Here is a 287,515-nt window from a genome sequence, read left to right as displayed (position 1 = left end):
TCAACACTTTTCACAATATATCCGAGCATCTTGTTGGCCTTTTTTATAGCTTGCCCACATTGTCTAGATGAAGACATTTCTGAGTCAACATAAACTCCTAGGTCTTTTTCATAGATTCCTTCTTCAATTTCAGTATCTCCCATATGATATTTATAATGCACATTTTTATTGCCTGTGTGCAGTACCTTACACTTTTCTCTATTAAATGTCATTTGCCATGTGTCTGCCCAGTTCTGAATGCTGTCTAGATCATTTTGAATGACCTTTGCTGCTGCAACAGTGTTTGCCACTCCTCCTATTTTTGTGTCGTCTGCAAATTTAACAAGTTTGCTTACTATACTAGAATCTAGATCATTAATGTAGATTAGGAATAGCAAAGGACTAATACTGATCCCTGTGGTACACCACTGATTACCTTGCTCCATTTTGAGGTTTCTCCTCTAATCAGTACTTTCTGTTTTCTACATGTTAACTACTTCCTAATCCATTTGCATGCATTTCCTTGAATCCCTACTGCCTTCAGTTTGAGGATTAATCTTTTATGCAGGACTTTGTCAAAAGCTTTCTGGAAATCTAAATAAACCATGTTGTATGCATGGCAATTATCCATTGTCGATATTGCATCCTCAAAAAATCAAGCAGGTTACTTAGACACGATTTCCCTTTCCTAAAACCATGCTGACTGTCTCCCAGGATACTGTTACCATATGGGTAATTTTCCATTTTGGATCTTATTATAGTTTCCATAAGTTTACATATAATAGAAGTCAAGCTTATTGGTCTGTAGTTACCTGGTTCGGTTTTGTCTCCCTTTTTGTGGATCGGTATTACGTTTGCAATTCTCCAGTCTGTCGGTACAATCCGTGTTAAGAGACTGTTGCATGATCTTGGTTAGCGGTTTGTAAATAACTTCTTTCATTTCTTTGTACTATTGGGAGGATCACATCCGGCCCAGGGGATTTGTTTATTTTAAGAGCTCCTAGTCCCTTTAACACTTCTGCCTCTGTTATGCTAAAGTTATTCAAAACTGGATAGGAACAGGTCGACTGCAGTTTTGATAGACCAAGGCTGACTGAGAAGTATGTCCGGGTTTGGTCTGTGGAAGGTGGCAAATTTAAGGCACGTCCTGTGTAATTTTGCAATTACCAAGCAGGTCTAAGATTTGCCAAGCTTCACTGTGCTGTCTACTTAACTGCACTTAGGGAGAGGTATGAAAGGTGATATGAACAAACTCAGAAGCAGAGTTAACTAACATATTTCCATCTTTTACTTCTTTAACCCAACCTCAGTGTTTGACTTATTTACTTAACTAAATGTTGTTTTCAAATTAAAGCTATGTTGCAAAAAAATAAATACATAAATTTGCCTCTAGTTAGCAGGAAATTGCTACCGTTACCATCACTGAGTGTGGTTTAGCGTTACTCTTTTCAGACACACAGTTTCTCGCGAGGGCGACTAATCTCGGGCTAGAAAATCTTTGCATTGTGGGAAATCTTTCCTTTCTCTTTTCGGCCATTTTTGTGTTACATCTGTGGTGAGTTGAGCTCCGTGTTTTCTGATAAAATATTTGGAAATTAGAGCCCGCAGAGGGTCTGTGCCTACCAATTATCAAAGATAAGATGGTTACCAATGTATTTTTGTGTTTAGGTGGGCCAGACCGGAGCGAACAGCAAAAATGGTGGCCGCAAAGAAAACGGTGAGTAGTGTGGCCGGTGTTGGGAGACAAGTTCACGTGGAGATATTTGCTAACAGGCCTCGTGTGCGGGAAACCTGTTATTTTGTGGATGTTACTTTGTAACATGTTAACAAACATTACTCGATGATAAGCAGGTAAAATGTTCTGGAAATGTTAATATATTATACGTTAACACAAGTGCATTTATTATATATATAACATCAAAGTTATTAGTCGTATCGTCTGTCATAGGAACTTCTTTGGAAAATGGAGTCTGTGATTTAGCAGTAAGCAAAACGTTTTGCTTGCACACTTTTTTTTTTTTTTTTTTAGTTTTGAGTAAACTGAATTTGCGACTGCCAATGTTTTGGAGTTTAATATTAAAAATAGCAAATCAAAAGACAATGGCAGGATGCAGAATGAGTCAAGCGAATTTAAATTACACGCTTTTAAAAAAGGTGAATTTATCCAAACAACTCGTACGTGACTATTTGTAAAACCATTAGTTTTACGTTAATTTTATATCTTAAGGGTACTAAGTCAAGTACCTATATTTGACACAATTTGAGAACATAGTCATTAAATATCATGGGAACATACCCAGGGCAGTAAAGGGTTAAATGAACAGTAAACATGTAAATAGACCTGGCTAGATTTAATTATGTAGATCACCTACTGGTAGTTGAATTTCTAAACAATGTGCTGGCAGCTTTCAGTCCTGCCTCCTAGTAATTTTGCTTTATTGACATGAAGCACACTTACTACACAAACAGATCACTAGCTATAATCTAAAATAAACCTTTTAGTAATTTTTTTTATTATTATTCACAGAAAAAGTCTTTAGAGTCTATCAACTCGAGACTCCAGCTTGTTATGAAAAGTGGTAAATATGTGCTGGGCTACAAGCAGACTCTGAAGATGATCAGACAGGGCAAGGCCAAGCTGGTCATTCTGGCGAACAACACCCCTGCCTTGAGGTAAGCAGACTAACATTTTAACTGATTTATGATGAAAATATTCTGGTAAGTGATGCTGTTTCAAAGATTGCGGAACCAAAAAGTGAAAGGTTGTGTTTAGTATAAGGGCTACTTGCAGGTATGCAGGGTTTAATTGTAGCATGTAGTTCAGATTGTGTGGATATTAAGAGTGGGAAGAACACAACTTCTATTGTAGAAGGCTTTTTTTGTGTGTGTGGTTAATCTAGTACATTTTTGCTCATACTAATTTGTATTTGTTTAGGAAATCTGAAATTGAATACTATGCAATGTTGGCCAAGACTGGAGTACATCATTACAGTGGAAACAACATTGAGCTCGGCACAGCCTGTGGTAAATACTTCAGAGTATGCACACTGGCTATCATCGATCCTGGTAAGTTTATAATTGTGTATAACGGGTCTTCCTGCCTTTTGAAAGTAAATTTGATTCATAATTGCAACGGTAAAGATGCCTACTTGCACGATTGCCCTAAAGTGAGGCATTTAAGTGGATGTTCCTGGGGAAGTGAACACATTTGGTTCAATATTGAATTTGGTGACTTCAGATGAAGTAAATACACCTGTGATCTTGTGATACCTCCAGGCAGGTGTCCCAAGAATATCAAATTAAAATGATGTACATTACTTTCCCTGGACAGTTAACAATCTCTTTTTTGTGCATGTGGAAGTAATTGTCTGATCTTTAGCAGCTGTTAAGTGATGTATAGAGAATGTGTTAGCCTTTATAAAGTGTACAGGTGTATTATGCGAATTATTCTCGCCTGCTGGATCCATCAATGGTCTAATCAGGGCTAGACATTCGCTAGATTAAAAAAAAAAAACCTGCAGTGTCCACAGAACTGGTTTTGTGCCTGTTTTGTTTATTTTTCTGCTGGTGACAGTTTTGAATACCTTTTTATAAATGTAGAGTTCAGGTACTTTTTTTTTTTTTTTTTAATTTGGTTTGTAGTATAATAATGTGGTGAATTAGTTAATCATAAGACCTTTTGGTTTCTTACAAATTGCAAGACATGTGTAGTACCTTACCAGAATACTGCTTTTGCATTTCAATTTTGAAGCAGATTTGTTTTTCCATGCACTACTTTATTTCAGATTTAAAAATTCTAAATTGTTGGTGGGCAAAGTCACTTTTGTGGTGGAGGAGGAATATGTCTATGCTGCATGGGTTTTAAAAAGTATGCAAATAAACGTGTTAATAGTGTTACCTTTATCTTCACAGGCGATTCTGACATCATCAGAAGCATGCCAGAGCAGACAGGCGAGAAGTAAATCCACTTCCCAATTCTTGTTGTTAATAAATCTGGTGAAAGAAACTTTGTCTTGTACATTCATTTGAAAAGTTCTTGTTGCTGTGAAACAGCTCCTGTTTTATTGATTTTTGAAAATGAAAGTATGCCTGTGTTGAACAATTATATTCATATGGCCTGTTGGCAGTCCTAAGAATATAAATAGAGTACTTTTTCCTTTTAATAAAGTGAAATTATTTAGCAAAAGGCATGGTAGGCAGCATGCTCTTCAAAAGCAGCAACAGTATTTTAAGCATTAAACCATCAAGAACAAAGTTCTGGTTTACCCCAAAATTATATCATTTGTTTTTAAATGCATTTAAGACTAGATTTACATGTATTCAATTCACAGTGCCCTATAGTTAACCAATGAGGTGCTAGTTTTCTTGCAGAAATTGCTCTGTAAATAATTTGAACAACAAAATAAGACATGGCAAAATGTTTGAGATGGATTTCATGGTATGTGGGCCACATATCATACAAGTAAAGGTAAAGTCACAAAGTAATCTTTCAAAATGGAGCATTTCTGGAGGTTGATCCAATGGGTTTTGAATTAAATGCAACAAGACATTTCAATTAGCTTTTCTGTGTGTCCCATTTGGTTTGCAGAAGAAACTCTTCCTGTCAGTTAACAAAGGGGTGTGTTTCATCCTATTCTGAAAGAGTTGGGGATTTATTTTAATACTAATCCGATGCAAGCAGTGTGCCACTCTTATGAAAGCCAATGCAGTCTTTATTGATTATCATTGACAGTCATATTTTAATGCTATATAGGTGTTAGCAAGATAATCATTAAATATTTGCAGATACATCTTTACATAAATAGAAATGAAAAGGAATGCTTTATTTGTACTAAATATCCTTGTTATATGGAAGACAATGTGTTTGTGCATTTGTGTATAAATCCAAAGAAATTAATTGCAAAAGAAAGCAAGTTATTTTATTTACAATTAAAGATAAATTATTAACTTGACTTGATATTAACCATTGAAGTCATGTACCTTGAGCTGAAGCACACTTAATGTTTTAGAAAAAATATATATATACTTTTACTGGGTAAACCTCTGGTCCTACATTAAGAAACGGGTATACAATGGGAGACGGTGGTTTTGTTTTTACCTACCAAACCATGTGCTTACACGGACCTTCTTAAAGTAACTTTGTCTTGTTTTCATCACATTTGCAAAAGCTGATTATGTAGTTATTCATACAAAAATGTATTTTGAATAAATACATGCTAATTTTAGGTTCAATACTACAGTATTCTGTGTTTCAAACGGCTTGTCAGTCAGTTTATATTATTGCCTTTACATTGCCAACAGTAATATTAGCCAGGTAAGGCATATTACAGCACGTTATCAGCATACTTATTGTGTTCTAATCAATCATAAAATCAATGTGCACTTAATCTCATATGGGGTTGCTAGAAGTTTCAGATTTGCAGTGATTAAAAACGGTGGCAACTAATAAATATTTATCACATAACATGAAATGTGTTATTAATATCCTGGCATAGTCACAGATGCATTTTAACAAAAAGAAACGCAGAACACCATCTAAAAATGCTTTATAAATATTTTACTATAATCATTATAGAAACATTTATATGTAAAAAATATATATATATATATTTTTTTGCTCTCGTCTTTCTTCATTTGTATCCCAAGCGATTCTCCAGAGCCTCCACTTTTCTTGACATGACTTTCAGGATTCAGGGGATAAGGAAATAAAAGGAGAGCATTCATATCTATCAAAATAGTTTCTTCTACGTTATAAAATACAGGGACTATAATTAAGGCTACAATTTTGTCACGGAAATTGCTAATTTGAACAAAAAAATTACTGTGAATTGATGTAAAAACACATTTGGTTGGGCACTTCCTTTAACAATGCAGTATGTCATGCACTAAAAATACAAATCTGGGAGTACTGTATCTAAATTATTTGGTTGTGTATGCACGCAGCATTTACGTGTAAGTAAGCGAGAATTATATTAGTATGTTGTAGCTGAGCAAGCAAGCATGTAAATTACAATCGTCTGTTACTGTAAATTCTGTTGTGATCTTCACATACATACCCTATCTAGGGATACCTCTATATTTAGTGAACAAGCTGTCTATAAGGGTGGTAAATGGGTCATCCAAAGATGTGCCCCCATGCGTTCTCTATTGGTTATAATGGGCTACACTTTGGGGTGCTGCTGATCGTGGGTTACGGCTTGCTCACTAAAATCTTTAGTGTTTTTACAAAGAGGGCATTATACCCTATCTAGGGATACCTCTATATTTAGTGAACAAGCTGTCTATAAGGGGGGTAAATGGGTCATCCAAAGATGTGCCCCCATGCGTTCTTTATTGGTTATAATGGGCTACACTTTAGGGTGCTGCTGATCGTGGGGTACGGCTTGCTCACTAAAATCTTTAGTGTTTTTGCAAAGAGGGGGTTATATCCTATCTAAGGATACTTCGATATTTAGTGAGCAAGACTTCTAAGGTGGTAAATGGGGCAAAACAAGCGTTTAATATAGGGTACCGCTATGCTGCTGATACAGATTTGTTATTAATATTTTAGTTTTTTTAAATAAGGAGCGATTATTTTTTTAAATAGTAGCAATATATTAATTAAGCAAGATGTGTAGTGAGTTAAACAACACAGAAAAAGGACACGCTGCTTTGTCAACTACATCGCAAATAAGGAACCGGGAATAAGTAACCAACTTCCAGGTGGTTTGACTTTTCAGCTCTATTTTTTTGTTTGTTTTTATTTTTAAAGGGACAGTGGTCTGTAGGCTACTCATAAACAACCAATTTAAATGTGCCGTTATTATTGAAGAAAAAATATATACTGTTTCACTTTGAACATGGTAATAATAACTATTTGACATGCTGATTTTGTGTGTATATATATATATATATATATATATATATATATATATATATGTACATTTACGCCAGACGCGCACAGAGTAAAAGGAACGCAGTTGATCTAGAGGGGTATTGTTGCAAAACGAAGGCTCCCACAGCGTAGCTCACCCAGGGTAGTGCTGCGTGTGCCGCAACTCGTAATAGACATCATCATTATATGCTACAGCCCGATCACATGATAAGGGTGATAAATGTATACTAATTCCAAGTGTTAATCCGGTCCGACCAAGTAGAGATCCCTGAGGAACTCCTTTTTGAATTCAATACTCCCTGAAATGAATAGATCCACTTTTATACTTTGGATTTTCTTTATAAAATAATTATTAAACCATCCAACCACCTTCTCACCTACTATATATCGGCTGAGTCAGAAGCTCATGATCCACTGTGTCAAAAGCCTTAGAAAGGTCAATGAACATACAGTGTGGAGTAGTGGTTAGGGCTCTGGACTCTTGACCGGAGGGTTGTGGGTTCAATCCCCAGTGGGGGACACTGCTGTTGTACCCTTGAGCAAGGTACTTTACCTAGATTGCTCCAGTAAAAACCCAACTGTATAAATGGGTAATTGTATGTAAAAATAATGTGATATCTATATAATGTGAAATAATGTATAATGTGATATCTTGTAACAATTGTAAGTCGCCCTGGATAAGGGCGTCTGCTAAGAAATAAATAATAATACAGACTTGCCTCATTTTTATCCAAGAGCAAGATAATACCATCCATAACTTTTAGGATTGCTGTCACAGTACCGTGATTAGATCTAAAACCAGACTGCATTTTACTAAGAATGTTATTAGAATTCAAATAGTGCTTTAACTGTTCACAGCCTACCTCTGTAAAGCACTTTGTGATGGTGGTCCACTATGAAAGGCGCTATATAAAAATAAAGATATTATTATATTATTATTTAATTGTACAATAACTTGTGAGTCAAGGACCTTAGCTGGAACAGAATATAGGTCAATAATTATTCATATTTGATACTTGCTCTGGGATTCTCTGTTTGCATCCAAAAAGTGATGGTTTTAGTGGGCCCTCTGGATATTCTGTTTGCCCAGTTCCTGATGCACACCATCATCAGTCTCCTGGAGTTTTACAGTATTTTACAAACTTTTTAATAGCCACGTTAGGATGATTAAGCGTATAAACATTTTCTTAAAACTCAAATACTGTATGTTAGGAACTACTGTATTACACAATGTAATATTCATGGACACCTGTCATTGTTCACCACTATTTTCCTGATTGAGAACACAAGAACAACTTTAAAGGATATGCCGCTGGGGCAGCTTCCTCATTGGCTCGTTGGCTTGGTCCTGGAAGCCTATCACGTTTTCACACTTGCACTGGTCCTCCAGGGATGAGTTTTCTGGTAAATTATTGAAAAAAGCACAATTAAGAGGATGAGTTTCAAGAGTGTAGTACATTGACATTTGAACAAGGTTGTCACCTCTAACAAAGGTGAGATTATAATGTATTGCTTCATAAGTGAAAAGAGGTCTATGTTACATGTTAAAAATGGTTAAAATAAAATTTTAAAAGACTCAATGTTATGTGACCTACATGACTGCTGAAGAAGGGGTTTGTATCAAGATTCAGTTAATTTTATTTAAGTCTGAAAAGTATTGACCAGTGGCCCCAGACGATTTCAAAGATGCTAATATGTGGCACTTAATTTGTTTTTGCAAGGACTGCTAGAGTTTACCAGTGATGCTTGATTGTTTGACATTAACGATTATTTTGTTAATGGACACTTTATATGCAGGAATAAATGAATGAATCAATGATATACCTGCATTTACCAAAAAGCTTTGGTAAATAATAAGATTAACCAGTAAATGTCCAAAAAAATTTCTTCATAATTTCTGACATTTACTACCTTATTTGGTATATGTTGGCATTTACCAGTAAAATTTAAGATTGACCGACCAGATTCTAACTTTTACCATAACATAGACACTCATTTTGCTATATTGTATTATTCTAAACTACCAGCAGAGGGCGAAAAAAACACCTATTGCAAAGATCGGTGTTTATTTTCAAACTACAAACTTCACTTACACAAAGTATCATCTGATTGTTAGAATGGTAAACATTTCGTGCACCCACCGATAAATTATTAATTAATGAATAAGTCTTCTGGGAACTGCAAGTGACTGTAAGCAGATTACGTACAAACAGCCTTTTTGTTCAGACCAGAATGTGAGATTCTGCAGTACCAAAAGAATACTGGTAAACAGTATATGCAAAACTACTTTAGTATATACTGGCTTACTGCCAAAACACTATAGATCTGCTAACTACTAAAAAGAGGTACGTTACAGAAGCTTGGCTGTAACAAAATATATATTTTTATGCGATCAAGACATCCGCGGTTGCAAAACTAGTCAACAGTTTTTGTTCAGAGCCATTTCGTAACTCCTGAACGCATGCGGGCGCACACACACACACACACACACACACACACACACACACACACACACACACACACACACACACACACACACACACACACACACTGCTTTACCGTGTTTATATCGTTTCTCATTTAGTTATTTGTAATATTTTATTCATTTGTTAACCGACGTGAACCACAGCTTTACCTGCCTGTTATGGGGGTTAGTCCACAGAATATGTATTAATATTATTATAGAAAGATTTATCTAAACAAAAAGTGCAACACCACAGACAAAATAGTTTTATTTTCTGTCACTGCATTCAGCATTGTGGCATCACAATCCATGTTTTGGTGTTCCAAAGATGTTTTCACACTTCATGTATAAACTAGCATGCTTGTGTGGCCTTCTGGTCATGAACCTCATGCATGAGGTACCTTCACAGATCCGTGATTTTAGCTTACCTGCAATTTCATCCATTCTGCTCAAATCCTCAGCATAATGCAAATGCTTATCCTGTGGCTTGGATGCAATTTCTCTTAGCTCATCTTCAATTGCTTTTCCGACTCGTACTGCATAGATAGTTATACCTGAGGGGACAAGGTTAGATTACAAAACATGAACATTTAACAGTTTACTGTCCAATAAAACACAGTCAAGTTGTGAGTTTTAATAGAACAAAGATTTGTACAAATAATTAGACACCCCTGCCATAATGCTGTCAATAGGGTGTATAACAACCACGGGCAGCCTGGTATTTAATTGGGATACGCTATTTTTCTTCAGTGATTACCGTCTGTAATATTTACTGTATATGGAAGACGATAGAATTCTGCAGCAAAATCTGTTTTCCAAAATGCAAAATTCAAAGCTGCTCTTGATTCAAATAAGCCCTAAATTATCACAAACGGTTAACTGAACTGGAGGCCATATGGCTGTTAAAATATGTAGTTTTGCATTATAAACTATCAAGAGTAAAAGGCAAAAAAAAAACATTTCAAGTCTAACTGGAGGGTAAGCGTACATTAAGACCGATTGAACAGACTTATTTTAACTAATAACACGGTAAATAGCAGGCGCTTCTTCAAAGTTGCAGTGGATTATCAATTACCATTTTCTGTGCTTTAATTGATCATTCAGAGACATCTTCTTGCCAGCGCACGTCAGTGAATACAATGGTCACTTTGGGCACTGGTGCCGGCCGCGCCCCTTCCGCTTCAGTAAAGCTGATCTCAAAACATGTGCTTCAGAGCGTTGCCTGTCATTGAGCCCCTGTCCATGTACTTCATTTGGGACACTGCTTCAGTAACATCCTTCACAGAGCTGAACTCGCCCTGCACTAGCGTACTGCAGCAAACCCACCCTGGTGGTCGTTGGGGAGATGTCCAGAGAATCTACGATCCCTTTGAAAAAACTGCTCCACCAGCTCAAAGCTATCAGACCCAAGGCTTTTTGATCAATCAATAACAAACACCAAGTCAACAACTCCATCCGCGCATCCTGTAGAGGTAAGACAGGAGGGCAATAATGATACACTTGATTGAAAATAGTTACAAGGATTATCAACCATACTGCAGTATTTCTTTATTATGCTCTTTAACTCAAATAGGTTAATAAGTGACTCGTTAAGCAGGTCACTTATAACCTTTTTTTTTTTTTAAATAAATAAATAAGGCACTAATTATTCTAAGAAATGTGCTTAGACTAGCCTTAAAATAGGCAATACACATATGCCATAATAATTTAGTAAATCCTGTAGATTTGAGGTATGCAATACTAATAGTTTAAACAGAATTTTACAGGATTGTAGAGTTTATTTTAGTTTTTAAAATATGATTTGGAACTGTGCTTTAGTGCAGTTTGCACCATTTATGTGAAAGGAAAAGAAAAACTGTACAAAACAATTTAGGTAACACATCGTAACCAGTAGTTTAGGCACCCCTTTGAGCCCTTAAATGACCCCTGTGGGTTTGCAAAAGGCAAATTCCACTTTGGAACAGGGAGTAAAGACCTGCATAAATCTGTCCCTAAAGCTCATTCTAAAACCTGTAACGGCTTAAATAGGAAATACACACGGCTATAAATGGTGCTTTTCTTCCTAGCACATCATTAACACTGTACAGGAACATGACATAACAGTGATGAACCCATCACCAGGAAGGACTATTCCCTGCTTACAGTACAGGGGCTAATCTCTTATATAAATACTTTACATGGTACGTCACACATTGAGACGTTCCTGATTTGGTAACAAGAACATGTTTTGTAACGAGGAGTTCACAGTACTGCAGGCTCATGCTGCTCCACAAGCATTCCCTGAAAGGGACAGCCCTCCATTCCTAACCAGTTATTGGCCACTCGTTTTGTTACTACCACAAAGTGTGTTGATTTAGTGATATGACTACTGTTCACTATTGAGACCACATAACTCAACTTGCCAAGTCTCCTTCTCAGTTATGAAACCAGTCTGTAAATTCAATCTGGTCTTGTTCAAATACCATGTTGGGACTGCTGACAGTTCTATCTGAAGTCTACAATATTCAACCTGACAAATATAAGTATCATAGTATACAAGTACCAGCCCTCCAATATTTCCCTAATAATGTAATTCAGTCAAAGCCCTCTGCCTATGCCGACACATTTTTCTTGTGCAGTCTAAGGGTTAAAACCTGCTTTTAAGGTTCATTGCATTAAAAAAAAAAAAAAAAAATCAAATAAGTCGGTCCCACTGGCAGGTGGAAACATGGCATTTGTTTGTGACCAAAACCAGATTCAAATACTGTGTTTTGATGCAATAAATAATTGTGTTGGCCTGTGTTTCTCTGTGCTGTGTGGATAGTGTCACCCCTATGATCTATAAACAAGCAGTACTGGGACTCCAATTACCATCAGCTATGCCCATTCACTTCAACTGTCAAGCAATACATAAGACCTACTACAAAATACTACTACTACTAATAACTAGAACTAGAACAAATAAAAAACTGAAAAATTGGGCGTGCAAAATTATTCAGCCCCCTTAAGTTAATACTTTGTAGCGCCACCTTTTGCTGCGATTACAGCTGTAAGTCGCTTGGGGTATGTCTCTATCAGTTTTGCACATCGAGAGACTGACATTTTTGCCCATTCCTCCTTGCAAAACAGCTCGAGCTCAGTGAGGTTGGATGGAGAGCATTTGTGAACAGCAGTTTTCAGTTCTTTCCACAGATTCTCGATTGGATTCAGGTCTGGACTTTGACTTGGCCATTCTAACACCTGGATATGTTTATTTGTGAACCATTCCATTGTAGATTTTGCTTTATGTTTTGGATCATTGTCTTGTTGGAAGACAAATCTCCGTCCCAGTCTCAGGTCTTTTGCAGACTCCATCAGGTTTTCTTCCAGAATGGTCCTGTATTTGGCTCCATCCATCTTCCCATCAATTTTAACCATCTTCCCTGTCCCTGCTGAAGAAAAGCAGGCCCAAACCATGATGCTGCCACCACCATGTTTGACAGTGGGGATGGTGTGTTCAGGGTGATGAGCTGTGTTGCTTTTACGCCAAACATAACGTTTTGCATTGTTGCCAAAAAGTTCGATTTTGGTTTCATCTGACCAGAGCACCTTCTTCCACATGTTTGGTGTGTCTCCCAGGTGGCTTGTGGCAAACTGTAAACGACACTTTTTATGGATATCTTTAAGAAATGGCTTTCTTCTTGCCACTCTTCCATAAAGGCCAGATTTGTGCAGTATACGACTGATTGTTGTCCTATGGACAGAGTCTCCCACCTCAGCTGTAGATCTCTGCAGTTCATCCAGAGTGATCATGGGCCTCTTGGCTGCATCTCTGATCAGTCTTCTCCTTGTATGAGCTGAAAGTTTAGAGGGACGGCCAGGTCTTGGTAGATTTGCAGTGGTCTGATACTCCTTCCATTTCAATATTATCGCTTGCACAGTGCTCCTTGGGATGTTTAAAGCTTGGGAAATCTTTTTGTATCCAAATCCGGCTTTAAACTTCTCCACAACAGTATCTCGGACCTGCCTGGTGTGTTCCTTGTTCTTCATGATGCTCTCTGCGCTTTAAACGGACCTCTGAGACTATCACAGTGCAGGTGCATTTATACGGAGACTTGATTACACACAGGTGGATTCTATTTATCATCATTAGTCATTTAGGTCAACATTGGATCATTCAGAGATCCTCACTGAACTTCTGGAGAGAGTTTGCTGCACTGAAAGTAAAGGGGCTGAATAATTTTGCACGCCCAATTTTTCAGTTTTTTATTTGTTAAAAAAGTTTGAAATATCCAATAAATTTCGTTCCACTTCATGATTGTGTCCCACTTGTTGTTGATTCTTCACAAAAAATTACAGTTTCAGATCTTTATGTTTGAAGCCTGAAATGTGGCAAAATGTCGCAAAGTTCAAGGGGGCCGAATACTTTCGCAAGGCACTGTATATGGGTTCCTATCTGTGTTCTATAGTAACCATTCACCTTTATACACTTTGTAAGGAGTTATAAGTTAGTTTTACAATTTAACTTAAGGAGAGGTCAAAGGTTGCAGGCAAAGTCATTTTAGTGGATAGAGCACATATGGTTTTCTATGTGTGTTCCATAGTAACCATTATCCTATCTGCACTCTGTAAGGAGTTATAAGCTAGTTCTACATTTGGCCGAAGATTTTGAAAGGTTGTTAAAGAAATGCGTCAGGTGACCATATTGGTTTACGCACAAATCATTTTTGAAAAAATCAATTGTATTGACACTGGGATGATGCTTGTCATCTTTGGAGTTAATCAACTAAACCATGTTCAACTGAAGCGGTTTTAAATTTAAGAACAAAACGTAGGTCTGGTGGCCATCTTGTTTTTACAAAAGAACACTATTTTGCCATATTTGAATTCCATTGTCTCCAGGATGATGCCTACCAAGTTAGTTGGTTAAACGGTTTGCAAAACAGAAGCAGTTTGATGTTTGGGGCGCGTTTTGGCAAATTTGGTGGCAGCCATTTTGATACTAAACTTTATTGCAACAACAACTTCTTCGCAAACTTGAAGCGGGTTTGGTTGCTGATGACGTATGCGAAGTTGTCATATGCTAACATTATAAAACTGCAGTTATTAAGTAGTTTTTATGTAACAATGAATTCAAACAAATTATATTGATATCTATAAAAAACAGTTATTGGTTACTTTTCGCTTAAGTAAGTATGTAGTCGAGTGAATATCACAACTTGTGTTCTCTGCTACAGCACCACATGTAAAAACATGTAACTTTCATTATAACTTTCAATTCCTCTCCATCTTTCCTGAGAACCATGAGATAGATTACCTTTTCAGAGGCAGGTACAGTTCTGAGCTGATTGACAGTGGTAGTACCAAACGATACATAATGCGTTTTGAATGAAGCTGCTAGAGGAAATCACTCCGCACTCCCACGTATGAAGCACGATTTACTGCTGCAGGTTTTTAAAATCATCATTAAGGATTGATCCCTCATAGCACTGACAGACAAAGGACTCGTCGGTGTTGAGACACGCGTGCTGGCAGCCGTGGTCATTCACAGCACAGTGTTCCACACCTGTATCGCATTGTGTTAATAAGCAGAGATAAGAAAGTGATTAACAAATAGCAGATCAGCAGAATTAATTTGCATTTAGTGCAGATGAAGAAAAGGTACATTATCTTAACAGCCAATAATATGTTTATGGCTGGTTATAACAAGTGGTTTTTAACCATTATAGGAAAAGTACCATGATTTACAATAAATGTCTTCCAATGTATAGGCTGACCATTCTAAGCTGTATTACATTGTATATGTTAGGAAGGAGATGATAAAACCTGTCTGTGTCATAAGGTCATTGAGTAAACTGACACAGCATGCCTATTGCTAAGAGAGCCCTCAAGACAAATGCTACCCTTCGCAAACGTCCTTGTAGGGATTGTTAAATGAATTAGGCTGTATTACAGTAAACATCTCAAGTACTGTCAGGAAAAGTTCAACTGCTTTATGGCAGTGAGAGACTTAGCGGCGCAGTTTTAAAACACCATGCCAGAATAACCCCTGCAGCTTAAATAAGGACTAACAGACAACGCTGCTCCAGTGTGAGGGACAAATAACACACATTGCAAAAGAACAATAGCATTCCATACTGGTGCTCCTACCTGGGTCCCGACCTGGGTTCTGGCTACCCGGGTCATAATCATGTGAAATTTCGTAGCTGACTCGCGACCCGGGTAGAGTCCGGCCCGGGTGAAAGGAGCTTTAGATAAGAAAGGCTTCCTCAGTGTGTTATTGACTGGTGTGTGTCTGACATTTGAAATATATAAATAGTTTATTAGACTTACTTTTACAAGTTTTGCCATCAGGGTTCAGCGTGTAGCCTGCACGTCATCTACAGATAAAGGACTCTTCAGTGTTGACACACTCGTGTTCACAGCCATGCTTACCCAAAGCGCAGTGCTCAATCTCTGCAGTAAGCAACATTAGTGAGTGGGAAGACGATCATGGATTAAAAGCATTAGTATTTTCCTATTCGTATTCGTATACCTTCTGCATATGGAATGGTTAAACAAGCAATTGCATTTCTATTTAGGGAGGCTTGGGCAGATGATGGAAAAACGCAAAAAAATAAAGCAAAATCATACTTTGTCGTTCATAAGCAACAAGCATCATTAGGACAAAAAAATGATTATTTAAACAAATGTACTTTCGTTTCTTATTCAGGGTCATGCATGCCCATATGGATCAACATCACATTTCCTGCAGTTTCAATGCCCACTCATACTTCTGAATCTACAATCTACACTATAACAGTTTAATAGTTTAATATTACTGCAGCATCATTAATGTAGTTGAAGTCATTAAAAGTCCACTCATTGTTGTACATCTGCCATGCTTTCTTATGCATTACCTTACTCAACACAAAATTCAAATTTTACAATGAATTTAAAATTATTGTAAAATTCTTCTGAAATGAACTATACTAAGCTTCTATGTGTGGAGTGTGTACATTTATATTAAAATATATTTGGGGAAGTATGACTGAAAAAAAACAAAAACAAAACAAAAAAACACCACTAAAAAGCAACAATAACACCTAGATAAAAATCAATAGTAGCACAATAGTAGCAATGTGTTTGTTTTTTTTCAGAAAAATGAACTGCAAAAGGAAACTGATGCAAATGTAATTAGAATAAACATATTTACCTTTAAAAAAAAAAAATCTAGAAATGAAAGGTGTGTGTGTCCAACAGAGTAAGAGGGTTCTCACCTGCAGGGAAAATAATATGGGAATAAATGTGAAGTGAACACGACTCTTGTATCCGTGTTTGAACCGGCAGTGGGTTATATATCTCATGGGTCTGCTGGCGTGACGGCATCCACCTCCCATTCCCTACATGTCAAACATTTTCATCATTCCCATTATACAGGACTGTGCCTGGAGGAAAGCTTGACTTCCACTTGGTTTCACAGTATCTAGAGGCAACTGTCACGCTTCTCAATAGCGGAGTGACTGCTTTGCTTTTGGGGGGATCCACTTATAAAGATAACTTACTGCATTTGCAATTGGACTATGTCAAACAGATACGGTAAACAGTTAGAAATAGATTAAAATAAAAAATACATTACATACTCAAAGAACCAACATAAAACTATGTTTCTAACTGAGTTACTGGTTCTATTGTTGTACTCCACAAAAAACAACAAAGAATGTTTCTGTGTTGCTGTTCCTCAAACATAAGTTCATTCATAAGGCTACCCCACAATGTGGGGATCTTTATAGCTTTTCTTTTTCTTGGATATGTTACATCAAAATCAATTTCTTTATTTACTTACCTTTGGATGAAACTGCGAAAATGGCTGCTTTGAAAACCGAAGGGGCTTTTTTTTCCCTTTGCATTGTTTGATAGTCCCACATAAATGAATAACTTCTTTTGTCGATTTGCCAGCTAGTATGAGGCAAGTGACTGAAGGAGAGTCGAATACAGTATCCAGACTGAACCCAAACAATAGTGCAGCCGCAAAAATCTTCCAGCCAGGACAACTTCGCAGCACAAAAATCTAAATCCTTGAAAAAAACATTGTCGTTGTCAGCCACCATACCATGTGGATTATTATATTTTCCAACAAGAGCCCCAAGAAATTATTTATACCTGGATACATGAATCATGACTTAAATTAGACACATAGGCCAAAAGGAATAGTTATTTAAATAAACTCTGGACAGCAAGAGGAGGACGATTTTCAATGTTGGAGGTGACTGGATAAACATTCTGCAGGGTGCTAAAATCTAATTCTATTTAAAATTAACAACTTAATGTTAACTTATAGTAAAATATACAGTTGTTTGTATCATTTTACTTTTAGGCTTTCACATTTTAAGTCAAAAAATAAACTATATTACAAATGGAAACATTCTGTAAGTTTTACCAGCTAAGGGAATTGAACAAAACAGTTTAGCTTTTTAGATCATAGTAAATTATTTTGCAGATGGTCTACCGGCATCAGATCCGAGTTTTAAGTAAACCTCCTGTTCCTAGTGAAATAAATGACTTTACATATGTATTTACTTTCATGTTTTCCTCATTCTTTAAGGGTGATAAGGGATGGAGGTTCTCAATTTATAAATAACATTATTGTGTTGATTCCAAAACCTGCTGATATGCTGGCATCTAAACTATTTTGCTCTATTTTACATTCCACCAAAGTGGCATCATACAGAAAAGCAAAAATACAATCCCTGCAAATGTGTCAAGCTGGTTTTGCCCAGAGGCTCTTTGGTGTGAGTAGGATGTGCCGAATACCATGGGAGGAACCTTTGCTTCCACTAACTGCAACAATTTTAAGCAGCAGTTTGAAATCATTGGATTCTGAATTCAATTGTGCACCTCTGGAATCAGCTGAGGAAGAAATGTAGCTTTTTTATTTTAAAAAAAAGAAGCTAGATTTGCCATATTCACAAAGCATAACAAAACATTGATGTTACAAAGCATCTAATAAATAACACAAAAAAGGGTGCAAACTAGCATGGTGGTAAAGACTTTGTGAATATGGTTTGTGGTAATTTTACATTATATATATATATATATATATATATATATATATATATATATATATATATATATATATATATAAACACATTACGCAGTCAACTTTCCAAGACTTTATTAATCCAAAACAAATACTGACACGTGCGACTCAACCAATCATTTAAATCAGTATAATAAAGATGGCAAAGATAAATAAATAATGAGAGCTTGGTCATGACTAAGGCTGTACCTTTGGCACAGGTGTCATGGCCGTCTATGATCATGTTTCAGCTTCATGTGTTTAAAGGAAAGCAAGCGACCGCTAATAAATCATAGATTTTCTGAGAAGGTGCTTCTGGAAAGGGAAATGGGCTGCCATAATTGTTGACGTTGATCTACAGTACATCACCTTTTTACACCTTGTTCTTTTTTCATTTTCCTGCCACCCAACTTGTGAGGTTTCCTCACGCTGCAATTACTTCCTGTGATTAATCCAGTTTTGATTTCCATTTTTTGTGTTAATATACTGTTATATGTCTTGTGGATTTGTAATAATTAATAAAATAAACACGGTTTGCTCATCTGATGTCACTTAGTGTATAGTATCAGGCAAAATAATATATCGTAAGAATTGTCAACTACGAATGCACTTTACTGTAGTATAAACGGTTGAATGGTATTGGTATTAGATGTTTGGAAAGCTTCAGTAATACACAGCATGACACACATTCACAGACATATCAGAGATATATGGGGATGACAATCACAATGCAAGGAACTGCTGTAATGAGAGTTTTTGGATCGACAGGTATTTTCTCCAGTTGCCACATACAGTAGTGTGGATACAATATACAGTGCAGTCATGTTGTGCAATTGAAAAATCCTTATTCTTTAACTAGTAGTTTCCTTTGCAGTACAATATATCAAAACACATTATAAGAAAGATCAATAACCCTTGTGAAAATTATTTACACACAATCTTTTTTTGGAGCTCCACTCACACTTGAGCTTTAAATAAATGATTTGTTTTCTTAATATTGCGCCACACCAGAAAGAAAATCATTTGTAAAGGCAATCTGAATCTCTCTTGGGAGAAAGTAGGATATCGGAATTGAAATAATTCCATGTTTTTGTTTTATGTTATATTACTTTCAAAAAGAGCACAGCCCTTTCATTACTCATCAACCCTTCAAGCAAGCTTCATATTCTTACATTCAATACTGTAGAAAGGGTGCTCGTTCAGTGGTGATCTCCATCATTTCACTTTCTTGCCAATTGTGGTGCACTGCAGGAATCCACGTTTTGATTTTTTTTTTCAAATGATTTGTCATTATGACCCTATCTTTAATCAGGTAAAAGTAAGTGGTAAATACTAAGTAAGTACCATATAGGATTGCAATAATAGTCTAACAGCCTGTTAAATATGTAGCACATTCCCAAGACAACACAACAATAGAGAAACATTATCAAAATATACAGTATTTCAAACTCACAGAAAACTAATCTACAAACAGATAAAGTACTGATTAACTGTAGAAATTATAAACTAAGCTGCGGCAAAAAAAAACCAAAAAAACCCGACAGGACAGGTTGTTTCCCGTAGTTGTTTTCCTCCACTTTTCAAGCAGAGACATAAGGCGGTGGTGGATACTTGGCAGGGACAGTCATTGATTCATCATATGGTGGCAACAGTATCTACAAAAAAAAAAAAAAGAGTTATTAATATTAAAAGTATAAAAAGTCAGTCAACAATAAGATTAAGAACTGTCGGTATTTTAAATTATGAAAGCAAGTTTATTTTAACTTGCACTAATAATGGACTGCAATTGTATCTGTTTTTGGGGAACCAATTATTACCAATTAAACTATTTCTAATTCATTTGACTACAAGGCATTGACTCAAATATGGCTTGATCCGAGTTTTGAACTAAAACAATTGCATCATACATCATGTAAGTAGGTGGCAAGAGAAGCATTAACATTAACATATATATTGTTTTTTTTACTGTATATCATGTATTAAGCATTTTTCACTATAATGTATTTCGCATTGTATTTTACTGTATATCATGTATTATGCATTTCTCTGTATTTAAAGTATTATGGATTTTCTTGTTGTTACTGCATCTTGTAAAGCACTTTGTGATGGGGGTCCACTATGAAAGGTGCTATAGAAAATGGCTATTATTCCCCACAAACTTTGCTTTTGTGACCAGGACAGTGATATTTTGAAATTTACCTATTTTCCAGAACATTCCAGATAGATTCAGTTCTGAGTAAACTTGGAGTAACTTCTAGAACCACAGACAAAGAAGATCCTGGAGTGCAATGAATTCCCCAAGAAGCTCACTAGTAAGGAGAAAGCGGCTTGGAACAGCTTTGTCGCAGTGGTTTGGGGCATCCTGGGCAATCACAAGGCAGAAAACTATGTGGAGCTGGTTGAGACTGGTGAAGAACTACGGCACAATGGGCTGTAGGATGTCCCTCAAAGTCCATATCCTTGATGCTCATCTTGATAAATTCAAGGAGAACATGGGAGCGTACTCGGAGGAGCAAGGCGAGCGCTTCCACCAGGATATACTGGACTTTGAACGCCGCTACCAAGGACAGTATAATGAGAACATGATGGGAGACTACATTTGGGGGCTGATTCGTGAAAGTGATTTACAGTATAATCGTAAACCTCGAAAAGCTACTCACTTCTAAATCTTTTGTAGTCATTTTTGTATTACTTTAGTATAAATACATGTTAATTTGGATTCATATGTTGTTTTTTTCTGACTTTATGTGAACGAAAAGACACAAATTCGCCCGTTTTCTCATTGGAAATAGGTAAATTTCAAAATATCACTGTCCTGGTCACAAAAGCAAAGTTTGTGGGGAATAATAGCCATTTTCTATACTTTTGAGGCATAAGCAATTAGGAAATAACACTTACTACCCAGGAACAAAAATTGTGTTACATAGTGATATCATTGGCTTACAAGTTGATTGTACCTGCTTTCATTAGAAAACTGTCTCAAATGTGTAACATCTGAAGTAAGAATGTCACTTCCTTTCTTCTGTACTGCTGGGGCCAATAGTTCATGAAGATGCATTTGAAAGCCACCCTGTAATACAATCTATTAAGGGGTTGCTTTGAATGTCACAGTTGCAATGTAAGGTGATCTGTTTTTTCAAAAATGCAACAGTGGAAATCTAAACACTTGTTGTTGACTGGAAGTTTCTCAGCATGTGTTGTGGTGTAAGGTAGCCCATGATTAACAAAACAGCCCTTCCTCTCCTGCTTTTGGGCCATATTTCATGTAGCTTACTGTCCCTGTAAATGTGTTGAAGACACAAACTGCTAAACTGCTAACGTTAGATTTAGTGTTGAACATGTTATGTACTGGCAGTTTGCTAGAAGCCATGGAAGTCTTTAGCATATGTATGAGATAGGAGGGATGCAAACAGAACAAGTTAAGCTTACAAGACCAGTGTAGCCAAGCTAATGACTTCACCAGTGTGGATCCCCTGGTCCAATAGCCAATGTGGAGTCCAATACTTCCATCATCTTAAAAATGTGACACTTGTTTTCCTTTTTGCCAAACCTGGACTCTTCAAAAGGGCAAAATGACTTTTCCCACATTCCAACGAGTAGTGTAGGAAGTGTCAAGCAGGGATACAGAAGATGGTTTGCCAAACGCTTGAAAGCTGTAAGCAGTGGTTTGTTGCCCAGTTTCCACTGACAGAAGTGCACAGTGAGGCCCCAGGACCGGTGCGTTTCTACTGGTCTTTTTACAGGGCAGTACCAGAACCAGGCCGTCAAACTTTAGCTTCAGTAACTGCAGTAATTGTGAAGTCATTTATAATTTCCAATTTAAAAGGTCATTTTAAAAGGTTTTTTTTTTTTTAAATTTACTGTAATATACTAGTATTTACTTATTTTTCTTGACAAGGCCCGATCGATGCCGTTAAGTTTACTGCAGATAGTTTACATGTTTACAAAAAATGTAAACATTGGAGCCTTAGCCTCACAAAAATCAGATGCCTCCTTTCCACTGCACAAGGCACGGTCAGTGGCGAGCAGGGCTGGTCTGGTACGGCAGTATAGGAGTCTCTGTTATGTGGATTAGACTTACCGTAGTATCATTAGTAGTCACGTACACCAAGACATCGGCAGAGCCCCTGCCACTAACATACTGGTAGCAGTTCCACACACAGGCAATCAGGTAAGCCTGGGGGAAAAGTTGAAGACGTTTGCATTACAATTGATTAAAGGTTTAATTCATATATATATATATATATATATATATATATATATATATATATATATATACACACACACACACAACAATTATATAATTTAATTAATCTAATCATTATAACAATACAGTGTGCATATTTGAAGCCATCACTGTCATTGTTATAAGGTATTCAGTCATTGTTATAAGGTATTCAGTACTAATTTCCTTTATTTGCACAAGATTGCAATAATCCACTTGGCCATTCATTATGGAAAGAAATGTGTGCTATAAAAAAAGATACTTATGCTCATTTATGACCTTTCTTAAGGTTATGTAATGCAAAACAACAACAGCAAATAATAATTGTAATGACATTTACTGTCGATTGCAAACCCCATTCATACTGTAAGGTTAAGAAAATCTATTTAAATTATGTGGACAGTTTATTAAATCAATTAAACAATTTAACAATGCAGAGTTTTTTTGTAGAACTAAACCATTGCCGTCTGCTCACCACACATGCTTCAAACATAAACCCTGAGAAAATTATTTAAGCTTATACAGAATTCAGCCAGAGAGCTTTCACGTGTCAGATAAACAGGCTCTCAGTATTCTCTGACATCTCCAATCAGATTCCCGGCAGTGACAGCAAAGCCTTGTCAAATACACCACCATCTAATATACTGAACCGGTCTCACTGGAGGGGTTTCGCAGGTCTCAGGGGAAACCAACATACTAGCAACTTAGCACATAAAACGGAAATCCGCAAGTGGGGAAAAACACTTTTTGAAACTCCTGGTGGTATGCGATGACAGGCTTAATAAATAGGAGGCAATTTAGAATGGCAGTTTAACCCTTACAAATAAAGATGCTGCTGTTAAAACTGGAATGAAATGTGACAGGGAATAGCAGAGTGTGACTGTCTGGCACTACAACCCACTGTAATTCTTTAGAAGCATTTTGGAACACCACACATCGGTGACCCTGTCAGGACAGGGGCGGAAATGGATTTGTAAAAAGATTGGATTAGAGAACATTTACAATCCTCTTTAGAAAACGTCAGTTGTCAGCACTACACCAGACAAAATCTATACCACAAACTGCTTTAAACATGAAAAATGTGTGACATGGGATATTTATTTTTCAAGCCCAGAGAAAACAATGTAGCAGTGCCCTTCATTTAGCTGCGTCTTTGGGAGAAGAGGCGGTGGAGGTAAGATAACTGGTTCAGTCCATTGCATGACATTAGATATGAGATGTTTCACAGTGTTGCCATTTAAGAAGCTTAGTACTGAATAGTGATCTCAGAATGAGCCTAGTACTGTGATACTGTACCAATAATGAATAAACCTAATCAAATATCCATGCATATTTTCTTCGAAACAAATAGACAAATGCATAGCCTTCAATACACCTGTCTGTGCTATTAAAAAAGCAGTCTGCTGTGAAGAACAACGTCCTTGTAAAGTTTCATCAAATTTGGACAGGCGGCTCTGGAAATGTAACCTCCAGTGCGGAGATGAATGGTCAGGGGAGATATATATGTATACATGTTTGAATTGACTGCTACTTTCATTCTCTAGTGCGCTGCTTCACATGACCACATGTCAGATTTTCACAATCAATGGCCCACTAATTAGGTTAACATTTGCTCTGCCCTTGCTGACTTTCATGGCTCTCCCATGATGCCAACAGCGGTATATGGAAGTCAAAACCTACATGCAGGTCCCTACAATTAAAACAAAACTAAATATTTCTGCACCTAATGCAAACCTCCTCTGTCTTGAACTGGTGGACGATTATTACAGGAGATTGATGATACATATTTGCTTATTCACGGTGCATCTGGGAAGAGCAGGTGACCATGACAGTTTTTACTGTAGTTATTTTAGGGCAATTTAGCGTTAAAATGAATAAATAAATAAATAAATAAATAAATAAAAAGAGCCTTGTTAAGAAAAAATATTTTCTTTTTGTGCCGATAAAACATGGAAATGTATTATTTATTTATAAAAAACAGCTCTCACATCATACTATGGAGGTTTCTTCATTAAATATTGTTTGCAGATGGCTGCCAGTATGGAAAGCATTCTAATGTTCCAATGATCATTTTTGCCGTTGGTACCTCTGTGCATGATTGGAACACAGGCATGCTTAATGTCGGTTTGAAAACTTTACCGTGTTTTTTTAAGCTACAATGGGGTGTTAAACAAAATCAGTTCACAAACATGTAAAGAAAAATTAGGGCTTGGTTTAAGAAACCATAAAAGGAAAGACAGAAATGCTATGCAAGTACTGGAGAGTTGCCATTCCTAAGAAAAGTTATACAATTCTACCTAGTTTACCTGTGTGGTATCTGCATACAGTACTTCAGTTTGCAATGGGACCTGGGTTTTCTTTCTTCAATCCTACTAGGCAGACAGCTGTACTTATACAAAGTATGTTAACCTTTTTATAATTGTAATTCTGTATGATAGATGTATGTAGTAAGTGTGAGAAACCTAAATGTAGTGTATTTGAGTGGAGTTTATTTTTATCCATGAAAGAAACTGATTTTGAGAATTAAAAAAAAAAAAAAAAAAAAAAAAACGGGGAAAACAACACCATCAGACCAAATCAAAAATAAAACCCGAAAAAATTCAAAGCCCTATTTATTTTTAATGTTATGCCAAGGGAGTTAATGAAACGTTTTTTCCAAAGTAACAGATATGGCATGGTGAAATTCCAAGATCCTGGATGATCGCAACTACAATGAGAGAGAGAGAGAGAGAGAGGAGAGAGAGAGAGAGAGGGAGGAGAGAGAGAACAGCGGCTACTTCCTTCTGTCATGAGGACTCACCTTAAATGCCAGAATGCCCCCGATGAACATCAGCACAATCAGAACCAGGCAGGTGGCATTCATTGACATAATCTCTTCTTTATATGGGAAATTACCAGGCTAAGGAAAAAAAAAAAAAAAAGGTCAATGCAAACATACTACCCGCTAAACAGTCCATGAAGTTGAATGGCCAATGAAATGGGATACGTGTAATGTATTAAATGTACGGATTGAAAAATAATTTACGGTTTTTTTTCTTTTTTTTACAAAAGCTGTTACCTCACAAGCTCATGTTGAAAATATTAGCGTTACATGTGTTTCTGTATAGTCAGTCTACAAAAATGCCAAAAATGTAAACAAATACACTTAAAAATATGGCACTTAATCAAATAAGTGTTAAAACAAAAACAGACAGCCAACTGTGCAATGCAGGGTGTACCCTGATAAATGGCCTGTCTAATAAGAATACTGTAAGGTTGGTGGGAGGGTTGTTAAGTTTTTATAAAATCTTTTGTTTGAGGTCTTTTTTGGCGTTTTTCTACTTACCAGCTGTTGGAGGTAGTCCTGAATTGTGGTAGGATATACAACAACACTAATTGCAACCAAGGTGTTAAGTGCAAAGTCAAAGATCTGGTAGCAGAAGAATGGAATGATCCAGGCAGCATGTTGCTATAAAAAGCAAAAGAAATGTCAGATCAAGTAAGCCAATGAAGCATTTATTATGAAGACTAAGAAAAGGGAATAGCTTAAATAAACCCAAGTCTGAGTCAATAGAATTATTACATTTATTTGTATCAAAATATTTGAAGAAGCCAATATTCTGTTACCTTGTATGCACCATATGTTGCCATTCCGCAAATTAATATCATAAGGAGGGATATGGCAGTAGCGATGCAAATATCTGAAACAAAAAAGCACATACATGAATGTCAGCGAGTTTACTTGATTAGGTTTCAATGTACATGTTTTTTTTTTATTTATACTTGATTCTATTAATAGACACTTCTTGCTTAATGCTCCTTGCATGACCCTTTTGGCTCAGTTCACAAAACATTAAACTGTGGTATGCAACGGCAAAGCCTTTTAAGTAGTACAAATACCTTTATCTAGATTTTCTGGATGACAACATAAACAAAGAGTACTGCGCATGCGCTACTGTTGTGTGCCCCAGGAGCCTCCCGGTTGACTGTGTATTGGCGCGAATTTCGAAAATGACAAGCAGCTATTTTCTAAACTTACCGAACTCAGAAAGAACTCGTTACCAGGAAAAATTAACGATTAATACAACCACACTACCTGATCCATTTGACAATGATGTTAGGACAAGATTGTTTTTAAATGATTTTAAAAGGTTTCCTGAGATAACATACCCGGACATCTATCATTGCTTGGTAGATACGGAATGTTGTTACACCCGAGAAGCAGTAAAGGCGTACAGAAGCTTAGATGGAACACCACTGCAATTGTGGGAGATTGCTTATTAAAATCTTTTGTATATATTTTTTAAGGAGGGGACAATAATCTAATCTATTCAGGGATACCAAGATATTTAGTAAGTAAGTTGTCTGAGTGAGGACAAATGGGTAATAGATTCCCCAACCCCAGACCATCTGCAAATCACCACATTTTTGACCTGTAGTGTATATATGTCCACTGATACAGGAATATCTAATGGCCCTGTTTTTTTAATCCCCCTAAAAACAATGCCAATGTTATTTACAAGCTGATTAGTCTGTACGTTTAAACACTGGTAAGGCTTGATATATGTTGATTGCGAGACTTGTGGTCCAAAATGACTAAATTTGGCACTGAACTTGCTCGATTGTAAAATTTCAAAGTGAGACATTCTGGGAAGTTTTCTGATGTGTACCGTTTTTTCCCCTTTATGCAATCAAACCACCTTTAGCCAAAATAATCTCATCCTTTACTCCCCATCTGGACAGACATCCCAGTACAGGGTCTGTGATATGACAGCTATTACAAAACAGACACCTGCTTTAAAGCTTACACCACAAGCAAAGCTCTGACGTAATCCTAGTAATGCCAAGGACAGGCGATCCTCAGGCTGGTTAATCTCTTAAGAATTAGAACTGTCAGTTCTAAAATAAATCACTAGTGCCAGCACAAATTCACAGACACCTTTTTAATTCATAATCCACACCCTGGTTCAGTCATCAATATCACTGTGGAAGGGTGTGGGTATTCACTGACACGGGAAACAGAAGGTTGTAATTGAAACACCTCTCTGGTGCCCAGTTTTATTATTATTTTCTTTTTGGTTCTTTTTTTACCCACCAGATGACGCTAATTCTGCTATTCCCCAATACCAATAAATAAAAGTACAAGTACAAGGTTGTCCTGGAAGAAAACTTGATTCCTTCTGCTCTGACAATGTTCCCCAACTCTGAGGATTGGTTTTTCCAGCAGGACAATGCTCCATGCCACACAGCCAGGTCAATCAAGGTGTGGATGGAGGACCACCAGATCAAGACCCTGTCATGGCCAGCCCAATCTCCAGACCTGAACCCCATTGAAAACCTCTGGAATGTGATCAAGAGGAAGATGGATGGTCACAAGCCATCAAACAAAGCAGAGCTGCTTGAATTTTTGCGCCAGGAGTGGCATAGTCACCCAACATCAATGTGAAAGACTGGTGGAGAGCATGCCAAGACGCATGAAAGCTGTGCTTGAAAATCAGGGTTATTCCACCAAATATTGATTTCTGAACTCTTCCTAAGTTAAAACATTAGTATTGTGTTGTTTAAAAATGAATATGAACTTATTTTCTTTGCATTATTCGAGGTCTGACAACACTGCATCTTTTTTGTTATTTTGACCAGTTGTCATTTTCTGCAAATAAATGCTCTAAATGACAATATTTTTATTTGGAATTTGGGAGAAATGTTGTCAGTAGTTTATAGAATAAAACAAAAATGTTCATTTTACCAAAACACATACTTATAAATAGTGAAACCAGAGAAACTGATAATTTTGCAGTGGTCTCTTAATTTTTTCCAGAGCTATATATATATATATATATATATATATATATATATATATATATATATATATATATATATATATATATATATATATATATATATTTATTTATTTATTTTAGCAAGCTCCTATCCACTTACTTGCATCATCCATGAAATCGAATTCATTGCCTAGTTCAGCAGTTGTTATATGATACTGGTCAGGGTCACTGAGGGCAGAAAGTAGAATGAGTAGCACCACTGCATTGATAATCTGAAAAAATAAAATACATAAATAAATAAGTAAATAAATAAATAAACAAATAAATAATGACAAGTTAGTCAGCTGTTTAGTGAATAAGGCCCAAGGTCTCTTAAGCACTCTCAAGCTTTTGGTCACATTTTTGTAAAACAAAAATACAACAATATCTGTGCAGAGATATTCTGGGGTTGTGAATTAACACAATTTGAACCTGTACCAAATTCTTCCACAAAAATACAAATTAGCACAGAGGTGTAGGAAAAAGAAAAGAAAAACAAGCTTCACAGCTGCTGAATTGCTGGACAGCTCCTCTGAATAAGAGCTAGAAGCTAAATCAAGAACAACAAAGAGCTGTCAGCTAATGCTGGGAATGGAAAATGCTCCACAGCGGTCATGTAACCGTATCGTCTTCTCCTTAATAAGACTGGGGTACTTGCATTACCTGTCCTTATAATGACTTGTTGTTAAATTCAAAAGGCAAGTGGAGTTTGCACTTCACCCTTGGATAAACTGTTCATTTAAAATAAATTAAACTGATGATTAGCAGCAACATTTACTCTGTTCTCATCCATGTAGCCAGATGAGATACATTTAAAACGGTATTTTGCTGGACATGGTATCATCAAATATTGCGTAAGTGAGAAGCGTAAGTTAGGCACTTCCTGACATTTATTCACCGTGACAGTTTATTTAATGTCCTCCTGATGAATACATTCCTGTGAAATTATATAAAATAAAAAACATTGTTATTTTGCATTATATGCATCTTTTATCAGCTGTCCTCTGCTTTTGCAGATGCATAAGACTGGATCTCAAATTGGAATGCTACTCATAAAACAAGCCTTTAATTGGCAGTCAAATAGCTCAATCAAAACAGTATGCACTTAGAGGACCCTAGAGGACATTTACTTTGGCTGCTGGCTGAAACTGTAACCGCATAGGATATGACTAAATCAATAGGTAATGAACTCTCTGTCTGCTTCATCATGAGACATGCACATTAATACCAGTGCTTATGATTACATTGTGTGTCTGAAGCACCTATTAAGAAACAAGAGCAAAGGCATGCTTTGAGTCTAATAAAACTATTCTAGCCTTAAAAAACAGCCAACCTATTTACAGAACGGAGCAGTTGAGGTATATTGTTTTTCTAACAAGTTCCTGGATAGTTTTAGACCTTTAAAATTATTTCAATAAGCTCAGGACACAAAGCTAAAACAGGAAGCCAGTGTAAAAAGACTGAACCGTTTTTAGCCAGACTGTGAGCACCGACTTACAGGTGCCACGTGTAAAGGAATTATCTTAGTAATAAGTGGTAGCCTTCTAATAATAAACCCCAATGAAGGTTACAGTGTTATACTATATTAAACCGACTTAAATATAAGCACTGCGCACTTTACACAGAGATTAATCTGGACTTTCATGAAACTTGTAGCTGTTGCTACGCAAAATCTACCAGAATCCTCCACCCATGTTGACTGAATACATACAGTATCTGATATAATTTCCTGTAAAATCCATAACTTGCTACCCTGTGACCTAAGTGATGAAGCGCATCTCATTGCGCCAGTCTGACTAATGAAATAAAACGAAACTTGAAATGCAGTAACGGTGCCAGCTGGCAGCACACGTGCACAGGGATATTATTTCTTGAGTCTATGGAATAGTAGCTATCTGTACCCTATACTATTAGTTAAAAACACAGTGTGTGTGTGTGTGTGTATATATATATATATATATATATATATATATATATATATATATATATATATATAGGTATATGCTTTATATCGAACTACGTTTCGAAATCTATTTTTTACACAGATGCATTTTTTTGCGTTTGAAAAACTGAAATATTGCGGTTCGAGAGTACAGTATTTTTTTTTTTTAACTCATCGAGGAGCATACTCACCATATACCAAACCCCCAGAATGATAGTGCCAGTCCGGACATGGCAGCACAAACAACAGCTGCTAGAGTACCAGCGGTCCCACGGGGAAATCATAGTTTAGTATTTAGTGGAACAAATGTATGTACCAAAGAAAGAACGATATATTTATAGTGTAATAAGTATGACAATATATTTCAGCGACCACACATTTAGTTGGTGCTGTCTTCAGTCCTTTCGGTGTTTTAGTCGTCCGGCGTCCTTCTCAGCAAAACATTGTATCTGTTCAAATTGTCAAACATCTCAGGAGCATGTGACCGGCGACGGCCAACAAGCGTCGGGTTGTGACGTCATTGATAAACTGCAGCGTCTGGTAGCTTCGGTGTCTGCATAGATTATATGATTTAAAAAAAAAAAATAAAAAAAAATAATGTTACCTGTACAGTATTACACTTTTTTTTTTTTTTTTGTGGGGAAACTTTCCACACCTGGGAAAAATACTGACACAAGCAGCGTTTCCAAGTTTGTTACCAAATATTGATTAAAACATATAGCTGTCTTTTTTATGTTTTTTTTTTTTTAAATACAAGTTTGAACCACACATGTATTTACTGTGTTGCTTGTATTTGTAATTGTGTTATTGTCTAACATGACCCCTTTGTAAACGAGGCCTCAGTCTCAATGGGTACATGTGATGTATAAATAAAACATAAAAATAAATAAATAAAATCTAGTGATGTATTGGTAAAAAATATTAAAGACTTAATTTTAAAGCATAATTTTTCATGTGCATATTATCTGTTTAAGTGGGGGTTCTAGTAGTTTTAATCCCGTTTCAGCAAATCAAAACCCAACAGCTGGATTACAAAAGACCCATTGAGATGTTTATCAATTGGTAAATCACATAAAAAATAAAAAATAAACATAAATCATAAATGTATAGTATAACAATAAAATTACTATGCAAATATACTCAGGCAACCTTATATAAGAGGTTTGATTTTTAATATTTCAATTAAACTTACATTCATAAAATGTGTGTATAGTTTATTCTCACTTGCAGAGGGAGAATGTTTATAAATCATCACATGAAACAAAAACAGTCCTTAAAGCTTTGTAAATAGGGCCCAATTAAAATCACAAAAGCCCCCCCCACCCCCCCCCACCCCCCACAGTAGCACAGGACTGAAAAACAAGAGTGGTACATCAGGACAGGAGTGGCAAATATCTGTGGGGGAAGCTTTTGCTATGCAGTCTCTGCTTTTGTAAGAGCTGAATTCCTCTAGATGAAAAGCACAGAAAGGCCACAACATGCCCATTAGGAAAACCAGTTTAAAGCATCTGATTATGAACAGTTTGAAAATACACTCGAGTTGAAGTTGGCCCCCTTTCCCTTAGACTGGCTGAAGAACAAATCAGTGAGGATCTGTGTCACACCCTCGTGCAGGCTTGGCAGGATTTCTTATATGACAGACGAATGCTCAATATTGTGTAGATCACACAATGCTTTGTTTGTAATAATTAACTGCACTCGATTGTTTCTTCTGTAGTAATCTTTGTAGCTCACAATGGTGAACATGAAATCTTAGTGAGCACTTTACATGTTTCTAACTGGTACATTGTGTAAATACCTCTTAATCTAGCAAGACAGTCAGTTCCAGAACACACCAGGGAACTAAGTACCTGGGTTGCTATAACACCACTTTTTGTTGTTAAAATCTAGTTGACCTTTCCACAATGAGCTAAATTCTCTCAATTACTTGTTACAAGAAACAATTTACAAAACCTTAAATATCTGAGGTGCTTACTTCTGGTCGGGTCATTGTATTGTGTTTTTCAAATTGGAGTAAATACCTTCCAGAATCTAGTCCAATGTTGGCTTTAAGTCTTACCTGCTGTGCACCTCCATTTATTGTATAGGTTTCAAATGTACAGTTTTAAGAGCGTCACCTGTTATAGTAAACATACATTTTTACATTAAAACATGATATTTGGAAGAACACTTTTAAATAGATCTGTTTGTAAGTCTATGCTTTCACTTACTTGGTCAACCCACCTTCAGGGTGAAATTGGCCCCATCCCTTCAATGGCTTCTTTGTCTTAAACCAACCTTCCATTAATGGCTGACATGCTTTCTTGTCTGTCAAAAGCCACAGCATACAGGTAGTCCTGTTACACAGGATACTTCACCCCAGACATCACATTGTGGATACGTGTATACAACTATTTCTAATTAGGAACATGTAAAACCAAGTAGGCATAACATACACGCTAAAAATGTGTTGGGCAACCTTGACCTCTTCTGATATGACTTGGCTGGATTCAAATTTACCACCTTTGGTAATTTTGTGATCACAAAAAACATTTAGTTTTCTTGCTGCAACCTCTTATCGTACCTGTCGTGTAACAGTTTGACCATTAAGTACAGATTATAGGCGAGAGACTAACAGCACTGCAAGGCATGATTCGAATTTCATGTACTGTAGGTGCAATGAGTTCTGTACAATGCACCCAAATCTTGAACTGAAGGACCACACATGCTCTCAGATACTAGTCCTCATGGGGGACATGACCACATTTGGGATCCTGGGCCTGAAGGGGATGTTGGGGCTATTTTTATATATATATATATATATATATATATATATATATATATATATATGTGTGTGTATAGTGCAGTATAATGCATCTACTGACATGATAATACTGGGGACTAAAGAGGGGTAAAAAGCAGACATGTGCAGGATGTGGTTTAATGACCTGAATGAGACAGGATTAAAAGGCAATCTAAAATGAAATGAAATTGGAGAGATCAGGATGGACTCAAATGCTTTCCACAATGGATAACTTCCCAACAAACCTTAATGTGATACACTGCCAAAGTTTAAACTCATTCTCTGGGTTATTCCCAAAGACTTTAATTCCATAGAGCAAATCAGTAGATGTTCTGTGTTTTTATTTATTTATTATTTTTTTAATCTGTCCTTTCTGCCCTGCTGTTTTTGACTAATTCTTACAAAAATCTGAAAACTATGATCTTCATTAGCCTCAGACCAATACAAATCAGAGCATTGAAATAAGTTATATATAGGGAGTTGTGAAACCTGGCAGAAATGAATGATTCTGCAAGGACAACACAGAAACAACATATTTGGGTTCCAACGTAACCATTTAAATTAAAAGTAGATTTACTAAAACACTGAAAGGATTAACAATTGTGTTTAAGAACTGCTCAGGCAGGACATTAGAATTTGGGAATTTTACTTTTCTGCAACAGGAAGACCAGATCTATTTTCTATTGCAAGTACTAAAGTCCCAATACTTTCTTGGAAGATAATATATATAACTGTGAAATTACACTATGTAACACAATTTTTGTTCCTGGGTAGTAAGTGTTATTTCCTAATTGCTTATGCCTCAAAAGTACAGAAAATGGCTATTATTCTTTGCTTTGCTTTTGTGACCAGGACAATGATATTTTGAAATTTACCTATTTCCAATGAGAAAACGGGCGAATTTGTGTCTTTTCGTTCACATAAAGTCAGAAAAAAACAACATATGAATCCAAATTAACATGTATTTATACTAAAGTAATACAAAAATGACTACAAAAGATTTAGAAGTGTGTAGTTTTTCGAGATTTACGATTATACTGTAAATCACTTTCACGAATCAGCCCCCAAATGTAGTCTCCCATCATGTTCTCATTATACTGTCCTTGGTAGCGGCGTTCAAAGTCCAGTATATCCTGGTGGAAGCGCTCGCCTTGCTCCTCAGAGTATGCTCCCATGTTCTCCTTGAATTTATCAAGATGAGCATCAAGGATATGGACTTTGAGGGACATCCTACAGCCCATTGTGCCGTAGTTCTTCACCAGAGTCTCAACCAGCTCCACATAGTTTTCGGCCTTGTGAAGCCCCGAACCACTGCGACAAAGTTGTTCCAAGCCGCTTTCTCCTTACTAGTGAGCTTCTTGGGGAATTCATTGCACTCCAGGATCTTCTTTATCTGTGGTCCGACGAAGACACCGGCTTTGACCTTTGCCTCAGACAGCTTAGGGAAGAAGTCTTGAAGGTACTTGAAGGCTGTCGACTCCTTATCTAGAGCTCTGACAAATTGTTTCATAAGGCCCAATTTGATGTGCAGTGGTGGCATCAGCACCTTCCGGGGGTCCACCAGTGGCTCCCACTTGACGTTGTTCCTCCCCACAGAGAACTCTGTCCGCTGTGGCCAGTCCCGCCTGTGGTAGTGCGCCTTGGTGTCCCTGCTGTCCCAAAGGCAAAGATAGCAGGGAAACTTGGTAAAACCGCCTTGGAGACCCATCAGGAATGCCACCATTTTGAAGTCTCCTATGACCTCCCAGCCGTACTCATCATACTTCAAGGCGTCCAGATATGTATCCACTTAGGCAGCTGGAACTAAACTGAACTGGTGGGCTTAAGGCCCCTGTATTTATACTACTATTTATATTACTGGTAAGTTCTAGAAGTTACTCCAAGTTTACTCAGCACTGAATCTATCTGGAACGTTCTGGAAAATAGGTAAATTTCAAAATCACTGTCCTTGTCACAAAAGCAAAGTTTGTGGGGAATAATAGCCATTTTCTATACTTTTGAGGCATAAGCAATTAGGAAATAACACTTACTACCCAGGAGTTACACAGTGTTACCTAATAAAACTACATTTCTACATTTGAAAGAGTCAAGAAATTATCCATGGAATATATAATAGTTTATTTTGTTATAATTCTGTATTTTTCATTAACTAGTTTTCAGTGATCCTTCAGACTGACGGATCACCAGCACCAAGCATGCCCAGTGTGGGGAGAGATAATTAAGAAACCTGCCAAACCTGCTGCTACAGAAACTTTTATTGATAATTCAATTAAAAGATCTGAAACTATACAGTAGTAGCAATGGTTGGGTTTTGTGCTCAGGCTAGCACATTTTAAGTATGTGACAAAATCAAAAGATATCTCTGTGGGCATATTGCCACCGCCTAATACAATTAGCTCTCCTCATTTAAGTTCACCTTTTCAATGGTGTTTATCCAAGGATATCACATGATGTTTTTAATTGACTACCTCAAAATGTAGCCACATGCCAACTGTTTCAGCAGCACATGAATAAATGGGGTGTCAATAAAGGCGTTTTTGGCCCAGAGCTGGGTATTTGTTTCGTCACGGTAATCATCCTTTTATTGATCAAACAAATCATTAATCTCTGCTGTATCAAATATCGTATCAGTTAACAATATGGAACACATTTCTTGCAAGTCTCTTGTCAATTAGTAGAGGACAATATACACATCATAGAAAATAATCACTTGATGCCTTTCTACACATTGCCCTAGAAACCTGTCCGGAAAACCCAATTACAACATTATCATCTGTGTTGTAAAAGTAAATCAGTTTATCCAGATTCAATGTTGAAGCCAGGTTGCCTAGTCAGTTTTAGTACAGTGGGAATATTTTCAACCATTAACTGAGATTTCATTTTTCCTTTGGCTGTAAAAATGAGTCCTACTCACTATGCCAAGTATCATGCAAAATGAACAGGCAAGAGTCTTGCTTATCAAATGTGCAATATGATTGTGCAGTCAAGGATGCATTTTTCTGACTATTTAAATGTGAGAGCTACTTGGTATGCAACTTTCATAATTGAGTTTCCATAATTTAAGTCACAAAGACCTTGTTATGATGAACACCACACACAGTAAGATATTCTGTCCAAATACTCATTTTCTTATCAGAAATATGTTCTTCACTTTTTGACCTCTCATCATCAAATGGGAAACAGTAGCAATAGTAATGTAGTGTGGCTAACTGCACAGGAGATCCCACCCACCATCTCCAACATAAGCAACCAAAACCCAATAAAAAGACAGGAGCACAAATTGTGGCAGTAAATTGCAATAGATGAGCAATTTTAGTGGAGTGCATGGCTTTAAATGTATGCCTCCCAATGTTGTAGACCTCTAACTAAAGATTTCTAGGAAAGTGGTACCAAATACAAATGATATGCCAGTATTATCAAGTTGCTCAATTTATTTAAACAAATCAACTTAGAAATATCATTGCATTTAACAAACCTTTAAAACACGTAAAACATACTTGTTTGCCATGTTCCAGAACAGGTATAAATACATCCGCTTAAATTTAGTCATAATTATTAATTAGGAAAAGAAAACAAGATATAGTTAATAAGGCAGGTTTTCTGAAGCTTACACAAGATTACTCCCATGCCGTACACTTTGACAATGAAAGTAGTTACAGGACACTTGACAGTGCAACACATCAGTACCGTAGCTACAGATCTTGCATATTGATTCCCTCTCTCATAGCATTTAAAACCTCAGAATGAATATTCTGCATATAGCAACAGGTATAACCTTAGATTGGTGTTGGTGGTTATGGTCCATATCAGAAGCATGTAAGTTTGGTAAAGGCTATTTACAGTGTACATGTCATAACATGTACTGGGTTAAAAAAGAAAAACCTGCCAATTCATTTTAATGTATCGCACAGTGTCCATCAATTTTCAATCAATTCCAACTGCCTTTTAATTCATATTGAGCTGGAGATACCACCCCCCCCCCCCCAAATTATGTAATGAAAATTCTTATACAAAAAAATGAAAAGCACAAACAAAAAAACCCACTACTTACAGTGAAGCTGTCTAAATGCATACACTACATCCTACAGGTTAAGGCAATAGAATTGAATCTCTGATACTGTGTTTGACCTGGACTACATGGATTAAAGCTGTCCATAAAGACTTTCTTATTTTATTAAATTGCCCCACCCACAAAAAAAAAAAAAAAAAAAAAACACACACACATATTGCACTAGATAAACAGCAAAGCTTCCTTCAAGCCAACAACAGAATGAAAGGCTTACATTCTAAAATGTTCTTGTGAATAAAAATCACCACTAAAAGAAATGTATATTCTACAGCAGACCCACCGTATTCTTAATCAAACAGGCCTTTCTTAATTTACATATGGCTTGGCTTTTTCCATGGCTATGGGTTTTTACAAAAATTATAAAGCAAACATTAAACTAGACCATCTTATCAATGAAATGGACCAGGTTGGTGGGAAGGGAGAGGATATCTAAACTAAGTTCAGGGAAAAGCAAAATGATTAGTGTAACCACTAGAAAAACAGGCAGTAAATCAGTAATGTGTTGTTTAGTTCAGCAACCAAGCACTATACATAGCCAGTTACTAGATGCTGGCTATACATTTAGCCATTTGCATTCAGAAGCATTAGTTTCTGGAATACACCCTGGGTGGCATGTATTGTCAAACCAGGTGCAATATGTCACCCAATGCCTAAATGGTGCAGAACTGTCCTTCCTTGACATTATATGCATAAAAAAACATTTCTAGCTCTGTGGCCAGCTGTATCTCAAATGAATGAGATTAACAATGTAAATCTAAATGTATCCAATTATTCATCCTTTCTTATGCCACAAATATATATCTTCTGCTTTCAAAGTGTTTTGCCACATTGCAGCATTGTTTAGTTGCGATTATATATCGACTTGCTTTTATTTGCAATTAAGCTAGTCACGACCATATCTCTTCAGTTTTGATTTTCAAAAAACGTACAGTCAACATTTGTATAAAATGCTGTACACTCAAATTATTGCATAAACATGAATTTCTTCAAAATCATTTTGCATATTATTAAACTTAAACCTAGTTAAAACTCATGTTTCCCTTCTTGCTTTCTTCTTCTTTTGAACTTGCTTTGGTGACTCCCAGTTTTCTTCAGATTTTGCTGAAAAAAAAAAGTCAAAACAAAGTAGTAACATTTATACATATTTAATACACATACTTTAAATAATAATAATAATAATAATAAAACCCTAACAAAAAGCACTGGCCCATGGACTTCAATTTTGACTCCTTTTGCAAATCTAAAATCAGAATGTTACACACACACACACACTATATATATATATATATATATATATATATATATATATATATATATATATATACACACACATATATATACACACACACACATATATATATATATATATATATATATATATATATATATATATATATATATAAACAATAGGATAATTTGTAGGATCACACCTGTATTTGGTATGAATTAAAATAAATAAATAAATAAATTAAATAATGTTCTGATTTTTTTTTTTTTTTTAAATAAATGAGTGTTCCAGTATACACAATGGAGCAATTAACAGAACACATGCTATTTTTCATTCACTTTGCTGGATAAAGTAGAATACAGAAGCAGTTTAAGTCTAGCCGATTGTGAAGGTAGCGAAGGAGTGTTGAACCATTACAGATGCACATAAATCAGGAGAAGTTGGAAAAACACACATCTGTTAATAGTCTGGGCTTTGTGCCATTTCCTCCAAAACCATAAAATCGCATAAATATAACCTACTGTTTGTTTAACGACATACAGCATGTGGGTGAAAAGGCCCCTGGGAAAAATTCATGTGCAGTAACTTCTGTTTTGAGTTCCATAACAGAAGCTCTGGGGTTGTACATGCTCTCAGATGCATTCTGAGCCATTTTGGACCACTTTCAGAATCAAATTTGAACTGGTCTTTGTAGAAAAAGAAAGCAAAGAAATTTCTGAGTTTCCAACTTGTCATTTTACCAGATGGATCAACCTGATAAATCTCACGAGGCTACTTAACAAACATAGTTTTTGAAATGTTACTGATCAAACCTTTTACATGCATGCCCAATTCACATATTAATTTTATAAAACCTCAGCTGCAAAATTCATATACAATCTCTGCTTCACTGAATCAGATGTTGTAAATACAGCGTTCATACAGTTTTTCTGATACAAATTGAGGACTTTGACAATTTAAGACCTAATTTAATAACTAACCAACTGTAAAAAATAAAGCTTTTGCATGAACAGTTTATTTAACTGTAATAACAAAAATCTAAAATTATACTTTCAGAGCTTAGATAAGCTGTGCCCTATGGGTTAGATGCCTATGGTCTCAATCAAGTTACAGTTCAACAGGAGAAAAATATACTAAAAGGTCACAAAAATCAATTATGTGCAAAAACATTTCAGTTTTTCATGATAAATATAAACTGCATGTTTAAGGGAGCCCGGTACTTTAAAAATACCTTAAGTACTGCCTTCTCATGTACTGCCTTATTTACATACATCTCATACACTGGAACCTCTGCTTCTGTCGTGTTACAATAACTAATGTATAGTGAAATGAAATCAGACACCTACTGCTGTATGTTGTAAATCACATGCTCTATCTTAACATATTTCTTGCCAGAATATTTTTTTTTTTTACCATACAAATAGGGAGTCTTGTTAATATCCGTCATTTGCATTCTGAACAGCATTGAGCACCAGTTTTAAATACATTTGAGTCTGAAACATGACCGATACATTGTATTGTGAGGCTTGAGATCACTACTCACTCTGTGAAAGTGGAGGCACGTTGCTTTGTTTAGTAGTGGAAACAGGAGGTTCTGGCTCCGGTAGCCTCTGTGGCACTTGTGAAGTGATATTCTTAGAAGTACTGTCCAATGCAGTTACAGGTGGCTCTGTCATGACTGGGACTGGTCGCTCCATCTTCAGCTAAAATAAAAAAAATTAAAATCAAAGAAAGCTTTAAAATACATGAATATACAAGCCGCATCATAAATATTCAATATATACAGTAAATCACTTGGCCTTTGAAAATTCCATTTACATTTAATAGAGCGTACCTGTTCCCAGAATTTACTTATAAAGCGGATTGTCTGTGCTGTTAGGGAGAACTTCTAAGTCAATAACACTAATCACTTAAGTAGTACAAATTGAAATTTACCTCAACCTTAACTGGTTCGCTAGCACGTGTAGCCTCTTCAGGCAAAGCCATTTCTGGCTCAGAGTTGGCCACCTCTAATTCAGACGAAGGCACCTTTTCTGGCTCCCCAGTTTCCTTAAGAAAATGAATGACAGAATTTAATTAAAAATGTTATATCGTTAAAAGTTTGCAATTGCTTAGATACTATATGCTCCTCAATCTTTGTAGGGACTACATATATTGTAACGTGACTTTTATAATTGATTTATGTGGAGGCATCACACATTCAAGGACCCAGTATCAAAAGGTCCTCACCAACAAATGTACATTTTCCTGTCCATGTAAAATTGTTCAGGAGGAAAACGTATATATATTTAAACAGTTTCTAGAAAACAAACTGCAATAATTGAAAAAATATTTTGACTTAATTTAAATAGTAATGAAAATCACCATGGGATGTATCTGGCTGCTGTTGCTTGGAAATATTTCCAATGGGCAGGACAAAATACTCTTTTAGACACATACTTAAATATTTGTTACCTGGACAGGAGCACTGTCATCTTCTCCTTGCTGCTTCTTTTTCTTTTTCTTCTTTTTTGATTTTCCACTTGCAGCAGCAGCAGCAGAGTCCACCTTTTTTTTCTCATCATCCGATACCTAAATTCATAAAAATACCTTTATAAGCTCACTCGTACTGCTATGACCAAAGACAAACTTCCTTTCAAGGGAAGGTCTTTATCAAGCCATTTGTCTAAAATAGAGTGTCTGCTGTTTGCACATTTCTCTTGTTTTCACTTCTGTCTAAGCTTCTATTTATATAGTCAAAAGTACATACTCTAACAGCTAAATGAAATTCAAAAGAAAAAAAGCAGACCAAACTCAGATTTCAGTGGTGTTCATTATTAGTACTGAAAAACTCCTGGTCTAGAAAGGACAAGTGCAAGAGCATTGACAGAGTAAGCAATTTATATATTTCTGCTAGGGTCCATAAAACAGGGTCCTGACAGTTTGCTTATAAACAGGAGCTGCGTTTTGCATGCAGGCAAAACACCCGAGCACAAAGCCAGACATGCTATTAAGACATCAATGTTGTTTCTATGAATTTCAAAGAAAAGGGATTGCATAACCAAACACTGGTGCACCATGGTAATGCAAACAGTTCATGTCAGTAGTCTAAAAATATAGTCTTAACAAGTGAGCTCTCAGGCCACAGCTACATTTCCCATCACAGAGAATACAGCAATGCCTACTGACTTTGATGTAGAAAGAATATAACAAACTAAACAGGTTGAATTTAAGAGATCCTCTGTTGACTCATTCTGCATAACCGTGAAATCCAGAAGAGAGTAGCACACAAGGACAGGTCATGTCGAGAAGAATGGCAGGGGAGCTGCTCCCTGCTAAAATGCTTTGGATATAATCCAACATTGCAAAGACACATAAGAAGTACTGTCTGATGAAATACAGCAGTAAACCATCATTCATCACAACTGATTTAGAGATAATCGGTTAGACAACTATATTATACCCCCCACCGGTAACATAAACAGCCCATAGATGAACCACTAAACCAATTGTGCTGAAACTGCAAAAGACATTCTTTAGCGCAAGTAAATGCATCATAATCTGAAGCATATGCAGACTACCTGTTGCACTTACATATTTTACATAAATCTAGAGAACCCCTTATCCAATCGCCTTTTACAGCCCTTGTATGAAGAATAAAATCAATCCCCATATGATATAATATATATATATAAAACAAATTAATGCATTTACCCTTCACATGCGATTTCTGACTGTCACCAGTTTTCTGATACAAAGCCTGTCTCTTCAATGTTACAATGTGTTCTTTATCCGTCACAGCCTGTTTTTTTTTTTTTTTATCGCATGCCAAATCAGTGTCTTGATTGTGCAGTTACACTGCGCTTCCTCCAATTTCCCATGATGAAAATGCAGCAAAAACAAAGCGAACGAGACAAGCTACGGTAATGTAAAAAAGTTAATTATTAGAACAGTTTTAGATACTGTGATGCATTTATTTTAAATCTGTGATCTTGGGCTCCCAAGTAGCGCATCCAGTAAAAGCACTCGCTAGAGTGCAGGATGCGCTCTATAGCCTGGACGTCGCCGGTTCGAGTCCAGGCTATTCCACAGCCGACCGTGGATGGGAGCTCCCAGGGGGCGGCGCTCAATTGGCCAAGCGTCGTCCGGGGGGAGGGAGGGTTAGGTCGGCCAGGGTGTCCTCGGCTCACCGCGCACCAGCGGCCCCTGTAGTCTGGCTGGGCGCCTGCGGGCTTGCCTGTAAGCTGCCCAGAGCTGCGTTGTCCTCCGACGCTGTAGCTCTGAGGCGGCTGCACGGTGAGTCTGCAGAGTGTAAAGAAGCGGACGGCTGACGGCACACGCTTCGGAGGACAGCATGTGTTCATCTTCGCCCCTCCCGAGTCAGCGCAGGGGTGGTAGCGGTGAGCTGAGCCTAAAAATAATTGGGGATTTCAAATTGGGGAGAAAATAATAAAAAAAAACGAATTGGCAACGACTAAATTTAAAAAAGAAAAAAATCTTGATCTTGAGTTGCTTTTGTGCATTTTCCTTTGCAAGTGAACTGTGACATTAGGGCCTTATCGAGCACTATATTCTGCAATTTTGAATAATGACTTTGGCTACTGTTTTAATTCTGGAAACTGCTGTATGTAATCTTTTGCTTAATTGCATCGCCTTTTACGTTTCACACAGTTCTGTGCATGGGTAACACTTTTATCTCATTTTGCTGTTGGGTCATTAATGGGGAATTTGACATACTGCTACATTACGTACCGGAATTAAAAGTGATGTAGCGTTGAGCTGTAACCTCTTCTCTCAACTCTCACACCGTCAGATTCCGCTTCTCTCTTTCAGACTCATCTCCACCCCTCCTCCCAGTTGCTCACTCATTGGTCCAACACTCCCTATCTCTGACTGGTCATGTCAGACCTACTCCCACCCCCCTCAGTGATGCACTAACACACAGGCAGTCTCAGCTCTCAGTGACACAAGTACCAAAACATACAGAGAACGCCAAGAGATCTGAACAAGAATAACACAGTTTACAAAGACACACTTACAGATTACTCCCATCCCCTTCCCCAGTCCATAATCATGTCCATTCCTACACTGTCTTGCAAATCAGTGTCCCCCGTTACAGTATGTACTGTATTAGTCCACCTGTCATCTCTTTTGGCAAGTGATATTTTCAGAATCATATCGTTCTGAATTAATACTTCTGTTGAAAATATAGTACTGTACCAACAAAACCAACTACTGGGGCAGCAGTGTGGAGTAGTGGTTAGGGCTCTGGACTCTTGACCGGAGGGTCGTGGGTTCAATCCCAGGTGTGGGACACTGCTGCTGTACCCTTCAGCAAGGTACTTTACCTAGATTGCTCCAGTAAAAAAAGCCAACTGTATAAATGGGTAATTGTATGTAAAAATAATTTGTAAAAAATAATGTAATTGTATGTAAAAATAATGTAAATCTTTAACAATTGTAAGTCGCCCTGGATAAGGGCGTCTGCTAAGAAATAAATAATAATAATAATAACTACAGTACATCTACATGAAAGCCTACTTATTTTAAAACACAGTCCTTTTAGATATGGATTTTTGCTTTCCCTGAAAATTAATAAGGGTTAGAACAGGCCAAAATGAAATAAACAGATATGCGTCATACTCGTTTAACCATCACTGAAGTCATAATTTTATTTTGTCACGTTTTGTGCAGCCTGTTAAATGCTGCATGGCTGGGCTTTACTAAGTAACCACATGATAGAATTATTTTCCAGTGCAACTAATAATCATCTCGGCTGATAAACTGACATTTTGTGCAGCCTGTCAAATGCTATGTGGGCGGTTAACAGGATACAGTTCAGTTACAAAACACAATGTCAACATAAAAAAAACCAAAGTGCAACGCTTATTGATAGCTCTCAATCGACAATTCATGCCTATTTTAGATACACAAACTGTTTTGTTCCAGTTAATGATACAAAACATATCTGTCCTTTAGTAAACTATATGCATTTAGTTAAATATAAAGAAAGACTACATGTACAGTACTCTTTAAACACTGCTCTTTAATTGAGTTAGTTTTCTTTCTTTTTTTCTCGCACTCGTAATGTGCGGTCATAAACAAACGTGAAACCTGGTTTATATCATGACCCACTTTATATCACGAATTATGCCTGCACGAGCAATCATGATAAAGTGGGTTCATCTGTATTTATTTTTTTGTCCTCGACTACAATGTTTTAGGCAAAATAGCTACAATGTCGTGGAAAATATTGATTTATCAGAGACAATACATTTGGAATGAGTGAGCATTCATTTAAGCCCACTAGAAGTTTATTCTTTGTTAGTTAACACCCGCGCATGTATATACTTTGAACATGCTGCATACACACAATGTTAAATTTGTAATTGTACAACAAATGATATATAAATACGATACATGACTTTCACCTCCATTTCTTCTTGCCTTTACTCAAATATATAATGCATGCTACAGTCATAATGTAAAGTCCGGATATTATAAGCGATTGATCTACCACTGTAACATTCATCCTCGTGAGAAGCAGATCCCAAGGAAAACCTTTACTGTGGAGGAGATTATCAGAGTGTCTGACAAATAAAGTGATAGTAAAATGCAAGGCTTCAACAAGCCAAACACATCAGCAAACTTTTCAGCATTTGAGAAACATGTATTTTTGGAACTGATAAATTAACATTTTGGTCACAGTTTAGAAGATAAAATGAACAGAATGTTTTAGTAAAGAAAAGGGAAGATGTCTGGGTTGAGTTCAGTGAAAAGTTCAATGGATCTCTTGGAATTAAATTAAAAAGTGATGTAAATCAACTCAAAAGGCTTTTGGAAAAACTTTTAAGCCAAGTAAAACTTATGCAAGACTTTATTTAGCTTTAATTATTAAGTTTTAGAATGTGGGGGTATACGAGTCAGATGCCTGTGTGTCAAAGTTGCATTTTTTTTATTTTTGTGCATGCAGTGGATGTAGGTCATGGTGCATACTTGTACATACAGTACTTTTTTGACAGGTGACTGTCATACACCCGATTGCCTAAATAAATTATGTTACGCTTAATATGGATGCCATTAGCTTCATCACACAAATACATTTTAAAAGGCTCCTTGTGCTCACCTTCTCAATTTCTATAGCTGGCCCCTCAGGCTGAGGAGGTGGCGAGGCTTTCTGGTCGTCCCAGTTTCCCCACTCTTCAGCAGGAGCATTCCAGTCAGAGCTGGGATCTACTGTTGAAAGTCCATCTTAAACACAGAACATTATTTAAAGTTATTGGTATTAACTTCATTATTTTTTAACCTGTGAAATGAGAGTTTACAATTATAAAATAAACAAACTGTTAGGTAATTTACTGCTTGACTAATATTCTTTACAAATCGATTTGAGGCTCGTGTCAGGGTGCAAAATGATATTACAAGCACAAATTTTTTTTTTTACATTTTATGACCCAGCTTACAGAAAAAAAAGCTAAATAAATACTAAAGAAAACGGTTCTAAGCCTACTCTCCAATCTGATCAATTCTTCACACGCTGAAAATAATACCAACACACCAGGGGCAAGTCCAGTTACAAACCCGTCTTGACACCAAGCAATCCCTCAGTTTGTGTATGTTATACCATATGGAATGTAGAACAAATCTGAAGTGGTCACTGAAATCTACTGGATATTGAAACAAGAAACAACTTGGTTTAAATCCTAGGTCAGCGTTCATAAAAATGCTTCTCGGTATTAAATAAATAAATAAAACAATTTCATTCATAAGTAAATCATTAGTATAAATGAATGCTATAACAATTATAAGCCTGGTTCGAGTTATTGATCAGTTCAGAATACCTCACCAGATGTATAGCAAATGATAGAACTGCTAACAATTCAATATCATACCATCATTTGATGAAACATTTGTCTAATAATTTGTAATTCGGATTTCAAGAAGTGTCAATAATTTTTTGGTTTCTAGACTACTTACTTGTGCCAGACCACTGATCGTCAATTTTTGCTTGGCTGCTTTCCAGCTGCAGATCAGCAATTGTAGTCCAAGGATCTGCTTCTCCAGTACCTAAAGCAATACAAAACACACACATCAGTCAGAAATAAATAAGGAAAATACATTTATTTATATCCATTACAGTAACAGTTTTGAAAGTGGATGCTGGTACAGTATATATTGACCTTTAATAATAATAATAATAATAATAATAATAATAAAACTCAGGCATTAAAAGAGGGTTTCCAAGATCCACCTATTTAAATGAAATAGCCCACCTAGTGGCCCAATTTTAAAACTACATTAATAAATAAAACAATTGAATAAAACATAATTAATAAAAACAACAGATTACATCTTTACACATTTTCTAAAACATTATTTTAGAAGAGTTTCTACATGTATAAATAAAAGTTAGCTATTTAATGGTTTTCAGTAAGCTCCTGGACCTTCGTTCCATTTGACGTCCTATCAATTTCTGGTTGTTTTAAATGTACTCTTATTGCAGAAAGTTATTGGTGGTAAATGACAACACGATAACTATATGGCCACTCAATTAAAATAAAAAAGGACCAATGTAATATAACATGAGTCAGGCTTCAAGGAAAAGGAAAAAAAAAGGCACACATTTGAGTCTTGTTGACCTTCTGATTTGCTTTTTACAAGTTTTGTAACAATAGAAAACGTTTTCCTTCACAAAAACAGTGCAAATTCCATTTTGGTGTAAAAGACATTTATAAAATCTGGCCCAGTATCCTTAACTAGTTGACTTTTTGTTCAAAGGGAATTGAACAAATTAAATGTAGTTCTACAATGGAGCCCATTTTGCTTTCAAAAAGAATACATTCCAGTTCTGCTACTTGTTGGTGATAGTGCTGGTATAATGGAACAGTGTTTGTTAATTTATCCAAGACTTTGTAAATCACAACACTATTACATAAGCTTGCCATTATGTGCCAACACAGTACTGCTTCATCACAATGTACGTCCTACTTGTTAAACACAATCTGCCATTATAATGAACAGAGTTTCATCACAACAGCAAGGAGGTTCCTTGAGGGCTAAACTTGGGGCAACTGTGGATTTATCTTGCTACATCTATTTGTAAATTATATAATTTAATACAATGCAATTTCTTTTTCTAGCACCCTTCAAGCCATGGCATCCCAGAACACTAAACAGAGTTAAAAACAAAACAAGCTTATATATAAAATATACTCCAGTTACAACCAATTATATTAAAGCACATTAAAAAAAAAGTATGGTTTTCAACTTAGACTTAAAATAATCCAATATTTCAACCTGCCTTATGGTAACTGGAACAGAGTTCCATAACAGCTAAAAGCTCCAGTTGATTTAAGATGGCTTTTTGGAACAACTAAAAGGTCTGAATTGTTTCAGTCTCAAAGAACGAAAAGGAATATACAGAGTTAAAATGTTTTAAACAGTTGAACCAAATGCTCTTCACACCCAAATGGTTTTATAAATGTTCTGTTGTATTAATGTGTGTGTATTGTTTGAAAGATACCCAAGTCCCTATCTGGACGGATGTGTCACAGATGTTTATTCATCAGGTATAAAGTGCATTTTTAAATCAGAAATCCTAAAACACTTTAATAGTGATTAGTGTATTTATAATTATTTATAATTAATTTAAAAAAAAAGTGTTTCTAGTCAATATTAAAAACATAATCCCCCTCAGAAAAGAGAAGTACCAATAGAGTAGGAAGTTGGATTCATCCTTCCATCCACTGCACTCCAAGTACTTGAGTAAAACAGAATGACATGTCTTACAAATCCCCCCTTTCCAAAATGTTTTATCAATTAAGAATGGTAAGGCTTATATCCTACAAGCCACAACGAACTGAAATAGAAGGGTGTTTGACTAACACTGCAAATTACACCAATGTCACAAAGGATTAAGCTCATTAAAACTATTTAGCGAGTTTTTGGGGCAACGGTTTGTTGTAAAACCTCAGCACTATGAAGTCGTATACACATTTAGTTAATCCAATACGGAATTGAGAATTTATAATTGTAAAAAATATACATTACAGCCCCATTTAACATTTTTGCACCACACTAGAAGGAATAATCCAGATCTTGTTTCAGACGAATGAGGTGGTGTAAGGACTTCTGCTACTGGTAATCAATTATAACAACAATTTTATGAACTTAAATTACTACACTTATTTGCATATAAAGTGTACAAAGCCCTGACAGTTCAATAAGACAGTTGTTTTATACATCTGTGCTTCCTAATTTAAAACTACTAAAACAGAGATATTGAGCATCTTTTCTTTTATAGAAACAGAGTGCCATTTAAATAAGGATTTTTTTTTTTTTTTAGAACAAACATAATATTAATTCACTGTCTCCACTGCTTATATTAAACAAAACCGTGTATTCTTTCAAAACAATTTGGGCTTATCCAGATTACTACAAAGGTCTATTAACAGCCAAGACGTTTTTCTGTGCGATAGCACTTTTTTTTTTTTTTTAAATCACCAACCATACAAAAAGCTTTGCTTAAGAGACAAATCCCTTGTCATTCATTAGAGCTCCCGGATTAAAATTGCATTCATATTCCTTGGTAGCCCCATTACTTACTGGAATGGAGTTTACACCAAGCCATTTCAACAATCAAGGAGGATTATTCTTCACCCGTTATACATCTCTTGCTACTGCACGTTATCTTAATTTTTTTATATGATGTATAGGAGTTTAAGATGATATGTGGAAAGCCTGTCTGAGTACAGCTGGAAGACCTTGAGATTGAGACACTCGACTTCTTTTAATGAATGACAATTCTGTGGTAAATTCCTCTATCTTTTAGATGCAGGAGAGTGACATTTTGTGTGATTTGTGATTCCTATTTTAATAACTGATAAGGCTGGGATTTTGTCATGGAAATTTGCACTAAAAAGCACGGTGCAGTCACGGTAAATTTGTTCAAAATCAAAGAGGAAGAGGGAAATGGTGTGTTAAGTCACAGTGATGAAAATTCAATGTTTTTCTTTTTTTTTCTTTTAAATACAATATAAAGTACCTACATAAACATAAAATTAGTCTGATTATAGCAGTAGGAAAAAGGGAAAATTAATCAATATTTATTTATTTATTATGGTTTTCACAACATCAGGTTCAAGTTGTAATCCTGTAAATCGGTAAGCTTCACAGCATATACAACTATAAACAAAAATGTTCATTTTACATAACCGTCGGTGGGTTTCTACAGGACAGCAAACAAAAACTATAGGTTTTACACCTTTAAAAAATAACGCTTGAAGTTGAAAGTGTGCATCTGTTGCTTCTGCTGTGGTACAGTTTGCATTTATTTTACGTTTTGTTTGTTTGTTTGTTTACATATTATTCTGATACAACACACTGTACATTTGATGCCTTTCTGGAACGCCGGTCATCCCAAAGTACATTGTATGCAGAAAATGATTACAGCAAGCTTTGGGAATCTCGTTTCCATGTTTTTGCAGAACTGGTAAATGTTGCATTTCATTTCACTGACAATTTCGTAGTAAACACGATATTCACGCTGTGCTACACAGTTGTCTTAAAACAGTAGAATGGCCTCAAACACTTCTCTCTCAGCTATACAGAGATACTTCGCTTGATTTGGGTCAAAGACCCGACAGCCATTGAAAAATGATAGCAAGGCGACATTTGCGGAGCTGTTTCTGAAGGACCCCTAAACTGGTTACTAAGCAACCCACCTCAGAGCTTTGTGTGTCAGTTAAAATGCCACAATAAAAACGGTCACTGAAATACAGAATTATTTAAGAACCATTAATTCATTAAACAAATTAAACAGGAAAACACACACATGGTAGTGAAATAATACTTCATAAATGTTCAGGGAGTATGCATCATTTACTTATTTAATAAAAATCGTAGCATTATACCCCTTCGACGTAGCGCCGTAGCAGAACCTGCAAAATAGTAGATGCTACGACCAAATCGTAGCAGTTGGCATCTCTGTGTACCCCATACATTTTACTCTAACACTTAATCATTTGGAAATATTGAAAAAAACACACAAAAAAATATATATTCATAAAGTTTGACTATCAGTTCATCACCTCAGGTCATGCTTAAAAAGCTCTACCCAACCCTCATCCTAGTGGTACCTTCTAGTTCCAGACCCCAAGCCAGCTCTGGGTTTCTTTTAGCAGCAGCTTTTGTGATTGCTGTCCAGGTCTCGCCGTCTCCTCCGGACATCTGAGTGGGAAGTTTCATAGCCATGTCATTCCATCCGCCTCCATTCACTGCAGGGGCTTCATTCCAGCTGGCTGACACTGCAAAAAGAATAAAACAGCAACCTAACAGTTAATGAAGAGTCCAATGGAGTCGATTCAAAAAGCATTACCCTTTTTATGTTTGTTTTTCTAGTTCTGTAACACTGCCCACTTTTTTCTTTTGCAAAAGTTCTAATGCAGTTCTAATAAAGTTCTAACATCATTAATATCAATGTTTCCTGTTACAATGAAGTCCTAATTAAATCAATGTTACATGAGCTATTATCGTTGACTTTAAAAACTTCAAAAGTATTACAAGATGACATATGTAAAATCGATCAGTTATTTCACAATACAACTGGAACAACGGAAAGGTAATTGTTGCTTCTTCATATTAGGGTTGCAGCGATACACCGGTTATACCGATATAAACCGTGTTCATCTTGTGCCCTTTTGTATATCAATGATACTTTAAGACAGAACAAACAAACTCAGTTCCTCACAGGTTATTCTCTGCCCGATGTGCAAATTATCAAATCAGATGATTAACCGTAAATGTAGTGTGAAAATATTATTATTAATATATTTCATCTCTTACCCTGCGATATTATGGCCTCTCCTTTTCCTGGCTTCATACGAATAGGTTCCCCTAGGTAAAATAATTAAATTAAATATTTACCTGAAATTTGAACAAGTGCTTCTTCTGAAATATAGTTAACATGGTATAGTATTTCATGGAGAGCGTTAAATCAAATAGTCCATATCTCAAAACAATACAGGTTTTAAAAATAATCTGTTAGATAAGTTTACAGGAACAGTGATTACTAGTGTACTAATGCATGTATGTGTTAAAGGCAATGCCTTCTTAAAGCAATATAGCAAGTGTCAGACTTTCCCCAGTTATAAAATAAGAAAAAAATTGTGTGCAATATGGTTATGGTGGTTTATTTGCAGTGCACTTATATATGATAAAACTAAATTTTACCAGACCATAGCCATCCAGTTTAAAATTTCAATAAACCCCTTGAGAAGTAAGATCTTGGCTAAACAAACATGTTCCCACAACAAACAATTCACATGAGACCACAGTATGCTTCTAGTACACAGGTAATGGTATTTATAGAAATCACGTACATCATTTGGGACAGTTGCATTCCCCAAAAGCATGCCAAGAAATTTCCTAGGCAACACTTCATTTGTGTTATGCAAGAACAATTAAACTGTGTTCAGGGGTGTGCAATTCATATCGCTATTCAATTCACGTATTCTGAATACGTTACTAAATTTACTAGCAAATGTGTTCCAAACTGCACTGAAAGTAACATTTCCTTAAAGTATGTTATAAATTTGAGGTGAGGTCACAGGGAACATTGTGTATCTTGAAGAATTTAGTGAACTAGTCAAACTACAAGGATAGATCCGCCCCTGTTAATCACTACTTGATTGATTGTGTTCACTGTTAAATAAACCAAAATCCTGAAAGTTACATTCTACTTTTTTGTGACAGGGAAGGGGGCACGTAGATTTTTTTAAGAAGGACAAATAGATTTTTCTAGCATTTAGAATAATTTCTTTTATTCAAAAATTGCACACTCCGGTGTTAGTGTGAATCTATTGATCAAATAGCTGCATCATAATAAAATAAGCCTCTTACCTTTGATTTTCCGAAGACCAATTGGAAACGAGACAACTGATGAGGGGCGTTCCGTAGCAACAACTACTTGAGTTCCAGGAAGACTGGAATCTTCAGTCACTTTGTCTCGCCTGCGCTGCTGCTTCTTCTCCCGGTTACTAATTTTAGTTTCCCATGCACCTAGTCAGACAAAGATTAAGAATATACAAACAGGCACTTTCAGCACTGCTTGATAACTCTGATTCCTGGGGCCCGTTTCACAAGTGTCCTGCGATTGCGATGTGCTTGCGAGGACGCAGAGGTCGGCGCTGCGTGCATTTCATAAAGCACTTTGCAAGTGCCATCATTTGGGCTCTCTCATTTGCGATCTGCCATGAGTGAAATCACTAACTCGGTAATCAATTTAAGGCACAGTGACCTATTACGTAAATTCAATAATGAAAATGTTACAATTATTGAAATGGCTGGTCGACAAACACATTTTATTTGGCAAGTTTTCAGGAAGTTTTAGTCACGAAAAAAAAAAGTTGCAGATGATCACCGCTGCAGTAAACACTGTTGGGGAGGAGCAAATAACAGTAGCCGAAATAAGAAATAAACAGATAGATCTAGCAGGCAGAAATAAATTAAAAGGAGGGAGATAAAAAAGCTTTAAAGTTGACTGAGGAAAACTGAAATACCTCACTGTCGATAGAGATTTGGTGCTGCATAGAAGTGACAGGCTGTACTTTGAAGTTCTATACATATATATACATAAGAAAAGCACTTCTTCAGCTGTGTAAAAAAAGTAAACGCTGTGCAGCAAAAGTATTTAAAGAAAAAGTTTACTGATCTGTGTTTACTTTTCTTTCTACACAGCTGAAAACAAAAGGTATGTAGCCAGCTAAGCACACTTGCTACCTTGACACTTTAGTCTATTAGGGGGCATGCCTATGGTGAACTGTAGTCGAGATGAATTGAGGAAAGTGCTTTTTGTTTCTGTGATTTGGGGATCTGACGGGTTTCTTTTAGATAGTATTTATCTAGTGAGAAGGAGGCGCTTGTCACTATTTGTCAGTTGAGTTTGGTCCATTTTATTTATTTGTATCACATTTGTGTGTTATTTAACTTATTTATTGTACACATTTAATTTTGTATTATCTTTATTATTTACATAATTGCTGCACAGCATTGTCACCAGTTTAAAGCAAGGCAATCTGCCCAATAATGCTATTATCATACTGAATAAAATCTGTACTTTTGGTATACGATTGCATTTAATAAATAAACCGTGCATGTTTTCACAACTTTACCTTTCCTCAGTTACTGTTATTTTTCACCCACATAATTTGGGATTGCACATCATTAATTACATTTTGTAATTATTTAAAACCTTTTGTTAACAGTAGATCCAAAAACAAATTAAACACTTTTTGTATACTGCAATTATACCTTTATGAAACCCATTTGCTAATCATTGCAAATCGCTTTTGTGAAAACGGGCCCCTGATCATAAGCCACATCACTGGCATAATAAGAATCTGTTCTAATTTCTTGACTTTCACAAACAAAATTATCATCAACACACTGCTATCAAAATGCCATTTTATTTGTTTATTTTATATCATGTAGAACCCTCAACACTTGGTGTATACATTTTGTAATATATCAAGTTCCTGTCTGCATGTCTGAAGATACTATTCAAAACTATATCACTTATCCATGGAAAATCCCTACCCACTAATACCACGTTTCCATTAACCACATAACCCGGGTACGTGCTCGAGTTGCCCCACCCCACCTCTGTTTCCATGTTTTTTAATTACTCGAGTTGCCTCCCAATTCGGACGGGAGCCCGAATTATCTGGTCCAGTTTCACTTCTCGGGCTGGCCTGAATTCTAAAGTCTAAACTCAGGCTGGGAGGAAATGACATCACTAAATGTCAATCAAATGTTGTAGGGCCGGGAACATACTGTATAACGGGACATTTTGGCTGGTGTTAAATTCAGCGGACTTGCTACCTTGTGGGATTTTGACAGTTTTTGAATTGCTGTTTTTTTACTTCGCACATTCAGAAAGAAAACTGCATTGCATTTTCGCATTTATATTTTTAATTCCAAAAACATTAAAATAAATGTACACTTAATGAAACCTGTCTTCTGAAACAGTATCTTATTTACAGTAACTCGTTCTAGCATTTACAATGTCTCTGCAGCAACTTGGAGAACAACGAAGGCGGCTTTCTAATCAGTTACAGTATATAGCCCTTAATTTTAAGATACCAGTAAACTTTTATAATAAGCATTTGCTGTCTCTCAGTTTTAAAACTTTGCTATGGTTCATAACATAACACAGTGGAATGATCACAATATCATGTAATTGTAGCACAGTATTGCCAGGTGTGAAAACTTAAATATAAAGCTGAAATTAAAATGCTTTCATTTGCTTAGCAATAATTTCAAACTGGTTAATAGACTTGCAAGCACTGGTAAAATTAGCTCAATTTTTATATGGTGCAGAACTAAATTTATTTTAACATTTTGTTTTGTTTATGAACTTTACGCTACAAGCACTGTATGCAACAGTGTAAGTATTATTATAATACCATCTGCAGCGAATTCATGTCTACTCACAAGTACTTCTGTATTTCCTGCACAACTCGTGTGATAACTCTGGTAACTCGGAAAGCATGTTAGCGCCACATTTTTCATCAACTCGAGTTCTGAGAGAATTCAGGCCAATTCAAGAGCACTCGAGTCAGCTGTCCATGGAAACGAGGTATAATTGAATATACTTATTCCATACCATCCTCAGGTTCTTTTCCACCAGGAGAAGAGATATACAGTGCTGGTTTTACTTCTGCTTTTGTCTTCTTCTTGTTCTTCTTTGTTTGCTACGAAAGATTAAGAAAAAAAAATAGTAATCAAGAAATAGTACCAATGGGGAGTGTCTAGTAAGGTGATTCAAGATAATTTGACCCACACCCAGAAAGCAACAAGGACTCGCTGCAGAAAACAGAATGCACACCTGCAAAGTACGCTGCCAGTTATGAACTGCACATTAAAACCCAACATGTTTATAAAACATAGAAAACACACTGGTAATGAAAAACAGAGAAAAATGTACCCTATACGGTAGTGTAATACATACTAATGCAAACATTCACTCCAGCAAAGAGAGATTCCTTGTGAAAGACTTGCTGCATCTGCAGGTTCAGCTCATAACCTGACAGGAACAACTGGAGCTTCTAACTCATGGCTCTCTTAGGTTGATGTCAGTAAACTAGAAAGTTCATAGTAAAGCACAGTGTGATCTTGGTAAACCTTGCAGATAGTAAGCTCACCAATAAAAATAAAAATAAACAAACTTCAGTATATGGATAGCAGGGGATAGGTCTAGATGATACACAAATTAGGACAGTCTGACTAAGGGTTAGTTGAGTGGGGCTATTTACTGCAGTCAGCAATTCAATATTTACTCTTTACTGTTGTAATTTATTAAAACAAACAAACCTTCTCAGCCTTCATTTCTGATTGTTTCAAAATCTCATTGGTATCTTTTATATCATCTTCTTGCAGTTCAAGTATTGTGCGCCCATTCGATTGAGGTTTCTGTGGGTGGAAGTAATTATTAGGATGAACTACAAAGCATCCGGCAACATATTACTATTGTATATTTGACAGGTTTTATTATTTGGATAAGTAACTGCTCACTATGTGAAATGAGCAACTGGTCTTAAGATTTTGACTTGTATAGTGTTAGATCTTTGCTCTAAATGATAATTTTTAAAAGAAATAAAATCAATTCAGTCAAACTCCATGGACCCCCTCCCCCAAAAAAGTTCTCTAGTATAGACATTATATTTATGTTTTTAAATCAATGTCACTTTAGGGTAATTGCTGTACTATAAATGTACAATAAAGGCTAGGTACTGACCAATTATTGTAAATCTGTCAACAAGAAACAAAACAATACCACCACAACACCTTCATTTTGTGGTCTTTAACCATGTTTCATAATTGTCTCCAAAGCGACACGTAGTTGAAATTACAATAGTGATGTGGAATACCAGCACAATCCTCTGCATGTAGTAGTATTCAAACCCCTCTTCCATGGCAATGAAGAGGGGGTTTGAATACTACTACTAAAAGTGTCATTCTTTCACTTTTTTATAACGAATAAACATGCATTTAATTTCACTAAACTAAAAATGACTTAAGTCTGGAGTACAAAACCATTAAGTACTGTAATAAAAGCACCTCCTCTGTCCTGCTAGCACAACGCTATGGAATACCGGTCATATTTAGGCAAATGTATTGGTTTGTTAAAAACCCAGTATGAACATGCAAATCATTAAAATTACTTAATTTCCTAATAACGGTACCGGAATAGTAAATACAGATGTTTTGTGTCAGAAAAAAAAAGAAAGTCATATAGGCTTCTGCTTTTCGGTTAAGGCAAATGGTCCCATTGTTCCACCCTTATTTAAAGTAAGTTATAGGTCAAATGATTGGAAGACATTTAAATTTGGTTAAAGCTCAAAACGTCACTGAACAATGCACACACACTAAGATTATAAGTAGTTTTCTGGCGTTGTGGTACCGTATTTTAAAGCTTAATTTAAACGAATTAGTCAGCCTTACCTTTTCAACAGGTTTTTTCTTGTTCTTTTTCTTTTGTTCTGCTCCTTTTACACTCTTGGTTGCCGATGTTTTGGTGGCTTGGCTCCCGGAGTCGCTGGCTCTGTCACCCCGCTTTCTCCGTGAGCAAAGCCCGGCGCAGGCCGCGACCCACACGACCACGATCACTAGCAACCCGAGGAAGGCCGTCATCAACAGAACCCAGGACGGATATTGTTCGGGCTTCAGCCCTAGGTCCACTCCGAGTTTGGAGTGCAACAGGCCCAGTCCAGTGGACAGCAGCTCTCGCAGACGGCTAGCAATCACATCGGCCTGCTGAGCCGCTACGTCCTGCCACCTCGCTGCCATCTTAACACTGAAACCGACAGACACAGAGGGGGGAGAGCGATAGACACAAAAAAGGGGGGTGTGGGGGTCAATTTGACAGCATCCTCTTCAGAAGAACAAGACACAAGAATTAATAATATTCTAGAGACTGTAACAATAAATTAACCAAATACAAACTAAACTACTCTTTGTTGCACTTGTTCAACGCGTTTAAAATACGACCCTTTCCTCCTTTTAAAATGTGTGTCTGAAACTAAAGCCAAAGTTGTGCTGTGTTGGCTTCTGCGCTGCGATTGTTAATCGAGAGACGTGAGAAACCACTGTGGAGAAGCTGTGTTCAAACTCCCGTCTACAGATTAGTGCAACGTCATCATTAAAATGGAAGGGATGTGATTTAAAGGGGAATCCTGGGAAGGCTCGACTGAGGCTCTTGATGAAAACACAAGAAAGCGAAATTGAGGAAAGAGAGAGGACAAATGGCGTACAGAGTAGGCTTAAAAAAAAGTAATTGCCTGGGAGCTGCAGCCTCTGCTCTGAACAAACTTCAACCACACGTGCATTTAAGATCAGAGAAGTTTACATTTATCGTATTCATTTTAGACTTTTTCAACAGCTTAGCAGTATGTATGTATTATTATTAGAACATAAATTATATTGGAAGCATATATTTCCCCATCCTCACATGTTTTGTATCCGATGTGTCTTGCAACTTGCATTCAGATGTGACTCTCCTTGGCCCCCGCCTCAACATGTTTTATTCACTTCTCTTTTGAAACTTACTGTCCTCATATCGCTCAGCTTAGTTTTTCTCAGTACCTGTTTTCTTTATCTGTTACATAAATAACTGCATTAGAAATCAATCCAGCTTACATTTTTATAGTTTTTTTTTTTTTTTTTTTTTTTTTTTAAATGCCCGCTTCTAAACTCTGGCTAAAGCACCTAGCACACTATATTGTAGCGTTTCGCGGAAGAGGCAGAAAACAAGCACATGTTTCTCAGAGGACAGCTCAGCAACACAGATACAATGTACAGTTTAAATCTGAAAAGTGGTAGTTTGAATCTGAGGAGACAGTTTAAATTTGAAAAGTGACAGTTGGTCTGAGAGTTTGGAATCGATACAATGTTGTGCAGTGACAGAGCAGCCCCGCCCCTCCCCCACCCCCTCTGCTCTATAATATTATTCCCTGAACAGGTCAAGACTGCACGTTAGGAAACTGCACAAGCACAGAGTGCTGAGAGAGAGCCCAGAGACTGTCATTGCAGACTGCTCCCAGATTAGAGACAGGACTGTAACGACCAACCTGCTGTTCTATACAGAATATACCAGGGCCTGGCATGCAGCAATCCACATCAGAAAAGGAGGCACAGGTAAAGGCAGACAGATAATTACATATGAGGAATCTGACCATGGAAAAACAGTGCTTACAATTAATATATATCAGAATGGCATGATCATGGTACAGGGCAGTGAGGCCAGTCTGATGTGTTTCGAAGAAAAATTCCTGGCCCTATAAAATCTGGCAGAAACAGAAAAACCAAAAACAGAAAAAGAAAATAGTGAGGAAGCTGAGATCAACATCCCCTCAGCAGCAAGCATTGCCCCTGACAACACACAGACAACACTGAACAATGACAGCACAGCTCCAGGAGACACTGACCCCCTCGGCCCAGACCAGCCTCCGGAGCTCCATAGCATAGTCTCACATCTGAAGGAGAGCCTGTTCCTGATGGAGGCGGAGTTGGTGGAGCTCAGAGAGATGGTGCTGACCAAGCTCTCAGACAGCAAGCTCACATAGCACCTCAAAGACCAGCTCAGCCAGACGAGAAACAAGTACAAAGCCTGTCAGAGGGTTGCGGGCTGAGGTGAAGGAACTTCAGCAGGACAGGGAGACTCTGAGGAGGGAGCTGACAGGAATGAGAGAAGAGCTGCAGCGCAGAGAAAAGGGTGTACAGAGCCTGTGGGAGCAGCTGCACAAACACACAGCCCCTCACAGCAACACCACAGGAAACACAACAACCCAGCCGGCACCATCACACACACACCACAACACAAACAGCACCCCAGCCAGACACACCGACACACACACCACAACACAACAACCACACCAGCCAGACACACCGGCACACACCTACCATACACGGAAAGAAGACACAGACTCCCAGCGGGAACCTGACACCACACACGACACTCCCAACATGCAGACTGACCCAAACACAGCACCGTCCCCCTCAGAAAGACAGACTACAAGACAGCGCGACACAGAGGTAGTCCTGCTGATCGACTCCAACAGGAAGTACATTAACGAGCAGCGTTTCTTCCCTGGACGGAAGGTCTCAAAGATCTGGTGCCCGACGATGGAAAAGGCCCTGCAGGCGCTATCGAAGTCGACCCTCGGCTCCCCCAGCCACATCCTCATCCACACCAGCACCAACGACCTTCGGGCCCAGCAGGAGAACGTGGCCAAGTCCATCCGGAGAGTGGCAGAGAGGGCCACCCAGGAATTCTCACACTCAAAAATGATCATCTCCACCCTGCTGCCCAGGAAGGATTTCCACCCTCACACCATCCACAGGGTCAAAACGGAGATCTCCAGATCTCTGCCCAACGTGCACCTGGCACACCACCGCACCCTCGGGCTCCAACACCTGTATGATCACGTACACCTCCACAAACAAGGAATACCAATCTTCACAAAGACCCTGAAGGACGTCGCCCTAGGCCGAGACCCTGCCAGCCCCCCACAGAGCAGCAGGAGAGCCCCCAACATCTACAGAGTGCAGCCCAGCCCAGAGCCAGCCAGGAGGGCCTCCAGGAACAAGCGTCCTCAAGGACAGCACCAAATACAACCCCCCCAGTCGAGCAGACCCAGGTCCGGCCCTGCCCATCATCACCCCACCCAGCCAGACCAGCAGCAGGCCCAGCTCAGCTACGCAGCAGCTCTCAGCAGGCCAGCGGGGACTGGCAGCACAGAACTGGGGGGAGATATGCCACCTCCTCAACCTCATCTGCACTTGGCTCATGAGATAAGTAACTAATTATTGTGTAATAACACAAAAATACTGTATATAAAAAAGTATGTATGTATGTATGTATATATGTATGTGTATATGTATGTGTGTGTATATATATATATACACACACATACATATACACATATATATACTGTAAACGACTCACCCTCACTCGGGTTCGTTGCCCCTTTAAGAACTTGACCCAGAGACGAGAAATGGATTTTTTCCAGCGCTCACGCGCTATATTTTTAATAAACACAAAATTAAATAAAATACACAAAACAAACACCTAGCTCTTTCCGAGCACTAACTACACACGCAGGAACCTACCTATCACAGGACGGCTAAACCGTTTCCCTGTTCCACACACTTAACCATACAGGTATGCACCGTACCTTTCTCTCGGGACTGCTAGGAAGCAGAGCACTCCTTTCTGCCTCCTTCTCTTTAGCAGCCTCGAGCAGACTGCTTGCTCTCTTTTTAAACTCCGCACCTGGGCCTAATTTCCAATAACGCCCAGGTGCGGATGATAATTAATAATAAAACAATTAAATCAACACAAATCAAGACAGTGCATTTCTCTAGCAGGGAGGTTTTAACCCCCTCCCTGCTGTTTCTCATAACCCGCTATGTTACATATCCCCCCCCTTGTCTTTACAAGACACAGGCCACGAGACGGCCACCTCCTCCCCTAAAACATAACCACCCACCCTCAAGTCCACAAATGTCCTTTCTTGCCCTCTTCCACGGGCAGGCTTGAGGGTGGATCGGTCCACGTCCCGGCTCAGCCAGGTAGGGACCGCGCACCGGCGACAAGGGGACCCAACGGCTCAACAGGGGCGACCGGAGCGTAGACCGTGGCACTGGAGGATGCAGCAGTGGGCAGAGATCTTCCCCTGGGAACCGGCGCAGTGATGTCCGATCACCCAGGGGAAGCGAAGCAGCGAACAGGGGGAGCGACAGCGACGTCTGGCAGCAGCCCAGCGACGTCTGGGTGCTCGGGAAGAGCGGAGCAGGGAACCAGGGGAAAAGCTGTGGCCAGTGCTGCACACTCCTGGGCTCAAGGTCCAGCGCAGGAAGGTCCGGGAAGACCGGCTGGGTGTCCTGGAGCAAAGGGTGAGGGACTGGACGCAGCGGTGCCGGACTGGACCGTAGGGCGGTGGTCGGGGCTGTGGTGGAGGTAAACTTTTCACCTCCCCCCTGGGCTCCGGAAGCGGCGGCTCCTCCCCTCTGGGCTCCGGAAGCGGCGGCTCCTCCCCTCTGGGCTCCGGAAGCGGCGGCTCCTCCCCTCTGGGCTCCGGAAGCGGCGGCTCCTCCCCTCTGGGCTCCGGAAGCGGCGGCTCCTCCCCTCTGGGCTCCGGAAGCGGCAGCTCCTCCTCTCTGGGTTCTGGCAGCGGCAGCTCCTCCCCCTCTGGCTCGGGAGGCTGCGGAGCTCCGCTAGCCTGCTCCCATTCCAGGATTAACCGCTCCAATTCTGTTGGCTCCCTCCTTTTCACTGGAGCCAACCCCATCTCTCTCTCCCATCTCTCATTTTGCTCTCTTTGAGCGGCTGTATTTTTATTGATCTTCTCGATCAGTTCCCATAAATCCATATTTCTCTGGGTCGTAGGGGCGCCCACACTCTCTGCCACCATATGTAAACGACTCACCCTCACTCGGGTTCGTTGCCCCTTTAAGAACTTGACCCAAAGACGAGAAATGGATTTTTTCCAGCGCTCACGCGCTATATTTTTAATAAACACAAAATTAAATAAAATACACAAAACAAACACCTAGCTCTTTCCGAGCACTAACTACACACGCAGGAACCTACCTATCACAGGACGGCTAAACCGTTTCCCTGTTCCACACACTTAACCATACAGGTATGCACCGTACCTTTCTCTCGGGACTGCTAGGAAGCAGAGCACTCCTTTCTGCCTCCTTCTCTTTAGCAGCCTCGAGCAGACTGCTTGCTCTCTTTTTAAACTCCGCACCTGGGCCTAATTTCCAATAACGCCCAGGTGCGGATGATAATTAATAATAAAACAATTAAATCAACACAAATCAAGACAGTGCATTTCTCTAGCAGGGAGGTTTTAACCCCCTCCCTGCTGTTTCTCATAACCCGCTATGTTACAATACACATACATATATACATACATATATACTTTATATATATATATTAAACAGAAAATGTTATACGACAATATGAATATGTTTTACAGATGTAAATAATACTCTGTTTTGTCTTTTCTAAAAAGTTTGTTTCATTCTAGGCAAATTAATATGGTAGAAGAATAGATATTACAAAATAAATGAAATCATTATCAATAACAATGTGGAACATCCAGGGGCTGAGTTCCTCAGCATTTGGGCTGAAGAGCACAGCCTCAGAGTTTGTAAATAGCATGAAAGATACAGATATTATCATTCTGCAGGAGACATGGTGCAGGGCAGACGTGTCAACTCACTGTCCCGCAGGCTACAGGGAGATCATACTGCCTTCCCTGAAACACTCCACAGTTAAACACGGCAGAGACTCCGGGGGGATAATAATTTGGTATAAAACAAAGCTTAACAACTCTGTACAGCAAAATCGCATCTGAGGCTAAAATTTTGCAGAGATGCTGCCTGACTTTACCAGCACACGGAGACAACCACATATTTGGCCAAAACCCCCTATACTGCACACCTGAGCTCCCACAGAAACAGCTGCGACAGGGAAATAAATACAAATGGGAGACAACTATTGCAGCTCTGTCAAGGCATGGGTCTGTACATTGTTAACAGTCGGATCCGAGGGGACTCTTTAGGAAGATACACCTACAGATCGGCTCTTGGCAACAGTGTAGTTGATTACACCATTACGGACTTAGACCCCTCCTGTATTTGTGCATTCACTGTCAGACCTCAGTCCCCGCTGTCAGATCACAGCCAAACCACTGTGTTCCTTAAAAGAACAGAGCAAAGCAGCAACATGCAGACGCAGCCCAGCAAGCTGTACAACCTCAATCATTCTTACAGATGGGCTCCAAACAGTGCAGAAGAATACCAGAAAGCAATTGGAAACCCAGAAATACAATCATTAATAGACAACTTTCTGGTCACCCCATACCCATACAGCAAACAAGGTGTAAATCTGGATGTAGATAATCTGAATAATATATATAAACAGACAGCATTCAAATCTAAATTAAAAATAAATAGGAACACTAAACAGAAAAAGAAAATGAAAGAAGACAATTAGTTTGACGAAGATTGTAAGAATTTAAGAAAACAACTTCAACAATTATCAAATAGAAAACACAGACAACCAGACAACCAAGATCTACGCCTCAGTTACTGTGAGACGTTAATAAATTACAAACACACACTCAAAAAGAAAAAGAACGTCATCAAATCTATCATCAAATCATTAAATCTATGTATACAGAAAATAAATGCAGGGTTAAGATTGGCAATAAAAGAGCACCATTTTTCTCACAAGGGCGGGGAGTGAGACAGGGCTGCAGTCTGAGCCCAACACTGTTCAACATCTATATCAATGAGCTGGCCACAGTGTTGGAGCAGTCTGCAGTCCCTGGCCTCACTCTACATGACACAGAAGAAAGCCAAATCTTATGGAAATAAGTACCACTTCACCTTGGGCAAAAACACTTTAGAACACTGCACACACTACACCTATCTAGGCCTTAAAATCAGTGCGTCAGGGAGTTTCAACCTGGCAGTGAATGCACTCAAAGAAAAAGCATGCAGGGCATTTTAAGCTATTAAGAGAAAAATTCATATAAAGATCCCAATTATAATTTGGCTAAACATTTTTGAAAGTGTTATCCAACCCATTGCCCCCAGTGTGGGGTCCGTTCACAGAGCAGAATTTTACAAAATGGGACAAACACCCAGCAGAAGCCCTGCATACAGAGTTCTACAAAAGTATCCTGCAAATACAAAGGAAAACTCCAAACAATGCATGCAGGGCTGAATTAGGCTAATACCCACTATTGATTAACATCCAAAAAAGAGCAATTCAATTTTGGTTCCATCTAAAAAATAGTAACATAAACTCTTACCACCATAAAGCCCTGCAAAGCCCAGAGAAGAGTCCCCTCAGCCAGCTGGTCCTGAAGCTCACTGCACTAACCCACACTAACACCAACCAGCTTCAGGACAGCTCCACTCTAACACATACAATCAGAACTAGAGTTGCGAGCAACTTTACGGCTTCCAAGCAGTTAGTGTGAAATTTAAGCGCATTGGTTGTTATAAATGAAACGTTATCACAAATCATTTTGGACACAGCTGACTGTCAATTTTGGCCAAGATATTGGAATCACTGGTTAGATGATCAATGCTGAAATCTCATTGGCCCACAGCAGCCATGTTTTGTACTGTAGCAACTTTCCTTGAACAACTGTAAAAGATGATCATACTTACATCATTTATGTTCATTTTGGCTTCAATCAGAACTCTGCATGTTATATAACAATCATCTGCAGTCAATAACCTTTAGCAGAACTTAACCATACTATATAAAACTATTTTGCATTAACACATTACACTAGTTGCATTACCTATAGTGTTCATATAAACACACCAGTTTTGTAAAACAACAAAAGTCACATCTAATAAATTACAAACATACTTTTTTCTATACCTTGCTATACCTTGCTATATTTTTTCTATACCTTGCAGACTTGTCCATGTTAACAGCTGTCCCCAGTGGTGGGATGTCACCCATATGTCATACCCGTATGTTGATGATGTCATGCAGCGTGGACGCCATGATTTTCACAGTAGCAACTTCCCTTGAACAAGCGGAATAGAGGACCATACTGAGATGTTTTATTCCAATTTTTGTTTCAATCGGATAAGTGGTTTCAGAGAAGAAGATGTTTGAATTTTGATCATTTTATATTTTTATGGTAATTTTATGACATTATCAATGTGGTTGCCAAACCACAAAACCAATCAGCTTCATATTAACAATAGTTAATCATCGACTATCCCACAACATGTATAGCAATTTTCAGAACTCTGCAGTAAGCGGTTTTCAATACATAGGCGTTTTAACAAATTCTGCAAAATCCAATATGGCTGCCGAACCATGTGACTTGTGCAAATTTGCTGAATATCACCGACTATCCCCCATAGGCATCTACCAGTGTACCAAATTTCGTGAGTTTTTGAGCATGTTTTGGAAGAAAAAATAAAAATAAAATAATATTAATAAAATAATAATAATAATAATAATAATAATAATAATAATAATAATAATAATTATAATAATAATAATAATAATCCTAACAAAAACAATAGGCTTCCCCAGCCTATGGCTTGGAAGCCTAGTAAATCAAATTATAGCACAAAACAAACAAGAATACCTTATTAATTGGGACACACACACACTAAAACACAAAGCAAACTGGAATGCTGTTGGGCCCTCTAAAGACACTACACCCTGGCTACCACAGTCAGGCCCGCAGGTGCCTGGCCAGACTACAAGGGTCACTGGTGCGAAGTGAGCCAAGGACACCCTGGCCGACCTAAGCCCTCCCCACCTTGGCCAATTGTGATACAGAGTATCATATTACAGATAAGAGCAGTTGTAAATTACAAGAAAATCAGTAGCAAAAGATCAAATTTAAAAAATGCAATGCAAAAAATAGAGAATACAGTAAATAAATACATGTAAGAGGGGGTTCGACTAAGAACAGTTTACATATGAAATATTTGTTTATACGAGTAAAGTCCAGTATGTGCACATAATAAGTACGATAAATGGAAGAGAATGATTTTTGCAATTACAAAAAAAGTAAAGTCAAATACAAGATACAGGAAGTAATTATAATTAAGAGCAGTAGTAGAAAACGGCATGGTATGGAGCAGTTCAGTGCAAGTATAGCAATTGTTGTTATATTTTTAACCTTTATATTTATATTTTTAGTCTCTCGTTCTCGTTCCATCTCTGAACACCCAACCTGGATGAGCGGCTGATCCGCTCTTTTATAAAGTTGTGCCTGGGCTCGATTGCTTGTTAATAATTCAATCACGCTCAGGCACATTCTGAACGTGAAGTGATTTGGCAGAAAGGTAATTACTGCTTCCCTGCCGACCTAAAACACCTGTGCACACCAAACATTTAAATAATAATAACACATGACAAAATAAACAAAATACGCACAGGGGCGGGGTGTACCCTGCCACACACATCCTTTCCAGTCTGACAGGGCGAGAAAGCTCCATACGCTCTGTCCAGTTAGGGCGCTAGCGTGTTATGTTTTATCGCACCCAGGGTTGGCAGTATGAGCAATTGTTTGTTTGGTCTAAGTTCCATGGACAAAACAGCGGCTGTCAAGGTAGACTGTAACTCTCATGTGCCACTCGGGAGCCCCCTGACTATCACTGTGTTTTAACCATTAGAATGTGAGTTAATATTCAATAAACTGGGTCATTTATACAGAAAATCGGTTCAGCCGCCATTCCTTCTTCTCGGGAGTCCAAATTTTGTTCTCCTGTGAAAACATGACACAGTACAGTTTGGAAAAACAAACAACGAAAGGGTCCTAAGAGACAGATGAATAACTGAATCAGTTGAGGTCAGACTGTAAGCCTCTGCTCAGAAGACTTCTCCTTGTGCATTTGATAGACCCTGTAGTTACCACTTAAATACACCAGTCCTATGACTTGTTAGGTTGAACAGTATGGAAGAATTACCCGTAACTTGAAAACATATAGCCTGTTCTGTGATTAGTATTTGAGCATTTTAAACAGTTCCTTTGTTATTTGTAAATGGGTGTAGTAATTGTCTTGAACAAAGAACTTAAACCTGTTTGAAATGATATTTATTTCTTGCTTGAAAAATAATTAGAATGCTAACATGGTTTAAAGGGTTTGGTGCAGTAATACTCATCTTTGTGTAAAAGAAAGGTTGAAGCAGTTTAGGTTAAATAAGTGCAATATTACGGACGAGTATAAATATAGTCAATCTTACTGCTAATAATGTGCAACAGTATCTGTTTTGTGTAACATGACAAGGTGCAATACTGTGCTGTAATTTTAAGATATAGTAAATTCAATTGTTTACGATAAAAAGGGTTCTGGTGCAAGAATAATCATTTTGTTTATGAGAGTTACATTATTTGTTAAATATGTAGTTGACTGAGATTGTGCAATATTCTGTATTAACTCAAATAAGTGTGTGTAAAGGGGTTTGTGTAATTGATTGTGCTGCTGCTTAAACAAATAAAAGTAAACTTCAGAACAATTGTGTGATAATTGTTTTTAATTATATATCTGTTTGAGCAGACGGTGGACTCATGTCAGTGTGTTACATGCTGAATTATTGTGTGAATGAATTCAACAGATAGAGGTATAGCTACATCTTATATGAACCAGATGTAAGCTACTTGAGCCATTAAACCATTCATGCTGTTTCATAAAGTTATATTTTACAATTGAGTGTTTAGCTGTTCTCTGTTAAACTAAAGTTCTTCACTTGCTTTGGTTTCTATGTCTGATATTTCTAAGAAGAATGCTTGTGAAATATTGTGCAGTTGCCCGGAAAATGATGAAAGTGACTTAAAAGTTTAACGCTGGTGCAATTTAAAGCCAGTCTTATTGAGGAGTCATTGTATAAACTGTCTGATTTGCTACCTCTATGTAAAGTGCTTAGTGCCTTTTTAACATAATACTGGAATAAAATTCTGGCTACAATTGTATCTGTTACACATTCTAGTAAGATACAGAGTATTATATATAGCACAATCTAGCTTTTGGCACTTTGCATTAGTAATTTGAATATTGGTGTGTTGCACATTGTGAATGGTCTGTATTGCGACATTTGCACATTTGTTGTTCTTGCTTATATTGGGCAAGTGTCTTTATCCTAAACAGTATTACTCATACTACAAAGTTAATTAATTCTTCTGGTTGGTAACCATTCCAGAAATGTGTATGATTCTTACAGCTTGCTCTGTTTGGTTACATTACAGTTACTGTTACAGAAAATGCCTTTACTATTGCTCTTGCCTCTTTCCCCTGTAAACTTCCCTTAATAAAGATTGTAATCACTACTGTTTCCTGCAGTTTGTATGTGTGCAACACTTTCCAATTTTGAAGAACAATAACCTGAATAAAAAAAACTTCTGGGCAAAACAACATTTCAGCTTAAACTCTGGTATACTGTGTGATGTAGTCAGACTACAGTAATTATCCATACAGCCTTGCAGCCTGTAAATCCCTTTTTCATCAGTGTGGTAATTTGCTGAGGGAAGGGAGGCTTACGGTTGCTTGTGTTTTTGACACAGACAGTTCTTTCAGAGCATACATGTTGGTCTGTCCTCTCCTCAGTGGATTGAAGGCCTGTCCCAAATGAAGTGGAAACTTTTCATCCCTCAGCAACTCCACGTAGTTATACACACAACAAAAAAGTACAGCTTCCTAGAGATGCAATGTCTCCTGAATGCTTATATTACGTTGGTCTATCAAGTGTTAAACATATTATTGTTCATTGTTCATGGTCCAACAGTTTGGTTGTCTTTTACTACTAAAGGTTTTTTAAAGCTAAGACAATAGTTGCCTTTCCTACTATACCAGAGGACAGAGGTTCACACAAGAACAGGAAACAAAGGAAGGAGTGTAATCACCACAGATCACTAATTAAATACACCCAAATTGCATTGTACATTTTTCAAAAGGTCAAATTGTTTATATATTATTGTTGATATTGGTGTTTAAGAGCTGCCTGTGCACACTGTGGCTAGACCAGACTAGATTTTGCAGGTAAAAAATGTTGTTAAAATAAAACTGGGTTTGGTGGATATTTACAGTGGTGCCCATAAGTATGACACCCTGTGATTTCTGATGCTCTTTTTTTTCTGAATGCACTCACTAGATAATTAAATATGGTATTAACATTTTTAAATGAAACTAAAATGAACAATACTATGTTTAGTAAAAAAAAAAAAAAAGACTGTCTCTCAAGTACTTACATGGACTCAGTGACTCGTCATAGCAATTGGATTCAGAACTGAAGATCTGGGCTATAGACCGGGACCTTGATGTTTCCAGCACAGTGTTATTTCAATATCAACATTTATTCTTTGCTGAGATGTCTTTCAGACAGCGTGCTCACTTTTCAATAGCCTGCGTACAGGCTGTTAGAGGAATAGATGCTTTTAACTTTATCAAAGGCAGCACAAACGCGCTCAAGGTTATCTCCCAGCAGGGGTAGAAAATACTGGCTGTTTCTATAATCATCATATATAGATATAAAACCAGCAAAAGTAAGTAACAGCTTTATTGAAAAGAAAAAAGGCTGATGTTCAGTTATGCTTAAACATGAAGCTAAATTTGCCCCTTTCCCTTCTTTTACATGCCCAGCTGCTCTCGGCTACCAACTGAGCACAAACTCCCCCATGCACTCACTAGTTACATAACCCAAAACAAACAACTGAGCAAGCCAGGGACTTAACTGACACTGCCCTGCCCAATCATGTGAATGTGTCACTGTGCTCAATGACTCATAGTACCAAGCTTCTGCAAAAAGTTCCCTAACCAGATGGTCTTTTATCAGTCAGCCAGGAAACCAAATAGAGGTACCTCCAGCACTACAGTCACAGCAAATAACATCATTTTAACATTTTGCACAAATCCTCAGCCTAGCTCCACCAGCAAAATGATACCTTTTTAACTGTAATCTGTTGTTTATCTCAAAAACAGACTAGGATTTTGTAATATAGGACTGGGCTTCAAGGTTGTACGACATTGTAGAAAGTATGTTGAGCTGGTGAAAAGATCATCTTCAAGAATGTGAGGACCTGACAGTCAGATGAGCAGTACAATAACACCACAGCACTGGTAAACTAGCTAATCTGTACTCATCCACAACTGATTATTATTGCACCATTGCAATCCATACATTTAAATGCTTGGCTGGCCACATACCCTTTTATGACATTTTTGTGGTGTTTCTAAATAGTGGTTAAAAAACATTTTATTTTCCTTCTTGGAACATCTAGAGGAGTATGGAGTAGATCCATAGGTATGAGATAACACTGAAAATCAATTTCACACTTTCACACATCATGGTTCTATTCTAAGTACTGTATTTAATTGTTCTGTTTCCATTTTCTCCACACCCGTCAGCTTGAGGCTTTAATGTACACTTTGGATATTTGTAGTTATAATGAAAGGATGTAATTAGTATGTAAAGACAGTTTAAAAGTTAATGTATTCTGTTAAACAAGTTCAACTTGTATTTTGAAGTTGCACAATATGCAGACTTGCTGCTTGATATATGAGGTTGCACTAAATGAATGTTAGATAAGGCTGATATAGCATATAGGACATGGAGCAAATACATGTCTGAGAACGTGCTAGTCGAAGCCTCTGATAAAATAAATATCAAATAAAATATCCTGTTGAAAATTCCCTTAGATGTGCAGTGAAAAGAAAGCAGGTTTCCAAAAAAAAGAGATTGAATTTCAGTGAATTTTATAATGAAGCTTTAAATAATAAAACTACATTTCTCCCTCAATATAACGTTATTGTTGAGACTTGGGAGCCATTGTTTGCAGTGGTGAGCAACTTAGACCCTGGAGGGCCATTCCACTCCAGGTTTCATACAAACAATTAAATGATTAACTTCTTTAGAATGTCAGTCAGGGGTTATTCAGTTCAGTTTAATTATTTGGCACATAGTTGAAACAAAGACCTGAAGTGGAAGGGCCAAAGTTACTGGTTTAGAGACTTATTTTATAATGAGGACAGCCGTGAAAGCAAAAACAGATTGAGGAGAATGAGAGCCTTTCTTTTTTCAACTAGCTCTGAGTGACATTAACGTGGGATTACATGAAAAATATGTGAAAAAAATCACACCATCATCCATCTCCAAACGCAGTCATAAAATCTGATGTAAGAGTCAAGTAGACACAGTTTTTAGTTTATGTCTTTCTCAGACAAATAGTTGGCATTGCTCTTCCTGTTGACTCCATGTGTTTTAGGTCTTGTAAGGCAACACAGAAATAAACTCAAATCTGTGCTCTGGTTTTCTGTTCTCTTTTCACATTGCTACAAAAGCTGCTGCTGTTTGAAACAACAATGGTCTTGAGTGAATGTAACTGAAACCACTGTGTACCTGGCTCATAGTTTGACCTCAAAATATCACACTGAGGTAGAAATAAAATAAGAATTTTGATATTTACTCTTACCTCTAAAATGTTCAAAACAACTTCATCAGCACAGAGAAACACTTCAAATGAAAATGGTAAAAGCACAATAAGAACGTAATACATAGCCTGTGTTTACAAATACTTCACAAATACTAGAATCAAAAATAAATTATTGAGGAAAATGAAAACACAAACACCTCCTTTGCCAAAAGGTTTATTTTGAGCTGCCTGCCAAGCAGATACATGTTTTCATTATGCAGCTGCAAAGACAGTAACATAAAATTAACAATGAAATAGCATGACACCAAAACTAAAAAAAACAGTTGTTGCCTACTCATACTATGTAATTGTGTCTGTGAATGCCTGTGTATGTAATATTAACTTTTTAAATAAGCTGTTTCTCTGTGCTTGAGAGAGACAAGTAGTCCTTGATTATTTTCAGGTTAAATGTACCATAATATCCCTTTTCTGTGCACTATATGGCAGTCTTAAAATGTTAATGCTACAGAAAATGTAAAAGTGGTGTCTATTGTTTTAATATGGTTTATAATCCCTTTTTTAAATATAAATAACATGCACTTGCTATCCCTGAAACATCTCCATTTAAAAAAAATAGTAACACATTTATGAACTATGAACATAATGAAATAACAGAAAACAGATCTGCTAAAGTACTAATAAGATTGTATTCCAGAAATAATACATCTTAAACGACAACGGCTGTGATGTATCTGAGGGGATCTAAACTCTCCCTAGAGATATGAATGGCCAAACTTGAAACACAGATTGTGGGGAGATTTATGTTTTGTTGCTATTAGGATCAAACCACACCAGACACTGTCTCTGGCTTGCATCAGCCAGCTCCACAGCTGACCCAAAACAGAAAGCATACCAGGGAACAAATGAACAATATACAATTCCTGCTGCTATACACTTGTAATAATCAACAGAAGGTAGACCATGATCCCTTAACAAAGAACACCGAAAAGTATGTTGACATACTGAATGAAATGCAATCTATTTCTTATACAATATGTAAGTAATATATTATTCCTTACTGAAGTCAGGAATGCATGATACAATAAATATGCATTTCAACTGCTACTGTCCTTACTGTAAAGTAATACCATTTTACCACCACTTTGAATTTATGCTTCCATTTTCACACTTTTAAGAAAATGAAATATTTCTCGTAAAAAACCTACTGTAATTCCTTCAACATAAAAGAGAAAATATATTACAAACATTTTTTTTTTTTAACCAGGAAAAATATTGCAATGATCTCTTTTACAAGAGGGTCCTGAAATGGCAATCAGGATATACAGTACAATCTGTTTCTAAGTCCCCTTAATGGAGTGGGTTCACAGTGGGTTCTATTTAATTGAATAGTGGCAGTGGGTTCTATTTAATTGAATAGTGGCAGATTTAAATCATTCAATCACAAACCTTTCCATGTTTTTAATTTTCATATTTTGACAAAAGGAAATCAACTAAAAGACTAATATGAATTGTGGGATGTTGATCTTTTTTTAAAACCTCTGACCCTTTTATAGATTATTTAAGGAGAGGCAGTGTTTAGGTCTGCCTTTGTTGAGATCAATTGAATATGAATCTGGAAATGAGACATAGTGATCTATCTTCATACTTCACACCAGGAGATGGCAGTGTAGCTATAAACAAATCTACAGTGATTTTCCCTGTTTCATCCCTCCTACAATTCATTTATTTTCCATTATTTTCCAAGGGTGTTTATTATCTAAGCTGGAACATGGAACCTCCAACAGCAGGGATATTATTGGTTGGTTGTCTGGCACAGAGAGAGATCCCTAATGAACTCCCAGCATCTCTTGCTAAGGAGGGTTTTTATGTCATTATTCCATCTGCACCATGAAACTCATCTCTAAAACCTGATCTCTTCTTATTCCAATATCAAACTGTGTAATTATTTCTCAGCCTTCCATTCCGCCTAAATGTGTGCGTTTTTTTTTTGTAGGCCAGATCGAGTTCTTTCTATGTATTTATAATCTGCACTGTCAGAAACCCAGTTCAAAGGCATTGATATCGGTCTGCAGGGGTATATCAGTGATGAAGGAAAACTACAAGATAAACATAGCACTGAATAGCCTGGAATAGTTGATCTTATTTATACTTTATACCACAAGTATTAAAAACTTAATTTGGTTTGTTACAAGTATTGTGCCCTCTCAACCTGAGAGTCATTCGGGTTGCTTCAATCAAATCCATACAGTTTCTGGTGCCTGTAACCTAGCAACCAGCAAGGATTCTCATTGATGGGTGGGTATTTTTTACTTTTTACTTTTATTCTTTAGGGAGAGAACATTTGAGACTAATGAACGTCACATTTTCAAAAGAAACTGCAAAAAAAAAAAGCCAATGTTTTTGTTCTCTTTTATTAGACACGGTTTATGTTATCATGGAACAACACCCTGGAGAAAGTTATATAAAAAAAACATTAGTAACATTTATAAATGTGCATTATGAAAGTTAACATTTTACTGTGGGGTCACATTTGAAAATATTTACTCTTGGGTTACATTTTTTCATGTAGCATCATTGCACCCTGCAACCCCACACTAAATTCTTCCCTTGGTGATATTTTCAAATCAGTGCAGACAGATTGTTCTGTCACATCGAAATATGTAGCTTTAAAATAACCAATAAACTCAAATTACCAAATTATAACCCTAATTTCTCCAATCCATACAGCAGCTGCCCCACCATCTCGCAGTTACCTCATCAAGCGGAGAAACACAAGTTATTTGTTTTCAGGATATTCTCAATTTTAAATGAAAGGGTAAATGAGATTGTCTGAAAGGCACACAAATGGGCAGATTAATGTAACCTGTACGGTGCCAGATATCATTAAATAAAAGAAAATTAATATTTTACAACACTGCATCAAAAATGCACATGGAACACCTATATAGGATGAGCACAATATGTGAGATTATGGCGGGCTACACCCTGCCCCTGTGCGTATTTTGTGTTATGTTGTATTTGCATGTTTGGTGTTATTATTATTTCAAATGAATGTTTGGAGTACACAGGTGTTTTACGTCGGCAGGGAAGGATTGATCGCAGTTCATGTGCAGACTGTGCCTGTCTCTGATGGAATGATTTAACAAGCAATCAAGCCACGCACAGCTGCATAAGAGTTTAGATTTTGTTCAGAGGAGGAACGTAAGTGAAAGATACAAATAATAATTGCTGCTCGTGTGTCTTTAAACCAGCACGTTACTTATTTCTGTGTGTGTTCATCGTGTGTTGTAGTGTCTGTTTGTTTTGGCCAACGTGCCGTTTTGTTTTATAAAACTGTTTTATTTTGTTCACCCTTTTAATTTAATTAATAAACTTGTGCACAAGCGCATTCAAACCCCAGTACTGTGTGTCCTGCATTTCCTGGTCTGACATCACCTGCAAGCTATCCTGCCACAGAGATCTATGACTCTGATTGCTATGGCATGCCAAATTATCATTTAGAGATATCTAAATATTTGAAGATATCTCTAAATCAATGTTTCAAATATTTAAAGATACCTCTAAATGATTTTAAGATATCTAAAATACATTTAGAGATATCTCAAAATGATTTACTGATATCTTTAAATGGAGCTTTAAATGAGATATCTAAAATGCATTTTTAGATATCTTTAAATCGTTTTAAGATATCTCTAAATGTTTTTTTTTTAGATATCTTTAAATATTTTTTAGATATCTCTAAATCATTTAGGAGACAGCTCTAAATAACGTCCTGTTCATTTAAAGATATCTCTAAATCATTTAAAGATATCTTCAAATAACTTCCTGTTCATTTAGAGATATCTCTAAATCATCTGAAGATATCTTCAAATGCACAGGAAGCCATTTGAAGATATCTCGTTTTCAATGGACTTTCTGTCCATTTAAAGATATCTTCAAATGAACAGGAAGTTATTTAGAGATATCTCTAAATGATTTAGAGATATCTTTAAATGAACAGGAAGCTATTTGAAGATATCTTTAAATGATTTAGAGATATCTTTAAAACCCACATTTTAAGATATCTCTAAATGACAGTTTGGCGTGCCATGCTAGCACAATCCATATGGGTTCCATAGTATTTAAAAATATCTGTAAATCAATTTTCATTTTTAGATATCTCAAATTGATTTACATATATCTTTAAATTAATTTTAGAAATCTTAAAAACTGCACAATTAAAGATATCTGGAATTCAATTTGAGATATCTTGAAATGTTTTACAGATATCACTAAATATTTCAAGATATCTTAAAATGCAATTTGAGATATCTCTAAATGATAACACTATGTAACACAATTTTTGTTCCTGGGTAGTAAGTGTTATTTCCTAATTGCTTATGCCTCAAAAGTATAGAAAATGGCTATTATTCCCCACAAACTTTGCTTTTGTGACCAGGACAGTGATATTTTGAAATTTACCTATTTCCAATGAGAAAACGGGCGTATTTGTGTCTCTTCGTTCACATAAAGTCAGAAAAAAACAACATATGAATCCAAATTAACATGTATTTATACTAAAGTAATACAAAAATGACTACAAAAGATTTAGAAGTGAGTAGTTTCTCGAGATTTACGATTATACTGTAAATCACTTTCACGAATCAGCCCCCAAATGTAGTCTCCCATCATGTTCTCATTATACTGTCCTTGGTAGCGGCGTTCAAAGTCCAGTATATCCTGGTGGAAGCGCTCGCCTTGCTCCTCCGAGTATGCTCCCATGTTCTCCTTGAATTTATCAAGATGAGCATCAAGGATATGGACTTTGAGGGACATCCTACAGCCCATTGTGCCGTAGTTCTTCACCAGAGTCTCAACCAGCTCCACATAGTTTTCGGCCTTGTGATTGCCCAGGAAGCCCCGAACCACTGCGACAAAGCTGTTCCAAGCCGCTTTCTCCTTACTAGTGAGCTTCTTGGGGAATTCATTGCACTCCAGGATCTTCTTTATCTGTGGTCCGACGAAGACACCGGCTTTGACCTTTGCCTCAGACAGCTTAGGGAAGAAGTCTTGAAGGTACCTAAAGGCTGCCGACTCCTTATCTAGAGCTCTGACAAATTGTTTCATAAGGCCCAATTTGATGTGCAGTGGTGGCATCAGCACCTTCCGGGGGTCCACCAGTGGCTCCCACTTGACGTTGTTCCTCCCCACAGAGAACTCGGTCCGCTGTGGCCAGTCCCGCCTGTGGTAGTGCACCTTGGTGTCCCTGCTGTCCCAAAGGCAAAGATAGCAGGGAAACTTGGTAAAACCGCCTTGGAGACCCATCAGGAATGCCACCATTTTGAAGTCTCAAAATGCGTCTGCCGGATGCTTGCAGCCTCTTAATGCCATCTCAGAAAAATGCAGATATGTATCCGCTTAGGCAGCTGGAACTAAACTGAACTGGTGGGCTTAAGGCCCCTGTATTTATACTACTATTTATATTACTGGAAAGTTCTAGAAAGTTCTAGAAGTTACTCCAAGTTTACTCAGCACTGAATCTATCTGGAATGTTCTGGAAAATAGGTAAATTTCAAAATATCACTGTCCTGGTCACAAAAGCAAAGTTTGTGGGGAATAATAGCCATTTTCTATACTTTTGAGGCATAAGCAATTAGGAAATAACACTTAATACCCAGGAACCAAAAAAATAATAATTGTTACACGGTGTAATTTGGCTTGCCATAGATTACAGTTTTGCATTGTCTAGAACCCCTTTAAAGTGACAGTACAGAAAACAGCATGAAAACATGGCAGTTTCAAAAGTACTGGTATCTATCCTTTTAAAGAGTAAGAAGAGAGTCTGCAGGCTTTGAGAGTATGTTTGGTGAAAAGTTGTAAAAGCTTTTATTTGAAGAGTTATGTGTTTGGGCTTCCTGGTAGGTTTTAATTTACAACATTAGAGATGAGTGCTGACTAACAAATGCATTACGTGTAACTCCATTTGCATCTGAATTCCTCATGTTTTTAGGGTACAAATGATGGTTAAGGTTAGATTGGTCTCTATTGCGTGGTGTGGTTCATTGATACATTGCTAGGATTTATCATCAAAATATAGAAGTATATAGATTTTGTATTAATCAGACTATGTTTTATTAGCCTTGACTTCTTTTAACAATTTATGAAAAAGAACTGATGTTTAAAAATATTAACATGGTATAGGTTGAAACTGGCCAAGCAATGCCCCCTAGTGCCCTCCCATGGCGACATAACATTTGTTTTTCACTGTCCTTAATGAGCCACTGTATAAGTCACATACTTTCACGACATATTCACTGGACACAAGCGAGGGTTGAGCATACACAGGTCAAAACCCGGAGACCCATTTGCTGATAACCATAACAGCCCAGGGTACACAGAAGTATGTCACTAATCTACCAAATATTATCCTACAGAAAACACTGACTGGACTTACAGGGTTATGCAATGTGGAGCAACAGTGCATGTTTTCCTATGCGCAAGGGGTCTTAGGAGCTATTGGGCCCCCAGTGGGATTTGTTTCACATTTATAGTGCCAGTGCATTTTACACCTAAAAAGATGAAAATATTATTTGGGGCGCCTGGGTCCATGTAAAATCATAGTGTTAGTTGGATGGGAAAATGTTTATTTGCATGTAAAGAATTATATTATGGGAAGATTGGAACAAAGATTTAGGCTTCCAATAATCAGGATAATAATTAGAATTAATAGAACATGCTAAACTGTAGAATTCTGCCAATCTCACTGTTGGGTAGATTGTCTACAAAGGTTCCCAGCCCAGAATAAAGAAAAGGAGACTCTCACTCTCTAAACTAGGAGAACTATCCTTGCCTGTTCTTGAGAAATATTATTTGGCTGCGAGGCTACAGACGTGCTCAAATTTGTTGGTACCCTTACAGCTCATTGAAATAATGCTTCATTCCTCCTGAAAAGTGATGAAATTAAAAGCTATTTTATCATGTATACTTGCATGCCTTTGGTATGTCATAGAATAAAGCAAAGAAGCTGTGAAAAGAGATGAATTATTGCTTATTCTACAAAGATATTCTAAAATGGCCTGGACACATTTGTTGGTACCCCTTAGAAAAGATAATAAATAATTGGATTATAGTGATATTTCAAACTAATTAGTTTCTTTAATTAGTATCACACATGTCTCCAATCTTGTAATCAGTCATTCAGCCTATTTAAATGGAGAAAAGTAGTCACTGTGCTGTTTGGTATCATTGTGTGCACCACACTGAACATGGACCAGAGAAAGCAAAGGAGAGAGTTGTCTGAGGAGATCAGAAAGAAAATAATAGACAAGCATGGTAAAGGTAAAGGCTACAAGACCATCTCCAAGCAGCTTGATGTTCCTGTGACAACAGTTGCAAATATTATTAAGAAGTTTAAGGTCCATGGAACTGTAGCCAACCTCCCTGGGCGCGGCCGCAAGAGGAAAATCGACCCCAGATTGAACAGAAGGATAGTGCGAATGATAGAAAAAGAACCAAGGATAACTGCCAAAGAGATACAAGCTGAACTCCAAGGTGAAGGTACGTCAGTTTCTGATCGCACCATCAGTCGCTTTTTGAGCGAAAGTGGGCTCCATGGAAGAAGACCCAGGAGGACTCCACTTTTTTTTTTTTTTTTTTTTTTTTTTTTAAACTTGTGTTTATTAAATTTTTGCTTTTAAACAACTCAAACAGAACGAAGTATATATATATATACACAACATTAACAGTGAGATACATAAGGTTATAAATGATAGTACTTAAATATCAGAATAGCAACACTGTAATAACAGTCACGATGAAAAATAAACTAGTAAAATTATATATATATAAAAAAGAAAAAAGAAAAAAAAAATGTATATATATACACACATACACATATACACACGTACCTATACATATACACTTGCATACATACACACATACATACACACACACACACAAACATATAACCCTCCCAAAAGAAAAAGAAAAAAAAAAAAAAAAAAAAATGGGTTACAATGAGAATAAAACTTCTTATATAGTGACTCATGCATTATTCAGACTGTTCAGACCGTTTAGATCGAAGGGCAATCCAAAGTACCCTCCTTAGTATACTTTCTTTACCAAATCAACTGCTATGCGCGATCATACAGGTCCAACTATCATGACATTAGCAGGCTTCAAGTTAGTACACAAGTAATGCTATACATGAACAATATAACACACAGACATCAGGATCTCTATATATAGCTAGTAATATGTGTCTTTACTCACTCAAAGGATCAGCATAATTTCCGCAACTCAAAAATTGTATAAAAGGTTCCCAAATATCTTGAAAGCATCCTGATTTCCCCTTTATTATGTATGTTAATTTTTCCATTGCAAGACATAAGGACAGTTCCCTTAACCATCGGCCCACTCTTGGTCTGTTCGTATCCCTCCAATGCAAGGCAATCATTCGCCTGGCGTGGAGTAAACATAGGTCAATCATTTTCCTCTCATTGGGAGCCAGATTACAGCCCTCAGGGTAAGCACCCAGTATACAGAGTTTAGAGGTAAAGGGCAGCCTCTTAGAAATCATTTGAGATAAATAATCAATAACCTCACACCAGAACCTCTGAATATCAGGACAAGCCCACAAACAATGGACTAAAGTGCCCCTCTCCAGCCCGCATTTCACACAGCTATCAGGAATATCTGAATTAAATTGATGGAGTTTGGAAGGGGTAATATATGTCTGCATAATCCAATTGTATTGCAGCAATTTATATTGAGTATTAATTGTTAGGGATTGGGCTTTAGAACAGATCTCACTCCACTCCATTATGGAAATGTCTACAGATAAGTCCTCACTCCAAGCAATTCGTCTGGACTCTGAGGACTCCTCCGATTTAGCAACCAGTATGTTATATAGCTTAGAAACCTGCCCCCTCCCATGTCCCTGACCAGAGGCGGCGGTCTCCAAAGTTGACAATGCAGGCCGGAGAAGGGAGTGGCTCTGTCTAGAGTAAACAAAACTACGGAGTTGTAGATATTTAAAGAAATGTTTGCGTGGGATTTCAAATTTGTCTATTAGCTCTTCAAAGGACATTAGAATATCATTCTTAAACAAGTCAGCAATTCTTTCAATCCCCCTATTGGCCCAAAGTTTAAATCCTGAATCAGATTTTCCGGGTGTAAAATCATCATTCCTCCAGATTGGAGTGAAACGTGACAGCTGTGACTCTTCACCCATATATTTCTGTACCTCATGCCAAACACTGATTGTGGTCCTAACAAAAGGATTCGAGGTTTGTTTTTTCAGTTTCTTAACATTGGCTGAGTAGAGGTACATATATAGAGGCATGTCTGAAACAGAGTGCATTTCAATTGATACCCAGGGCAGAGGTTCATTAAGTGAAAACCAGCACATAGCAGCTCTCAGCTGTGCTGCCCAGTAATACCATTGTAAATTAGGGAGTTGTAGCCCCCCCCTGTCATATGGCAAGTATAATAGAGTTAAGCGGAGCCTAGAACGCTTTTTATTCCAAATAAAATTTACTAATAGGCTTTTCATTTTGGAGAAAAAGAGTGGAGGGGGAGAGAGGGGAATAGATTGGAAAAGGTATAGAAATTTGGGAAGGATGCTCATCTTAATTATATTTATGCGACCAATCAGGGAGATAGGCATTTCAGACCATTTGTCCAGTGAATTAGTTATTGATGAAATGAGGGGATTATAGTTGGCTAGAATAATTTTATTTATTTCAGGAGTGATTCTTATACCCAAATAGGTAAAGCCCTCTGGGGAGTTTAAATATTGAGTTTTTATTTTTGGTTGGAGTCTCTCCTGCTCATTTAAAAATAGTATTGAGGATTTAGTATTGTTTATTTTATACCCCGAGAATTTTCCAAAATTAGATACAAGTTCTGACAGGGCATCAATAGAATCAGATAAATTTGACAGGAACAAAATAACATCATCAGCATAAAGTGCTATACGGTGTTCTAAGTGACCTATTTTTATACCTGTTATGTTCGGATGATTACGTATGGCAATAGCCAAGGGTTCAATCGCTAGGACAAAAAGTAAAGGTGAAAGTGGACACCCCTGACGGGTGCCTCTCGACAGTTGAAATGGGCTGGATATTATATTATTTGTTACAACTTCTGCCAAAGGGTCAGAGTAGAGAACCCGTATCCACTGAAGAAAATTATTGCCAAATCCAAATCGTGAAAGTGCATGGAATAAGTAACTCCATTCAACCCGGTCAAAGGCTTTTTCTGCGTCCAGCGACAAAACAGCTTTGTCTGGCGCCCCTGCGTTTTCATAAACAACATTAATTACTCTTCTAATATTGTGAAATCCCTGTCGGCCCTGAATAAACCCATTCTGATCATTGTCTATTAATTGTGGGAGTAAAGATTCCATTCTGTTACTCAACACCTTTGCAAGGACCTTAGTGTCCGAGTTCAAGAGCGATATTGGTCTATACGAGCCGCACATTAATGGATTTTTTCCAGATTTAGGAATTAATGTGATCATAGCACATCTCAAAGAAGCAGGGAGCAGTTTATTTTCAAATGATTCCTCATACATGGCTAAGAGAGGATCCACTAGTTTGTCCTTAAATATTTTATATAGGTCAATTGGGAGACCATCAGGACCAGCAGCTTTACCACCCTTCATATTAGATATGGCATTTATTACTTCAGAATTCTCCAATTCTTTATCTAAATTAGTGGTTTGATCTTCAGAAATAGATGGAATCTGAAGATTACCCAGAAAGTTTTGCAGGTTTACCGAGTCTCTGTTAGTCTCTGATTTGTATAGAGTTTCATAATAGGATTTAAAGGTACTATTAATTTCCTTAGGGTCCGTTGACACAGAACCATTCTTTAATTCTATTGCATTAATTGCTCTTTCAGACTGAAGAGCTTTAATGCGCCAGGCCAGAAGCTTTCCAGCCTTTTCTCCCTGATCATAATACGTTTGTTTTAGCCTCGTCATACTAGATATTACTTTATTAATAGAAAGTTTGTTGTACTGCGCTCTCAAGGAAACAAGGTCTTTTTGAGCTTTTGAAGTATTATTCATAAGAACCTCCCTTTCCAAAGCTTTAATTTTATTTTCTAATTCACTCATTTTGAGTTTAAAAGCTTTAGTTTTAGAACTAGTATAACTAATGATCTGTCCTCTGATAAATGCTTTAAAGGCTTCCCATCTAACTGAGGCCGTGGTCTGGGTTGTGTTAATTTCAAAATATAAATCAATTTGTTCTCCTACAAATCTTAGAAAGTCTGAATCTTTAAACCACTCTGGGTGCACACGCCATTTTGGGGGGTCAGCGATCAGTTTAGAATCAAAATAAGATAGTGAAATTGGTGCATGATCAGATATAACAATACAGTCATATTTACAATCCAAGATTTTGGGAATAAGTGCGCTAGAGATTAAAAAATAATCTATTCGAGAATAAGATTGATGCGTGCTTGAATAGCAGGAGTACTCCTTTTTTGTTGGATTAATCTTTCTCCAGACCTCGCACAAATTAAGATCCGCAATGGATTCCAGTATTATTTTCCTACTTTGCGTGTAAGATGCCTTTGAATTTACAGAACGATCAAGAAGTGGATTCAGAGTACAATTAAAGTCCCCCCCCATAATGATATGACCTGGGAGCGATGGGAGAGATAAAAATAAACTACTGAAAAATTTGGGGTTGTCTGTATTAGGCCCATATATATTTACTAAATTAATATTTTGGGAAAGCAATGACCCTTGAACAATAATATATCTACCAGCCGGATCGAGTGATGAGTGATGTATTTTAAATGGAACGGATTTATGTATAAGAATCACTACTCCTCTTGCATGCGTAGAATATGAAGCCGATATTACTTGTCCTGGCCATCTTTTTCGAATTTTTATTATTTCATCTTGCATTAGATGGGTTTCTTGCAGAAACACTATCTTAGAGTTTAATTGTTTAAGCCTGGTAAGTACCTGTTTGAGGACTCCACTTTTGACAGAAAAACATAAAAAAAGCCAGACTGGAATTTGCTAAAATGCATATTGACAAGCCACAATCCTTCTGGGAGAATGTCCTTTGGACAGATGAGTCAAAACTGGAGCTTTTTGGCAAGTCACATCAGCTCTATGTTCACAGACGAAAAAATGAAGCTTTCAAAGAAAAGAATGCCATACCTACAGTGAAACATGGAGGAGGCTCGATTATGTTTTGGGGCTGCTTTGCTGTGCCTGGCACAGGGTGCCTTGAATCTGTGCAGGGCACAATGAAATCTCAAGACTATCAAGGCATTCTGGAGCGAAACGTACTGCCCAGTGTCAGAAAGCTCTGTCTCAGTCGCAGGTCATGGGTCCTCCAACAGGATAATGACCCAAAACACACAGCTAAAAGCACCCAAGGATTGATAAGAACAAAACATTGGACTATTCTGAAGTGGCCTTCTATGAGTCCTGATCTGAATCCTATCGAACATCTATGGAAAGAGCTGAAACTTGCAGTCTGGAGAAGGCACCCATCAAACCTGAGACAGCTGGAGCAGTTTGCTCAGGAAGAGTGGGCCAAAGTACCTGTTAACAGGTGCAGAAGTCTCATTGAGAGCTACAGAAAATGTTTGATTGCAGTGATTGCCTCTAAAGGTTGTGCAACAAAATATTAGGTTAGCGGTCCCATCATTTTTGTCCATGCCATTTTCATTTGTTTTATTATTTACAATATTATGTTGAATAAAAAATCAAAAGCAAAGTCTGATTTCTATTAAATATGGAATAAACAATGGTGGATGCTAATTACTTTTGTCAGTTTCAAGTTACTTCAGAAAAAATTATGCATTCTTCATTTTTTGTGGAGGGGTACCAACAAATTTGAGCACGTCTGTATATTCAGTCCAATACACAATAAAAAAAGGAAAAGTTGCGTCAGGAACATTAAACGATGAAGTATTGAGGAGAAATAAAATAGGCTACTATTCAAGACAAATAACTATGAAGATGGGAGTTTGAAAAATGCCGTTTTACTAAAAAATCACCTCCGAGTCTAACTGCTACCAATCACAGATATGTAGGTCAAAGCACTCCATTCATTTGACTTTGATCAATGGTGGAAAACCCCAACATATAAAGTATATACAATCTATTTCTAACACTGCATGAGATATATATGGATATATATATATATATATATATATATATATATATATATATATATATATATATATATACATATGGTCTAAACACTACCATTCCTAAATTATAACTGCCCCTATTTTGTTTAGGGAAGTTGTGTTTTAATGGGCAGTATAGCCAATCCAGGCTGCTCAGTCAGTAGGCACTGACAGTCAGCTGTTCATCTTATCCCACTTCAGGTAGGTGTTCCATAAGCAGTGTTATTGGTCAGTGCTGTGTATAGACACAAAGGCTGCCATTTATTAAGTTAATTGAGACTTTAGAAATATGGTTTGAGGACTTAACAACCTATAAAAAAAAGATTATCATCAGACAGATGTCCTTTAGAAACAGCAGTTCAAATAGTGCCACCCGGTGATCAAACATTTTAATGTACAACTATGTTTACAATGACTTTTGGCACCCAGAACGGAACGTTCTTTTGATGTCCTCATGCAGTTATCGTACTATACTTTTCTGGATTTTGGAAATGCATGCTGCAAGCGTGGAAAACCTGGAGGGGGTAGACCAGTGCCATTTTGGTACAACTGACATCATTCCATGGGTCAAAATTCATCAAAAAATGTGAAAGTTTTTAAAATATAATTCTAAAATCTTACAAAGTTCTTGTAAACACTCTGTGGCAGGGCTAAGGCCCTATGCAAGTACACATGTATATAGTGGGTGTTGTGTTTTTGTAAATAAAGTTGTCTGTATTAAGAATTTAAGTTTGGCAGTGATGCAAAATATATCCTTTACTTGGGTGCCTCATTTCCTTCTTTTTTGTTTTGTTTAATTGTTTTTGATTTATTTGTGTTAAAATAAATGTGTGTGAAAAACGTTTTTGAACTGCAATCTCCATCCTCCTGCCTCTGCTGTTCCTACTGCTAGCCTTGATCTCATGTTTAATTAATAGCAGTTCTCATGATGCAGGACATCCAAAACATTAGCATAGTCCCAGTTAATTGTCATTAAATGACACCCACTGGCACTGTACCCAGAGATTTGTTGTAAACCCATGTTGTGGATTTATTCAGGAATAATAGCGCTACTATCAGTACCATGCTACTTCTATTTTTGTTGTAAATATAGCCATTCTCTTAGTAGAAGAGCCTCATCTGATTTTTAACATAACTTCATGCCATGGGTAGAATGTTCACTTATGTGAACTGACTCATTATATCCACTGACTCACTGTGTGACCCTGAGCAAGTCACTTAACCTCCTTGTGCTCCGTCTTTCGGGTGAGACGTAGTTGTAAGTGACTCTGCAACTGATGCATAGTTCACACAACCTAGTCTCTGTAAGTCACCTTGGATAAAGGCGTCTGCTAAATAAACTAATAATAATGTAGAAGAGGAAGAGTGTGGTAGTAGACTACAGAAAGAAAAAGAAAATTAGCGGCTGCATGCTGAATTCTCATTGCAAAAAAGCAGTCAAGGCTGACATGCTGAAATGTATTCAAGTTATTCAGAAAGAAAGAAAAAAAGAAAGAAAATTAAAATGGCATGGCTAAAACTGGCCACAGGAATGAAAAACAACTGCTTTGGTAATGTCTCTGTTGCAGTTTGGTAAAGGTCTCTGTTGCAGTTTAGTGACCCCGCTGCTTCAGTCTCAAAAGCAATTCTCTCCCTGTCATCCAGATACATTTCAAAGATACTTTATGTAACATATTAATGATTCTGTTTACAGACTACTGTTACTGTATAAATAAGCCTGGCTCAGCTCGGCTATATAATACAAGCAATGAAGTTTGTGTTGGATTGCTAGGATAGATTAAAATATACAGCTAAGGCCAAAGGTTTGGCATCACCAAGAATTGTAGGATTGAGACATAATAATAATAAAAAAATACATATGAACATAATTTAGATATTATATTTAACATCATGTAATCAAAGAAATTACACATTTGTCAGGTTTTTGTTATATGGAAAACTACAAAGCGGTATGCAATTCAATATGTTAACGTGACTTATTCAGTAGGTTTCAGTCGACTTTTGAAGCAAATGTACTTCATTCTATAGGGTGATGCAAAACTTTTGTCCACAGCTGTAGAATAAACAGGGGGTCCCGGAGTGGCTCACTTTAGCAACAGCACAGAGGCATGATGTGGAGGGTGAGTCGTATAATGCAGGTTCACGTCCTAGCTGTGAGGAGTCACTGATCTTCACTGGGGATTCCGAAGGGAGTGTCACATTGGCTCTGGTGCTCCCCGTGCGTTAGGGATGAAAAGCCAGCAGATATGTGTAGTATTCTAAAAAAGAATGAAGTTTACGTTACACTTTGACGCGACACGCTCAATGTGAAAGGACCTTAACAATGACCTAAACAGTGTTTCTGTAGGTAAAAATGTCGACATACAACTGAAAAAGGATTTAAATCAGTCAATAATCTTTTTTTTCATCTCTGTCACTAAGAAGGCAAGCACTAGCAACTATTCAAAAGCCATCTGAGAAATCACCACGCAAGTCTCAATCAGCATGTAATATATACGGTATATGCAGCAGCGGCATCTACTACCCTCCGATTTCAAAAACATATTCAAAACAAAATTAAAATCTGTCCTGCTCTCTGCTGGGCTTTTATAAGGTCGGGTTCAGAATAGAATTCTATTGTGCTCGCCGCGGACGGGAAGGACCGCGGCACTGCACAAACTGACACAGAAGTCGTTTAGTCCACATCTCATCTAATGGTGATTTACAATCTAGGGAAATTATGCCGGTTACCGCCATCTGTCTGAAAACAGCCTCAGAAATTATTAGTTAGCTTCTCTTGAAGACGGCAAATCCTGAGTAGCATCATTTCCTACAAAAAAAAAAAAAACACTTGGAAGCCCCTCCCTTGAGTGCCAGTGCCAGTGCAGTGTTTGGCTGTTCCATGAATCCTCCCTCAGATGTGGGAAATCAGTCTGCTTTCAATTCACAAATGTCATTTCATCTCGAAAAATTTTAATATAAACGGCAATGTTCAATGTAATGTTTATGGCAACAACTTAAGGGACTTTTTTCTCAGTGGAAGGAATGCGTAATATATTTCTTATTTTTTTCCTTAAAAAAGCTAGTTTGTGTAATTATTTAAAAAAAAAAAATGTAGCCAGGGTGAGGAGAATCATTTGAGACCTTTATCCGACTATGTGGCAGTATTTAATCAGTGGCCCACTTAACATTTCACAGTAATGACATAACCCACTAATTAAATATCCTTGACACTTCATGGGAATTGTTCTGAAATATTTTCGAAAAAAGATTTCTGCACATGTAAACCTAGATTACTGTCTGACACAATGCAGCTAAATATTCTTTTAAAATAACAGCAATAGCAGAAAACATTGGAACTGTTTAATTTACACCAGAGCAAAGTTTACGCAAAAAAAGAAAAAAAACAGAAGTATTCTCAGCAAGAGAATCAGCAAGAGAATACTCCTGCAATAAATGCTTCAAGATGCCACTTCATTTCAGCTTTAAAGAGGATTTACATTAATTCCTGATTTATACTGTATCTTTTTTCCCCATCCTCTCTATAAGGTTTCAGATACTGTCATCCTGGGCTGAGCTTTGTCACCTTGTCATAGTTCTTGCGATGTCTCTCTGCGCTCTGGGTCATCTGCTTCCCTGCTTTTTCATAGGCAAAAGCCATCTTCTGGTGATGGTGATGCACCCATTCATCTGTACTTCTCGGGCTCTGCAATCCCCAATGCCAAATCCGTTGGTAGCCATGCATGTCTCCCAAACATCAGGAAGAAGGGAGCAAAACATGTAGAACTATACACAGAATTATAGGAATGAACAAGATCTGAAAGGTAATCAGGCGCCATTGCTTCTCTTGTTCTAAAGTCCCCAGCATATTGAACAGTGTCTGGTTAAATCTCTCGCACACCCCATTGCCTTGTGGGTGGCATGAGGTAGTTCTGCTTTTCCTTATCCTATAACACATACACAACTCTTTGATCAAATTTGACTCAAAGTTTGGACCCTGGTCAGAATAAAATCGCCCAGGGCAACCAAAAGGCTGCATAACATGTCACCACAGGGCACAAGCTGTTGTCAAAGCAGTTTGATCATGGGTGGGGACAGCCCATGCAAAACGAGTAAACATGTCTGTGATTACAGATGAATGGGTGCGTCACCAAACTCCTTGCTGCCCTAGACCTTTACCGCACTCTCCTCTCCTCCTTCTCCTCTACTCTCTCCTCTGCTAAATGTACTTATTTCCAATCTGTAATCCAAGCCTCCACTAACAACCCACGTAAACTATTCTCTACCTTCTCCTCCCTCCTAAACCCTCCCCCTCCTCCATCTCCCCTGATGACTTTGCCTCCTTCTTCTCTTCTAAAATCGCAGATATCCGCAAACTCTTTAACACCTCTCCCTCTCCCACACCCCCTCCTGCTCCAACCCCTACACCCACTGCATCCCCTACTAACTCACCCTCCTTCTCCACCTTCTCGCCCCTCTCAGACTCTGACCTCTCCTCCCTGCTCCAGGGTCACAAACCCACCACATGTGCCCTGGACCCCCTCCCCACTCACCTCTTTCAAGCTGCTGCTCCTGCTCTACTTCCCTTCCTCTCCTCCCTTCTCAACACCTCTCTCCTTTCTGGTCTCTTTCCCTCTGCCTTCAAACAAGCCTCTATCATGCCCCTCCTCAAAAAACCTACCCTCGACCCCACCTCCCTCCAGAGCTACCATCCTGTCTCCCTCCTACCCTTCCTCTCCAAAAACCTCGAGTGGACTGTACACCGCCAGCTCTCTGCTTTCCTGTCCAACCACTCTCTGCTCAACCCTCTCCAATCTGGTTTCCGCTCTGCTCACGCCACTGAAACCGCCCTCCTGTCTGTCACCAACTTACTAAAGTCTGCCCGAGATGCTTCTCTCTCCTCTGTCCTAATTCTCCTCGCCCTCTCTGCTGCCTTTGACACTGTTGATCACTCTATTCTACTATCATCTCTTGCTGACCTGGGGATCTCTGGCACTGCTCTGGCCTGGTTCTCCTCCTACCTTTCCAACCGCACTTACCAGGTAACCTGGCGTGGAGCAACCTCCACACCTCGCCCTCTCTTAACAGGAGTCCCCCAAGGGTCAGTCTTGGGTCCTCTCCTGTTCTCTCTCTACACACACTCCCTGGGCCCCCTCATCGCATCCTATGGTTTCTCATACCATTTCTATGCTGGTGATGCTCAGATTTTCCTCTCCTTCCCCACCTCTGACTCCACCATCCCCTCCCGTATCTCTACCTGTCTGTCTGCTATTTCCTCCTGGATGCACTCGCATCAACTCAAACTCAACCTCTCTAAATCTGACCTCCTTTTCTTTCCCTCCTCCTCCTCCCCCTCCTCTGATCTCTCTATCTATGATCCTCTGGAATCTACCACACTCTCTCCCTCTTCCTCCGCTAAGAACCTCGGAGTCACCCTGGACCCATGCCTCTCTTATTCCCAGCACATCTCCACTCTGGCACACACTTGCATATTCTTCCTGAGCAACATCCAAAGAATCCAACCCTTCCTCACCAACTACGCCACCCAGCTCCTGGTCCAGGCCTTGGTACTCTCCCGCCTAGACTACTGCAACTCCCTCCTGGCTGGCCTCCCTGCGTCCACCACCCGTCCGCTCCAGCTCATCCAGAACTCCGCTGCCCGCCTGGTGTTCTCTCTGCCTCGCTTCTCCCATGCAACTCCACTATTCCGCTCACTCCACTGGCTCCCGATCACCGCTCGCATCCAGTTCAAGACTCTTGTACTCGCCTACAGATGCCTTGACCAGACTGCACCCAGCTACCTCCAGACCCTCATCTCTCCCTACACCCCCACTCGACCTCTCTGCTCCGCCTGCACTAGAAGACTGGCTCTACCTCCGCTACGCTCCCCTGCCTCCAGAGCCCGCTCCTTCTCCACCCTCGCTCCACAGTGGTGGAATGACCATCCTACAGATGTCAGGACTGCCCAGTCCCTGACCACATTCCGGTGCCTCCTTAAGACTCACCTCTTCAAACAGCATCTGTAGAACTCCTCTGTTTTTCCCCTGGGACACTTATCACCCTTCCTTAAATGCACTTTACTTGCTTTTATCTGCCCCCTATTTTACTGCATTTAATCCTGTACTTCAGAGTACTGTAATCTGCCAAGTGTTTAATCTGTAGTATTTTGTATTTAATCATATCCCGATGTAACTATCACTGACACTGTTATCTGCTGTATCATTGAATTGTATTTTGTCACACTTGTACTTGCTTGAACCAAAGTCATTGTATTTATCTTGCTCTTAATTGTATTATTACTTGTACTGTGATACTTGAAATGTATTTGCTTACGATTGTAAGTCGCCCTGGATAAGGGCGTCTGCTAAGAAATAAATAATAATAATAATAATTACTAAAATATTTTGATACTCATCCCCGGGTCTGTTCAGTGTCAAAAAATCCATGGCTACCACTTCTAGTGGTGCTGTAGTCTGAATGGGGACCAGGGGCACTTTACGCTCTGGCTTGGCTTTTCTTAGCACACAGAAAAGCCAATTTATTGGCCTCAAGTTCCATTTGAGGCCAATAAAAGTGATTTCTAGTTACAGAGAGAGTCTTATCAATCCCCAAATGCCCTGCTTGCTCTGGATTCACGGTCTGGAAGGAAGGAACTTCCGGACCCTCTCTCCCTGAAAAGTTTAACCTGGAAAGCAAGTCAGCATTCACATTATTTTTACCTGGTCTATACAAGATGTCAAACTGAAAGTTGACCAGTTGTGCTGCCCATCTCTGCTCCACAGCACCTAAGTTGGCAGTTTGTAAGTGGGCTAGAGGATTGTCAGTATAAACTTTGCCCCAGTCAGGTAATCTTTAAATTTATCAGCAACTGCCTACTTTAAAGCAAGGAGCTCTCATTTAAAAGAGCTGTGGTTAGCATACGTTTTTCCTGCTGGATGCAAACTCCAGCTTGTGTAGGCCACTACCCTCTCTTTTCCATCTTGATGCTGAGCTAAGACAGCCCTAAGCCCCTCCTTGCTGGCATCTGTGTACACAGCAGTGTGTACACAGTGAGAAGTCAGCAAAAGTCAATACTGGGGCCAGCAGTAAAGCAGCTTTCAACTTTTCAAACTTTTCAACTTTTCAAAAGCAGCTTTTCAATGGTCAATTGGTGATTAGTTTCAGTTCTTGCTTGACAAGCCCGTTATACAAATTAAAGTGCAATAAAAGAAAAACACAGAATCAATAAAAAAATAATAAAGAAAATCAAAATCACACATGCAAATCATAATTGTGATAAGTGAAAAATAAATCAAAGTAAATAAAGTGGTTAAATAATAAAAAACAAAAGGTGCTGAATTAACTATACGTGTCACACCTGTGACACATGCTGCAAAACAATAACAAAACATTGTATTTTAAAAATATCAAACCATGCATTAAAATAATAATAACACAACACAAATACATAATAATACATATACACACAGGGGCGGGGAGTGTACCCCGGCACAGCCTACTTAGATAAAACATTTTTTCCCAGTTTAAACTACAGCTGTTCTTTCTTTGAAACCTTACAGCATTAAAAGGCTGTCTGAAAAAATAAAATAAGCTCTTTGAATTTCACTTTACATTTCATCAAGTACACTGTTACAGGTTGATTAATTATTCATAGTTACAAAACAATTCTAATGACCTGTTTACCCTTTAAACCCCACTGCTGGGTGATACATTTTATCATCTAAGACAGTAAATAAATGAGATGCATTATGCATACAATCGCCATATTTTCACTGTTAAAACGCAATTCATAAGTCTCTGCATTTAGCAAAGGGCTGTTTGGTAAATTGTCTGTTGTTGTCTGCTCTGTTTTCTGCTGTAATAGCTCTATTGCTTTCCGATAATGTGCTGAACATTACTGTGGGATCAGCGCTCAGTGATGAATAGAATCTGAGCAGACTGTTGATATACTGTATCATTCCGCTGCTTTTCCAAGCTGAAGAGCCAGCACTTTAAAAAGTTTGTGATAGAAGGTTGCATTTGCCTGTGTGTGAAATGTTTACTTGTGTGTGTGTGTGAGGAATACGTGCATGTGTGTGTGTGTTCTGGGATGTACATGCACTAGTTAGGAGGAGAATTGATGCTTGAGCTGTTTGCTTTTTAGGACCAGACAGATGAAATTTAGATTGATAATTGTTTGAAATTTCCTCTTGTTAAGGACCAGTTGTATTGAAATTTTAAACAAATCATGCTCAGGTACACCGACTATATCCCCGTCACCAGGAGTGTGTGTGTCCATGTGTTCTGCATAAGTGAGGACCATTTTGGATCATAAGGTATAACTACGTCAATAAATGTTCAGTATACGGATTAATAACTGCATTTTGGTGGTATATTTAAATCAGTTAGGAAGGGGTAGCCCTCCCTATAGGCCTCCCTATATATACAGTATATATATATATATATATATATATATATATATATATATATATATATATATATATATATATATATCATGGATACACAGATAGTAAGCAAGGAGTCTAAGTGAGGGTAAAATGGGCAACTAATACCCGACTCCTTGTCATTTATTAAATACTCATTGGAGGGTTATGTTTGCTTCTGGTATGAACCCTCTTAAATAGCTTTGATCCATATTCTCATCATTGCTTTGCTCTACATAAGAACTTAAGAACATAAGAACGTTTACAAACGAGAGGACGCCATTCAGCCCATCTTGCTCGTTTGGTTGTTAGTTGCTTATTGATCCTAGAATCTCATCAAGCAGCTTCTTGAAGGATCCCAGGGTGTCAGCTTCAACAACAGTACTGGAGAGTTGGTTCCAGACCCTCACAATTCTCTGTGTAAAAAAGTGCCTCCTATTTTCTGTTCTGAATGCCGCTTTATCTAATCTCCATTTGTGACCCCTGGTCCTTGTTTCTTTTTTCAGGTTGAAAAAGTTCCCTGGGTTGACATTGTCAATACCTTTTAGAATTTTAAATGCTTGAATCAGATAAGCGCGTAGTCTTCTTTGTTCAAGACTGAATAGATTCAATTATTTTATCCTGTCTGCATAGGACATGCCATTTAAACCCGGGATAATTCTGGTTGCTCTTCTTTGCACTCTTTCTAGAGCAGCAATATCCTTTTTGTAACGAGGTGACCAGAACTGAACACAGTATTCTAGGTGAGGTCTTACTAATGCATTGTAAAGTTTTAACATTACTTCCCTTGATTTAAATTCAACACTTTTCACAGTATATCTGAGCATCTTGTTGGCCTTAATATAGCCACATGAAACCTGTGTATAGCTGTGGCCAAAAGTTTTGCATCACCTAGAATTTTATGATTGAGACATAATAATAATAAAAAAGTATATGAACAAAGCCATAATAGTTGTACAATATTTTCAAGTTTAATTAAACAGTTACGATTCATGTAAATATTTAGTTAGCTCCAATTACTTTCTCGTCAGTGGTAAGCAAGTTTATAAACTTTGATTTTCAGAGTAATTCTCTTTAACAAGAAAAGCTGCCATGTCCTCACCTTTATAATTGATTACCGATCAATGGCAATTAATTTCAGTGTTGAGTCATTTAAAAACACATTTTCCTTTCACCCAGGGTGCTGTACCAAGGACATAAACTGACAATGAAATTATGTTATATATTAAATCAAACTGTCAGATTGTTGAAATGTACTCAATCATTCATTAAACAAGGACAACCGATAGAGTGCTTTGTTTTATGTTGAGTAATTAACAAATTGGATTCCATTCATTAACATAAACTTCTAAAAGGGAATTACTCAAAAAATATCTACTACACTATTTAATCAATAATACTATTCTCTGTGCAGGGCAGCCTTAAAATCTGAAGATGCCATTATTTTAAAGAAGTAAAACAAACAGAACACTAGTACATTAACACCCCTACATTTAAAACATATTTAGAATCCTGATTGATTTTCACATTACATTTTATGAAAACCAGGCTAAAATGAGAACTGCCACTTAGGGCCTTTATTCAAGTAACCTTTTAGCTTCGAAAAAGCAATATGTATTTATTGTCAATTAACATGATGCATATCATATTTGAACACCAATAGGTATTGCACAGACCTAAATTACCATTTCCTAAAACGTTTTTGCCAGCCGAATTGAATGAATCCCTTAAAGATATGATAATCAGTCACAAAATGTTTCCTGCACGTATACTTTCTCACAGCCTTTCCCTGAGGTAGACAAGCTCACGCACTGCAGTGGCATTTATTTTATGAATTTACAGTATTTTGACTTTGATCAAAGAATCAGTGGATGTCTCACACAAGTTTTATGAATACAACAAAGCACAGTTTCTTTGTTGTAGTGTTTTCGTGGGAGAGGGGAGATTAGATAGTGACATGCTTCCATTATGATTAGTAAATCTGCCAACAGTATATCATGGATAAAAGATGATAAGGGACCTGCTAATATCGACATAATCAGAATGATGGTGATCGCTTCACTTAAAACTGAGGTAACTCTGAATCAGAAGCAGCAAAAAGTGGCTAGGAAATCTAAGCATCTTTTGAACAGTAAGCCTCCAGTACCAGTCTCCAGTACCATTACACTGTGTGCCGCTATATACAAGACCGCCTGTCATTCAAAGTGGTCTTTAGAGCTTGTAAAAACATTCTAAATGATATATTGAGCAGCATTTCATAAAAAAAGGTTACAGATAACTGCGTAAACCCTCCGTTTCTGCAAGATATCAATATAGATGGCTGAACCTTCATCACAGTATTCACATTTCTGCAGAAAAATAAACTAACAAGCATGTCTGCGGAATTTTAACTTCCCTAACACCGAAAGACTTATTGTCAGGTTTTATTCCGCTATAAAGCAGTACTGCATTATTCTGTGATTCTATTCTTCTCTCAATGGAAAATTAAATGCTTTTTTGTGCTTGTATTGTATGATGTACTACTAAAGAAACAAATATGTCACTAACATTACTGTATTATTATTATTATTATTATTTATTTCTTAGCAGACGCCCTTATCCAGGGCGACTTACAATCGCAAGCAAATACAAATACATTCAAGTGTTACAATATAAGTCATACAATAAGAACAAGAAATACAATAATTCTCAAGTGTGACAAACCACAATTCAATAATACAGCAGATAATAGTGAAAGTTACATCAGGATATGATTAAGTAGTGATAGTTACATCAGGATATGATTAAGTACAAAATACTACAGATTAAACACTTGGGAGATTACAATATTCTGAGGTACAGGATTAAATGCAGTAAAATAGGGGGCAGATAAGAGCAAAATAAAGCATATTTAAATGAAGGGTGATAGTGTCCCAGGATACAACAGAGGAGTTCTACAGGTGCTGTTTGAAGAGGTGAGTCTTAAGGAGGCGCCGGAATGTGGTCAGGGACTGGGCAGTCCTGACATCTGTAGGAAGGTCGTTCCACCACTGCGGAGCAAGGGTGGAGAAGGAGCGGGCTCGGGAGGCAGGGGAGCGTAGCGGAGGTAGAGCCAGTCTTCTAGTGCAGGCGGAGCGGAGAGATCGAGTGGGGGTGTAGGGAGAGATGAGGGTCTGGAGGTAGCTGTATTACACCTCAGCTGTAAATTCATAATTAGCTATCAGTATAAAAAAGTCGATGACCATGACATATATTGACATTATGTACAGAGTAGTATAGAACAAGAATTACTAAGTTTCATTACAATTTGATAAGCGAGTATCCAGATATATGCAAAAATGTGACATACAGACAGATGGATGATGGACAGAAAGCCCCACCCCCCTATATTCTCAGAATCTCATTCTCTGAATAACTTAAGTTAAATAATGACAATTGGATAAACAGTTCTTCAGATGCAAAAATGTAAGTATGCAATTATAAATGGAAAAATGTATGTGTGACTGCCTCCACTATACCCCCTTTGCAAGACATTTGATCCCAGTGAGGGATAATAAAAGGGTAGAATGACTGTTTAAACTAGTTTCATTTTTCATACACTCCAGAAATCAAAAGCTGTAGTGTATCGTGACATATCCTATGGCAGTGGAGTGATCTGATTGGTTGTAAAGTGGAGTGATCTGATTGGTTGTGAAGGGCAGCAGTGTGGAGTAGTGGTTAGGGCTCTGGACTCTTGACTGGAGGGTCGTGGGTTCAATCCCAGGTGGGAGACACTGCTGCCGTACCCTTGAGCAAGGTACTTTACCTAGATTGCTCCAGTAAAAGCCCAACTGTATTGTAGCGATTTGCCGTCGCTATGAGACTTATTTTAAAATAAGTAATAAAGAAACGGTTCTAGAAGCCATGTTAAGGATAATAAAACAGCCAGTCGTTTATTTCTTTTGTTTTGTTAACACAGTTATACAGGACTTTGTCGGCCCAGCCCCACGCCAAAATAATAAACCCTACTAGTGTCTATGCCTACCCACTTCACTTTCACAGCAACAGCGGATACCTCTCACACACAACAGGGGTATTCAGTATATCAGCGTAATCGGCAATCTATCTAAACTGGCGAATTCGTCTTTAACAATAACAGGTTTTCGATCACCCTCCGCTCCGTCTAAATCCACCCAAAAAGTCTCTCCGAGCCTGCTGACGTCAGCTCCCATCGTCCTCATCCCTCAGGGCTAAACCAACCCTCGAAGACGAGGAGGAGAGAGGGGGGGGGGAACTGGCTAATTCCCTGTAACAAAAGAACTTCCTCAATTAACTTCCATAAACAATGACACAGCCTCCCTATACACCCACACACTCACCCCCTAAACTACGGTCCCCAAACGACCTTCCCACCCTGCATTCACACCCTTATACCCTCCCCGTATACATTCTCTTAATGGCGTGGCCGGGCACACAACGCAGGGAATGAACAGATAACAACGCATTTACAATACTGCATCCCAGCGACTCTAGTCCAGCTCTCGCAAAAGCCAGGATCGCTACACTGCCCCCCCCTCAGTCCCTCGTCCCCGAGGGAGGACGAAATGTCTATAGCGATCTGGCAATCGCCGCTGCCGGGAGGGGCGCGCGGAGGGAAATGAGGGGGCACCCGGGACAGCGTCTTGCTCCCCTTGGTCGTGAGATTGGACCCCCCTGGCTTGTGAATCCAGTCCATGGGGCAAATGAGGGGGACTCTCCGGGGTTAGGGCTGGTGGTGAAGGGCGAGAGGCAGGGGGCACAGGTCCAGGGGGCAGAAGTGGAAGGTCAGGGGCAGAAACGGGGGGTCCAGGGGCAGAAGCAAGGAAGGCAGGATGGGCCCGACCACGGTAGGGGGCGAGGCGGTCCCGGTGCAGGACGACAGCCCTACCTTTTGGTGGCAAGCGGACCCGGTAGACCACCTCTCCCAACCGCGCCAGCACCGGACAGGGGCCCACCCATTTACTGTCGAGTTTCGGGCAGCGTCCTTTGACTCTCTTGGGGCTGTAGACCCAGGTCAGATCCCCGGCCTGAAAGTGCGGTCCTCGGGTGTGTACATCATAGCCCCTCTTCTGCCGGACCGCTGCAACCTCCATCTGCCCTCGAGCAAACTGATGGGCCGTCTCCAACCGGTCTTGCAGCTTCCGGGCATACTCCGGTCCGGCGACAGCTGCAGGGGAGTCCGGAGGGCGACCAAAAGTCAGGGCCACCGGAGTCCTCAGCTCCCGCCCCAACATAAGGAGCGTGGGGGTGCAAGCGGTGGAGTCTTGTACAGCAGTGCGGCAAGCCATGAGTACCAGGGGAAGCTGGAGGTCCCAGTCTCGCTGATCAGCGGCAACCGCCAGAGCCAATTGAGCACCCAGGGTGCGGTTAAACCGCTCAACCAAGCCATCGCTCTGAGGGCGCAGAGGGGTGGTCCTGGTTTTGTGAATCCCGAGCCGGGCACACATCTCAGTGAAGACCCGGGACTCAAAGTTCCTGCCCTGGTCCGAGTGGAGCTCTGATGGGATCCCAAAGCGACTGACAAAGCCCTGCACCAGCGCCTCTGCCACCGTCTCGGCTTCCTGGTCCGGCAACGCGTAGGCCTCTGGCCACTTTGTAAAATAGTCCAGCGCCACCAGCACAAACCTGTTACCCCGTGTAGTGCGGGGAAAGGGGCCCAGAATGTCCACGGCAATTCGGTCCATGGGTGCACCGACAGGGCACTGCTGGAGAGGGGCATGAGACTGGTTCTGGGGTCCCTTGCGGGCAGTACATGCATCGCACCGGCGACAGTGGTCCTCCACATCCCGGCGGCACTGGCCCCAGTAGAAGGCCTGGCGGAGGCGGCGGAGGGTCTTAGTGACTCCAAAGTGACCAACGCCCGGAGTGCCGTGGTTCTGTTCCAGCACCTCGTCCCTGTAGGCCCTGGGGACAACAATCTGCCACTGTGCCTCTCCCGTAGCAGGCTCAAGCCAGCGTCTCTTCAGCACCCCATCTTGGATGGCCAGTCCAGGCCATTGTGACCACAGGCCTCGGAGCAGGGCGGATTGGGCGACCACCTCCTCCCAGGCAGGTCTTCGACCTTCGGTGACCCACTGTCTGACCGTGCTCACCTCCTGATCCTGCTCTTGACGTGCCTGCCAGTCCGGTCCCTCTCCGGAGAACACTGCTCGGCACCGTGGCGTAGACTCTGCGGTAAGCTCTCGCTCCCTGTCTTCCTTCCGAGCACATCCGGCACAGTGGTCTGCTGCACAAGGCCTCCTGGACAGCCCGTCCGCGTTCTGGTGGGCCGTTCCCCCCCGGGGTTGGATGGTGTAGTTGTAGGACTGGAGCTGCTCAATCCAGCGAGCCACCTGCCCCTCTGGCTCCCAGAATGACATGAGCCAGCGGAGGGCAGCGTGGTCCGTGCGGACAGTGAAGGGCAGCCCACACAGGTAGTGCTTAAAGTGGCGGATGGCGTCCACCACTGCCAACAGCTCCCGACGTGTGACACAGTAATTCCGCTCTGGCTTGCTGAGTGTCCTGCTGAAGTAAGCCACTACCTTCTCCCCCTCCTGGGTCTGCTGAGCCAGTACGGCGCCGATGGCCTCGTCACTGGCGTCCGTGTCCAGCACAAAGGGTTGCTGGGGGTCAGGTGCGGTGAGCACTGGGGCAGTGCACAGGGCTTCTTTGAGAGCGTCGACGGCCTCTTGGTGGGCAGGGGTCCAGTCGAAGGGAGCACCCTTCCGGGTCAGGCCGTGGAGAGGGGCAGCTATGGTGGCCAAACCGGCAACAAATCGCCGGTAGTAAGAGGCAAGGCCGAGGAAGGCCCGCAGCTGGCGCAAATTGGCTGGTGGGGGCCAGTCTCGCACAGCGGCGACCTTGTCCGCTTCAGTGGAGATGCCAGCGGCGCTGACCTGGTGGCCCAGGAAGGACACTTCCCGGCGGAGCAGCCGGCACTTCTCTGGGTGCAGTTTAAGACCCGCCCGCCGTAGCCGTGTCAGCACTTCCCTCAGAGCTTCCAAGGCTTCCTCAAAGTCCTTTCCGTGAACCAGGAGGTCATCAAGATAGACAAGGCACCGGGTTGGTGGTACCCCAGACAGCACCCTCTCCATGAGCCTCTCGAAAGTCGCGGGCGCGTTGCAGAGGCCGAAGGGCATGGCGCGGAACTGCCACAACCCCCGGCCAGTGGAGAAGGCCGTCTTGGGACGCGCTTCAGGGGCCAAGGCCACCTGCCAGTAGCCGCTCTTGAGGTCGAGGGAGGAGAACCAGGAGGAGCCGGCAACCAGATCCAGGGACTCGTCTATCCGAGGCAGCGGGTAGGAGTCCTTGAGCGTGACATCGTTCAGCCGCCGGTAATCTATGCAGAACCTCCACGTCCCATCTTTCTTTGGAACTAAGACCACGGGCGAGGCCCAAGGGCTGCCAGACGGCTCAATGATGCCACCTGTTCTCATCTCCTCCAGGGCTTGGTCAGCGGCAGCTTGGCGGGCCGGTGGGATCCGGCGGGGTCGTTGCTTGATGGGGCGTGCATCCCCCGTATCAATGTGATGCTGGACGACGTGGGTCCTTCCAGCGCCGGCAGGGGCAGTGGCAAAACTGTGGCGGAATTCCTGTAGCAAAACCCACAGTCTTTGGCGTTGCCCTTCCTCCAGGCCTTCACAATTCGCAGTCCACACTTGCCGGGCAATGGTGATGGCAGCTTCCTCAGCAGCGGGTAGGCTCTCTGGGGGCCGCACTGGGGACAGGACCTGGGCACGCTGGGCTAGAGCACTGGGGTCCCCAGGCAGTGGTTTTCGGGCCTGGAGTGGAATGACCGGCCCTTCACCAAACTGTACAGAGCTGGTCTGGAAGTTGAGCAGCCCGCCGGCAAACTGGAGGAAATCCAGCCCCAGAATGAAAGGTTCCTGGATCTCAGCCACCCACACCACGTGAAAGAAGGTGCGACCGCCCACGTCGATGCGCATCCGGGTACAGCCTTTCATGGCAGCCTGTTCACCACTGGCTGTGGTCAGAGCTACTTTTGCTGGTTCCAAGCTCACGCCCTCTTGGAGCAGGTCGGGGTGTGCCAGGGTGACGGTGGACCCAGTATCCAGCAGGGCATAGCAGGGGGCGCCGTCCACTCGTAGCGCCACATAGCAGTCATTGCGCCCAAGGTGGCCTGGTGTCAGTTGAGCCGTGGGCCGGCAGGGGCGGATGCTGTTGACCTTGGGGGTGGCGTGGTCAGGGGCAGTGGGTAGAGGTTGGCGTTTAGTGCGGCGAGAGGACGATGGAAGGGGCATTGCAGGGTGCAGTGAAGAGGGTGACGAAGTGGATGAGGAAGAGCATGGGACGTTATTTGGGGCCGGTGGTGTCCCTTCTACATCGGTCCCATGTCGTTTCCCAGCTGTAGGGAAGGAGAGGTAGGAGAGAGGGTGCCGCAGTTGTGCCGGAGGTGTCCCCGCTGTCCACACCGCCAGCAGATGCGGGTCTCAGGCTTCCCGGGTAGGCTCTGATCGTTCCTGGCATCTGGTGGCGGCTCCAGCTCCATGGAGCGCATTGGGGTGCTTTGGATGCGGCGGGTGCTGGCCCGAGGAGGATGTTTGGCAGTGCTGGGGAGTGGTGACTGTTCCCCCAGGACGACTTCAGCTAGCTTGGCACGGGCGAGGGCAGCATCGAGGGTCTGGGGTGTATCGAGGCGGACCTGGTTGCGTACAGCACCGGGGGTGAGCCCATGGAGGAAGGCATCAGTGGCAAGCTCTTCCTGTATGGCTGTGGGGAACTCAGGGTAAGCTTGGCGGGCCAGGTAGCGGACATCGGCGGCGAACTGGCCCAATGGCTCTCCGGGGAGGCGGAAGCAGTCTTTAAGCTGCTGGCGCAGGGTGAGGGGGTTTTCAGTCCCGTCAAACCGACAGTCCAGGGCCTGGACAACAGCCTCATAACTGCGCCTTTCCGGTTTACTAACCTCCAGCAAGGTGTGGAGGGCCTCGCCTTCTAGGGCCGCGATGAGTCTATCAGCTTTACGCTTTGCATCCCAGCCATTAATCTCAGCCACGAGTTCAAATTTAGTCCGATAGGCCTCCCAGGACGCTTTCCCATCAAACCCTCCAATTTTCAATTCTTTCTGGCCCTGGGCCTTGTCTGTTTGTGCCTGCACTGTCTCCTTTTGCGCTACGGCCTGGTCAGGGGAATGTAGGGACGGCGCCTGAGCCATCGCAGGTTGCACGTTATAACAGTCTTCCCCCCTACCGCTATCGGAGCGGTGCTCATACCGGAGCCTATCTAATCTTTTCCCCAATACAGTCATACATTCATTAACAGTCTCGTGACACACAGGCTGGGCTTTAATTATTGGCAGCACAGTGCTTAATTCCTCTAGGCTCAGTTCTTTGATAAGGTGTAACATCTGTGCTGCAGGCTTACCCGTATCTCCGCTTCCGGTGTAGGTCGCGTTGTCCTGGTCGCCTTGTGTCTCCAAATGGCCGACCTTCTGCCCCCCTACGTCCAGTTGCGTGCACGTGGCATGCGCAGGTCTAGCTGCTGCACCTGCAGCGTTCTCCTCCCACGTGGCGTATTCCCGTCTCCACAACTCCACCACGTCCTGCATCAGACCCCTCTTTTCCAATTCCTGTCTCACTGTGGCTTTCCTCTGTAGCTCGTCCAGTGTCTTTTGGACGCTTTTCCCCTCCGGGAGGATCCTTGGAATAGCCCCCAGCCGTTGCTCATCTGTCCTAGTCGGTGGCGATGTCATTTTTTTTTTTTTTTTTTTTTTTTTTTTTTAGCGAGTGGGTTCTAATCCCACTTCTGACACCAGTGTAGCGATTTGCCGTCGCTATGAGACTTATTTTAAAATAAGTAATAAAGAAACGGTTCTAGAAGCCATGTTAAGGATAATAAAACAGCCAGTCGTTTATTTCTTTTGTTTTGTTAACACAGTTATACAGGACTTTGTCGGCCCAGCCCCACGCCAAAATAATAAACCCTACTAGTGTCTATGCCTACCCACTTCACTTTCACAGCAACAGCGGATACCTCTCACACACAACAGGGGTATTCAGTATATCAGCGTAATCGGCAATCTATCTAAACTGGCGAATTCGTCTTTAACAATAACAGGTTTTCGATCACCCTCCGCTCCGTCTAAATCCACCCAAAAAGTCTCTCCGAGCCTGCTGACGTCAGCTCCCATCGTCCTCATCCCTCAGGGCTAAACCAACCCTCGAAGACGAGGAGGAGAGAGGGGGGGGGAACTGGCTAATTCCCTGTAACAAAAGAACTTCCTCAATTAACTTCCATAAACAATGACACAGCCTCCCTATACACCCACACACTCACCCCCTAAACTACGGTCCCCAAACGACCTTCCCACCCTGCATTCACACCCTTATACCCTCCCCGTATACATTCTCTTAATGGCGTGGCCGGGCACACAACGCAGGGAATGAACAGATAACAACGCATTTACAATACTGCATCCCAGCGACTCTAGTCCAGCTCTCGCAAAAGCCAGGATCGCTACAGTATTAATGGGTAATTGTATGTAAAAATAATGTGTAAAAAAATAATGTAATTATATGTACAAAACTGTGTAAAAAACAATGTAATTGTATGTAAAAATAATGTGTAAAAAATGAATGTAATTATATGTAAAAAAAGTGTGTAAAAAATAATTGTAATTGTATGTAAAAATAATGTGATATCTTGTAACAATTGTAAGTCGCCCTGGATAAGGGCGTCTGCTAATAAATAAATAATAATAATAATAGTGAAGCCGTGTAATTTGTAAAATTTTACCTGGATTTGGTTAAAGGTTGCATGGATATTTCTTTTTGTTACTTTCTTTTCACCTCACTGACACTTGACCTACTGTAGTATGTTTGGAAAGACACCAGCTTGTCTGATTTTGAAATCTCTCCTTGGGAAATAATTCTTATCAAAGCATTTGTCAGAATTGTACAAGTTTCTTTTTAGTATTTCTACATATATTGCAATGTTTGATAGTGTGATATAACTAGTCGTTATCGTGACTTTTATCACACTGTTTGTAACCTTAAACATCGTCTTCTAGTATCTAGTGCAGTCAAAGGAATTTGTCACACAACAAAGTTCAGGAAAACAGGGTGCTACCTGTATATTTACTTTTCCAAAGTCAATACAAAACAAACAAACAAAGTACTAATTTCAATTCGGAGTACTTAAGTTTAATTTCAGCCCCCTAGCTGACAACCGGACGGATGTTTACCAGTTACAAGCAATGAATTTATCAACACATAACGTTTTAAACCACACTGGTATTCACACGAGTACTCTCCTTGGGTCTCTGTTTGGGTCTCAGCCTTAACACCGACAGAAAACAAACATTCTGACCTGCTTATATACACACCTGCCTGCTTAACTACAGGCAGGCATTTCTAATTAAATTAGAGTCAGGTGTAATTCATTCTGGCTCGCTTCCATGGTATTCTGGGGGATGTAGTCCTGAACCTCAGAGACTACACCTATCCTCCCCCTACTCTGCCACAATCAATATAGATGTTATTGATTTGCCTGTCTCTTATGTCTATCAGTGAAGTTTGAAAATAACCAAGCTTTATTGAAAAGGCTTTGTCAATGTGGTCCCACAGTAATATGTAATGCCTTGGCAGGTTTTGCTAAGCGAAATTCGTTGGGATTAAACCAGCAGCATAAATCTGATGACATTATTTGAACACAGATTGACAGGGTGTTTTTACCCACTTCAGGCAACAAGAGGCAGTAAATATATTACATTATGCTTCATGACACCAATTATCTAACGGTTTTATGTCTCATGTAATTTAAGAAATGAGTTGTGAATGGTGCTACAGGCTCAAATGTTGGAAAGACGCGCTTGTCTGCATGGTGGAATGCCTCGTTACAGGATGTTCATTGGGCAATGTTAAAAACTAAAGGTCAGCTCATCAGTGCTTGTTAGTACCACAGTCTTGATGGACTTTTTCAATCTTCCTGATTGATTAGTTTCTACTAATATATGTATATTTTCCCCTCAAGCCACTTCATGGTGCAACGTTGTTTCACCCTGTAGACAGCAAAAGTGTGCTGCATTTTAATGAGCTCATTTTATATGTATCTTTTTGTGTTGGGAAAGTAGTTTTAATGCATACAGAATAACACATGGTTGATCCTGAAAGGAGAGACTTCTAGTAATGCCAGGTTACATTTTATAAATCCTTCTCAAAATCATGGTGTGAAAACTTGTGAGCCAGAGGAACAGGTCAGTCCTAGGGGATAAAGAGCTTGAAAAGGGTCTAGCTGAAGAGAATTGGGTGACCATGTGAGAAAGAAAGAAAATAAGAGTGAGTCGCAAGGATTCTGCAGAGATATTTCTTTCTAACAGATTCCATGTTTTGAGGTTAGAAGACTAAGAAATAGATAAAAGCAAAAGCGAGGTGCTTTTAAAAAGTGACTCCGTTCTACATTAAGTAGACAATGATTTTTCCCTTATAGACCTGCTAAACAGGACTGTTACTTGTCTCCCTGGTGCGAGGGTCAAAAACATTGAATTAAGAATGGACAGTCTTGTAAGGACCTATAATAAAAAGCCTGTGATTGTCTGTTTCTGGATTTTCATCGGTTGCCTGTGGCATTCCCCAAGGTTCTATACTGGGATCCATTCTTTTCTCTTTGTACATGTTACCGCTGGGTGAAATAATCTGTAAACATGGTGTTAACTTTCACTGCAATGCCGATGACACACAGCTCTATATCTCTGTGGTGGTACCCTGGCTGTATCAGCCTTAGCTGAATGCTTTACTGATGTGAAGAGGTGGCTGTTCCAAAATGTTTTACAGTTAAACTCTGATAAGACAGTGGTCCTGTTATTAGGTTCTCATCAGCAACTGGAAGCCACAACATCTCTAAAAATAGATCTAGTTAATTTGACCACAAAAATAGAAATGGAAGTGAAAAATCTATGGGTCTTACTTGACTCTGATTTCTCTTTTGAGTTGCATATCCACAATGTCACCAAAGTGTCCTTTTACCATTTGCGAAACATTGCTAAAATTAGGTCATTTCTGTTATTGTCTGATGCTGAGAAACTAATTCATGCTTTTGTATCTTCCTGACTTGACTATTGCAATGCACTATTCGCTGGGCTTCCGGGTCACGCCATAAATCGCCTGCAGCTTATACAGAATGCATCTGCTAGACTTCTCAGCAAAACGAATAAAAGAGACCATATAACTCCTGTGCTGGCTTCGCTGCACTGGCTTCCAGTGAAGTTTAAAGTTTATTTAAAATTTTTATTTCTGACATAAATAGGGCTTCTGTTTTTTGTTTTTTTTTATTAATTTCATTTTTTGGCGCTTATTTTTAGCTATTTTCGAGTTTTATGTAAATTGTTTTTTTCTCCAGGGCTTTTGCTTTTTCTATACTGTATGAAATTATTGTTTTTGGCTACTTTCCAAAACGCCTGGGCGTTTTTTTCTGTCAAAATATTTTTAGTAGTAACTCGACAGTTTTTGCACACTTAAGTTGTACCTTCTTTCCTTTGCTGTCCTCCACAAAATCCTTATGGTCACGAGCACATTCTTCTGGGGCTTTTGTGTTTATCCATTTTTTTTTAATATTTCGCCATAATTTGCAATTCTGTTTTAAATCCTCTGTATCTTAACTGTAATACAGCTTTAAATCCCGCGAACAAGCCTCCATAAATCTCGCAAGCCTTCATAAATCTCGCAAGCCTCCATAAATCTCGCAAGCGGAGTCTGCAATAGAAATGTAGGAATGTGCTGCACTGGGAAATGTTGTTTTTTTTAATGGGAAAGGGTTGGTCAACGTGAATTGAGTAATCATTTCCACTGATTTTCCAGTGTTTTTCGGTGTTTTTGGCTATAAACCGATTATATTTATTTTGTATCTGGGGTGTTTTATCGTTTTTTATCAGTTAAAACCGAAACTCAAAAGCCCTACTTATAAAGCACTTAAAGGCATGGCACCAGATTATATAAAACAGCCTCTAGTCACATATATACCTCATGATTTAAGATCAGCTGATGCAAGTGTACAAAAAAAGGGAGTGAGACTGAGTTTTTAGTCCCTGTGCTCCCAGATTGTGGAATGCACTGCCACCTCATATCAGAAGTCATGACTTTAAGTCAAGATTGAAAACTTCCTTTTTTAGATAAGCTTTTTTTTGCACTGCATTTTAAACTGTGATTATGTTTAATCTCTATACAAATGTATTATATTAGCCTTTTTAAACTGAAGTCTAAACTCTATTTTTCTTTAATTTCTATACACATGAATTGAATTCTTTTGTTTTGTACTGTACAGCGCTTTGATACACTTTTTGTATGAAAGACGCTATATAAATAAAGCATTGATTGATACAGTATGTAACGGGCAGTGTTGTGTGATACACTGGTGTTATGGATTCTGTCCTGTCCCCTGTCGGTGAGATGAGATGGGGTTAAAAGTTCTAACACTATGAATGCAGAGAAGCATGGCTCTTTTGCCTGGCTCTTTTGGTTAAGACGCTCGCTTGTGATGCACGGGGTCGCCAGTTCATGCCCAGCCTCTGCCCTATTACATAAACAAAACTTTAAAAAATAACTTTACTGCATTCCCCCTCTACTAAGCTAAACAAGAGGTCTATGCAGGCAGAGGGCAAACTTTTCAAATTAGCTGCTTGCGACAATGGAAAAAAAACATAGTCAACCATTGTTAAAATCCAATGATATCTGTTATAAAAATGCTTTGGTCATTTTTTATGATCTGAGAACCCTTACAAGCTTGCAGTACTGTGTAGCATGCGAACAACCGGCAGTGAATATGTCTCAAAAGAGCGGTGTTTGGAATTTTTAAAAAAATATCAGAAAACAACAATAGGATAGCTGAGTCGTGTACAGCAGAACAGACTTGATGCTACATTAAATCCAATGATGAACTAACTGAGTAGAATATTATTCTGATGCTTTAAAAAAAAAAGGTTGAATCCTAAATAACATTGATGGTTTAAGTTATTATTATTATAATATTATTACACAATGTACTTCAAAATAACCTTTTTCTGCTGATCTTGCTTAAGCTGAAACAGATGGGTCAATCCTGGGGCTCTGTGGAGAGAATTGCCAAGGACTGCCAACAATGGAGAACCTTTGTTGCTGCCCTATGTGCCAGTAGGCATGATGGGTATGAGTGAGTGAGTTGCTTAATCTGTTGGTTGCGGGTGTATTTGGCGGCATTTTGAAGCAGAAATTGATTATTGTGCCATCTTTTGTTAAATTTAACGTAAATTTAATATTATTATGACTTTTTTTTGGTTAAGTGAACAATTTAACAAAAGTTGTTGTAGTTGACATTTATTTCTACTGTACAATATAGGTAGATGTTATAATACGCAATGTTTGACAGCAAGTGGCTATAAAAATGAATGTCACGTTATATATTTTTTTCTACAGAAGTGTTTTTACTTGTACAAAACCCATTGAGACTGAAGTGGAATTCACCAGGGTTTTTTTTTACATGTCTTATAAAGTAATAAAAGCAATGTGGATAAGCATAAACTGTATTTTGTGCATTTCACAAAATAACTCATTAGATTCTAAAATGTGTTTTCTCCCCTGCACAGTATAGGTACCTAATTTTCCAAAACTGAGATGATAAGAAGAACCATTTCTACATGCATAGACTGTGGTTCATTTCCCTCACCATCTTCCCTGGCCTCTAGAAAAGCTTTTTGTTAGTGTTTGCAGTGCTTCTATATCTGAAACCGGAATAATGTTTGCGATCATTCAGTGGCATTATCTGTATTTCCTTCACACATGACTAGGTTTCACAAAGGTCAGCCTAGTCACATTATTAAAACAGCAGAGAAGGAAAGGACAGGATTGACATAGCCCTTCGTGTGACATGTACTTATTGTAAACACAAGAATGCTATGTATTAGGGTGTGTGTGAAACTTCCTGGGTTGAGGCAGCAGTCTTCTGTTTCAGGTTCTTGTGACCGATGAATTAGAGCGAAGTCTATTTCCCTTGTTCCTGCTCAGCGTTTCATGTGTGGGCTGAGGCTGCACCTGCAAAGGCTGCGTTTCAGACACTACCTATCCTGTTTAGCTCACTCCATTTCAAGACATAAAGCTGGTCTTTGTTCAGATGTTTCCACTGCCAGTGGCTGCCTCACTGAGAACCATCTGGTGAAGATAGAAAAACATTCCTTATAGACAGCTGTACAAGGGAAGGAAGAAATTTGCTTCAAAGTATGTGTGTGTGTGTGTTTATCTTGAGGTGCCATATCAGCTATTTATATCTTATATAAATAACTGATATATATTATTAAATTAATGAGGTAATGAGGTTTTCTATTTTAACAAAGTTGTAATAAATAAATAAATAAATAAACAAAAATTCAAATGTTTTTAATATTTAGGTGTGTCTCCATCTGAGGATAGGCTACTTTGTAATTTTTGGGAACATTTTAAACTGTCAGCTACTTTAAATGTTTTCTTTAACTATATTGTTATGATAACTTACTTTAATTTTGTTAACCTCAAATGTTAAGTCTAAATGTAATGTATCAAATGACATACAGCTTGTGTTCAAATAAAAACCTTTCAGCTTCCTCTCTTAAGCTGAAAGGTTCCACATCCCATTGTGAATACACCTTACCAACTGTTTATTGTCTATACTTATGTGTTCTTATTTCTTGAACAACGTCTGGTGTAATTGGGATGTTTAACATTTTACTCAGAAAAGTATCCATTTTATTTGAGATGAAAGATTTGGAGCTGGATGCCAGCATTTCTATGAATCATAAATAAGGCCCAAATACCATGACACATTTCACTTTCCAGTTTCTATCAAAATAATGATTTTCTGAATTCCAGATGACAGCCATGGTAAGCCCACATGAGAAATAAATCAATCAAAATGTAATTTATTTTAGCTAGAGGAGGGCAGACCCAAACTTTGCAAACATATATATTTTTATGGTTGTAAATAGTTTCTTGAAGGATATTATTATTTGTTTATTTAGCAGATGCCTTTATCCAAGGCGACTTACAGAGACTCGGGTGTGTGAGCTATGCATCAGCTGCAGAGTCACTTACAATTACATCTCACCCGAAAGACGGAGCACAAGGAGGTGACTTGACTTGTTCAGGATCACACAATGCAGCAGTGGCTGAGGTGGGATTTGAACCGGGGACCTCCTGGTTACAAGCCCTTTGCTTTAACCACTGGACCACACAGCCTCCTATGGATAAAAAAAATACATTTGAGAACTTTGTTTTGTTTACAAGAAAAGGAAAAGTTTTTCTCCCCTTTTTGGAAATGCATTGAAATCATGCATTCATTAACCCCCTGTGACAGAGATCGAATGAGTCTTGGTGTTAGATCTCCCACCCGATCTCCCTGTGAGGGTGCTGTGTAAAGGGAACAGAGTACCCTGGACTAAATGGGTTAGGTGGAAGTCGGCTATCTAGAAAAGGGGCGAAGCTATGGTACCCAAACTCAATGATCCGGACAGGAAACGGCGTGGCATCCGCGGATTGGAGGAGCAGATACGCTCGTTAACCTAGGGGTCATGGGGGAGGGTATATAGGGGTCGAAGTGTAAGCAATCTGTTCTTTTGTAAATGGTTAGAGAAAGACCTAAAAGGAGACCCCTGTGTTTTGCTGAGACCGTGAGTTTCTATAGACTGTTTCTATAGACTACTCATAACATGGTCCGGAGCTGTAGCACAAGCCAGCACCAACCCAGACATTCACGGAGGACTGTCTTGCACCACTGGCACTACTTCATTGTCACTAAAAACTGTGTTTGTGTTTTGTGTTTGGTGTTGGTGTGTAAAACTGGAGTTTTGGTTACGGGTCAAACCCGGGGATTACAAATACCGAGTGATACACGCCGCTGTATCACTCCAACATTATTATTTACAGGTGTTCGCCATAAGGCTCTGGACATTGTTAAAATATCAATAAACACCCTTGCACCTGGAAATCGTTGTCTGTCTGTTTGTATCCGCTCTGCATTGCACTCACCTGTGTTCACGTACCACTGTCACACCCCCCAACTCAGTTGCACAGGAAAAATCTTCTCTTTGCATAAAATCAAGAAATACTAGTAGTGACGTTTATATAACCACTTCGGTGTTTTTGGAAACCCTTTCCTTGCAACAATACAATTGATTCCCTTTTTAGAGATCTGTAGAAATCTTTTCATGAACAGGAGTCCAGCTCTATTGGAAAACAAGTTTGGACAGGTGATTGTGATGTCACCATCATGGTTTTATTCATCCAGACTGAACTACAGGTTTTTCATTCACAACAGTGACCATGGCAATGTTCAAGTACCGGAACAACAAAAACATTTTTGAAAATGTTTGCATACTTCTACATTGCTATTGGTTCAATGTGCTATTTTTCCCATTGAAGCCAAATAAATCAAATGAAAAAAACAAACAAAAAACCACTACAGTTTCAAAACAAGGTAATGTATTATGAAGTGTGTGGTGAATAATAATGTTAAAAAGAGAAAAAAAGCTTTCCCTATGATTGTCTTTTTTGTTTTTAGAGAAAAGAGAGTTTGAAACCAAAGAGCCAGAAAGGCTAACAAACAGGTTTGGGAACTGTTAAACACTGTTCAATTCCTTAATCCTGACCAGCAAGGGTCCTTTTATGGTGATAATAATGGGAGATCTTTTGATTGGTCTAGTGATTCTAGTCAAAAGGATGATGCTTTCTGCCATGTAGATTGTAGCAGGTTTGCCATATAGAGTAAGAATTAATTTACTGTGCTTTGAACTTCCCCCTATATATTTTAGGCACATACTGTACTTTTTTTCCATTTGACATTTTCAAAGTTTACAAGTATTTATTTCAGTGTGTTTGTTTATCTCTCCTTTTTACTGATCCTCACTGTATACAAATACTCCAAATTGCTTACATAAATTCCTACTATGTGATTTTACTGAGGTCCTCTTGAATTTATGACACCTCCTCAGTTCCCAGTTCGAACCCTTCCAATGGTCAGCACTGTGCTGCTAAGAAGCACTCAATATTACCGGCAGGCAGACGCCTTTGAAGATTTCACACTTCCATGAAGGAAAACATTGAAAGATCCTCTTGTTTAGCTGTGGCCAACCCCTCCTGACAAGACAAGACTCTTGTTGTTCTTAATTTATCGTGCAGCTGGCAAGAAAAAGCAGAACCAGAGACATTTTCCTCAAACAGCAGCACTGGGCAGTCCTAACGAGCAGCAAGACTTGGTAAGAGGTGTCAGCCTGACAACTGCTCCTCTTTTACTGTATCACTGAGCAGCCAAACTGCATTAACATTCTAACAGAACATTTAGATCCAGCATGCTGGGATCAAACTTATTTAAACAGAACATGCAAAATATGAAAATAACAAATCAGATTGCTGCCTGGGTGTGCAAATTCCATAACTTAACCACTCAATCATCCATTTGGAGGTAAAACGGGACAAAAAATACCCACACAAGTGAAGTACTCAACGGATTTGGTTAATGGCTTCATCCGTTTTGCGTTGGCAGAAACAATGGACTTAATAATTGCTGACATTTATCAATAATGCTTTTCAAAGGATACATTGACAATTCCCCATTAGTTATGGCATTGACAAGTGATTGCACACCTTATTTGCACAACCTATATAATGAATGGCAATTATTTAGGTGGTGTGGATTTGGTATATTTTTTTATAAAATACTGGTAGATACAATACACATGGTTTTCCACTTACTACTACAGTAGGACAGGGATGGGCAACTGCACGCCAGGTTTAATGAACAATTTGCAATCTGGATGGAGGTTTATATACTTTGATTAAACAATTAAGAACACAGTTAGAATGCATATCTGGTCTGCCCATCCCTGCAGTAGGAGATCATCACAACTCTAAACCAGTGGTACTACTCCTCTGTGGCTCTCAATCCATTCCAGTCAAGGACCTTCTTCCAACCATGCTCTTAATTATCAAGCCTTGTATGTCATTGATTAGGGTAAAGTCAGAATAATATACTATTCTGGGTCAAAATAGTATCATACAGTGGCTTAATAGCAAGGGATTTAAACACTTTATTTATCAGGTAGGTTCTTTGTAAGCACAAAAGCATTGACCAAAAGGTTACGCAAGTAAAAATAAAATTACAAGATGGTATTGAGTAATTAAGCTTGATGAAAAAGTTCCTGGTGGCTGGCTGGCTCTCCCTGGTCACTCAAGAAAAAGCTGTGTTTAAAGTGAAAAGGTCAGCGTTGCACTGTTTCTGAGTGCTTTTTGCTATAATGGCATGGCATTTGCTGAAAATGGATGTTTACAATATATATATATGCTCTCTTTCATCTTTTGTCTGTGTTGAACAATTATTTAGGTACTGAACCTGAATTTAGCAAATTTACTGATATGCACTTACATTTGTAAGGTTGTTTCCTGTTTTTACAGGCATCTTCTCTCTAATACAGGCTTCTTCTCTCTAAAATATCCGTCTGGCTTGAGTGCAGGTCACTTGAGAACCAGTGCACCGCTTTAAGGTCTCTGACCACCCAGCAATGGAGTTAGACAGAGGCCATTTGTGTTGTCTGTATTTACTGACCTCAACAAGGCCTTTCATCTTGTTAACCGTCAGACAGAAATTATTGATGAAACTATACACTGCTGGGGAATGGACACTGCTTAACAGACTGTGGTGAGCAGTGTATCTGCTTCACACTTTATTCCAATAGAGGTTTTCCATGAGTGTATTCTAGTACCTCTATAACTGAAAAGATGCAGATACAGCAGGGAAAACAGTCCTATGCTGATGATATACTGTAATCATTCAGTTATTGACATGCATTCTCTTCCATTGATTATCATGAATGGAATTTGATTCAGTTGTGGTATATCTATTATAAAATGAAATACGTGGTGAAGTCAAAACTCCTGGGCATATGGTTGGATCATTCTTTGGCCTTCTACTATCCTGCTGATAGTAGTTTAATGTACACAGTGAAGAGTTCCAAAACACAGTACCTTCAAGATTATTTTAAACCAGTGTTGTTGCTTTATGGTCTTAACTCTCAAAACCTTTTGTCCTTCAAATAATCAGCAATAAAGAAAGGAGGGAAGAAAGAAGGGAGGGAAGAATTCTCAAAGCAAAGGTCCACACACACAAAGAGACTTTAATAGAACTAAATGTGCCCATCCTGAAGCTTGTTTTTATTTTACATTTATTCAGCTAATGGAGCCCTCTGGACACAGATTTCTTCACAGGGCCGTCTTGTAAATGTGACAATACTATTTTTCATATACATATAAGTTGTACACTGGAACAATTCAGCATCCTTAGTCGAAGTAAAGGTCAATTACCTTTTAAGTAAGGCCCCTTGAGGAGGGTACTAAAACTTAAGTTGAAGACTGCATTATAGAATATAAACTTACATTGGGGGTTAAACGGACCACGCAAACGGGTATTTTAAAATAAAACAGTAACAGCAAAATATGAGCAGCAACATCACACTTTTCAAGTACCTGTACTGAGGACATTTTAACATCTTGTTCTCCCAGGCATCAAGATTCTAATCATGTCAGTGATATGTCAGGGGATACCAGCTAATATGGTACCATGCATCATCACTTACATAGGCATTACACCAGGTAATATTAACAGATTTTTTTATTGTCTTTGTGCGGTATTAAACTGCCCCTTATGTTTAACTGAAAATCAACCCAGCATTGTATTTACACACTTCTATAAATTGTCTTTAGTATAAAATCAGACAGGTGAACCCTTAGGAGAATGATATCTAGAATCATCTTTGAATTAGCAGTTGTGTAGGAATTTTTTTAATAACACTTGAAGAACAGCAATTGCATTTGCAGAGTCTTGAATGTCAGGCTCCCTCCTATATTACTGTTTGACCGAGCTAACAGTTTCCAGCTGCATATTCCTTGGACACATTTTCCCAAGCAGTTTTTTTTTTTTGCATAATGTGGATTTGGCCCACCTCCAGGTCCCAGACGTACTATTAATTTACTCAGAGGCATCTGTGCCTTGAGAAAGCCCTGTCACTGCAACGTGGCAAACTTGTGAACAATAAAAAAGGCAGCCAAAAACACTATGTACCCCCCCCCCCCCCCACACACACACAGTCACACACTGGCTGGAACTTCAAAGGAGGAGACAGGAGATGCAAGAAGACCTGAAGCTACTGGGGTACAAAAATAAAGAAAGAAAATCTGATGCCATGAATTTTCAGGGTTTTCAAAACAGAGCTGTCAGGATTTCTGAAATGACAGGCATGCTCATACAATTAAATTACCTTATTTCACATTCATAATAAATTCATTACACGAGCAACAGGACTTATTGCTAATTGCTTTTGTTTTCCCCTTCATTATTTTTCTGTTCATAATCCTTTTCAGTTGAGGTGATTCCAGCATGGGCACTGTGCTTTACACAAGTATTGGTACGGGTGAAACCAGAGGCTGCACTCAATTTTGACATGCAGACAGCTATGTCTGGAACACATTAGTTTGCAAAGACACCAGACTGCCTGTCTATGAGTTAGGATTCGAAGTAGATCTGCAATCATTCAATCCATTTAAGTGTTAATAAACTGAAGGAGTGAATGTATACTCTGATTTGTTAAACTTTGAATGACTGAGTCTGTGTGATAATTGAGTAACTTGAGTAACTGTTGTCTAAGTATGTGAAAATCTGTAAGCCAGTACACGGACAACACACTATAGGAGTTTATTCAATCTCATTGGCCCTCCTGTTTGTCTTCCCTTATTCTACTAAATAATTGAAGAAGTGCACAAATGTGACCCCTAAGACATCCTGTATAAACTTAAACTAGCAAGGAGTTTATAGGGAGTCAGCAGGTAAACAAAATATCTTCAAACATGAAAGGAAAGTACTTTATATTTTTCATTTTAGCAGTGTGGAGGCAGAAAACAAGATCGCAAACTGACAAGTGAATTGCTGTCTTCTGCTGTTTACTGCCACACTAAGCTTCCTCAACACAGACCCAGCTATTTATAGGGCAGATTGTTAAAGTAAATGACTGTAGCTCAATAATTAAAGAAAACAAGCAAGGTGTCTGATTATAATAAGTGTCACTGGCAGCAAATACAAGTAGGTGGAAACAGGAATGAAAATAGTGTTATACCCATTATAACAAACAAGAATGATAGAGACCAAGCACAGATGGGCAAATTGTTTTTATTTTTAGACCTTATTAACCAAACCATTCTATTTAACAGTTTATTTCCACTGGGTTCCTGTTGTTACCAATTTCCCCAGATTGTGTCCCACATATTTCATGACATTATCAATAGGAAGAACTACTACTCTGGTACTAGTATGTGTTTTTTTTAGGGCATCACTGTAGTTTCCCAGGTCAGGGTCAAAAGGTGGACAAATCTGGCACCCAAATTCTCTAAAGAGTACCCGGTGTATGCAGGATATTTACGTTAGAGCTGTGGCACAAACTTGTGGCTCGCTCAGTCCATTCTAACCAGGGTGGGTTATGCTCCCTGACAATATGGAAAGTGTAATACTCTCTAAATGAAATGACCCGCCACTTTCAAACATTTTATTACTGCAGCTTAAGTTCTTAATTGTCGACCTGCACGACAGCTTTGAACCCCACTAAAGCACAGTAGCCTGTCCGTAGACAAAACAGACGAAAAGTTCTCATTAGCTTAAATATTTTGTTGTCAGTTGGATATGCGCTGTTAAAATTTGTTGGAATATTATTTATGCCATATCAGAACGTGGCAGTATTGTGCCAATTATCTGTTATTCTTTGTGTTTCTGAAGCAGTGCAACCAATGAGGTAGAACAGTTTAAAATGATAGAAACTCCAAAATGAGTAAGAAGAGACCATGGTCCTATGCTCAGTGTAGTCATATCTTAACTGCAGTCAAAAGACTCAAAGCGTGTGGAACTGGAATCTACTTAAATCTGGTTAATTACAACCCAACCTCAACTTGTAAATCACAGTACCAGGTATCTTTTTAAAATGTTTGATTTTGTATTATTGATATGCAATAATTGCAATGGTTGTATCAGTGGCTAAGCAATGGAGCAATGACACTGCATCAGCAGAACCCTATTGTATTTCCAAACGAGCTTCTGACAGACAGAAAGAGAGACAGACAGCCTCCATATACCCCCAGATTCTGATACACTTAGGAACTTGTGCTATTGAATGTCCTCATGCTAAGGAATTTTTGGTTCTCTAGATATACCTAAAAAATGTAGATGTGACATAGAGACAGAGTCAGACGGGCAGGCGGACAGACATATTATTATTTGTTTATTTAGCAGACACTTTTATCCAAGGCGACTTACACAGACTAGGGAGTGTGAACTTTGTGAAATATAACTGGGCACTGAAAAGCACATTAGCTGGCATGGCAGCGCTAGCCTTTGACCTTAGTTCTCATTGCACTCAGATGTAAAATTACACAAGATTACTGAGCCCCTTGCTTTAAGATACGTATCCCCAAGACCTGCTGAGCCACATCTCAATGAAACTGGAATGGAATAAGCCAACTGCATAAAACAGATTAAATAAATTAGTTAACAGAAGTTAAAACTAATTACGTTTGTGAGACCAGTTCCAGAGAGAGACGAAGTTAATGAACAAACCATATTGGAAGAATTCCAGTGAACGACAGAATTCTAATACATAGAATCATGCAAGTTATGAAGCTGCACCTAAAGAACAAGGGACTTAAAATGACCCTTTTTGGCAAGTGACAGTAGTCCCCTCTGCTCTCTCCTCCATTTCTGTAGGCACTTTTGTGTTTCACACCATTGAATTGTTTTCTCCCTGTCATCTGCTTCTTATTGTTCTCTACACTCCGCTCATCCTGTAAGGAGCTGTGCACTGCTGAGCAGAGATGGAAGAGAGCTAAGGTACCCTCTGATTTAGACCAAAGATTTAGATAAAATTGCCTAAATGGTTTAATAGATAAATTAAAAAAAATATTCAGAGAAAAAAGACACTTTACAGAGCGTTTAACACTAGAACCGCCACGTGGATCACTTTGACCCAAACATTTTTAAACTGCTTCGTTATGAAAATGAAAGACATGCTATCGGATACAAGTGAAAATTTTTATTCATGAACATCATATCTAACATTTGCTTCACAGAAACACTGTATTTAAATGGAAAATTAAACATAAAAGGCTTTATTTTTTAAATGATTGCATATGCAGCACGACTACAAACAGTGAAAAAATATAATAAAATACACATTTCAAAAGAAACAGGTATGTAAATATACCCGTGTACAGGTGTAAACAGGTACATGTACACACAAAACTATAAAACCGAAATCATTGTTTCTAATACTACATAAAAAGAAAATATTGCATATTGCAATTGCATTTCTGCAACAAAACGATGGATTGTTGTCTCCCAGGTACATTGCAAAATAAGCAACTAGGCTTTCACTGAGTTTGCATCATAGCAATCTCTGTCTCGTAGTCAGTCTACAAACAAAGAAAGGCTTGAAATAAAAAAAAAAACACGTGTGCTAGGAGGTGGGGGCATGTCTTGTTTGCTGCATTTACAAAAAAAACTAGAATATCTTATACATTTTACGATTCTGGCTATCAAACGTCATCAGGATATTGTGGCAGGGCAAAGTTGTCCTGCCCCTTTAATGGAAGAGGCCATGTGATTGGCGACCATTCTGGCTCTGGAGTGGAGCTACAGACCAGAGCTGGAATGGCCGCCAATTAAACACACATGATCCCAATCACCAAATGGGGGATTATATCATTAATTGTTTAATTGGCCCAGCTGGCCAATATAAAGCAGGCCATGCTGCAGCACGGGGGAAAAAGGGAGAACAAAGGAGAAACACTGAAGTGCTGGGGCTGTGTGTTTGCTGTTTCGATGACTGTGAGTTTTGTATGTTTAGTTAAAGATATTTCTGTTTTGTTTAAATCTTTGTTTTGGCCATTGTGCCCTTTATTTTGCCGTGTGGCATTTTCTTTGTTTTATTTATGTTTTGGTTTATTAAAAATAAAACCCCCATTTGCTAAAATACTCTGCCTCTGAGTCTTGAGAACGCCAGTATCCTCGGCCATCTTGTCACAGATATTTAATTCATATATTTAGGAAAAGTCAAAAACGGACATACACGTACGATTTATGATTTACAACAGAAGAGTAATGGGTTAAACTGACACGCATGGCGGTTCTAGCGTTAAAAGGGACCAAAAACAAAGTACACAGAAAGAGTACTTGGAACTGCAAACACAAGTCAAATAGGAAGTTAGAAAGGCCGAGAGAGACAGAAATGAGCATTGCTAAGGGGGCTAAAACCAATTTCAGTTTTTCCAATATTACAACAGCAAGAGAACATTCAAAGAGGAGGTAAAATGTCTAAGAGACACAAATGGCAAAATCATAGACGAAGAGAAAAAAATAGCAAATACATTAAATGATTACTTTTCACAAGTTTTTACAAAGGAGGAAATGGGCAACATGCTCCACATGTCGACCTGTTCCTATCTAGTTTTAAATAACTTTAGCACAAAAGAGGCAGAAGTTTTAAAGGGACTAGGAGCTCTTAAAATAAACAAATCCCCTAGGCCGGATGAGATCCTCCCAATAGTACTCATAGAAATAAAAGAAGTTATTTACAAACCGCTAACCAAGATCATGCAACAGTCTCTTGACACAGGGGTTGTACCGACAGACTGGGGATTTTCAAACGCAATACCGATCCACAAAAAGGGAGACAAAACCGAACCAGGTAACTACAGACCAATAAGCCTGACTTCTTTTATATGTAATTCTATTATATGTAAACTTATTGAAAGATCCAAAATGGAAAATTACCTATATGGTAACAGTATCCTGGGAGACAGTCAGCATGGTTTTAGGAAAGGGAGATCATGTCTAACTAGCCTGCTTGATTTTTTTGAGGATGCAACATCGACAATGGATAACTGCAAAGCATATGACATGGTTTATTTAGATTTCCAGGAAGCTTTTGAAAAAGTCCCGCATAAAAGATTGATTCTCAAACTGAATGCAGTAGGGATTCAAGGAAATGCATGCACATGGATTAGGGAGTGGTTAACATGAAGAAAACAGAAAGTACTGATTAGAGGAGAAACCTCAAAATGGAGCGAGGTAACGAGTGGTGTACCACAGGGATCAGTATTAGGTCCTCTGCTATACCTAATCTACATTAATGATTTAGATTCTGGTATAGTAAGCAAACTTGTTAAATTTGCAGACGACACAAAAATAGGTGTAGTGGCAAACACCATTGCAGCAGCAAAGGTCATTCAAAATGATCTAGACAGCATTCAGAACTGGGCAGACACATGGCAAAATGACATTTAATAGAGAAAAGTGTAAGGTACTGCAAGCAGGCAATAAAATTGTGCATTATAAATATCATATGGGAGATACTGAAATTGAAGAAGTAATCTATGAAAAAGACCTAGGAGTTTATGTTGACTCAGAAATGTCTTCATCTAGACAATGTGGGGAAGCTATAAAAAATGCCAACAAGATGCTTGGATATATTACGAAAAGTGTTGAATTTAAATCAAGGGAAGTAATGTTATTATTATTATTATTATTATTATTATTATTATTATTATTATTTATTTCTTAGCAGACGCCCTTATCCAGGGCGACTTACAATCTTAAGCAAATACATTTCAAGTGTTACAATACAAGTAATACAATAAGAGCAAGAAATACAATAACTTTTGTTCAAGTGTGACAAACCACAATTCAATAATACAGCAGATAATAGTGATAGTTACATCAGGATATGATTAAATAGTGATAGTTACATCAGGATATGATTAAGTACAAAATACTACAGGTTAAACACTTGGCAGATTACAGTATTCTGAAGTACAGGATTAAATGCAGTAAAATAGGGGGCAGATAAGAGCAAAATAAAGCACATTTAAATGAAGGGTGATAGTGTCCCAGGATACAAACAGAGGAGTTCTACAGGTGCTGTTTGAAGAGGTGAGTCTTAAGGAGGCACCGGAATGTGGTCAGGGACTGGGCAGTCCTGACATCTGTAGGAAGGTCATTCCACCACTGCGGAGCAAGGGTGGAGAAGGAGCGGGCTCTGGAGGCAGGGGAGCGTAGAGGAGGTAGAGCCAGTCTTCTAGTGCAGGCGGAGCGGAGAGGTCGAGTGGGGGTGTAGGGAGAGATGAGGGTCTGGAGGGAGCTAGGTGCAGTCTGGTCAAGGCATCTGTTGGCTAGTACAAGAGTCTTGAACTGGATGCGAGCAGTGATCGGGAGCCAGTGGAGCGAGCGGAGTAGTGGAGTAGCATGGGCGAAGCGAGGCAGAGAGAACACCAGGCGGGCAGCAGAGTTCTGGATGAGCTGGAGCGGACGGGTGGCGGACACAGGGAGGCCAGCCAGGAGGGAGTTGCAGTAGTCTAGGCGGGAGAGTACCAGGGCCTGGACCAGGAGCTGGGTAGCATAGTTGGTGAGGAAGGGTCGGATTCTTCGGATGTTGCTCAGGAAGAATCGGCAAGTGCGTGCCAGAGTGGAGATGTGCTGGGAATAAGAGAGGCAGGGGTCCAGGGTGACTCCAAGGTTCTTAGCGGAGGAAGAGGGAGAGAGTGTGGTAGATTCAGTGTTAAAACTTTACAATGCATTAGTAAGACCTCATCTAGAATATTGTGTTCAGTTCTGGTCACCTTGCTACAAAAAGGATATTGCTGTTCCAGAAAGAGTGCAAAGAAGAGGGACCAGAATTATTCTGGGTTTAAAAGGCATGTCATATGCAGACAGGCTTAAAGAATTGAATCTATTCAGTCTTGAACAAAGAAGACTACACGGCAATCTGATTCAAGCATTCAAAATTCTAAAAAGTATTGACAATGTTGACCCAAGGGACTTTTTCGACCTGAAAAAAGAAACAAGGACCAGGGGTCACAAATGGAGATTAGATAAAGGGGCATTCAGAACAGAAAATAGGAGGTACGTTCTTACACAGAGAATTGTGGGAGTCTGGAACCAACTTCCCAATAATGCTGTTGAAGCTGACACCCTGGGATTCTTCAAGAAGCTGCTTGATGAGATTTTGGGATCAATAAGCTACTAACAACCAAACGATGGGCTGAATGGCCTCCTCTCATTTGTAACTTTCTTATGTTCTTATGTTCTATGATACAATCATGAAAAAAGTTTATCCTGTGTGTTTCATGCAAATGGTATTTTCTGTGACTGGTAGCATTATATCCTCAAAGCATTGCTTTGATGCATAAAAGGTATATTTTATGTACAGCTATTAATCTTTATATTTGGTTGTCTATCTGTATGGTCCATTAACAATTAAAAATGTGAATTCCCCCCACATTATAAACAATCATTCCTTAGAATCTACTCCCCATGATTTGTAGCAGCTAATGCCTTCATGGGAGACTGATTCTGTGTCCTCTACAGCTTTGTTTTTTAATACAAGCAGCCCAGAACGAAACATGGGGGGGGGGGGGGGGGGGGGTTCAAAAGGTCGTAAATGATAACGCCAGTGTTAATGAACAAATCGATATGTAGTATTGATTTGGCCATTTTCAAGTGGTCGTTATGCCTATTTCGTTATTAAATAATCATTTTAATGTGATTTACAAAATAATGTTAATATCTTAACGAGCAATGCTTCTTGCGACTATTTCTTTTGCTTGCGTGGGAATTTAAAAGGAAATCCGTGTTAATTGTCATAATTTAGCAGGAGTTAATTTACACTGGAAAAGGAGGGTTTTAGTTAACGAAAGACCGCGGCTGTGATGCTGACGATACAGGACCAGGGTTAATTTATTACAGACTACCTAGATAATTCAATATTTGTAGTTATGAAAATGTTTGAGCCTTTTGTATACTTGTCGTTATGAGATTTATTCACTTGTTTTAATAATTTGTAACCTTACAGAACGTTTGTTGTACTGCTAAAATGATATACTGTTATTTGCACCCAGTGTATTGCTATAGAAACTGTCAATGCAACTGTAGCCTATCTGAACTCTGGATACGTACATTATATGACAACTGACCTGTACTATAGATTTTATTTGAATTATACACATAAAAACCTAAGAGTAAATTATTTTTACCCACACACCAGATAATCGTAAATCAGCCTTTTATATGTGAAGTGTTCTAAATAAATGTACATTTTGAATGACAAAATGCACAATTTCCATTTGGCTGCTGCTCACTGGTGAGAGAGCCATTGTACTGCCAGAATTTGTTACTGGTAGTAATTTGTGGCAGATATAATCGCCATCCATGTATATTTTATAGCAATGGCTTTCAAACATTTTAGGCCCCATACCCCTTTCCAAATAATCTAGTCTACCACGTACCCCCATCTGAGATAGGGTCATAATATACCTATGAAAACAGCAAAACATAGTCTGATTAAGTACTGTAAATGAAAAATTGTTAAAAACAAACTAAATAAAATACAAGACATGCATTTATTCCAACAAATGCAGCAGTGTAGAGAAAAAACTGATTTTTAAAAAAATTACAAATATAGCTTTTTTTTTCTGAACTCAAATTTTATCGTTGAACACTTAAGCTGAGACCAATTAAAATGTTATGTGTATCTTGTGTGGTATCGAATCTAGCCAGAATAAGCGCATTGTTTTGAAGTGAATATTTCCAAAAGCTAATTTGTTGAAACTAGAAAGAGGATATTTATATTAGGCAGTCAAAAATGACTTTTAGTAAAATGTTTAATAATTACTAGTGTGGAGGCGTAGGGTAATGCACTCACACGACAAAGGAGTTCTTCAACGAATTAATTAATAATGAAAAAAATGACACTCATATATTCTGTAGGATAAAGAAGGTAGTGAATTGTGGCAAGTTGTATTCTGAGGTCAGAAAATGCCACTAGTATATTCTGTAGCCAAACCCCCCCCCCCCCCTCCCCCCCCCTCCCCCCCCGCACTGTGTCACGTGAATCCATTGTTATGTGCGTCATAACCTTAGAGTCCTGTCAGAGTCAGTTTGATACTGACAGCAAATTCTTTGACTCTGCTTCATACATGTCATAAACACATTCTAATATTGTATTTTTCACAGAAAACAATGCAGAGTGTTGCGAAACGAAAACAAATTGTCATGTGATACGTTTACGATCATGGGGGGGAGGATTTGCCACGAAACCAGTGAGGAAAAAAGTCAGCAAGCACACAAGTTTATAAAAAAACGGCAATTTTCTTATCCATTTTTAAAGAGTAATGAAAATAATAAAGGAATTATGGTTGGGCTGTGTAGCTATTTCAGGCATAGTAGATGTGCTGAGCATGTGCCGTGTGCAAAGGTAGCAAAAGAGCATGCGCAGTTCCCGAAGGAAGCAAAAAGTGGCAGGTGGAGAAAAAGGGCAGAACACCGTCTCCCTGTATGCTAGTAGTTTCCATAACAGTGAATTATGCTTCATTCATTTTTCTTGATTTCGCTAACATGCATTTTGATTAAGGAGCTTTTTAACAAGAACTGCTTTCATTAACGACCTCATAAACTCAATTTCAAAGCATTAACAGATTCATTTAATTAACAAATTTAGTTTGAAAATCACTTGCTACTAAAGCTGTCGTTACTATACCGTGAGTTCGATACAATAACACTGTTTTTGAAAATGCCCCCCACAATTTAAAAAGCCACAAGGTCTCTGCATTAATCTAAGTGAAATTCTTAAATATACAAATACACTGTAGGCAGTAATTTTAAGTGGAAAAATAATGTTTACCAAAATTCCAAACATACAAATGAAGAAATTATTTACCATGGTTTCAAAAAGTAGGTCTCAAAAACATAACCATCTATGGGCTGTTACTTTATGTTTTTCTTACATTCCGTTCCACAAAAAATAAGCTAACTCTTTTTCCAACCTCTTTTTTCTCCTTGGTCCATGCCAAAAGATTTTAACTTCACTCCTGGGAGACTTCCAGAGATGGTGTGATTCTACCATCAGGCGGCAATGTCACATGATAAAAATCACATTGGAAGTAAATGTTATCACACAGTTAAAGGGAAAATCAATTTAGCCATCATTTCAACATCACAAGAAAGGAGTTTACATGTTGACATCATATTCATAAAATATATAGGCAAGTTAGTAAGTTCAGAAAGTAAAGTAAAATGCATATATTTTAAACATAGGCTTTTAATCCTAAAATGCTTATCAGAATCCAACTCCCCCTCAAGCGACAGTAGTTGGTGGGAGATGGTCTGTTTACTTTGAATGAGTCAGCCTGCTCTGAACCGGAGTCACAAAGGTTTCAAGATCAACAGCTCTGAAATGTGTTTACATGTCTATGCAGCTGTGTTCCTCCACGCAAGATGAGTTTTTGACAATCAAGGCATTAAAGTTATTCGACCCATGCTATGGCATCTCTTAATTTCAATTGTGCTAAATATATACTTGTGCTCATTTGACAAACAATCTCGAGTCTGTTCTAGCAGTGTTTGCTCTATACTGCTGTTTAGTCTATAGTCACACTCGCTTTCCTTTAGTTCAGTACACCCAAAAGAAAACTATTGGTTGTATCACCACACTATAACTCTTCAGAACACAATACACAGAATGAGATGTGATGATGATATTATTAATAGTCATCACTGTTTTTTATTTTTTTTTACCAAGCTGAGAACCACAGTAAAATCCATTGTTCTTGTCCTCAAATAAAGACACAGTGAGAGATTGTTAGTACTGATGTCTGCATACTCTTGCGTCTGAAAAACAAAGCGAGGCATAAGTAGTACTGCAGTTTCACTTTTAGTTTTTTTAAGTTCCAATTTAAAAAAAAAAAAAAATTGACAGCATATTATATTTACAGCTGGAAATGTTGCTGGTCACCAACAGCCTAGAACATTTTCATGAATATCAAGCTGTGCTTAATAATGACAGTTTTATCAGAATAAAACAAAAAACTGCCTTTTTACAGAAAACCTTCCACCTATAAATGACATTCATGAGTGCACGGAAACTACAAAATGTTTTTTAATTTCTATAATCCTGCCCCTAGCCTGTAACTATCACCAATCCAAGCAGGGTTGGATGACTTCAAAGTGACTGAACCTAAACAACCTCAAACCTTGCTATAAGAATTGCTATCTTTGGCTTTGGAAGGTCTTGTTCATGTGGCACTACATTAAAGATAGGGGTTAAACCAGCTGTCCTCACTCAGTTCAAGTATATGTCTAGCCTAGCAAAAAAGCTCCTGGCCTAATAGAAAAACAAAAAACATCTTCACTTTTCTCAAACACTTTTGGAATGAAGACATCCCTGAAAATGCGATACTGCTTAGTAGATATAGCCTGTTAGAATATTATCTGTACATACGTAATTGTAACCTTTTGGTGTATTTACTAATTTGTCAGCAAATTCACACATACGACAACACCTGTTGGTAATTCTAGCATAGAGCAGCACTAGTCAAAACTGGTTTTCAAATAGCCTGGCTGAAGATACTGTAATGTAGGTTAATGCTGGTTCAAGGAAAATATAAAAAAACAAAACAAACACTGACTTTAAAGTTACTGTCAATTCGTGACGTCTACTCCATTAAATGAAAATAACTGCTGTAAATCTATGTTGGACTTTAAAATACCATCAAAAGCAATGTGTAAATGTTCAAATTACCTATTTTTGCTGGTCACCCAGCTTACCATCATTCACTTCATTTAATTAGCAGCAAAGATGTGTGGGAAAAACTACAACGGTTCCTGTCACATTCTTCCTGGTCACTGCAAGGCTGTGCTGTTACACATCCCCACATGACTGCTGTGTCTTAATGGACTCTCAGCAGAATGATTAGCAAGTTTCCCTAATAGATTATCCTAATGCTATCTTTCATGAGGAAGCTGGGGTGTATCCACTGTTACACAACAGTCCAGCGTTGCTGCTGCCAAGAGAAAAGTTCAGCCTGTGGCTACACAAACCAGGCTTGGCAGCAGTGAAGTGCAATGCCAACACAGTGTAGAGGATGGGTAAGCAGTCACTGCCAGACAGTCGCAGATATGCACTCAGGACTTAGATCGCAAAACGTTAGGGTGTTATCATAGCCCTGGTTCCCTGAAATAGAAATGTAACCATTACCAAAAGGGTATTTACCTCCTAAAGACCCGAATCTTGGAAGTTGTATACCAAAGCTGCTCTTTGAGCCTGTGATGCAGTCGTGGCCCCTCCACCGAGGGCAGAAAAGCTCACAGATCACAGAGTCATTTTTTCTTCAAGCCTGCTGCAATCATGGAACCAGCGACCTTGAAGGTTAATGGTTACATTTCTATTTCAGGAAACCAGGGTTATGATAACAACCCAACGTTCCCCTTCAAGTATGAAATGTAACCATTACCAAATGGGGGTATACCAAAGCCGTCGCAAGGGCAAGATTGCATGCGACTGGAAAGCTACAAGGCTAAACCGAAGGCTGCCCTGTGCATTACCATTCGGGACACCAGTAACAAGTAGCTAGGGTGAAATAATGGAGGGTTTCACCTCTATGCATATGTTGTAAGGGTCGACTGGGAAGCCGCCCTTAACACTCTAGTTCCAAAACCAGGGTTTTGAGGATCCAAGTCTGTAGAACTTAGTAAAGGTATGGGTAGTAGCCCACACCGCTACACGAAGTTGCCATGCTCTTGGTGGAATGGGCAGTGAGCTTTTCTAGAAAGGGGCAAGTTGGTCAGCTCATAGGCAGTCCTGACTGTGTCTGCTATCCACTTGGACAGCTAGAAAAAAGGAAAATGAATCTAAATATTTATTTATTTATTCCAGTTTTCACAACATCAGGTTCAAGTTTTAATCCTGTAAATCGGTAAGCTTCACAGCATATACAACTATAAACAAAAATGTTTGTTTTACACAACCTTCGGTGGGATTCTACAGGACAGCAAACAACAACTGTAGGTTTTACACACCTTTAAAAAATAACATTTGAAGTTCTCTTTGTGTGCATCTGTTGCTTCTGCTGTGGTACAGATTGCAGTTATTTTACATTTTGGTGTGTTTGTTTGTCTGCATATCATTCTGATACAACATGTTGTACATGTTTGATGCCTTTTTGGAGTGCTGGTCATCCTGAAGTACATTTTTGTATGTAGAAAATGATTACAGCAAGAGTTGGGAATCTCGTTTCCATGTGTTTCCAGAACTGCTAAACGTTGTCGCATTTCATTTCACTGACAATTTCGTAGTAAGCACGATATTCACGCTGTGCTACACAGTTGTCTTAAAACAGTAGAATGGCCTCAAAAACATTTCTTTCTCAGCTATGCAGAGATACTTTGCTTGATTTGGGTCAAAGACCCGACAGGCATTGAAAGATACAGGTTGACACAATCAGCAGAGTTGCGCTGCATGTATGTTTCAATTTTTTCAGCGCTGTTAATTGATTTAAAGTGTGAATGGCTACCGAGCTAGTTATACCGTGAAAAAGGCATTTTTTTTTTTTTGGTTAAGGTGAAATTACAAGTTGTGTTGGTAAAGTTCAATGTTCTCTATTAAAATCACAGTGACTTAATGCCAGCCTTACTGATAAGCAACAAATTAAATGTGCGATTGATAATGACAGCAAGGCGACATTTGTGCAGGACCCGACAACCCAGCTCAGAGCTTTTAGTATGTCAGTTAAAATGCCACAATAAACTGTCAGTGAAATACAGTATTATTTAAGAACCATTAATTCATAAAATAAATTAAACAGGAAAACACACACAATGCATTGAAATAAAACGTGCAGGGAGTATCCATCATGTATTTATTTATTTAATAAAAAATTGTAGTATTATACCCCTTCGACGTAGCGCCGTAGCAGAACCTGCAAAATAGTAGCTACTATGGCCAAATCGTAGCAGTTGTCATCTCTGCTTTGAGTCTCAATGGGGCCAAAATAGTTTCCATGCACTTTGAGAAGGAACTTGTGTGCTGTACCCTGAAAAGCAAACCGCAGGTACTTCCTGTGCGCTGGTTTTATGGGGATGTGGAAATAGGCATCTTGGAGGTCCTTCGTGGTGAACCAGTTGTCTGGCCTGATTGACTGCAACAGCTATTGCATCATTAACATTTTGAACCTCCTTCGGCTCAGGTACAGGTTGACTTGCCTGAGGTCGATGATCGGTCTGAGGCCACCATCCTGCTTGGTCACTAGGAAGTACCTGGAGTAGAGCCATTCCTCCAACTGGAGGGGGTCTGTCATGCGAATAGACCATTTTTGCAGCAGAGCTGCTACCTCCTTAGACACCACCGCAGTGTCCTGTGGGTCCATGACTAATGTTACAATCCCATCAGGCATGTGTGCCTGGGAAAGCCAGAGCTACCTTCGTGCAACTAACAGAGCAGCCGGGTTCCTGCCTACAGCCTGCCCGTTGAGCTTTCACACACAGAGCAGGTTCTTATTAACCAAGCACAGCTCATCCAGCTGTTGTGGTGAAGGCCTGTGACTGCCAGAAAGGGACCTCAGTGAATAGGACTGGTAGGCTACCAGAACACTATTATAATTGCCAAGTCATGCGGCGAACGCACTGGCTGAACAGGCACACTTGAGGATCACCTACGAGACCCGGCACTGCTTGTTGGGGCAGGTAGCATCCTTGGACAGGTGCGCTAAATTATGCGCCTGTACCAAGGCTGCAATTGAAGCTTCCACAGGTAGAAAATGGGCCAGGCCCAGCTTCTCTGCATCATGCACCCTATATCCATCGACCGGGATGCAGCAGGAGCTGTAGCCGAATGATCCCAGAACAACTGGATTTCAAAAATAAAATCTGGTAGGCTCATCATCAAAGATAAAGATTGCAGTGGCCTTCTTGATTAGCGGTTTAAGCTCTGCCGACAGGGAGAGTTTAACCTCAGTGGATGTGCTGTCTGACTCTATGTCCTCAGATGGGAACACCAGCTACTGTTCGGCCAGCTCCTCAGAGGCGGCAATGGACAGCATGTCATCCTGTTGCCAATCTGCGCTCGTACCGCCCTGGGGCCCCAAGGGGCAGGGCAGGTGGCGCCGAACATTCACACAGTAACTCTGTGAGGTAGAGTCCTGCATCGGGTCGGGTGCTCACGGGTGACCGGCAAAAGCGGGTCGGGTTCGGGTCGGAATATTTACTTTTTTGCAGTTTGTGGTTCGGGTGTGGGTCAAAAAATGTAATTTTCGGGTCTGCATTTGAATCACCAAAAACCTTTTCTGTCCTTTCAGCATACTCATCTGTAACCCTTTCCCAAATAACGTACTAGAAGGCAAATGTACCGGTATTAGGCGATTAGAGAGGAGTCAGTTGACTAAGCAGTGTTTTCGGTTTTAATACATCGCAAGATCCTTTTATCACGCCTGCTTGGTAATATAAAACATGTTTATGGACGAGGTGAAACAAAAGATAGAGCAGGGTTCATATCATGTGGTGGATGATAGTTTGAGAGGAAAATCAGAAGTGTGGAATTCTTTTGGAATCATAGCGAATGAAAATAATGAACCTGTGACTGGATTCGTTTTTTGTAAAACCTGTCATTATATTTTTGTGAGCGACACACATCCACAAAACTGGTACATCTCTGCAGGTGTAGCTCTGTTTCAACTAGTGGCATGAAAGGAATAGACAGGTATTTTATTGTAAAGTAAGTAGAGATAGTTAAAATATTACAATGTATCCAGACCACTAGAGAAAGCTACCACGCCGTATAGCCTATTGTATAAACTCAATATATGAAGAATGGTAGAGATATCTGTGTGTGAATGTGAGAGCATGAGAAAGTCAGTCAACGCAGGTAGTAGGTAAAGGACAAACACTTGTGGGTTTGGGTCGGGTTGCAGGTCTTATTAAAGCGGGCTGGGTCAGGTCATGGTTAAGAAGACGGTGTCGCAGTGGGTTGCGGGTTTGGGTCGGGTCCTGTAGTAGCGGGTCTGGGTTGGAAGCAGGTCGTAAAAGGCGTGTGCTTGGAGAAAGATGCACAAAACTCACAGAAACTGCAGTGAGCCCACCTGTACAAGTTACTGGCAACACCCACACAAGACAGTACCCACACAAGACTGAGGGAAGCCTAACAGACCTTGTAATGGTGATGCAAAAGCAGTCACCAAAACGGCAGCGGGATACTGTGGAATGAGACTGCATGCAATCTCAACCGAAGCGTATCTCGGTCCAGCGCAGCGCTGCTGAGACCAGCAGCTGTGTGCTTATTTCTGTAACAAAAAAACAAAGAAAATACAAGAGAAAAATATTTCTCCACAGAAAACAGTAATAACACAAGTACAGTTCAGAAAATAAACGTCTCGTAACTTAAAATGCTAATTTTAATTTAACTCCAGCTGGAGCTAAGCAGCCTATGAGGAGAGCACAAGTCAGCCGACTTATGTTGCTTGATCCCTGGGAAGGAGCAACTCAAGCCACTGGCTTCACGAGGGGCACAAGGCCGCTGTGGGACGTAACAAACAACAGGCTGTAGTACACAATATACGCGTAATTAATAATAATAATACAAAAAAAAAACTATTACAACCTAAATAAAATACCGCATACATTATGTAAAACACAATAATTAGCGTAAAATTATACAGTCATAAGCTCCCCGGTCAGGTCAGTCTTGAAAGGAAAAATGGCGCTGAGATCTGTAAGCGCAGTCCTTTTGTACTCTTGGGGGTGGGCATGATTGTGTCATGGGCTTGGACGAGCAGCTTTGGTATATAATATTTAGGTTTGGGGTCTTCAAGTAAGCACCCATGCAGTAATAGTTACATTTCGTACTTGAAAAGGAACTGTCTGCCAATCAGCCTACGAGCAGATGGTATCATTGTACTTTGTAGAATGTTTTTATACATGGCTGCATTAATTCGATCTTCAATCACATGCATGTCTCCAGTCCCTGAACTGCGAAAACACCCCCATATCCACGTTTAACTGTAGGTACAAACTGTAGGTACAAAGTTTTCTTGAAGGCTTTCCCATTTTTTCTCCAAACATATTGTGGTCCATTTTTGGAGAACATTTTATTTTTCTCATTGGTCCAATTTTGTTGAAAAATGCTTCAGATTCCTGTTCATATTTCTTGGCAAATTTTAGATGGCTTGTTTTATAAATGTTCTTTAAGAGTAGTTTGCAGCAAGGTCTATGTGTATACAACTCTTCTGTGTTCTGTGTGCAGTTCTTTCATACACTATTATGCATGATTCTTCTAAATCTTTGATTTGAAAAGAAACTCTTTGCTGTCAATCTGATCTCTTGTTCTGAAGTGGTGGCTCTACTCTAACAAGCTTATTTATCTACTATTTCTAGCTTTGACCGATTTTCAATTTTATATTACATTTTAAAGTAAGTAATGCAAGAAATACAGTACATTTAATTAAAAAAAAAACTGGAATAATAAAAACTGTTTAAATAGCTTTTATGGAATTGTTGAATATTATAAATAAAAAACAAGTATCTAAAACGCTTTATGAGATATAAGCAGCTACAATGGCGGTGGACAAAAAACATAGAAGCTCTCCTGCTTAATTATTTTTTAAGCCTGTAATATAACTTTACATGTTTTATAAAACAGATGTTCTTAATTGGTTTTATAGCACCCTGGCATGTGTTGTAAAACATCACTGCTTGTTTTTATTAAGCTATAAAGTAATACTTTGTAATTATACACCACCAAATGTATGACCCAGTGCTATAACACAGTAAAAAAACATCATTGTTTTGTGTAACCTTCTATTTGGTAAACAGGTAATGAAGATTCGTCATTACCTGTTTACCAAAGTGTAAGGACATTACATTTTGATACAAGAAAATTCACAATTCCCAAGCTTTTAGTCCAAAGTAAAGTGGCATTAAAATGGTTATAACACCCTGCGTCACATTCATAACACATTACATTGCTGGTAATGTACCATGAAAACAGCATATAGAAGAGCATCATAGCTGTAAAAAATACAATGTAGACAATATCATTCAGTTATAGGATTAGACTATCTTACACTCTACAGTGTAAAAAACATATCACAGAAAATTGAAAAATGTCAGGAAAACCAATTTAAAAGGATGATGTGTTATTGTATTTTTTTTTTTTTTTTTACAGCAATTTATCATTAAAAAGCCTTCAAGGACAGCTGTGTTTGTAATTCTACAGTGGCCCAGTAGGAGTTCAAAGCGTAATCATGTCTGGTGCTTTCTTATTATCTTTTTAGCACTAAGCATTGTCATGCGAGGATAAGTGTTTATTGTTTAAACCTATCAGCACCAAGCATTGCCCTGCAAGACAGTGTTTACTTTCCAAACATATCCTTGCAGCTGGTTTCGTTGTAATAACTGTGTTAAATACTGTCTGATGATAAAACATGAAGAACATGGTCTGCAGCATCCAGCACATTTCAGGTGGAATGGAATGTCTTTAAGAAAGAGGAACAATTCAGATTATTTTCATGTGTGGTGCAAACAGTCAACAGTGTGGCCGCCCAGTTTAACAGAGAACATCCTACTTGGCATGATATACTGCATGACACTGCCTATGGTGCTTGAATTCTGGGGCACTCTGTATATTAAAACAACCAACACAACCTAACACTGTACAATAGTACAGTAAACCAAAAGTCACACCTCATGTAATAGTAATTCACTCTGAGCTGGATCGCAAAACTCTCTATGCCAAACTGCACTTTATTTACGTATTTTGAAAAAACATTATTTAAATAACTGGAGGTTATTCTGTTATGCGAGGGTGTGAGGTGCACACAATCTAAACATGGACAACTGATTTCCAAAACAATGATGTTACATTTGGGGACTCAATTAGCTGTCAGTTTAATAAAAAAGAGTGGTTTGCAGTGCGCAGGTGTAGAGGTGATGCAGTGCTCAAGAGAATGACAACAACGTTACTGGTGAAGTGATGGTTTATTTGTAATCCAAAGTCACTTGACAACAGTAAATAATAATGTTAACTGGCAATACACAACAATGCGTATTGCTCAGTAAAACCACAGGGTTCAGTTCCGAAACAATAAACATGGTACTTAATACACATGTAATATACAAACACAGTCACCAGTCCAAAGTGAGTGCTGTAATGCTTGTGGTGCAAATACAATTAATCGTGAAACAAGTGCAGCGTTGTCCGGATTTTGTGCTGACCTGTAGCGACAGCAACAGATCGTGTTACAAACAAAACACTCACGATTTAAAATACGGTTCTCCTTCCGGTTTAGCGTTAACCATAACAAAGGAACAGATCACCTCGCTACGTCCCCTTATATGCCATCAATCACGCCCCCTTGGTTAACGATTGCAACCGCTCCTTCAATCTGCGGCTGCCACATCACTTACCTTCCGGGTCGATGATTTAGTGTACCGTAGATCCGACCCCTTTCTAGATGGCCGACTTCCACCTAACCCTGGGAATGGATTGTCTGGCCATCCAGTCCAGGGCACTCTGTTACCGTTACACAGCACCCTCACAGGTCGAGAGGGAGACTGATCACCAACAATCATTCTGTCTCTGTCACACAGTTACACAATAATTAACCTAAAAATGATCTGAACAACTTCCTAACCCCTCGTTTGTGCTGGTCAAGGTACAAAACTAGAACTGGCCCACTATGACCCAGGTGTTTTAATAGACTCATTGCTGTCAGCAATGTGGTAGCGTGGGAAAACAATTAAGGAAGGTTAAGATGAGGTTGTATAATGCAGTGGTGAGAGTGATCTTGGAAGACTGTGTTACATTCTGGTCACTGCAATACAAAACTGTGGCCTTGGAGAGTACAGCAACTAGACTAGTCCCAGGGTTAAAGGAAGGTGACAGAGACAGAATGGTTGAATCTATTTAGCCTAGAACAAAGGATTAAGGGAGACTTTAGTTAACTTTTGTGAAATCTTAAAAGGAGTTGCCAAAAGTTAACATCAGCCAATACTTTAAGCACAGCACAGAAACCAGAACCAGAGGTCATATTTCTTCACTAGCACTGCACATGTGCTAGCGAATGGCATCACAGCAAGTAAAAATGAGCAACCATATCAATCAATCAACACAGCAAACATGATAGCCTCCTTGGTACATAGCCAGGAGTGGGAGTCGGCTTTTTCATGTTATTTGACAACTCTTCAACTTTCTACACCTTTAAGAGATATTCCCTCTTTGCTATAGTCATGGGCTATGAGCAAAGCTTTTTCTCCGGTAACCATTTTGGGTTGAAGTTAGCCATAAACACTGAGCTCAGAACTTCAAAGCCTGAGGCATGAAGAACTAAACAACTTTCTACAATCCTCCTAGATACAGAACTCTCCACTAGGATATTACAGATACTTTAGACACAGAGCATTCTAAAGGGGCTTGATACTACTGACTCCAATGGTGGACAACAAGGAAATAAAATATTTCAGTAGAATTAGAATTACAGTAGCCATAGGCAGAGGCGGCTCTGGGAATTTCAACTTAAAAACAAATGCCAGTAACCAACACAAAGCTGCTGCTGGGGGAAGTTGCTGTTAAGAGCTCTATCTATTTATTCATGTAAAAATGAAGCGCAGGACACTGCAGTTTTCAAATTCAATTTTTCTATTTTTGTGCTGAGTAGATCCGCTGCATGGCATGACTTTTGAATGTCTTCACCAATAAAGTCAATTACACACGGTGTCTAGACTGAACACATACACACACAAATATACACTCAGAGAAAAACAGTGTCTTTATTCACTATGTTTTTACAAGCTAAAAAACACTATAAAACAATCTTTGTCACAAAGAGATCATAAAAGAAGAAATGCATCAGTTAAAACTGGAAATAAACAGTGGCTATGTAAAAGGAATGTGATCTGAGGTCAAAGAAAAAAAAAATAATAAAAATCATCTGATTTGGCATGCAATAAGCCCTTCACAGCTGTAGCCCACTTGTGTCATCTCATACAAAGAAGCACAAACCATACTGCCCCATCCGCACTACCTTGGCAACATCTCCTCCAAATCAGCAACAACATAGGAAACGACAGCCCACACAGCAGAGCACAGATTCATCTGGACAGGGTCCTGGACTGACACAGTGTCTGCTTCAGTGTGGTGAAACCAGAAATATTTACTTGCATCATCGTGGAGGCTGGCTCCTAGAAAAAAAAAAAAAGATAAACAAAATCTGATTTCTTTCCAATAAAAGTCTACACAGCAGAACTCTGCAGATGCCACATTGTAAGGTTATTTTTTATACACTCAAATAATCTATAACTTTGTAGTTTATTTTTAAAATGGCAAGGTTTTAACATTAACCTCTACCCCACTCCTGATCACCCACCTTTAACAGACTAATCATAATGATGGGAGGTGTATACACATAGCTCTCGTAGGGAGGGACTACCCCTTACTAACTGCTATAAAAATGCCAACATGTACAGTTCCTAATTAGTACACTGAAGATGCCACTAGTTGAATCGTTTGCCTACTTGACTTAGTTTCACATAGTTCTACCTTAGAATTCAGATTTAAGTGTTTTAAAGTTATGGATGGGTTGTTTAAAATTACGGCTACATAACTATCTTGGGTAATGCTGTTTATAGGTTATAACATGTGTACAACTACACCAGTGTGATAATGCCTCTATTATTTGATATTGTGCTATAATGAAGAGTTTGACGATGTCGATTATTACCTTCATGGCCGGATTAAAAAATAAATAAAATAAAAAAAATGTATCTCATTACATCAAGCAGCCTGCCTATTGGCCATTTTACACATTACACATGGACGATATCAAGGATGTCTCATGTCAGGCATCATAGTCATAATTGTTAAGGTTGAATTTAAATTAACCTCCGCCCACCCGCCATATGTGGATGCTCAGGGGCGGGTAAATTTCACATACTAACACACCTCAGGTGTGGCCACACCCCCAGATGCCACACTCACAATTTTTCTCTTGTTAACCTTAAGCTTATGTATGAGCATGATAGATCTGCACTGCCTGCACCATAATGTCATGAATCAACTTTTTCAACAATTAGCATTGCCAGTGGGGGCTTGCATTTAGTGTTTCAACACTAAGCATTGTCATGCGAGGATAAGTGTTTATTGTTTAAACCTATCAGCACCAAGCATTGCCCTGCAAGACAGTGTTTACTTTCCAAACATATCCTTGCAGCTGGTTTCATTGTAATAACTGTGTTAAATACTGTCTGATGATAAAACATGAAGAATATGGTCTGCAGCATCCAGCATATTTCAGGTGGAATGGAATGTCTTTAAGCAACAGGAACAATTCAGATCATTTTCATGTGTGGTGCAAACAGTCAACAGTGTGGCTGCCCAGTTTAACAGAGAACATCCTACTTGGCATGATATACTGCATGACACTGCCTATGGTGCTTGAATTCTGGGGCACTCTGTATATTAAAACAACCAACACAACCTAACACCGTACAATAGTACAGTAAACTAAAAGTCACACCTCATGTAATAGTAATTCACTCTGACCTGGATTGCAAAACACTCTATGCCAAAGGCCCTATTCACAAAGCTTTGAAGAATGTTTTAATTTAACATTAAACTATTCTAGACAGTTCAAGGTAGCCAACAATAGTCTACACAGTTTAGGACAGTTTCATGAATATCACTGTACTTTATTTACACACTTTGAAAAAAACATTACTTAAATAACTCTTTGTGAACAGTGCACCATGTTTCAGCATAACTGAATGTATGGTTCTGATCATAAAATCATGGGAATGGCACCATAATGCCTTCGTATAAAAAGAAACCCTTTCTTCTGTTTTTCTAGTGTCTCGGGGAACACCCTTTTTTGACATTTGGCTCAGAAAAAGGATTCCTTTCCACATATGTAAGTGTAAAGAACAGTAGATGATTTAAGAACTGTATAAAATCGAGGGTCTGTTTGTAGTTAAATAAAACATTTTTCAATTAATTTGTCTTCTTTCCAAAGGGAACAAAGCTTTGTGGTGGCCCATCCCAACTGCATGAAGTGTTTCTTCACTAAAATACAAAACCATCCAAAAAGCAATAACTGACAGCCTCTGTGTTTCTTTTTCTTGATTAATAATGTATGCAAATAGAAGCAAGATTTATCAGAGTGGCACTAGTGTGAAGCTCTCAACAGTGAGACTCAGTCAAGTGTGCATTACCTAATGATGATATTTCACAGTGCTTTTCTAGAAAAAAATAAAAAAAAACATTTTGGGACATTATCAAAGTTGAATGTAATATTGGATGGTTTGTAAACAGGAAGAAAAAAAGGATCTGTGAAAAATATCTCTATCATTGATAAGTCTAGAGGTTGAAACAATGTGGCAGTGAAATGGTTGATTTCTAAAATAAGAAACAACTGCAGCAGCAGTGTTATAAATTATCTGACACTAAAGGGTTACTTTTTCCTGTACCCACAATCGAAACTGAAATATAGCTGTTTACTGAGTATGAAGTCAGTGTCTTAAAGCTTTAGGTCTTTATCATCCGGAAAGTCACATGAAATTGCACATGGAAATTGCACAACACTGAAAATATGAAGTTGCCAGCTGCACCTTTAGGAATGCCTGTCACCAGAAGCAATAGCCATACCTTCTTATTCTAGCTAAACTGAGTAGCTTTATTCACAATAGCAAACGCTGAAGGTTTTTTTTTTTTTTTTACTAACATTCTGTTTGCATACATGCCCATTTGTCCTGTGAAATGTCAAGTGTCAGGAGCAGAAATACAATTACTGTAACTGGTGGTGCTCAGGTGTCTGCTGTTCTGACTTAAAAAGTCGAACTCAGATGAGAGCAACCTGAGCTACCCTAAAGGGACATGTGTGTGGTCCACAAACACCCTGAAGGGAAGCATTATTGGATTTTGATCATACATTTGCTATTGCTTGTTTTTTCATATAGAGGATTGCATTTAACATCATGTTGACCCCAGGTTGTGTACCACTAGTCTCCAAGAAACAGAAAAACAATCAAATCAAATAAAATACAAGTCAGCTGAATTGAAATATACTATCAATGCCCATCTGTCTAATCATCAGTCACTGTATTTTTATGTTATTGAAATTGTAATATAATGTCAATTAATACTTGTAATAGAAATATAAATCAATTAACTTTACAGGGAGGTATCCACATAACCCAATGACACAATGAAACTGACTGGGAAAATGTCCAGCCTGCCACAGAAGAACAGCCCAAGGTTAGACAGAGGAACGATAAGTGGGACTCTTGTATTTTGGAGCAGGGTTGTGATCGGTGGACTAAAAGCTAAGGCTGAGCTGATTGTGTCATTTTGTCTTGCATATTTCCTCATACAGCTCATACAGATTGGATACACAATGCTTGACTACAGCTTTTTCAGATCAGTCCAAAACATTCCACTGGATTGAGATCTGGTGATTGCGAAGGCTATTCCAGAACATTTATCTTCGTTTCCTTCAAGAATTCCAGAGTTGATTTAGCCGTATGCTTTGGGTCATTGTAGTGTTGGAAGATAAAGTGTCTGCCAATCAGCCTATGAGCAGCTGGTATCATTGTACTTTGTAGAATGTTTTGATACATGGCTGCATTCATTCGATCTTCAATCGCATGAATGTCTCCAGTCCCCGAACTGTGAAAAATCCCTATATCATGATGGAACCATCTCCATGTTTAACTGTAGGTACAAGGTCTTCTTCATTGAAGGCTTCCCCTTTTTTTCTCCAAACAGATTGTGGTCCATTTTGGGGGAAAAGTTTTATTTTAGTCTCATTGAACCAGACAATTTTGTTGAAGAATGCTTCAGATTCCTGTTCATATTTCCTGGCAAATTTTAGATGGTTTTATGAATTTTCTTTAAAAGTGATTTGTGTGGATACAACTCTTCTGTGTTCAGGTGCCTTTGTACAGTTCTTGTGTGCACTATTATGCCTGATGAATCTAAATCTTTCTTTAAGTTCTTGACTTTTAATCTTGGATTTTTTTAGCTGCTCGGACAATTCTCCTACTTGCTGCTCTGCTGAGTTGCCAAAACATTCTTTAACAGATGTTGGAAATAATTACCTCTTTTTCTGGCTATTGACTCATTGCTGTCTAATGATTTTCAATCAATGACTACATATTTTAATTAGTTCTAGTACATTTTTACAGACTTAATGTAAATGTGCCAATACTTTTCTCATGAAGACATATTTGAAATTTCTTAAGTGCTTTTTTAAAAATATATATTTTTACAAAGATTGTTTGTTAAACTACCAGACAAATGCTTGTATTTAACATGTTTTCTTGAAAGATCTTATATTAAGTGTAGGGTGCCAATACTTTTGTCTGCTACTGTATGTGCAAGCAGTCCTGAATGGCAGCCTCAGCGACAGTCAATGCAAATATTTTATCTGCTCATTACTGCCCAATAAATTCTTGACACTCATCTTAAATCGAGGCAGTGACTCTTTTCATGTATGATTTTTGACATTTTAATGACTTCCTCTCTGCAATGTAAATGACGTGTACTTTGTGACTGCTGTTGTTAGACAGAGGATTAATACAAATGTGACAGGTTTCTAAATTATGTTTCTGCATCATTTAGTTTGGATGGAAAGCACTGCCTTGTTGAATGGCTGAATAATCAGCACAGCACTTCAGTACCTTTTTTATATTCTGATAGATGCCACTCTGTTGATTTCCAAGGGAAAGTACATCTAATTACCATGAGCACAAAAGCATCCAAGGCTACATTAAGCTAGACAAGTGACATTACAGAATAGTAATAGAGATTGCTGTTAAAAAAAACAACAACAGAAGATTATTTAGAAAATTCTGATGTAAATTATTCCTCACAGCCTTATATAATGGAGATTTATCTATAATCTGGGGAGATAACATGCAGAAGTACGTAGCATTATAACCATAGCTTTCTATCCAAAGGGAGGGAGAGAGAGTTACAGTAGTGCTGTAGAGAGAGAAGGACAGAACACTTTCCCTTTCAAGTATGAAATTTAAATATTACCTCATGGGATATAACCTCTTATAGCCTGAATTACCTGAGCAGTTATATCAAAGCTGCTCCTTTATGTGTCAGACGTCATCTCCACCCCCAGGAGATAAATACAAATGACGCATTAGGCTCAGCGTCATTTTCTCTTTCAGCCTGCCTGAGGAAGGAGTGAGCTCTGACTTTAATTTACTTTTTCTCATTTCATATTTTGAAATAATTTCGCTTTTTTTGGTGATAATTCTTCTTATCTTAGGTTCTGATTAAGTCCCCTCCGCGGCTGTGTGTGAAGCCGGCGGCTCTCCCTGCCCCTTCCCCAGGATTCAGTACCTCGTTGTGGCTCAGGCTCTCTCCTTTACTGCTCTGCTCTTCAGGAGTCGATATCAATTCTTGCTAGTGCCTTTTCATATATATATTTAGAAAAAATAATATCTGTGCACGGCAATGCTTAACCCCAATGAGGTGCCGACCATATAAGGCAATTGTATATTAAAACAAAAGAAAGTCTGTTTGGGCTAACGCTCACTTCTCAAATCGATCCACCAACCTTGATTTATAGATTGAAGTCCAAAAAACCAATTGGTCGCACACTCAAAATCAGGACAAGATTTACTGTAGTCTTTTAAAAAAGATGTTCTTCGTTTTATTAGTTAAAACATATTTTTTTTCAGGTCTTTACCAGGTTCACAAGGTTGGTGGATTTGAGAAGTGAGCGTAAGCCCAAACAGACTTTCTTTTGTTTTTATATATATAGTAGCAAATCCACTGTGTGGGAGTGAATGTGCGCGCATGTAACAGTAGCAGAATTATGTAACAATAAGCTCCCATGCAACAATGTTCTTTGAAATCAGGACAGCACCTGATGGAGGTTTATTTATAATAATAAACCAGCTCCAAAAGACAGGCCGAAAAACAGGCACAAGGTTGGTACAGGAAATCAGGTTCTCAGCACAATCTGAGGGAGGGAGGGAGTGAGGTAGTTAGGTAGGTAGGTCTGTCTGTCTGTCTGTCTGTCTGTCTCTCTCTCTCTCTCTCTCAGCACAAAGCTCTCCTCTACTCCTTCCAACTGACTGTGCGTCAGCCCTTTTTATGTTGAGATGGGCCTTTCATGATGACATCATTTCCTAGTGAAAGGACGTCTGGGAGGTGTAGTTTCTCCCGGGTCTGGGAGGTGTAGTTTCCCCTTACTTCCGGTAACGTGAGGGCATAATCTGCCATCAAACTTACCCTCACTCCCATTAATCACCCTGCCCTGTGTTTTACCACAATATACTGAACAGTCTCAATAAAGATCAAAATTATTTTATCGCTGTTGGTAACGGCTTGTAGCTTGATGGCAGACCTTGTAGAGACGTCTTGGTTGCACACTCATCATATAACTTCTATTTATAAGACCATGACCACTACTAATTACTTATTAAAACTTATTTCATTTTATTGTTAAAAACAAAAGCAGCATATAAACAGATAGCTGTGCACCACAACGCGTTTCGACACGCGTGTTGAAACCATGGGGTGAACTGGATGCCACGACTTGTCCCATGGCAGATACACTACCATTTTTGCAGGACCTTTTTGATGGGAACTCTCCCTCCATGCTTAAGGTCTACCTGGCAGCGATCTCAACTTGCCAAATTGACTTCCTGGTGGGACAGTTTTTGAAGAGTGCTCAGAGGTTGAGACCCCCTGGAAAGGACCTTGTCCCTTACTGGCAACTTAATGTAGTGATGGATGTGCTTACAAAAATGCTATTTGAGCCCCGACATTCAGCAGAGCTGAAATTCCTGTCATTAAAGACAGCTTTCCTGCTGCTATTGGCTAAGCGGGTAGGTGAAATTCAAGTCTTTTCAACACAGAAAGCCTGTTTGTTTTTTGCGAAGGCTAGAACTAAGGTTACTATCCGCACTAATCCTGCTTTTCTATATCAACCAGTCAGTGGAATTGGAGGCCTTCCATCCACCTCCTTTCCAGAGTTGGCGTCAATCAGAGCAATTGTTTATTTGCTTCGGGTCTAAGTTCCATGGACAAGCCCTGTCAAGGTGGATTGCAGCCATGGTCAGGATTGCATACGATCTAGCCAACCTGCCCCCACCAGAAAAGGTCACTGGTCATTCCACAAGAGCCTTGCAACCTCCTGGGCATTATTCCAGGGCGCATCTGTCTCAGACATTTGCAATGCTGCAGTATGAGCCACGCCTCATACTTTTACTAGGTTCTACTGACTAAATGTCGTAGATCAGCAGAACCCTGGTTTTGGGACCAGAGTGTTAAAAGCTGCCACTTATTCAGCTTTTTAACACATTTTTATTATGTTCAAGTCCTGGGGTAGTTAGCCATACACCCTTTTTTGGACTTCTGGTGTTAAATGCTGAGGTTACTCAGTGTAGCCTTGCAGCATATACACGGCATGAGGGTTCTCCCTCACTGTAATGTGGAATATATGCCATGGATCCTCATCGGTCCTCTGCCAGAATGCTTAATGCTGTTATCTCCCTTTTTAACACATCTGCCGGTCTTGCAAGTCCTTCATTTGCAACGCCTTGGGTATTCTATCCCATTAGGTAATGGTTGAAAGGGAACGTTAGGTTATTATCATAAGCCTGGTTCTCTGAAATAAAAATGTAACCATTGCACTTCAAGGTCCCTGTGTTCACTCCAATGCAGCAGACCTGAAAAGAAAATGGCGCTGAGCCTTATGCTCTTAAAGGAGCAGCTTTGATATAAGTGCTCAGGTAATTTAGGCTATAAGAGGTTATATCCCATTTGGTAATGGTTACATTTCTATTTCAGGAAAACAGGGTTATGATAATAACCTAACGTTTTATTATACAGCTCTAAACAGAAGGCTGGATTGCCTACAGCATTTTTGACAGGGGAGGTCTCATTGATGCTGTTTAAGATTATTCATTAAAGACCCAGTATCATTGTGACAGGGAGGTCCCCGTCGCTGGTTCTTGCGCGGATGTGTGCAGCTGGGACACATAACAGGAGATGCATTGCTAGGCAACTAATCGAGTAGGTAGGCTCGCCTGGCGCTGAGCTGATCGGGAGGTCCAGATTGGCTGGAGGGCGTGCCCGGGGAGGCTGCGTGGAGCTCAAAAAGCGTCTGTGCCTCAGCTCGAGGTGACTGCACCGCCATTCTACACAGACAAGTACTGTGTTTACATATTATTATTATTATTATTATTTATTTCTTAGCAGACGCCCTTATCCAGGGCGACTTACAATTGTTACAAGATATCACATTATACATTATTTCACATTATACAGATATCACATTATTTTACATACAATTACCCATTTATACAGTTGGGTTTTTACTGGAGCAATCTAGGTAAAGTACCTTGCTCAAGGGTACAACAGCAGTGTCCCCCACTGGGGACTGAACCCACAACCCTCCGGTCAAGAGTCCAGAGCCCTAACCACTACTCCACACTGCTGCCCTACATAGAAGAGAGCGTCCACTCCACAGGATAACTACTACGAATCCTTCAACTGCAAGACAGCACCTGTGAAGCCACTGCCCAGCCATGACCATCGCAATGACCCAGTGTTGCTGGGAGGCCAGGACTTCGGGAGCAACAGCAGTAGGTTAGTTTAGGGGATGTTGATCCCAACCAGTATAGCGAGGGTACCGTAGTGTAGGAGGTTCCTGGAGCGGGACGTCTCTTTTAATGAGGCTAGCGCTTGCAAAATTTTATTTGTAGCTTTGTTTTGTTTTCTTTATTAAATCTGACACTAGTGCTACCATTGCTGGTACCCTAGTTGCAGCATCTGTGTTGTTATTAAATCTATGCAGTGTGTTAACACCCAGTGTTCTGTGTCTGACTCATTATTATTCAGTGACAACCCACGCACATAAGGCAGTCTCCCTGTTACAATCATAGTTTCAACAATTTTACCTTATGTGAAAATGTTTTTGTGCTTTTTGGCATTCTCTCATTTTCCCATTTCAGAGAGACCCGAATCCTTTGAGCATTTTTGATTTACATCGTGGAAATAGCAATATCCGTTCTTAAAATCTTGTTTGTTATAAACATTTGCAAATTTTTTATTAAGAGGAGTGTTTTGAAAATACATGGTCCTGACCACAGTCTAGAGTATGTGAAAACTCTTCTCATCTAAATTAGTTCCCATCTTACAAGTTTGGCCAGTGTCAATTTTTTTAAGTGATGCAAATGCTTTTCACATCTAATAACTTTGGGGGCCCTGAAACTAATTTAATTTTGCTTGTCATCCCTTTCAGTCGGTTTGGGGTCAAGGTTGTACAGTACTATGCGCATTTTTAGAGGCAAACTCTGGACGGCTCAACAGTGCCATTTTCCAGTAGGATTCTGGGAAGGAGGAGATAGCGTCTTCTCCTCATGGCAGGAAGCTAGGATTCATTCGGGCCCGAATACAGAAGATAGAAAAAAAAGCGCATAGTTAGCCAGGGGAGCTGGACAGGTAAAATAAATACAGTTTAACTGAGACGTCCCTTTAAGACTCTACTGCTTAGTTTTCTGTTCCTATGTACATTTATTGTCTCATTTTCCACTGTGCTTCCTTGCTGATGTCCTGCACTGTTACCATATCCCTGAACCCAGAATCCACATCATTTAATTGCAAAATACATGGCAACACTTTCAGTAAAATAAACTCTGACATGTTCTCAGCCCTACTCTGGGGTGGTCGTAAAAAGGATTGATAACAGTTTCAGAAGTGACTGGTGGAGATGCCTTTCACGTCTCAGATCAGATTCCTGAACTTTTCGACACGGTATAGTAGAATCTTCCTGCATCCTTTTCAAGACCCTGGTGCTGTTGATTATTCCACAGATAACATTTCAACAGTGAATGCACAAGGGTATCACTAATGTCTCCAGTATAAGACTGTTCTGATTCAAATAATTGTTGAAAATGTGTATTTTGGTTTTTGGCAATAAAATGTTTTCAAAGAATATATAAGTCTGGTTTAGTGTTTTCCATGATCAGAAATGTAGAAATGTGAACCACGTTATATCCGGTATCTATTTCCCATCTTTCTCAGGGTACTCCCCCCACCCCAAACATATGTATAAAAAATAAATAAATACATGTGATATATATGTATAATGAAGAGGAGAACATTCTGGCTTCCATCTGAACATTGTACACTTAACTCCTGCTCTCAGTATCCATGACAACTGATAATGCAGAGGTTGATTTCTGTGCTCTACAAAGTGTTGCACCATGAAGCAAAATAATGTGGAACAGTTAACATTGTGTATGCAGAGTAAAAAAATGTAATTTAAACAGACACTGACAGTATGGCCTGCTTATAAAATAAGAAGCCATAACATTTACAATTCATTCTTCTGTCACAAAACTGATTAGCAGTTAAAATGTACTTCTTTTCACAACAAAGTTAGTGAAACAATTCAAAACTGTAAAGTGAAGCAATAATTACCGTTTTTAAATTCTGTAGCATTTCTTTTAGTAATACTTGATACCATTTAGACACCGCTTCACTTCTTCACATTATCTTTTCCTCAATTAATTTTTTAATGGCATAGGGAGCGACTTTTAATGCTGAACTTGCCACTTTTAACAAATGCAAAAAAGGACTTTTAATGTGAGAACCAATAATGACACATTTTAATCACATTAGTTCTGCATTGTGATGTCCAGCCGCACTACCAAGCAGTATATAAAGATGGCTATTCGTTGGAGATAACTTTATACCATCTATTATTATTATTATTATTTATTTCTTAGCAGACGCCCTTATCCAGGGCGACTTACAATTGTTACAAGATATCACATTATACATTATTTCACATTATACAGATATCACATTATTTTTACATACAATTACCCATTTATACAGTTGGGTTTTTACTGGAGCAATCTAGGTAAAGTACCTTGCTCAAGGGTACAACAGCAGTGTCCCCCACTGGGGATTGAACCCACAACCCTCTGGTCAAGAGTCCAGAGCCCTAACCACTACTCCACACTGCTGCCTGGAGGACAGCTATTCCATCTACATTGAATAGCATGTTATTCTATGGTGTGTTCACCATCATTCCTAAGGCTGTGTCTGCATTGTCTGTGTTTACATTATTTTCCATGTTTATTAACTATTCCAGCAAAACATTCTTCTGAAAAGACGCTGCTTGTCAGAAGTCAGGTGGGAAAGCAGTTTTACATTGCATTTCGCAATGATGCCCCTAGGTGAAGGATTGTGCCCTGAAACCTGTGCAACACTGATATGCTTCCCCAGGAGTCTGTTTAGAAGATTTTTGTTGTTTTTGCTGTAATAGTTAGTAAGTTTGGCTAACAATGTTCAAAGTAGAAACAGAAATAATCATACAGAACACAAACTACAGGATATTAAACAGGCATATGAATCAAACAAATGTGGGTAATCTTTTTAATATCAAGGAAAGTGTCGATTTCAAGACAGGTCTAGAACAAGCCACACATTTAACAAACATCCATGACAGATGCTACATTAACCCAGTCATCAGAAGTTATCTATTATACTTTCTTTCTTCCTTTGCTGTACAAAAAACGTAATCCCATATATATATACACTACCGGTCAAAAGTTTTAGAACACCTCCATTTTTCCAGTTTTTATTGAAATTTACGCAGTTTAATGTCTCAATGTACTCTGAAATTAAAGCATAGAACAAATAAACAATTGGAGATAAAAAAGAAATCATGGAATCGTTTTGTTTAACAAAATTTAATCTAAATTTTTGACTCATCAAAGTAGCCACCTTTTGCAGATATAACAGCCGAACACACTCGTGGCATTCTTTCTACAATGGAAATCAAATATTGTTCGGAAAGTTCTTCCCAACACTGTTGCAGAAGTTCCCACAAATGTGTTGCACTTGTAGGTTGCTTTGCTTTCACCCTTCTGTCCAGTTCATCCCAAACCAGCTCGATGGGGTTTAAGTCTGGAGACTGTGCTGGCCATTCCATGATTTGAAGCCTACCGTCTTGTTCTTTTCTTCTAAGGTAGTTCTGACATAGGCTGGAGGTATGTTCTGGGTCATTATCTTGCTGTAGGATGAACCCCTGACCAACTAGGCGTATACCAGAGGGTATTGCATGGCGCTGCAAAATGCTGTGGTAGCAGTTTTGGTTCAGGGTGCCACTCACTCTGTGCAAGTCGCCGACTCTGGATCCAGCAAAAGAGCCCCAGACCATCACGCTTCCTCCTCCATGTTTGACAGTTGGTGTCACACACCGAGGAACCATCCTTTCGCCTACTCGACGGCGTACAAAAACCCTGCGTGATGAACCGAAGATTTCAAATTTTGATTCATCGGTCCATAAGACCTTCTTCCAGTCTTCAGTAGTCCACTGGCGGTGCTTCATGACCCAGGCAAGCCTCTTTTTCTTATTTTGCCATCTAGCAATGGGTTTCTTACTGCCACTCGACCTGTCAAACCTGCAGCTTGAAGTCTTCTCTTCACAGTTGAAACTGAGACTTGCTTACTTCGACCAGTGTTAAGCTGTGCTTGAAGCTGTTGTCCTGTGAGCCGCCTATCATGCAAGCTGTTGACTCTCAGAAACTTGTCTTCTGATTCTGTTGTGGCTTTGGGTCTGCCATACCTCTTCCTGTCAGAGTTTCCTCCAGTTTCCAAGTGCCTTTTGATGGGGTAGGAAACTGTACTCACTGACACCTTGGCTTTCTTTGCAATTTCTCTAAAGGAAAGACCTACACTTTTAAGGGTTATAATGGTCTGTCTGTCTTCCTTTGTTAATTGCCTTTTTCTCGCCATTATGAGAGCAATGTACTACTTCCTGCAGTACAATACTGACCAAATAATGCTTAAGAGGGTGTAGTAACACAGTCTGTTCGAACACTGCTTTTATACAGACAGAGGGTTTGTAAGTAATCAACAAAAGTTGGGACACCTGTAGGAATTGTTAGCATCAACTTTCAAGGCTTAATTTACTTCCATTGCTGCAGAACAGCTGTAAGTTGTTAACCCATTACTTGTTCCCTGAAAAAGGCCTTTTTGTATAACTCTGAAATGTAGATTATTTTTCAGTTTTTGGTAACCTAAATTTTTTTTTTTAACCTCTGGCAGTTTACCGCTTACCTTTGTACCATTTCAGGTTATTCACTGGACTTGAACTGCTTAAATTTCAATAAAAACTGGAAAAATGGGGGTGTTCTAAAACTTTTGACCGGTAGTATATATATATATATATATATATATATATATATATATATATATATATATATATATATATATATATATCCAAAGATAATGCAGGCCATCAACAATTCTGAAGACTCAACTATTTAAAGTTTAAAATCAAAAAAAACATATTATGCCTTCACATCTGTGAAAAGTAACTAAGGTGAACTCATCATGCAGTCCTACCTGGTACGCCACCTTGCATCCAGAAGTCAATGTCAGTTCCCTCTCCATGCTCAGACAGGCCAGTGGCGTTGATAGGTTGCAGCAGCATCATGACCTGTTTCATGATTGCTTGGGCTTTGCCGATCCCAGTGAACTGAAGGCCAAGCGGTGCAAATGTGCCTATGTCCGATTCCATTACCAGGTCAAAGTTTGAGATATTCACCTACATTAAATATAAAACAATTGTTATGTTAGTCATATTTGTCAAGAGGAGAAAAGAGGAAGCCATGTTGAGATCAGTCACTTATTTCAATGTTTCTGAGATCAGTCAAGTATTTCAATGTTTCTGAGACCATACAATACATGTTCAAACTGGGGATCTGTTCACTGATGGGCGCATGCTAAATTAATAGAGCAATACTTTACTGTAGTTATTATCGGCACAGTAATTCTGATTCCAAATGAGAAAAATGGGCTTGGTACCCATACTGGAAATAATTAACTCTATTGTGACCATTTGCCTACACTCTGTGCATTAACTAACACCCTGTATATCTTGGAGATATGCATTTGTGTGTTTCAGTGTTTTGATTTCATAGTTTACAGTATTTTACATTGCCTTGAAGTATGGGTTGCATTATGTTCAAACTAGTGCTAGAAATGTAATGTGGTGGGCTCCCAAGTGGCGCATCCAGTAAAAGCACTTGCGTAGAGTGCCGGATGCGCCCTATAGTCTGGACGTCACAAGTTTTCGAGTCCAGGCTATTCCTTTGCCGACCGAGGACGGGAGCTCTGAGAGGGCGGCGCTCAATTGGCCGAGCGTCGCCCGGTGGGAGGGAGGGTTAGGTCGGCCGGGGGGTCCTCGGCTCACAGCGCACCAGCGACCCCTGTAGTCTGTCCGGGCCGCTGCTGGCTTGCCTAAATCTGAACCACCAGAGAACCACTGAATTATAAACCCTATTTACTCTTGCCAGTCAAAGCCTAAAGGTTTTAGCTGAAGTTGGCGGTGAAGACGTTATCAGTTAGTTTGCCAGTTTACAAAAGCAACCTTCACAGCTGCTGCTGGATGTTAACGGACTGCACCATAAACACTCATTCTGAAATTCTCTGCTAGCTGCTTATTTGCTTTATTTCAACCCAAACAGACAGCACTACTTTTTTATTTAAACAAATGCTTGGGATTGAATCATGTTATCCAAAACATACAACAATGCCAAATCAGAGAATAGTGGACTTCATTTTAGTCCAGGTAATGTTGGTGCAAACTTATTATTTTCAGTCAAAGCTGAGTTTAGTATTTAAAAAAAATTATTTCAATCCAGCACTGATTCAGCTAGGCAAAGTAAAAAAACAAACAATCCGAAGTTCTACAGTATCTCTGTATTTGCATTAAATCTGTTACTTAATAGTACCCTATAAAATGTATACCAGAGTGGTCAGGGAATGGTTTGAAAAACACAGCAGTAACAGCATTTCCAAGAGTTTAACCAATCACCACATCTGAATCAATGGCTCCCAATCTCAGTCCTCATTGCTCACCAACAGGTAAGCCAGAAGTGTTTTTTAATTTGGTCTTTAAAGGCTTTCTAATTCTCAGAGCTTGTGGGTGCTGATGGAAAGAATAGGAGATTAAACACATATCCCTTCATGGTTGACACGAGTTTGAACTGTAAGTGGATCAGTGGACGCCACATCATATGCAGTGATTTGCTCCCTGTGCTTTAGTTTTATAACAGGATTGAGGCAGAAGAAGGAAAAGATGTTTCTGTTGTACACAAAATCAATATCTGAAATTGTATTCGTGAAGAGAATTGTCCATCTCTTTCCTGATTATTTAGGTCAATGTTCTTTCAAGTGTTTTACTTTTTTTGGTCAATGTTTCTATATTTTACCTAAAAAAAAGGAGTTGCTTGGAAACCTCAACAGAAGATGTAAGTTAATGAAGCATCACAGATCAAGACAATCTGCTGCATAATGAATTAGCTTTCATTTAAAAAAGCAGCAAAGCTGCTGCGTGAAATATGTACGCTATTAGAACTTTATGATTAAAAAAATAAATCAAAAAATGTTGCTATGGTCTTTGTCAACCTTCACAGGAGAATGGAAAAATAAAAATGTAATCATGAAATTCACAAAGTTGTATTCACTCAACCTGTATACATAAACATCTTGTGAATATTTTCCATCCTCTAAATGATTTAGTCATGTGCTTATTATTATTATGGACAACCCCACCTACATTGCATGACATTACTGCTTCCTGTTTATACAAAATATTTAACGTAAAAAAAAAAAAATTAAACTGTAGCAGTGAAAATAAAACTGGAAAAGTAAAAAGAATGGTCTTTTCATTTTAGGCAAAGTAATAAATAGCCTACTGACAAGAAAGGCAGCGTTTTAAATACTGCTTCTGCACCATCAAGATTGCATGACATCTTAGACGATGCATAACAATGGCACCAAAAGTAAGCATACTGAGGATAACCCGAGGATCTCTATGTGGTCCTGTTCCTTCTGCTCTATGCTGGATAAGATGTATTCTAAGGAACATGTATCCATTAATAGTTTTGTGGCAGAGCAAGAGCTGTGCCGATAAATAGTGTAGTGTTTTGTGGTGTTTTGGTGGTGCTTGGCAGGGATGGGGTTAATTCCTGTCCATGCCAAAAATATGTGAGAATGTGGCTGCTCCTTAATTGAATAATTAAGTGCTAATTGGGATCAGCAACATCACATAAAATGAGAGCCCAGGGGTGCATTTAGAGAGAGGAGTTTCATGAGTGTGCCCTGTGTTTTGTTACTGTGTTTCTGCACATGTTGTTTTTGTAAAGTTCAGTGAAGGCTCTGCCCAGCCTGAACAATATTTTATATTTTGTAAGTAGTGAAGGCGAATGCACAGCCTATGTTTTTGTGTTTGTTTAAACCTTTATTTTGGCCCGTGTACCTGTTCATTTGCTACTTTGTTTCTGTGTTTCATTTTGTTTAAAGCTCGCCACCACCGGGGGAGGCTTGCACGCCCTGGTGATTTGTGGTGTTCACCAGCAGCATTTTCGCTGCTGGCAATTTTGTGGCCGGAGCCCAGGAAGAAGATGCATTGTCACCGCCACAGTTGCCTCTGGTCCTGGAGGACCACCAAGACTTTTGGGACTTTAAGGGGGGAGGTGGCTGTTGGGGCCAGGTGTGTGTTGCACAAGGGGAGCAATATGTGGCAGAGTATGAACTCTGCCCATAAATAGTGTGGTCGTTGGCAGGGATGGGGTTAATCCCTGTCCCTGCCAAAAACATGTGAGAATGTGGCTGCTCCTTAATTGAATAAAGTGCTAATTGGGATCAGCCACATCACATAAAATGAGAGCCCAGGGGTCCATTTGGAGACAGGACAGTGTTTTGTTACTGTGTTTCTGCACGTTTTTTGTAAAGTGTAGTGTGAACTCTGCCCAGCCTGAACAGTTTTTGTTTGTTTAAGCCTTTATTTTGGCCCGTGTGCCTGTTTATGTGTTACTTTGTTCCTGTATTTTGTTTATTAAAGTGCATGTTTGTGCTTTGTACTGCAGTTTCCTGGCTTCTGAATCTCTGTCTCGCCGCTATCCTGTCACAAGTTTCCATTAAAGATGGATAGTAATAGTAGTATTTGTAATTGCTTGACTGGCAAGCTCACAGCCCATTACAATGCTGGGTTGTCATGCCTGATTGTTCAATTGGAAACAAGTTAAAGTGCATGCAGACTCAAATGGTAGTGTAAATACAAACCTGCCAAATCCACTCATAGTTCTTGAAATACATTTTAAGTTTGACAGGAATTTTAATGCAGAAGCTTTCTTACTTCTGTAATTTGACCTTTCCTATCAAACTAACCACATCTCACTTTTCAGTGGCATTTGCAATATAAAATACATGACACACTATATAAATCACACTACTGTTTCTTACAAATGAAGCAGACAAATGTTTTGAAGTTATGCTACGATTATGACTAAAAGTAACATGCATCACTGCCACGGCTGTAAATACTAAATTACATCAGTATAAATAACATATATATCACTGTGGCAGGACAACAGCCCTAAAATGTAATTAGTCTGTGTGTGGGAATGCAAGGTTGGCAGGGATGGGGTTAAATCTGTCCCTGCCAACAATCACAGGTGTGGTCATTCCCCATTAGGTAATTAAGTGCTAATTGGGGAGTGGCCACATATATAAAAAGAGCCAGAAATCCTGTTGTTGTGAATACTCTTTTACAACTTTATGGTGAAGGTGAATGCCCAGCCGGTTTTGTTTTGTTTAAACCTTTTATTTTGGTCCCTCATGCCTTGTTTATTTGTTCCTGTTTGTTTCTGGTAATTAAAGTGCACATTGCACATAAAACTGAAGCTTTCTGTCTCTGGGTCTCTTTCCTGCCAGTAACCAGCCTGGGCCATGATGCTATCCTGTCACAATCACCATGGTGACCACACATGCACACTGGAGGCTCAATGTTGCATACAGTAGATGAGCTCATTAAAATGGAGGACTGGCTGAGAACAGCAGCACACAGATATAAGTGAGATTAAATACATTATTTTCTTACAACAGAGCCAAACAATAAGGAAATACAAAAAAGTTGGGCGACTAGATCAGACAAATAAAGTGTTAGCGGTTTTGTAGCAGCAGAGCCTTGCAATTAATAATTTATAAGCTGCCCTTAGCTTGACTACAATCAATTTAAGGCAGACTGTTAGATTTAGGGAAGAAAAACATGTTCAATGGACTATAGTAGAAGGAAGAAATGACCAGAACAAAACAGTTCTTAAGAATCTTTTATAATTCCATTAGGGCATCTAACACCCTGGGATGAGCCATGGTTATGCATTTAAATTTCTGACTGAGGAAAGCTAATTAAAATATGCCTATACTTAATAAGTCTTATGATGATGGATACATGTAATCACCTTATTCAATTGTCACAAGCCATCTTCATGGCCTTATTTTATTTATTTATAATTATATATTTTTATTCATTTAAAAAAAAAAAGTACAATAAATATCCATAAATGCAATGAATACATTATATATAATGCTTGAACTCATTATAATTCATGATATATATAGTACAATATGAAGATTGTAACATGGGTTATTCATACATGTCAGTATTAGTGAGATAATTTTTATGCCTTATACCTAGGGCTTCTGATTTTCGGTTTTAACCTATAGAAACCGATAAAACACCGGCAATACAAAATAGCCAGTAAACACTGGAAAACACCGGAAAAACACTGGAAATGGTTACTCAATTCACATTGACTTCACCCCTTTGCCATTAAAAAAAAAAAAACCTACTACAAAAAAACTAAAACAAACAACCTTTCCATGGAGTTCTGATTACTTTAAGCCCACCTACTGAATTTTATTAAATAAAATAAAGATTTTAAAAAAAGAACACAAATTAAAGTCAAACAACCAAACAAACAATAATTGTAACAAATATTGTGCTGGCTGTTCCAGCACGAGTAGCAGCTGTTGTTCGTATTTTTTATTATTTTACCTCCTCTCTCTCGACTACCGTTCTCCACTCTGAACCCACTCTCTTTGTGCAGCCAAACTGCAGGTAGTTTATATTCTGGCCGAGGGGTTAACTAGCTATTAATTATCTTATTACCCCTCAGCCAGAGTCTGCACGAGCTTACTAAGGAGCTACAGAGTTCAGTGGCTGGGAGTGGAGTAATGGTGCACCAGTCAACCATATCAAGAGCTCTGCATAACACTGGCCTGTATGGGACAGTGGCAAGAAAGAAGCCGTTACTCAAAAAGTACCATCTGAAAGCACGTCTGGAGTTTGCCAGAAAGCATGAGAGTGACCCAGCTGCGATGTGGGAAAAGGTATTGTGGTCAGATGAGACCAAGATAGAGCTTTTTGGCCAAAACTCAAAGCGCTAAGTGTGGCGCAAAACCTAACCCTGCCCATGCTTCAAGACACACCATCCCTACAGTGAAGTATGGTGGTGGCAGTATCATGCTGTGGGGATGCTTCTCATCAGCAGGGACTGGGCATCTTGTTAAAATTGAAGGAAGAATGGATGGAGCAAAATACAGGGAAATACTGCAAGAGAACCTGCTTCAGTCCGCTAAAAATTCACCTTTCAGCAGGACAATGATCCCAAGCACAAGGCCAAAGCAACATTGGAGTGGCTCAAGAACAAAAAGGTGAATGTCCTACAGTGGCCCAGTCAAAGTCCTGATCTCAATCCCACTGAGAATCTGTGGCACTATTTGAAAATTGCGGTCCACAAGCGTCGTCCAACCAACCTGAACAACCTGGAGCAAATCTGCCAAGAAGAATGGGCCAAAATCACTCCGACACTGTGTGCAAAGCTGGTACATACTTACCCCAAAAGACTAAAGCTGTTATTGCAGCGAAAGGTGGCTCTGCCAAATATTAATGTGTGGGGGTTGAATACTTATGCAAGAAAGATGTTTCAGTTTTTTTATTTTTCTTAAAAATATTTCCCAACATAAAACCAATGTCACCTTACAATAATTGATTTTGAGTTTCAGTGTTTTAAAATAAAATATCAAACAGAACGAAATTTCAATGTACCATTTGCAATTCAGTAATGAGAGTGAGAGAATTGGTCAGGGGTCTGAATACTTTTGCAAGGCACTGTATATTAGCTCAAAGAGCCAGCTGCATTATTTTTATTATGCATTATTTTTATAAACTGAGAAGCTGACTGAAACATTTGGTAGCAGCCTGGACAATTTCAGTATGAAAGCCTCATTACACATCATAACTAGCTAGAACTGAGTAATTGATGGCCTTCCAGTCTAGTACATATCTAGCCTTTTAGATGATTTATTGAATGTGTGTCTGTATATTAAATTATGAAAAGCAGCACACTGCACTTTGATGATAATGACAAATTAGGACAATATTTATATGCAGTTTATTAAATGGAAGAAATGCGCCATGATTCAACCAATTAATGGTTTGTCATTGAGTAGGCTGAAAGGGGACAAAATGAGTGATTGGTCTTCTTTTGCTTCTGAATCATAAAGTTTGTTTCATTTTTTTTTTTTTTAAACGAGTGGGTTTTGTCTTTGTTGTGCTTGAAAAGGTGGAACAAGATGAGATGTCATTAAATAAGAGCTGTTCCCTTTCAAGTACGAAATGTAACCATAACTGAATGGGTATTTACCTCTGTAACAGGGGAGGTCTGTGCTGGCTATCTGACGCATGCGTGGTTCTGCAGGAAGAGGGCAGCAGCCTCGTAAGATCCGCCTGTCAGTCATTGCGATGACACGGAGAGGTGAGGAAGAGGGTGTGTTGGCTTTCCCTCTCTCTGAGTGGCTGAGAGGCAGGCCTTGGGGGATTGCTCAGCCCATAAGTACTGCGCTTGGTTATGCATTCCGGTGGCCGTGATTGGGAATACGCAGAGACGCTGGCTGAGAAGGCCAGTGTAAACATAGACCAGGCAGGAACGCCAGTGGTGGGAGCTAGCGACCAAAACAGGCAAGCACGGCTGAGGAACAGCCCGTCTTAAACAGGTAAACAAAGAATTAAAATAAATGACTATGTACCCAAAGGGACGTGTGTAGGTATACGGGGAACTCCAGCCACCCCAGTGTATAGGGAATAGCTGAGCGTAGGACAGAGACCCAAACTGACCGGCTTAGCAGCAGTGGGGGCACTGCGTAAGCAGCACCTTTATTTTGTAGTTTTATTACTGCGTTTTATTTTCCCTTTTTCTTTCACCTTTGGTTTTCATTATTATTTTTGAGCACCTGTGAGTGCGCCTGCAAGTACCTGTATTGGTATTACTGTGGACCTGACTACCGTTGTCGGTATTCAGGCCACAGACAACAGCGCCCTCTGCGGGCTAAAAAGAAAATAATAAAACTGGGCATCAGTGCGGTGTTGCAAATAAAACTTCTGTCTCCCGTGTGTGTCAGTGAATTGTCCACCACTATTCCACAACCACCTAAAGACATGAATCCAGAATACTTTATACCAAACCTGCTCTTTGAGCCTGTGACGCAGTCATGACCCTGCCCCCGAGGGATCAAAAGCACTGCAGTCACAGATCTCAGCACCATTTTTCCTTTCAAGACACTGTTGCTATATCTGTATATATTTAGCATTTTATGTGTTTTTACACATTTTGTATGTGATAATTAAACTAATCGCTGTAATAGTTTTTCTATTTATGCTTATTTGCATGCACTACAGTCTGTTGCTAGTTACGTCCCGCTGCGGCCTTGGGCCCCACGTGAAGCCAGCAGCTCGAGTTGCTCCTTCCCAGGGACCCAGCAACGTAAGTCGGCTGACTTTGTGCTCTCCCCCCAGGCTGCATAGTTTCGGCTGGAGCTTATTTTCTTTCTCGTTTATGCTAATTAGCACGCTACGATATGTTTTATATTATTTAGGTCATTGTTAAATTTCAGTTTTTTGTTAAGAACATTTTTTCTCATTGTGTTATTTATGTTTTTTTATTTTACAGATACTACGCGCAAGCCTGTCTGTAAAGTGGTGCTCAGCACACACGCAGGACAGAAGAGAAACTCGCTTAGGCTTGTTGTTGGTTTGCATCACAACCACAGTATCTCGATGCCGTTTTAGTGACAGCTTTTTTAGCATCACCATTGCGAAGGCTGTTAGTCCATTCTAACAAGCAGGCTTCCCTCAGTCTTGTGTTGGTACTGACCGAGTGGTTTTGCCAGTGGCTTTTACAGGTGGGCATCCCTGTACGTTGCCACCTGCGGTGACTGCGACACGGTGGACCCGTACCGAGGTCAGCGACCCGATCCTGACCCAGTACCAACCGGGATCGAGGTTAACGCACCGGTACCCGGTGCCGAACCAACCGGTAGCTGCGATCTGGTGGACCGAGGCTACCGCACTGGTACCAAACCAGTACTGACCCGGTTCTGAACCGGTACCGACCTGGTGTTAAGTACACCGAACCGGTGCCATCCCAGTATTGAACCGGTACCAAAGTCACTGAACTGGTGCCAAACCGACCCGGTTCCAAACCGGTGCCAAAGCCACCAAACCAGTACCGAACCAGTGCCTACCAGGTTCCAAACCGGTACCAACCCGTTTCCGAACCAGTACCGACCCGGTTTTTAGTACACCGAACTGGTACCGAACCAGTACTGAACCGACCTGGTACCAACCCAGTGCTGAGGTTACCGAACTGGTCCTGCTCGGGTCTTGACCTGCCTGGTCAATATATAAGCATATTGAGGCAACAGCTGCACAACCCTATGCTGTACATTGCTTTGCTTGCTCCTTGCATCATTTTTATTTGTTTATTTAGCAGACAGCTCTATCCAAGGCGACTTACAGAGACTAGGGTGTGTGAACTATGCATCAGCTGCAGAGTCACTTACAACAACAAGACGGAGCACAAGGAAGTTAAGTGACTTGTTGAACGTCACACAGTGAGTGAGCCGAGATTTGAACCGAAGACCTATCTATCCCTGTGAGACATGCAAGGCCAGTCTGCCTATGGAGGACAAGCACGGCAGATGCTCTTCCTGCCTGGGGCTGGAGCATGCCAAGGAGGCACTGGTTAATCGCAGCTTCTGCAAATTTTGTGCCCCTTTCTCCAAGCGAACACTTCAGAAGAGGTTATCCCAAAGTTCTAAGGAACATTCCCTTACTCTTGCTTAGCACTCTTCCTCATCACCTTCCCTTAGCGCCAAGGGAGAGCAGACAACACACATGGAAAAGTAGCCTAGGCAGGAAACCGTCTTCCTCATCCTCCTCGAGTTCTGTCTCTCTTTCCCCTTCCCCGCGGAAGAGGAAGAAGATACAAAGTCTCCATAATAGGAGGTGGGGAATAGATGCCTTGGCATATGAGTGACCGACGTCTGTTATACCCCTTCCCACCGCTCTCCCTGCTCCCGCTGTCTGGATAAAATCAGACAGGACCGGGCCAAGGTGTTCCCTGGTTTTTAAACCCTAATGCAGCTCCTGAGCGGCCAGCCATGGAGACTGCTGACGCGCCGCGACCTGCTCAGTCAGGCACGGGGGACCTTATTACATTCAGACTCATCGAGCCTGCAGCTCTGGGTCTGGCCTCTAAACGGCTGCATTTGAGCCGTCTGGGGCTTTCCAACAGGGTTATTGACACCCTGCAGAATTCCAGGTTACAAGTATGGTTACAAGTGGGGCGTCTTCCAGACGTGGTGTCTGCCTCGTGGGTTCGACCCCATGACTTGTCCCATGGCAGTTATACTGCAAATTTCGGTCACTTCCGGCGTGGCAATTTTTGAAAGGGGCTCGACAGCTTTGTCCGCCTACGAAGGACATTGTCCCTCGCTGGAGGCTAAACGTGGTGCTTAATGCAATCATGAAGCCTCCATTTGAACCCCTGCATTCAGCTGAACTGATATTGCTATAATTTAAAGTGGCTTTCTTGCTTGCTATCACCTCCGCAAAGCGGATGAGTACGATGCAGACATTCTCTATCACAAAAGCCTGCTTATTTTTTACTGAGGCCTTGTGGCAATGTGCCCCGCCCCTGTGTGCATATTATGTGTTGTATGTTGCGTGTGTGTGTAAATGCTGGTGTATAGATTGGTACACGGGATATAAACGGGTCTGTGTTTCATGTGTGATTTAAAAAGGTAGATTTGTATTTAGGCACGAGGAGGGCACAAATCACTTCATGTGCTGGTTAAATGTAATATGTGAGCACGGGGTTGCACAGAATTAATTCACGTGCTGGGATTCAAGTGAATAATTAATTAGTAATTGAATCCCAGCACAACAGTATATATAGAGACACGTAGCATTCATTCGGGGTTGGGTGTTCGGTGAGTGGAGAACGGGAGAGAGAGAAGGAGAAAAGTAAATATAAGTAAATATAAGTGTTATCTGCTCACCGTGTTTGTTTGTCTGTCTAGTCCTTTTTGTTCGTCTATTTATTTTGGCCTCAAGTGCCGTGCCCTGTGTTTTGTCTGTTCCAACCTTTTATTTTCTGTTCTGTTTATTAAATGCTGAGCGAAAGCATTCGCTCAGCTTCACCAAACCACACCTCTCTGTCTGTTTATTTCCTGCTTCTGGTCTGACGCCACCCACTCCGGCCGTCTTTGTGACAGGCCTGGACAAAGGTCATGCTCCATACCAATCCTGCCTTCTTGCCAAAGACTATCTTGGCTTTCCATGTCAACCAGTCTGTTGAACTGGAGGCTTTCCATCCACCTCCTTTCCAGTCTGACAGGGAGCGTCCGCTATGCCCAGTTTGGGCCCTGGCGTATTATGTTGACAGGACAAAAAGTTGGAGGCAGTCTTAATAATTTTTTGTCTGCTCTGGGGCAAACCTAGAAAAATCTCCTATTCTTTAAATAACAAACTTGAGAATTTTAAAAACAGTTTTGTGTAAATAGTTTTTTTGGGAGGGTTTTGTGCTTTTTATATACTTGTGACGGGGAGCAACACCCCTATGTATAATTGTGCGTTATTTTTGTATTATTATTATATAAATATATATATATATATATATATATATATATATATATATATATATATATATATATACCCAAAGAACCTTAATCTGTACAGAAATCATTAATACATTCAATAAAGTCACTTTCAAAGATCAAACAAAGTTCAAGGTCAACAGAAATCAGTAATGGGTATGCCCACCAAGTGCCTGGAAAAGTCCTTGTAATGTCTGTGGCTCGGGGAGACGTCGTTGCACACAGCGATCAAGTTCGTCCCACAAATGCTTAATGGGGTTAAGATCTGGCGATCGAGACGGCCAGGGAAGCACTTGAACATTGTTCTGAGTGAGGAAAGCTGTGGTGGCCCGGGCTGTGTGCGGTGGTGCATTGTCATGCTGGAAAATGACATTACGATGGTTCATGAATGGGATCACATGAGGCCGTATGATCTCATGACAATAGCGCTGAGCTGTCAGGTTGCCTTGAACATGAACAAGGTTGGTTCTGCCCCTGTCTGAGATTGACACTCCTACCACCAAATCTGTCACCCTGTCGCACATGGCTGGCTGCAAAACGTTCATGATGTCGCCTGTATACCTGGGCTCTTCCATCTCCACGTCAAAGCAGAAATCTGGATTCATCACTGAACACCACATTTCTCCATCTTTGTATGGGCCATTCTCTGTGATTATGACACTGCTATAGTTGTAATCGATGATGTTGCAGCGTAAGAATCACTCCTCTAACTGTCCTTCTTTCTCGGATACCTGACTCCTGTAGGCGGTTTCTGGTTTCTGACAGTCTGGTCGGAAATTCTACGCCTTCCTGGTACTACAGATGTTGTAGAGGTTGCAGTGGTGAACCTGTCACGTAAATGACATAGGGGTGGCCAGAGTTCCCCATATAACTACACACGTCCCCTCACGTCCCCTCGGGTACGTAATTATTTATTTTACTTTTTAGTTTATTTTAAGGCAGGTTGTCTCCCTCAGCCGTGCTTGCCTGTTCTTTGTTTACACTGGTGTCTTCCGCCAGCGTCACTGGGTATTCTCTCTCTGGCCACCCGAATGCATAACCAAGCGCAGTACTTATGGGCCGAGCAATCCCCCAAGGTCCGCCTCTCAGCCACTCAGAGAGAGGGAAAGCCAACACACCCTCTTCCCCACCTCTCCGTGTCATTGCCATGACTGACAGGCGGATCTTATGAGGCTGCCTCCCTCTTCCTGCAGAACCACGCATGTGCCAGATAGTACTACTATTAAGTTACTGACAAAGTTGTGTACTTCAGTACTTTCCAGTGATAGAATAAACTTGCCTTATGAAGCTGGTAGTACTGCTCCGCTCCAACCCCGCCCTGCTCCTCTCCAGTCCAAAGCACCATCCTGAGGGTTCTCTTAGGGCGCAGGCCTGACAGAAAATAATAATAAAAAAAAAATCTATGATTGTCCTTTACCAGTAAACCTTCAAGATTATTCTCAAAACAAACCTATAGATGTTGCAGTCAGACTTAATTACATATTTTCTAATAGCAGATAATATGTTCAGCTGTGTCAAAAGCTTTCATTAAATCACTTAATTAAGTACCACACATTTAACCATAATAAAACAGTGCCAATCCCACCTGGTAAACAGAATATGTTTGTTCTATCTCTTTGATATACATATCTTTACAACTACGGAATGTATACATCCTTTCCAAAACAAACACAATGGCAATGAGCAAGTCTGATAAAAACAGAGATGCTTCAGTGTGTTTTAGGTGTCGCCATTATCTGTGTCCAATAATGTTATGTAGAGAAATCCTCATTGGTTTAAAAGAGCTGGAAAAGTTTTATTTTCTATCACTTCAGAGTATTTTTAAGAGTGCTGGTGTATGCATGAACACTTAAACCCAGCACTAATACAGTAATTGAGGCTTTTTTTCCCCGAAATACTGTATACATATGTTGTATTTCCTGTTTGTGTGCTTGGTCAATGTTTTCAGTTATCTGGGGAAAAAATTAAATACCTACATGCAGAAAAATAGATACTGCTTCAAGTGAGGGGGTGGAAGAAAAAAGTTAAAAAACAGATTTTCTTCTTCCTGAAGCTGCTAAACATATCAAAAGGTTGTCTTACAAGTTTATAAACAAACTGGAGCCAAAAATAGCCAAACACATACTTTTTCTTCCTCAGTCTCAAACGTCAGGCAGCCACAGGATTATATATTTCCGATGCTCTTCCAGCCAACCAGATGGGAAATGATGTAATTCGTTAAGATGTACAAGTAATCTGGCGGCAGTGCCTGATAGCCGGGGCCCCTGCGTAACCCCAGACAATTCAGCTATACAGTAAAGCTGCTTAGATCTACAAAGACCACAGCCGGAGATTTCACAAAAGCAATTCCCAAACAGAAACTATATATAACACTAAAATCAGACAAATGGAAAAATGCTTTAGGAGATATGTATAGTTGGGCAAGGCAGCAGTCTGGAGAAATTTGTGCTGACCACAGTGGACTCAATATGTTACCACAACGGTTTGAATACAAATCTTCAGACCAGATGTAGAAAAAAAAATAAAAAATCTTACTGAAAGTTTTCTCTGTTTAAAACTGAATTGCTACTGGATAAGGTATCCAGTCTCTGTGAGAGCATTATTGGCAAAAGTAGCAATTTAAAAGTGTTGGTTTTGTTTGTTTGTTAAAATCTAAACCCTTTACAATTTGCCATATATATTGGTTAGATCTGTATCATTAAAGCCCTATACAAGCATGTTCATCAAACCATTTGAGGCACACAAACTCCCATACAGTAAGTAATGTTAGTGGGAAAGAAAATAGGACTTACAGGAACGTTCTAAATACCATATTCCAGTGTATTGTAAAGCTAATGAAGATAGACTGTCTCAGCCAATCAAGATGCAGGATTTCAGATCATTATCTGCCAACAAATGCCTTCCAGTAAACAAAAAACCTCATCACTTTAATTATGGTTGGATATGTTATAAAAAAGAAACAACTACAGCAAACAGCTTACAGATGTGAAGCCCTTGCCCACAGTTTAAAACAAACCATTTTTTTTTTCATTCCAGTTTTTTAAAGTCACATTTTGTGGCTCTCCTTGTGCACAGTCAGGTCAGTAAATATAATTTCTCTTTATTTTATTCTCTTTCTCATTGTGTTTGGGAATGTTACTCTTAATAATTACAATAGAACCTATCATATCCGATCCTGTAAGATACAATACCCTTTATTAACGGATGGACCTCTGGCACGTGTTATTTGCACATGCTGCTACTAATTGAATGATTGAAGGAAACTGACCAATCAGTAAATTCAGCTCTTAGCAAGGCACAATAGATTCAGTTGCATATAAAAACAGGCGCTAGAAAAGACGAGAGGGATAGTGTAAAAGACGCTGCGTTTGGGAATGCAGTTTCCCCTTGTACATGCCAGCTGTCACTATGTTCACATAAAACAGAAAAAGAAAGCACAGGATTAATATAATTACTGTACCGTTAAAAAGCCAAAACAATATTTTTTCACAACATTGATGAACGTCAAAAGCAGTTGCTGTTTGTGTCCTTATTTTATTTTTATTTATTTTTTTAAACTCCATTTCTGTCTCGGGTTACTGTAACACATGGTTTCGGTGCAGAAATGTTACTGGAATGCTGTTTTGTAAATTGCCAAATACGGTACTGTATTACATGGCTGTGTTTTTAATACTGCACTTTTTTTGCAGTAATTTTTACTGATTTCTATAGTACTGTACTTTAGTGTTTTAGACGCACCTGAATTTGTTAATTTATAAGGCCCCAGCATTAACAAAGAAACTACAATGTAGTATAATGACTCCTTCTGAGATGCAATATTTTCACATATCCAATGGACCCCTGGAACCAATGAATTTGGATATGGGAAGTTCTATTGTATTTAAAAATTTGAGTAACTTACACGATTACACAAGGATAGGCAATCAGTAATGTAGCAATAGGAACGATAGCCAGATTAATAGCTACTGTTCATATTGCACACGTGTAAGGGAAAGCTACATGTAGGGTTTGTGTTTAACAACATAGCATAAACCTGAAAACTCGCTTCAGCTCTGTTATTGTCTTCAGGTATTGCCTGGAATTACATATGTTACAAGGCATTTATTAAATATATTCAGTACAAAGATTAAAATGACTATATATGGGTGTGGCAAAGTGGTTTGCAGTGCACAGGTGCAGGAGTGAAGCGGTGATCAATAACAGACAGACAACAATAATCCAGGTGCAATGGTTGTTTATTTATAATCCAAAGTCACCTGACAACTGTAAATAATAATGAATGGTAGTACACAACGATGTATAATACTCAGTATAACCCAGGGGTTCAGTCCCAAAATAATATACACCGTATAAACACACACAAAACACAACACAGTCACAAGTCCAAAGTGAGTGCTCTAAGTGCAAGTGGTGAAATACAATTTATTCGTGAACAAAGGTGCAGTGTTGTCCAGCTTTGTGCTGGCCTTAAGCAACAGCTCCTGGATTGTGTTTAGCTGTCTAATAATTACAAACAAGCACAATATTAGACACACAACAAAACAAACAAACACTTTTTACGCTCCTTTCCGGTTAGTCCTTAACCATAACAAAGGAACAGAACGCTCGGCCACGTCCCCTTAAGTACCGTCAGTCACGGCCCCTTGGGTAACGAATAAAATCGCTTTCTCCAATCCGCGATCGCCACATCGCTTCCCGTCTGGGACGATGACTTAGTGTACCGTGGCTCCTTCCCCTTTCCAGATGGACGACTTCCAACTGTCTCTTGAATGAACTGTCAGACCGTCCAGTCTGGGGCACGTCATTCCTTTTCCACAGCGCCCTTACAGGTTGGGAGGGAGATTTATAACCAAGGTTCATTTTCTCTATGTTAAAAATGGGTTTCCATCTAATTTAATAAGTAGTAAAACATGTTAAGGTTAGACTTTTTCTGTTTTTCTATAGGGACTCCTGTCAGTATCACATTAAGCAATTTAATTGGACAAATACTCTACAAATAGAAAAGCAGACAGTTTATCACCCTCAAGGGGCATATTATCCCTTTATATTATTTATTGAATAATACATTTTCATGCACAATCAGCAGAATGGGCACAGTGCTTTCTGTAATGTCTCATAGGAAAGCAGAACTCAAAAGAAAGATGTAATTTGTAGGTTTTGTTCAATTATGTATTGCACTTTTATGATTAATTTGTTTTACCAGGGGTTTGCATAACTTGTTTTGAGCACAATGATAACTTATATAGCAGCTGGGCCAAGACTACTAGAACAGACATCCTTTGATAAGAACTTAAGAACATAAGAAAGTTTACAAACGAGAGGAGGCCATTCGACCCATCTTGCTCGTTTGGTTGTTAGTAGCTTATTGATCCCAGAATCTCATCAAGCAGCTTCTTGAAGGATCCCAGGGTGTCAGCTTCAACAACATTACTGGGGAGTTGGTTCCATACCCTCACAATTCTCTGTGTAAAAAAGTGCCTCCTAGTTTCTGTTCTGAATGCCCCTTTATCTAATCTCCATTTGTGACCCCTGGTCCTTGTTTATTTTTAGTAAAACAAAACAGTATACAATTTGTAAGAAAATACTAAATTAACTAGTTCTACCTTCTATTCAGTTGAGGAAAAAAAAAGACTTTGCACTAGCTTCAAAACAGGGCCCAGAACACCTAAATTTAAACAAGGGCAGTAAAAAACAGTGGGATTACTGTTTAGGCATACACTTTAAAACTCAAGTATATTGAGCACAAGGCAGGAATTGGTATGCATTCACACAATCTAGGACCATGGACGCTTTTCAAAATTTCTTATTCATGTCCAGTCGTGTCCAATTCCAGGCTGGGGATGCACATGCAGTAATTCGAGTTCATATTACAAGAGATCTGGTATTCAGGCATGCCATTCCTACCCCTCTCCATCCAGAAAAACTGAAACACAATCACTCACAAAGATACATGCTTGCATATCGGATGTAGAAAAATGATCTGAGAGATATTTTAAAAGTGTGTCCTTTCTGTAGAATTACTGGCAAGAAACATGTATATATTTTTTTGTATGACATACATCATCAGACTTTATTTTAAGAGGGGAAGCAAGGTGTCCATGGGGGCAGCCATGGTGGGAGGAACTTCACTCCCCACCATGGCGAGGTAGAGCCAGCAGCGACCCCAGGTGATGCAGAGCCGGCAGCGACCCCAGGCAACGCAGAGCCGGCAGCGACCTCAGGCGACGCAGAGCCGGCAGCGACCCCAGGCGATGCAGAGCCAGCAGCGACCCCAGGCGAAGCACAGCCGGCAGCGACCCCAGGTGACGCAGAGCCGGCAGCGACCCCAGGCGAAGCGGCACCGACAGCAACCCCAGGCGATGCAGAGCCGGCAGCGACCCCAGGCGAAGCGGCACCGTCAGCAACCCCAGGCAAAGCGGCACAGACAGCAACCCCAGGCGAAGCGGCACCGACAGCAACCCCAGGCGAAGCGGGCGTGGCATCCCCGAGCGGTGACGTGCTGGCATCCCCGGGCAAGGCAGAGCTGATGACCCCAGGCGATGGCGACAGCGGATCCTCGGGAGGCGACGGTGGCAGCGGACCCTTGGAAGGCGGCGGCGGCAGCGGCAGCGGACCCTGGGGAGGCGACGGCGGCAGCGGACCCTCGGGAGGCGATGGCGGCAACGGACCCTCGGGATGCGACGGCGGCAGGGGAGCCCCTGGCCATGAAGGAGGCAGCAGGAGCTCCACTTCTCCCAGTGGTGGTGACAGAGGCAGCACCTGCTCCTCTCCTGTTGATGGTGGTGGAGGATGAGGCAGAGGCAGTTCCTGCACCTCTCCTCGTGGCGGCAAAGGCGGCAGGGGCTCCTCCCCTTCTGGCTGTGAAGGCGGAAGGTGATCCTCCCCTTCTGCGGCAGGGGCTCCTCCCCTTCTAGGACTGTGTCCCTGTCCAGATCCGGGCAGCCCGCCTCCTCATGCCCATAGTGCAGGCAACTGGTGCACCAATCTTCTGGGAGGGGGCAGTTGAGTGGGGAATGCCCCCACTCTCCGCAGATTGGGCACCAGCAGCTGCTCATAACCACATGGAGGATGGCATCCCAGCTGCTCTCCCTGGTATTGGGTGGTGCAGATGGCCACTGTGTGCCTAAACTCACCACAACCAGGGCACCACTCGTCTACCACGTAGACCTGTCCGATGTGCCCTGGTGGCTGCTGTTGCTGCTGCTGCTTCTTGCAGCATTTCCTTCCCATTTTAACCCTTTGCGGTCCATTGTCGGACTGGGTCCGACATTGCAATTATTCCTCACAGGTCCTTTGTCGGACTGGGTCCGACATCATTATAGCAACGCAATAAACGGGTGTTTAGTCGTTTTTTCTCCGGAAAAAGCCGAGAAAACCATTCAATTGCCGAGTGGTAGCGACAGGAGCCGAGACAAGTCGGAAAAAAAAAAAAAAAAAAAAAAAGGCGTATTTCATGAATAGTCATACATGGTATCAGGTATCAGATAATGGGCGTCCATAGTAAACAAGCTGGCTAAGTGCGTCAGCGCACTGAGACTATCATGGACATTTGCAGAGCTTTTTTCAGATGTTATAGTAATAAAATAATGACTTGGATCGCATTATTGAGGAGTTTGGTGATAAAACGAGTGATCTGGAGATGATCGATCGGTATGTACGACTATTATTATTATTATTATTTATTTCTTACACAGCTGAACGCTATAGCAAACAAAAGGCTGGGGCGGGGCTGGAGATGCCTAGTGTGTGCTTTGTTGATATGCAGGGCCATTTAAACCCGTTTGACTGTGAAAAAAAATACTTTTAAACAGCGCGTATAAAATTAACTGCGCGTGTGAAAATTAATTAGACCTGGCGTGCCTGACGCGCGATTAATAAATGGACCGCAAAGGGTTAAAGCACCAGCAGTACCTCCTCTGGCCTGGATCCTGGAGGCGCTGCAATCCCACGCAGGACACCACATGTGACAGGGTTGGCAGAGTGGTGACGTCAGGCCAGATACAGGAAGAAAAACAAACAGGCAAAAATAAAATAAAAGGTTTGAACAAAAACCACTGACAAAACAAAAGTTTTAACAAAACAAAATCACGAACACCAAAATACAGGTCAGGCTGGGCAGATTGCTTTCACAGATCCTCCATGTATTTTAATCTCTGTTTCTTTTAAACTCTCCTTGCTCGCTCTCGTTCACTCCTCCGAACACCCACCCCGAGTGCAGAGAGCTGCGGGATTATATGCAGGTGACCATCTCCCGATTAGCAATGATTAAAAAATTAATTAACTCGGGAGATGGTCACCTTCTGCACGAGGTTGTACAAAACATACGGCTCTTCGCCGTCACATTTACAAATAATAAATGATAATAATAATAATAATACAACAAAACAAATACAAAGTAATAAATCGCACTGGGGTGGAGGGGTACCCTGTTCTAAAAATAAACAAATAATCATGTACAAGGCTCCTTGCCCTGTTACATACATACATATATATATATATATATATATATATATATATATATATATATATATATATATATATATATATATATATAGGGGGTAGGGAGATATGCAAATAATGCATTACAAGAGCCAATCAAATTCTACATTCACAGCGTTTTAAAAGTCAAAATACAGTAAGTGCATACATGTTTCGCCCTTTTAGGGGCTCATCAGTACAGCGCAACTGTATTTTGACTTCAGAAAGGCTCAGGAGAGTAAGTAAAAACAAGTAGCTTTCTAGTTAAGGTGAGTGAAAGCAATAAATTCAAAAACAAATGGGTTGTAGAGAGATATGCAAATAAAGCATTACAAGAGCCAATCAAATCGTGTGAAAGTTGCCTAATGGCTTCTACATTCAACATAACGGCTCTGTAATGCTTTATTTGCATATCTCCATACAACCCATTTGTTTTTGAATTTATTGCTTTCACTCACCTTAACTCGAAAGCTACTTGTTGTTATATATATATATATATATATATATATGCATTATATATACAGTACTGTGCAAAAGTTTTAGGCAGGTGTGAAAAAATGCTGTAAAGTAAGAATGCTTTCAAAAATAGACATGTTAATAGATTATATTTATCAATTAACAAAATGCAAAGTGAGTGAACAGAAGAAAAATCTACATCAAATCAATATTTGGTGTGACCACCCTTTGCCTTCAAAACAGCATCAATTCTTCTAGGTACACTTGCACACAGTTTTTGAAGGAACCCGGCAGGTAGGTTGGCCCAAACATCTTGGAGAACTAACCACAGTTCTTCTGTGGATTTAGGCAGCCTCAGTTGCTTCGCTCTCTTCATGTAATCCCAGACAGACTCGGTGATGTTGAGATCAGGGCTCTGTGGGGGCCATACCATCACTTCCAGGACTCCTTGTTCTTCTTTACGCTGAAGATAGTTCTTAATGACTTTCGCTGTATGTTTGGGGTCGTTGTCATGCTGCAGAATAAATTTGGGGCCAATCAGATGCCTCCCTGATGGTATTGCATGATGGATAAGCATCTGCCTGTACTTCTCAGCATTGAGGAGACCATTAATTCTGACCAAATCCCCAACTCCATTTGCAGAAATGCAGCCCCAAACTTGCAAGGAACCTCCACCATGCTTCACTGTTGCCTGCAGACCCTCATTCGTGTACCGCTCTCCAGCCCTTCGGCGAACAAACTGCCTTCTGCTACAGCCAAATATTTCAAATTTTGACTCATCAGTCCAGAGCACCTGCTGCCATTTTTCTGCACCCCAGTTCCTGTGTTTTCGTGCATAGTTGAGTCGCTTGGCCTTGTTTCCACGTCGGAGGTATGGCTTTTTGGCCGCAAGTCTTCCATGAAGGCCACTTCTGACCAGACTTCTCCGGACAGTAGATGGGTGTACCAGGGTCCCACTGTTTTCTGCCAATTCTGAGCTGATGGCACTGCTGGACACCTTCCAATTGCGAAGGGAAGTAAGCATGATGTGTCTTTCATCTGCTGCAGTAAGTTTCCTTGGCCGACCACTGCGTCTACGGTCCTCAACGTTGCCCGTTTATTTGTACTTCTTCAAAAGAGCTTGGACAGCACATCTGGAAACCCCTGTCTGCCTTGAAATTTCTGCCTGGGAGAGACCTTGCTGATGCAGTATAACTACCTTGTGTTTTGTTGCTGTGCTCAGTCTTGCCATGGTGTATGACTTTTGACAGTAAACTGTCTTCAGCAACCTCACCTTGTTAGCTGAGTTTGGCTGTTCCTCACCCAGTTTTATTCCTCCTACACAGCTGTTTCTGGTTCAGTTAATGATTGTGTTTCAACCTACATATTGAATTGATGATCATTAGCACCTGTTTGGTATAATTGTTTAATCATACACCTGACTATATGCCTACAAAATCCCTGACTTTGTGCAAGTGTACCTAGAAGAATTGATGCTGTTTTGAAGGCAAAGGGTGGTCACACCAAATATGGATTTGATTTAGATTTTTCTGCTGTTCACTCACTTTGCATTTAGTTAATTGATAAATATAATCTATTAACATGTCTATTTTTGAAAGCATTCTTACTTTACAGCATTTTTTCACACCTGCCTAAAACTTTTGCACAGTACTGTATATATATATATATATATATATATATATATATATATATATATATATATATATACACATACACTACCGGTCAAAAGTTAGAACACCTCCATTTTTCCAGTTTTTACTGAAATTTACGCAGTTTAATGTCTCAATGTACTCTGAAATTAAAGCATAGAACAAATAAACAATTGGAGATAAAAAAGAAATTATGAAATAATTTTGTTTAACAAAATTTAATCTAAATTTTTGACTCATCAAAGTAACCACCTTTTGCAGATATAACAGCCGAACACACTCGTGGCATTCTTTCTACAATGGAAATCAAATATTGTTTGGTAAGTTCTTCCCAACACTGTTGCAGGTTCCCACAAATGTGTTGCACTTGTAGGTTGCTTTGGGGTCCAGTTCACCCCAAACCAGCTCGATGGGGTTTAAGTCTGGAGACTGTGCTGGCCATTCCATGATTTGAAGCCTACCATTTTGTTCTTTTCTTCTAAGGTAGTTCTGACATAGCCTGGAGGTATGTTTTGGGTCATTATCCTGCTGTAGGATGAACCCCTGACCAACTAGGCGTATACCAGAGGGTATTGCATGGCGCTGCAAAATGCTGTGGTAGCAGTTTTGGTTCAGGGTGCCACTCACTCTGTGCAAGTCGCCGATTCTGGATCCAGCAAAAGAGCCCCAGACCATCACGCTTCCTTCTCCATGTTTGACAGTTGGTGTCACACACCGAGGAACCATCCTTTCGCCTACTCGACGGCGTACAAAAACCCTGCGTGATGAACCGAAGATTTCAAATTTTGATTCATCAGTCCATAAGACCTTCTTACAGTCTTCAGTAGTCCACTGGCTGTGCTTCATGGCCCAGGCAAGCCTCTTTTTCTTATTTTGCCATCTTAGCAATGGCTTTCTTACTGCCACTCGACCTGTCAAACCTGCAGCTCGAAGTCTTCTCTTCACAGTTGAAACTGAGACTTGCTTACTTCGACCAGTGTTAAGCTGTGCTTGAAGCTGTTGTCCTCTGAGCCGCCTATCACGCAAGCTGTTGACTCTCAGAAACTTGTCTTCTGATTCTGTTGTGGCTTTGGGTCTGCCAGACGTTTTCCTGTCAGAGTTTCCTCCAGTTTCCAAGTGCCTTTTGATGGTGTAGGAAACTGTACTCACTGACACCTTGGCTTTCTTTGCAATTTCTCTAAAGGAAAGACCTACACTTTTAAGGGTTATAATGGTCTGTCTGTCTTCCTTTGTTAATTGCCCTTTTCTCGCCATTATGAGAGCAATATACTACTTCCTGCAGTACAATACTGTCCAAATAATGCTTAAGAGGGTGTAGTAACACAGTCTGTTCCAACACTGCTTTTATACAGTCAGAGGGTTTGTAAGTAATCAACAAAAGTTGGGACACCTGTAGGAATTAACTTTCAAGGCTTAATTTACTTCCATTGCTGCAGAACAGCTGTAAGTTGTTAACCCATTACTTGTTCCCTGAAAAAGGCCTTTTTGTTTTTCAGTTTTTAGTAACCTAAACTTTTTTTTTAACCTCTGGCTTACCTTTGTACCATTTCAGGTTATTCACTGGACTTGAACTGCTTAAATTTCAATAAAAACTGGAAAAATGGGGGTGTTCTAAAACTTTTGACCAGTAGCGTATATATATTTGTAATACCTCTGTACATATTCTCATATTATTTTACAACTAAACGTTTCAACTGTGTCTTGACTTAAATTATGACATCTCAGATTGACTTAAAATCAGTGTAAACCAATACCACTGTTCTCATGCTTTAAGCCATATAATACAGAGAAGAAAGTTGTTTTATTCAGAAAAATCTTAATTTCACAAAAAGTCAATTCAATAATGCACCTCTGACTTCAACAGTTTTATAATACTATATGTATATAAATTGTAAAACAGCAAAAACTGAACTTGACAAAAGCACTTTGTCTGAAGATTTTCTAGGTTAAAAACAAAGCATTAACAAGGTCACTTATTCACATGCCACCAATCAAACTGTTTTTAATAAGGAAAGGGAAATACTTGGTTAGGTAAATTAAAAGAAAATGACTTCAATTAGCTTTATTTTTCAAACTCCAGACATGAGGCAATACAAACATTGGGACCCAGTTTACATTTTGTATTTTCTTTTTTGAAGCAAACAAACATCTACATTGGCATGTATCACCATTTCAAACAGAATTCGGATTACACAAAATTATATTTGAAAGAGCAATTGTGATTCACTGTGATAAAGCTTGCCAATAAGTTGCCAACTGTTCCATCAAAACATTACACACAAAAGACAACATTCCTCCGCCCAGGAGAGCAACCACCAAGAAAAGGTGTTAAAACCAATCCTCGCCCAGGACAACTGGAAGCTGCTAGAGACTGGAAAATGCTGGCAGATGTTGGTCAACAGCTTATTTTTCCACCTGAGATTGCCACCACTAACCTTCGACCAGATATTGTCTTGTGGTCTGGATCAGCACGCCTTGTTCACCTGGTAGAGTTAACAGTGCCATGGGAGGATGCTGTAGATGAGGCATATGAGAAGAAGAAACTGCGGTATGCTCAACTAGCCACTGAAGCAGAACAGCGAGGATGGAGAGTCCGGGTTTACCCAGTGGAAGTGGGTTGTCGAGGATTTGTGGCACACTCTACAACCTGGTTTCTCAGAGACGTTGGATTCAGTGGCCAAGAGTTGCGTCGCACAGTGAAGAATTTATCTGAAGCAGAGAGGAACAGCAACTGGCTGTGGTTGAGACGGAAAGATTCTGGCTGGATCTCAAGCACAATAGAAAGAAAGAAACGCTGATGTACAGGTAAGTAAGCTGGGCTGAGTTGAGTGGGGGACGGAGGGAGGTGATGCTGGGACGCCAGAATCACCATCGAGCCCTCTTGAGGTGTCGTGGGCTAGTCGACGAAACACTGAGGATGGAAGGTGCCCACTTGAAGACCCCAGAGATGTACCCTACTTAGCTCAATCCAGACGGTTGTCATGCTGATGCGCTGGGGAGGCCGCACTGTGGTTGATCCCCGGAGCCAGCATTGCAGCCGTTGTGTGTGCTGATGCACCAGGGAGGCAAAATAAGCTGATCCCTGGAGCCAGCATTACACTTCAGCCATCAACACCAGACAGAAGGATATGTACATCATCATATGGAAGGAAACGTAAATGGATGGAGACACATATGGATCACATTAGTTTACTGTAAAGCTACGTCTTAGTTGGTGCTTATCTTGGCGAGAGCCGAGTTCAAATCAGCATGAAGTTTTAACATCTACTCTCGTGTAATGGAAATCATTAACATAGATTATCAAGAGCATCTTAAAATATGGGTTTCATTCAACCCCTGTATTGAAAAGGAGCATTTTTATATGGATCGACTTTTTAAAAAGCTGTGAAATAAATAAACACTACATTTGTCTTTGCAAACATCTTTTATCAAGTAGTTTATACATAAAAAAAAAAGTCAATTATATATTTTCATAGACAAGGGACTAATGCTGAAGACAACATTAACCAAACTGTCTGCGTAAAGATTTTGATGTTGTCAATGTTGAATAATTGGCATGGAATTTGAATTAGCATTAGTTCTTGTCAACGAAAACAGATGGGCAAAAGTTGCAGACTGTGTAACAATATAAGTAAGTGATATTTTTCCTTTAATATAACATTGAAAAATATGCCCATGTAAGAAGCAAGTCTGATGGAGGAAAAACATATTTCTTTGTGTTCCAAGTCCTTTAAAATATCTCCATTGTTCTGTTAACAGCGCTGTCAAAACTGTGCAAAATGACAGCCTACTTAATAGATCATCAAACACATTCATCTCACACTAATGACTGATGCTAAATGTTAAGAGATTAAAAAAATGACAACGTTAACAACGAAGAACAATAAATATATAAATTAATATAAAATATATTACATGTTGTGACAGGGCGGCTGAGGTTAGTGACGTCAGACCAGAAGCAGGAACTGAAAACACACAGGCAGTACTCGGGTGCAAAGCGCACTAGCGCACTGCTGCACTATTTATATTTTAACACAGAAATATATTAAAATGTTTTACAAAAACAATGCTCACTGAGTAAAGCAAAAAGGCAAACCAAAACAAATCATGAACACTAAACAATACCTCGGGGTCAGGCTGGGCAATCGACTTCACTGATCCTATAGAATTTGTATTTTTAGTTTTGTTTTGTTTCTCCGTTCTCTCGCTCGCTCTCATTCTCTACTCCAAAAACACTCACACCACTCCACACGGAACAAGGACAGCTGCAGGCTTTTATATTGGTGAGCATCACCTAATTAATTAATCAATTAATTAACTCGGAAGATGGTCACCTTCTGCACTGGGTTTTGTTAGGATGGGGCTTCCCCATCCACGCTGCCAAACAATAACAAACACAGCTTTTTCGCCGTCACATTTATACATAAATAACGAAAACAAAACATTGTATTTTAAATAAACAAAATACATTCAAATCATACAACAATTAACAACAACCCCTGTCCCCAAACAATACATTCTTACAATAACAAATCACTTGTGCTTAATAAACAACACATATATTTACATGCAGGACTTTTCCCTGCCCCCTCTATTTATGTGCAGGGCTTTTCCTCTGCCCTGCCACACATCTATTTATGTATGTATTTATTTATTTATATTAGGGCTGTCACTCGATTAAAAATTTTGATCGGTTAATTTCTAGGCATTAGTTGATTAAATCGGTATATTTAATCAGTAGATTAATCTGTGCACATTTTTAATAAAGGTAATGATCTTATCGTGGCTGTCCTGTATGGTAATACTAAAAAATCAATAGAATCTAAAAAAAAATGGAGGGGGGGGGGATTTGTTTTTTTTAAAAGCATTTTTATTATTATTTTTATTTTAGTAAATATAACACATTTTCACATAACAACCATTCTTTCGGGCCACTGTCACATACCTGAAAACACAAGACAGCTCTGAATGCGTTCTTGCATGCCAAGGTAAAGAACAGAATCAATCAAGCGTTTAAGAAGCTCGTGATTTTTTGTGATGTATTGTATCCCTACGCTTCTGCTCATCCAGTTGAACATCAATCTGGGTTTGTCCAAAGGTTTGGAGTGTTACAGTGGCTCGCAAGTGACTTTGGGAACGCTCATGTTTTTGTGCTGACATCGATAGACATCATAGATTGCTGTAGCCAGTGCTGTTCCATATCGCCTTTTCTGTACTAAACAAAAGACAGTTCCAGCAGTATATATTTTTTTAATTGACAGCTACTGGTAAGCCACGGATACCTTTCATAATTTGAATGTTGGAAGTGGCGAGTATATCCTTCCCTTACCATGTCAGTTTGGGTATTTGTGGTGTTACATCCCTTTTTTTAATAATCTCCTATTTTTCTGAGAAAGTTGCTGTTCAAGCTGTTAGCCTGCTACCTTCGATACAATAAAATCTCACAGACTGCTTGGACCTTTAAGGGTATCCATATCCAATAAATGCTTCTTGCTGCACCAATTTGGCACGTGTTTAGTTATGTTTTCAATTTCTTTGTCTACTTTCTGGGTCAAGTGACATTTGAGGGAGCTGACATACTGGAGCCTTTCAGGCAGCGACGTGACGTCAAGTGTGGGCAGCAGTGTGGAGTAGTGGTTAGGGCTCTGGACTCTGGACCGGAGGGTTGTGGGTTCAATCCCCAGTGGGGGACACTGCTGTTGTACCCTTGAGCAAGGTACTTTACCTAGATTGCTCCAGTAAAAACCCAACTGTATATATGGGTAATTGTATGTAAAATAATGTGATATCTGTATAATGTGAAATAATGTATAATGTAATCTTGTAACAATTGTAAGTCGCCCTGGATAAGGGCGTCTGCTAAGAAATAAATAAATAAATAAATAATAATAATTAGTTGATTTCCCTGATCCAACGTTTGCGCGCATGGGTTTATGGGATACAGCTGTGAAAACCATAAGCGTGCGACCTGGCGGAGTACAAATCTTTCAGGTGCTTGACTATTAAGTGTAAAAACAAGAGGGAAAACTTATGTTGTGTGCCAAAGCCTATTGATTCAGAATGGGCAATCATAGCAAAAAAGATGGCTACATAATTTGAGAACGGGGCATACACTGAAAACCTTTCCATTCAGGTCGAAATTCTTTCGTGTGTGAGGACCACTTTGAACCTGAAAGCTATGAAAGGAACATGCAGGCAGAGCTTCTGGGGTATGAATGCAAGACAAGGCTAAAACGTGATGCAATGCCAACAATATTTGCCCACAACAAGATGAAAACGTCACACAGCAAAGGCCGGCATCATCGTTTAGCATGAAAAAATCACCAAAAGGTAGGTCATTATATATAACTCAATTGTATTTATTAACAATAAGGAATAAACTACATCAAAGTGGGCAAGATGAGATAGTAGTATTATAGGCTTTTTATTGCACACTTTATTTGTTATCAGTTGTAGCTGTTTACAAAAGCTTGAAAAAGTAGAACACTTGTATGAATTGTAGAAAAAAGAGATAAGCATTCTACTTTCTCTTTATTATCGTTTTCCATTTTGGAAATTGTTACGTTTCAGTTTTCGCTATTTGTGTTATTATTATTTTCTGTGGATATACTCCACACAACAAGAAGGTAGGGGACGTCTTACATGCCTTCCCAGGAGCTGCCCGTGGTGGATGTATCTAGTAAACATGCGATAGACCATTAGCCTATACTCTCTGAAGGGGAAGAAAATGTATTGTAACACTCTCTCCCTCCTCCTCAGCTAAGAACCTCGGAGTCACCCTGGACCCCTGCCTCTCTTATTCCCAGCACATCTCCACTCTGGCATGGACTTGCCGATTCTTCCTGAGCAACATACGAAGAATCCGACCCTTCCTCACCAACTACGCCACCCAGCTCCCGGTCCAGGCCCTGGTAGTCTCCCTCCTAGACTACTGCAACTCCCTCCTGGCTGGCCTCCCTGCGTCCGCCACCCGTCCGCTCCAGCTCATCCAGAACTCCGTTGCTCGCCTGGTGTTCTCTCTGCCTTGCTTCTCCCACACAACTCCACTGCTCCGCTCACTCCACTGACTCCCGATCACCGCTCGCATCCAGTTCAAGACTCTTGTACTCGCCTACAGATGCCTTGACCAGACTGCACCCAGCTACCTCCAGAGCAGTCCGACCTCAACATTTCATGTTTTATTGGCCTTATTTTCATCCATAATAATCAGATAAATGGCGTCTCAAATTATTTGCAGCTATAGACTAGCAGCGTACGGAAATAGAGAAATCAACGACCCGACATCATATCCTAGCAGCACATGAGAGACCCAATGCATAGAAGCTGAACGTTGTTTTAATGCTTTTATAATGTAAATTGGCTGAGCAGGGGCTTCAAATTGTATCAAAAGTTTTCAGCCACATGTTTTCTATTGAAGTGATTCATATCCACTACCACTACAGGTACCCTTTAAATGCAGACTTGTTTACCAAACATGTGTGATACAAATTTCCATCAACTTTTTCATGTTTTATAAGACTTACAGAAACATTACCAACATATTTGAAATCTAGTTACTTTTCTCGAGGCGCAGGCAAAATCCAGATTTTTGTGGTCCAATATACCTTACAGAAAGCATGATAAAGCATACTGTAGGTGTTGTACAGAATAGCAAGGTTTGGTAAACTATGGTAAATGCATAGTACAACCATGAGAAAAGCATGGTAAAACTAAAAAAACAACACATAAAAATACCTTTTATAAAAGGTAGTGGAAAAATATTGTCCTCAAGGATGATAGTGTCCGACAGGGGATCATAATAAATGGTGCCTGGAGGACACTATATAGTTTTCTACTATAACCAAAATATCCAGTCCATATATGTTTTATTAAACTTTTAAAGACAGGTTTTTATCTTTATCATTTGATTTCCAGATGGCAGTGTATATGCGCTTCAGCTCTTGAAGTTTTTATAGCATCAAAGCTTCTAGTTCTGTTTTCTGGAGTGGAGATACTGCTGAAGAATTGAGATAGATATTTTGATGGCACCTTTTGTGTTTGTAGCGTCATTTGTTGAACCTCATCTCCAGAAAGTTGAGAAAAACACACCAGTTGTGCAAGTTAATCAACAAGGCGTGAGCTTTTCAGAGATTACAGCAGTTGCTTTGTATATGTACCGTTGCTATAAATATATACCGCTGTTAAGGGCTTCTCATCACAATAAAGATTTTTTATATAAAAGAAAATGTCAATATTTATATTTCAAATCGATTTATTTTAATTTACAACATGTGTTTTGCTTTTCATCCAAAAACTTTGTGCTTGTTTTCATTAGTTAAAAATGTTTAAGAGGCACCACATAATTTTTGAACCTTAAGATGACATTACATTTGTTTTCCATGCTTTTTCAAACATTGCACAGAGAGAAGGGAAGGAGGTAACAAGCTAAAGTTCCTTTAGTTTCATACAGTAGTTTCATAGTAGATGGTTTAGTTCCCCACAGAAACTATAATTTGCATTGCACAAGAGGTACACATTATTCAAAATGAAAGGCAGCTCTGAGTGTGCATTTATACACCGGGTATGCATAGTCCCAAAATGGTGGTAGATGTTTGTGTTGTAAGGAGGAATACACAAACAGACACAAAACATCTCGCCGTCAATGCAGGACATAAAAAACAGAGGTCTTGTAGACCCCACTAATGAACATACTTAATCCTGTATGTTACTGAGTGACTTCTATATTTTGCTTTACATATTATGAGAAACCATACTGGCATACTCACCAAGGTCTTTGATAAGAGAAAGTGCCTCCCATGAGATGAAGGCTCCACCTCCATCGTCCATGGCCCCTTGCCCTACATCCCAGCTGTCCAGATGGCCACTGATTAACACAATCTACAGAAATAAACAGAATAGCTTTATTTTTTCACATACAGTAATACTACATGTGAATGGCTTTGTCTGCTAATAACATGATATAAAAGGAACGAAACAAGATGAGTTCAAGGATATAGGAAAGTGTTTCAGTTCAGTTTTTTTCTTTTTACCTCTCATCATACAGTACAGCAATCCAAACATGGTGAAAACGTTAGGTTATTATCATAACCCTGGTTCCCTGAAATAGAAATGTAACCATTACCGCATGGGTATTTACCTCCTAAAGACCCGAAACCTGAATAAGATATGTCAAAGCTGCTCGACGAGAGTGTGACGCAGTCATGGCCAGCCCCCAAGGACATAAAAACATTGCAGTCACAGACCTCAACTCCATTTTTCCTTCAAACCTGCTGCAACAACCTTGAAGGTTAATGGTTACACTTCTATTTCAGGGAACCAGGGTTATGACAATAACCTAACGCTCCCTTTCAAGAGCGAAATGTAACCATTACAGTATGGGTAAGTGTACCAAAGTCACTGCAAGGGCAGTATTGCAGAACAACTGGAATGCTATAAGGCTAAGCCGAGTAACAAGTAGCTATGGCTAGAAAACAGAGGGAGAAACTCACCTCTATGTCTGTGTTGTAAGGGTTGACTGAGAAGCCACCCTTAACTACAGTTCCAAAACCAGGGTTTTGAGGATACATGACATTAAGTCTGTAGAACTAGTAAAGGTACGGGGAGTAGCCCACACCGTTGCATTGCAAATGTCCTTGACCGATGCACCCTGGAATAAAGAGCATGAAGTTACCATGCCTTTGGTGGAATGGGCAGTGAGCTTCTCTGGAGGAGGCAAGTTGGCCAGCTCATAGGCAGTCCTGACCATGTCTGCTATCCATTTGGACAGCCTCTGCATAGACAGGGCTTGACCATGGGATTTAGCCCCCTAGCAGACAAAAAATTGTTCAGACTGCCTCCAGCTTTTTGTCCTGCCAACACAATACGCCGGGGGCCCGCACAGGGCAGAGCGTATGGAGCTGTCGCTCCCTGTCAGACTGGAAAGGAGGTGGATGGAAAGCCTCCAATTCCACAGACTGGTTGACATGAAATGCCGAGATTGTCTTCGGCAAAAAGGCAGGATTGGTACGAACCGTAACCTTTGTCCTGGCCTCTCTAACAATTAAGCAAGCTTTTGCAATGGCGAATGCCTGCATCTCACTCACCCACTTTGCGGAGATGATAGCAAGCAAGAAAGCCGCTTTAAGCAATAAATATTTCAGCACAGCTAAATGAATGGTCTCAAATGGAGACTTCATGAGTGGATTAAGTACCATGTTTAACCTCCAGCGAGGAACAATGTCAGAAAGTGAGCTCCTGGGGAGACCAAGTCAATTTTGACATGGCAAGCTGAAATAGACCTTTAATGTAGAGGGGGATTTCCCCTCGTCAAACCGGTCCTGCAAAAATGGGACCATGGGACAGGTCATGGGGTCCAATCCACGAGGCAGACACCATGTCTAAAAAACACCCCACTTGTATCCCTACTGGGAACGCGTGGACATTGCTCTGGCATTCTGCAGGGTGTCAATGACCGTATTAGAAAGCCCCAGCACTCTGAATCCTTTGAGTCTCAATAGGGCCAGGATAGCACTTTGAGAAGGCACGGGGAGCTAGAGAGAGGCCAATGACAAGGAACTGTTGTTCTCTGAAAGGCGAACTACTTTCTTTGTAACCAATTGAAGGTCAGCTTTTCCCACAGCTAGCCAATCAGAAGTGATAGGGGTGGGGACGTAAACACTTTTTAAAATGTTTGTGCATGTGCTAGACTTCCGCAGTTAAGTTTTCAGAAACATGCGTGGCTCTCTAAAAATATAGCTGGAGTGTCTTTCTAGCAACAGAATGAACATAGGAAAAATAAATAAATAAAAACTACTTGTCCTACAAATCTTGTTGTCCCGGGCGCACCCCTGAGTATACACAATTGGAACTACACCAACACCAACTTGGCTAAACTGAATAAAAAGTAAATCCAAGCCACCCAGTCTTGTTTCTGGAATGATGTATGCTGCAATAGATTTATGCAACTATGCTGGAGATACCAATAAAATAGTCTATATATGATGTGGTGCTGGGATCTCTGAGGTTAATTAAATGCTGGAGTAGTCACTTTGAAAATATGCCTCAGCGTGTAGTAGCATTTACTTTGAGTGTAATCAAAGTAAGAATTTTAAAAATATTTATTTTAGTATTATTATTTATTTCTTAGCAGACGCCCTTATCCAGGGCGTCTTACAATTGTTACAAGATATCACATTATTTTTACATACAATTAGCCATTTATACAGTTGGGTTTTTACTGGAGCAATCTAGGTAAAGTACCTTGCTCAAGGGTACAGCAGCAGTGTCCCCCACCTGGGTTTGAACCCACGACCCTCCGGTCAAGAGTCCAGAGCCCTAACCACTACTCCACACTGCTATATTTTGTGTAAATCTTTCTCAGGTGTCTTCTTCAGCTAACTCTGTGGAAATGAAAGTGGAAATTAAACCTGTTGAAATGGCAGATTTGCCTCTATCAGGTAATGATGTAACAACCAGAGATTAATTCTGGCCTTTGCAGAAAGTACACAACCTCAGTAATCCAGTTAAATTTGCCTTAAGGTTACTGACCCTTGTTTTTAGTAATAAGAGCATTAATTACTGTCTGGTTTGGGAACATTTCTTTACATACTGTTTATATTACCAAAAACAATGAGATCACCCAGTAGTTAAAAACTGTTGGATTCTGCACATTCTCAGTAAAGAAAAAAAAAATCCCTTAACTACTGCCAGATGCTGGCTATCAGATGCAATCAGTGCCACTCAAACGCAGTGAAGAGAAGGAGAGACTGGCATGTTCTATGCAGTCCATTAACATAGTTAGAAAAGGGGTAGCATGGTTCTGTCCGTGCTACATTTATACTCCACTGCTTTACAGAGTCAGGCCTCGGGGACCAAGGAATAGCTTTTTGTTTAAAGTGGACAGGACGTCTCTGAGGTCTTGCGTTTTAGAAATAAATATATTTCTGTCATTCGCGTTGGCCTTTTATCATCATTTCCTCTAAAGCAGAGTTCATTGTAAAGGCAACCTTTGGTGAGCTCCCCCACTATGACCAGTATGATGTGAAAAACTGACCTGCAGATCTACACTACCTGTGTATTGTGCATTGTAGTCTGAGATAGGGGCTGCATTACCTTTTCCTACCTTCGTGGATTCATACTTGCTTGTGTAAGACCAGCACTCAGGGTCAGAGACAACACTGTGGTACAGTATTAGAAGGTGACCAAAACTCATTTCAACACTGAATACTACATACTGTAAGTATTCTTAATTATCAGGAAATCCCATAGTCAATGAGGTTGCTCTGTTCACTCTGATTCTAAAGGGTTTCTTGCGCATTGTAATTACTGGACTCAACATTCCAATACCAAAAGTCACTATAAAAAAGGAACCAGTCTTTTAATGTTGTGTCATTGAGTAAAATAAACGTACACTATTTAATTACTGTTGGCATCTCTATCCTTCAAGTGGCGTACTAAATGACAAAAACTGTGATAACTGTGCAATTATTAAGGGCCAACACTACATACACTGCAGAAACTATCAATGAGGGTAGTGGTACCACACCGAAAAATAGGGTTAGTGTACTGTAGATGCACCCATACATTCCAGTGACTTCTAAATGATTCGCTCGCCTGCAGTGTGGAACAGCCTTTAGAGTATTCCATGTACAAGCAGCATAAGTACCGGTAAATCACAACTAACCATTACAGCTTGATAAACCAAATGCACTCCACACAAGAGCGAATAATGAACATAATGGTTGAAATTATCGCTAAAGATACATTGACAATTAGCAATGTTGATCAGCAGTAGTTAATGACATTCAATAATTTAACATCTACCCTACATTATTTATAAGGCGTAATGAGCATAACGTATACCAGGACCGGGAGGTATGTGCCGTATTTAATATGATATGTTACTTAATTTATATTTTATAGTTGTCCAATGAAAACATAATTTATTGATTCAATATAATCTGTATGTTATTATGCTGCCTTTAATTATATGCATACATTGGGCTTTATGCATACTTTACTTTTATTACACTTCCTGTTAATAAAAAGCACTATTTATTGAAGCATTGTCAAATTGTACCACAATTGTTTTTTTGTTTTTTTTAATTTATTTTTATTTGACGTATTATTTCAATTTTGGTATTATGCAAGCATAATTTTTAGCCAGTGGCACATTGATGTAAAGTATAATAGTGTAATTGTTTAATCGTTTAGTTCATGTATTCAGTTATTAAAAAAAAATATACAGAAATGCCCATCACTAGTGTATACACATATGTACTTACTACATACAATACATACAATAAATATATAGATATAGTACTATGTCTGTACTACATTACATCCAAGAACAGTAGATTTAAGGCAGTGTGTTATGGTTGTATGGGATTTGACAGCATTTACCTTTAGATCCCTTGGGTGGAATTATGGGATTTAATGGAAACTGTTAAATGGGGAAAAAATATATATTCAGGGATTTGTCACTTGATGAGAGCTGTCAACCAATGATCGAAATACAGAATGCAAAAAAATATATTGATACACTCCAGGGAAGGCTATTAAGTCCTAACATATGAGAGTGGTAACTATCAATAAACACTATGAAGCAGGCAGCAGATGAGCAGGACGCTTTTGTGAAGGATTGTATGGTCATAAATCCTCAGTAAATTACTGATTCAGGAATATTAATATTCTCTAAGTCGGCTGATCATTAAGGTTTGAGTTGTGTAATTTTTTCTTTTTCTATTAACAAAATGAAAATGAAAAAGAGTTTTTATGTGTTTTTTGTCTCTGCAAATGGACGCCTTTGCCGTAACCACATATAGAGAAAGTCTGATGCTTTGCTTTTCTTGTTTTTTTGATAGCAGAATGCACTGTACTATTTTTAAGATTCATTTGAACCGAGTCTGTGGGTCTTTATCTAGAGTGAACGCAAACCATAGTTCCCAGGCCGTCTCGCATCTGTTTGTCACAAAAATGTTGTTACTTATGCTTTGTCATGTTTTTATGAGTTCTTATTTACAGCCTTATTTTCAATTGTTCCTTGTGAAGTGGGTAAGCTCGTCTTTCACATGATAATTTACACATGCAGCGGAATTGCTGCAGCTTATTAATTGACTTCCTGTCGAGTCAAAGAAAAGGAGAACTGCATTTCAGATTCAAATCACAATGAGACCACTTTAAAGAACAAAAGAACTGTTACATTTTATAGGCTTTTAAGTTTGTTAAGGGTTTGCAAAGGGCAATCCAAATCTTAACTCCAAACACACTACAAGAATGTGTTTATTCCACCAGAGAATGAAGTTATTCCATAGAAGGAAAAAGAACAGCCATTCCAGCCATCCACAGTTAAAGATGTAAGGTATCTGATAATCACCCGCTTACCACAATATTGAAGTAGTGAAAACAGCAATGGTAGTAAGAGCCTGCAAAACATGTTATATATCTAAATTATTTAAAATAAATAATGCATGCTTCATGTATGAAAACAAAGAATTTAATAGAATGATGTGAAGTGGCTGTTCAATTTAGCTGCAAAAAGGTTAATAAAACAAATTAAGTAATGAGGGTTTTATTTTTTTAATGCATTTTTAAAAAGGTTTCTCAACTGTTGGTCCCTGAGAAATAAAGTAATGGGCCCCAGACCAGGGCCACTGTCAATGAGCCATTGCCCTCAAATATCAAATTTGTTTGAGAGAGTGAGAGCAAACAGGCCTGTCCGTAATAATTATACACAGTCGGTTAAATGTACTTTATTTCTTTCTAATATAAATGTGTTTTTAATGATAGTTTAAATCGGCAATGCATTTCTGTTAAAGTACGTTGCAGGCATCAGTTGAGGCTGGCAGTACCAATGTAAAACAATGGTAAAGCACCCCTCCAAAACGCATAGCTATGAGTGCTGATTCAGCTTCATAATGCATTGTGGTTACAAAATCCCAGGTCCTAACACAAAATAGATATCTAAAAAACAATTTAGGAGATTTTCAAATAGACTATGTGCACCAAAACTAGATGAGTCAATTAGTTAAGATCCTGGTGTCATGGTCAAGGAAGAGGAACTGCACTTTTTTCATTTTCCATTTTTGTACAGTTTGTGGGTGTATTTTGTACTTGCTGCAGCAAGTAACCCTGACATCTGTTTTGTTTTATTTATTTTTTAAAACAAGACCTGGAGTCAGCCATGTCAGTACAGCACGTAAAGTAAGTACAACGAAAAGTGTTCTAAAGGCCAAACTGACTAATTAGTGTTTATGAAGAAAACCTTACGTGAACAATGCATTTCTTTTACATTAAACAGGGGCTTGATATGTGATGTCCCTACAGCTAACAGTGAAGAATGTAAATAAACCAGACTGTCAACACGGTTTTGATAGAGCACACAGAAGCTAAACTATGGAAAAAAAAGTAAAACGAATGGGATTGTTCATTGCAGCTTTAAACTACATACTTATTACTCCCTTATTGGCAACACTGAAAGATTTTTCAGGTAAATGTTTTGATTTTGAGGGTGTATTACACTTGCTTTTGAATGAACATGTTAAATCGTTGCTATCAAATGTAAACAATTATCTGTATTTGTTTCATGTTCATTAATAGGTTTACTGTTAATGAGGGTTAAAATAATGTTAATTAATAGACGGATGATTAAGAATTGCACACAATTTTAAAAATACAGAATTGAGTTGTGCCTAGATTATACAGTAAAGTACTATTTTTAAGGAAAGCCATAGTTTTACTTATTAATGTAGAGCAGAACCCACCTCAAAGCTTCTGAACACAGTACTCTTCTTGTTTCTTGTGTTTGTTTCTCATGTGTGTGTGTAACACCATGAACAGACATGCTTTGCCTCAGGTCAGTCCCCAGAGCTCCCTTGAAGCCTTCAGATGTTTGCACTCTCAGCCAGGGCCACAACCAGAGCTGACATTCTACCGAGGCCAAGCGTAGGTTTCAAGCTATAGCTGGCAGTATTTATATGACTGCTTGGTATTTACTATTCAACCTCCAAAGCTATGTTACACAGCAAACCAACAGAGAAAATGAAGGAGTCTTTTGTACTTTACCAGGATTTCTACATAAGCATCAGCATTGATGATGCAAAAAAACGGGGTATACTCTCTCCTCGCACTGGACTTCGCTTTGTGTTCAGTGCGAGGAGTAACTCTAACTCTAACCCTGTGTGTGCTGTGCTCTACCTTTAAATTTTAAGCATGCCTAATTGTAAAGGTAATCTATCTAACTAATGTTAATAACGCCTGTAATTTCGCCCCTGCTGAGTCAACGCGTCCGCGCCCCCGAATTTTGCCTTAACGACAACTTTATGCTCCCCTGGGCGTTGACTCAGCAGAATTCTCTCTCTCGCTATACGGTTCATATATATGTGAGCACTGCAGTTATGTGCTTACAGTCATTACTCACAATTGTTTTCCTCCCAATTAGTGAACTGTGGTATTGCTTGGCATGTCGAAAAATACGGGGTCTGGTCAGCATTTCCGATCTGTCCAAGCTAGTATAGAAATTCCTCATTCCTTTGAAAATGGCTGCATGTAGGTTGATTCGAGATCGGGCAATAACGTTTTGGTTTGTTTTTCTCGGCAGTAAGTCACGTTGCTGCTTGTGTATTCGGGCAGTGATGTCTTTATTCGTCTTTTCTCGGCAGTCAGTCACATTGCTTTTTGTGTACTCGGGTAGTCACATCTTTTGTTGCAGATTTTTATCCACGCATCACTATACTATACTTAAATTTGAAGGAATACGGTAACTAGAATATGACTGAGGGAGATTTCCAAGACCACTTCCAGCCTTGCAATACTGAACAACAAGAAGAGGAGTAGCACATTAACTGCCTACAATCCATTCTGTGGTTAGAGATCCCATCAGTATCCTTGCAGAATGTACAGCAAAACTAAAATAACACTGTAGGACTACAGTATTGTGGTCCACTGCTACATTCAATTCAAATTGTGTCTGCCAGTCTGTATAATTTCATCTTTCCCACATCACGTGAAAAGCAATTACTGTCTTTCCTTTGACTGAAAATTAAACTCACATGGCAACACAAAAATAAACTTGTAGCCTTACATGTGTGGGATTCAGCTGTCAGGATTTTTTTTTAAGTTTTGATTTATGAAGGAGGCAAACTTAGCAAGCGTGTCTAAAAAAAAAAATCCTAAAAGATGAAAAGCCATGTGGCTTGCAGGCCACATTAAAGATAGATTACATCCTAGAGATTTCCTGTGTACAGGCCTTTCTTGTGCCCCATCTTAAAACATATAGTAGACAAATTAAGGGATTAGGAATGTTGGTAGTACGAAATAGTATTCCATTGCCAAGCATTAATACTGTTCCTTTATTGGATTACAGTAACTGGTGAGCATTTTTTTCAATTGGCTCATCCAGCCAGTTATTACGGGAAACACCAGCAACAGAGCGTGACCCCGGCACGAGATTATAAAAAATACTGCATGGGGTAGTGTGTGATAAAAAGGGATCCTCATTTTCCGCAATAAAAAAAATGCAATTATCCGATAAAAAAAGAACAAATCTGTGTTATTCCCTGAGTAAAATAAAAGGGATAAAAATGAGTTTTCCCTGCCACATTATAAGACACACAAACAGTACTATTGGGTAACAGTTAACACATGAAGTATTTATTGTTGTTCTTGTTACACTTGTTGTGTCTCTTTATGTTGTATTTTAGTTTATAACTTTAAGTTTCTTTTTACCATCTAAGTAATATTGCACGTATTCGCTCCTGTCTTACTCAGGCAGATGCAGAAAAGCTGATTCATGCCTTTGTTTTGTTTTTTCCCGTATAGACTATTGTAATGCTTTGCTTGCTGGTGTCTAAAAAAACTCTCTTAAAAAATTACAATATGTCCAAAATTCAGTGGCTAGAATTTTATCTAAAACCAAATTCACTGATCATATTACCCCAGTCTTAGCCACACTGCATTGGCTCCCAGTGGAGTTCAGAGTAAAATTTAAAATCCTATTGCTGACTGTTAAGGCTCTGCATGGGTTAGCGCAAAGCTATATCTGCGAGCCTCTGGTACCATATACCCCAATGCGCAGTCTTCGATCCTATGATTCCGGTCTACTTAAGGTACCAATAACTAAGCGGCGATCTTTCGGGGACAGAGCCTTTTCATGTCTAGCCCCAAGGCTGTGGAACGACCTCCCGAAGGTCATAAGGGATAGTGACTCTGTAACCACTTTTAAATGTAAGTTGAAAACATATTTTTATTCAATGGTTTTTATTGTTATTGTATGAACAAATTATTATGTTTTTTTTGTTCAGCGGTTTGAGATGCACATGAAAGGCGCTATATAAAATAGATTATTATTATTATTATTATTATTATTATTATTATTATTATTATTATTATTATTATTATTATTATTATTATTATTATTATTATTATTATTCTTGAACTGTAACCTTGTATTTCAGTGTAACATGTGTAAGTCGCTTTGGATAAATGCGCCTGCTAAATAAATAAATAAAACAAAAATGGTTACGCTTTCAAATTCTAAGCATGTGACAAGCTTACCAGTGCCGGACGGCTGTTGTTAAAATAGAGCTGCAGCATTCCAGCTACAACTGGTCTGACTTTGGAAAGGCACCACCTCCCTAATGTGCTTGCTGAAAAAATCTCGAACTACCGGTTGATCCACTTTGTACAGAGAAATGTCGGCTTTTACACACATTTTGACAAAATCTGAAACCAGTTTCCCGCTGTTCTTTGGCTGTTGTAAGATGCTGAAATGATCCAAACACAGTGGTCTGTTTCAGTGTTTTCGATGGCCCTGCTGTTTCGGCCTCGTCTTGTTTACGTTTTATTTAATTCAATTTATGTTTAGCGCTTACCATGTGTTCTACAATGGTCAGCCTATGAGTGTGATCTACAGCCTTGCTGCATGAAGTACAAAACAGCACGTTTCCATCGACATGAAATTTGTCCTTGCCAAACTCGTTAACCGGGTCTTTAGGGGTGATTTTTATTGTTTTCGGCATCTTTGAACAGCTCTGAATACTGAAGCAAACTGAACCTCCACAAGTGTAAAACTAAAAAATCTCAGAAAACATAGAAAATCTGTGTTTTTCCGTGTTATTCCGCAGCAAACGGATTCCTAGGATCCTTGGTGATATATAAGAATTTAATGCCCTCTTTCGTTGTGCGATGCTTGGATTATGTAACATCCCACCCCTCGGGTGGGCATTAAATTCTCACATCACACACTACCCCATGCAGTATTCTCTATACAGTAGTCTCTGCATATAGAAACCTCCTAAGAGAACACTTTGCCTAAGGGAACACCCTTGTGGTGAAATAGATTTTTCCCATTGTAAATGCTCCAGCTAAAGGAACAGGAACTTCCTTAAAAGGACACCTTCTTGGCACCGATTGCAATTCGTTCACAACGGATACAGTACTGTTTTGTAATGATAACTCAAAAGCGACTTGTCATCGCGAGAGTGTCTTGAGGCACAATGATTGGTTTATTCGTTCTTTCCAGAAACGCTGTCATATCATTGCCTCGTTTTGTATTCTGATTTCCATGAGTGCACCTCACCGCTACAAAATGGCATGTAAACAAACGGCAATATTGCTCGAGTCACAGAGCAATCTGGTGTTTCCCGTTCAGGTGAGTTGCTTCACCATTCTGTTAAATAATGTGCGTGTCTTGTATATTGCTGCTGCATTTAATGTGTGTACAAGTGCTGTGTTAATTTACAGTTTATTAATGTTATTTTGTCTGTTACTTTATTATTATAGTTATTAACATACACTTGCCTATTGCTTTTCTTTAACTTATTCATATGAGTCATGACAAGTAATGCATATTTATTTATTTATTGATTCATATTATGTCTGGTGGCCAACGCTGTCTTATAAGAACACTTTGCTTGCTTCCCGAGGGGTGTTCTTAGCCGGAGACTACTTTATAATATTTGAGGTCAGATTTAATTGGTAAAGCTATATTTCTGAGGGGACAGGTTTAATTTTCTGTTGTGTCATAAATGAAAAACTCCTTATTTTCCAGCTTCTGTGGTACCATGATGTCTACCAGGCTTACTTAAATGTTTTACTGAATATCCGCAATTTGTGCAAATGCACGTGACAAATGAAGCATCTGTGCACTGCTAATGGAGCCAGTTGGCTCATTGTGCCCTAAATATTTATAAGAATGGAGGACAGATAAAATGTCCATCTGGAAGAACAGAAACTTTTGTGACATCATGTTATGCTTTTCAATAAATATTTTTTTTAAAAAGCAAGGTTTACATACCACCATTAATCTACGCTCATTATTTTAAAAAAATAATACATTTAGTACCACACTAATACATTAACCAATCCCTCCTACTAATTCAACTGTGCAACCTTGTAAAAGTAATGTTTTACATGTAGGCTAGTTACAGTAGGTTGAAAGAAAAATTATGTGATTTGGTTCAGCCCTATGTTACCCACCAAAAACATGATAACTTGAGGTGTCAACAATTCAAATACATTCTACCAGGACATTCTGAATATCACTGGAAATGTTATAAATTATTTTTAAAAATTCCTACCTCCCTAAATGAAAATACCTAAAAAGCGTATAATAATCCATGTCTGAAAGTTGCGGACATCTTTACAGACCGTTTTTCTTTGTTCCAACAAAACGAACCCTTCCCCAGGAAGTTTACCTACCATAAGTGGGGCAGAACATGTATTTTCACAAGCTCCTTTCAGCAATAACAAAGTTTATTTTGTTCAGTCCACAACAGCATTACACACTTAAAAGTTTCTGTTATTTTTGGTTTATTTTCATTATTCTCTTTTAATATTGTCTAACAACACATAAGGTCATAATCTACTTTCTGATAGCATTCATGTTTAAAAAACTGATTTTTTAAGTCCTGTCCACAACACACTTACATTTTGCCTTTCAAAAGGGGAAGAATTTTTTGTTAGGTTTAAATCTAGGGTAAAGCCTTTTTTTAGCTGGCCAACAATTCTATGGTGAGCAATCACTGCATATGCATGTTTTATTTATTTAGTCTTACTGAACTGCTACATTTTTAATTATAAATAATTTTAAAGTGCCTTGAGACATTATCATCAAGTTTCTCAAACAAAATGACTAGGATTTTCCATCATTGTCAAGCTGCCAGTGAACTGCAGCAGACGCCTCAGATTCAACCAGCATATCTGAGGGCCAAAAGGGACATAATTGCACTGTTCATCACTGCTGGTCTGCTGCATATCGAAATGGAAGTCCCTCTCTTCAAATGAGATTATCTGATTCTGCTCTTCTGCACACTCCAATACAATCTAGTGATTGCAAATCCAATTGTCACCTATGCTTGGAAACTGATGATTAAAAAACAAACAAAAAAAAAACAGAATAGCATTCAAACATGAAAGAAGAAAGTGAAGAAAGTGAAAACTATTTACAGACAGGAACAAACCTATTTATTTAGGCTTTTATGTAATAAACACAGTAAATGGATATGTTAAGTCAATGATGGTAAAGCCTTTTAATCATTTTATGCCAGTAAACAATGTAAACAGTCTGTTTTTTTTTACTTTATGTACACTTTGACATGCATTCAATGTGTGGGCTTTCATGAGAGTTGATTTGTTACATTCCCCGCTGTATCCAGTTCATTCACATGACTTAAGGGCACCATAACAAGAATATAAAGCTAACCTTTTATTCCCAGTCCTACAGTGTTTACTAGACTATACTCATTGCAACCATTGCTCATGATTTTTATTTAGATTATGATTATAAGAATAAACCATCTCTATTTTGTTACTTTAGTTAGTTGATTTAATTATCATCAAACAGTTGACTCACATGATACATGGCACTTACTTGTCACCTGCACCATTAATAACAGCATCTTCTTTAAATATATACATATTCAGCATCATCTTTAACTGTTTGACCAACCATTCCCAAAGATTTTTGACACTGACTTTTAGTAATCTATAAGGGCTGTTTTGTAGAGGAGCTATGCATTATATAACCAATATACTTGTTAACTATGTTCTTTATGTCCTATTATTTAAGAGTGATAGAGAACATATATGATAGGATATTAAAACAGGTAAGAAATCACATATCCTTAAAATGTAGATGATGTAAAGTATACTTGGCTCAGATAATGTTTGAGGATGATCGATTAATAGGTTGTAATTCATTGCAACTCCATCACACAAAGACAGCTTTATGACCTGGCCGATATATAATTATGCCACAAAATGATTAGTTTTTTGTGAAACTGGGTGTTTTGTTTTCAACGAGAAATATCTACCAAAAAAATCAGTTGGCATTAAGTCAAGTTCACCACAAGCCGTAGTGCAAGTCTCGTGAAACAACTTACAATCAACATCCAATGAAGCTAGTTGCATGCAAGTTCTCTCACGAGTTACCCGAGGGCTGAAATCGAATACTGATGACAGAAAGAAAGACACAATAGTTTGTGCAGCAGCTAGAATGGTTATATCAGGGTGATCTTTGCCAGGGCACGCAATCAAGTTTGTCATGATAACGAGGATCGGTCTGAGGCAACCACCCCGCGTTGGCACTAGGAAGTACCTGGTGTAGAACCCTTCCTCCAACTGAAGGGGGTCTTATCATGTGAATAGCTCATTTTTGCAGAACAGCTGCTACCTCCTGAGACACCACAGTGGCGTCCTGTGGGTCCGTGACTGATGCTGTAGTCGCGCCCCGAAAGGGAGGGGGACCACGCTTGAATTACAGCAAATAGCCAGTCTAAATGGTAGTAAGTACCCAGATTTCACAGCAAATTCCTAGAGATGCTTCTTAGCCTGTGGCTTGACCTGCAGCTTCTGTCTTTGCACAGGGTGGCGAAACCTATTATGGACTCTACAGCAAGCAGCCACTGGCCAGTCCCAAAAATTAGCTCTGGCAGCGAGCGCAGCCGGCTTTGCCTGTCTTTGAGGCTGCCAGTTTGCCGCTGGTTTACATCCTGGAGGTGGTCACTTGGGAAGCAGGCGAACCAGCTCCTTAGTGGATTCCCACGCGCAGTGACAGTGCTGCAGCATCTTGTCCACCGTGGGACCGAACATATGCCCTGGAGTGAGCAGGGCGTCCAACAACGGTGCTTTGTCCCCGTCAGGCAAACATGCCTGGGACAGCCAAAGCTGCCTGCGGGTGTCTACCAGCGCAGCCAGGTTTCTGCCTACAGCCTGTCAGTTGAGCTTAGACAACTGGAGCAGGTTTTTGTTCACCAGGTGCAGCTAGTCCAGCTGTTGTGGCGAAGGCCTGTGGCTTATGGAAAGGGATGACAGCAGCTGCAACTCGTAGGCCTTGCGGCAAATGCCCAAATTGAGTAGGACTTCTTGAGGATCACCTAAGAAACCCGTCATTGCTTGTTAGGGCAGGTAGCATCCTTGGATAGCAACTCCAAATTAAGGGCAGCAATGGACGCCTCAACTGGCGGAAAATGGGCCAAGCCCAGATTTCCGCATCATGCACCCTGTATTGGATGTCCATCGAATGGGAAACAGCAGGAGCTGTTGCCGGATGGTCCCAGGAGGATCTGATTTCAAGAAGGAAATCCAAGTGAACTGGTGGGGGGGGGGTTATGGGAGAGGCAGTAGGCTCCTCATCAAAGGGATTGCCTTGTCTCCCACGCTATAGGCCAGTGCCCTGGCCTATGCCTTCTTGGCATGCTCTGGGCCCAGGCAGGTAGTGCACCTGTCGTGCTTGTCCTCGGGCAGATTGGTCTTGCATGTCTTACAGGGATGGAACCCAGGCATGATGCAAGGAGTATTTGGCAACTTTAGCACCAGATCGGTACCGGTCTGGTGACTTTAGATTTTCCGATTGTGTTATTTGCAAACCAATAATTCCTGTTAGCTTTGAGTGCTTCTAACTTTGGGTCAATCCTACAGAAACACAAACTTGGGGCACAGACCAAAAAATGTTCTTTCTTATTTAAAATCTGAAAGGTCTGAGAATTTGGGCACTATATCAATATCTCCAGACAGAACTAAATGCCCAATGTGTACTCCAGATGTTGTAGCCGGAGATTTCCGGGGAAGGTGAAAGTGTAATCATCTCAAAAACGTTTATCCCTGAAAGAGGAATCATATACTGTTGCCTTGTCCATATGGAGACCACACTTGGGTCTAATAATGTTGTGATTTCAAAAGAGTAAAAATAGGCATGTCAGTGCTGCAGTGTTACAGTTTCCCAACAACTAGAGAATGAGGACAACGTATCTAAACAACGAGCAGTTGAGTCATTGTCACTCCAGATGGCATTCATTACTAAACGAGCACTGGTTATCACATTAGTTAAAAATACGGATGTCTCAGAAATCCCAAATGCCATATTTAAATGCTTCATAAACTTAGAATATCTGGCCCCCTGTTGAATTGTGTAGACTAGACAAATCAAAGATTTAGTCTAAAGAAACAGAGGGGTAGGTGTACAAAGATGGGCCAGTCGCAGTACAAACATACTGCCATTTGCATTTTCATTGTTACACTTAGCAAAGTATACATTTTGCCGTATGTACTAAGAGAAAATATGTCAATGAAAAGAGATGCAATATACTAATTTTAATTTAAATATTTGCTGCACCTTCTTAGCGAGATCTCTATTGCGAGAGTCGTGCAACACTGTTCAAATAAATAGCAGGAGTTGAGCTGTGGTTTGCTGCAGCAGAGGGTGCCTGAAGGATAACGTCTATACATGTAAGGGAGCAAGAATCAAAACAATACAAATTTCAAAAAGATTTTGCATTATACCACTAATTCATATTATCATTAGTAGCCTGTCTGTTTTTATTTAAGTTAGTCAGGGGTGCAGTGCACAATTACAACCCACCTGCATATTCATAGAATAGGTGTGTTTCCTATTCTTATACAGATGTTCAGAATGAGCTGGAGGAGTTAGCGGCATATGTGTGCAGTCTATTGCTCCCAACACCTTGGGGAAACCAGAAATGTCATAGAAATCTGTTTTCAAGGCTTATAAGTACACCCTGCTTTTAGGGAAAAATAGGTATTTGGCTGTTTGCCTCAAAAATGCATTGAGCACAACTGGCAACACATGAGAACAGGCAAACTGCCAGCAACAATTGCGACTGTTTAAAACATGCTTTCAAAAGTTCTTAACAAATTGATACAATTGTGTCGCAATTGCCTGCAGCTTTCGTACATCTCATTATAATATTTGAGAACCCTCATTTGCATTGTCTCCACCCCTTTTGCAATTGTATGCAGGAATGCCCATAATTACATATTCATCTACGCTTCAGCCGCAACCAGAAACTGCTGCCGCAAAGCATTCCCTAAAAAGTCGCAAATAGCATTGCACTTGTTTAGTACATTTCACCCAAGACCTCCGACTCATTTGCAATTGGTTTGAGACTATTGCAACAGGTGCAACACTTTAGTACACCTACCCAAGAGTGTTTTAAGATGCACTATAATATCTTTTTTTGTTTGTTGAAATCCAAGATAGTGTTCTACAGTAGTGGCTAAACAGAATTCAGAATTCAATGATGATAAATACAGCACCTTACATATAGAAATGTTGCAAAGTATATTCATGTTCATGAAAGTGATTTAAACTATAATGGCAGGTTAAATAAATAGTCAAGTTATTTCAGGTACAGTATAATTTTATTGAGAAAGGCTTTACAATTTTGAACATCTTAATACACTGGACAAAAAACTGGAGTACCTAGAGAACACAGGATGAAATCAAAACAATAAAATGTAAAATAACAAAAATAAAATAAATAACAAGCAGTGAAATAACTATAATACAATTATGCAAAAGTCCTTATACATCAAGGTTAACAATTTTCATGTTATATTTTGTATTTTTTGTAATTACATGTTGTAATACAGGAAAAGGCACATTTCCACTTGTTTTGCCTTCAGTCTGAAGCGCCTTTTGGAGATAACCTTCCAGATTTAGAGAAAACTCTCTCACTTGGCACTGAGGCAGCAGGAATACACAGATACTTCTTAGTCAGTTTCAGGAGGTGGGGGAACCTCACACCCTCAAAGTTCCAAAAAGTCAAAGGACATTGCTTCCTGTTTGTGTTTGGGAGTGCAATGTACATTTTGACCTCAGCTGCAATGTCCTTATTTGGATTTTGTTGTGTAACCTTAGAAAGAGAAGATAATTTCTATCATTAAAATAATAAGTATTGTAGTCTTTCACTATTGGGATTTTTTTAAGCATGAATAACACAGTACTATACTGTGTTATTCATGCTGTAATATATTATACATAAGAAAACAAACTATTGCTGTATATTGTAGATTTATATGCAACATGAAAAAAGATAAGCTCCTTGTAGAAACTTGGCAGTGCAAACTATCAATGTCAAAAAGTTAAAAGAAACTGAAAAAAAAACAGGCTCCCTTACCAGCATAAAACGCTGTAGCATGAAGTAGGTCGAATTCCACTGGTATCAACCTCCTGAATGAGTTTCGGCTTGTTCTGCTTCAGATCCAGTTGTAAAGCTGCAAGCTTTACTTTTGCAACTGTACTGGATTTAAAATATCCAACAATCTTTCTGACTTTCTCTCTGATCTCCTCCAAATCCGGAACTTAGTGTGTGCGCAAAGCATGGCAGGTTTGTCGCAGGTTTAGTTTGCGAATGGCAGTTACCATATTTGCTCCGTTGTCAGTTACAGCACACTGTACTTTTCCACTCAAAACCCAATGCTGAATAATGCCATGAAGGCACAATGCAATGGCATCAGCAGTGTGGCGTCCTGTGAACCTGAAAGAAGATTTGTTTAAATAAGTAATTAAAATATTTTTCATGGGTCAAAACAGCAGCAGATCAGGAATTCTAATAAGTGCCTAATAAGACAAAAAGGGTTTCATTGCAAAGTATCTTTCTAAATTAAAAAGGAAATTAATCAATACCTGTGAGCAACCAGCAGTTTAGTCATCAGCTGGCCGTCTGGAGAGATCTAATGGCACATTAAAGCCAGGTATGATTCCATATTAACTGTAGTCCACATATCTGTGGTGAGTGAAACATGGGTTACTTCCTACAAAAAATGTATATATATATATATATATATATATATATATATATATATACACACACACACAAAAACACATTAATATTCATTATAACAAAGCACAAATATTGAATGACATGGACAGTATTTCCGAATACCTTTAACTCCTTTATCAGGGCTGTTTTGGTTTCCAGGTATTGTCCTTCTATAAGTCTCACAACTGTGTGTCTGGTTGGCAGTTGGTACCTTGGGTCCAAAGCTTGAACAAAACCTCTGAAGCCAGCATCTTCCACGATGGAAAATGGCTGCATATCTTTCACAATTAGTTCAACCAGTTTTTTATTTAACATTTTTTTGGGAAGACTGGTCACTGAAAACAAGCAGAAACAATAAATTAATGACAAAGAAAAAAAAAAATATATCAAAAGAAACTGATTGACTTATATTACTAATCATAAGTATTCAATATGTTTTGGGAGTGTCCAGACGTGGCTGCATCCTGGGAACGGCTATCTTCAACTCTGTCTAATATTCTTGAAACAGATATTTCTCGCTCTCTTATGGTTCTATTACTGAATGACGACTCTTCTTTTGACCTATCTTTGCTGCAGAAAAGGACTTGGTTAGCTGGCCTCACAGCCGCTAAAAAGATGACTGCTCTTCGCTGGCAGCCTCCGCACTCCCTTTCATGGTGCCACTGGACCCTCTCTTTTCTTGACATCATTTATTTGGAACGGTCTATCACCTGGGTCCATGGAGCCAGGGAGGGGACTGTGCAGGCCTGGAAAGCAGCTGCAGATTCCATCAGATCTGTAATTAATCTGTACCCAGCTAATATTGACTGAACTAGGTCCCTGAGGTTCTTTATGGGGTGATTTGAGAGGGAGGTTGCCACCCAGTGGGAGGGGGGGATAAAAATGGAAAAAATTGGGGGAATTTTTTGTTGTATTGTCCTATCGTTGTTTGTTCTCCAAATAAAACATTTGATAAAAAAAAGAACATAAGTATTCAAAAACAAATCAGTACTCACCAGAATATGGAGCCTTTACAAAGTAAGATGTCAGTGTGTGCTGATGAGTCATTGGCTTTTTGCATGGTGGGGGCATAGCACTTGAAGAAGTTGATGATGATGCCCCAGAGCCAGAGGCAGACTCCTCCATGTCAACAGGTTCTTCTCTGGATTCATTACTTTACATGGTTTGAAAATTCCAGAAATTTTAACATGCCCAGTGCAAAAATGTACTCACCCGAAGTGTGAAACTGAAAAATAAGCCTTACCCGACCTTAAAGTGAGCCTTCTACACTTTAAAAAACTTGAGAATATATAATGTTTCAGTGCTTGAAATGTGAAAAATCTCTGGATGTAGATTGGAATTATATTTCTAGTTTTAAGAAGTGCCGGTAATAATAGACTAAATTAATAGCTTGCTTTCATTCTATAACATCGAAAATGTTTAGATGCCCGACTGGGGCGTGTAAGATACATTTTTACATGCCCAGCCCAAATTTGTACATGCCCCGGGCATGTCGCTCAATAAAATTTTCGAACACTAAAGGTTTCTAAGACATTTAATCACACATGTGTATGTACATATATAGAAAGACACACACACACACACAAACTAACTTCCTTTGATATATATTACTATATTATACTGTCTGATTGCTTGCCTTCTGTACTTTAATTGCTGTATATATTTTTATTCTGTATTTTATTGCATATTACTGTTTATTTTGTTAATTTTGCATTTGTTATGTTATATTATGTAATGTTGTACGTGTAACAGTATTTTAATCACTGCCGCCTTGGGTAAAGGTGTTTGATAAATGATGCAATAATAATAATAATAATAATAATAATAATAATAATAATAATAATGACCTACTGTGGTACTGTATAGAGCTGCCTAAACATTCATAGCAAAAATAAATATCAAATAGTAATTAAAATGTCTTACCATTTTTCTTGCTTTAAAATTGTAATTGTATTGTGAAAAATTCAAAGAATATACCTGGGTACTGGCTTTTAGACACAATGTCTTGTCTTCCGGATGAAAAGTGGTCAGGTGCTTCCACATTGGGGATGTTGTTTGGTTATATGAAAGTAATTTCTTGCATATAATGCATTTAACTTTCTTTTGCAAGTAATCTAAGAAAGTAAAAATAACTCCAAACAGCGGACTTGTTTTTTCCTCTGGCTTTGCTTGTCGCTGACATTTTGCAGCAGACAGTTAACAGTTAACACGACCAGTACAGCACCAGCAGAGTGTGCGCCGCAGCAACATGAGGTAGGGAACCAACCAGTGTGAGTCAGTGTTGATAGCTGAATCGGTGGCATATCTGCGTGTCTGGTTTATATATATACAGGGCCGTGAAAATGTATTTGCCCCGTCTGATTTTCTGCATTTTTGCACATTTTTCACATTGTATTTGGTCAGATTTTTTTGTGGGTTGTAGTAGTATATAGAGGGAGTCTGAGAGAAAAAACGACACCAAAGTTTGGTGCTGCTTTCATTTGTTTGGTGTGCAAGGTAATCAAACATGCAATCTTCAGGTGTGAAAAAGTTATTGCCCCCCTAGTTAACTCAACCCAATTAAAGGGATAATTAGGGCCAGCTGTTTGAGTACTTTGGTTAACAACCAGGCATGATTTGGGCCAGCCCTGCCCAATAGAAATCTGACTAACTTTGGCCCTTAGTGAAGTGAACTGAGTGAAGTTGTCAGCACACAAGTTCTAGAGGCACATCATGCCACGAACAAAAGAAATTCCTGAAGACCTCCGGAAAAAAGTTGTTGATGCCTATCAGTCTGGAAAGGGTTACAAAGCCATTTCTAATGCTCTGGGGCACCACCGAACCACAGTCAGAGCCATATTGTCCAAATGGAGAAAGTTTGGGACAGTAGTGAATCTTCCCAGGAGAGGCCATCCTGCCAAAATCTCTCCAAGAGCAAGGCGTGAAATCGTCCAGGAAGTCACAAAGAACCCTAGAACAACATCCAGGGATCTGCAGGCCTCTCTCGCCTCGGCTAAGGTCAGTGTTCATGACTCCACCATCAGAAAGACACTGGGCAAAAATGGGATTCATGGCAGAGTAGAAAGGCGGAAACCATTGCTCACTAAGAAGAACATGAATGCTTGTCTCAAGTTTGCCAAAAAGCACCTGGATGATCCTCAAGAGTTCTGGAACAACGCTCTATGGACAGATGAGTCAAAAGTGGAACTTTTTGGCCGACATGGGCCCCGTTATGTCTGGCAAAAACCAAACACTGCATTCCACAGTAAGAACCTCATACCAACGGTCAAGGATGGTGGTGGTAGTGTCATGGTTTGGGGATGCTTTGCTGCATCAGTACCTGGATGCCTTGTTATCATTGAACAAGAATTCTGCTCTGTATCAGAGAATTCTACAGGAGAATGTCAGGCCATCCGTCTGTGAGCTGAAGCTCAAGCGCAGCTGGGTCATGCAACATGACAATGATCCGAAACACACAAGCAAGTCAGAATGGTTGAAGAACAAGAAATTTAAAGTTTTGGAATGGCCTAGTTAAAGTCCAGACCTAAACCCCATTGAGATGTTGTGGCAGTGTCAAAATATACATTTAGTGTCAAAATATGCAAAAATGCAGAAAATCAGACAGGGGGCAAATACTTTTTCACGGCACTGTATATATATATATATATATATATATATATATATATATATATATATATATATATATATATATACACACACACACATATATATAGTAACACAGCAGGGATGGGGGGTTAAAATCCTCCCTGCAGAAGACACTTGCGTATGCACATTAATTGTTTTATTGTTAATTATCCCCTGCACCTGGTAGTTATTGTAAGTTAGAACCAGGTGCAGGGTATTTAAGGAGTGCAGTCAGTCTGCACAGGGCTGCTTTGTGAAGAGCCCGCTTGCGAGTGCGTGCAGGCGAAAAAAAAAAGATAGTGTGAAACCTTCTTGTGTAAACCTGTGTGTGTTTTGTTTGTTTATTTTGTTTGGCAGGAAAACAGTTTAGCCATCCTGCGAGTGAGTCAGGGACCTGTTTGTTTAGTCAGTGCTCCAAAAAGAAGCTAGGTGTTTATTTTGTGTTTTATTTTGTTTGTTTATTAAAATAGCGCGTCAGCGCGTTAAAAAAAATCAATTTCTTGTGTCTGGGTCAGTAATTTAAAGGGGCAACGAACGACCGTGAGTGCCGGACGATTTACAATATATATATATATATATATATATATATATATATATATATATATATATATATATATAAACACGGTGTGCATACGGGAGAGCCTTTATACTTGGATCTAGAATAAATAGTTTCATAAACTTGTATGCTTCTTGCATTATTATTATTATTATTATTATTATTATTATTATTATTATTATTATTATTATTATTATATTCCATGAATTGGAATCAATCCTGGTGCTAGAGTCAACTCTATTGATGCCAAGAATAGAATAGATTCCCAAATTTGGACGAAACGGAATTGACTTTTTTGGGATCGACTCCCCATCCCTAAATTCTACCCAAGAGCTCAGTCTACAGGCTATAGGGAATACTATACACATTTATTTTATTTTGAAAATTATTTATTTTTGTTTCTCTTTACTTTTATTGTTTTATTCTGTTATTTGTATTTATTTTTTCACTTTAAATATATTTGCAAAGTGGTTTGCTGCACTGGAACATTATTTCCTATTATAAACAAACTGAACCCTTGTTATTTAAAAAAGAAAGTTTGACTTTGGATGTTTTTGTTTATTTAATCCTGATCTGGATTACCGCTCGGCTAAAAGGGACTCTGTGACAGAGTGCAACACTGCAATTGCTGCAATATTCTTGCATTCGAATTTGGCATCTTTTTTTAATATTGAGTAAATCATTACCAGTATTTCATTGAAGAGCCTGATATAAAATTCAAGGCACTTTCACCTGTATTTATTTAGTCAAGGAATCACAGCACAGTAAGCAATGGAAACCATGAGGCCAAACCTTCACACAAAGCTTTGTCAGTGTGCCACATCCTGACCTAAATACCATCCATGCTATTCCGTTCGCGGTTTCCCTTAAATCTGTTTTTTTATTGTGTTACATATGGCTGCAGTTTGTTGATTTGGTTTCAGTGAAGACAGCTGAAACAGCCAAACTATTTCACTTGTGATTGATGCCCAAGTGAAAGGTTTCTTACTAGCCAAATCTATTTCTAAATTTTCAATACAGAATATTAAGTTGTGAAGTATTGCCACACAGAATTCTCCCTAACCCCATTGATGGGGGAAATATTTCTCAAAGAAATGTAAATGAAGGGAAACAGGTTCTTGTTGTGTACCTTAAATATGTCATAGAATTCCACTGTTTTGACATTCTTCAGTAATATTCAGACCAACTACTACTGGTATTACGCTAGCTCAAGCATGAGGCATGGAACATTTTGTTGGGCCAGGAAAGTGCAAACTGTCCTGTGACCACAATGGGTAGAAGTCTGCTACTTTCCCTCTGCAGCACTGCAGAAGACATGAGGCACTGGGGAAACTATGCTCCTTTTGGTAATTAGATAAAAATGTGGAAAGATTTTTTCTGCCCAGATGGAGAGCAGTAGTTAAATAAAATTGCCAGGCTGGGAAAAAAAGAACTACCATATTCATTTGAATTTAAGATTGGCATATGACTTGGCAGTCCGGTTTCGACCGGAGTCTGCCTACGGAGTACCCCTGGTATAGAGCAGACTTGTAGTCGAGTCCTCAAACCTTGAGTCCGAGTCCGGAATGTCGAGTCCGAGTCAACTATCAATCGAGCCTGAGTCTGAGTGACGAGTCCTTGACTTCAAGTTTCGAGTCTGAGTCTGTCCCTGAAACAAACTCAAATCAATTTTGATTCAACTAGTGGTAGTAGTGGGGGAACAGCTTACCTAATGGATGTTGTCTGATATCCCTCAGGAAAAAAGCACAAATAATACAAAATAAAAATACAAAAAAAAAAAGATTTTCTATTTATTTTTTCTAGCTAGATTATTCAATTTGCATGCCTTGTTCAACTTGTCTGTAACTATCTTATTTTCTTTTGGAATTGGAATACTGTTTGAATGTACCTGAAGTTTATAGATAAGCTTTAAGTCCAAGTTTGTGGATGTTGTTTTTCACTTTGATTGAAGCTGTGGTCTGGACTATAGAGCCGATGTAGTGTTAGAAAGTGGTACATCATCAGAATGTGGTATATGTGCCAAAACTTCAATCATGTAAAATCAGATTGCATAACGAAAACAGCATAACATACCAGATTTTAATGGGTGCTTCCCTGCTTTATTAGCAGAAGTTGTTTAGGCATGCGCAAGCAAGCGCAGTGTGTCGAATACCACTTTTTAACGCATATTTGAAAATACTACACCGGTAAGAAATTAAAATTACTTTCACCTCTGACTATAGCATGTATTTTGACTTCAATTCGGGTAAAATCTGCTAATCTGATTTAGACATTGCCGGAACTGTGTATATACCGTGTTCTTAAATAGTACATTTATTATTTGTTTTGCAAAACAGAAACGTTATGTTTCACTTTCATTGCATTTGCACTTTTACTAAGTCTATAATACAATGGTGCATTTACGAGATTGCGCTTCAGTTCATTTGATTTCAGATCATGTATTTTTTTTATCTTCTCTCTTTTACACAAAAACACATTATATTTCTTTATTTCCTCTTTGTGTAGGTTCATAATGGAATGAAAACATGAAGTTAACACAGACAGATTTCTAGGTTGACGCTGCACAGTGTATTGTTAATGTGTTTTTCCTGCATTCATAATAAATTATTTTCATTTTGGTAAATGAAGTGGTATTAAGTTATTCTTTTGTTCTTTTTTGCTATCAATCAGTCCTTCTGTCATATCAGTCTGATATATCTGACTGTCTGACGGTAGGCGATTTTCAATTTGAGACTTTAGTGCCTAGTTTTACACTGAATTTGCCAGGTGAATTCATTGATGTTGCTTGCAAACAGTGATGGTGTGTGCTGGGAACGAGTGGAGATTAGATGCAAAGCACAGAATATTTAATGACACAGCGACATTCTGACATGAATTAAGAAGCTCTAAAAGTTGATAATAACTTATATGATGATTCTTTTTTCATTCATTTTTTTTCAGTAAACTCAAAATTATTAAGGTGACCAATGTTCTGTTGTTTTCAGTGCAAACAAATAAATTATATTCCATAGATTCAAGGAGATCAGCAAAATCAAATTACTTATTTTTTCAAGAATGCAGTTTTACAAATGTATTGTAGCGATCTCAGTTAACGCAGACAGGCGCATCACAAAGGGCGAGGCAATCCACACACGGGCAGGGGGCGGGTGTGAAACCGGGACCTCTCGCACTAAAGCAGAGCGCCGATACCGCTGTACAAAAGAGCCGGCTTCAGTGCGAGAGGTCCCAGGTTTGTGCCTGTCTTCCGCCTGTGTGTGGATTGCCTAGCCCTGTGTGTTGCACCTGCCTGCGTTGACCTATTTCGCTACAGTATTTCTACATTGCTTATAAAACTTAGAACACGGTTTAAAGTAGAAAAGAGAAATGCTTGTTAAAAGCCAAATAATTACTTACTTGTTTATCATGCTGACATGATTTATTCCTTATAAAACTTAATGCAAAAGAAAAAAAAAAAATTGGTCTGCAGCTGGATTTATGTGGGGGGGTGTTTATGCTACAACCAAACTCGCTTCCAATTTCATATTCTTACTATGATTGGCTGCAAGACAACAGGGCTAACCTGTGATTGGATAATGTTTTGTTGGGTGGGTTTTTATTGTGCACAGTTTCCTAGTAACTGTAATATTACTTATTGTTATTGTTAATATCCGCGAGTCATGGCGCCTGAATGTTCTGGTACAAGTCTGGTATAGAGTAATACTTTGATGGTTTGAAAGTTATGCCATGTTTCCATCTGCCACTGGGACTGACTTGAATGTGATTTGAAATCAGACTTGTTCATTTCCATGAAATCGTATGGTAATCAAATCGATTTCAGTTGGGACTCATTCAGCCACAGTTAGGATTGCGGGCTGGATGAATCAAAATCAGACCGATGGTGGAAGCTACATAATGAGCATCCATTACAAAGGGTTAAATAACAGACTGCAGAAAGAACAAGGTCTGTAAATATACTATACTGTCAGGGAAATATGGGGTGTTGGTGAATTAATTTAAAAAACACGATGCATACAGGTGACCTTTGACTTTTCTGCAAAGTCTGTTTGCAGATTTGATTGTAGACTGCAGATGGAATCAGCATCGGTTTGATATTGAAACAGTTGAGATTGACTTTCATGGCGCAGATTGGAAATGTGGCATCGGTTGGAGTGATAATCAGACCAACCTTAGACAGTCCTTCATTACTAGCTTTTACACTACAATGTAGACACAAGTATGACTAGATATACACATGTATATTTTCATTTATAATCCACTGTACACACTACATTGCTTATCAGCACATGCACAATTGTGAATGCACCACCTCTTGCTCTGCCATTACAATACTAACCATATTATACCATAACCACAAACGTTAAGGCAATTGCTTTTCGAGGGCAAAGCATACAAATCTACATTGTTGTATTCTGAGAATCAGCCTGAGGGATTTGCTTACTGAGCTTTTCCTTATCAGCTGAGCAGCCTCTGTTGACAGCCTGACCGAAGAAAAGGCAACATCTACAAAAATGTAATCATACTTAAAGGCCTTTATAACTTGTTATTAATCTTTAAAACTCTTACTGTTCATTTTTTTTTTTTAGCAGAGCACCGAAGGCATTTCTATGCACTGCCTCATTGAGTTTAATCCATTAGGCCTACTCAATGACAATGCACACAGTAGTACTAACAATAACCTTAGTAATATGATTAAATACATATTTCAAAGTCACAAAATACATGACTATTAAGACTTACCAAATATGTTTGTCAAATCGAATCATTTACTGAGACTACAGTAAATACAATGTACTGCAATTTTAGCAGAGGTCATCTTAAGCAGTCTGGAGAATATCTACTACACCTATAGAAGGGTACATACTGTACTAATATATATATATATATATATATATATATATATAAAAGGAACTTTGGGACATATTGAATAGACCCAAATATATATATATTAAAAATAAATTGTAATGCACATGTATGGTTCTTCATCAGTATACTTCAATTGCATAAGTATGTTTCTTTTTCAGTAAATGATCAGCTCCTTTCTAAGAAACTATAGCAGATTTACCATGGAATTAAATTAAAAAGGCATTTCTGGCATGTCTTCATGGAAACTCCAAGCTTGTTTTAAATGAAAATATCTGAAAAGCTATGGTCTAATTCCTCACAGATGCACAGTACAAAGCTGTTAAATCTAACATTTACCATACTTATAAACCAAGGCCTCAGGAACAAGAGGTTCTTTAAAATTTTAAGTAACTAAATACATTGTAATTTAAATTCCCTGATGCAAAAAACAGTCTACAGCAGTTACTAATTGAGATTAGATTAAGAAATCTAAATTCGGGTTTGATTTAAGATACTGTTTGTTAAAAACACTGGGATGTTTATTTCACTCACAGAACCTCTCAAAATCCTCATTCATAAACGTACAGGTATGAAACAGTTACCCACATGACACACTGCTCCCCAGAGAAAGAGATTTTTTTTCTGTTTACTTTGTTGTTGTCCCCTCACCCCCACCAAACAGCTTTGTTCTTGTTGAATTAAATATGGCTATGTACTACACATGCATTCAATCTGTTAGAAAAAAGTCTGTTTTTCGGAAAACTAAAATCAGAATGTTTAAAGCTTGTTTCAAAGCTCTTTTCAAAATGGCCGGTCCCGTGCATTGGGGTTTGAGATCTGTCCTCTAAATCGCTGCAGGAAGAGTGATAAAAAATAAAATTTAAGTTCTGGCTTTTCTTTTCCATACCACATCATGGATCGTTATTGCTGTGTTACCTGTTTGACAATGTGGGTAATAATCCTTACACTATCAGTGCACTAGAGCAGCCATTTTGAAAAGAGCTTTGAAACAGACTTTAAAGGTATACTTGTAAAAAGTTGTCAGGATGTTAACAATGAAAATAAACATTACAGGTACATTATTTAAACAGCTGTAACAACACGTGGGGACGTGTAACGCTATATTTTTCGGAACCCTGTTATTTACCCTTTAAGAGTATTTCAAATGAAAGCCAAAGAGAAGGCGGCATGATCCAGTGAGGAGGTGGTATAATTGTGAGAAGAAAAAAAAAACATTGCTTCAAAGCAGCAATTATTCACAATATAGGATGAAAGTTCTCTTACAATAGACAGGCACAAACACAAGTAAGCTCTTTGCTGGAGCGATATATCTGAGGTCATACATCTGAGGTCAACTTCCTGGGGCATATTTGAAAGGGATTTCACAGAGGGATATAAAAAAAAATGAACTGATCACATATTTACTTTCACAGCCTGCTGAGCAATCTGCAAAGAGTCAAAGGGAAAACACTACTACAGGCTGGATAACAAGAAAGCATACTATCATAGACAGGGTAGTATTACAAGGTTGTTTTTAATTATATGTAAATCTAAAATAAACTCCTTGGGTTAAGAAAAATTGTACAATTAAGCAGCTAGAAAGAGTAGGAATCAAACAAAGAGATTTAAGTATGTTATTTGATATAATAGTTGCCCTCTTCACTCTACACTCTCCCTTTCAGCATAGAAAAAAACCATGAAAAGCAGTCAATTTAAATTAGCAGTCATGATGGGGATTATTTATCTTTGGTTAGATAGCTTGACTTCTAAGTTTATACCTCATAACTCTGATACAGTTGCCTCGGAAATATTTCAGATTAAAACATGAAAATGATAAAGTTCTTCTAATTTACTGGTTGGCTTCCCCTATGCGTGTCTTTTGTATTCAAAGTCCCATATTGTGAACAGCTTTCATACTGAAAACAAAGTGAAATGGGCTTTACATTTTAATTGCAAGATTTACTGATGCGGGCAACACAACGACTGATGTCTCAATAGATATTAGGTTATTGCAGCCTGAGAGCCTACTAAGAGCCTACTAAAATAAAGTGCAAAACCTCCTTTGCTAGCAGTGATGAATGCCAATGTGCTTTGTAGCATTTACTATGTAGATTGATAGTTACTGAAAACACTACAGTACTGAAAACGTATTAATCTTAAACTGCATAAAATAAGTACAAGAAAAGGAACTGTGCAGCTGGAAGAAACATTAGGAAAACCAATATGGCAAAACAGTCTAAGCAATCAAAAGGCATGATCATGTTTCATGGACGTTTAATATCTGACTAAATATTTGATTCTATTCTTCTCATCAGAAAAGTTCCATTAAAATAAATGACTCCTGGATAGTAAGTCTGACTTATGATGTGTGGCCGGAAAATGATATCATGAATGACACAGTCTCATGAAGGATAATCAAACCACTCATAATTACATTCTGTGACTATGATTGATTTTATAAAATGACAAGGGAGCTAGAGGAAAAAGTACAAAGGAAAGGATCCGATCTGCTTCATCTTGAGATTTAATATATTCTGTCTGCACATATCTAGGGAAATATTAAAAACATGTTCAAGGTACATTGTTCTTTGTTATCACATTAATAGGATTTATAGGTTTTCTGGATAAAGGAGATATTTAACCCTGCTGTGAACTTATACAGTGCCGTGAAAAAGTATTTGCCCCCGTCTGATTTTCTGCATTTTTGCATGTTTTTGACACTGAATGTTATCAGATCTTCAACCAAAACCTAATATTAGATAAAAGGGAACTGAGTGAACAAATAAGACAAAAAATTGATACATATTTCATTTATTTATTAAAGAAAGTTATGCAACATCCAATGCCCCAGTGTGAAAAAGTAATCACCCCCTTAGACTCAATAACTGGTTACGCCACCTTTAGCAGCAATAACTGCAACCAAACGCTTCCTGTGGTTATTGATTAGTCTCTCACAGCGCCGTGGAGGAATTTTAGCCCACTCCTCCATGCAGAACTACTTCAACTCAGTGACATTTGTGGGTTTTCGAGCATAAACTGCTGGTTTCAGGTCCTGCCACAACATCTCAATGAGGTTTAGGTCTGGACTTTGACTAGGCCATTCCAAAACTTTAAATTTCTTGTTTTTCAACCATTCTTGCTTGTGTGTTTCGGATCATTGTCTTGCTGCATGACCAAGCTGCGCTTCAGCTTCAGCTCACGGACGGATGGCCTGACATTCTCCTGTAGAATTCTCTGATACAGAACAGAATTCATGGTTCTTTCAATGATGGCAAGGCGTCCAGGTCCTGATGCACCAAAGCATCCTCAAACCATGACACTACCACCACCACGCTTGACCGTTGGTATGAGGTTCTTACTGTGAAATGCAGTGTTTGGTTTTTGCCAGACATAACGGGGCCCATGTCAGCCAAAAAGTTCTAACATAAAACATTGTTCCAGAACCCTTGAGGATCATCCAGGTGCTTTTTGGCAAACTTGAGACGAGCATTCATGTTCTTCTTAGTGAGCAATGGTTTCCGCCTTGCTACTGCCATGAATCCCATTTTTGCCCAGTGTCTTTCTGATGGTGGAGTCATGAACACTGACCTTAGCCGAGGCGAGAGAGGCCTGCAGATCCCTGGATGTTGTTCTAGGGTTCTTTGTGACTTCCTGGATGATTTTATGCCTTGCTCTTGGAGAGATTTTGGCAGGACGGACACTACTGGGAAGATTCACTACTGTCCCAAACTTTCTCCATTTGGACAATATGGGTCTGACTGTGGTTCGGTGGAGCCCCAGAGCATTAGAAATGGCTTTGTAACCCTTTCCAGACTGATAGGCATCAACAACTTTTTTCTGGAGGTCTTCGGGAATTTCTTTTGTTCGTGGCATGATGTGCCTCTAGAACTTGTGTGCTGACAACTTCACTCAGTTCACTTCACTAAGGGCCAAAGTTAGTCAGATTTCTATTGGGCAGGGCTGGCCCAAATCATGCCTGGTTGTTAACCAAAGTACTCAAACAGCTGGCCCTAATTATCCCTTTAATTGGGTTGAGTTAACTAGGGGGGCAATAACTTTTTCACACTGAAGATTGCATGTTTGATTACCTTGCACACCAAACAAATGAAAGAAGCACCAAACTTTGGTGTCGTTTTTTTTCTCAGACTCCCTCTATATACTACTACAACCCACAAAAAAATCTGACCAAACACAATGTGAAAAATGTGCAAAAATGCAGAAAATCAGACAGGGGGCAAATACTTTTTCACGGCACTGTATTTGAGACACAGAACAGGGCCGGTGTCCCGTTGTCTTTATTCCAACTGCACCCTAAAGTACTTTATTGGACCTTATTAGAAGCTTAATTGGTCCAAATAACTAATTTAGGGTGTGGTTAGAACAAAAACCAGGGGGGACACCGGCCCTCCATGGCCTGAGTTGTGCACCACTGTTTTAGGGAATGGTGGTGACGTTAATTCAGATGGCCTATGCGGAGCTCACCCTTAAAGAATGCAAGAATTAAAAAAACACACGTTTTAATCACATTTTGTCAGTAAGGTGGTTTGAAAAATTGGTATCCTTTCAATCACAAGCTTTTCAGTGATGTGCAAGACCTCAAAATAGACATCTTGTGTAAATGCACACAATGACGAGGAAGCCATGGAATGCATCCATCACAGTAGTTATTTATTTAACAAACTTTGTGACAGGGTCAGTAGAATAAAAGTCCACAGGGAACTTGTCTTCAGGGCTATTGTTGAAATTTGCAATTCTCAAATGAGAATACAAATCATTTTAGACTGATGGCTTATAAAGATGACTTCAGCTGCATTCAAGATATTGCTGTACTACAAATCCACATAAAGCTGGTACTATGGGGCCAATTCTCTCTCTCTCTCTCTCTCTCTCTCTCTCTCTCTCTCTCTCTCTCTCTCTATATATATATATAATTCTACGCTCTGAACTTCAAGGTCCAGAATATTGATGGGCAATCCTGAAGAGGATGCCCCTGCCAAGTTGCAGTTAATTATATATCTGTATATACAAACATATGTTGTATAAGCAGGATGGGACAAATCACTTTGTAGGGTGGTAGGCTAGCTTTCAAAACATGGTGGTCAAGTGAAATTTGGTGGCCAACATTTTCAAATGGGGACAATATGAGAAGACATGTATATTTTACACACACATTGCTTTTGTACGCTTGTTTTTATGTAATGGATGTTTTTTTATTAACTTTAAATTGTGGGAGGGGAACTATTTACAATCGATGTGCCAGGGAACTAATTGCATACAATTCCAGTGAACTATATGCATTAAACGCCAGGAAACTATTTACTGTATTTATAAAATGCCAGTGAGTGAAGTATATATGTTACAGTGAAAGTGTGAAATCCAGTGATTGTACAGAACTCCTAGTGATGCTATACAATCACTGGCCTCTTTAATGAATGTATGACATTGAACTCTGTTGTACACAATCACTAGCATACAATCACTAGTGATTGTACACTGTCAGTGAAAGTATGAGAAATGTATAAAATCGTACAAAATAACACAATTAAAATGAAAATAGATTTGTATTAATAAAGGAGCAGCTGTACTACATTTATTACACCATTAGCACTCATAATTTAGTTCAAACCAATGATGTTGTTTTTAGAATTTTTCTTATAAGCTAGTACAGTCAGAATACAGGCAAAATACAAGAAAAATTGACTTGTAGTATTCAATAATTTATTAAACAAAATAAACAAACATATGGGGAACAACTTAATCTTCAAACAAATGATAATGTAATAAACAATAGATTCACATAAAATGTCCATAGAATAGAAACGCAAAGAAAAAGAAAAAAGTATAAGTTCAAAACATGAGTATGTAGTTTAAACTATAAATGCATGTAAAGGGTTCATAGAATTTATAAACGTAACTAAAAAAAGGCTTCTATGCATGCGCTACCAGTAATTCTATACAATCCCTAGTGAACATATGAAATGTTTTAATCTATTTTAACACATTCACCAACAGCTTCCAGGGGTTCTATACAATCCCTAGTGACTGTATGTTTGCGTTGTCTCAATATTTCACACTTTCACTGTAACAGATACATAAAATGCCAGGAAACAGAACTACATTGATCAAATGCCAGGGAAGATAACTAATATAAATTCCAGAGAAGTGAACACATTTCTTTATTTTTCAGTTATTGTCATATTTGCTTTATGTTTTAACTCCAAAAATGCCAAGTAATTGGATTCCTAAAAAACAAAACCAATGCAATTAACAGCAGATTTTACTTCAGTTCAGTTTGTTTGAAATTAAAACGTCCGTTTTGGCGTTTGTTTCCATGCCGTTTTGTAGCAATGAGGTGCACTCATGGAAATCAGAATACAAAATGAGAAAATGACATAATGGTGTTCTGGAAAGACTGAATAAGCCAATTAGTGTGCCTCAAGACACTCTCGCGATTACAAGTCACATTCAAAACGACTTAATAAACCAGTTGAATTTAAGTTTGATGATGATGAGCTATCAGGTTACAAAACAGTACTGTATCAGCTGTGAACGAATCGTGAGCACTGCAAAGAAGGTGTTCTTTTAAGCAAAGTTCCTGTTCCTTTAGGCAGAGCATTTACAATGGGAAGAATCAGTTTCACCACAAGAGTGTTCTCTTAGGCGAAGTGTTTCTTAGGAGGTGTTCCTATACACAGAGACTACTGTACCTATAAATCACTTTTTAGTGTGGTTTTCAAATATGTTGTTATATTCCACAGAAAACTACTCTTACATTTCAAAGTATCATTTTTGCTTTTGTAAGAGCAGTAATTTAGAATGATGCTGTTTAAATGTTTTACCATTTACTAATGTTGGCTTTTTCGTGACGATAAAACTTATAAATCTAAAATCAGACTTTTAATATTTTTTTAATTACCAGGGTAAATTCCTGTCTAGGGTTACCAGACTTCAGTTTTCAGCTTTCATTTTTTTGTCCCGGTTTTGCTACATTCGTTTTTGTACAAACCTGTAGCAGTGTGCTCAGCAAGTTAACAGCAGACTAATGTATTAACAATTTAATGGATTATTTGCTTACTAATTTTGATTATGTGTTTATTAATTCATATTCTGTTTCTTCCTGGACCATTTTTTTTTTTGTTTAAATGGCAAAAGCTGATTTAACTTTTCAAACTTGTTTTTTGGTATGTTTAACATGTTTTGGTCAGGTGACAATACAAAGAAAACAATGAGTTGTCATGATCTGTAATAAATACACCAAATGTTAAACTTTTTGATTTTGATTGTGTTGTTCTATATAGTTATTTTAACTGCTTCAGAGATGTTATGGTGCTAATAAATTGAAAGAAAAAAATGTTCCAGTTTTTCACCCTGGAAATCTGGTAACACTGGTCTTCTCAATAGGGCCCAGAAAGCCGAGTGCTGTAGTCTGGATATTATGGTAATATTAACCCTTTGCGGTCCATTTATTCAGCGCCTTTCAGGCGTGTCAATCCAATTTAGTTTCACACGTGCTGTTTATTTTACATGAACTGTTTAAAAGTAATTTTATTCATAGTAAAAACAGGTATTGCATATCAACAGGATACTCAGTACTGCATTATAGGGCAGCAGTGTGGAGTAGTGGTTAGGGCTCTGGACTCTTGACCAGAGGGTTGTGGGTTCAATCCCCAGTGGGGGACACTGCTGTTGTACCCTTGAGCAAGGTACTTTACCTAGATTGCTCCAGTAAAAACCCAGCTGTATAAATGGGTAATTGTATGTAAAAATAATGTGATATCTGTATAATGTGATATCTGTATAATGTGAAATAATGTATAATGTGATATCTTGTAACAATTGTAAGTCGCCCTGGATAAGGGCATCTGCTAAGAAATAAATAATAATCTCCAGCCCTGCCCCACTCCTTGTTCGCTGTATTTTTCACATATCTCTTCATAGTAGTGCATACTGTATTTTTTGTTTACGACTGTAAGTCGCCCTGAGTAAGGGCGTCTGCTAAGAAATAAATATCATTATTAATACTAATAATAATAATAATAATAATAATAATAATAATAATAATAATAATAATAATAATAATAATTAATCTTCTGATCACTCGTTTTATCACCAAACTCCTCAATAATGCTATCCAAGTCATTATTTTATAACATCTCAAAAAGCTTGGCAAATGGCCATGATATTCTTTGAGTGCTGGATGCGGAAGCAGCTATCTTGTTTGTTTATGCCCGTGTTATATCTGTGGTGAAGGGACTATGCGTATTTCTCAGATCCGACTCCTTTTTCGAAAGAAACAAACAAATATATATATATATATATATATATATATATATATATATATATATATATATATATATATATATATATAAAAATATATATACAGACGTGCTCAAATTTGTTGGTACCCTTACAGCTCATTGAAATAATGCTTCATTCCTCCTGAAAAGTGATGAAATTAAAAGCTATTTTATCATGTATATTTGCATTCCTTTGGTATGTCATAGAACAAAGCAAAGAAGCTGTGAAAAGAGATGAATTATTGCTTATTCTACAAAGATATTCTAAAATGGCCTGGACACATTTGTTGGTACCCCTTAGAAAAGATAATAAATAATTGGATTATAGTGATATTTCAAACTAATTAGTTTCTTTAATTAGTATCACACATGTCTCCAATCTTGTAATCAGTCATTCAGCCTATTTAAATGGAGAAAAGTAGTCACTGTGCTGTTTGGTATCATTGTGTGCACCACACTGAACATGGACCAGAGAAAGCAAAGGAGAGAGTTGTCTGAGGTGAGCAGAAAGAAAATAATAGACAAGCATGGTAAAGGCAAAGGCTACAAGACCATTTCCAAGCAGCTTGATGTTCCTGTGACAACAGTTGCAAATATTATTAAGAAGTTTAAGGTCCATGGAACTGTAGCCAGCATCCCTGGGCGCGGCCACAAGAGGAAAATCGACCCCAGATTGAACAGAAGGATAGTGCGAATGGTAGAAAAAGAACCAAGGATAACTGCCAAAGAGATACAAGCTGAACTCCAAGGTGAAGGTACGTCAGTTTCTGATCACACCATCCATCGCTTTTTGAGCGAAAGTGGGCTCCATGGAAGAAGACCCAGGAGGACTCCACTTTTGAAACATAAAAAAGCCAGACTGGAATTTGCTAAAATGCATATTGACAAGCCACAATCCTTCTGGGAGAATGTCCTTTGGACAGATAAGTCAAAAATGGAGCTTTTTGGCAAGTCACATCAGCTCTATGTTCACAGACGAAAAAATGAAGCTTTCAAAGAAAAGAACACCATACCTACAGTGATACATGGAAGAGGCTCGGTTATGTTTTGGGGCTGCTTTGCTGCGCCTGGCACAGGGTGCCTTGAATCTGTGCAGGGCACAATGAAATCTCAAGACTATCGAGGCATTCTGGAGCGAAACATACTGCCCAGTGTCAGAAAGCTCTATCTCAGTCGCAGGTCATGGGTCCTCCAACAGGATAATGACCCAAAACACACAGCTAAAAGCACCCAAGAATGGATAAGAACAAAACATTGGACTATTCTGAAGTGGCCTTCTATGAGTCCTGATCTGAATCCTATCGAACATCTATGGAAAGAGCTGAAACTTGCAGTCTGGAGAAGGCACCCATCAAACCTGAGACAGCTGGAGCAGTTTGCTCAGGAAGAGTGGGCCAAACTACCTGTTAACAGGTGCAGAAGTCTCATTGAGAGCTATAGAAAACGTTTGATTGCAGTGATTGCCTCTAAAGGCTGTGCAACAAAATATTATGTTAGCGGTCCCATCATTTTTGTCCATGCCATTTTCATTTGTTTTATTATTTACAATATTATGTTGAATCAAAAATCAAAAGCAAAGTCTGATTTCTATTAAATATGGAATAAACAATGGTGGATGCCAATTAATTTTGTCAGTTTCAAGTTGTTTCAGAGAAAATTGTGCATTCTTCGTTTTTTGCGGAGGGGTACCAACAAATTCGAGCATGTCTGTATATAGCTGATTTTGCCCCCCCGTTTATTGTTGTTGGGTTGCACAATTTTTACCAATCTTGACAAATGGTGTCATATACTTATCTTGTGATACTCTCCAACAAGTATTGTGACAATTGTAGTGACTATTAACTGGTTTTGCTAGCAGTCAGCCTTACAAATTCTACTCTAGGCAATGTACTGTATAATGTAGCTCTACCAAGAATCATAGAATGTTTTGGCAATTGACTGCATATGTTTAAGCATCATATTCTCCTGCTTATGTATTTTGTGATCTGAACATTTACAAAAAAAAAATCCTTTCAAAGCGAGAAACTAAATTCTCTATTGTCTGAAGCCCAGACCAAAACAAAATGAAAACTGGCCCTGACTTTCCAAGTGTGCAGGGGTATCCTACTTGATTAATATGTCAACAAAATGTTATTCATACTGTATGTTTACACTGCAATATCCAGTGGCTTAGAAGAAGAAAAACAATGGCTCGCTCGGGAAACTCAGGAAATGCCTCAGACATAGCTGAGCGAGGTGAAAATGATGGAACAGACACTTTTCCCTTTCATGCACCTCATTGATGGAATTCCTAGGCAATTCAGTAATGTACAGTACAGTACCATAGCAACAGGGTTCAATATTCAATGTCTACCCAACATACTTCTCTCAGGAAAATGTATTAAACCCTTTGTGTGACCTGTTGTTCTTATTTCCCTTTCTTCCCTGACTGTTGATATTAGAGTATCAGTATACCAGTAAAATGTATTACAGTATGCATCGTCTTATTTAATATACTGACTCATGGTTTCAATATACATAATATACTGTAGCTCCCTAACAACACTGCTATTACAAATGTGTAAAATAAATTGAAAGTGGACATGTTTTCTACTCAAGAATGCTTTTGTTATTTTCCTCTCCACCTCACCTGCCACTTCAGTACTCCAAACTTTAAAACTCCACAATGGCAGGATAATAACATTCTGTTATGCTGGCCAACAGTATTTTGATAAGTATTATTACTATTGAGTATCCACTCAATTACATCATTGATGTTTTTAAAATATTTTCTTGTCATTACATTTGTCAATGAACCTGAAAAGCTATTATTTATCCTGTTACATTTACAGTACCCAAATGAGATGCATCTCCACCATGGCAAACATGGAAAAGGAAAATGTAAAAGTATAAGTGTGTCATACAGATAGTGGCCTCCGTATACCCCAGATCTCAGCTGCACCTACAATGGCAATCATAACCAGGAAGCTCACGGTTGTCTATACACAAACTGGTGGATATCTGCTACAACTACACATACACTTGCAAAAGGGTACATTTGATTAATAATGGAACTTAATGATGGACATTGTTTCATGCACTTCAAATTTGAATAGAAAAATGATCTGAATGCATATGGTTATTTTCCAGAATGCTTAAAATATGATCTATAGGAGGGGATCTAAATACTGCTGTTAAATAAATCATTAATCATCAAAAACAGGACCCTCTTTATTTTTTTTTTAAATGTAGTTGTTGCCAATGGTTTTTACCCCGGTTTTCTCCCCAATTTGGAATGCCCAATTATTGTTTTTATCCCAGTTCACCCCCCTGCAACCCCCCGGCGACTCGGGAAACGGAGGCTGAAAGACGCCTCCGAAACGTGTTCCTGCCAATTCGTCATTTTTGGCACTACGGATCCACAGCGAAGCCACCGGACCTATAGTGTCGGAGGACAACACAGATCTGAATGGCTCCACTGCAGACCCGCAGGCACCCTATCATCCACAGGGGTCGCTGGTGCGCGGTGAACCGTGGATTCCCCTGCCGACCTAATCCCTCCCTACCCAGGCGGCGCGCGGCCAATTGTGCGCCGCCCCCTAGGAACCCCCGGTCACAGTCGACAATGACATAGCCTGGATTCGAACTCACAATTTCCAGGCTATAGGGCGCATCCTGCACTCCACGTGGAGCGCCTTTACTGGATGCGCCACTCGGGAGCCCCCTTTCTCTGACTTTTTACATACTGTATGTACCCTACAGTACTGTATATGCTAACTGTAGTGGTAAATTTACGTATTTTTCGCGGGCAGGTTATGGAATAAAATTTAGATTTCGCCGACATTTCGCTGACCTGTTTAAACATTAAATAAACCTCAGTAGACAATATTTCAGAGCACTATAAAAGCCTAAAAATAGTGATATTTGTTTCCTTACTAAAAAGTGCTGTCATTTGTTAAAGGCAAGCATGCAACATCCCCTAGCAGTTGCTGACGACATTGCCGGGTGTGGACTTGCCCATACATTGAGACTGCACGTTCAGCATCAACTGAATTGGTTGTAAGTGTAAGGCAAAGCTTTGCCAACTTACATAGAGATCTGGAAATCGATTAAAACAGTCCCAAAATTCAGTTACCCATGGGCATCTGGCATATTTTAATAAAGCCAATATATGCAGCACGTTCGCTGTCATGTTATTTGTCCCATCCAATAATTTTTTTTATTAGTAGAGTCAAAACAAAGAAAACATGGCTATTCAGGTCTAAAATTCTAACTGCGTTTAAAAAAATAAGCAGCAGGTTGTTTGAAGCGAGGTGGCTGTGCTAGATCGTACCTGTAGTACTAATTTAACTTGGCTACAACTCACATGAATACTTTTTATCTGCGCTGACTTTCCAGTTTGTTTTCTGAAAGCTGTTTATTTTACGATCTGTTCAGCAGCCTCTGTAGTAGCCTTTCATTTAATGTGTGATTCTGAAGCTAAATAGCGATCAATCATATTTTCTCCAAAGACACCAATACAAGATGTGCAAAACAATTACCTCCATCTGCACATGGGGTTTCTTTGGGAAATATCTTGACATATAACTGCATATAATTTGCTTTTTTTGCTTTGTCGTCCATTTCTTGTATTTTACCTCCAATGTTGAAAAATGGATTTTAGCATCCTAAATCAAAACAATGCAGCACTGACTTTGTCCCACCCCCTACTGTACAGTACAGGTCACAGAAAAGCCAGTACAGACACACTGATAGGCTGATTAAAACATTGTTGTCATTTGAACTGTAAACAAGAACGTTGACCGCTTTGGAGTATTTTTTTGTAAATGTTATTTGTCTAAGGACTTTTTTTTTTTTGCCTAAGTGCAATGCACACAGGACAGCGAAGGAATAAAAACAGAAGGAAGATACATAGTTTGCATCGCTTGCGTTGTGCAGTAGTTCAGTAAAAACATTTCACATGTACAAAAACACATCATACAGTATGTACAAAAACAGCCATGTTAAACAAAATCGTACCAGCCATATAAAAGATGTGGTATCTACAAAAGGGGCCAAGATTTTAATTAATTTTGCTACAAGTTCTTACTGCAATAAACTTGGCTTGAGTCATGAATTTGGATTGTGTCATTGTACAGCATAGGGTCCACATTAAGTTATCACATATGTCAAAAGCTACAGAGTTTAAACTACTTGTATTGCCTAGTTCATTTCACTCCCTACAAGTATGAAGTTTCATGAAGATCTATTTTTATAAACTAGACCCCTAGGTCGCCAAAACAATGTAAAATTTATTTTAATTGACTATGCAGCACCCATAGTCTCACTTTGGATGGCACCTGTCAGGCACACAAATATATTAAATTATAGTGGCTAGGACAAAATTACAATGTGAAGAAAGATTCCACAGTAGCTTTCAACCAGTAAATGCTGTGGAGTTTCTACACAAAGTCACCCTGCATTTCCTTTCAATTTCCCTGGAGGAAACAAGTACATGTTTAAAATGTACCCAGCACAAACATCTTCAAACAAACAAAAAAATGAAACAACACTAATTTAAGCATATATGCTGCTGCATGAGAGGTGGTCCCTACCATATACTGTACTACAGTGCCATTCTTTTTATTCCAGATCTGCAGACCTACAGTAGAATCTGTACAGACTGAATAAAAGGTTCTGGAACTCTTACAAATGACTTCAAAACTGCTTTTCCAGAATATTTTTATATTATTATTATTATTTATTTCTTAGCAGACGCCCTTATCCAGGGCGACTTACAATCGTAAGCAAATACATTTCAAGTGTTACAATACAATACAAGTAATACAATAACAAGTGTGACAAACCACAATTCAATAATACAGCAGATAATAGTGATAGTTACATCAGGATATGATTAAATAGTGATAGTTACATCAAGATATGATTAAGTACAAAATACTACAGGTTAAACACTTGGCAGATTACAGTATTCTGAAGTACAGGATTAAATGCAGTAAAATAGGGGACAGATAAGAGCAAAATAAAGCACATTTAAATGAAGGGTGATAGTGTCCCAGGATACAAACAGAGGAGTTCTACAGGTGCTGTTTGAAGAGGTGAGTCTTAAGGAGGCGCCGGAATGTGGTCAGGGACTGGGCAGTCCTGACATCTGTAGGAAGGTCATTCCACCACTGCGGAGCAAGGGTGGAGAAGGAGCGGGCTCTGGAGGCAGGGGAGCGTAGCGGAGGTAGAGCCAGTCTTCTAGTGCAGGCGGAGCGGAGAGGACGAGTGGGGGTGTAGGGAGAGATGAGGGTCTGGAGGTAGCTGGATGCAGTCTGGTCAAGGCATCTGTAGGCTAGTACAAGAGTCTTGAACTGGATGCGAGCGGTGATCGGGAGCCAGTGGAGCGAGCAGAGTAGTGGAGTAGCGTGGGCGAAGCGAGGCAGAGAGAACACCAGGCGGGCAGCAGAGTTCTGGATGAGCTGGAGCGGACGGGTGGCGGACGCAGGGAGACCAGCCAGGAGGGAGTTGCAGTAGTCTAGGCGGGAGAGTACCAGGGCCTGGACCAGGAGCTGGGTAGCATAGTTGGTGAGGAAGGGTCGGATTCTTCGGATGTTGCTCAGGAAGAATCGGCAAGTGCGTGCCAGAGTGGAGATGTGCTGGGAATAAGAGAGGCAGGGGTCCAGAGTGACTCCAAGGTTCTTAGCGGAGGAAGAGGGAGAGAGTGTGGTAGATTCCAGAGGAACAGAGATAGAGAGATGAGGAGGGGGAGGAGGAGGGAAAGAAAAGGAGGTCAGATTTAGAGAGGTTGAGTTTGAGGTGATGCGAGTGCATCCAGGAGGAAATAGCAGACAGACAGGTAGAGATACGGGAGGAGATGGTGGAGTCAGAGGTGGGGAAGGAGAGGAAAATCTGATATAAAACAGAACTGCATTAATTTTCAGTTAATTACTTTTCTGAAAAAGATCTGCAGTAAGTGTATAAATCATGGATCATGTGACTCCATGGAAAAGGAGCATATACAGCTTAAGTTGTTGTTGTAAGATGTATGTGAAGGAATGTGGCAAAGTGCCCCGCCCCTGTGTGCATTTGTGTGTTCTGTGTTGTATGTTGCGTGTGTAAATGTTGGTGTATAGGCATTGGTACACGGGATATAAGCGGTCTGTGTTTCACGTGTGTGTAAATTGTATATTTGTAGTTAGGCACGGGGATGGCACATCACATCACGTGCAAGTAAAAAGTAATAGTATGTGAGCACGGGGAATTGCACTTTAATTAATTCACGTGCAGTTGTACCGAGATTCCAATTGAATGATTGACTAGCAATCGAATCTCGGTACAACTGCATAAAAGCTGCATGTTTTCACTCACTGGTGGTTGGTGTTCGGTGAGTGGAGAACGGGTTAGGAGACGGAGGGTATTGTAAAGCAAAATAAGTAGTAAAAGAAGCTCATCGTGTTTGTCTGTGCAGTCCGTATTGTTTGTCTGTTTATTTTGGCTCAAGTGCCGTGTCCCGTGTTTTTGTTACAACCTTTTTATTTTCTGTATTAAATGCTGAGCGCAATCACGCGCTCAGCTTAACCAAAACCCAAATCTCTGTCTGTTTGTTACTTCCTGCATCTGGTTTGACGCCACCCACTCTGGCCGTCTTTGTGACAAGGAGTTACAAAAAAAATTGCTGCTTCGGTATAGTCCTTGCTGTAGTGGTCCAAAAATTCTGGAACTGCATTATTCAAAATATGCACTGCAGTAATGACAAGACATTGTGAACGTGTGACTAATCCACATTTTCAAAGCTTCACTCCGATTAATGAAATAAGGAGACGAATTGCGCACGTCTCCAGAATGCCTGAATGCCACACAGCTTATTAGAAAGACGCAGCGAAAAGACAGCTATGGTCAAACGAAACAGCAAAGCAACTGAGGAGCTTCGACCTTAATTAGCTCCTCTAGGAGATGCATTTGGCAGGAGCATTCAACCGATCTGTATTAAACCCAAGATATCTTCTAAAACCAGCTGGGTTCATTCTACAAGTGAATCAATATATTGTGGTTAGTTATTTATAAGGCAGACATTAAGGCTTTTGTGAAGAATGGCTAAAATGGAAAAAATACCCTTACAAAAGAACTCAAGACTTCATTCCTGAACAGATCTTAGAGAGGTCTGAGGAGATATTAAAAAACTATTTTGATATTTGAACATTTACATAACATCTCTTCAAAGTCATGTGTCAGTAACATAAAAATGACATCTCACAGGGCAGAATGTAAAATACATTTTTGCAGCATACTTACACTTAGTACAGTACATAAGATTAATCTAATTGGGCAGGCGATTCTGTAGCCTTGATTACCCCAGAACACTATATTGTCATAACATCAAGTAAGTAAAGTACTGTAGCTACACACATATTACCAGGGCCAATAGAAAAATTAGAGGTCAGTTATTTGCAAGGTTGAGCACACGCACAAACTAAAGAACTAGCCTTAAGAAAAGCCAAGATACCCAATATCAACTAAAAAAATATTTTTTGTTTGTAAGTATATTTTAGATATTCTTTTAGAAAAGTTGTTAGGGAATCCCTTTTTCAAAATGAAAGCCATATATCTCTGAAAAGAGATTCTGAGCTGAACATTCTGTCTGCCTGACCTCCTCATCACTCACACAACACAGAACGACACTTAGCTCCACTGTGTCAGAGACTATATCATACTGGGCCCTCCTCCTTCCCCCCCTGGATTGTCTCTCTCTGGATATATATATTGTGAAAGAATCGCCCTCACCGCGGTTCGTTGCCCCTTTAAAAACACTGACCCAACACACGGAAATTGATTTTTTAAAGCGAAGTTTTTAATGAAACACAAAAACAAAATAAACAAAACAAACACCTAGCTCTCTTTGAGCACTAACTAAAACAAAACAGGAACCTAAACTAAACAGGACAGCTAAGCTGTTTACCTGTACAAAACAAAAGAAACAGCACACATAAAACAAAAAAGGCTTCACTCTACCTTTTTCTTTTTAAATTACGGCTGTACCCACACACCCGCACAGTCGGGCTTCTGCCCTCTTCAGCAGCCGCCCAGAGCAGACTGACTGCTCTCCTTTTAAACCCTGCACCTGGCTCTAATTTTCAATAATAGCCAGGTGCAGGTACTGATTAAACAATAAAACAATTAAACAAAAACAATTAAACAATTAAACAAAACAAAAGTGTGCCTGCCGCACATGTTTTTCCTGTAGAGAGGTTTTAACCCCCTCCCTGCCATCTCACAATATATATATATATATATATATATATATATATATATATATATATATATATATATATATATATATTAAAATGGGTGCAAAAGGGCAGTACAACCTTTTTTTAGCATGTGTGCAAAAATACTGCTGGAAGAAATGATTCTTCTTCTGACTGGGATCAGCTGTTCTCCTACAGTTCCAATTCAGACGTAAATCAAATATCTATTTATACTTACATTGGTTGGAAGCAGACCTTTACTATGGGTCATGGAGGACAACTGCTGTTTGTATTTTTTGGATGACATGTCTGGCAATACAAGCTGTACAAGCTGTTTGCACTTGGAACGTGATGTGAGTGAATAGCTAACTTGTTACAGGTTACTTGCATCATCACTTTATTTGTCTTGGTCAGCCAACCATTTTATTTTTAATGATGTCAACTACAGTATTTACAGCAGAGGCTCATCCTCTCATAATCACATAGGGTGGCTACCTGTTACAAACTAAAATGAGGAAAAGATGTACCAATGCTATTATGATGGAAGATACAAGCAGTAATGTAAAACCCTCTGTTATGAAAATAAACACTGTTGTACTTAAAGAGTAAGTAGCGGGGTTCCGAGAAATACAGCGTTACATGTCCCCACGTGTTTCTACAACTGTTTAAATAGCGTAAAATTGACTTATAGCACTCAGGTTACTGGTAAAAAAAAAAGTACATAAACTATGTATGACACTGAAATGTCCACTTCTGCATATAACGTCTGAAGAGCAAGTTTACATACCAGTCATATAATGCAGAGCAGTTATATTCAATTCTGGTTTCCATTTTCTTCCAAAATTAAGGGTTTTCTGTTTTGTTACATGTGCTGTATTCTCCCTTGTTAACCACTGACGGAGTGGATTTGTCCACTACACTGTTTGTCAAGAGGAATCACACATTAAAATAAAAATATCCTAAGGAATAAGGTACACCCAACTGTGCTGGAATTCTATAGAGGGTTTCTGGTGACATATAAATCATATCATGACAGGGCTAGCTCAAGTGATTTATCAATGGCGATATAAATTGTAGAACTAGCAGTGTTGTTTTTTAACCATTGAAAAAGTGTTGAGAATAACAATAGAAAGAGAATTAAAAAAATGTAACAATTCATTTCAAACTTCAGTCTTTGTATTTTTGTGGGCTACATGTATTATAAGAATCGAACTACTGTAGAACATTTATTTGGCTTTTTTGAAAGGCTGAGTTAGGTGCAACGTTTCCGTTAACTCGTAAATACCAGTCAGAAATTATTTCAAAAACTTGACAACAGGCAAATACTGATTCTAGATTACGCCCTTTAAAGTTTATTTCGTTTTAATCCACGATTCTGATTGACTGTGCCTCGTGTGTTCATTGAAATGAAAGCATAAAGTGCAGTTTATTTTTATATTTCTCTTTAGTATAGATATGTCAGTCTGGTCTTCTGTAAGTTTGCACACCCTCCAATCTTTTAATTCACGCTGATATTATACCTGTAGTTTTCAGTTAAGCTAAGAACAATGGTGTAAAATATTTTAATTTGAAATTATACAGCTAAATATGAATGAAAAAAAAATTGTTCTAAACAATTAATAACATTTTCTGTAGAATTAAAATAAGGGTGCTAAGTGAAAGGAATGAGTTTTTGTTTTTTTTGGTGTAATAAGGCCTAAAACACCAAGTTTGTAGGAACATTAACTTACTTCTCCCTCAGATTACAGATGATCACATATATGCAGTCAAACCATAAACAGATTTTTTTTCTGACTTTGAGTCCTGTTTTATTTTTCAGTTTAGTAGCCCATACAATTGATGGCTGTAGGTCAAAGTGCACCTTGTTCTTGGCCATCTGAGTTTAGAACAAACAGATTGAAAGGGTGAGCACTCTTCTAATGTCCATTCTTTTTCCATGTATGTTGTTAAGTGAATAATACATTTAGTTATTACTTTCAAAATATTTGCATTACTACTGGTCAAATATAATTAATACTATTAATATAATATACATTCATACTAGTGTCAGGTTAGAGAAAAGAACAGATGACTCAGCAGATAACTCTACATACAGCCTTTATATAGAAGTGTATGTAAATCTATTTGCACACTAAAGATCGCCAATATCAATCATGCAAAATTAGTACAATGGGGATAACTGAGGTGCCAAATAATTTTGCACCATATTAAAAATTTGGCTTATCCCTGGTGGACCACACAAATCACTGCATAGCTCAAATGAAGACACCTAGGCTGGTTCAAATGTTAGTGACTCCATTGTATTATAAAACTAGCAAAAAAGAAAACACAGAACAATAAACTTTGACCCGCAACCTTTATGGTGTAACTTTGAAAATTGAGACTGTTGTGTGATTCAGTAGGGGCAAGCCACATTGTGTGTTCGTTCTCTGACCTGTAAAATTAGAAATCAGGATCCACATCAAAAAACATAATTATTTATAGTTTGAAATGATTTGCACTGCTTACATAAAAACACATTCATGCATACAATACCTGAGTCCTTGAAAATCTGATATAATTCTCTCTCGTTATAGGAGTAATGTCTGGCATTGGGTACATTGAATAGATTTATGCAGAGGCCTTCCTATTTCCAAACAGCACTACACTTCACAACTAAACTTTAAATTTAGACAGAACATTTAGACAGAACAGCTATGTGCCAGAACTAGACACTCAAGAAAGCACAACTATATTTCCTCTGCAACCTTTTTTACTGCAGTAATGGGTTGTGTCATTGCTCTCTATGATTGATGAGATCAACCTCATAATATTATTTTGCAGTGGAGTTTAGGTAGTGAAATATAATCCTCATAAAGTACCCCCACTCACATTCCCAAGATATACAGATGTGTAAGCAGCTTTCAGGAATGCTTATACAATCTCTATCTCTTTATATTTAGATTAGAGTATTGTATAAACCTGGCAATGTTACCTTCCAAAGATAATGTAAAGCCTGGAGTATAATATACAACCTCCACACCCCCACCCCAACAAGGAGTTTCATTTCAGTTCAAATTAAAATATCTTATCAAATTAATCTTAGTGATTTAAACCAAATAGTTTCATTTATCCCCAGTAGCATATGGAGGTTTTTTACTTGGAAAATTTACTTGGATTGTAAAATACGCAGCAGTCTCTAATGATAAACTGCTGAAAGGCAAAAGGTATAGCTGTATAGCTGGCTGTTGGTTTGACTAACAATGTATTAGTTTTAAAATAGGAGCATTTTCAGAAAATTACCCTCATGCTTTTTCTCGTGTTGTGTTTTACACTGTAAATGTCACTTTTTTTTTTTTTTTTTTTTTTTACGAATGGAGTCCCTGTACCCCTGATAAGTGATGTCGCCACCTAACATCTCATTCTGTTGTTACATTTGAATCGCTTGAAAAAGGTCAGTCTGTGTTGATGTGTTCTGTTTCACAAAAAAGTACAGATGATTCATTTCTTGGCAAAGGTTGTTGTTGTTTTTTTTTTTTTTTAGAGTGACTTCAAACAGATTTACATGCATTTGTAATGCGTCACATACGGGACAATCAGAATATTTTATCTTATCCAAATCTTTTTAAATATGATTTTTTATTTTTTTTCCCCCACTGGTCACAATTGGCAGGGGGGGGGGTGCCTCATTGTGAATGGGGGATCACATATTTAATATTTGACCTAAAATCAACCACAGAGAAGGGAGCTGAAGGTTTCAGGGGATAAGGTTATGATCAAGGCACACCAGTACTATGCAGTATATTACAAAAGCCTGGCAGCTGAACATGAAGTCCCAGTTGGAATACAATGCTTTCAAAAACAGCCATCTAGTGCTTACCAAGAAAAAAAAAAATGAGAATTGAAAAATCCACATTGTGTAGGGTGTGGCTAAAATGGCATTTCACATACAGAACTTGATGGTTTCATTTTTAGCTGCATAACATCCTAACCACATATCTGACCTAAAACACTATGGATATACCAACCTACAGTCCGCCAATCAACATACTGGCACTTTGACTTAGCCAAGCTTCTGAGCTTTCACTTTAATCACTCCTGAAAATCTGAAGCTCTTCAGTAATTACTGTATTATTTATACCCTGTTGTTTGCAACCCTATAATACAATTCACTGCATGCAATGTTGAAAATGAATCTCTGTAATTTATGTATGAACCTCAAACTGCCAGGTCCTGGAGTGGTAAACACTGACCTGTTCATGCAAACCTAGCATTAAAATCACACATTTATTCAAATATAGTACTGCAAAGTTTTGCCCAATCTAGTAGTTCTTATGTTTTTGCAACAAAGTTACAAAACACTATTATTATTACAAAAGACAGCAACCACAAAAATAAATGTATTCCTAGTCCAGTGCTACATGTTTGTAAGGGCTTGTGTGTATCAACAGCAGAGAGCCTGTGCAGGGAACAGTATCTGATAAATGTGGGGAGATGGAAACTTGTGTGTTGTCATTTAAGTTCCTCATCTTAAATTCTACCTCAAACCTGCCTAAAAGTACGGTAGTTGTATGGTCTGCCAGATGAGACAGGAGCCATTATCAGCTCACAGTTTCATGGGAGATCATGATGAAGGCACACAAGAAAAGGCAAAGTATATTACAAATGCTGCTGAACATGAAATTGCTGGCAGAAATAAGGGTTTTCAGCTAATACAAGATGTTCAGATTATGTGGGTCAGTCTGGTCAGATAATCCCATGTGTCTGGCATTAGAGTGCTAGCGATGAAAACAGAAGAAAGGGATTTCAACAAGGCTGTGGATAAGGGGTGAGGACAAGATGTGGCAATGAGATGAGATCTGAAATGAGGTTTAATGTTGACCAGATAGATCCTGCTAATTTTAGTTTTGTGTTCAATATTTAAAAGGCGGCATCTTGCAGGTAAGTTTTTATTGAATTTACTGTACACAGAACAGTTTCGTATAAAAGACCAGGTGTGAATGGATGAAGTACAAACCTACTACAATTAACTTCCTTCATCCAGACTGCAGTCAGAGTAAACAGAATAAAAACAGAACCAAAATCCTTCCAGAGCTGTATCTATTTTTCATCCTAAAAAGAAGACATTTGCACTTGCCGATTATGAAAGAACTGAGCATGTCTATAGAGTAAAAATAATAAGAATGACTCAAACAGCTTAAAAGTTTAATGTTATAAACACATGACAGATTACTATATAATGTGGTAAGAACTGGCCTACAAATTCAGAGGAAAGGGATAGTCAGATGCCAGCAGATTGGTTACCAAAGTCAGGCAAATGTTTTTAAAGACAAAATGCAGGAGGGAAGTTTAATTAAAAAATGTTTTAGGGCGAGAATTAACAAGATATAGTGCCCGTTCAACAGGGGAAAAAATAATAAAACAGCTGATTTACAGCAAAAAACAGAACTAAGCAAACTGGTAAATAACAAGTCTGAAATATCATGTTAGATTACAGGGAAAAGCAAGAACGCAAGCTTGGGACATTTCAACATCAATCCCTGCTGTTTTTCAAAAGCATCTGTCCTTAAATCATGGGGTTCATTAGCAGATGTCACTGCAGGACATTTTCTGTACATGATGCTTTTACAAATATTGAAATCAGGGTTTTAAAAACCTCTCTCTTGGCTGCTTGCTATTCTTACATGTCACTGGTGTTTCAGTGCTGAAACTGTCTCATTGCTAACGAAAGGGGTGGGATAGGCCACTGGCCAATCAGAGCTTGGGGAGTTCATTTAGTAAGAGAGCCAGGATTCTCAGAGGGCATAAACAGAGACTACATGTGTCTCAAGTTAGTACCCTGGATGAAAGGCATTTCTATGCAATACGAAAGTTTTAAACTGCACAATAAAATAGACCATACTTATATAGGTCTACTAAATTAGATACTTATTGGTCACTGGGGGAAAAGCCCAACCAAATGCTCGCCAACCTGAATAATTAATTGTGAAAAAAAAATAAATTAGACATGAATTACACATTTTAAATTGAATCACCAACCCCAATTGCAAAGATTAAATGATAAATTATTTCAAACAGATGGCAATGATGTCATCTGTCGTAGAGAACAGTAAGTTACATGGTATGTCTTATCATGTTCATTTAACTATACAGCTACAGTATGGGCCAAAATTCTGCATCACCCAAAATTAGGTAATTGTGCTTCATAAAGTTGAACAAAACATGCTGGATAATGTTACGTTAACATATTGAATTACATACCGCTTTGTAGTGTTCCATATACTTTATGAAAAACTGACACATTGAAAAATGTGACATTTTTTAAATCTAACATGAAATACTACACTACTGTTATGGCTTCCGGTAGACAATATTTCAGTATTAGGTTAGTAGTTTCTTTGATTACATGATGTTAAGTAAAATATCTAAATTATATATATATATATATATATATATATATATATATATATATAGTATTATTATTGTTTTTTATTATGTCTCATTCCTAAAATTCAAGGTGATGCTAAACTTTTGGCCATAGCTGTAAACGCAAATGTTTCATAATGCCAGCTAATGTTTAATATCCATATATTTACTTGCATGTAATTTGACAGTTTTAAAATATTTGCTTGCATGTAATTGGAAATTAACAAAAGTGAGTCATTTCAAATATAAATTTGTAATTGCTGTTTTTGGTAACCTGTTAGCTTTCAAGTTTCAGACTAACAAAGGTAACTAACTCAGTGCTATTTTATTTAGGTTAGCTGAAGAGAAATGAAATTGCATGCAATTTTATTTTAGTTGAAGAAAAAGTATGATATAGCTATTCATTTTCTGATACCGTTTGAAAGAAATACGTTGAAAAAGCAACAAAAGAAACATACTAGCGACTAAGATGATACGATAAACTTGCAGTACTTCCGTGAAGGAAAGCACTGAAGAGCAAATGTTGCAAGCTGCAGTTTTGTTTCTTCATTCTGATATATTGTGAAATATTGGGTGTACTGTACCTTCCAGCTGCCCTTTTGTCAAGGTCTTTCGAAGTACCCTCCACCATTTTTCAAGATTTCTTTCTCGTTTTTTGATACCGCACTCAGGTAGATAAGATTAAATCGATCAATTTTTTAATCAATCAAAGCCCACAGATTCGATTAATAAATAATTGATTAACCCCTCCAAGTTAGAATTGATTAAAATTGAATGGGAATTGGGAATTGTTTTTAAAATGTAATTTGAAAATGGGATTGCAATTGAAAAACAGGAATTGACCCCAGCCCTGGTCACCATGACATAGATTCTGATAGCCTCAATAACTTGTCCTAACAATTAGTTATACCGATTTCCATCGCAATTGTATAAACACATTTAACATACTGTCCATCTCTGTGGATATGTTAACCCATGGGGATAACGCTGTAAACTGATAGGCAGTTTACCTGCAACCTTACCCCTATTCTGCACAAATATGTAAATAAAAGCAACAGTGATTGAGAAAAAATCAACAGTGATTGAGATTGCAGATTGTGTCGAATTATTTTACTCCTGCTCTTTCTCCCCAATATAGAACATTCAGTTATGTGCCTTCACTGCAGCAACTCTCTGTTACACCTCAGAATAACTGAAGGTCAGTCGATATCCTCTGATCCTATCACCACGCCTGACGTAGTCTCTGCGCTAACTTGTGGGACTGTCAGGGCCAAACCCCCGCAAGTAAGCCATTTGGGGACCTCAAGTTGGGGCTTTCAAATAAATTATGTAATGAAAGCAGGAAGGTTATTAAGGCTAATGTTTGTTTTTAAATGGTTTCAAAACACTGTACCTCTTATATGTAAACCACGACTGATACAAATCCAGAATAGAGTATTCTTGCTTTGGTTCACTCAACACTGTCAAGGCACAGTACTGTGTGTGTCACTCACTGATAATCCCAGGTCAGGGCAGACACACGCATGTTACAGTACATCTCCAGTTGCGCACTGGACCTTATCCACATCGACTGAAACCAGCAGCTAATTTTGATGTTTTGCAACTGTATTAATGAATGCAGCAGACCTTTCGAAAGCAAACCTGCTGGTAATTTTGATCAGGTGTGTTATTCATCCACGCACCTCTGGCAGGTTCAAATCATAAGGAGATTAAATGAACTGGAAAAATATTTGCCCCCTCAAGCATGCAGAATAACAGCGATGAGCGTGCACACACACACATCTTTCACACAATTCACGCCTCAAATATGACAGGCTTTTTACAGGTGCTTTGTTTTCGTGTCAGGGGGCAGCACATCCCTTTTTAGCAAATATTTGAAGTTCCTGTTAAAGATTGGATTGCAGCAAAGTCAACGGAGGCACACGGTATTGTACAACAACTGACATTCAGCACACCTAGTCACTTAGGACCTTGAACACAACAACACAGTTTAGGACACTGCCGAGGTCTTTAAACACCAAACACAAAACCGCATTTTTCCAATAATGGTATCATTAAACATACTGTAATTGTGTCAGACTTTTGTGGAGTTGCCATATTAAACAGACCTCACCAACAGGTCCAGGGCCTAAGTGTCAGATTTGCTTGTCAGCAGATTTTTCACAGACAGGCATATAACACCTGACTGCATCAAGTACTGAACATGAAAACACTGCCACAGAAAGAGCTGAAATCAAAACTACAATTTGATATACAGTTAGCCTCCAGATCAAATTTTTGTTAAAAAATCAAATTTTTGTGTGGTCCAGTGGTTAAAGAAAAGGGCTTGTAACCAGGAAGTGCCCGGTTCAAACCCCACCTCAGCCACTGACTCATTGTGTGACCCTGAGCAAGTCACTTAACCTTCTTTTGCTCCGTCTTTCGGGTGAGACGTAATTGTAAGTGACTCTGCAGTTGATACATAGTTCACACACCCTAGTTTCTGTAAGTCGCCTTAGATAAAGGCGTCTGCTAAATAAACAAATAATAAATAATAATAACTATCTATCTCCCTCCCACCATATTCAATATTATTTTATGGATATGTAGTTGGTTTCAAGAAACTACTAATGATGTCACACACATTTATTAAGTCAATTGTTCCATCCTTTCTTTAACAGAGGCTTCTTTTTGTCAATTTGAAGCAGAAAACAAGTAGACATAAGTTACTTATTAAAAGTCATAAATCCATGAAAAGCTAAAATATTTATATATATATATATATATTTTTTTTTTTTTTTTTTGGCTACCCGGCAACAATCGAGTGATTTGATAAGGACCCTGACCCAATACATTTGGTACTTATTCAGGCTGACACTTGCGTTAACTGTCCTGGAGCCCCTCAATGAATTCTAGCCCTGAAGGTTTGTACAAAACAACCTTCGTTGGGCAGCCAGTGTTTTCTTCCTTAATTTCGTTACCGATAGGGAATGCTGAGCCATAAGGTGCTGAGCCCTGACACACAGAGCAACATATGTCACCATAGGTCAAAGAAATGTGTGGTTTACAACAGAAAAAGTAGAAAACCTGTAACTGGCTGAAAAGCTTTCAGTAATAATTTTAAAAAATGGTTGTAGGAATAAACTAACGCCCCATATATCCTTTATTGCAACTTGATCCAGAAAGTGTGATTTAACTTGTGTAAGACAACCAAGACAGCTCGATGATCTTCCATAGCCCACATACAATATTGAGGCGTGCAAATCTCAAATGTGACCTCTGTTGTTTTAGTCCCTTGTTTAATGCTCACCTTTCAAAGTTCTGCTCCTTAATTTGAAAAAAAAAATGTACTAACTTTGTATTTGCTGATTTATTTATTTTACTCCTAAAGCTTATTCTGTGTCTTTTTCCAGCGTTGCAGTTAGTTCTCTTTATTGTCTTTAAATTATTTTTCAATTCTCTCAGGGGGAGGCTGTTTCTCTATATTTTGCTTGATCTGCATTAAGGGAGTAACTGACAACATTTTAAACCTAGTGTCACCCGTGTCATTCAGATGTTCCTGCCAACTCTGCTGAAGGGTCTGCCAGTAGTTTTGTTATTACAAAATCAGCATGCTTTGCAAAAAGGCCATTTGGTGATTGCTCTGTTTAATAAATTTTACAATATTTCTATAACATTTCAATTTTGGACAACCTTTACCGGGAAAATGAAAAATCATGCAATTAGAAATAATATTGTGCAACTACCTCCAGTTAGGCAGCTAAATTTGGAATGTCAAGAAATCAATGTATGTACAGGTTTGATTCACTGTGAACTGAAGCCAGTTTTTTGTACCACAGCCCTTCTTATGTTTTAACATAGCAGGGCTCCTGCAGCAAAAAAAAACAAAAAACAGCAGTTGTTAAAAAGACAACCATTTCCGATACTGTACAGTATGTCTTTATGTTCTATTTATTGCCCTTGTTTGAGATTTTTTGTTTTTACCATTCAATTTTTTAAAATATTTAATATCCTATTATGTATGTTTTCTGTCATTCTCTATTGTTGTTTTAGTATGTATCATTATTACTCACTAATTTCTTAAAATCTCTACTAACAATCTCATTTCAGAGGAGACAGAAATTACAAACTACCCAACTCAAAAAAAAAAAAAAAATCAGCTTTTAGATGTTGACCTAGAAGTTGAAAAGGGACGCCGATACATAACATACATAATAGTATATCAAACAAGTAAGAGATGCAGATGGTACACAGTATCTAATGTGGGAACCAAGGCTGGGTTTCTGACAACAGATTCGATGTATTAAAGGCCAGGGCCACATAAAAAGGACAAGTTTAAGACTGGCACTGCCTCTGACAGAGACAGTAAATCAGAAAAAGGTGACATGCTTGTTCCAGAGGGAGTGGCAGATCTAAATGCTATGGAGTATTCATTTACTCCCTTTTAAAAGACAAAAATACACTTCACTTACGAGACACACATGCTGTTAAATATGCTGCTTTCTCAGCCCCCTTCTTTTAATGATTGAAATCAATGCTATGTAGATTTGCCACTGTTTAGAACAGCCAATGACTGCTTCAATAACTTTTGAAATAGGCTGATCCCATAGGCAAGTAGACCGTACACATTTCATATTTCAATACACATTATATTTAAGAATGTTAATACATGTAAAATATTCCTATATGTTAAGTACATAAGATTAATGCTGTGAAATCCAAAGTGGAATGAGCTCCGACAGTTCCAATAAACCCCCAAATGGGCAAGGTTCCAGAACACAAATCCTCATCACAGTTGGTACAACACTGTGGATGCTGATACACAAAGAGAAATGGAGCTGAATTCACCCGATATAAATTACACAGAAGTATTGGAAAGTGAGGTGTGGGATCCTTTTCTGTGTACAAACTGTTATAGAGATAACAATTTGCTTTTATTGTTATTCATCACACATTACTGTACCTCCAATACACAGAACATTAACACATAAGACATCTTACATTAAAAATGTAACGATCTCTCTTACCTAAACTGAGTGTTAGCTAAAGTACAAGCAAGCTAGGCATAGTTACAGTAAATATTTTAGGATAAGATGGACAATAACAGAAGCATTAAAGTGCTTCAAAATCACCTTGTTATAATACAGGTCAAAGGATGACAAATGCTATTCCACTGCTAATGTTCACAGCCTACCCCTGTAAAGCACTTTGTGATGGTGATCCACTATGAAAGACGCTATATAAAAATAAAAATAAAGATATTATATTATTATTATTATTATTATTATTATTAATGACAAGTGAGGCTGCATACGATTTCCAGAATCATTAGCATCCTTCAGCTTTAACAGCTAATGATGGCAGCAAAATGCTGCTTGCTGCTCTTCGATCAAGAAAATTGTTATTTGTTAATTAGCTTGCTTCTCTTCACACAAATAAAAAATGAGTGTCAGTCACAGCCTCATACATGCCAACAGTCCCTATATGGTTGGGACAGTCTCGATTTCCTAGCAAATGTCCCACGTCCCGATGCACGATATTTACCCATAGAAAAAATAATTGTTTATTTTGCACAGTAGAGTTAGTCTTCGTGCGGCTGACACATCTGCTGATCACTAACTTATACAAAGGTAAGAACGCTTCATTATGTCTATTTTTACTGTCATGATGGTCGTGTCGTGTTGAGTTGGGGGGGTACGTCTATTATATGAGTGTTTTTTGCATATGACTTCCCATGTGTACGATGCATATACACCCCCCCCTCCCCCACACACCTTGTATTGGCTAAATCCGGAATGTACAAGTTACCATAATTTTAAGCTTATAATGCACTCTGTGAAAAGCAGGTTTATTTGTTTTTGTAGTATTAAGATCCATTATTGTTTAGCTCATAAATATTGATAATTATGTCTCTGTCAAACACTGTAATTTACTGGCTACATAACTTAAATCATCTTCACAAATCCAAGCAACAACATGAACTGTATTTAGTAAGATTCATATAAAAATACATAATGATGACATTTCATCAAGAAACAACTCCATAATTAAACTGCAATTAAGTTGTTTATATAGTTTTTACAGCGTGCTCTTATCTTAATGAATTGCAGCTTGAATTTTTTTTGGAGTGCTTTCTTTTAAATATGAGAGGTCATGATGCCCTCAAAAAGAATGGAAATCACACTTCTAACAAACAGAATTATCTGAATATTTGTCTTTGGCAGCACCACTGGTGTCCAGCCCATATAGATGACTCAAGCTGGTGCATAGAAGGTAGCAGAAAATGCAATTGCAAGCACTAATTATTGCACAGAGACAATACTATAATGTATTTACATTTTACAAATCAGCTTGTGTATAGTCACTGGTTGCTGGTGTCTAGTACTTTCTCTAAAAGTCAGCCTTCATGACCTCATTGTGCAAAATGTTTCATTAAACGCTTTGATATTCATGCTGCCAGTCTGCTGCTAGTTTTACCAGAACCAGGTTGTTGTCGTTAAATACAGTAAATGGATAAAGAGCGGAATCCCGCAGATAACATGTAGCCCTCTGTAGGCATGCAAGCTCTACACCATGGAGAAGGCAGTATATGGAAATGACTAGTCTGAACTGGGTTAAAAAGAAAAAGCCTGGGGGGCTCCCGAGTGGCACATCCGGTAAAGGCGCTCCGCGTGGAGTGCAGGATGCGCTCTATAGCCTGGACGTCGCCGGTTCGAGTCCAGGCTATTCCACAGCTGACCGTGGACGGGAGTTCCCAGGGGGCGGCGCACAACTGGCCGAGCGTCGCCCGGGGGGAGGGAGGGTTAGGTTGGCCAGGGTGTCCTCGGCTCACCACGCACCAGCGACCCCTGTAGTCTGGCCGGGCGCCTGTGGGCTTGCCTGTAAGCTGTCTGAGAGCTGCGCTGTCTTCCGACGCTGTAGCTCTTGGGTGGCTGCATGGTGAGTCCGCAGTGTGAAAAAAAGCGGTCGGCTGACGGCACACACTTCGGAGGACAGCGTGGGCTCATCTTCGCCCTCCCGAGTCAGCGCAGGGGTGGTAGCGGTGAGCTGAGCCTAAAATATAATTGGCCATTCCAAATTGGGAGAAAATAATAAAAATAATTGGCAACGACTAAATTTATATATATATATATATATAAAAAAAAAAAAAGCTATTGATTTCAAACAATGCAAAAAATGTTTGTCTACTTGACTTAATTTCTAATACTGTAGAATAAACTATAATAATTATAATAAAGTGCAACAAATGAGTTCAACCATCAGTGTGCAGTAGTTCCATTGCACTGTAAACATATTTTAGGTGCTCTACTTTGTTATTTGACATCACACATTCTAACTACTGCTAAATTGTAATTGCTGTACAGCTATGGTCAAAAGTTTTGCATCACCCTATAGAATTAACATATTTTGCTTCATAAAGTTGAATGAAACCTGCAGAATAATGTTATGTTAACATACTGAATTATACACTGCTTTGTAGTTCTCCATATATTTAACGCAACACTGTAACAGTACATGTTAGGGCAACCAGAAAACAGTGATGAACTGGAAGTCGGCTCCACTCCTGCCTGAGGGGTTTCAGATAGTAGTATAGTAGAGCGCATTAGCCTGAAAGAGAACTTACACAGCAAAATACTATGTTTAAAGAAATGAAATGCTAATTTGGGTATTTGTTTTCTTTTTTTATTTGTTTTTCTTTTTTAAATGTTAGTGTTAGCAAATGTAGTCCTAATGAAACATGAGGGACAATCGCACTTGCTACAGTCAGGCACAGCGCAGACAGGTATTGATTTAAACAGAACTTCCAGCATAAGTGTCGGAATCTGCAGTCGCTTACTTGTTATGGATGGCAGTGCTTTAAAAAAAAAAAAAAACCCTAACATACTTGGATTTGAGAAGCATGAAAATATAAATGGTTCTGTAAATACATGGTAAACACAGACCAAATTATTTACTCGAATGAATGAAGTAATTGCTTGCTCCCCAGTAAGTACTGTATCTAGTTCCGTATCAAAAAATCTGATGAACTGGAGGTTTTTAAACATCACAATGACCTAAAACTAGACAGATGAATCTTAAAACTGGCCAGTCATATACAAACATATCTCCCTCTGAGAAGTTTGATTGAATGTCTCCACAGAACAGCATCAGTGGTAAAGTACACTAGGGAGGTCATCATCCAAACAGTCCTTTCTTAATTGTACACAACAATTCACTGATCTGTCAAATCTGCAGTGCAGCAAGTACTGTGTCTAAATGGACTACTCTGTACAGTCTGTACCTGACTCTTATGGGGTTGAACTTTTGCCTCATTTGTAAAACAGACCAGGAATTAGGGGACTAAAACAGGTAAAGCACGCATAAACTTCAACCATGTATTACAGGTAATCCTCCAGGGTCAGAAAATGTATATTCGAATGCGTATGTATGCTGGTTATTTGACAGGACCTACTGCTTCTGCAGCCTTGCCTCTTCCCAATGAATCAATGCTCTATAGGGACTTCAAGCACCTACACAAACCAAGTACTAAGAAATTGTAGTTGATCACATCTCATTTTGGGTTTTAGAAATAGCAGCAAGCGAGAGTATGATATATTTGATAAAAAATGCATGCAAAACCACAAAGCTCATTGACAATGGAAAAATCCACCAGACTGCGAAAATGACTAATATCTGTGGGGGTGTGCAATGGTGTGCAGTAACGTGAACTCTATACAGCATGCATGATGAAGAAGATCCCAAAACTCTCTTATTCACAGTCAGACATGGAAACAGTGCTGGTATGCTGTTTTTGTTTGTCCACCTCTCTATTTGAGATCATTAAGGGCAGTATCTGCAGCAACACTTGACTGGGTTTAACCTCCTTCAGACTTAGGGCTTTTAAATATAAGTAACAAGCTTTGCAATTGGAAAGGCCAAACCAGCAGTTCATAATAAATAAATAAAAAATGGTGCCAGTTGGGGAAAAAAATGGTTTCTGATAAGTTTAAAACATACAATATAGGGTTAAGGAAATATAGCAATCAGGTATCTTTCTGGGAAATGAAATCTTACTGAAGTAAATATTTGCAAAACACAGGATCTGAGGATTTATCAACCACAGTTTAGACTATACAAAATTTCAAATTATTTTCATCAAATAAAGCACTATTTCTACAAACAGCAGGAGATCTTTAAAAAAACACAACCCTTCTTTTACCAGAAATGAACATTTTTTTCCATAACAAGTTATTATAAACAACTAGAGTTTTTAATGAACACTGAAAAGATTTCAAACCATTAAGAAAAAACAAGACATGTTAAAAGAAAACATGTTATCTTTCACATCTAGGTCTCCAAAAATAGTTTCACTAATGTTAGTCTTGCATTAAACAGTTAATTTCTCACATAGTGCCAGCTGATATCTGACAGATTGTGTTGTGTTGTGAATATGGCCTCAGGTGCAGCAAATACATATATCATATAATATGGGCAGCATGTGTGGAGTAGTGGTTAGGGCTTTGGACTCTTGACCGGAGGGTTGTGGGTTCAATCCCAGCTGGGGGACACTGCTGCTGTACCCTTGAGCAAGTTACTTTACCTAGATTGCTCCAGTAAAAACCCAGCTGTATAAATGGGTAATTGTATGTCAAAATAATGTGTAAAAAAATAATGTAATTGTATGTAAATAATGTGATATCTTGTAACAATTGTAAGTCGCCCTCGATAAGGGCGTCTGCTAAGAAATAAATAATAATAATAATATCATATCATAGACTGTACTGATCTGAAAATGTCTAGTAATTTTTATTCCAGTGCTTTCTTCTGATAAATGCCTTGAAATAAAATGGAAAATATACAGCTATGGCCAAAAGTTTTGCATCACCCTATAGAATTAACAAATGTTGCTTCATAAAGTCGAATAATGTTCCGTTAACATATTCAATTACATACAGCTTTGTGATTTTCCATTTACTTAACGAGAAATTAACAAAAATGGAAAAATTTGATGTTTTCCAGAAGGCCAGAATATGGCCTAATACCTCAAACTTTTTTGTCTCTCATGTGGAAATCTACAAAGTTTTATGACCTCAACTTGGCAGCCCTACTGGTCACAATACCATGATATGGCAGCAACTGTGGCGGTTTTACAAAATCAGATACTGTTAGTCATGCCTATTCTGGTTAAGAATTCAGTTCATTAGTATAAGTTCACATAACAGGTCTGAGTTTTATACTGACGCATTTAAAAGACCAGCTACTGATGCTACTGATGCTGGATTTTCTTGTTGTTACTGCATCTTGTAAAGCGCTTTGTGATGGTGGTCCACTAGGAAAAGCGCTATATAAAATAAAGATTGATTGATTGATAGATAATCTGAAGATCACCATTGTGCCACACTGGAAACAATGTGACTCAAGAAAGAAAGACAATTTATTAACCGTGTCTGTTACTATGGTGATATGGAAACCACTCTCACTGGAGGAAAAGGAGTCAAATTAATTATTTAAATTCCATCTAATACCTTGTTAAAGCATCTATCAAGGCTAAAGTGCAGTGCAGTTTGGTGGTGGTACGGTGCAGTTCGGTGGTGGTACACCCAGTACGGTATCTTCGGTACGGTTCGGTGGTACACTCAGTGGTGGTACACTCGGTATGGTACAGTTCAGTATGGTCCGGTTCAGTGGTACACTCGGTATGGTACAGTTCAGTGGTACCTCAGTGCGGTAACCTCATTCGCTGTTCGATAAGTGTACTGGGTTGGAAACGGGGCAGGTCTGTGACCCACAGTTACCGCAGAAGCAACATATAGGGGTGTCCACCTACATAGCTTCAGGTAAACCAACACAGCCCTAAGACTGCGAGAAGCCTGCTGTTAGAGTCCTGACAGCCTTCGCAACGGTACAGCAAGCAGGGACCAAGGCGGCAACAAAACACTGTATGAAGGACTGCAAGCAATCAGACCCGATGCAGAGCTGAGCCCAGCAACTACATAGTGAATCGGAATGGTAAACTCATTCGTTGTACAGTACTTGTACCGACGGGAACAGGGTAGGCCTCGACCTAGTTTCCACATAAGCAGTCTATAGGGATGCCCACCTATAGTGCTTCTGGCAAACCGACACAGTCCTAAGACTGATGGAAGCCTACTGTCAGAGCCCTCAGTCTTCGCAATGGCACTGCAAGCAGAGACCAGGGCGGCAACGAAACACTGCGGAAGGGACTGCAAACAGCCAGACCTGAAGTAGAGCTGCGCCCAACAACTGCTAGTGAATCGGAAAGGTAACCTCATTCGATGTACAGAGTACCAGCGGGAATGGGAGCAGGAACTACAGTTACCATGAGAGCGATCTATAGGGATGCACACCTACAGCGCTTTTGACTAACCCAACAGTCCGAAAACTGAGGAAAGCCTACTGTTAGAGCCCTAACAATCTTCACAATAATTCTGCAAGCAGAACTAATGTGGCAACGAGACACTGTGGGAGAAAACTGCAAGCAGTTTAGTCCTAAGTGTGCGTCTCAGTCAAACGCAGGACTGCTGAGCCCAGCAGCTGCGTTCGAATTTCTGTGAAAAAATAGAAAAATACACACAAAGAAACACATTTTCTCACACAAAACAGTAACAATTCGATTACCGTTAATTTTAAATAATTTCCGTGACAAAAAACTAAATTTCATTTTTGAAACCAAACAAAGCTAGCAGCCAGAGAGAGAGCACAAGTAGACGACTTAAGGTTGTTCGATCCCAGGGAAGGGGCAACGGAGCTGCCGGCTTTGCGCAGGGCACAAGGCCGCTGCGGGACAAACGAAAACCACGGCTGAGTTCACAATACATGCAAGTAGTAATTACTATTGAACATAACAATAAATCACATTAATTAGTGTAATTACAGAAGCGAATAAGCAGATATAAGTAACTTGATACTTATTTGTTCATAGTCTCTCCCGCTCAGGTTCGGATGAAAGGAAAAATGATGAAGAGATTTGTGTGTGCAGTCCAGTTATGCACTTGGGGGTGCGTCACAGGCTCTGACGTGCAATTTTGATATATCTTATTCAGGTCATCAGGGTCTTTAGGTTAAATACCCATGAGGTAATGGTTACATTTCGTACTTGATAGGGAACTAGAGTGTTTTTGTACATGACGATAGCCGAAACAAATTTATTAAACAATAGGTATTCTTAAGCTATCCTTGGCTACAGTCCTAGTCCTGCAAAGGGAAATTGAAAGCCCGAGGTATTGGATAACTGCTGCCCAAGAAGGAGCACTGAATGCCATAACCCCATGTACTTTTGCTATGGTAGTGTAAAATGTAAAACCAACGGGTCTGAATTTGATCATTGTGAATACAGTATTGGGCTCTTCAGAACAAATTGTGTTTCTTTGGATAATATTAGGAATAACAAATTTGACTAAAAACATAAAACAGTGAAAACACCAGCAGTTTTGGGACTGCAATTTTATTTTAAAAATATAACCATTGTGATTAACACATTAGAACTCCCCAAAACCTCACTGCTTGTGGTTTAATATCCACTCTGTTCTATTTCCAGATGCACTGTAATGTGCAGATCGAAGTCAATGTGCAACAGCTGGGAACCGTGGTGTGGATGGAAAATAGCAACAATAACCTAAATGTGCTCTCAAGGTCATTGGCTGTGTGTATCTATAGTCGCCACAGTTCACCTTCGTAACATATGCTATTTATACCATCAAACTGTGTTTTCAAAGCCCCCTTTTTTGACTTTGATGACGGCAGAGACCCAAGCTGCATTGCTAAGTGGTATTATGGCACAAAGGTTGTTCCTCTTATGTCAAGCAGTAAAACCGATTGACTGGGTGTCTGTTTAGATTTGCAAGAACTACAGCATTAAATTGGACATCTGTGCTGTGGGAGTCATGAAAGGATTTGAAAAGGCAGCCTTGGTAACAGGTGTTTACTATGGACTGGTTTGAAATAGCGTTTATGTTAGAAATGTACATTGATGTGATCGTTGAATAGTCTCTACTGTTACAATCCAATACCATATCTGGTCACAGATGTGTTTAGGGAAAGAATGATACAGTGTTACACATTATCTCTATGCTTCATCTTATTAAGATGGCAAAGACATTTATGATCCATAATAGCCAATACAGTCATTATGATTTATGATGTTGACAAATTATATTTGATTTTCATTTTCATTCTCTGAATTTAAGATTGTAATGAATATACTTTTTTTTTTTTTTTTAACTAACTGATATGTGTTCAAGATAACAGGACTCATTTGTAATTAGTGCCCCTATCTATATAGCAGCTTTCCACAGTTACAGTATCATAGTTAAAAGTAGAGAATCTTTATTACTAACCTACAAAAAACAACACTGTTGTGTGGCTTTCATACAGCAACACGAAACAGACTTGGCAGGTACAAACTGGTACAGTATCTCTGAATGGCAAGACTTCCTCTCCACTGCTTTGACACTGCAACTTTATGAGGCACTGCCTCATGCACTAACATGCTACTTTTTTCACAAGTTAAATTGCGTTACCACCGATTTCACACCCTGTTACACCGTGACTAGATTTTGCACTTCCAATGAAGCCCAGAAGCATCCCTCATGACAGATTCAAAACACAGTGGGGTGTGTCTGAAAATGAATCAGTACTAGTCCGAGTAGGATGACAAGCAGACATGATCAATAACTGCACATCCACCCAAGAATAGCGTGCAAAGATATAACGCTATTCCATTAAATTACTTTCCCAAAACAAATTTCTTATCCAAAAATACATTTTGCAAACATGTATTTTTTGAATGCTTAGTTCTATTTGTGGCTTTGATTTCACTTCCCTTCCACTGGCTTTTACCAACAGAGCTGCACACAGCTGTGATATCTTTCCTGCCAACATAAATAATACGGCTTGCCTACTGTTCGTATTTTTAATACTATGTTAAATTGTACTTACAATCCTGTTTCTCCAGTTACTCAGTGAACTTTTTAATCAATTATTTAATTTCTCTTTAGTATTATACTCGGTAGACTTTTTAATCAATTACCGTATTCCTTCGAATTTAGGACATACTTTCTGAACCATTTTTGCGTCTCAAAAATAGCCTGCATCTTAAATTAGAGTACAGTATAGTGATGCGTGTATTAAAATCGGCAACAAAATACATGACGATCCGAGTACACAAACAGCAATGTGACTGGCTGCCGAGAAAAGACAAAGACGTCACTGCCAGAATAACAAGCAGTAACATGACTTACTGCTGAGAAAAGACGAACCAAAACATTACTGCCCGATCTCAGTTCATCTATGACATACAGGGAGCCATTTTCAAAGAAGCATCATTAGCTTCCTGAGGAACAGTTCAGTGGTACACTCAGTGGTTCTAACAAACAGTACCAGCTTGGACAGATCGGAAATGCTGACCAGACCCCTGTATTTTTCGACATGCCAAGCAATACCACAGTCCACAAATTGTGAGAAAAACAGGTGTGAGAAATCACAACTGGAAATAAGAAGCAGCACATAACTGTAATGCTCTGTGTGATAGCAACCGGCCGCAAACTGCCTCCATATGCGTAATTGAGGCTGTATCTTTGTAAATGCATATTTATTTCATGTTTTATTTTTTCCTCAAATTGAGGGTGGGAAATTTGGGCTGTGTCTTAAATTCGAGGGCGTCTTAAATTCAAAAGGAATATGGTACTTATTTTTTTCTTTGTATTATACTCGGTAGACTTTTTAATAAATTACATAATTTCTCTTTAATATTATACTTCATGATATTAGAGGTTTCTTGCGTGTGTTGTTTTACTTAGGACTGCTTTCATTTTGCCTGGCAAAAAAGTTTGTGACACTGCCATAGCTATACCCTATATTAATAATGGCATTATTTAGATTTAATAAATTTAATGCCTCAAAAGGTCTGTTCCGTTTGCAAGGATTATTCAGAGCTGAATTTGGTGATCATTTATTATCATACAGTTGATCTCAACAGCAGACTTACAAGTTTCTATTGAAATATGAAGCTTGTAAGAAAGCACTGAAGAAAAACAACATTCTCCAGCATAAGGAAAATGCTGACCAAAGAAAATGACTCCTGAAACAGAACAGCTGAAGCTGATAGTTGCAAGAACCAGATACTGAACACAAAAACACTAGGAGGTAGGGATTATGCTGACTGCATATGTACCAAAACCCTTATTTTGTTTTTAAAGCAAATGCACACAGACCTGTTCTGGGAACTTGCTGCCAACAATTTCTGCCACTGTGTTGTAGGAGTCCGCATCTGGATAAGTCTTGGCTCCCATCTGCAGATGAATCACTATCTTGGTGCCTCGATGTGCCATGCGTGCCATCATCTCAGCATCCTCCACTGTTATACAGGCTGTGGGGATCTTTGGCACGCCAGGGCTGTAATCTTGCCATCCAGTGTGTGGACTAAAGAGAAACAAAATATGGAGATAATATGCAGAGGTTTATTTTGATAATTTTGGGACAAATAGCAGGCAAGCATATTCGTTTTTCTGACTTTGTCTTGGCCTAGATGCAATGCTACACAGGCTGAACATCGAAGAAATCATACCCAACAATTGCCAACTGTTTACATTTTTAATTCTAGTTGGATATGGACAACATTACTGCTATAATGTACCCTATTCACAAAGCTTAAGTACCCAAGTTATTTAAACAACTTTTTATTTTATTTATAAAAAATGGTATATTCATAACACTTTTAGAATGCTGTAGATTTGGTAAGATTCTAGAAGTTTTTGAAGTCTGTTTTATAAGTTGGTACGTTGTGTGTAGGTCTGTTATTATTGTAAGAGACGTCACCTTGTGCAGCATAATGGCGCTCAACCCCAACGAAAAGACTGAATTTTTTAAAAATGTTTAACACTTCAAAACAAAGTATATTCAATACATAACTGTTGAAATAATAAAATAAAACTGTCTTTAAATGATAAGTTAACGGCATTTATGTGTGTGTGGGGGTGGGTGGGCTCAATTATTGCCACTGATGGAAGGTTAAAGAAAGAGGTGCCGTGCCGTTGGTCACAGGTACTGGAAAAAAGAAAGGTGCAGATTTTGTCTGTATATTTTCCACAACACTGAAAATAGTGGCCAGCTTAAACGGATTATGAGATATTAGCAGGAGTAGGTGCAGTGGTGGGTTGGCACTCATAGACCTGACAGGGAGGCTTTAAATTTCAGAAAAAGTCCAAATAGCTTTTTACCCATTACCTTCTTAAGAATGTCAATTTTCACAGTTGCAGACTGAGCCGCTGCTTTCAAAACATAAACACGGTTACATAAGCTCCCCTACACCTCAGCGATAAATATCTATATACATATATTTACACAACACCTCACAACACATACCTTCACCAACTAACACTGACATAAATGATCTCCTGTCATTCTAAATTACCACCCGTGAACACCTATTTTATACACCCGTGACGGAGCCTAATTAATCATTTGATCACTTATTCAATTGTCGGCTCCAGCCACATTCCCACGTGTTATTTTTGGCAGGGAAGAGAATTGTCTGCTTCCCTGCCAGCTCAAACTTATAAGGCATTAAATAGCCTTGCACCATTATATTTAAATGTTCTTTTAATACATTGTATTCCTAGCCCACCCAGACCACAGAATGCCAGGTTGTTTACTGTCCAACAAATTAAAAAGAAAAAAATAGTAGAGCATTCAGTTATAGGGCCCCAAAACTCTGGAATGCTCTGCCTAGCTCTGTAAGGGAAGCACCAAGTGGTTCTGCTTTTAAAACACACTTTATAATTATGCTAAAATGTGTTTTTTCTTTTGTTTTTATTGCTTTTCTTGCTTTCTTTTAGTAATATTTGTCAATGTTTTTTTATTCATGTGAAGCGCTTTATGGCAATTTTTATTGTGAAAGGCGTTATATTAAAAAAAGATTATTATTATTTCTGACACCACTAACCCAATAATACAACTTACTGTTCAATTGCTCATGCTGTGGACTTGTTTAAATCTCCACAGAACTCAACATTTGAGTCAATAATTCAGCTAAAAAGCACTTTCTATTATATATATATATATATATATATATATATATATATATATATATATATATATATATATATATTCACACACCTATTGGCATTTTCGATATCTACCTTTTTTTTATCTCTTAACTCTTTTTGGTCAAAAACGAAAGTGAAACTAATGAGAAATATTTCTACAGTACTGTATAAATCAATATTGCTACCTCTGTAGAGATGGTAGATGCATACCAGAATGGGGTCTGGTAACAGGGTCCCTGCAAGACAGCAGTCCATGTATTGTTCTTCCGAATTACCAGCCATTGTATGTCTTTATATGAAAGCATTCCTATCCCTAGCCAGTGATACAGCCACACGGCTGATGTATACTGCAGAATCTTTCAGAAAAAAAAACAAATGTGTGTGAGCCAGACCTTCCACATTAATTTCAGGTATTCCCTTTGTATCACTATCAGTCATCACATCCTGGTGACTTCTCAAAATTAAATACATTTCTCATTAAATCAGATTTAAAAAATACTTTTTAAAGACACTGAAAACATCCAAATGTTTCTTATCATCCAATACTGTATATCACTTAAACTCAAGTAACTTAAGGGGAAAACTATGGGGAAATGTGAGGCTTCTTATGCAACTGTTCACCAGCCTACACTGAAACTTTAGTGTTTTCACCAGCCCATGAAACTAATCCTCAGGTAAGCGGATTAGCAATTCCACCTAACAGATGGCGAAACAGTTTATTATAGACATCAGGCTAAAAAAATAAAACTTTGTTTTGAATCTCCATACCTGGGCAACCAGTGTGCTGCTGTAGTAATTACATGACTGCTTGCTCCATAAAGCACATGATAGCTTAATCAGGAAATCAAGGAAGCAAGCTACCTTTATAACACCAAAGAGCATTAGTATGCAAAAATATCTATAATTATGAAAAGCCCAGTATCGGCCGGCAGGCACTGGCAATTCCTGTTTCCAATGACTATAGGAGCTAAATCACATCTGATCAGAATGATTTTCTGCAAAGGCAGAGTTACAGCTGTGTCTGTCACATGGGCACTGGCATCTCGCTAGCTCTGTGCACATCTGCTACTGTCCATTGAGGGAAATTAGCACAAAGCAGGTGAAGAAATGATGGCAGGGTTGTGGCATGTTTGTCAAACTACTCCCTAATCAAGCAGGGGCACATCTGTTTGGAACAGATTTAATGAATACCTACCAAAATCAGCAGCAATCTAATTTGGTTTTCATAAAAAAAACAAAAAAAAAACAAAAAAAAAACACTAACTTAATAGACCTCCTCGAATGTAGGGTGATTATAAATGTATTTCATGTACTGGTTTCAGTGGCTTAAAATCAAAACCATGTACATAGCTAAGTGCTCCAGACTATATTGGCAAACCTTGATACCCAAGAACCAGGCTTGACAAGTTCACAAGCAATCAGCAATTGATTAAACATAACAAGGATCATTGGAACATTTTATAAAATGCAAATGTTTCACTGTTTTCTGTAAATTAGCATTCTGTAATATGCATAACAATTGCTCTTGAATAATCAATCATGTCATTCCAAACCCAAGTTGAAACCAGCACCAGTATACTGTATTTCTCTTTTTTTGAACAACAACTACACTATACACAGCGGTCTATACATGTAAAGAAGTATGATCCACACTTATTGTAAATTAGTACTTAATATTATTGAAAATGGAGTTTCAAAGTTCAGAGCTATAAGGTACTGTACAGTCACAGACAAAAGTATTGGCACCCTACACTTAAGGTAATTCAAGAAAACGTGTTAAATACAAGCATTTGGTGAACATTAACCACTATTTAATATGACAAAGACTAAAATATAGTTTCTGGGAGTTTAACAAACAACGTGTACAACAAAAACGAAAGTACTTAAGCAATTTCAAATATTTATGACAAAAGAATTGGCACCTTTAAATTAAAAGTCAGTAACAATGTAAAATAACTAATTAAAATATATATTCACTGATTGAAAACCATTGCACATTAACGAAGCTGCATTATAAAGTCAATAGCCAGAACAAGAGGTAATTATTTCCAACATCTCTTGAAGAAGAATGTTTTGGCAACACAGCAGATGATGGTCAAGACAAAGGAGTTGGATTCACATTTGAGAAAAGCATTCATAGCAAACTACAACAAAGGAAATAGCTACAGAACAGTATCAAAGAAATATAAAATACCAAAATCCACAATCAGAACAATGATCAAGTAGTACCACTGAACAAATTCCACCGAAATGCTTGAAAGAAGTGGACAACCACTTACGGGTACAGCAGGTAGGAGAATTGTCAGAGCAGCTATAAGAAATCCAAGATTAATAGTCAAGGACTTAAAGAAATATTTAGATGCATCAGGCATAATAGTGCATAGAAGAAGAACTGTGCAAGGAAAGGTTGTATACACCTCACTGCAAACCACTTTTAAAGAAAATTCATGAAACATACCATCTCGAATAAGCCAAGAAATATAAAATACAACTTTTTTCCAAGAATTGACCGTAGTATGTTTGAAGAAAAAAAAAGAGGAAGCCTTCAATGAAAAAAACCTTGTACCTAAAGTTAAACAGGGAGGTGGTTTGATCATGATATGGGGGTGTTTTAGAGGTTCAGGGACTGGAGACATTGATGTGATTGAAGATTGAATGAATGCAGCAATGTATCAAACCATTCTACAAAGTACAATGATACCAGTTGCTCGTAGGCTGATTGGCAGACAGTTTATCTTCCAACACGACAACGACTCAAAGTATACGGCTAAGTCAACTCTGAAATTCTTGAAGAAAACGAAGATAAAAGTTATGGAATGGCCTTTTGAAATCACCAGATCTCAATCCAATAGAAATGCTTTCATGGTTTCTATGATAAAAGCAGTACCCAAGCATTGTGTATCTGTCTGAGCTGAGGGAAATATGCAAGACAGAATGGGCACAGATTTCACCAACAAGTTGTAACATACTGGTTAAGAATTATCATAAATATCTGAAAGCCATGATAAAAGCAAAAGGAGGACACACAAAATACAAAAGCAGGGGTGCCAACACTTTTGTCATCAAGAAATATGTGTTTTTAAAAAAAGATTGTTTAACTATCAGAAATTGTGTATTTTGGTCTTAGTGATACTAATGAGTGGCTAATATTCACTAAATGGTTGTATACAACATGTTTTCTTGAATTATCTTAAGTGTAGGGTGCCAATACATTTTTCTGCCACTGTAGATGTTTCTTCAATACTTGTTTTCACTCAGCTGTGAATACTAACGTTTAATATTTTAAAGCGCTTGGAATACATCTTTTTGATGAGATATGTAGCTCTTGGCATTTTTGGTTAAGCTTCCTATTATCTATACCTGCAAAATGTGTTTCTCTCTTCCTATTTATTATTCATGTACAGTATCTATAGCGAAAATAACTGTCAAGGGAGACAGTGAGATTTTTAACCCTTGCAATGCTACATTATAAACAAATTTAGTTGTGTTTAATCATTAGGTTAGTTAAGATGACCTCACAATATGGAATGACACTGAACAACCACCTAACAAAGTACAAAATCATTCTCCCAAACACTGGAGGTACAGCATATTGAGTCATAACCTAAAAGGGGCTCACCATTTTACACTACCCTATACATTGGTGTGGCAGGACGGCTGAGTGGTGATGTCCCCAAACCAGGAAGCTGACAGAGATATACACACAGGTACTACGGGTAAAAGCGCTGCTGTGCGTATTTATTTAAACAAAAAGGTTAAACAAAAACAGTTTTGCACACTGACACCAAACAAAAAGGCACGATGGCCAAAAAACAAGACAGACTCAGCTCACCGAGCAATGTAAAAGTTCAAACAAAACAAACTCCAACACATAAAACAAAGCATTACTTAGGTCATGCTGGGCAGTTGCCTTCACTGATCAGGGTCTACCTAATTAGTGGAAATTGGGAAATTGAGGGGTCATCGCGAAATTCACCTCTTTAAAGGGGCCAATGCATACCGGACTAGTATGGAGAGAAAAAAAAAAGAAACCTAATTTAAATGAACTACTGCACACCGCAAGTGACGCAAACTACGTATCTTAATTCTGTAGATAGGCTTTTTTATTCCTTTGCTGTCCCTGTGTGTATTGCACTTAGGCAACAAACAAAAAAATAAATAAAAGTCCTTAGACGAATAACATTTAAAAACAAATACTCCAAAGCGGTTGACTTTCTTGTTTACTGTTCACATGACAACTATGTTTTAATCAGCCTATCAGTGCGTCTGTACTGGCTTTTCTGTGACCTGTACTGTACAGTAGGAGCTGGGACAAAGTCAGGGTTGCATTGTTATTTTGATTTAGGTTACTAACATCTAGTTTTCAGCACTGGAGGTAAAATACCAAAAATGGACAACAAAGCAAAAAAAAGCAAAGTATATTTCGGCTGAGGATCGTGCCAATAAATTTCCCAAAGAAACCTTACATGCAGATGGAGGTAAATTGTTTTAATGTAACTTTGGAGAAAATACAATCGATTGCTTTTTAGCTTCAGAATCACACACTAAATGTAAAAATACTACATAGGCTGCTAAACAGAATGTAGAACAAACACCTGGAAACACCTGGGTAAATGAGGGACACCAAGTATACTGAAAGCAAGGGCTTCCACACAGGTGTGGCTCATGCATTAATTAAGCAAATAACATCCCAGCATGCTTAAGGTCATGTATAAAAATGCTGGACAGGCCTGGTTGCCTATAATTATGGCTAGCATGGCTGCAAGAGCAGACCTCAGTGACTTTGAAAGAGGGGTGATTGTTGGGGCGCGTTTGGCAGGAGCTTCAGTGACCAAGACAGCTCAACTTGCTGATGTTTCAAGAGCAACGGTGTCTAAGGCATGGAACTCAGAGGGAAAGACATCATCAGCAAAGGGCAACAGTGGGCAGAACGCATACTCCAGGATCGTGATATCTGTGCATTAATTCGAAGTGCAAGGCAAAACAGGCGAGCAACTGCAGATCAATTGACAGCAAATTTCAACCTGGGGCGCGAGCAGCCAGTTTCATCAAAAACAGTCCGCCGAGAACTGCACAGAGTGGGATACCATAGTGGCCCAACGTCCTATTAAGTGACTTTACATTGGTGTTTCCATTTTTTTGTCCACTACCTGTACGATCTAGCACAGCCACCTTGGTTCAAACAACCTGCTACTTACTTTTCCATAAACTACACGCGAAAAATATGTAAATTCTACGCAATTTATCTACGCAATTTAAGAATACCCCTACCTATAATACTATCGTGCAGGTCCTTCCAGCACGAGAAGTACTTGTTTGTTTTACTTTCTTTTCCTTTGTTTTAGTTTATCTTTCTCCTGTCTCTCTCACTCTCTCCTTCTCCATTCAACAACCCCACCAAAGCTGCAGGTTTTTATACATGTGACCATCCATTAAATGACACAAACACAAACAAATATTTTCCCTTGGCAACATCAAGAGTGCACCAAATCAGACACTTAAAAAACCACAAAAAAAGAAAACACACACACAGCAGGTAACAGTATGCTAAAACCTGTGTATACCATGGGAACTCACTTCCTCTAAATGACCCTTAATAGATTATTTTAGTCTAGACAGGCTAATTGAGTGGACACACTTGTCAAAATGTGTTTAATGTAATAATGATCATTTGAATTACTTGCAAGTTCAATGCGTCAGCTGAGTTCCTTGAAAAATCTGAGACAAAGTATGTTTAGATTGCTACAGTGCTACATTACAAACACATGTAAATTACACACACCAGTGGGCAACACCATATGTATATTCCCCTGGATTTACAGGTATCGTCTCATTTGAAAATGTAATTAATCAAAAACGGCTTAAAAAAAAAAAAGCAGTCAACTGCTAAAGCTAATAACAAAGGCTTGTACATCTCAGTCAATCCATGTGGACTGGAATATGCTGATCCAAGTCCTGCCTGATTCCTTAGTTAACACAGAGGTTGATACTGGATTTTCATTAAGTTCAAGGTACTGGTGGTTGGCTAGGAATGTAGTCAAACTGATATTTCACCATCCACCATCCACAATGACAAACATCTGGCCCCCAACTTCTTCTAACCTAAATATGGGTAATATTATGATTCAGATTTCATCCCATGACCACAGAGCAGCTATTTCACCACCTTTGAACCTCGCATCCTCCCATGTTTATTAAATGCAGGTTAAATTCCTGGAATTCTCTTCATTGGTATTGCTGATGCTCTCCTATGCTGACTCCAGCTGGTCACACTGGCCAGGAAGGGAAACATAATACATAGCAGATGAACTAGTCAGGCCACACCTTTCTTTCAGAATACAAACTGGCAGTGCTGTCGTGCATATTGATTGAAAAACTGCTGACGTACAAAGACCACGGTGGTTGTCAGGCACATTCCTACAGCCATGGCCAAAAGTTGAGATCATCCAGTACTGGCAGTACCCAACTACGTAAAGCGGTTGTCTGGTACTAAAGTTTTCAGCTGTGCCCTTTTAGCAAATGAATCAGGGATGCCCCATTCACTGCACATTTTTAAAAACAGAAATAGGCTAAGTCCTTTTTGTTAAATAAAGCTGACAAATTGATTTTAGAAATGTATTTTTACTTGAAACTAAAAAGTTTGGAATTATCATTAGTAAGAAAAGCACTGTATAAATAGCTGTTACTTTAAAGATTTAACACCAAAGAGCTGCCTAGCCTAACAAACAATTAATTCTTCTGTTAAAAAAAAAAGATAACAAATGTACACACTTGTCAATGAATTCTTGTAATTTATTCTTATTTTACCATCTTGATACTATGCTGTATTATTTGCTGACATATCAATAATCAATTATACTATAATTTCTTTTGTATGCTTATCTTGGTATTGTAAATTACTTTTGGTATAACTGTTGTGCTTGTTCTTGGAATAACATATTAGTGTATGGGAAATAATAAGTTTCCCTATTTATTAGATCCTTTAGATGTATTATGTCACATACGCGAAGTACTGTGTAGCACATAAAATCGAGTAAATAGTATGATCCTTAAACATAACCAAGATGTATGAGTATGAGTTCTTTTTGGTGGCTATTATTATGCATGCAGACTTCCCAAAGATGTGAGAGACTATCTCACTGCTTGTCATATTGCTACATTACTTGGCAAAATGAACAGCCCACAGCTTCACAATATCTGTAATCGGAGACTCATAACGTGTTTTCATAATCTGTTGGTTTACATGTTCGGGAATGAAAATAATATCTTTTCTCTTTGAATGGAATTCTTTTGCATCATATAGCTTAATTGATGCCCAAGCAATGCGGCTCACTTAATTACCACACACTGTGTAACATCAAGGGTTGATTTGGTATATGTATATGCTTAATAAGCAATACCAGTCATTAGTGTTTCTAGGGATCAAATTCAGAACCTACAGTAGTAATAATGTCAAAACACACAAATTTTAGGCAGGAAGGCAGACAAAACACTAGACAGTATTGCCAAACACAATTTTGTAGCCACACATTTTATTGGCACTTTTCTTAATACTAATGATATTTTGTTTAGCAATATGTACAGTATGTGTTTTCTTACAGAAAACAGAAAAATGCACACTATAAGAGTAAGTTTCTTTACTTTTACAAAATAGAAATGTGTTTAGCCTCTGTTACCCATATAGAATGAAATAAACTATGTACTTTTAAAATGTTATGAATTTTAAAACACCAGATAGCATCTCGTTTATCTTGTACGATGAGGGTTCGACACATTCTCTGTCAGTCGTCATACATCATTGCATTTCAGTGTGATTTTTCACAGGCTGGTTTGCAAGGTTGATTTTTAAGGAAGCACGAAATGATAGAATGCTTCATAACAATAACCTGCTTCAATCTTGCTCATATTTTATATTTCCAAAAGATAAAGAAACAAGAAAAAACTTGTCCCATCTAGCCAGGACGCCATGTAGACAATGTTTAGAACTGTCCACAAAGAAAGAAGTCACGTCAAAATGTTCCTAGCGTATTCCAGGGATCTCATATCGTACCAAAATAACAATGTACCACATTTTATACCTTGCATGTTACTTTTGCTATTTATTATATTTTATGACCTAAATTATAAAAAAAAAATTCTTTCTGGAAAGTAGATGTAGCTCCTGATGCACCAGAATGGCTGTGTTTTTAAATACAAAACAAACATGTGAATTTGACCTTACCTGTTAATAGAAAAGGGAGTAATGGATCTTATAAGCGAAGCCACTGCCCCAACCTTAGCCGCTTCTGTAGCTCCAAAAGCTCGGTACTGCACACTTTCACCATATCCGACGAACGGCTGGTTATACACAACAATCTTCCCTTTAGCCTCTTGAGCTCTTTGGTGTAACTCTTCAAATGAATGGACAACAATCACCTCTGCCGTGATTCCTGAAATAAATGAAAAGTCATCATTCAAGGAGCATTATCCATGCTGACTCTGCCATGAAAGTTAAAAGATATACTGGATACCATGCTGGGCTTCTATAAAACATGAAGAAAAGCAGAAAATGTTGCTGCAGTGGTTATGAATTCAAAAAACTGATTAGTGAGAGCTAATGAAAGTCATAACCACAACTATTAGGATAACATGTTAAGTTGGTCTGCATCAACAGACTGAATAGCTTTGTCTTAAATACAGTCCTATTTAAAACAGCTACCTTGCTCAGGGCTGACCCAAAGCAATTTTTATAAATGAAGATTTACAGTATTATGTAAAACTGCAGTTCATACAGTATGTCCTAGAAATTCACTCTGATATAAAGTGATACAAAAAAACAGATAAAGCTGCTTAGTAAACATTTATGGATTTCATTTTACAGAACTATACTGAGAGGATATTGTATGATGATAGTATGATAAAATAAATAGCTTCTCAAAAGTTCATATTGTACGCATACAATTTTAGGCTGATAAAAAAGATAATAAAACTCAATAAATGAAGACTTATCTTGTATGGCGCTGTAGAGTACTCTTCTATGGAAACAGAATTTGTCAAGTATTAAACCTTCCCCTCTGTCTTAAGGCACTGCACAATGTCTGTTGAATTCCATTTAAATCATTTTAAATTGCTCTATGGCTAAATAGGTATTTAATGGCTTTAAAACAACAAGACATTTTTGTACTGTCATGTGCCCCCCCCCCCCCTCCAAACCTCTGTGATACAAGATGGTGTCATCTCAAGAGTCTTCGTAAAATAAATAGACATTTAAATAAAATGTGTCACTGGTCACATTGGTCAAATAGCTCTGTCTGCATTCATGAGAAGGGAACTGGATTCACTTAAACAAGTAGTTTTTGTCACAGTTCAAGCTTCCACACTGGTTTGAGGAAAAATAGAAAAATGTCTGCACTGGCTTTCCTATGCAGTGTTTTTGATTTCTACCGATGTGCAATGTCATTTCACAGCAATGAGAGAGCTGCTCTGTAATGTCATTTCACAGCAATGAGAGAGCTGCTCTGCAATGTCATTTCACAGCAATGAGAGAGCTGCTCTGTAATGTCATTTCACAGCAATGAGAGAGCTGCTCTGCAATGTCATTTCACAGCAATGAGAGAGCCGCTCTGCAATGTCATTTCACAGCAATGAGAGAGCTGCTCTGTAATGTCATTTCACAGCAATGAGAGAGCTGCTCTGCAATGTCATTTCACAGCAATGAGAGAGCTGCTCTGCAATGTCATTTCACAGCAATGAGAGAGCTGCTCTGCAATGTCATTCAAGTGCAATGAGAGAGCCGCTCTGCAATGTCATTTCACAGCAATGAGAGAGCTGCTCTGTAATGTCATTTCACAGCAATGAGAGAGCTGCTCTGCAATGTCATTTCACAGCAATGAGAGAGCTGCTCTGCAATGTCATTTCACAGCAATGAGAGAGCTGCTCTGTAATGTCATTTCACAGCAATGAGAGAGCTGCTCTGTAATGTCATTTCACAGCAATGAGAGAGCTGCTCTGCAATGTCATTTCACAGCAATGAGAGAGCTGCTCTGTAATGTCATTTCACAGCAATGAGAGAGCTGCTCTGTAATGTCATTTCACAGCAATGAGAGAGCTGCTCTGCAATGTCATTTCACAGCAATGAGAGAGCTGCTCTGTAATGTCATTTCACAGCAATGAGAGAGCTGCTCTGCAATGTCATTCAAGTGCAATGAGAGAGCCGCTCTGCAATGTCATTTCACAGCAATGAGAGAGCTGCTCTGTAATGTTATTTCACAGCAATGAGAGAGCTGCTCTGCAATGTCATTTCACAGCAATGAGAGAGCTGCTCTGCAATGTCATTTCACAGCAATGAGAGAGCTGCTCTGTAATGTCATTTCACAGCAATGAGAGAGCTGCTCTGTAATGTCATTTCACAGCAATGAGAGAGCTGCTCTGCAATGTCATTTCACAGCAATGAGAGCCGCTCTGCAATGTCATTTCACAGCAATGAGAGAGCTGCTCTGCAATGTCATTTCACAGCAATGAGAGAGCTGCTCTGCAATGTCATTTCACAGCAATGAGAGAGCTGCTCTGTAATGTCATTTCACAGCAATGAGAGAGCTGCTCTGTAATGTCATTTCACAGCAATGAGAGAGCTGCTCTGCAATGTCATTTCACAGCAATGAGAGCCGCTCTGCAATGTCATTTCACAGCAATGAGAGAGCTGCTCTGCAATGTCATTCAAGTGCAATGAGAGAGCTGCTCTGCAATGTCGTTTCACAGCAATGAGCTGCTCTGCAATGTCATTTCACAGTAATGAGAACCGCTTTGCAATGTCATTTCACAGCAGTGAGAGAGCTGCTCTGCAAAGTCATTTCACAGCAATGAGAGAGCTGCTCTGTAATGTTATTTCACAGCAATGAGAGAGCTGCTCTGCAATGTCATTTCACAGCAATGAGAGAGCTGCTCTGCAATGTCATTTCAAGTGCAATGAGAGAGCTGCTCTGCAATGTCATTTCACAGCAATGAGAGAGCTGCTCTGCAATGTCATTTCACAGCAATGAGAGAGCTGCTCTGTAATGTCATTTCACAGCAATGAGAGAGCTGCTCTGTAATGTCATTTCACAGCAATGAGAGAGCTGCTCTGCAATGTCATTCAAGTGCAATGAGAGAGATGCTCTGCAATGTCATTTCACAGCAATGAGAGAGCTCAAGGATACAACATGCCACATACCTGCAGTACAGAAGTCAGAACATGCACATAACTATAAACAGTACATGTTAGCACACATTTCATGCATTTTATATGTGTTTGTAATCGGATATGTTGTGCACTTATTGATCACAAAAAGCCCAAATGAGATCAAAAGTTAACCAATGCGACTGCAAAGCTTGATAGCTCTTTGATACTGATTGCTATGTACCACTCTACAGATGTTTATGAGTGTAGGACTGCTAGCAGCTACAGGAAGTGGTTTGACTACCCATGAAGGACTTCCGCGATCTGAAATATCTTGCATGTGGTCACTTTGAAAAACAGCCAACTCAGAATAAATGGATCAGCTGTGTAAAATATGTTATATCTTCAAGTTAACAAGAGGTCAAGCTTCTTCACTGACATTAAATTGGGAGCTCTAATATTTTAGCCCTAATTGTGTCATGTTAATATTTTAACGTTTCATTTTTTTTACAAAAGGCTAGATTTCCTAAGCTTTTACTCCAAAGTTTGCTCCACTTTTTTTTAAAAATGTCTAAATACAACTTAGGTGTTTATTAGTTTATAAAAATAGAATATAGAATATACAGAAATGTCATATTCGTACAACAGGAACTGTGTAGTATATGTACCCCCCCCCCCCCCTCGAGGAGACCTGTTACCCTCCCCTCCCAGGAGTCATTGTCTATATAAAAGAAAAAAAAACAGTAATTATGTAACTGAGTACATGTAATTGAATGTACTTATTATGATATTTTAACCAGGGGCCAGTTAAAGCATGGGCGTATAAGAGCCTGAATCAGTCTGTACCTTGTTGTGTAGAGCACAAGGGGGGGCCTGGACAGTCATTAAGGAGGGCGCAACTATGACTAAAGAGGCAGTTCTGTAAAACTTTAAACAATTTTAATAAATACACAAATGACAGCTAATTAGTCCAAGTTATTACCTTTCAAATGAGCCGCTGATGATCACTAGGACTTGTAGAACCAGACAAATTATGTTTGAAACTGCAGTGAACAGAGCCAAAATGTTGGCTTCCATGTACATGGAGGGGGGTGGGGGGTGGTTAAAATAAGTTCTATGACAGACCTTAAGGTGGATTAATTGGTGGTTAGGGTTTTTGGAAGCTCCAAATATATTATCTCAAACTTCTTCCCAATCAATTTGTCTGTCAGTTATTTCTATGTCTCTTTCCCATAAAGTGGTTTGAGTTAGTGGTTTATAAGAGGCTTTGAGTAAGTGTAAATATATCTCAGGGCAGCAGTGTGGAGTAGTGGTTAGGGCTCTGGACTCTTGACCGGAGGTTCGTGGGTTCAATCCCAGGTGGGGGACACTGCTGCTGTACCCTTGAGCAAGGTATTTTACCTAGATTGCTCCAATAAAAACCCAACTGTATAACTCAGTAATTGTATGTAAAAATAATGTGATATCTTGTAACAATTGTAAGTCGCCCTGGATAAAGGCGTCTGCTAAGAAATAAATAAATAAAATAAAAATAAAAAATCTCAGAGTCCATTCCCTTAGAAGTGCCTCTTGTGCTGACCCAGTTTATCATACGACGCAGGTGCAGTTCTGACCCCCAGGGCACCCCGTAAGCCCATAGGGCAGAGCGAAGTCTGATGTTGAAATTTTTTTTTTTTAAAAATAAGTACGAGGTAAATCAAAATGTGAACATAATTCTTGGAATCTGAGGAGGCCAAGTACAGGGAACAGGGTACCCTGGACTGGATGGCCTGACAATTCATTCCCAGGGTTAAAAGGAATTAATATATTTTTTTGTTTGTTTTATACCTCTGAGGACAGTAGATGCATATACATTGTCACTTCTAAAAGAATGCTGTAAAACACACCTTGGGCCTCATTTACAAAAGGGCACTAAATTTAGGGTTAGCGTGCACATAAAGTAGTGAGCCTAATGTGCGCGATAAATCTAAATTTACTACTACATTTACTAACAGAGAACACATTCATTTACCTGCATAGTATTTGGCTAATTTACATACCGTACTGTGCACGCTACATGTATTGTGAGCATTAATTTAATGTACACGATAATGTCAGAGACTTACCAGTGACCACCGTGATATCAAAAGCCCCAGCAGTCCTGGCGTACCTTTTGGTCAGTGGCTTATTGTGAAGGTGGAGGTGGCTTACACTGACCGAAAATGAGCAATGAACAGACACAGCACTCAACAGAGGACAGGTACAGGCAACGTAAAGAGAAATTGCACTGCTTTCCTTTTAACATGTATTCCTTGTCTGATGTGAAAAAATAAAATAAAAGCCTTTTTCCTTTCTCCTTTAATACATATGGCCTGCCCATTAATTTCTAAAATTCCATTAATGTAGTGTATCGTTTTGGAATTCTTTAAAACAACCCGGCTCTTTAATACAACATGCGTATTCAACAACGTAAGCCAATCACAGCTCACAGAGGTAATAAAATAGCCAACAAATAGCACACAGGATCCGTTTCCTCACACACACAGCACACATAATTTTGATTAGGATAGCGAAGTGAAGGATTGTTTAAACTATTTATTTTACTTTGTGTAAAATTTAAAATCAGTAGCAAAAAAGTATTTGGAGATGTCACGGAAGTGAAAGGTGGAGGCGGAACACAGAAGATTCCAAAATCGTTAGCCACATGATTATTTGTGCAATGAAATGAATAATTTTGGCGGCAAGGCAATATATCTGATTTGCAGTGAAACAGTTGCAGTTATGAAAGATTATAACATACAACGTCACTATGACATGCTGCACAAAGCAATGTATTTTGAGTTTACTGGAAATGAAAGAAACTATGGAGTCAACCAAAAGTTTTTCTGAAAAGTGCTGTGGATGCCATGAACAACCACAAGAAATGACTTTTTTAACTTCAAGTGAGCCATGGGATGTGCAGAATTACCTTGGAAGGAAGTAACTGGGATTACAACAGAAGGTGCACCATATGACTGGACAAAAGAGTGGACTGGCTAGCTGGAAAAAATAAAGAAAGAAATGCAGAAGTACCACTTTTCCTACACTGGATTCTGCATCAACAGGCATTATATGGAAAAGTTGCAGACTTACAGCATGTAATGGGCATTCAAGTATGTGAGAAAATAAGTGGCAAGTGTCCGGACAGAAGTCATAAAAAGGTACATTTCATATATGTTTATTATTTTGCATTTTCACAGCTTGTCAGTATCTTTGTTTTTTCAGTGCTGTTAAAAAACATTATATTTTGGAATATAGTTAAATATTGAGATATTGCATTATATAGTCTGACATCAATTTTTTTTTTTTTTTACTGTTTGAGATTTCCATTGAAATAAAATTCTCTTCCCCATTATATTACATTTGTGGTATTGAGTTTTTTTTTTTGTAAATGTTTTAGGAAAGCTGCTTCTAGTTATATCTGCCTATTTCTGTACTACAAAATACATTAAGTAATATGTTGATTAATTGATTGAAACTGTGCCTGCATATTTATTGACTAGTAATGTGTTTTGAGTAGTATATTTGAATATATTGGCCTACATACAATTTATATAGATATTTTCACATACATTACGGTGTGTGTGTGTGTGTGTGTAAAACAGCACGCCTATCAGTGGTTAAAGCCCAGTTCCCATACGCACTAATAAATGATCACTTTAATGCACACACTAAAATTAACATCCTTTACTAAATACCACGTGAATACAGCTCCTCTCATTACTGTGAGCTGGATGCTCATTTAAATACATCAGAATGCATTACCATACAAATCACATATTCATTCTGATTACCATAGTATGGTAAAATAAAATTAGTGCGCACTATTTCACGCGATAATGAATAAAATTCCAATAGTAAATATGGAAATCATTAACGTGCACAGTATGCAATTATCGCGCATCATAAAGTTTAGCGCCCTTTTGTAAATGAGGCCCCCTATATGAATTTAGTACAGTGGTATAGTGTAGTATGTTTTTCTCTGTGTCAAGTAGGAAAAAGCATGTTAAACCAATTCTCAATACAGCTTGAAAAACTGGCCATGAATTTTGTAGTCTTCCTGTAGGAGAGTGTGAAAGTCATCTTTACAGGGCTTTTTTTCAGCTAATTTACAGCAATTCACAGACAATGACTGAGGTAGATCAAACTGTGTGTGGGTGTTTCCTCTAAAACAGAACATTTGTGGCTGCAGTGTGCACCTGTGGTGCACATTCTACAAGTTTCCCTCTAGCTTCTTCAGAGTAAAATGCTAACCCTGATGAACCTTTACAAGTTTACCAAGGTAACAGTGTAGGAAAGTGTAATAAAGCCTAGTAATGTAAACAGTGGTAATGTATGGCTGGTAAAAACAGTGGTAAACTGTTGTAAACCATTACAAATGCAAAGGGGAATATGTTGTAAAATGTTTCATCAGTAAATTGACACATTTGGAAACTTAACAAGCAGGATAATTTCATCCCATCACCCACAAGCTTTTACATAAATGAATAAGTCTCGCTTGTGCATAAAACTTTAAGCTGGAAGTCACTGACATTACTTGAAATACTGCATCAAGAAACCTATAAGAAGTCTGCCCAAATACCACAACTTTGTTTTACAGAAAGAAAAGAGCAGCATCCTATAAAGCACAAAGCAATCTCCCTCCAAACAGGTCAGACAGCTCTGTACATCTTACTGAAATGAAATTAAATTTGTACGTGTAGGAAAATAAAAAAAACAGCAGTCTGAACTCTGAATAAACTGCTAAACCAGATGGTCTTCTATAACTTACAGCCTGGAGACAGCATACTACGCTTTAATTTTGATTCCAGCTTTGATATCAGACAGTGATCATGTGGAAAGACTTTCAATGATCTGCAACGCGGAAGTCAAAAGCCACATTCAAACTGAAAACAAGTTGAAAACTTTGAGAAAGGATATAAGTCAGTATTAGAATGGTATGCCAGGATTTCAAGTGCCAGTTGAATATTTTTTGTAAAACACTCAAAATGAGGTTTTCACTATCTTTGATACTGCTTAGCTTAACCTAACTCCACAACATCTTGTCACTGTTCCAATGGACAGTAACCACATTCAATCGCTGATGTGAGTGCCCACGACGAATGCCTTATTTCCACTGTCTGGCACCACATGCTTCGTCTGCCCACGGCTGGCTGTTGAAATCAAAAAAGCGTTTCAGTGCTTTTTTCCAAACCTGGACAACCTCGGAAATTCTAGTCGCTTGTCAAAGGTCACTGGAGCATTGTATTGTGTTTTGTTTTAAAGAAACCGACAGTAACACTGCATTTAGAACAAAGCAGTCCAAGCAATGGAAGCTGAAATTGAAAGAACATTTGTTGCGATGACTTATTTGCGTATGATAAAATCCATATATAATAAGTGTTTCTTGCGTATTTTCTATTAATTCATAGACTAATAAAACACCTTAAAACAGCTTGATTGAAGTCCTACTGTAAGAACGTTTGCAATTCAATACGTGTTTATTAAACATCTAATTTTAATTTAATTAAATAACCCAAACTCTAGTACAAGCAGGGAATGAAAAAAAAAAACAATGGTAGCAATTTCCCTGTCGGTTTCTTCTTTACACGCACATCCTGGCTATGTGATGACATACTTCCTTTGTAGCCAATTTGGCTACAAAGAGTATGCAATACAAAACCTGACCAGACAACAGCGCTCAGCCTCTTGGGCGAGCAGTGGAAACCACACCTGGGGTCAATTACAATTGAAAGTGCGTAATCTGTAATTAATTGCAATTATGATGCAATTGTAATGCACGACAAAGTAATTGTTATTGTAATAGTAGCTGGACCTTGGCACACCTGTGTAATTGTATTTATAATTGACAAATAATTGATCAACTACAGTTCAATAACACACCTTTCCAAGCTTAATCATTCAAAGTTCCATGTTGTGTATTTGTGGCAATGTGCCCCGCCCCTGTGTGCATTTCTGTGTTATATGTTGCGTGTGGTGTGTTAATGTTGGTGTATAGATAATGCTGCACGGGATATAAATGGGTGTGTGTAGCACAAGTTATTTAAAATGTATAATTGTATTTAGGCACAGGGATTGCACTTCACTTCACGTGCATTTAAAGTATTTAATAATATGTGAGCATGGAGTTGCACAGATTTAGTTCACGTGCTGGGATTCAAGTGAATAATTAATTGGTAATTGAATCCCAGCACGATTGTATATATAGATGCATGTTTCATTCACTCCGGGTTGTGTGTTCGGTGAGTGGAGAAGGAGAAAATAAAAAGTAAAATAAAGTAAATATAAGTTGCTTAGACTCACCGTGTTTGTTTGTCTGTTCGTTCACTGTCTGTTTACTGTTTTGTCGTTTTGTTCGTCTATTTATTTTAGCCCAAAGTGCCGTGTTCTGTTTTGTTCAACCTTTTATTTTTGTTTGTTTAATAAATGTACTGAGTGCAGCCATTGCATCTCAGTTTCACTCATCAGTACTGCCTGTCTGTGTGTTCCTTTCTGGCCTGACGTCACCCCTAGAGCTAGCCTGTCACAGTATTACATTGAGTGAACATTCTTCTCGTATTTTCAACCACTTTTAGTGGTCCCCTTTGTTTGAAAAAGCGTCATATAGTATGTTTGTGTATTTGTACCTGTGATTACTGCTTGGTAGAATAAACAAAGTAAACATGTCAATGTGTGGTGCTATTTATGTTACTTTTTAGTGTAATTGTAATTATTATTACAATTACTGTAGCATAATTGTAACTAATTGTAATTTAAAAAAACAGCATTGTAATTGCAATTTCAGCAAACAATTATGCTGTAATTGTAATTATAATTAACCCCTGGTCTGGTGGGAACACCCTGTTTTGTTGCCGTGCACAGCCATAGCCAGGAGCAGCAGACAGTGGTGTAGTCCTAAATATGAATTTACTGGAACGGCACAAAAACATAAGTGGCGAGTTTTCAAACTTCAACTTTAGGTCTCCCCTAATCCTCCTTTGTTTTAGACTAAAACATTCAGTTTCATTAAACTATCTTCAAAACTCATTCTTTTAAGCCCAGGGATTAGTCTAGCTGCTCTTCGCTGGACTCTCCCTGAGGCCACAATGTACTTTTTGTATTGTGGGGACCATAATTAAACACAGTAAGGTCTCACCAGTGCATTATACAAAACCTCATCATTACTTCCTGTTTGACTACGTAACCAAGCATTCTGTTTGCCTTTTTAATTGCTTCCCCACACTGTCTGGTAATTGAAAACAAAATATCAATTGTTTCTAGATGTTATGACAGTAAAATTTCAAAGTCGTTCTCACAGTGGGATCCAGGGATCTGCAAAGGCTGCCCAGAAGGTTCCAAGGAAATTCTAGAAACTCTTTTGTAAAACAGAAAAATGTTCTTTCGCTGCTGTGTTGAGAAACAGGCCTTGCGATACTTTATACACATTAAACATTTTTCTTTCGCTGCTGTACTGTGTTGCCTTTTCCACAGTTTTTAGAAATACTAAAACGTTTTGATTAGAAGTCTTTTTCTGTGCCCTCAGTTTTTAGTTTGGGGGTCCACATCCAAAATTATTTTTAAAAAGGGTCTCCCCCCAAAAAATGTTTGAAAACATATACAGTAACATGGCATCAGCAGGTGTGCCCTTTAAGGACAGAGAAACAAAAATTGAATAGAATATTAAAGTGCAATATATCTGAGGTGGCAGTAAAACAGTAAAAAAAAATTCTCAAGCTAGTCCGTCACAAGAAGAAATGACTTCATCTAAAATATGCAGATTGAGGAAACTGATGAAAATGAAAGGGTTAACAAGTGACTGTATTACAAAACCTACCATTAATTTTTCCCTACATTAGTTTCTTCTAGAATATGACATCTATAATAATAAGATTAGACTGTGCCTTCCTTACTGCTGCTGGAACCCATGAATCATAAAAACCAAATTACAGCACTTTAATGAACATGAAATTATTATCTAGGAGAACTGTCAAATACATTGAGGTAGACTGCAGTTCGGAAAATACTGGGGTCACAGTCCTGATAAATGTGATCAGAGCAACAGTTCCACTGTATGTAAAAAGAGTAAATCATTACCACTAGCATGACCCCCACCCCCCAAAAAATCTAAGACATCAAACAAATCAAAAAGTAAATATTGGCATTAAAGACTCATTGATATAAATCCAATATCCCCAGTTTGTGATTATTAAGGATATGATGACAGGAATAAATGACTGGAGAGAACGAAGAATAACTAGCATTAGGTAATGTACTGTAAGCCGCTTGGAAAATTACACATTTGAAATATATTGTATGAAGGCAAACACATTACAGTTGAATAGCACAAGCTTGTACACAAACAAAAAAGGTTTACATTTACCAGCAAATGGGACCTAATGAGTTTAAATTCACTCATTTGAACCTTACTGCTTTCAGTGAAGAGCAATGCAAAACTACATGACCTTATTATTTGAATTAATATGAAGAATCAGTAATATGTTCTTGCATGAGAACTTTCTTGGTCGGATTCTTCGTATGTTGCTCAGGAACAAACAGCAAGTGCGTGCCAGAGTGGAGATGTGCTGCGAATAAGAGAGGGAGGGGTCCAGGGTGACTCTGAGGTTCTTATCCTGATGTAACTATCACTGACACTGTTATCTGCTCCGTTACTGAATCGTATTTTGTCATGCTTGTACTTGCTAGAACCAAAGTCATTGTATTTTTATCTTGCTCTTAATTGTATTATTACTTGTACTGTGATTCTTGAAATGTATTTTTGTTTACGACTGTAAGTCGCCCTGGATAAGGGCGTCTGCTAAGAAATAAATAATAATAATAATAATAATAATAATAATAATAATAATAATAATAATAATAATAATAATAATAATAATGATAACAAGTAAGTAGCACCTTCGGTGGTTAAGCCACCACAAGGAAAATGTTGTATTGTCCTTGACTGTGTCTGGACAACCTGGCTTTAACATTGGTTCACACTGAGCTGAGATTTTAGGATGTACTACAATAACAGATTTTTTTTTTTTTTTTTTTTTTTTTAGCTGAAGTACATTTTCAATTATTATCTAACATCATCTAGCCGTGGACCAAAGAAAGCTGTGTTGACACTCATTTTGGCCTGTCTCTTCTGATTATTGTTCTCTGTCAAAGCTTAACCTCAGTAATTCAAGCTCTTTTCTCATACCATGACTGCAGATAAGTTTCCTTACATTTTGTAGATAGAGGTATTATAGGTTTTTAGAATGATATTTGACACAAGTATTGAACTAATCTAAAACAGGTTCCATTTACTGGTTCAACGGAGGGTAGTGCACAGCAATAGCTGTAGGTCCAAGTCAATCAACTACTTCCCTGCAGGGATGTAAATCTTCCCATTACTGGGAAAATAGAAGGGAAGTTCTGCACTTACCGGTAGGGAAATCATTTCACAAGGTGAGCAAGCAGGTACAAAGTTATTGCCAGAAACACAAAATAATATTTAACAAAAAAAACAACATCAGAACTGCAAAAAATATATATAGAATACAAATAAAAAGGCCTCTTGACCAGAGGGTCGTGGGTTCAATCCCAGGTGGGGGACACTGCCACTGTACCCTTGAGCAAAGTATTTTACCTAGATCACTCCAGTAAAAATCCAACTGTATAAATGGGTAAATGTAAGTAAAAATAATGTGTAAAAAATAATTTAATTGTATGTAAAAATAATGTGATACCTTGTAACAAAAGTCGCCCTGGATAAGGGCGTCTGCTAAGAAATAAATAATAATAAAACTGATCTGTTGCTGACACTTGTGCTGCAATGCTACAGCTTGCCAAAATTTCCAACTGGTACTGAGCTTGGAATCTATAAAACTGCCTGGCAGATCTAGTTTGGCATATTATTTTTTTAGTAGACGTTTCAAAGTAGCCTATTTCACATTTGTACAGGCCTTGTAGCTATCCATCCACGATTCTGTAACTGATGAAAACCACAGCTTTATATAGATACATTAAGACTGAAAAATACCTCTATATAAGATATTAAATGTAATCAATAAGCAAAGCTAGCATTTAGTGTATTTTGACACACTAGGAGATCAACTATGTGTTTGAACAGGAGCTTTTGATGACATGTGCCTACTACAATTGGTCACAGGAAATATACTCTCCAAAACAGTTAAATACAGTTAGCCTAATGCCTGAAACGTGTTAAAAACACACTCTATAAAGTATCTCAGAAGTATCTGTTGAAGAAGGTTTTTAAAATGCCATAGAAAAATCTAAGTATATTGAATTAGTTATTTTCAAAAGAAGATTATGTACAACAAATAGTAATAAGGCATTATAGATAAATTATACAATACATTATAACAACATGTGTTCTTTGGGATTTCAGATTGTACTGTTGTGGCAGTGAACCCCCACAGAAATAATGTCTCTCTGGTTGCTGCTCCAAGTAGTGAAAAGATCAATATGGGAGAAAGCTCTAAATGAGGACTTAAAATCAAACAAGGTTATCACAGAGTTACAAATTCTTCACTGAATCAGAATTCCACAGCAGAAATTATACTTGATGAACTTAACCATAGCGTAAGCATGGTCTACACCAAATAAAAATGACAGACTTTACCCTACGTGTGTATTCACCTCTCACGGGATAAATTAATGATAAAAAATGTATGGAAACTGGTAAGGTCAGACAACGTGTTTGACCTTTAATGAAAGGATCGCCTTTCATTAACCTTTACCAATAAAATACGTTATTATTAACTTCCCAGAAAACAGGTGCTCTCTGACACACTGATAAGTGGGAGACAACTGAGAAAGCTTTCGAATGAATGCATGCACTTTACAGTTCACCAGCCATGGAAACAAATTCTACAAAGCACATATGGTAATGAAGTACATTTGTGGCTGCTTTGAAGGTATCTCTGTCACTCATATGCATTGTAAAATATATAGCACCATTAAGGAATTAACTGTACTGTTATAGCAGTTGACTGCTAAACTCAAGTGACCATAAGTACAGGTTATATTGCATATTGTAAACTGCATATTGTAATCAGTTTTTAATTAGCAGCGTTAAGTATGGATATTCTCATTTCCAAGAATACAGCTTTTTTTTTTTTTTTTTTTTTACATAAGTCTTTCAAGCTCATTTCACCTTTTTGAATTGCTTGCACTGTTCATTTTGCACAGCGATTTTTTTTTTTTAAATTTTTTTCTTGGTATTGCATATTTATGTTTTTGGATATTGTAATATTACTTATTATTTTTAAACCATTTTTAAATGTACCTGAGGTGTAAAACATATAATTGCATAAGAGATATCGTTATCCTTTTCTTAAAGGAAAGCATACTTTCCTTACAAAAAAAACATACGTTATTATTTTTAAAAACGTCCACAACTATTTTGTTAAACACATTAGTATAAATAAATGTCACTGGGGGCTGGTTTTACTGTGGTTCCGTAGCAAAAAAAGCTTTAAAATAGTTTATTTCAATTAAGTTTATTGTAACTGACCATGATGTCACCACTACATATCTGACTAATACAGTCCCTGGTTACAAACATCTCAAATATATTATTAAAGTAAGGAAAGTAACCTTAAATGTTTTCAAAAGGTCAGCATTTTGATCAGTGAAAGGGTGTTATGATACAGAAATGCAGGCAATGGTACTGTATAAGTATATACAAGGGTGTGCAATTAAAAAAAAAAAAAAAAAAATCTTGTCCAAGGGACAAAATGCTAAAAAAAAACACTACTTGTTCTTAAAAATCTACTTGCCCCCTCCCCGCCATGTATGTGGCTAAATCCTAAAATATTCTGACAAGTAATATAAGGTAAAGCATATATCAAAGCAATTCCATTCATTACAAGAGGATTACATAAACATTATATATGAAATGCCAAGAGTAAATACCTCACTGAAGGAACACTTCAGCTATTTCCTATCAAAGCAATTACATTTTACTGATTTCATCACTTTTGTTGTGAACTCTTGTCACAGTTTTTCAACATAACAATGGTAGATATTGCTTTACAAGAAGCATTGCTTCATTGAAATGGATATTGGTGGAATGGAAAAAGATCATAGGTTAGCCTAATCTCACCTTTGTCACAATTCAGATGACACATGAAGTTTAGATTTTGCATGTAGTGCAAATCAATGTTAATTAATATTACACTAAAGAACTGCAAGTGTTTGCAAATTAACTCAAACAAAGCAAATCAAAATACTGTAATATTTATTACCAATTCTGGGAATGTGCTAATGACACCACATTGAAGCTTTATTCACTAATAATAATAATAATAATAATAATAATAATATCTTTATATAGCATAATAATATTTTTATATAGCACCTTTCATAGTGGACCACCATCACAAAGTGCTTTACAGAGGTAGGCTGTGAACTGTGCATTATATGCAGTCACTTACAATAGGACATTGATAGAGCACAAGGAGTTTAAGTGACTTGCTCAGGGTCACACAGTGAGTCAGTCAGGTGGGATTTGAACTGGATTTGAACCGGTGACCACCAGTGACAGAGAAGGGATTTGAACCGGTGACAAGCCCTGGACTTTAACCACTGGACCGCACTGCCTCCTATTATTAATACAGTTGTTAGGGTAGGGTCATATAGCGTAAATAAGAGATTGTTTTCACATTTTCCCTTCCCCACATTTAGTTATCATCAGAATGTAATCTTCACAAAACCAAATGTTACTCTTGCCTTGGGCATAACTCGCTTATTCTAATGCTGTGCTTAGGTTAAAAATAATACTGCCTGGTATTGTGCAGTCTCTTATTTTAGAGGGTGGTTCAAGGGTTGCTTGACTTGATCAGCTTAAACCTATGTTGGTGAAAAACTATGCGCAGCTGAGCATAAACCTTGACCGATGAAACAGTAGATCATAAGGGTAATCAGTTATACTCAAGTCCATATTTGGACTGAAGTCGATATTTTTGTGAACTTGAGTCAGATTCGATCAGCACAGACTCTCAACTCTTTGTCAGTTTGTTTAAAAGCTGTGGTACAAATAAACAGATTTCCAATTTAATGTGAAAAGTTAAAACCAATACTGTACACTGAAGTAGACAATATTAAATAAATAAGTTTAGTTGCTGCTTAGTTACTGTCACTACCTTTCTTAGAAAGTTGTAACAAGTTCTAAAAACTTACATTGATCAGCTTTAACTCATGATAAATTATTAAAAGAATGTTGCTGTTTTTTGTTTTTATCATAAATGTGTGCATTTAGTTTTGAACTTTGAATTTCTCTTTCATCGATTCATATATCAATAAGTGCCTTGCTTTCAGCATCTGACCACATCATTCCACGATCCATTGTTTTACAACATAAGACTTAAAAATTGTGTACAGTGAAGCTGTACTTGTAGTCGTTCTCAATGCCTTCTGGTGCCTGTATTTGCAATGTCCATGCGCCAAACATATCAAAAGATAATTTTGGGACATTGGAGGATACACAAAAAATGTTGTTTGGTATAACACCGTCCACACTTCTGACAAACCGCATTACCTGATTCAATCTAATTTAAAACCTCTTAAGGTTGTCTCAAGTCTGTTTCTGGAATATGGTACTAAACACTCTGTAGTGTAGATGCTAACCATATTTAGCATTGTTAATCTTAAAAGCAACTAATACAGTTTAAATGTATAGTGTGGACAAGGCCTAAAGCATCTTGTTTCTGAGGCTCCCACTATCATGCCCCTTTGATGAATAGTTTAACATAACTTGAAGTTGCACATAGTTTATATAGGTCGAGTGGATCACATGAAACATTATATGACCACAGAAAAGTCCTTGCTTTGCATACCACATTGTAAGACCTGTGGGAAGTGTGTTTTTTTTTTTTTTAACAGCAAAGTGGCATTTGCCAGCATGAAACAGTGCTATCTGTTTCCAAGATGCAAAACAGGTACTTAAAATAAAATCAGAGTGAGTGTCACAATTATTTATATTTAGCTGGTGGGTATTTAGCTGGTGGGTAAAAGTATTTGTAGGAGGAATATTGCAATACAGGGATGGGTCTTATACTAAGTTTACTTTGGCTCACAATAAAATCTGGAAAGGACATCCTCATTTCTTTTTTCTTTTTTTTTTTTTTTTTTTTTTTTTTTTTAATTTTTTTAAAAATGTAGTCGTTGCCAATTAGTTTTTATTATTTTCTCCCCAATTTGAAATGCCCAATTATTTTTTTAGGCTCAGCTCACCGCTACCACCCCTGCGCTGACTCGGGAGGGGCGAAGACGAACACACGCTGTCCTCCGAAGCGTGTGCCGTCAGCCGCCCACTTCTATACACACTGCGAACTCACCGTGCAGCCGCCTCAGAGCTACAGCGTCGGAGGACAACGCAGCTCTGGGCAGCTTACAGGCAAGCCTGCAGGCGCCCGGGCAGACTACAGGGGTCGCTGGTGCGCGGTGAGCCGAGGACACCCTGGCCGACCTAACCCTCCCTCCCCCCGGGCGACGCTCGGCCAATTGAGCGCCGCCCCCTGGAATCTCCCGTCCACGGTCGGCTGTGGAATAGCCTGGACTCGAACTCGCGACGTCCAGGCTATAGAGCGCATCCTACACTGTAGCGACAGCTTTTACTGGATGCGCCACTCGGGAGCCCATCCTCATTTCTAATCAGCCCAATTCCACTCCCAATGGCTCATTTTGGCTTTTTACTGCTATATAACTTCTGATTGAACTATATGAATTTATAGGGGATTCAAATCTGATATAGGTTAATGCATAAGGTGGATCCAGAAATGAAGCGTTTATGTTCATTATTATTACCAGTAAAGCTAGGTTAATTATGAAAAAAAGTGCAAATTTACAGGCATCACATAAGAACATAAGAAAGTTTACAAACGAGAGGAGGCCATTCAGCCCATCTTGCTCGTTTTGTTGTTAGTAGCTTATTGATCCCAGAATCTCATCATGCAGCTTCTTGAAGGATCCCAGGGTGTCAGCTTCAACAACATTACTGGGGAGGGTGTTATGATACAGAAATGCAGGCAATGGTACTGTATAAGTATATACAGGGGTGTGCAATTAAAAAAAAAAAAAAAAAAAAAAAAAAAATCTTGTCCAAGGGACAAAATGCTAGAAAAAAAATCTACTTGTTGTTCTTAAAAATCTACTTGCCCCCTCCCCGTCATGTATGTGGCTAAATCCTAAAATATTCTGACAAGTAATATAAGGTAAAGCATATATCAAAGCAATTCCATTCATTACAAGAGGATTACATAAACATTATATATGAAATGCCAAGAGTAAATACCTCACTGAAGGAACACTTCAGCTATTTCCTATCAAAGCAATTACATTTTACTGATTTCATCACTTTTGTTGTGAACTCTTGTCACAGTTTTTCAACATAACAATGGTAGATATTGCTTTACAAGAAGCATTGCTTCATTGAAATGGATATTGGTGGAATGGAAAAAGATCATAGGTTAGCCTAATCTCACCTTTGTCACAATTCAGATGACACATGAAGTTTAGATTTTGCATGTAGTGCAAATCAATGTTAATTAATATTACACTAAAGAACTGCAAGTGTTTGCAAATTAACTCAAACAAAGCAAATCAAAATACTGTAATATTTATTACCAATTCTGGGAATGTGCTAATGACACCATGTTGAAGCTTTATTCACTAATAATAATAATAATAATAATAATAATAATAATATCTTTATTTTTATATAGCACCTTTCATAGTGGACCTTTAAAAAAGGACATTGATGGTTCTTACCTGCTGAAGGGGTCCCAATACTGCTTCCCAAACCGAGAATGGCCATGCTGTGATTCCTAGGTTCCAGCATCATGGCATACTCTTCCCCTCTCACCCAGTGAGGAACCTTGACAGGCTCCAGATGGACATTCTCTAGGCCATCCTGAGTTAGAGCTTTGTACATGTACTTGATGGCAAGTTCAAGATTCGGTGAACCACTCAGTCTGTTTCCTATGGTATCTGTGAAATCAGCCAGTCTGTTATAGGATCGATTTTGAGCTTTGCCACTAACAGCAAGATTAATGATATCCAGAGCAACTTCAGAATACCTAGCTATCTCCCTTGCTGTTTCCTGTAATGTTTTCTCATTAACAGAGCTGGTCATATCCGAAGTTGTACCACTACACAGTGTAATAAGGTAGGCTAAAACTGTGACAAGAAGTGTATTCATTGTTTTATCCTTCACTTGCTCCTTCTTTAATGACCTATGAAAAAGGGGAGGGAAAAAGTATGTTTAAGATCAGTTTTACTTTTGTCATGTCATGGACACAGTACATGCATTTAATATAATTGATGGTCAAACCACCATCAATTACAGTTTTCATCAAGATACACTGAAAGATAAAAACAGCTCATTTGTAGAATTGATTTTAAGCATTTATTACTGTATGGATGCTTCATGGTTAACTCTACCACACAAAAATGGCAAGTAATGTGCACAGACGATAACTACATCTGAAATAAGTACTTTTTCTCTATGACTTCTTGACATTGTGTTTGGGCACTACATAACTTGGACTGCAATACACTGCCCTATATTAAAAAAACACTGTAGTGGAAGAGACCATGTCATGTGTCTAGAGACCTACAGCGTACAGTAGGAGGTGTACAGCTTGTTGAATATAATAATTTAGTATGCCTGCAGAGCACAATGCCTCATGATATGGATACAGTACGACAATTGGGTCATTCCATATGAAATCAATCACCAAAAACCTCGACCTCCTTTGATTTGTGATAAAAAAAATGTCCAATCATGTTTGCCTTTGGGGGAAGTGGCTACAGAGTAAATTTTAGGCCTGAGTGACATCCCTTTTCATGAAATACAGCTCATCAAAGCTGACCCATTTTGGCCCCCCCACCCAACCTTTCCATGGTCATAACTTCCTCCATAATTGACACAAGGTAGTTTTGGTGTTGTTTTAAAGCTCTCAAATAGTACTATCTTCTCATTCTACGGGTTCTGTGAAGTGTAAGATAAAAAAAGTTATGTGATTCTGTGACTTTTGACCTCACCTAGGTCAAATCACGTAACCTTAGATGTTTGTCAGTGTTTGATAGATTGTAGCCTAGACCCTTATCTACATTTCCTGCAAGTTTCATTTTGTGCCTGCCGTTAGTTGAGGCACAATACATTTTCTTAAAGGTAGGGTGGGAGTCCAAACCAGGTCAAGCTTTGATGACCTGTATCTCATGAAAGGTAGGTCACTCTGGCCTACAATTCACAGTGTAACCATTTCTTCCAAAGATAATATTTGCAAAAGTTTATCAAAATCAGAGGCGATCAAGTGAAAAATTGCCATTTTTTGATTGATTTCATATGGAATGACCCAATTCCCTTTTTTATTGATTCAGAGAAATCTGGACTGCAGAACAGACACAGACCTCACCTGACATCACATATCTTAAGAAGATGAATACAAGATGACCCCAATTTATTGTACCGTGCAACACCGCTGCACTGGAAGCTGGATTTAACTTGATGCAGTATCTTAGAGGTTTGTATGTAGATGCAACTGTCTCTCATTTGCAAGTTTTAGATGCCTATTAGAACAATGCAGCCCTGAGATGAAATGCAGGTCCTTTATTGACATGAACTGACTGACATGAAATAAAAATAATAATAATACAGTACAGTACCAAGATCACTGAAATGATTTGAAGCTGAAACAGACAGTAGTGTTCATGACAAAACTACTGTAGCACAGGAATGCCCTTGACCTAGTCCTTGTTTGTACATTTTTGTTTATTTGGTCACACTTGTGCTGTGAGTACCTTTTCCTTCAGTAAGCACGAGGAATGTAATGTACTGTAGTATCATATCTCCTTCAAAAATCGTCAAGCACTGGGAGTTGTGAAGCTCTCTGCGTTTCTCGTTTCTGTGTTTATTTACATGAGACATATTACATTAAACCGCAGATTATAACTTTGCAAGCAATGTTATATGTACATGTTATTTCTTTTTACCAGAGATATTTTAACCACTCATATATGCAGTTTTGAACTCCAATAAATTAATTCGTGTATCTGTTCTGTTTGTTCTAACTCAGCCACTAACCCCAACAATCCACCATGTGGAGCGACATAATCAGACCATTTTCAAAAAGTAAAAAATTAATTTTAATTGTCGTACCGACAAATCGACCAGTCAGACGTGTAAAGATAATGACACCGACACACAGAGATATATACCTAATCTATGTGGTCTGTTTCTGGACACTCATTCAAATAACATACACAGATATATGCATCAGTATTTAAAAGGAAATTATTGGTTACATGCCATGTAGGAGTTTAAATAAATATCAACAAACCTACGTGTTACTGTTGTGCACACACACAGCTATCTTTCTGTGCGCCCCTCAGTCCAGTTTGAAGTTCGACTTTGAACTACGTATTTCAGCTAAGTAAACATCAAACTATGGGGGCGCGAGAGGGACCAACTACATCTGTTAACGCATAGTGGTGTCAAAATGCGTTTTAAAGTCAATGTCTTCATAGCAATAGTGCGTTATATTATTAATACGAGATCAGATTTGTTAAGGACTGTGAAAGTCCCTTCTCTTTTTAAATATAGAAGCATACGAAAAAATACATGATGCAGTAACACTTAAAAACGTCTCATTAAATAAAAAAATAATAATAATTGGATGCTACTATTATTATCCAGCATACAATACATTGACATTTTTTTTATGATGGTAGATAATATACAGTATTTATTTTCACTGTACAGTATACAGTATGTATCACTTCTGAGTATGTTTGTAGATAGCCACTCCATAGATTTTGGGAGTACACATTTATTTCTACTCAGTCAGAACCATTGTCAATGAAATAATCTTGATATCCCTTTAATAATTGTCCCCTTTTTAAATAATCTATTTTTAATCCCTCAAATTCAGAGAACAAATTGGGTTGTGTTTCTTGTTGTGTTCCTTTAATTACTTTATGATATTTGTAGGGCTGATTTGCAAGCTGATTTGCAAGACAGTGTGGGAATGGACCTGATTATGGACTGCGGAAGGGGATAGGAGTACTCAGTAAATAATTGTAAATAATGTGTGTTTGTAAACTGTGTTATTCTTGTTCAGATCTGTTAGCGTTCTCTATGTGTTTTGGTGCTCACAGTGACTGAGCGGGGGGGTGGGAGCAAGTCTGACACAACCAATCAGCGAGCGAGAAGCGGGAACTGGCGGCAAGAGAGTTGAGAGAGAAGGTTGAGTCTGTGAGTGGGAGGAATGAGAGCCATATTGTTCACCAAAAGCAAGAAAAATAATAAATACAACTGTTTCCAACTGCTTTAAACCACAACTTGTCTCTGTTTCCTTATATCCTGAAAACCCCATAGCTCAGCACTACACTGGTGCCAAAAGTGTGGGATATAATGGAGTGGACCGAAGCCACACCGTGGGACCGATAGAGAGTCGAAGCACCTGTAGGGAGCAGAACCTGGGTGATGAGCGGGTTGAGGAGGACACCGGGCCTGAAGGCACTCTGGGGAGACGAAGAAAGCAGATCAACTTTACCCCCCCCCCCAGCATGACACCTCCTTACCCTCCCCCCCACACCTAGACCCCGAGACGGGAACCAACAAGAACAGGACAGTCCGGCTAGCAATCCTCCCTCTCCAACTCCTGCCCCGAGGTTGAGACTAACCCCAAAAATAACTCTCCCCACTCCCCCAACGAGGCTAGAAACGGTTTTGGAGAGAATGGTCCTCAAAGAAAGCAACCAGGACCGAGAGACATTCTCCGTTGTAATCTACTGTTCCCAAGCCCAGAAGCTGCCCGCTTTGATGGCACCGCTTCGATGGAACCGTTTCTGGCCAAATTCGAGCTGTTCGCTCTGGATTTTGCCTGGACCTGACGAGTGAGGAGAGCAGTTTGATGCTCCCTGCCCTGCATCAACACGTCCGACTGCTGGTCCCCTCACCCTGGACGAAGCATTCAGTTATGCCATGGCCGCAGAGAGTGTGCTACCGGACAGCAGCCCCATTCAAACAGTCCGAGTGAGCCGAATCTCGGACGAGAGAGACAGAGAAGAGGAGCCCTTCACCCTCCCCCACCACAAGTACAGGTGGCTACACCTATGTGCAGGAGGGAGGGAGTATGCTGGTGATGTGGACAGCCTGGTTATCTAATTGCTGACTGACGCATACGGACGCACCCAGAGAAAGAGGAAGCAGTACAAAGATGGCCGACTCCCACTGAGCAACAGCAACTACGAGGCTTCATCGGGCTGGCTTCTCACTATCTCCGCTTTGTCCCTGTGGCAAAGTGGTTTGCAGTGCGCAGGTGTAGAGGTGATGTTTTGGTGCTTGTGAGACTGAGAGCTGAGAAACTGCCTGTGTGTGAGTGTGTCACTTAGGGGGGTGGGAGCAGGTCTGACATGACCAGTCAGGGATAGGGAGTGTTGGACCAATGAGTTCACCAAAAGCAAAAAAATTAATAAATACTGCGGTTGCCAACTGCTTTAGACCACAACTTGTCTCTTTCTCCTTATAGCCTGGAAACCCCACAGCTCAACGCTACAATATGTAGCACACAGGAGGAGTCCACAGTTTGTGTTTTGTACACTATATACTATATGTTTGATAATTCAGAGATAAATCATTAATGTCTTTATTCTCAATTTAGCAGGTTTGTGTCTACTGAATTATTAGGGACAGCATTTACCACCTGACAGCATATCAGACCTAAACTCTAAAACCTAAAACTCTAAGAATAAATCCTTATTTTTTTGTTAGAAACCCTTCTTGCTTCATTTCACAAGCTTACAGGTTTGCTCAAAGCAGAACAAATGAATATGTAATGACTCATAGACAAACTCTGTTGTTTTAGACAGACTTTCTCTATATGTCTCTATATTTGCCTCTAAATGTCTAATTTAATTTGTCTCTGTATTTGCCTTTACCTGTCAGGGAACTGGGGAAATGACTGCCTGGGACAGAAAAGACTTTCTATTCTGTTACGTGCTTGGCATTAGAATTCTCCAGAAAAGTTCAAAGCAAGCTCAAATCCAGGTTAAGACAGACATAGAGAAAAACAAAAACTTGGAGCATCAGAACCCAGAATTAGTCATTATAACAGACAAAGGGAAGGTGGAGCAAATAAATACGTTACAGCAGGGGTTTTCAACCTTTTTTTAAAACTGTACCCCTTCTGTCTGGAGGTTTCAGCTAAAGTACCCCTTTACAATTTTTGCTCACTGAAAGGTACCACATTTACAATAAAAGGCAGAATAATCTGATTGACACATAAAACTATAATAACTAACAATGATAATTTTTTTTTAATTAAAGCCAGTGTGGGAGATAGCGTCTGTGGGTGATGGAGACAACGTACGCAAACTGGAAGTCCAAACAAAAATAAGTGCTGTTTTAAGCAGCTTTTCTTTATTCCCAGTCTGTGACCGTTTAAACAAGGGGGTATTTAAAGAGAAGGGCCAAATAAAAATATAAACAACAAAAAGTTCTCATGTCTCTGAATCCTCTATACAGCCGCTATCACTATCCTTCTAGTATCTTTGCGAGCCATCCTGTACTTGAGGGGGAAACCAGGCGCAGGTAGCCTCGGAATTTGGAATTCTCCCCGAGCTCACTCGGCAGGTTCCGGAACAGTCCCGAAGTAGCTTCCGTTTCCACACGTATCAGTCAGGCACTGTCACTAAACCAAACAGGTTAGAGTTTCCACAATATATATTATGATTTGTATAGACTCCGGGCTCCTCTCCTCTATCCTGACACGACCAACTCCCTCAACCACACGTTCCCTTTATATACAACAAACCCCACCCGCTGAATCAGTCCTGCACCTATCCCTAGGGAACAGGTGTAGCTAATAAGACAATGACTCATCAATCTAGTGTCTCAAGCACATGTGCGGTTTTACCTCTCCCAAGATGGTCGCCTCAACCAGACAGTACACTTAAGGTCCGCACCATCTTGGAGAGGGTGGAAGTTAGTGCACACTGCGCCGCCTCTGGTCAAGGGGCCACACTTCAGCCCTGAACAAGGGAGAATACTTTATCCTGCCACATCCAGCATACAAATCTACCAAAGGGACTCTGTATAACTTTCTGTCGCTTTGCACTTTCTGTAGACTTTTGCTTTCTTCCTTCGTTTTTCTGTATCCATTTCAAACACTGAAAAAATATACAACCAGCTGCTATTGCTGTTACTAAATGCAGCCACGCCTAATAAATAAAACAAAAACCGTCAAAGTGTGAGTATTGTGATTATTATTTATGTTAGTCAGAGCATTTATGCTTCTAAAAATGCAGACAGATTGTGCTTCACTGAGGTGACCATATGGCTCCATGTCCACCGGGACAGTTCAGGCTTTTCAACTCACAACCCAACGCATTCTGGTACATTTTACCTGTCTCAGGTACATTCACTTATCTCTTTCCTTTAAGAGAAGCAGAACTATGCTTATCAGAATGCATTGGGTTGTGAGTTGAAAAGCCTGAACTGTCCCAAACTGTCCCGGTGAACATGGAGCCGTATGGTCACCTTATCACTGACACAACAAGTTGAAAACAGCAAAGCTCATGAGCAGCGCAGAGCGCTCTCCATAGGCAGAATAGTCTGCTTCACCCACCCTTTATATCACACATGCGTACAGGTGGAAAGTGCGGACTTGATAATTCTGTTTTTTTTTTTCATCTGCAGTTCACTTTGAGGTTCTGAATAATATTTATGCACAGTGGTTTAGAGATGTAGCATGGAGTGTGCTGTTGGTTCCAGTGAGAGGTGACACAGTGTTGACGGTGGCAATAACTGGAGACCAGGCTGATGGTGCGGTTCAGATGGTACTTAAAAGTACCGTTTATTGAAAATGCTCTTTTAATAGTCAAGGAAATCTCAGGAACCGAACCTCACTTTAACAGATTTGACCCGAGGCAGCAGCACCCCCCACCTAAATACTGCCGCCTCAGGCTCTCATTGGACACTCTCACACACCCTAATTTGCATATTTTCCTAACCAATCCCATACAGCACACAGGCAGTGTGCACACGTCACCATTTGCTCACTGAAAGCTGGATATGGGGAGGGGGAAGAGAAAGATAGAGAACAGAACATGCACACTCACATACACAAGCACCATCACATTCTAACACTAACTATTTACAGAATTTACATTCTTGGACCCCTTTTCCCTTCCTCACCCAGTCCAACAGTCCCTGTTCGCACCCCCGCCCCCCCCCCCCTGTCGCTACAATACCATTAAAAAATCAATTCAAGATCATTATTTTCTTTTACTTTAATTTGCATTTCTCCTGGTAACCCCCTATGACCTTTAGAAGACCCCCAGGGGTGCGCATACCCTTAGTTGAAAACCCCTGCATTACAGCATAGTGTTTTCAGCTCTGCACAGTGGGAGACCTTTAGGAGTGGGTCAGGTCTTGACATGGAGGAATAAAATCACATTCACAGGTATAAAAAATTTAAAAGAGCTCTAGAGGAAAAAAGGCTCCACCAGGAAAAATATTGAATGTTGAATGTTAGAAGACACATTAAACTCATTGTGAAGTTCCAAGCTCAGTAATTCTGATGGCGAATATCATTTAAAGAACTGATCAATCATACATTTTTGAGGTAAAACTAAGTAGCATTTATGCTTTGATTATCTGTATTTTTTAAAGAGAAAAACAGAAAATTTAAAGAGGTATCCTCTTTTGCATCAAATCCTGTACAGAAAGAGAGTCTTGCTGTGTAGGCTGGCTGTAAAGACCTGTATCCTTCATATCAGTGCTCCTTACGAGCTAGCTTATTAGAAAACAGAGTTATGAGAGAATTATATAATGATGAGTTTCGCTGATGTTCTGCACCATCGATGGAATGTCACTTTTGCTTAAATTACAATCCATATGTGCAAAAGAGTGTAAATCTACTTCTTGTCATCTTTCACAAATGCAGTTTTTGTGCAAGGCATTCTTTTTTAAACACATGCATATTGAACAGATATTGGTATGTACTTTTTCAAATAGAATTTTATTCTACATTACCAAAAACAAAAGTAAAAAATAAGCAAATGAATGAGGTAAAAAAAAAAAAAACTTGCAAAGTGCAAATGTGCATCTGTTCCTGCACAGCAATGTTGTTTCCATTGATCACTTAGTCATTATATGTGTATGTGATGTAAAAAAGGAAACAGGTATCGAACGAAACATTTCTTTTTTTAAAGGACTTGGGAAAAAGGGCATTTGCTGTAAGTTGATCAGGAAGTTTAATTCCCAGTAGAACTAGTATAGGAAACAAATGATGTTTCTAGACGCAACAAGATGGTGGAGGTCAAACTCATTTCCCTCAATCATCATTTTTATGAGCTCCTTTCCCAGGCCGCAGGGAAACTGATTTGACACAGATCTTTCCCCAGAATCATACAGCTGGTTGCTGATTCATAGTTGGCAGTAAGACAGTCTTAATTTGTGTGGCAACCCTCTCAGGGGTGGTCAAACGTGGCACCAACATCCAATTCCAAGTTTTTAATTCAACCTGTCCCTGTTGATCCAGCAGGAGTAACTATGAATGAAATGGAACAAACATTTGAACTGTAACGGGAATTTGGTGCCACTGTAGACGGCAGGTTTACAACTTTACCAGTACCACTTTTTTGTTTTCCAATTATTTACGTTTATTTAGATCGGATTTAAAAAAAAAAAAAAATTTGAAGATCAGTGCTCAAAATGGTTTAAATATGAATTCCAGTATGATTTCAAGAAACCTACAGTAGATTAATTCCGATTTGAGTTGATTTAGTAGACATACTTGGTGGAAGCCAAGATCAAGGATAACAGTACTTACCATTGTTATTATTTCTATGGATTCCTACTCCATCACTGTCAGCTGCCCTTATTAAAGATAACAATTGAATAGAAACACATTGCAAATCCATGTATTGGGTGAAACAGAACTATTAATTAATGTGCAACTTGACATTTCATGCATAATAATTTAGATTAACACAGGTATTTTTTTAAAACTATACATTCTGGCATATTAGCATTAGTAAATTACATCTAAATGTCACCTGGGTAAGAGGCACACAGCACATGTGCTAGCTTGAGACAGTGCAGTACCTACGTTTAGTGAATAGTTATTATGAGGCCTGTTAGTGTTTACTTTAGAAGCCATTAATGCTTGATTTAACAGTGACTACGAGTGATGGGTGGATGCTTTATTGAATTAGTTCTAACTCAAAGAAGAAAACTCAGTAGCTTTTGTTCCTCTTTCATACAACTCTTGAAAAGCTTATGAATCAAAAGGAAAAAATAAATTAAAAAACTCGCAGAAGCGTACACAATTTGTTCAACTTGTAGTCAGTTCCATAAAAAAATGTCCACAAAGTTGATATGTTTATTTTTCTAGCAGGCCAATTCTGTGGTACAGGATGCCCTGCTTTGTGGTGTGTTTCTTATGCACTAGATTAAAACTGAAACAGCTCTGTTTTATATATTCCAAACCTGCAAAAAACAAGCTATAGGCATACATGACTCCCTGTGTGTGTGATGGATAGACATAGCTTGGGGGCAAAACCTTTCAAAACTAAAAGAAAACCCCACTGATCCACAGAGGTTAATGTTCTATATAATTTGCAAAAGACTTTGTTTAGCAGTTGTTATTGCCAAGATAGCAATTTGTTCACAGAGCATGATTTTATTCTCTTTTTAAGCTATTTGGTGCCCCTAACATGTTACATTAAGGTTCACATTCAGGGAATTTTAATGTAGCAGCTGGCAATTCTATCTTAAATTCTTATCAGAGTACCAAAGGTTTTTTTTTTCCACAAGTAGTTAAATGCAATGCAGTAAAATTAGTATACTAATTGGGGATTCTCCTGTGGTCAGTAGGGAAGACAGTACTAATGATAGTCTGCAGGATAGTTTCAATTTCAAAGAATCGTGTGCTTCCACATAGACTGCACTTAGGTTTTAGGAGGTTCTCATTTGCCAAAGAACACAGTGTCTCAGGCGTCTGTCCCCAGGGTTTGTGAAACAAGGTATTTAGTTAGTCTAGTCATTTATTTAGACAAAAAGCTGTACTAACTTGGTATTCATATGAACAGAGCCTCTCTATGTGTATTGTCAATGTATTAAAGCAGTTATTTTGATAAATTAATAAAGCACTGAGTTAAGCCCAATTCTGAACGTGTATATCAAGTACATTGATATTAATTCCATCCATTGTAACTGTTGATACTTTAAAAAAGTATTGCTCTTTACACTTACAGTTATTATTATCATTATTATTATTATTATTATTATTATTATTATTATTATTATTATTATTATTGCAAGAAAATAAATAAAGTACTAGACATGTCAGGACAATAATTAGGATTGATTCTCTAATTTCTGATAACTGTTCTTTTCAAACTTCAGCTACTGAATATCTCTGCATTGAGTGTTATGGAAATGTAATTCACACCTACTGTATATCTAACTCTCTTCAGTGCTGAAAGGATAACTTAATAAACATTTGATTTTCACATGATGTGTATTATTATACATATACACAAATACAGAATGAAGAAAAATGTAAAAATATAGTTTGAAAATGTAAAAATTATAGTTGAAACATGCAGTTGAAGAATGCAGCAGTCCCCTTGTTCTCGTCCGTTTCCTGCCATTTCCTATACACAAAGTAGAAATTATCAGTTGAACCCTGTGGTTTGTACTGAAGCAGATCAGGTGATCTCAAACTTGGTTTCCTGTATTTTTTTTTTCAATTGGTAAGACAGTAGCTAGATAGAGCTGGAGATGATCCGCAGATAGACTAAATTCTCAAGTTTGTTGCAATTTATATATAATAATAAATGGTCAGCAGTGTGGAGTAGTGGTTAGGGCGCTGGACTCCAGACCGGAGGGTCATGGGTTCAATCCCCAGTGGGGGACACTGCTGTTGTACCCTTGAGCAAGGTACTTTACCTAAAATTGCTCCAGTAAAAACCCAACTGTATAAATGGGTAATTGTATGTAAAAAATAATGTGTAAAAAAATAATGTGATATCTTGTAACAATTGTAAGTCGCCCTGGATAAGGGCGTCTGCTAAGAAATAAATAAATAATAATAATATCAGATGTTTTATTTTAGATACAGTGTCATATCATTGATATAATTATCTAAAAGAGCAAAATGTATGACTTGTAGAAATCATTCACAATCAGTCTAGAGAAAAATAGGAAATCTGAAAATGTGATGGTTATTGGCTAAAAACTGTTAAATATATATATAAAACATTAGTCAATTACATTCAAACATGTGGGTGGTGATAGCCCAGCATATTGGAATAAAGGTTATTTAGTTATATAACAGTATTCCAAGATCACCATGTCCACAAAAATCCTCACATCGGGTGATACCTCTGTTGCAACCTGGCAGTCAATTTCCTTCAATCTGTACCAGTCTAATGAAGACCCACTTCATTTCAAGCTGTTCAAGCCAACTGTAATAGCATTCATGGTCAATGGCCAGGCCCTTAAGATTAACTATAAGGCAAGATAATTGCACATAACAGCAGACAAGCTTAAATTCAAAGCTGATCTGATTTCCATTACATGAGAGTAGCTGTTATTTACTTTGTATAATATATGAGCTTTCATTGTCCAGGGAAATCTTAGTTCTAATAACCTTTCCTGTTTGCTGCTCTCCTTGACAAAGTAATATTGCGTTCTCTAGGTGTAGCTATTTTTGATATTGGTGGTGAGCTGTTGATCTTATTATGCCATTCTTCCAGTGCTAATGCCAAGCATTGCAGCACCTGGTCATGATACTAAGTGAAGCGACCCTGGCTCAGAGCCATCTTAAATCCTCTAAGAATGCGCTTCAGGTTAGCCAGTCACGAACACACATGCAGGGTTCTCTCCTACCCGCATTCAGCTTCTGCAGTGATGGAAGAACATCATATGTTGACCTGAATAGGAAGCTGATCCTCCTGTTCCATTGTCCACAGGTCTTGCCTGTCAATCGTACGCTGTTCCACATTCTCAAATCTCATCCATTCTCCCTGCTTAGCCTGGGAGACCCCATCCGCTCCTCCTGCTTTTGCACTTCAGTAACTAACAACTTCCTCTTTTCAGTTGGAGCTGCTTTGTGCCTCTCGGGGTAGCTGAACTGAGACCAAGGCCTCCTCTTCCTTGTTATACTTGCCCCATAATATCACGGATATAAAAGGCGTCCTTTGCTGCCCACTTTCTGTCAATTCTCATTAC

At 38.7% G+C, this 287,515-nt stretch overlaps 5 protein-coding genes, 2 long non-coding RNA genes and 1 other non-coding gene across 11 annotated transcripts; 2 read left to right on the top strand and 6 right to left on the bottom strand.

The window, feature by feature from the left end:
• The first annotated feature begins 1,424 nt into the window (after nucleotides 1-1,424).
• On the top strand, nucleotides 1,425-3,985 carry rpl30 (ribosomal protein L30). The gene is made up of 5 exons (XM_034059096.2): nucleotides 1,425-1,534; nucleotides 1,648-1,696; nucleotides 2,507-2,652; nucleotides 2,915-3,045; nucleotides 3,892-3,985. Exons 2-5 carry the CDS (start codon nucleotides 1,676-1,678, stop codon nucleotides 3,939-3,941), a joined length of 348 nt encoding a protein of 115 aa, XP_033914987.1. The 5' UTR covers nucleotides 1,425-1,534; nucleotides 1,648-1,675; the 3' UTR covers nucleotides 3,942-3,985.
• LOC117395083 (small nucleolar RNA SNORA72) lies at nucleotides 3,417-3,555 on the top strand. The gene has a single exon (XR_004543460.2). It is a non-coding gene; the product is annotated as a small nucleolar RNA SNORA72 (small nucleolar RNA).
• Nucleotides 3,986-4,891: 906 nt separating the features above from the next.
• LOC117394234 (uncharacterized) lies at nucleotides 4,892-14,798 on the bottom strand. Its single transcript, XR_009313349.1, has 4 exons — nucleotides 14,593-14,798; nucleotides 10,393-10,781; nucleotides 9,746-9,871; nucleotides 4,892-8,254 (listed from the first exon to the last, which is right to left on the bottom strand). It is a non-coding gene; the product is annotated as an uncharacterized LOC117394234 (long non-coding RNA).
• A 3,616-nt stretch (nucleotides 14,799-18,414) lies between these two features.
• laptm4b (lysosomal protein transmembrane 4 beta) lies at nucleotides 18,415-30,817 on the bottom strand. The gene is made up of 7 exons (XM_034059292.3): nucleotides 30,490-30,817; nucleotides 28,478-28,589; nucleotides 26,165-26,238; nucleotides 25,884-26,006; nucleotides 25,359-25,457; nucleotides 22,415-22,510; nucleotides 18,415-19,988 (listed from the first exon to the last, which is right to left on the bottom strand). The coding sequence occupies exons 1-7, from the start codon at nucleotides 30,580-30,582 to the stop codon at nucleotides 19,914-19,916; spliced, it is 672 nt and encodes a 223-aa protein (XP_033915183.1). The 5' UTR covers nucleotides 30,583-30,817; the 3' UTR covers nucleotides 18,415-19,913.
• A 5,668-nt stretch (nucleotides 30,818-36,485) lies between these two features.
• Nucleotides 36,486-57,640, bottom strand: LOC117394716 (protein LYRIC-like). Of its 2 annotated transcripts, XM_059012612.1 has the most exons (13): nucleotides 56,858-57,640; nucleotides 55,727-55,825; nucleotides 55,020-55,107; nucleotides 52,256-52,414; nucleotides 51,200-51,250; nucleotides 50,494-50,661; nucleotides 46,334-46,423; nucleotides 45,483-45,607; nucleotides 40,832-40,948; nucleotides 40,313-40,426; nucleotides 39,921-40,080; nucleotides 38,899-39,063; nucleotides 38,168-38,250 (listed from the first exon to the last, which is right to left on the bottom strand). In XM_059012612.1, exons 1-12 carry the CDS (start codon nucleotides 57,200-57,202, stop codon nucleotides 38,906-38,908), a joined length of 1,674 nt encoding a protein of 557 aa, XP_058868595.1. In that variant the 5' UTR covers nucleotides 57,203-57,640; the 3' UTR covers nucleotides 38,168-38,250; nucleotides 38,899-38,905. The 2 variants fall into 2 exon arrangements, with proteins under 2 accessions (XP_033849096.3, XP_058868595.1); XM_033993205.3 differs by lacking the exon at nucleotides 38,899-39,063 and having other exon boundaries at nucleotides 36,486-38,250; nucleotides 56,858-57,617.
• Nucleotides 57,641-101,208: 43,568 nt separating this feature from the next.
• LOC131711380 (uncharacterized) lies at nucleotides 101,209-110,155 on the bottom strand. 2 transcript variants are annotated; one of them, XM_059012610.1, is made up of 2 exons: nucleotides 109,919-110,155; nucleotides 101,209-109,003 (listed from the first exon to the last, which is right to left on the bottom strand). In XM_059012610.1, exon 2 carries the CDS (start codon nucleotides 102,577-102,579, stop codon nucleotides 101,209-101,211), a length of 1,371 nt encoding a protein of 456 aa, XP_058868593.1. In that variant the 5' UTR covers nucleotides 102,580-109,003; nucleotides 109,919-110,155. The 2 variants fall into 2 exon arrangements, with proteins under 2 accessions (XP_058868593.1, XP_058868594.1); XM_059012611.1 differs by having other exon boundaries at nucleotides 109,932-110,155.
• A 25,320-nt stretch (nucleotides 110,156-135,475) lies between these two features.
• On the bottom strand, nucleotides 135,476-277,711 carry LOC117394707 (carboxypeptidase Q-like). Of its 2 annotated transcripts, none has more exons than XM_033993191.3 (8): nucleotides 277,615-277,711; nucleotides 275,038-275,501; nucleotides 256,351-256,558; nucleotides 246,297-246,504; nucleotides 179,900-180,011; nucleotides 161,831-161,922; nucleotides 149,110-149,311; nucleotides 135,476-135,905 (listed from the first exon to the last, which is right to left on the bottom strand). In XM_033993191.3, the coding sequence occupies exons 2-8, from the start codon at nucleotides 275,465-275,467 to the stop codon at nucleotides 135,745-135,747; spliced, it is 1,413 nt and encodes a 470-aa protein (XP_033849082.3). In that variant the 5' UTR covers nucleotides 275,468-275,501; nucleotides 277,615-277,711; the 3' UTR covers nucleotides 135,476-135,744. The 2 variants fall into 2 exon arrangements, with proteins under 2 accessions (XP_033849082.3, XP_033849083.3); XM_033993192.3 differs by having other exon boundaries at nucleotides 277,611-277,709.
• On the bottom strand, nucleotides 196,763-201,766 carry LOC117394708 (uncharacterized). Its single transcript, XR_004543421.3, has 4 exons — nucleotides 198,296-201,766; nucleotides 198,037-198,136; nucleotides 197,528-197,887; nucleotides 196,763-197,263 (listed from the first exon to the last, which is right to left on the bottom strand). It is a non-coding gene; the product is annotated as an uncharacterized LOC117394708 (long non-coding RNA).
• Nucleotides 277,712-287,515: the final 9,804 nt, after the last annotated feature.

This window comes from Acipenser ruthenus, chromosome 3 (genome assembly GCF_902713425.1).
Source record: "Acipenser ruthenus chromosome 3, fAciRut3.2 maternal haplotype, whole genome shotgun sequence".
Classification (NCBI taxonomy): Eukaryota; Metazoa; Chordata; class Actinopteri; order Acipenseriformes; family Acipenseridae; genus Acipenser; species Acipenser ruthenus.
This window is presented reverse-complemented; position numbering and strand designations above follow the sequence as displayed.

Coding starts and splice junctions, on each gene's coding strand:
- rpl30 (XM_034059096.2), top strand. CDS start 1,676: ATGGTGGCCGCAAAGAAAACG. Junction 2,653..2,914: donor AACAACACCCCTGCCTTGAG/GTAAGCAGACTA, acceptor GTATTTGTTTAG/GAAATCTGAAATTGAATACT. Junction 3,046..3,891: donor ACTGGCTATCATCGATCCTG/GTAAGTTTATAA, acceptor TTATCTTCACAG/GCGATTCTGACATCATCAGA.
- laptm4b (XM_034059292.3), bottom strand. CDS start 30,582: ATGATTTCCCCGTGGGACCGCTGGTACTCTAGCAGCTGTTGTTTGTGC. Junction 26,007..26,164: donor CAACATATGGTGCATACAAG/GTAACAGAATAT, acceptor TGCTTTTTATAG/CAACATGCTGCCTGGATCAT. Junction 22,511..25,358: donor GGGGCATTCTGGCATTTAAG/GTGAGTCCTCAT, acceptor CTTTTCCCCCAG/GCTTACCTGATTGCCTGTGT.
- LOC117394716 (XM_059012612.1), bottom strand. CDS start 57,202: ATGGCAGCGAGGTGGCAGGACGTAGCGGCTCAGCAGGCCGATGTGATT. Junction 45,608..46,333: donor CGATCAGTGGTCTGGCACAA/GTAAGTAGTCTA, acceptor TCTGTGTTTAAG/ATGGACTTTCAACAGTAGAT. Junction 40,427..40,831: donor ATGACAGTGCTCCTGTCCAG/GTAACAAATATT, acceptor CATTTTCTTAAG/GAAACTGGGGAGCCAGAAAA.
- LOC131711380 (XM_059012610.1), bottom strand. CDS start 102,579: ATGACATCGCCACCGACTAGGACAGATGAGCAACGGCTGGGGGCTATT.
- LOC117394707 (XM_033993191.3), bottom strand. CDS start 275,467: ATGAATACACTTCTTGTCACAGTTTTAGCCTACCTTATTACACTGTGT. Junction 256,559..275,037: donor TATTGGGACCCCTTCAGCAG/GTAAGAACCATC, acceptor CATTTATTTCAG/GAATCACGGCAGAGGTGATT. Junction 161,923..179,899: donor TTCTCTTATCAAAGACCTTG/GTGAGTATGCCA, acceptor ATTTTCTGTCAG/GCCTGCGCCCTAAGAGAACC.